The 270140-nt window shown below is 40.9% G+C and overlaps 1 protein-coding gene across 1 annotated transcript; it reads left to right on the plus strand.

The window, feature by feature from the left end:
• The first annotated feature begins 86100 nt into the window (after positions 1-86100).
• Positions 86101-235267, plus strand: HMGA2 (high mobility group AT-hook 2). The gene is made up of 8 exons (XM_085569746.1): positions 86101-86105; positions 87827-88280; positions 88849-89247; positions 128010-128096; positions 135671-135721; positions 140443-140489; positions 211933-211965; positions 232053-235267. The coding sequence occupies exons 1-8, from the start codon at positions 86101-86103 to the stop codon at positions 232246-232248; spliced, it is 1272 nt and encodes a 423-aa protein (XP_085425872.1). The 3' UTR covers positions 232249-235267.
• Positions 235268-270140: the final 34873 nt, after the last annotated feature.

The following is a 270140-nucleotide window of genomic DNA, read 5'->3' on the forward strand; positions in this document are numbered from 1 at the left end:
GGTTAAGCTGGGGCAGTGTTGCAGTGTGGATGCCTCTTGGTCTAATGGGAACAGGCAGACTGAATTTTGTTTTTTGTTACACCTTTGCCCCAAGATATTCAACATTTGTTTTCTAATTAATGCTTAAATATACCGCAATATAGGGAAAATTCCAACAACTCACAAACTCTCACCATATGATGTGGATTTTGCTCTGGACATGACATGAAGCTGATTTTTTTTTTCTCTTTATTGGTTTTTCATTTTGTTCTTTCCCCCTCTCTTTCTAATTACCTTACAAAGAATCTACAAGGAAAACTCTGTATCAAACACACTGATTTGTTTCACCACCAAGAGAAGCAAGGTCATTTGACAGCTCTTTGAACTGTTGTAAAAAGCCCACCTACTTGGTAGGTCTTGTATGTTTTATTCTGGACACCCTAGATCACAAATTTTGTTTTTGTTAAAAATGAATCTACTCACTTCCATCTGTGGGGAGCACGTTCCGAAGTCAGAAACGTACCCTGCCATCAGAATAATTTGTAGCAGCCACCCAGGGAAAGGTGGGCTTGGCGACACAACTGCACTGTGGGGCAGGATGCAGAGCCACAGCAAATGCTGTTCTACCCTCAGCCCTGTGTCACAAACCTTTCTCCTTTTTCAGCAGAATCTAAATTTATGCAGTTCTTTAAATATAGACACACAGCATATTAGAAGGAACTCTCAGATATCCTCAGCTTCTCTATGCACAAAGAGGAAGAGCCCCCCGACTCCTGACACCATCAGCCCTGGTATTCTCTGTGCTCACCCAAATGCATTGCAAGCATCAACATCAGTCACTTCAAAGAGCTCTTTCATGTACCACAAACTTTTTTATCCAGAAGGCCCAAGAAAAAGGCAGATCTGGCTGTGTCTGGCTTTAGTGGGCTTGCCACTTGTGTGGCCCTTTGGAAAGGTCTCGGAAGAGTGAACAAACTTTCCATGCAGTTTCAGCAGCAAGTACAAGGTACAGAGCTTTTTCTGTCACTTGTTAGCAGTGCAAGGTAATTAATGGCTTTGTGTTGCTCTTGGGTGTGTTGATGCTGCTGAGGGAAGGATCCCTCCCCAACCTACACTACAAAGTCCTGTTCCCTGGTTAACAGTGCCTGGAGATGGGTAGATTCCACTCCTCTCTGCTGAGGCTCCTGATCACATCTCAGGAGGGAGCCTACTAACCATACCAGATGAGGCTGCCCTCATGGCACTCAGCAAACAGCTGGGACTATGCCCAATTTCACCATAGCAGGGCTGCTCTGGAAAACCACCTGCAGAGAGGTCAGCTCCTCTGGGATCAGGAGCCTCTGTGTAGGGAAGCCTGGTGTGATATGCACACCTGTCCCACCAGCTCACCCTTGCTAGTCCCATGGGTGCTTATGAAGTGAGGACTTCTGCTCTCCAGCCCTTCTGATACCCTATGCAGCAGCTGAAGGAGCTAATCCAGCAATGACCCTTTGGGGAAAACTGTGATTGTGCACACCTCAGATGGAGAAGACTCACAGGAACCTGTCTGCACCACACAGAAAGTCTTTCATCAGATCCTTGATGATGACAAATTGTGTTTGACAATGTTCAACATCATAGGTCTTTTCTGCACAATTCTTACTAATTTTATGCAACAGGCACCTAACTTGAGGGCCTTAATCACTCCCTGTTAGTTCTTCTGTCATCTAGTTCACTCTTTGAAGAAGTGCACTCTGCTAAGAAAAGAGAAAACCCACCAGAAATAGACATCTGATTTGGAGAATTAGATGCCAAAAGTCAGTTGAGATAAACCATTTCAAAATTTTCTTATTAGGTTTTTTCCCAGCCATTTAGTCTCCTGTGAACAGGAGATCTGATTGAAGATAATAGCTCACTTTCTTAGGAATCTTCTGATGAATTAATGAGAGCTGATGACATTGCTTACCATTCAAGTGGCACCTAAAGCAACAGTTGTTCTCAGTGATTTATGTAGATGCAAATATCCTGGTAAATTCTCTGGAATCTCTGTGGGGGAGACAAGCCAGATTCTGCACTCTCTTGTTAGCTAGAAGCCAGGAGAGAGGGGAGTGCACATACCAGATTTGCTGCATATACCTTTGTTGGCCAAACAACTCATACAGCCAACAGCCTATTCCATGCTTTATCTTGCTTTTGTAGCCAAATGAGAATGGCAATGCATATAGCAGGAGGTTGTATTTTGCTCTCTTGGTTCTTATTACAAGGTTGGAACTGTTTTGTTTCTATGCTCAGAGAACAGAGGCTGATTCTCTTTATGTTTGTAACTTGAGTACAACTGGCAAGAAAGTTTGTTTTTCTCAACTAGAAAGCAATTTTCTGTAGCCAATCACATATAAAGGACTTCTGGTACAGTTGTATACATTTCTCTGTTCTTTGAATATTAAGCAAAAAGTAGAAGCTGATTCCCTAGTGGGTATAATGCTCTCTGCTGCTGCAGACTGTTGTGTACTTACCAAATATATTGATTTTCTTGGACCCAAAGATACTGCCTTTTTTCTTCTTTTTTTTTTTTTAATGGATTGAATGTGACTGCATATTTCTAAAATACGCAAAGGTGGAACACCACAAATGTATAATTAACGAATTGTTCTAGCCATATTTACTACAGAAGTTACCAGGGCCTTGGATTGGAAAGCATAAAAACATATCCCTCCTGGTCTGGGCATGCCAACATGTAGTATATTTTCATTGAATTATATGATATTAATGTTTTCAGGAATCACTTGCGTTCTTCCACTCTGCCTGCCAGAAGTGTTGCCCAAATCCATTCCCTATTTAATCATGAAGGAATGCTGTTCAAAAGATTTGGGGTCAGAAGTGCTCAATAAATCAATCCAGATACACTCCTAATGAGTGGTGAATTAAACAGCATTTGCTTTAGGATCAGAGGTCCTCCTGGGAGATTATTTTTTATTGCTAGCAGGATTGTTCACTTGCAGGTATCAGGAAGCTGTGAGTTAAGGCCTGTTAGGAAGGTCTACAAAAGAATCTGTGTCTTTACTGAACGCATGTGATTATGTCCAGACAACAATGATAAATAGGTGAGACTCATCCTCTGCTAGAATACCCTGTTTCCTAAATTAAGAAGGAAGAAAAATTTTGTAGCTTCAGGTGGGATAAAATTATATCTCCATTTATATATAACATATATATATAACATTTATATCTCCAGGTTTCTGTCTTGCAGACCACAACACAAGAACTTAGAACAAGGAGTGTGAAGACAGCTGAGGTGGAAAAGGGGTGTTTAGAGTCCACACTGGCCAGCAGGAAAGGCAGCTCACTGTAACTACCCCGAGGAGTATCTGCAAGGCTGAGCAGGATATTTTTCCTGTGATAGGGAGTGAAGGCTAGTGAGGCCAGAGCTTTTTGCCACCCTAAGGGACAATGTGCAAAATTGAAGGCAAAATATCTGAAATGGGAAGGATGTTGCTTGATGTAATGTTTAGTTTATTTCTAGCCTTCCATGATTTTGAAAACTGGTGTTTTTTCAGAGCATTAGAAATTAATAATTCCAGATTTCTGTCACTCTCACTTCCCATCACCACCCTTCTCTGAGCAGGCCAACAGGTTCACTCATGCATGGAGGTAGGAAGTGGATATAAAATGTCCCCATACAGCCCAAGTGGCATCATCAGGAGCAAGTGAGAGTCCCTAAAAAAGCAGGAGAGAATCAGGGAGCTACACTTCATGCTAGAAGAAATTAAGAAACACATGCATATAATGGACATGACAATCCATCATCATTCAATATTATCAGGAAAAGTGTAGCCAGTTCCCTGTCATGTTCAGAGAAACACACATCCTTTCTCTTTGCACATTTTTATGTTTTTATCACACATTGCTCACTTTGAATCACATAATTTAATTTAATTCTGGTTTAAACAGATAGTCTGGCATTGCATTTTTTTGTCACAGGACCACATTTGGACACAAATCCCCCACAACACAGTAGTGTAATACAAAATCATGGTTGAGAGACACATGGATGAGGTGAATTCCAGGTGAAGGATGTGGATACAGAAATTTGAAATCTCCTCATAAGAAACAAGGGCTTTGAAACCACGGTTTCCACAGAATATTTAGTAATTCATGTTCTGGGACTCAGATTAAAAAGAGATTTTAAAAGAAACTGTAGGTCAAAACTTGGCATGTTGTTTCTGTGGAAATGCTGACATTTCCAGACAGTTTCTTGTTCCATTCTGGATTGGAACAAAGCCTAAAAACGTTTTACCTTTCCTGTGGAAATTAAATTCTGAAAATATTTTGTTCTAGGAAGCTCAAAACATTGTTTTTAGCCTTTTCTAAAATCAAAGGCAGCTGATATACTTGTGGGGAGGAGAGGAGTGGTCTTCTCAGGTAGCTGCTGTGTCTGAAGTGCAATGGTGTCAGACGTGACTCCACAGCATTTCTTGGATGTTTCTATGACATGTGGAGTGTAGAAGCTCCTCAGTCCCATTCTTTCTCAGGCCTCCAGTCCAGACATCAGCCCTGCTGTGCTGCAGGGCCTGGGAGCTGCAACCCCTGAACGGGAGCTGGGCATCATCTGCTGCTAGAGAACACAGCCTATGAGACTGACAAGAAAACTCCAGCCTGGGTATGGCAAAAGTTTCCAGAATGAAAAATATTTTCATGAAACATTTTAGCTTTGACATATGGCCATGAATCAATCACCAGTTCCTGACTAGTTAGGAACCATATAGGTTTGGCGGGTAGTGAAGCACATTATGGGTCTTGGACAATCCTAGTGGCTCTTATGCCAGTCACCAGTGGGAGAACTGGGTTATATCAAAGAGATTAACCTGTGCAGGAAGTAAGAATTAGCTTCAAAAATCCTGAGATTACACTATGGATATATACAAGCCCAGGGAATGTCACTGATGGAAGTATGAGTGTGCAACTCATGTGCAACAGGAGAAGGACTAAAGAGCTGAAACAGTCCAGAGCAACCACACTAGGGTTTGGGTTATTTATGTTGGTTAGTCATCTACATCTTTTCACTGGTTTAGATCTGACCCCCTTTTGAAAATGGGTTTTGGCCCCATAAGTTATCTGGGCACTTTTAATAGTTTTATCTCGAATTAATAACTCTTCCAAGAGTAACTCCAGTATTTGCACATTCCCTATTTTATAGTAGATATTATTTATCCCCACATATGTTGGTTCAGAAGGACAGACCATTCAGGAAAAGACGTGGCTTATTATATAGCAGTGATGGATGGTTTCTTTATAGAAACCACTTGCATGTGAGAGAACAACTGTTGTGTATTAAATACATTCCCTGTATTATGCATAGAGTTCATACCTGTCATTGAAGTAAAAATCCAAAAGGGAGGGAAAGAGCAAGAAAGCTTATAAAAGTACATCAAATATCCACATAAATATCAAACAGTACACCATGATTTTTGTTAAGACAATGAGCATCTATGGGAGCAATGATGATGCAGTGCTTGAGAAACTTGGCAAATGCATTGTAGTGCCTGGGACATTTTGTTCCTGTACTGAAGAAGGATGAAAACAGCATATGGAAGGGTTAGTTACTCATAAAACATTAATAGCTGGAGATTTGCCAGATCATTATTATTTTTTTCTGGGAATGGTATTAGGTATTACTCAAGGAGATAAGATTTTCTTTCTGTATGTCCATACCAGTTCAGTATTGGAAGGTGAAACACATACCTAGGGGATTACAGGCCCAGAAAACACCTTTTCCAGGAAAATAATCTGAGTGAATCACTTCAGACAAAAATGTGTTGAAATGTTAAACAAGAGCTGTCTTGATTTAATGTTCTTGTTAATTATATATATAAAAAAATAACCACCTCCATGAACATGCATACAAGTTAGGACTTATATTGTTTTATAGAACCAAGGGAAACAATGAAATTGGGAGCATAACCTCAAACTATTCTGAAAACATATAAGGAAAAAATTGGTCCTCTGTTATTCCAAGAATCAGAATTGTCTTAGCTTTGTGGATTTTGCTACAGGCAGAGTCTTGTTACTTGTAGCAATGACACAGCTTAGATGATCTCCAGGGGCCACTGTTGTTTTGAAACCTGGTGCCAGACAGAATTTCTCTGGACGTCTTGAACCTCAGAGACAGCACAGCTTGGCCATACCCTCAAAATAAAGCTCATCCCAATGTGGAGATTGCCTAAAGACATTCCCAGACATGGGAGCATGTAGTTTATAATGTAATTGAAACATGAAATCATCACACAAGGCTCTCTGCACAGTTCCTTATTTAGTTGTTTGAAATTGTTATTAGGGTCCTTCACATGTTGAACTTCTTCCCTGAATTCAGTCCCCACAAAGCAGAAGGCAGTGGAAGGATTCTTTTGCCTTCCCTTCTTGAATGGGTTCCATGCTCACATATAGGTGTGTGTATATATGTATCTATATGCATACCCTCAAAAGGGCAAAACCTCAACACTTGTTTTTGTTGACAGGACAAAATAGGAGAATAGCTGAGCTGTGAGATCTCGAGACAGACCCCTGCCAGCAGCAGAGGAGCACAAGAAGCTAACTGCACCAACTGAGATTTCTTTGCCAGTTAAAATTAAGTAAGATAAATTTATTTGTTACAAAAAATTGTATTTAAAAGTTCAGAAAACATGAGTTCTTGTGTCCCACAAGAACCAGGGGCCAGCAGACATAGAAAGAAGAGTAAGATTTGGGCTAAGATTTGAGTAAGAAAGCATGAGGAAAGGAGGAGAATTTCTGGGAAGGAATATCTGACCAACCAGATATGTATGTAAGAGACACTGTCATGGTTTTTGTCCTTATTTTAAAAAGCTGGAATACTTTGGGGATGTTCTGGGCAGTGAGGTGGTGGTAGAGAAGAAGACTGACAGCAACAAGTATCTGGCAAGATAGTGTTGGGCTGAATCTAATAAAAAGAGCAGCATAGATGTCTTGGGTCTTTCTGCCAAGCCATAAAAGTGATTACTTTTCTTGGAATATACTGTTATCTTCCCTGAATCCACATGCATTTCAGGTGCAGAAGAGCAACTTTCTCCCTAGTTTTCTCTGAGTCTGGGAAGATTGACCAGATTTTCCAAGCTGATACTTTATTGTTTTTCCCTTCTTTGTTTCAGCTCTTCTAGTAAAGCTCATTTCTTTAAGCTCTGGTAAAGTCTGGTAAGTAGAGAGGTTAGTCCTTCTTGCTGCTTGACATGGGGCATTTAGTTCTTGGCTCTCTGGACAGCAAGTTTAAACTGGTGTCACTGAATTTTCCCAGCAGAAAATCAAACCCAGCCCAGTCTGGTCAGACTGACAGTAAATAATTACTAAAGAGTTGCATGAATAGTCAAGCATATATGGACATCTTTAGCACATAATCCTTTAATCCAGGGAAATAAGCCAACAGTATCACAAATACAGTACATAAATGATCGTGTTTTGTTCTACATATACTTGTAAGGTATGTACAGGCATGTATTTAGAGAGAGGAGTGAGAGAGCAAGAGTAAACACACCTGTGGAAAGCCAAATAAAGCAAGATAGGAAGTACAAAAGCCCAATACTCAAGCTCATGATGGCACAATTGCATCCCAGCCAAAGCTTCCAGGGGCTTGAAGGCAACTTCAGCAGAGGGACCAGCCTTCAGACTTCCATTACAGTTACTCACCCCAAAAGCACTGACATATAATGAAGTCATTGCTCCAGCAAAAACCACCCTTCCCTTGGGTGAGACGAAGGACACTGATATAACGGGGCACCTTCTCAAGGAGCTGCAGATGGTGGCTGTCTGTTCCCAGCCCTCTTTTCCCCGTTTCACTCCCCTCAGGGATCACCTCTGCTGCCACTCTGTTGCCTGCAGGGAAACTTGGACAGCGCAGATTTCAGCCACTTGGTTGGTCCCGCATGGCTCTGATTTCCAATTCTGCACAAGCAACAGCCACCAGACCTGGAAGGCAATTACAAAGTCTGTCAAATGCTGCCAGTTACAACGCAGTGTTCTGCTGAAAGCATGGCCTGGTACTGATCACTACAGGCTCTAAGCCTAGCCTTTTTTTCTTTTGCTTCAATTACAGGGCCTTGAAAGCATCTTGTGTTTTCAGTTGTGATTGTCATCACACTTCAATGCAGCATGTACCATGGCACGTGTGTGAGCACAGCTGGATTTCTATACAAAACCAAAGATATTTTGCTTTGCAGGCCTGTGCATACAGTCCCCACAATCTGCTAACAACCAAATGTGTTGGGCTACCATTTCCAGTGGAGGATCAAAGAGTATGTTTAAGTGTTTCTATTTCAACATCCCCCCCCAAGTAATTACAAAAAGTCACAGGCAATGGGGGTTGCACGGGAGTGGAGGAAATGAGGTGTTAGAAGAGTGTCTTTGCTGGGTGCACGTCTGCAAATTTGGCTGCATGTGTTCTCTTGCTGGGTGCGGGACTCACTCTTTGGGTTCTGCAGCCAAAGAGAGGGGTGCTCCTACCGACCAGACTAACCCTCTATTCCTGCTACTTGCCCTGGGGCCTAGCCACACACTGCAGAGCCCCTGCTGCCTGGCTGGAGAGCAGCAGAGCTTGCAGGTGCCAGAGGCTGAAATGCTAAATCACTTAAACATTGCTAAGATCACCAAAAGACTCTTATCCACTGTAGCAAACTCTGAAGAAGGAGCCCCTCCCTGAATATGCCTACTGATTCGGACTGCAAAAGGACCTTGAGATAAGGTGGTACTATTGTCCAGCTATCCAGGTCAAAGGAGAATTTATCCAGAAGTGTAAGAGATTGAATTGCTAACATTTGACCACCTGCAGTGACCGCCCAGGTGTTGCAAGAGATTGGTGCTCATGGCTCAGAGTGGTGTCCCAGGTGCAGAAGGGCAGGCACACCGGAGGCTACAAACTGGGTTTCAGGATAAGGGAAGAGGCTGATAAGAGGCAGATCCTGCTCGGTGGGTTAGTCCTTATCATTCTTCCCTTACATAATGACTCAGCTGTGAAAGCTCTCCTGGGAGGGCCAAGGACATTCAGGCATAGCCTGAGCTATTCATCTTGGATGATGGACCATAATGGGCTGTGATTGTGAGAGACTGCTGCAACATCTTAGAAGGTGTCAAAGACTCATTAAATGTTCCTGATCCAGTATTACATTATCCAGGGGAGGTACTAGGGGCGTTTCCACCTAGTCCCTGAATAATATAAACCACATGAAAGAAGATTTTTGTAGATTATTTTTCCCTACCAATTAATGTGTGCAGTCTGCAACCACTGAGAAAACCAGAAGGCCAATGGGATGCCGTCAGAATCTACTGAGTGGTGATATCTTTTTTTCTACTTAATCTTCTTCTTTGTCACTCTCTTTCTCTGTCTTTCCCTTGCCTCTCTCTATTACTCATTTACTTTTAAATAAAATCCATGCTATTGACTTCAGCATAAGGTTTACATTTTAATTTAGGCAGAATCACCTCACAACTTAAAAAAATCCTATTGTAATACCAGGAAAGGGCAATTTGTCTCCAAAGGACATGATCTCCAAAGTCCATCTGCAGCACTCACAACACTCACAGGCAGGGTGGCCAACCCCTGAACTTGCCACGCCTGTTTGTGCCCCACAAGTAGGCAGGTTTGTCTGTGTTGTGATCTGGCTTCCTAGTCCTGCCCTGGCTGGGGACTGGTTTGGGCCTAGGCAATGAAAGAGAAGTGTATGTCTGATCATATGCTACATGGTTTCTCTCCATTCATTCCAAAAAGGTTTGGCAGAAGCCAGAAAGGCTCAAGGCAGAGTAACAACCTGCCATTTAGGGAAGAGAGGTTGGAAGCTTTTTTCTGCTCATCTTTCAATCTTTCCTTTTTATGGCTTTGTAGCAGGAGAAAGAAAATCTGTTTCCCTTCAAGTAAACAACAACATATAAAACACCTGAAAACAATGAGTGGAGCAGATCAAAAAAGCATTACATGGAACAGCCTAGAAATAGCTCCACGTTTGTCCCTGCCCCAACAAGTATGATACATGGGGAGATAATGATGCTAAATGTAACCTATCCTTTGTGTTATCCTTTCACCTCTGTAAAACAAAGCACATGTAATGACTGACACCTTGACTGATGTGTTGTTTTTTTATAATACATTAAAGATGGTATTAAAATGACTGCATACCACAGCAAAATCTATAGTATACTGGTATAACTTATCTAAAAGCCTAAAGATTAATCAAACTCCCCAAATTCTAGTGTATCAGAGTGGCACATTTCAGTGGTCCAGTGCTGACTGGTCCAGATCCCAGCTCCAGGTATGTCCTGCAGAATTTTGGCTCCTGTGTTATTGAGGTGTTTTGGTGGAGGTGCTGACCTGACAAAACTGCTGCAGTTTTTGCACCACCACCAAAGTTGAAACAGGCAGTGTAGTGTGAAGACACCCACAGTGCAGGGTAGCCATGGCTGGGGTTATCCCTGCTGTTATCCACTATCGGCCCTTGAGGGATGTGGCTACTCCTGAGCAGGGCTATTCACCTCTGCTGTTCTTGAAAAGATTTAACGTGCTGTCCTGGTTTAGCTGAGCACACATCACCTGCCTTAACTTAGATTTTACTTTGTTCATGCTATGCCTGTGATGTTCTTTTAAAAAGTCTTCTTTTTTTGATGCATGTGCACAATAGAAATTTACCAAGTCAGAAAGGATTTACTTTTGTCTTTCTGTAAGATCTTTTAAAAACAAAATTTATCTCTTCTCATCTAGGGTAAACCTCATCTTATGTAATAGCCCTGTTTCCTGTTAGTGATGCAGAACAATGGAGAGTGGTATGGAATAATTCTTTCCATTCAGGAGTTATAAGATGATTTCATTGTTGGTAGAAGATACAGGACTGTAATAATTATCATAACTTTAACCACTCTTCCACACTCTGTGGATTTTCCTCTGATCTAGGATATGCCTAGCTGGGAAGTTACAACTAGCTACCGTACCTGTCAGTTTGAATTCCAGCAAACAAGTTGTACCAGATTTATGGTATCCTAGTAAATTACTCTCTTTGCTCACAAAATAGGATATTAACATCAGTCAAAAGCTCAAACTCACCCCTTTTTGTCCAGGTAGCAGAACTCGACCAGAAGCCAGAGAGTTAGAAGGTGGTCAGTCTTAGAACTTTCTCTCCTTAGCACAGCACTAGGTGTAAGTAGTGGGTGATGCCTTCTCATGTTCATTCTTACTTACTAATAATTTGAGTTACATAATCAGAAATATGTGAAATTGACACTGAAGAGCTGGTGGCTCTCTGTAGGTGTCACTGAGCAGCTGGCTGTTTGGAAAGCAGTGTGTTTGTAACAGTGGTACATCCTCTTTCCTCTGGGCAGTAGAAAAAACCTGGGGACCTGTGCTACCCACACAGGCAGAGGTGACTTTGCTCCACAGTACTGCAAACCTAGCATGAGCTGCTGAAAAAGTGGGAGGATAACTTGTAGTCAGGATGGCATGAATCAAATTAATCTGGATAGTTGACTGCTAAACTGCACTGAAGCCAGTGTCCATTAAAACACAACCAAAACATCTTCAGCAAGCTGGACTTGAGGATCTGGACTCCTTCAGAAGTGGAATCACAGAATCATTTTGATTGGAAAAGATCACTAAGATCATTGAGGCCAACTCTTAGCCTAGCACTGCTATGTCCTCACTAAACCATGTCCCTAAATGACACATCTACCAATATTTTTTTAATACCTCCAGAGATGGTGACTTAAGGACTTCCCTGGACAATAGGGAAGCAGCTCTGCCTAGAGATGGCCAGCTGTGTAGGCAGCCTCTCTTCCCTGCTACACATAGACATTTAGGATCAGAAAAGCATGGCATTTCATAGAAATGGTACCAGGTAGTGCCCTACCCTTCTTCATTTATTGGTGAAGGTGATGCTGCCCTGGACTGGACCAAGGACTCCTGCTTCAGTTTCCCTGCCCACTTGTGATGGGAAACTGCCCAACAAGCACACCTAGTTTCCTGATTTGTTTTGCTGTGACTGGTAAAGCAACAGAAAAATTAGCTGTGATTAAATAAAATTTTATCTTAGGGTCATGCCTTAGCAGAGGTTGAATGATTAGGAAATAACTATGTTTTTTTCTCACTGCACTGTCTCCTGATATGCCAAAGAGACTAGCAGGAGACATTTCATTTTCAGTTTTTCTCTTGGAGGTGTTGAAGAAAGGCTTAGTACCACACCAAGAAGAAGACTGGGAACAGATGTGCAAGATGTGTTTGTGAACTTGTGAGGTGTGTGTGCGGGATGTGAGTGAGCACAATGTGTGTGTGAGTGCAAGGCATGCACATCATAAGCAGGAGTGATGCATTTGTCTGCAAAAGGATATGAGTGCAGTGCAAAGAGGAGGGTTGCAGTGGTCACAGCCCAGGTCAGGACTGTAACTGGGGTGTGCAGAGTCCAAGCTGCCACTTGGTGCAGGAGAAGCATTTTCCAGAGGCAGCGCTGCCATTCTTGCCCTCTCCTCCACATCCTAAGGCTCGTCACGGTTCATTTTCATCTCACACTGTACAGCTGGACTCACAAGAGCCAGCTTTTTAAAGATGCACATTTACGAATCAGCTGTAAATTAAGCACCCAGTTAGGATATGATCATAAGTACAAAATAAATAACTTCTCAGTCAGTTCTCTTAAAGCAAATTAGTTAATCTAGGATATTTTAAACCAAGTATTTATTGGTTAATGACCAGGTTTGGGTTGCTCCAGGCACCATCAATTGCTGGAGTAGGAAAAAAAGCCCACAACAAACCTTCAAAGATATGAGTCATGAGAAGAGCTGGGATATATCAGTAACACATAGTTGACAATATTTCCTGCATCGGTTCACAAGCCGCCAGGATGTCCCTGGTGAACTACATACAGTCCATCGTGCTCTCAGGGGGCATATGTGTGCTGTCAGTCATTGGCAGCATAGCAGGGAAACCAACAATGAAATAAAAGCCTCAGTACACCCTATGGAAGTTGCAGGATGCTGGAAAACTCCACAAACAGCTGAAATGCTGCCACTGAGCAGATGATCCAGAAATTAAATAAGAAACTGGGATGTAGAAGGCTGTCTGCTTTTTGTGTGAAATTCTGTGCTAGCCCCTGTAAAGACCCCTCTCCGTGTCCTACAGAAAGGGGACTTTTGGTAAGAGAAGAAACTGTAGGGTTATGTTGGCATTTGAGATTTTAAATAGAGACTTGGGAGAGAAAAATTCAAACTCCACTTAAATGCATTGAACTAGAACATATTTCTGGAGAGAGAAAGAATAAACAGGAAAGTTGAACTTCTTAATACAGCAACATTGTAATGAACTCCACTTTAAAAGAAAACCACTATTTGCAAAGGTAAGTTTTTTTTCCTACAGTGACACGCAGTGGACATAAAATATTGCAGAGGTTATCTACTGACTGATATAACATAGATGTTATGTGCCATTGGAAAAAACATATTTTACTCTTTTTTTTAAGCTTGCTTTCACAGAACAAAAACTGCAATAAGGAAAGTTTGAACTGTTTTATGGCAAACCACATACCAGTCCAACAACATTAGCCCTGGTGCTTTGCAAGACTTTGTGTCCCACAGTTTCTAGAATTAACCATACTTGCATTCCTTGACCCAGCCACATTGCGGGCTGCCCTTGGATGTCCTGGCAGTGAACAGCTGTGCTGCACCATAGCAGCTAACCCCTCTGAGGAGACTTACTAGAGAGCAGATGCTTTTTTGGGATCATTCTTCTGTTAAAATAATCAGGATTGCATCTCCTGTGTAACATGAAGAAATACTGGTAGAAAGTTACACCATTTTTCTTCTAGAAGACATGAGAAATGAGTTAACAAGATTTCAAAATATTTGTAACAGTTATCCTGTGTGGTTCCTTCAAGTTCCTTCAGTACAGCACATTAATAGCAACACAGACCATGGGACATGTCTTCTTATTGTTGTTATATTGTGTCGCTCCTCTCCAAGACTTGTCCTTCTCTTCAGTAAGGTATATGTAAGTAGGTATACTTATGTTTCTGCTGATAGGGAGCTTAAAACACTTCTTTAAGCTCTCAAAACCCATAGACTGAACATGGCCACATCAGTACCAACAGTGCCCCACATGAAAACCCATAATTGTTTGTTGTACTGCTAACAAACTCTTATTCACAGAAATATTCATGAGAAAGTGAGCAGGAAGGTTCATCCCCACCTTTTAAATGAAGACTGACAGCAGGTAGGAAAATGGCTTTTGTTTTCAATTTCACTCCATATGATTCTGGAGTGGTTGCAGGATCAAGCTATTTGTATCGAAAAGGGGACATTCTTTCTGTAGATATGAAACAACCAAGTATTTGCAAAACCTAAGAGAAGTGAATAATTCTGGGTTTACTACCTTTTCAGCTGTCCTGGGCATGTAGACCAGCCTGCACTAATGAGTTCCATTTCAGAAGTCCTTTTTGTTTTGAAAAGCAGATGCAGAAATTCAGTCTATATTCTTTTCAGATAAGAGAAGGAAGCATGTTCTTATGCATACAAATATAACATCCAGTCAGTAATATTTGCATATGGATACTTTACATGCACATTTCATGCCTGTGTCATCACTGGTGTATTTGATGTTGGATATTCATACTTAGTTACCACCCAAAGTGCATTTATCTTTGCACTGTATCATTATTTTCAGCCTAATCCTAATTATTCATACTCTATGAATATGATTGTTAAAATCTTTGTTATATTAAACTCCAGAGGAAAACACAGTTGTCTTAGGTTTGAGACACTCGGTTCTGCAGAGATAATGAGAACAGTCCTGTCTAAATTCAACAGGATTAAGATAAAGATATGTCAGTCAATTGAATCCAACATCTAAGACTGGACCTCTGACAAGAAAATGTATACAATTTTATGAAGTTTGCTATTTAATGTAAAGGAAAAACTATTCACAATTTAGCTTGAATGGGAAGAGCCCTTTACTTCAGAGTGACACTCTGCCTAGATTATGCTTCCAGCCTCCAGATTGTCTCACCAAGTCAACTCCTCCCCCTCCCTTGCCCACTTTTTCCTCTTTCTCCACTGTTTCTCTAGCTGAAGCCAGAGGGAGCTTCCAAACTCCCCCATCTCTCCTGAAAGTTCATCTTGAAGCTTTCTGTGATGGAAGAAGGAGAGGGAGAAACATGGGTAGTGAAGGGTAGTGGGAACCTGTCAACCAAGACTGTGATGCTGAGGGCCTGAGGCATCCCAGGGAAGGTGCAGAATGAGGAGAAATGCACTTATACAAACTACTGTGAAGCCATCCCCAAGTCCTTGGGGACACACAGAGAGGCTGTATGGGCCTGCTCAGGGTGAGAAGGCTGGAATATTCCTTGGTTATCCCATGCACTGGTACAATCTCTTTCTGCACAGAGAGTCAAGAAAGGAGTGAGGAAAACACAAGGAGATGACTGTCAACGTGATGGAAGAAAGGATGATGGAAGGATGGATGATAGAAGGATGATACTATGGCACTACCCAGGATGAGCAGCCAGACTTGGAGTTCTTATCAGACAGTGAATTTCCTGGCAGGAATGCTGGGGGTTAGAAGCCAGATACAACACTACACTGGACTGATGAAGCAAGCAGGGAATGGCACAGAAGGGAAAACACAGCAGTGCCAGAGGTTGGTGCCAGCTCCAGAAGGACCTTTCTGCTATTACCCTCAGTCCGTCAGGAGTAACTACACCACATGAAAATGTGGAATGCTGTCTGCTCCTCTGTCATACGTCTAGGATCCAGCCAAACTTCTGGGTTACTGCAAGCAGCAACCCTGCAGAAGATGCAGACATCCCTGTCTCTGCAGTTTCTGAGTTCTAGACCCAGACCTCAGCCTCAGTTACCCGGCTGTCAACCTCCGAGGGGTTGCATATATCTTTCCCTGGAGAAGGTCCATTGGCCAGTCCCAGTGCTTTGCTAAAGCAGATAATGGTGTCTGGAAAGACCTTCATTATCTCTTGTGCTGTCTGGAGGCTGGGGCTCCCTTCCTGCCTGGCCTCTGAACTGCACTTGGCACTGTCTTCTTACAGCCACATCTGCCATCCTCTGCCTCACAAATCCCTCTCTCAAAATTATCGTTTGCTTTCTTTGGTTTTTTCTCTTCTTCTAAAAAGTGAGGTGACATAAATTCACTCTCATAATATGCATCAGGTGAAGACTATCTGTGTTACAAAGTGTTCTCTTCTCATGAGAGGTGGGAATAGTTTTTATGTCAGATTAAATGAAACCCATGGGAGAGGGAGACCTGCATCCACTTTCCAACCTTCTCATCACAGAAGGGCTGGCAGGCTCCAGAGCCACAGGCTGGCTGAGGTGGACCCTTGAGCTCTGAGGTGTTCACTCTAAGCTCTGAACTTGAGCTCTGAGGACAATGAGAGGACATGTTTACTGGAGAGCAGACACACATATGCTGTGTCCAAAAATGCCTTCAATTGGTAGGGTGTGTGCAACCCTGAGAAGAGTCTGGCAGCTAGAGCCCTGCCTGCCTCTGGCCCTGATCCTGGTGAAGGTGATATGGGGGCCATTCCTCTCTCTGCTGACACAGCATGGCTTTACACCAAACATGTCTTGGGCAGTCAGACTCCTCTTCCCAGGTCTGCTGGATCACAGCTTCCTTAACCTGTGGAGTTGTTCAGCCTGGAGAAGAGAAGGCTCTGGAGAGACCTTCTAAAATATAAAAAGGGCTACAAGAAGGTTGTAGAGGAATTTTCCACAAGGGCCTGTAGTGACAGGATAAGAGGTAATGGCTTCCAACTGTAAGTGGGTAGGTTTAGATTAGATAAAAGGAAGAAATTCTTTACTTGTGAAGGTGGTGAGGCATTGGAACAAGTTGCTCAGAGAAGCCTGTGCATGCCCCATCCCTGGCAGTGTTTGAGACCAGGTTCATTGTGGCTTTGAGCAGCCTGGTAGAAGGTATACCTCTGCATGGAAAGGAGATTATAATTAGACAATTTCTAAAGTCCCTGCTAACTCCAACCATTCCATGATTCTATGACCAGCTGCAGCCAGGACACCTAAAGTGGGAGCCTCCAGCAAACAGTTGGAGGCCACAAAGGAATTGCTTTGCACGACTTTAAAAAGCAGATGCCCAGCCATCTCCCAGTCACACAAGCTCACTAGACAAACAGAGCCAAGAACAAATCCTACTTTTTTCTACCTCTCCTCCAGGACCTCAAGAACCTTCATGCCATGATGAAATCCTGACCAAACTTGAAGCCAGTAGGTGAGCCATGAAATTCAGTGGGACCAGAATGCCACTAAAGAATATCCAGTTTTGAGTTGTGCACGCTGCTAAAATATTATTGAACGTGAATAACCTCATGCACAGGCTGGGAGTGACCTGCTGAGAAAGCATATCTGTGGAGAAAGACCTGGAGGTTGTAGCGGACAAGTTGTCCATGAGCCAGAAGAATGCCCTTCTCATCAAAATGGTATCCTGGAGGGCATTAGAAAGGGCATTCCCAGCAGGTCCAGGGAAGTGATCCTGCCCCTCTACTCAGCCCATGTGAGGCCACATCTGGAGTGCTGTGTCCAGTTTTGGGCTCCTCAGTACAAGAGAGACATGGAGCTCTGGAGCAGGTCCAGCAGAGGGAAACAAAGATGATTGAGGAACTGGAGCATCTCTTGTATGAGGACAGGTTGAGGGAACTGGGCCTGTTAATCCTTGAGAAGAGACAACTGAGAAGGGACCTCATCAATATCTATAATTTTCTGAAGGGAGGGTGTCAGTGGAATGAAGCCAGTCTCTTCTCAGTGGTTCCAAGCAATAGGACAAGAAACAATGGGCAGAAACTGACACACAGGAAGTTTCACCTGAACATGGGTAAGGACTTCTTTATCTTGCTGGTGACCAAGCACTGGAACAGGTTGTCCAGGGAAGTTGTGGACTCTCCCTCACTGGAGATATTCAGGAACTGTCTGCATGCAGATCTGTGCTCTAGGATGACTCTGCTTGAGCAGGGAAGTTGGACCAGGTCCCTTCCAAATTTACCCATTCTGTGATTCTGTGACAAGGTGATTCTGTGATTGTCTGCTCAGAGAGTATTGTCATTTGCACAGTTTGCTAATGCCCACAGCCAGTATCAGCACCCCTTCCTTTCCATTATTTCTTGCTATGATACTTTTTTCCTGTAACACTGCTCCATACTGAAATCTCCCTAATCCGTTTCAGGCAGGCGATGGGTACCAACACCCTCTCGCATTGCTTGGTTGTGCTAGTTCCTGAGGATTACAAATGAGGGCCATCTGTAGTTCCTACTATTTGTGGAGATGAAAAGGAGCTTAACTTAATGTATTTTGGCAGAGTAATAGGGAAACATCAATCACTGAGTGACATGTTAGTTCATATGCACCAATAGGCTCAAGTTTGTAGCTTGACACATTAAGTGGATCTGTTTCTTTAAAGATGAGTCCATCACTTGCAGACAGACATTTGGAGCTCTAGCATACAGGACACTTTTAAGAGATACTTGATAAAGAGCTTGAAAATGTGAGTAGTGACACTAAGCTAAACTCTGTCTCATTTTCTTCAGATTCCCTATTAGTATGAGCCTCATAAAGTTGAAATTAGGGTCACTTTGACAGTTATTTTAGCTAAAACAGATGGAGTTGTGGTGGTTGCTCCTAAAGAAGCAACTTTTACCATAAGTTACCATACACTATCTCTGGGATAAATATATTTTCCTGTACTACATCATTTGGGACTGTGTGGTAATTACTGGACCAATGCTGATTTTTTTAATGGCAGCCATGCTAGTAATTTCCTTTTAAAAAAACCTATTCTGGGATAGTTCCCAGCAGTGAAAAAAACAGTGTTTTCCTTGCAAATGCCAAAATCAAACAGTTTCTTAATTTATTACAGGAGAAAAATTGAGAATCCTCTGAATTACTATTTTCTCCGTGTAACAAAATATTCTGCATGAAGAATGATTATTAGACCCCCTGAACTTCCCTTGCAAGTAGAGCACAGCTGTGCGAACAATTCACAATGTATTATTTATTGGATGAAGTTCAGTACTTTTTTGACTTGTGAACTCTTAAGGAGCAGGTCAGGACTTTCTTGTTATTGATTCTTGTGCAAAAATTTTCACTAATTTCTTCAGGAATTCCATCTTCAAATAGTTAATGAAAAAGGTATTCTCATGACTTGAATTCCAGATTAATTTTGTATCAGGTCAGCAGCATAACACAGGTGAGGCGATTAGTGTCCTTTGAACTGACAACACATAACATCATAGATTAATTCCCATTGTCTGCTATTGCATATGCAATTTCTAAAGAAGTAAAGTACTCAACATATGTAGGAACTGATTAGTTGAGGAGCAGAGTTGCTACTTGTTATCACTACTTTTATTCACGTTTTTTAGCCTGCAGAGCAACCATGCCTGGGGCCCCCATCCAGCAGATGCAGAAAGGAGACGGAGGAAGTCCATTTCCCAAAAAGCTTATGGCTGCAACCAGGACCACAGGTGAGGAGGTGAGGAAGGAATGATAGCAGGAAACGTCATGTTAAGCTATTATGATTTTGAAAGGTGGTAACATAAGAGGGGGATAAGTTACAAAGGGAGAAAAATGGAAAGAAGAAAGGGTGCATCAGAGGCAGAGGCATAGGGTAAGAAGACCAGATGTGCTGTGAAGCTTAGGTAAAGAGGTCACGATGAAAAGGAATGGATGATTTCTCTTCCCATGTAAGCATCAGCCTTTACTTGCCAAAATCAAGTATGCAATTGGAGCTGCCTCTTTAAAAATAATTTTCATATGGAGATATGGAAAGGGAAAACCCATTAGCTCCCAGTGCTGCCAGGAACAGCCCAGGCAGGTGCTGTGGGAAGTGCCCCACAGCTTTGCTAATGCATCTCAGGCACGATTCAAAAAGCCTCGGCCTTCATTACTCTTGCAGTTCCTTGAGCAAAGTATGCTATTTGTACTGAATAGTGCCAAGTCTTGCAATGAGAAAAAGATGTAGATTAGCCCAGAGAATTCCAGCTCACTTTGGTTTAAAGCAGAAAAGAAAGGAGCCACATTTGTGATTGAAACTCAGTCAGCTCTTGATCACCTGGGAACAGCGCATCCAGATTGGAGATTAGCTGTGCCCTGATGAAATATTCCCAGCCATCTCCCCACCCTTTTCCCCTTGATGTTCATTCCTCATCATAACTTCATTTTTCAAAGGTAAATATACTAAAAATGTTCTTACAGTCCAATTTACATATGTTCTGTATTAGTCAATTGAGAGTAACTTCAAGAGTTGACTGGACATGGAAAAAATGCAGACAACTTCAGTGGATGGTACCAGTGACTTTTTTCCTCAGTGCATATGAAGGTGAAGGCTGGAAATAAACCACAACTGATTTTGATTAGCTGTCTGAAAAGCAGCACAAGCACTTATTAGCCTTCCACATGCCCAAATGTCAGCTAAGAAATCACTTCTCACTGAGGCAGGCTCACAGCACTGTGACTTCTGGGCCCACCATATGAGGGTGATGGGATGCACTTTACAGTTAATTTCTTTGTGGTTTTCTTCCACAAGTCCTTTTGCAATGGGCATGTAGCACAAAGCAGGCAACTGCTAACCTGCATCTGGTAAACCCCAGGGAGGTGATGCTGATGGTCTTTGAAGCTACCACAAGCAAATAACTATGGTGAGGAACGTCACCAGCTGGGTGAGTGACAATGGTAGCAGTAATCACGTTGCTCTCAACAGGATGCTGAGTCAGGACGAGGGGCACAGCAGGAATCAAAAAGACTTAAGCAGGTCTCTATCCTAACATCTGCATTTGTGGAAGCCTGGTAAGGTCTGAGGGTGAGTGGTGTGGGGTGGTCTTCTGAGAGCTAGCCTAGCAGTCAGCATAGGAAAGCTAGCCAAAACAAGCAAGATGTGAGTAGGAATTAGAAAAGGACGTACATCTTTAACTGAAGGCCTATTTTCAAGGCAAACTCAAACTGCTTTAAATCAGCTGAATCAGAGTATTTTTATGTGGAAATTAATAAGACACCAGATACGTAGCAAGAATACATTTTTGGGTGCAGTGATGTAAGGTCAATCAGAAATCTATCAAAAATGTCAAATCTAATAAAAGGAAGAAGCTGCTGTAGGTCCTAGTAACAAAGGTAAATGATAAAATTGTAGCAGTATAGTGTGTATTTTAATGGTCCATCAAAAGAGCAGCATTCCTGGCTTTTTAAAAATAGTGTTTTATTGGTTTTGGAGAAGATCTGGAAACTCTCTGAGTTGGGCTGAGATTTAATAATGGAATTACTGCTGCTTGCTTTGGCTGTCATGGGACTGAAATGTCAAGGATCAAGTGTGTCTGCTCCTTCTGCTCTTCTGTTGGGCTCCTCACACTGCACAGGACATCCTTGGAGACAGTACATCCAGTGCAATGAAAAGCTGCTGGTTATAAAAGGACATCATCTTACTGCTGCATAAAATCATGTACAATATACTTTCCAATTAGTTTATAAATATTTTTAAAGTTTTGACCTTTCACCAATCTTGCAAGGTTATCCTTCATTAGCATTGCAGGAATTAATAATAAGATTAATATGATTTGACTTTCTGAGGAATGCTGTGAAACTCACTTTCTCCTGGCCACTTCCTCTGGCTCAATCTTGTGTGCTCAGCTCTCCAGCCAGGACTGGGAAGGGTACCATGCTTTAACCCATGGGCTGGCAGCTGAGACTCTCACTCCCCTGCTTGCCCTCTTCTCTGACTGTGAGAGCAACTTTTCAGTGTTGGGCTGACACCCTTACCATTTTGCAGATCCTGTACTAGCCCCAGGAACTGCTTCATAAAGTAGGAATGTCTGATACTTTTAACGGACTATTAATTCTCATCAGTTCTGCAAAAAACAAACCCAGAAAATGGAATAAAATTTACAGAAGCTGGGATACCTGCTGTATTTTGTTCCAGAAAAAGTCTAAGCAATCCAACTGAATGACCATGCTTATGCTCCTGTCTCAAATATTAGTTTTAATCCCTTCTGCTGTGTTTTGAAGTGACATGATTTACCTGACATGTGTCACAAGCTAAGGTCGATTACCTGCAGTTCAGTAGATTTGTCTGAGTCACTTTCCTCCTGGAGTCAAAACTCTAAAAGACTTTCAGCTTAGTGGAAAAAATTTGGTTCCTGATCCACCAGCAATTTTTTTTTAGACAAGCTGTCATGAATAAGACTTTGTATTGAGACACTAGAAATGAGAAAGGAAGGAGAATGGCAAAAGGAGAGACCTGTCAGAAAACAAGATATATTTAAGTCAAAGGGAAATGTTAGCACAACGAGAAATGGATGGGTCATGAAATCTGGAAACAGGATGAAAGAAAATCAGAACAGCAGAGAGATGAGGTTCTGAACACTTTTAGTGTAGGAGTAACAGAAGCAATCAGCCTTTTTTTTGTTTGTTTTTTGTTGTGTGTTTTTGGTTTTTTTGTTGTTTTGGGGGTTTTTGAGGGTTTTTATGATGAAGTTGGGTTTTTTTAAGAGGGAGAAGAGTTTCAGAGAGAGTTTATGAAATTGCCTTCCCTGAAGTCTGATGCTCTAAGAATGGTGCTTAGTGGCAAGAAGAAAACAAGAGGACACTCAGAAGTAGGAAGTGGGTATTGTCCTCTGAAATACGAAGAAACAGCTTTGAGGGCTATCTAGTGTTTCAAGGACAATTGATGTTAATTACTGATTCTGGTATATTTTAAAATGTATATTCTTTCCCTGTGAGAGATTCTTCAGCCTCTAGAACCTCCTTTCCTTTTGAGCAGTAAATTATACGTTCCCAGAACAGTCTTTGTTAACAATCTGTGTTTGAAAGGAGGAGGATCCAGCAGGTACATTCACTCTGGACAGAAACCTACTTACATAGGCATGTCTTATTTCTAGTAAGTTCAATTATTTCTAATAAGATCAATTCAGTATCAACAGAGATGGGAATCCAAGAAATGCATAGTGCATACAATCCGACTTCATATCAAAATGTAAAGTTTCATTGGGTGTGCATATTGCTGTAATTTTGAGTGGATCTTGTATATTTCAAAGAGGCAGAACCTCCTTATTTTCTTTGACATTTTTTATTTCCTTCTTGCTAACAATGACAGTGAAACTTCTTTTTTCTCTCTCTCTTCTTTCTTTTTACATACAATTATATGTTGGGTATTTTGCTATTTCATGAGACCAGGTGCAAGGCCATCCTACATGATCATACCTTTGACCCCTTCCCTAAGGCAGCTCTCCTCTTGTTTGTCCTCTGTCTCTGTCCCTAGAGCACAGTGGGAATGAAGCTTGTATCTGAAGAAAGGGGTGATTCATGGAAAGATCATGGTGAAACCCACCCACAAAAAAGGCCAAAGCCAGGTGTGAAAGCAGCAGGGTATGGTAAGTGCCCTGTGGCAGGCTCCCAGGCTGCCCTGCCCTGAGTCGAGGCTGGACTACAGCCTCCACCCTCACCCTCGTGATCTGCCTGCCCGTCACAGCTTGTCCCAAGCGCAGTGGGAGGTTACTGGATATGGCCAGGAAATATCCACCAAGAGCAAGAGTTGTGGCACTGCATGGCAAGTAATTAACTTGGACACAGATGCAGTTGCACTCAGCAGTGTGTGCAGAGAGGTTCGTGCCATCGTGAAGCCAGGTCATGCACTACATCATTCATGTGCACAGGAAGACATGCAGACTTGATGGACTAATCTCCCACATCCTCCTTCCCAATTTGCTCATGCCTGAAGTGAAGGACAACCTCGGGGGCAGCCTGAAAAGCCCCTTAAATGCACACACCAAAGACTTCAACACAAAACATATCACATTGCAATTGAGATTCCACAGCGAGGTCCATGAGGAAGAGCTGTAGGGTTGTATGAGTCCCAATTGTTGTTTCCCTGCGGAGGAACTGGACCTGATTTTGATCCACACAAATCTTAGGCTTCATCAGAAATACTTGTTATTATTTGGTTTCCAGCTTTCAAAATATACCATCTGATTACACAAAGTTGTCATCTGTAATGTTGTGTTTCTTCATTCTCATCCTTGTCTTCGTACTATGCATCCTCTTTCTTGACAGCAAAAGTTGTGCTTAAGAATCCAGGGGAATAAGTGTCTCTAGATAAGAGGCTATTGAAATTACTTGAAATTTATTTCTCATCTTTTTTTTTTAAGGGAAAAAAGGACACAACTTCCCCAAACACTGGGAAAAATTAGACTTGTCAGTTTAACTTCACTAAAGAGAAAAGACCCTGAAACTCCTTTAAGGAATCAAATAGGGAACACTTGGAAAAGCAGAGCTTGATTAAAGACAGCTAACATCAATTCAGGGAAAGGAGATCATGCCTAACTAATTTGTTGGAATTCTTTGAGGAAATTACTGCCCTGGTAAGGAAGGGGAAAGGATATTATAGACTCCGTTTTTCAGAAAGCATTTGACAACATTCTCCACTGTTGGTTAAAATGTCTAAGGTCTGAAGTCATGGAATAGAAGGACAATGAGCATATTGGACTGAAAACTGGCAAAAGAGAAGGAAAGAAAGGGTAACTGTGAATGGGAGCCTTTCATTTTAAGGAGGGGGATGTAAGAAGGATCAGAGAAGAAACCACATTTAGAGTTTGAAAACAAGACTTCCTAAGGTTAATGAAGACACTCCTGAAGCTTGGGAAATACGATTAATAATGAGGAACCATGCAGACAGATTGAGAAAGAAATGGTTTGTTTTACCACAGTATCTTGGAGAGCAGGTAGAAAGAGGAAGACTTTCCCGACTGCTCTGCTAAAACAAATCTCACAAATCTTGAGTGATAATATTTGTTAAATTCCACAGACACAGAAAAAGACACAGAATTTCACACTGCAGATACTAATGATGACCCACCTTTCCCTCCTTCATGTTAATGATTGCTCTCAGGCACTTAAGTTTTGTGTTATGAAGAGTGATCTTACCACGTGCAATTGCACGCAAGTATTATGTTTTAGGGTCTTCTTGCAAGGCAAAAACTCCAGGTTCATCTTATCTCATTAAATAGCATAGGAAAAATTATTCTGCTTTTGAGTTTTTCATCTGGGAAAAAACAACTGCTGCTAACTACTGCTAAGGGCTTCTAAGTTACTATGGGCAGGAGCACTTCAGTCTCCTGATTACACTGTGCTTGTACAGGAAGCAATAGCTGAAGTGTTGTGATTACAAACCAGCTTCTGATGACTTTAATGTGCATGGGAGAATGTACCTTCTTCTATCTGTGAAAGCTTTAAGTTAGGAAGTTTTTGTCATACACAGAGAATTTATTTCATTAATAGAATCCTACAAGCCTCCCTTTTTCTACGGAAATTGATTTAGTGTGTGTCCTTGGAAGCAGCATTGTTTTCCTCTGTTTCCTCTCTTTCCACTTCAAAGTACCAAAGGCACTAGTGAATTTTGCTTTGTTTAGTTTGTTTTTTTACATACTTATCTGACCAGAAGGAAGCAGGTTATGCAGCAGTGGTACTACACCAGGAAAATACATATATTCACCAGCATGTCTTACTGTTTGTCTTCTTGGGCAGATCTTGTCTGCATCTGTCTGGGGATATTTATATATGTGTAGGATGGGATTTGTCACCAAAAGAAGTATTTCTCTGCTCTTCCTCTCCCTCTCTGGCTCCAGTTCTCACTTGTTTGAAGCACTGAACACTCCTGACTCCTGCCACTATGGTGGCTGCATGATAATTTTTAGTACCTTTGTATTTTTTGTGTTTATTCATTTTCAGAAATAGTCCTTTCATTCTTCCCTCTGATTTGAAGCATAATTAACTTCCACAAGCTCCAAGATGACCCTTCTGTCCTGCACACAAAAATAGTTTTCATTGTCACTCAGATCAGAAATAGCGGAAGTCAGAGGTATGGCCCTTTTTGACACCAAAATACGACTTTTTTTTTTTTTTTGGCAATACAGTGGATCTCTCAGTGTTGGTTCCCTTATAAGCCAAAGAAAGTACCACATGTAGGAAAGAAATTGCTGCAACTAATTCAGCGGTATCAGAAAGTAGAAATAGAATACACATATTTTATTTTAACTCTGACCTTTTGCCGATAGTATAAAAGCTGGCCTAGAGAAATTCTCAACATTAAGCCTGTAATCTTTGAAACACCATCTTGCCTCAGTCTTTCCTCTTACATTAATTTTCTTCTGATGCTTTTTTGGCAGCCTTTGTAGTACTTTCCCCTAATAGGATACTGCAACTTCAAGCATCTTCTGGGGAGGGGGAAACCTTTTCAACAATTCTAATTTACTCTAAGCAGATCTCCCTAAGCTATTTCTTTCTAATTTCTGCTTTGTCAAAAGGTCTCTTCTCCATGCCCTTGGGCTGATTATTAATAGACACGATAACAAATGTATAATACTACTCTAATTATTTTTTATTTTCAGGCAAGGGAGGGGAGGAGAATTGTGCATTTTTGAACATTAACTCTTGCCCCTCCTCTTATCTTGTTAATTGGACTGTGGCAATGTCTGACTGGATATCCTGCCCAGAGGTGATTTAAAAATGGCAAATGTCAAGAATATTTTTTTACTTAATGTTGGAATGTCAGTCTTTTCATGTAAATTATGGTGGTTGCTCTTGTCTTATTGACATAGGTATTTCTTTAGCATATGTTCTTGGATAAACATGTACACAGCTATAAAAACTAGAACTATGTGATTTCACTACAACAAAGAAAATCTTCGACCAGCCTTATCACTCTGGCCCTGTAAGAGCCCATTGGTAGCTGGCCAGTTTTAAAGATGTCACCATCATGCTTACTTCTTGCAATTAGCTCTGAAGAGCTCTGTCTGGCATATTTTCAAAACAAATCTTGGAAAGTGCACAGAGAAATGCTTTCTTTCTGGAGCCCTCTAAGTCTTCCTAACTACACAGCTGCCGATTGCACCTACAGGGTTCTTGCACTGTTTTTCCCCTTTTTCTCCCTCATTTTCAGTATCATTTGTCCTAGGCTGGAAGTACTCATCTCTGTCCATCCCAGCCTCAGCTGTAAGATGCAGGCCAGGCAAGAGGCAATTTTGGGACAAGGGCTGGCAGGGGCGAGCTGTTGTTCCCTCAGCTCAGGGTGCTCTGCAAGGATTAGTGTTGACAACCTGTAAAAGTTTAAGTTCTTAAGCTGAGCAAACTAATAAGCAATGAAAATGGAAAGACAAAACAAGAAAGAAGGAGTAGTGACTAAAGAGGTGGCAAGGCCACTTTTGTAATGAGTGTATCATCAGTCAGGAAAGATTTTTCATTGTGGGAGAGGCCTTTTCATGGCTCTTGGGAGGTCAGATAGCAAAAGGATGATCTATTCTTTCAGGGCAGTGGCCTTGGAAGGGATTCCCGTATGATGAAGACCCAAGGGCAATGGATAAGAGCAAGTGCTTCCATGGGCCTAAAGGCATGGCTGTTGCTTGAACTCAGAAATGCTTCAGTTCTGCTGACACAGGCAAAGGGCAGGAACCGGGGCTCTCCAGGTCTGACAGAAGACAAACAACTGACATTGAAACTGTAAGTGTGGTGGGAGTCCAAGACACAGATTTGAATTCTCCTTCAGAGGTCATTGCTAAATAATTTGGCAGGTTTTAGTTTAATTGCACCAAGAAGTATTTTTTACAATACTCTGGTGTCTTCTGTAACACTAGAGGTACTTTGTTGCTTTCAGGGTACCTCTTCTTCAGCAAACAGGGTCCGTATCTCTTGTTTCAGGTTTGTATGGTTTTTTAGTTTTGTTTCAAATTCAACAAGGAGAAAGACGCTGCAGTAACTTAAAGGTTATCACACAGGTAGATTTTGCTTGGAGTGGAGAAGGTGACTGCATTGTGCTTGGTCAAGGAGGACAGTTATTGGCATTGCCTGAGTACATCATGTTATCCCAGCTCTTGTGGATGTGGTCCATTTATTATTTTGTCTGTATTTAATAAACTTCTGTTAATTCTGTCCAAATAAATTCAGAGAGCTTTGAGTGCAATGTAATATTAGATAGATACAGAGCATTACCTTTTCCATCAGGGGATCTGAGAGCTCTTTGTTATGGTTTCAGAGAATTAAAGCTTCACAGTATTTCTAAATTATACCTGGAGGAATTATTTCCCTTTAACTGAGTGAGCAGAAAGATGGATGTCGCTTCCTCATGCTAGGGTTGGGATAATGGACCCAGTGACTTGGCAGCTGGGGTTCCAATAAGAGTCTCCTTGTTCTCATGTCCACTGGCTCTCCAGTGGCAACTGGCCCTGGGCACCTTCTGATGTGCCCTGAGAGATGCAGAGTGTACTTGAGAGCACCAGTCAAAACCTGGAAAAGGGATCTGGAAAGAAATAAGCGACACTAACAAAATGGTAGGAGCTGCTGTATTTTGGGAGTTGTTTTAAATAAAGAATCCATTTTAATCCTACTGGCTTCTTGCCTGCTTGCTTCATTCAAAATAAAACACACACTCCAGAAAATGATTTTACACAGCTTAGCCAAGTTTCTGGTAAAGGCTCCAGACATCCATAATTCATGAGCAAGGAAGGGTGTGGATATTTTGTGGGAACCAGATCCTCTGTGAACAAGATAATTTTCATTTGCTGATTATGTTGTGTAAACAATATGCTTTTAGGATTCAGAGGTACAAAACTGTGCATCTAGCAAAGTTAAATTTTTGATTCATGTGCTGGAAGCAAAATAATTAACCCAAAGCGTCTGACTTAAAAACAAATATTAAAAGGAAGAGTACATTGTCCTTCAAAATTTACTTCACCAAGTTTTAATTTCTGCTATATAGCTTTTAGCTGTTGAACAATTGAAATGCTGTTCAGCTTGTAAAATATTTGCACTTTTCATTACTGTGGATGCTATGGCAAGGTTTGAGTCTTTTAAACCATTCAGAATGTTTATAGCTGAGAAATGGCAGTAAATAAATTGAAATATCTGACCAATTCATGCTTGACAGAATGGTATTGTGAAAAGGACATAGGATAGCCACTGTTTTTCCTCATACTCATGGGTTTTGATTCCATATGCTACAACCTTATCCCAAAGATACATAAGTGATACATAAAATCCCTATAATCCATAGAATATGATAGATCTTTTTTATTGCATGTAACTGGTTCTCAAGAGCATAACTAATTGCCAAACATGGTTGTCAAGTGTGATGCATTTATACTTTCAAAGCTCTACATGTTGGAGCCACAAAAGCACTTGAATATGATTTTTTTGCCCTAACTCTGCTAGGCAGTTAAATATCAAAATATACTTTCCAAAGCTTATTTCCCAGCTCTCACCTAAACATAAAGATGTCAGGATCTGTGACCACTGGAACTGCCCTTCATGTCTCTCCTGCCATTCTCAGAGGATGCCTCCAACATCCATAACCGACGGTCCTTCTCCACAAAGCTGCTTCCCATCAGAGAAGACCCCAGCCTGTGATGATTCTTTCCCAGGTGTAGGATCTGCACTTGACTTTGATGAATTTCAGATGGCTCTTATCTGGCCATCTCTCCAGCCTGTCAAGATCCTTCTGGAGCATTCACAGCACTCTGGGGTATTGGCCAGTCCTCCCAGCTCTGTGTTGTCCATGAACTTGCTGGTGAGGAGGTCTCTGCTCCTTCATCCAAGTCATTGATGAATAAGCTAAACAGCACTGGGCCCAGTATTGAACCTTGGGGGACACCACTTGTGACTGGCCTCCAACCAGACCCTGTGCCACTGATTGCAACCATCTGGGATCTGCTGTTCAGCCAGTTCTCAATACACCTCACTGTTCACTCATCCAGTCCTGAGTTGGCCTGTAAGGATATTTTGAGAGAAGCTGTCAAGAGCCTTGCTGAAGTCAAGGTAGACAACAACACTCACTGCTCTCCCCTCATCCATTCAGGAGCTGTTTCATTGTAGGAGGTCACCAGGCTGGTCAAATATGGTTTACCTTGAGTGAATCCGTGCTGACAACTCCTGATCACTTTCTTGTCCTGTGGGTAGAGATGGTTTCCAGAATTCCAGAAGCATTCTATAACCTTTCCATAACCTTTCCAGGAATTCAGGTGAGGCTAACTGGCCAACAGTTCCCTGAGTCTTCCTTCTTGCCCCTTTTGAAGACCAGGGTGACATTTGCTTTCTTCCAGTCCTCAGGTACCTCTCCTAATCTCCATGACATTCCAAAGATGTTGTGAGTGGCCTCACTGTGGTGTTTACCAGCTCTTTCAGCACCTATGGATATATCCTGTTGGGGCCTGTGGATACTGAGCTTGCCTGGATGTTCCCTAAGCCAATCTTCCTTGACCAAGGGCAAGTCATTACCTTGTGGTGGTTTAAGAAGACTGTGAACCTCTGTCCTTAGACCTCAACACCTTTTTTTCTAGAAACTGTATCCAGACAGTGGCCACTCCACTTTATGGAAATGTATGAAATGGAGCAGTAGACTTGGGTTAGTTCCTGGGCCTTTGTAAAGACTAACCATGACAGAAGGCAAACATTATTTGAGTGCCAGCTGGTTTATTGTGAATAACCACAGTGCATAGATTGCTGTGATGAAGGATGCTATGGCAGGCTGCCAGTTTTGTTGAACCTCTACGCTTTTAGCTTCCCTTGTATCCTTGGGGATACTGGGGAGATTACAGCAGCACTCCTTGAGTGCTATCCTAAGAAACCAAAGGACTGTGGGAAGAGTGAGGCTGTGGGAGATAACATTAGAGCTCCAGAGGAAGGTAGCATCAAACTGGGATCTCACTGTGCAGTGGATTTCTTGGCCAATGAAGACCATGTGGCAAGGTGCATTTATACCCACAAGGATCCTGCATCCTACAGCAAGAGATTTATACTTTTCCCATGGCGTGGAGGCTTCCCTTCCTCTTTCATGGTAGGACAAGCAGTAAAAGCTACCTGAGCAAGGAGAACTAGAGTGTTCAGGAAAATACATTTACAATGGGACCTTTCCAAGGTCAGCATTTTTAGAGCTGGATGTGCAGAAAAAGCATTAAACAGGGCAAATAAAGCCATGTATGAAAGGTGTATTTTTTATACAACTGGCATTAGGAGCTCTGTGGCTGCAACTCAAGGATATTAGAACCACATGACAAGACTAAACTACTTCTGTAAGAGTCAACAGCCATTTATTCAAACAGAATAAGAAAATTTGCTGCAGCTCTCTCCAGTCTGAAGCTATTGTATTCACCAGCAAACTCCTGAGTGAGGGAGATAAATTGAAACAGAAAAGAGACCAAGGGAAAAAAATCCTATACCTTAAACAGACATGCATATTGAGCAGAAGTAGAAGTGGAGATTTAAATTATGCTTGATGTCTGTGGTGCTTTATTACACACTGGCTAATGGGAAAATGAAAGAAATAAGGTGCCCGATTCATTGGCCCAGCTGCAAGTAAAGGACTTCTCCACACCTGAAGGAACAGGAAATTCATTTTTAAGACTGTATTGGGGATCATTCTGCTGGTTTTAACCATAGTCCTTTGGGTATTTAAACTGTTCCTAGACTGGACATTGGAGCTTTTAAGGAAAAGACAAATCTCAAATTTTCAAGCAGCAGACAAGAAGTGTCTGAATTTTCACAAGATAGGGATATGTGCTGTACCTGAAAATATGTGTATGCTGGCACCATGGTGAAATACATCTGCACAAACTGGAAAATTGCATGGAGTGATCTATTTTGCATTCAGAAGTTTGAAGTTTCCAGCTTATATGAGTATACTTGATAAGTGTGTTGCAGAGGTTTGGAACAAAGAGCTGTGCACAGCACCAGTGTACAGGGTCAGAAGTAGGAAGTTGGCTCTCAACCCTTGTGGCTTGGCCTGACCTTGAGGTGACTTGACCCTCATGAAACTCAGGATGTTGTTGTCATTTAATAATTTATCAATTATCAATTGATAACTTGATAATCTGTGCCCTACATGGGGGCAGGTGTTATGGCTGGGAGTAGAGGTTTGGCCAGAATTACATGTAGAAGGGAGCCAGGATGCCTGGATGTGACTGCTTGCTTCAAATATTTGCTCCAGTCTCAGTTTCTCTAGCTCTCACTTTTATAGCACAAATCCCCAAAGTCCCTGCTCCATATTTATTCCTTCCTTGGCAAAACCATGATCAAATTAGTGGAAGTTTTGACTAAGGAGAAGTCAAATTTATACCCTGGTCCTTGGCCACCTGAGGATATATATGTGCTGGTGTGAGGAAGGGGAGGGGGAAAAGGGGGACAAAAGGATCATTCATGGTTACTCCCAGCCTTGGACCCACACTCCTACAAGAAGACTCGTCCTGCCAGCAGCCTCTATGTCATTGTGAGCACAGACACACAGACTACCCTGAAGCCAGCAGCCTCAGTGGTTTGGCCGAGATGATTGACACAGCTGTGGTGTCAAGGTCTATCTGTCTGAAACCAATCCTCTCCATCGCCATACAAAGGGGGTGGCTCTGGAGGCAGCCACCTTCCCAAAGCTACTTCCTGATGTTTCCCTACGTTGTAATACCACGTGCATGTCACAGCCTTCAAAGAATGAGACTGTCACAGGGTAACACCCTATGGCTACTGGGCACCGATGGTCCAGCCTCACAGGCAAGCCCCACAGTTCCTGCCAGCCACCTCTCACACCCAAAGCTGGCTCTGTCTGTACCAACCATCTGGGTGTAATAAAGTCTTACAACCCCCACAGCAGGCCCTGTGGCACAGTGGTCATATCCCCCGTCAAGTGAAATTGAAAGAGAAACAAGGAAAGTCTCTTCTGTCTGAGTTTAATCCACATTTCCTCAGGAGAAGCATGGCCATTGAGGCAAAGAGGAGTCATTTATAAGCTGAAATTCTACATGCAACTGAAATCTATGTTTTTAAGCCTGGGAGCCAAGGGTTTCTAAGAAGTACATTAAAAGTGATGAAGCAAATCATGTTCATACGCGATGCAGTCATCTACACATGCTCCATCTCTAAAGCGGCTTGCACATCTGCTGGAAAGCACTTGTGAATGAATCTGCAGATTGCAATGAGCTAAATGAACTCCCAGCCTTTGTTAGCATTAGGCTGGGCTGCTTGGGGCTGGCTGTAAGAAGTGCTTTGTGCATTGAGCTGTGCTTGGGCCAGCCGATGAATCCCAGCATTCCCAGTACCGTGGATGCATCACTTGCATCAACAGCACTCTGTACAGGTTGATGCAACCTGTTGATACACAACCCTCACACAAATATTTCAACATGTTTGGAGACAAAATCTAGTCAATATATGACGTCATTTCACCACAGTGTGTAGGCAATAGGAAAAAAAATCCTACTAACTTATTTTTGGAGGTCAAAAATAGCATATGTGTGTATATGTGTATGTAAGATCAGTAAAAACAGAAATGAGAAAGACAGAAGCAAGGGTATATGCTTTTTGCACTTTTGAGGCACCTGGAGCTGGTCCCCAGCTGGGTGGGGTGCTCAGTTTCCTTTTCCTTGGACAAGCACGCTTTGTTTAGTGGGATTGGATCAGGGACAGAGGGCTTGTGCTGTCAGTTCCCCAGTTGCACCCCTCTTCTCTCCATGGGCACAAAGCACAAGCTCATGTACCACTTCACAGGGGTGGCCCAGCATAGAAATGTACCCACTGAGTCCTTAAAAATAAGCCAGAATATTACTATCAGGGTGGTGGGAGTAGTGGCACAGTGTCAGTGGGGTGTCTGCATGTGCAGGTGTGCAATTACTTGTGATTTGTAGAGCAGAAGAACAGCTTTGCCCCTGCTCACTTGTGGGGTGCCCTGGCACCCCGACCTGTATGCTGCATGCAGGAGCAGCTGGGTCAGGCCCATGGCTCCATCAGCAGCCAATATCTTCCTGTGGGAATAACACAGAGTCCTACAAGCAATAAATTTCCTCGAGGAAGGTTACACTTTTGGGCGGCCCAGTTTTTGATGTTGCATCTACCCTGCAGCACTCTGCTTTCACTTATTGTGTGCAGTGTGTGATGTGGATTTTCATATAACATTGGTGCACTCAGTTTTGGAGTTGTGCAGCACCAGATGTTGCCCATGGGCCCTCACATCTGGTGGAGGTATAGTGGTGAGGTCTGCAGGGGCTGCTTTCCCACAGATGCACACAAGCTCTCTCAGGGCGTAAAATCGCTCCTAAGGTCAAGATTGTTTTATGAGCCACCTCTTGATCCCATCTGTAACCCTCCAGCCCTCACTGCAGTGTTCAGATTCGTTCATGACTAAAATAATACTGGAGTAATATTGCTGTGTTCATTCCTGCCTTTAATGTGATGACTGTCTGTGTGTAAAGGCACCCAAAGTGCCTTTCTCTGATCTCAGGGCTCTGCAAATATTTAAGCCAACAAGGAGAATAAAATATTTTTCTTATCAAAAGCTTGCCTTTCTCATGAATTGTGCTGTGTCAAAGGGAGACATGAAAAACCTTAGTTTTCTGGTTTCTGTCTGCTCTTCACCCCACTCCTTCTGTTATCCCCTCCCCCCCCTTTCTTTCCTCCTTCCCATCTTCCTGTCCTCACTCCAGCCTCTCAGCTCTACCCTGCCTCATGCTGCCTTCTCAGTGAAATAGGGAGACATGGTGAAGAAGATGTCCTGGCTCCTGTTCTCACACATTCCTCAGTCAGACAGTGTACAAAAGTCGTGTGGATCCTTCCATCCATGAACCACAGGTTTTCTCCAAACCCGTAGGCAGTAGGACTGCCAAACTTTGGCTACAGGTTATGGAGGGAATGGAATGATGCTGTCCTCCCCTGTCACTACTCAGAACAGTGGTGTCAAATCTGCAGCAAATATCTTCTCCTGGGAAGGTAAGAGAAAGCTAATGCTCACCTTTCAAAGTCCACATTGTGAATGCCAATGGAATGCCATTGTGCTCAGTGGAAAAATGAGAAAAAAAGGACCTATGCCCCTGTCCAGACCTCTTAGATGAGCTTAGATTTCTAGGCTCCTGCTCGTGTGAGCAGTGTGTAAGTTTTCAGTGTATAGCCATAATGCATCTCAGAAGAGGCATATTAATGCTGCTGTACAAAGTGCATTCAGTCATTCCATCATTTAACAGGCAGAACTAAGGGATTGCTACTGTCTTTCATTAACAGAGGATAAAGGTTGTGTTGAGGTCTGTAATCTTTACCTACAAATTACTTATACCAAGTGTCATTTGGGAAAAGGGACCATTGCATGAAGGGTGGAAAAATTTGCTTCTCCCCTAAAAGGCTACAAGGGCTGTGATTTTTAATTTTGTAAATTAAATGTAGGAGGAAGTCACAAAGCTTTTTCTACACTAAAGTCAGGAGCATATAGGGACAATCCACTGCACAGCACAGGGTGATTTTCCATCACTGCTGATGTGATGGTTTTTTACTTCAGGTCCTGCAAGAAGAGCTTTCTCACCTGCTGGAATAGAAGAATTTTACCAGCTACATCTGCTCAGAAACACATATCCCACCAAAATGACAAAAATAGATGTTAAAATCCCCAACTGTTACTATAATTTCTCTGTTATACAAATGGTCTAGCAAATGTGATATTTGTATGCATTTTAAAGATTGAGGTGTGAATAAACATTCGGAAGGTTTCTACATAAGGAAAAAGGTGAACTCTGATTTTTCAAAGTGACTTGGCAGCTGAGTTCCTCTGATTTCCAGTGAGACATTTGAACATCCTTGAGACTGAGACTTGAAATTCAACTGTTCTTATGCAAATTTCATCTACTTCATGCCTCTGCGGTGGCACATTGAGCCAGACCCTGTCCAAAGCAGCTCTGATAAATTTTATCTACTGGCTGTGCTGGGCAAATTGCAACCTCCTGTAGAGCAGCTGCATGATACAGCTCAGGAAAGAAGACTCTGGAGAGTTTCTCCTTTCTCAGCTTCTTTACAATTCTGGGGAACCTTCAGAACAGGACAAAGATACTCTTTCAATGAGAGAATGGTATGCTGACCTGGACCACCTCAGCACAGACAAACTGAGGGGCTGGATTTTTTCTCTCTCCCCTAGCTCTTGGCCATGTGCTAATGTGCTAGCTTCCTTCCACATTTCTCCCTAGTGGATATTTCATGTAAGATTTACTATCTCTTTTTTGTAATGTACTGAGGTTCCATTTTCCTGAGGAATTTCTGAGGAAATTTGAAGTAATATTGGTGAATTCCCTTAATGCATTATTCTCTTGCACACAGAAATTCTTGGAGTCTCAGGCAGGTCAAGCTTTTCGAGGTTTGCTTGCTTCTATTTCAAGTTTTGTCAGAGAGCCTGAAGTTTCCTTCCCTCCCTCACAATGGCAATATGGGTAGCTAATCTTTGGGGAAATACCTTTGATACTTTTTCAGTTCCTTGTGCTGTTGTTCAGTCTCTCTGGCAGTCAACACCACAACCTGAGTCTTACCGTTAAATCCATCTAGATTGCAAGCATAGTGCTGTTACTCCTTTGCTGGGCTAGCATCTTTCAAAATTTCCCCAAAACTTTCTTTCCCTTGTAGACTGTCAGCTGTAGAGGAAATCTCTAACTGCTGCTGCTCATACAATGACTTTGGAAGTCTCCATAAAATACTGCTGTTGATTCTTTATGGGGCTGAAGCTTGGCCTTGAGTGCCTGTGTATGCATGTCTCATGTTTACTGCAGGGAAAACCATCTGATAGTAAAAGTACGAATGGTGTGAAAACAGCTTTTCCGTATCACAGAAGCGAAGATTCATCATAGAGATTTTTCTTCAGGATGGAAAATACTTCACAGGGTAGAAGCAAAATGCATGTGGGTGCATTGCTGTGTCCTTTTTGGGAAGCACATTCAAGGCAGCATCCATTTGCAAACAGAATTCTTATAGGAAGGCAGAAAAAATAGAGCCAGAGGCTCATGTGGTGAAAACTGTCCCCGCTCCAACAAAAGCAATGTTGGTTTATACCATCTGAGAAAGACAAGGTAGATGCTGGAGAAACTGCATACATGCCTTCTAAAGAGGGATACCCTTGCCTTCTTGGGGCTTGGTTCATACCAGGAATCTCCCTAAATTCCACTCACATGGAGGAAATATTTCAGAACTCATTATTTCTTTAATCAGACACTAAAGCCCCTGTTTATTTAAAGCTCTGCAGAGATAATCAGAAGTAATCACCATGTGTAATACAAATAAAGACATTCCTCCCTTAATAGTAGGAGCAGATCTAAACCAGTTGTTCTCCAACTGAACTCAGCTGGACTAACATGGTTCTGTACTTGTAGTGATTGTTATTCTGTTACTAAAGGGATAATGGGAGGAGATACTCTGTTTTACAAGGCAATAAGTGTATTTGCGGGAAATGAAACATTTTGAGTCTGAGTCATTAATTGTATTTACAATGGAATGAACCATGAGGAAGAAGACTGAGTCATTTATCTCAGCAAAAGGGGTGGATTATTCCTGCAGATGAGGTATTCTTTCTATTCTAAGGGAAGGGAAACTAAAACATGTATTATCAATAAAAACTATAGTCACTCCTTCCAGTCATGTTCTACCCTCAGATGCATCTCTCTTGGCTTAACCTGTACATGTTTCCACTCCTTAACAAAAATAAGGAACCTCTCCAGCAGCTCTCCCAGTTGCACCCTCTGCACATTCCTGCTTTAACCAACTGTTGCACAGAATGAACAGAATCTTTCCTTCCTTTTTCCTTTGTACTCATAGCTGTCAAAAGCCAAGCTGAGCTGGCAGCTTCAGTGCTGTGTGACTGTGGCGCCCAAGATACCCAGGAAAGCACTAATTTGTTCACAACTCTGGCTGACACTTGAGGGAGGCAAGGAGAAGGTTAGATCAGATGGAGCCAGCATTTGTATACGTAAACATGGGAAAATTCAGACTAATTTGTTGTTCCAGAGATATACAGAGAGACACCAGAGAGACATAGTCAAATGCCCATAGGGAAGGCTGTCCTCTTCACAAATACTGCCATTGCTAACGATGCTGCAGTATCATCTTGGAAACAGTAGCATTTCAGCTGTTACCCCAGAAAAATGGGATATGTATTTCTTAAGGAGATAAAATACCTCAGAAGTAAACACACACAGAAAGAGAGAGAGAGATTACAGAAAAGTGCAAAATAAAAAGCTGATACAAACCTTTATGAAGAAAGGCAAATCTTCCATTGGAAAATTAATTTTAATAGAATCAAATAATCATACCATCATCTGCAACATCTGAAAATAGTTGAAAGTATAGGAGACATGCCACCACAGTGGTTCAGATAATCCATGGATAGTAAAGGATGGTGTAGAAACCATTTTCCGTCTCTGCTGCATCTGTAGAAGATGACCTGCATCACAATATAGTACATACATGGTCGCATCTCCCTTCTTCTATTTAGATTGTAGTTGATACCATGCACTTACTTTTCACACACTAAGTAACATATTTGTCAAAGAACCCTGAAGAAAAGATACTGTAAATCATCATTTTAATTAGCTTAAGTTCTGCAATGAAATGAGGGAAAACCTATTCAAATTATATTGGTAACTCTTTTAACAGCTTCATGGAGATTCCCTTTGGCACTTATGCCTTAAGTTTTAGCTTTCATACTTTTCAGATTCTGTATTGCCTTAGTATGTGACTCTGAACTTCATATACAGTGTTAGCAAGGTCTCTTCACACTTTAGTTAGACAAAACAATCCTTTTCCAGACAGAGAACAAAGGACACTGTTGCAGCTTCGGGCCCAAAAAGTATAAACAACAGTAAATTGAGGAGAGCAAACTGGCAGGATGGGACTTCATAATCTGAAGCTGTAATTGGACAATTGACCCCAATATGTAAATGGACCAAAACTTATAAAAGTGAAAAAACTCATGATTGGTCGTCCATCATGCATCCATCCAGGGTCCGTCTTGGGTAGAGCCATGGCTGGGCTCTTGTACTGCCCAGGGTGTATCCTTTATAGGCATTTTAATAAATACCTACTTTATTCCTTTAACACTGTCTAGCCTCTGTTCCAGGTAGCCTGTCTAGGCATCAGCACCACAACTGGAAGGAGGAGACATCAGTGATGCACTTCGTTCATCTTGCCTGATAACTGTCAAGTGGTAGGGAGAAGCTGGAGAGCAGCACTGTGGAAAGTGACCTGGGGGTCCTGGTCAATGGCAAGTTGAACATGAGTCGGCAATGGCCTGGCAGCTAGGAGGGCAACCCATGTCCTGGGGTGCATCAGACACAGCATGGCCAGCCAGGGTTGGGGGGGGAGGGGGGGGGGGGCGGAATTGTGTGCAGTTTTGGGAGCCAGAAAATAAAAAAGGCATTAAGATATTGGAGAGCATCCAAAGGAGGCCCATGAAGATGGTGAAGGGTCTAATGCCTGGAGGAGAAGCTATATGAGAAGCCACTGAGATCACTTGGTGTGATCATTCTGGAGAAGAGGATACTGAGGGGAGACCTCATTTTGGTCTTGAATTTCCTCATGAGGAAAAGCAGAGGGGAAGGTACCATCTCTTCACTCTTGTGACCAGGAACAGAATTCAAGGAAACAGTTTGAAGCTGAATGAGGGAAGGTTTACGCTGGATATCAGGAAAAGGTTCTTCACCTAGAGGGTGGATGGGGACTGGAAAAAGCTCCCCAGGGAAGTGGCCACAGCCCCAAGCCTGACAGAGTTCAAGAAGTGTTTGGACAATGCTTTTGGGGATATGGTGTGATTCTTGGGGTTTCCTGCACAGGGCCAGGAGTTGACTCAATGACCTGATGGGTCCCTTCCAACTTGATTATTCTATGATTCTATGTCTGCATCAGACATCACATGGAGCACAAGGAACAGCTCTGTAATGCAAAGCCATGTGTGCACAGGACCTGACATGCCCATCTTTTATTTTGGACTAACTCTAGTCTACTCCTCTTGACTGAATGCCCATCAGCAGTTGGAGCACATTTGATGGTCCTCTGGAGATTGTTTCCTGGCTTAGTTTCATCCAAAAGGAATTCAGTGTGCACACTCTGAGAGGGCAACACAAATTGTGCAAAATTGCGCCAATTAAGAGATTTACTTCAGAAGTAGTATCTAGATTCAGCTTGAAACATTGATGTAGTTGCAAACCAGGAAACCAGCCTCCCTATATAAATTTAATCTCCAAGAACCCCTCCTGTCATTTTTCTGAAAAGCAAAACCTGATAATAACCTCTGAAAGGCTAATGCACCTGCAACATTTTGGTTTAGAGTCATAAAGAAAACAGGAGTTTCTCAAGAAATTCGTATCACCTTTTCCCCTTTACTTCATACAGATTAACATGTAATCAGCCTGAACATCCTGATCCCCGCAATGAAAAAGGGGATAGCAATGTGTATAAATAGCAATGTGTGCCTGTAAAAAGATGAATAATACAACTTGCACATGTACTGGATTACCTAAAACTCAGATATTCACAGGCAACTTATACTATTGCCCATGCATGAGGTTTGCTTATCTGGTGAGTTCAAAGGACCTGAAAACAAAAGTAAGATTTTCCCAACTAAACATTCATGTACAGAAATATCAGTGATGCTAGATAGTGCTATATTCAGTGGAAAGAGAGCTTATTTACAGATCCCATGTAAATTTTGGGATGATTGGCTCATTTTATATCAAGTACTCGCATCCATTCTCCATACATTTCCATCTCCAATTTAACACTATTGCAGAACTATCTGTGGCATACATTGGGAAGAGCATAATGCACAGGTGGCTTTGCAGCTGGTAAGGTATATAGGCTGTTCATGCCATTATATATTGCTGACATTATAGATACAAGTCACCTCACCACACAACAGAATCCTGGCCCACAATTATTGCCTGCTTCTTACTGCATCTTTAAAGGAAGCCTTTCTATAAGTTCATACACTTTGCTGATGCTATAGAAAAGTTGTTCCTTAAGTTGATCAAGAGCAGTGAGCACGGATTCACTCAAGGTAAACCATATTTGACCAGCCTGGTGACCTCCTACAATGAAACAGCTCCTGAATGGATGAGGGGAGAGCAGTGAGTGTTGTCTACCTTGACTTCAGCAAGGCTCTTGACAGCTTCTCTCAAAATATCCTTACAGGCCAACTCAGGAAGTGTGGACTGGATGAGTGGACAGTGAGGTGTATTGAGAACTGGCTGAACAGCAGATCCCAGATGGTTGCAATCAGTGGCACAGGGTCTGGTTGGAGGCCAGTCACAAGTGGTGTCCCCCAAGGTTCAATACTGGGCCCAGTGCTGTTTAGCTTATTCATCAATGACTTGGATGAAGGAGCAGAGGCATCCTCACCAGCAAGTTCATGGACAACACAGAGCTGGGAGGACTGGCCAATACCCCAGAGTGCTGTGAATGCTCCAGAAGGATCTTGAGAGCTGCCAACATATTGTGTATGGGGATGAAGTGCAGGGAATGCTCTTCCCTGCTGAGGTGGCTCCTGACAGTCACCTTTCTGACTTTTTAACCTCTGTTCCTTTAAATGGCAGTCCTGAGGGTAGTACAAGAGGCATTTCAGGTGTGCAGCCTTCCAGAGCACAAGGGCTCCCTGTTCCTTTCACAGGAGCAGGATTTGTGAAGAATGGTATGTAGGGAGCCTCAGCAAATTTTCTTTTCTTTAGGGCCTCCCTCTGCTTGCAGGTTTATTTCAGGGTTAGTCTCTCTTGATCACCCCTTGAAGAAATGCTGAGCACCTGTTATGTCCATTAACTTCAGAGGGAGTTGCAGGTACTCAACACTTCTCAGTGGTGACTCATGGATATCAATGGGCACTGTGGGCACTTAGCACCTCACAGCTGGTTTATTGGGGCTCAGGCCCTCAGAGGGGCTCCAGGAAAGTCCATGAGAAACTGTAGGATACATGTGCTTCTGTTAGAGAAACTAAAATTGGGCTTTTCCAAAAAATACATACCCAACCAAGACTCAAGGGATATTGAAGTACTAAGGAACTTGTAGAACTTTCTTGAAATTCACACTATTCTGTTGACATAACAAAGGTCTCCTGTGTACAAATTTTAAGAGACTTGACTGTGCTCTTCAGAAGAAGAAAATACACAATACCGTAAGTAAACATATAAATCAGTCAGAGAACCTAGAGATTAAGGATTGGGTTCATAAAGCTTTATGTCCCATATTTGGAAAGTGCCAAAAGTTGCTCTTAATGACTTTGGAAAAGGTATGTGCTTTTTCTGTAGTACGAGTTCTTTTTCCCCTTGTTAGCAAAAGGTTTCATTCTGCACTTGAAAAACTCACATGCCAGGAATGCGAGAAAAAAAGATGGGTGGAATTTAACCAAAAAATAATAAAAATCATTTGTGGTTAAAGTGCTCAGCCTAAGTTATATTTATTCAGTTGACATTTTTCCCAAAAAGACCAACGTGTAAATTAATGCACACATAGGCAGGTCTGAATTATACCCTGGTCATTCATAATATGTAAGGTTTTATGTGACTTTTTACTCCCTTGTTCAATAAAACAATAAGTAGTTATGCAGCAGCCAGAGTAGCCAGTGATTCACTTACCTCCACAGGATGCCAAGAACCTTCTTAAGGGAAAACACTCACCAATCTGTAATGAAAGCCTTTTGTATTTTCTGTGGTGCTTCAAGGCTTAACAGAATTCCCAAATACAAAAGATGAATGAGATATAGTAGCAAGCACCACAGAGGCCAGGTTTAGCCCAGAGGTGACCACATGCAACACAATTTCTCTGAAGCTTCACAGCAAGCTTTGCCCACACTGTGGTAAATAGAATCCAATGCCATTTGGCTGCCAGATTTGTTCAAATCTGCTCCTTTGGTTGATTTTGTTAATGTCACAGAAACCATAAAGAAAAAGCTTGAAAATGAACTCTGATGTGTTCCATAAAGTGTGTTCTATGTGCTCGCCTTCCTCTGTGAGAGACACAAAGTTTCTCACTGTGTGTGTTTTAATTGGTGGTAAAAAAGGAAAATCCTAAAACCAGGGGAGTGGGAAATTATTTGCTTCTCACTACAGTCAAAAAACATGAGGCCCTCAATGAACTGTCTGGACAGAACAAGACTTAAACCAAACAGATCCCTTCACCCAATTGGACAGTGTGCAGACACAAGGATGTCATGGTGACTTAATGGATATGTAGGTTCAACCCAAAGTTAGAACAAATCTATGGAAGTCTTTTGATGGCTACTCCATGATGACTGTCCACATGGACATTCAAGGTCAGGTTGAATGGAGCCCTGTGTAACCTGGTCTAGTTGAAGATGCCACTAGTCATAGCAGGGCAGTTGGACAAGATGACCTGTAAAGGTCCTTTCCAATCCAAAATACTGTTTTTATGAAACCTGCAGAGAAAGATGTTCCTCAAACACTGCCTGGAACTGCAGAGATTTAATTACTTATGATGCTATGAAGAATCCTTTGCTGGCCTTTTCCAGGTGAGCTAATCAGCAGTGTGATGCACTGCAGCAATTCTCTTAGTCTTAAGCAACAAATTCAGGGCAGATGTGGAGGAATTGTCGTGGCTTAAAATTCTGACTTTAGTTTATAGCAGCAGTGTCAAAACTGATACCAGTCAGACACTAAAATCTTCACAATTCAATAAGGAATTAATTTCAAATAATGGAAAATGCTAGATTTTCTTCCATGTAGATACCCAAACAATATCCAGCAGACAGTGTGAACTTTTGGACATTGCTACAGAGTTTTCTCTGATTAATCACACTGAGAGAAGGATGTACTGAAGAAAGTTGCTGTCATTAGCATTATACCAAAAAAACCCAAACTTTTTGTATTTAGGAAGACTGAAGAGAAGATGAAAACAGGTAAGTGTAAAGATGCTACCAGATACTACCTGTCCACCCTAAAGATCAAGAAGAACAGCCAGTCAGCCTCTACCCACTTACACTTCTGCATGTCTGTGAGAGTCTGCGCTCATTTGTACTGATGTCTAATCCTGCATGCAGGACAGGATGGCTTTCCAGTCTCCTGTTTGCTTGCATTCTTTTAGAAGTGCACATTCCTAGGGGAATGAACCCAGACAAAGGAATTCTTTAATATTTTTGGACTCCACAAATTTCCAAATGGACCTGGAAAATAAACCAACCTTTGGGTGATAAATCAAAGATTAATTTATGTAAGAAAACCAAAGAAATCTGCTCCGATCATACATGCAAACAGTAACTCATCACACATTAAATTCTAGATGTCAGAAAGTAGCCGTCACAACCCAAACATGCTGCAACTCCCTTGAAGAGCTGAGTGATAAATCTGTATCTTTTGCATGAGATGAAGTATTATCATGCCCTGGAGATTGACTGGCTCTACATTCATGAAAGGCAAATAAGGAGACAGTGACCCTGGAAAAATCTCATACCGGTCATTAACAAACAGCCAGTAACATACCTATAAGACTTGTTTAATGCTTACTGATAAATGCTAATATATATTGCTAGCAAATTCTCTGAAAGGGATCCAGACCTTGAACGGACTATTTCCTGTAGAGACAGTCTGACTGGGATTTTCATTCATAGGGCTTTGAGGTTATTCCAATACGTCTGACAGTGCTATACACACCAGAGCTTCATTCTTCCCTCTCCTACACCATGTATATCAGAAATAACTTCCAGACACAAAGAATTCTCACTAAGGAAGTGTTGAGATGTTGGTATGAAAAAGTGTATTTTGTCAAAATATTTTTTTTCTCAGGGTTTTCACTTGTTTCATATTATTTTTAATAGAAAGTGCATTTGTTTAAAAATGTTTCTGCTTTTCATGCTTGTGGTAAAATATTTTGAAATTAGGATTTTGTCTATAAGCCAAAAAAATATTAAAGAAAAATCTGTTTAAGAAACTGAGCAATGTTCTGGGTTCTTTCTTAAACTTTTGGCAAGGAATCTTTAAGTCAATTAAATATTTTCTTGTTGTTTCAATTGACTTTTCAAATTGTCTCATAAAGTCTTTTGGCTTGCTGAAATAAAAACCAGTCTTAATGGTAACACATCAATAACACTGCAGCTACCTGCATATTTTTGGATTTGCCTATGACTCATCTCCTACCTCTCAACATCATAGCAATTCCCCATTGTCTCCACTAGTCATTTTGCAGTTTCATGGAGAATGGGAGAGGCAAGTGGACTCTTGGCATTAGAGGTTTTGGTCTTCAATGCAAGCAGTGTTTGGCCTTTTTTTGTTTTTTTAACTTTTTTTGTGATGGCGGATAGACTCAAAGTGACAATTTAACCTTTTAATCCATATTTCTCTGTACCTATCTTATTAGCTAGCATTTGTTGGACTGCCCATAGGCTTTGGCCCATGGTCACCTATTCCAGCCTCCTGCTCAAACCTGGGTCAACAGAGAGTTCAGACCTGGTTGTTCAGGGTATTGTCCTTTTAGGTTTTGAAAACTTCCAGCTACAGAGATTTTGAGGGTTCTTTGGGCAGTCTCTTTCAGTGCTTGACTCTACTGACAAATGGATGTAACTTACTCATCTATCCAGGATAGGGCTTATCATAAACTGATCCATTCATAAGAGAAATATTTGATTTATGAATGCTATACCATACCCTATAGCCTCTCAGTTTCTGGGAAACCATTGATGTTTAAGGGAGATATGGAACATTTGCATTACATTCTGCAGAGGAAATGGCTGAAAAGCATCTTGGAATCAGATCATTTGTTGGACTTCACAGGTATCTGGGGTATGAAGCAGGGGACATGACTGAAACTGGGACATAAAAGTGGCTGTAGCTTTGCTTATTTTTTGGGGAGGGAATGCTTGACAGCTGCAGCCCTTCTAATAAATCTCCAGCTTAGGAAATATAGTGATTCTTCTGCTTCAAGGGATAGTGATTCAGATGCTGTTACATCTTTTAGTCCTTAGAGTCAATATTTTCATGAGAACCTGTAAGTTGTTTCCTGATAATGTAAGATTAAAATCTTCACTCTACCTTTCTTGTGTTGGACTTCTTGGCTGCTGGTGATGTTTCTGATCATGGATAGTTGCTTCATCATCCAGAGACACTGTGTTTTAATTGAAGCAGCTCTCTGGTGGTCCCTTTAAGAGTACTGGAATATGCTCCTGGTGATGGCTACTTTGGTCTCTTCATTGAGGACTCTTAAATATGGGTCTGTTGCCCTGATTTTTAAGTATTAAATTTTCTTTTATAGTTCTTCTGAAAGTTTTAAAGTTCTTTTAAAAATTTTCTATGCCTTCTGATGTTTACATATTTATGCTGTAGTTCTCACGCACTGTTCATGTAAATAATGATTTGTTTACATTCTTCTTTGTGGGAGGAGAGAATTGATAGACTGTTAGTTTGACCAGTGTGGTTGGAGAAGTAGCAATTTCATCCTCCAATCCACTCTCCACTGTCACTTTTAGAATTCTATATATTACGAAGTCAGAAATAAAACTGACACTTTTTATCTTTTAAACTTACCAAGCTTCTGTGTACTCATTTCATGTCCAATAGTGACATGGGTAATCTTTGCTGTCTGTGTTCTTTAGAGTATAGCCAGATGGGGAGAACATTACACAAGATAAGGTAGAGTATATTTGTATTTCATGGGGACACTGCAAATTCAGTCTAAACTGTGGAGTAATGTCTGAATATTACTTCATTTTGGCTGGATTAGGGATGTCATGTCCTCAGCTTTGGAAAGACAGAAATACTGATGTGGATATACTGTCTTCTTAGCTAGAAGGGGCTTATCTGGAGACAGTGAATCAGCTTAATAATACTGGCATCATTTTAAATATTTCCATGAACTTGGAGAGCCTTGAATTGGCTATAGAGTCAAAACATGATTTCCAGCTATGTGATTTGCATAAGTAAGCCCCCCATTTATCTCATTATAGTGACCCCAGGCTTACAACTTACTAATAGTATTCATGGCCTACTGTCCTGTAACAATACTCAGTCTAATTGTGTATTTTTAAAATATATATTGGGTGCCTTTTAAGACACAGTAAAACTTATGTGAGCCTTCACACTGTGTGGATTTGAAGTCTAAAAGTAGCCTGGTTATATTTAGGTATATGAATCAATTTGTCCATCTGGTAGGTTTTTCAATCACAAGCCCTTTGTCAGATCTGTAATATTCCAAGAGACCAAAACTGTGTGATTTCCTCTTTCTGAAATCTAGCTTGGTTTTTTTCCTGCTCACATCAAGAAAGGCTTAAAATATGAGGGTTTTTTCTTTCCCAGTGATGAAATTGTTACAATCACTATTGCTGTTCAATAATTTATTTTTATTGGTTTTATTTATACTTCTGCTTTAGCTTCTTTTGTGGGGAGGGAGGGCAGGGATTGGAGTGTCCCTTAATTGCAACAAAATTGGTGTGGGAACCATTACTGAGTGCCCTTCTGGGTTTTGGAGAGGCTAAGTTTGCAGTGCTTTTTAATACTGTTACTCTAATTCTGTATTTGTTTAACATTCACTCCTTTGTTTAACATTCACTCCTAAGTATTATGTCTGGCTTTGTCTTGCACCTATGGTGGGGGTGAGAGGGGGAGCCTTATATTTCTCAGGGTGATTTCTCAGGGTATACTTGCTCTTGTCTTACTGAACACATCTTTAAAAACCTTTTCATACAGTTGCACTTCTGAGTTTTACTATAATGGTATTTATTGCACTTTCCTTTCTCTCTTTCATGGAACTTTTTCCTATAGTGTTTTTGTTTGGTGTTTTTTTTTTTTGTTTGTTTGTTTGTTTTTTTTCCAAATCATTCAATGACACCTGCATCATCTCCTGAAAAAAAAAGCACATGGCCATTGTTACTTCTTCACTAGCCTGAGCAAAGTCTACCTGCTATTCCCCGATAGCTCATGACCCCTGACCATTTTATCAACTGTGTTTCTGGATTTTAGGTGGCCCTGGTTTATCACTAGCTCTTCTGAATCAAGGAGCCCAGAACAAAACAGACTCCATAAGTTATGGGCTTGGAGTCAGTGGGACTGCTGGTATGACTAAGTGCTCACCAACATGAGCCAGGATCTCATGCCTGAGTTCTGAGTTGTGAAAAGGGGAATGCTTTATGTCACTGATTTACTCAGGTTCCCTTGGAACATGTCCAAGCATAGCAATTTGCTTTTTTGCACAAAGCATCCTGTCATGCACTCATGATTAATTTATATACCGTCACTGCCTGGTCTCTTTGTTACTGCTCTCTAGCTGGGCTTCCCTCATCAGGTACAGTGTTTCTGCAGGTATTATTTCCCCCTAGCCTCCTGTCAACCAGTGTAATAACTACAAATAAGTAATATTGCCCATATTGGCAATTCTGAAAGAAAACTTGGGTTTTGTTTTTCCTTGGAACCCTTCTCTGCATGCAGAGGTCAACTTTATATGTTCAAACACATTTAATGGGGAAGGCAGTGGAGCACAGCATGGAGTGGTGGCAGCAGGGGAATTGCTACTAGGTACTTAGGAAGTTGAATATAGATTCCTCTGCTGAAAACTATCCCCTTTACCACCCAGTGTTTCACTACGGCTCTGCCATGATAATGCACAGGCTTACAACCTGCAAAAACACTGCTGACATCAGGCCAAACCAGCCTACTGGGAAGGAGCAGTCAGAGTTTTTTTTGGTGACTTCAACATGAATGGGAGCAGGTCGTACTCTACACAAGTGATTTTCTTCTCCAAGTGACATATTCCCCATATGCTATTTTGCTTTAAATATAATAAAATGCTCCCAGTTGCTACAAGTGGCACCACTGTGAATAGAAAGTGCCATTAGTCTTGCTTATTTTGGCCACAATGGTTGTGCTCCATTGTACTACTGCTCTCCACAACTTGTATATGTATTATTCCTTGACTCATTATGTGTAAACACTAGGGGAGGTGCAGAGGCCAAATGTGATCCACAGATGTCCAGGATTTCCCCAGTACCCCCTCTCTGCTCCACTGCTGACCCGTGGAGCTGGCTGAGGAAAGCCATCCTGGTCCCTTGGGCTGCTGCCATCCTCCCCACCGGCAGTGGGTGGCTGTGAGCCATGCTGTTGTATGCCGATCAGAAGCGGCCATCAGGTGCCTGGCAGATCGCCAACACCATGCTCAGTTGAGCAATATTTGGGAGCTCTTGTATGTTGTTTATTGCAATTACCACTAGGCATGCCCTGCAGAGTTTGGTTTGTTTGACCAACTACAATCAAAGCTGCAGGGTTCAGTTTTCAGAGGTCAGCGCTTGAGCAACCTCTCTACGTTGACTTGAAGGTTCAGGGTCTATTAAAAGGAACCATTCTGCTCTTTTGTCTCCACTAAGCTGTATCACATTTGGCAGGAGTGAAAGTACAATGGTTTCTTTGTATGTAATATATTGCCTAAAAAAGGTATGTGATTGGAATGAGAGAGGTGCTGGCTTCATTACTGCCTGACTGGAGTGGGATGTATTTTCTCTCATGTAGAACCATTGTGCAATCTGAAGAAATGGTACAAATCAGTTGCACATAAAAATACATTTTGTACTCACAATTCTTTGCTTACATGACAGATAGCATCCTGGTAAAAAGAAAGTGCTCTATAAATGCAGTGTACATGCCATTATCTAATGTGACTGTCTTTCTGATTTTTTTTCCTTAATACTTCTTCTTATATTCTGGATAGTGAAAATCAAAATCAAAATCTGACTTTTTACAAATAGCCTTTTGAGAGGTCCTAGTCCTTGGGGCTGAGAAGACCATCCCCATTTGCTTCCAAATTAATTTTTTTAAATTAATCTCTATCACCAAGAAACCAAGTTGATTTCAAAACTTTAAAACATTGCATCTCATGAAATGCACATTCCACAACATCTCCCAAAAATCTTGACTGAGAAGGTCTGATACAGTTGAGGAAACTTTTCCTTTTCTTACATTTCATGTTGCATTTCCATACACAATCATAGGACACAGATAGATTTAGTGTAATACTCAATATTTAGGGATTTTACTTATAGAGGAAAGATGGAGTATGGGACAGAACTATGTTACTTAACCTTTTTGAAACTGGACATTATTCATATTAAAAAACAACCATTTGAAGCACTACTCTTTTCATTATATAAATTCTTTTGAATTATTAAAAAAAAACTCTTGCACATGATTGATTTCATAATTTCTTGATAAAAATTCTTCTACAGAAGCTGTAAGCTGTAGGTCACCAGTTTTGTCAAGATAGACTTCAAAAATTTTGCAGTAGTTGAGTCATGACTGTCCTACTCAAAACTGAAACCATCTTTTCCTTTTATGCTGAGCACAATAATATTATTTTTCTACATGGATCCCACTGAAATAACTTTTATCAACTATACCAATTCAGGAAGCAGACAGTATGTATTATGTAGAATATATATATATATATATATATATATATACACATATTTATAAAAAAATTACAACATAATCTATGAATTAAGCTTTAGCTTCTTATCTTTATTTCATGCATCTTCTTTTGCCTAGAATTTAGGATCTCAAGACCACAAGCTTTGAACCCTATCTGTAATATCCCTATTTACCTTCTGGAAAATTTCTGGCCATTTTGCAAGAGGGGAAGCAAAAATATAAATTCATTTTATGGAAATAAGGGGTGTGTCTCATTGAACACATTTCTTTTACAATTTATTTTGAGAACTTCAGCATTTCACATAATGACATAAGCTTTATGATCATATCTTGGGTATATATTGATTATGATTTGTTATTTCTTAGTTGATGAAGCCGTAAATTTTGTTTTCTCAATGCGCATGTTTGGGTTCCTCTTTCACCTTTGATATCTTCCTGAAAACTTCATTCACCTTTAAAATTCAATTATTTCACTCCCAACTTTCTCAAGGATTTGTTTCTAGAATAACTTGTGTTTGATCTGATGAATGGACTGAAATAAAATTATCCAGGCAATAGAAGTTCTGTGACCGTAACATATGATCCATGCATTTTCTACTCAATAATTAAGGCTTTCTAAATTCTATCAGTATCAGTTTCTTTGGATTTTCCCATCTGTGTTGCCATATCAGCCCTCATTGAGTTCTAGTTTCATTACATTGCATTGCATACTTTATGGTTGGCAAGGTCACAGTTCACCCATGACAGCACGTATTCATGGATTGTGGTTCTTTTTAATGTTTTCAGGTTGCCAAAAAAAAGAGCATAGTGCGATCCATAATAACAGTCAATATTCAGTTCTGCAGATGACTCTGACTGCAGATATAATTATCTCTGCTAGTCTATAGGCTATCTTCCATAAAAACCTTCATAAGCATTGTGTCACATATGTAGTGCAAACATAAATATACCTGCCCTTCATTGGGTAAGTTAGGTTTTTATTTACCCCAACAACAGGTCACTTTCCTAGAAACTTCCTGGAAATACCCTTTACTACTCAGCTTTCTTTTTGTTTGTTGATTTTGAGTAAGAAACTGGAATTAACCAACACCTACGCACACACCCCCTTTTGTCTTTCGGAATTAACCAACACCTACGCACACCCCCCCTTTTGTCTTTCATATGTACATATACGTGTATATGGCTATATATAACAAGGTATGTCTTTTTATACTGAGTATTGCAACAGGAACTGTTTTCTGATAGTTCACTGCTCATTCTCTTCAGTGGATACATTAACATACCCTTCCAATGGCTATGCCTGTCTGGTTCCTACCTAGTTTTTGTTAGTCAGTTGCATTCAGCATCTCTTCACAGGACGAGTACTGACTCCTTTATTCCCTAGGGAAAACATGCCTCCAAAAGCAGGAGCTCCCTTACTATGAAAGCAAGCTCCATGTGCTGGTGTGAGGCTAAGGTCCTGCTGCTTCTCCAACAGCCTGTCTGGCTGCTCCTCAACACTTTATTTTCAAGACACCAGCCACCTTTCTTGCCTGCTGCTCAAGGACTTCTCATCCCTTCTTTCTGTATTTGTGAGTATGGTGCCTGTGGAGACATGCTTTCAGCTCCTATAGGGAGGATGACCAGAGATGGACAAGTACAGTTCCAGCCTAATCTTGCCAGCTCCACGCCTACAGACCTCTGTTCCCTTCCAAGCATATTGTGCAGCTGACATTAGCCAGAGAGCCCTGGCTCCTTCATGGTATGGTCTTGACATTGCTGGCCAAAGGGGGCTGCTGCTGTTTCAGGGAGCTCAGGCTGCTCCATGTCTTGTGGATAAGTTCCTGCATGTGGCAGAGGAGCAACCAGACTTGGCTGAGCACCTGGGTTGGGTGCAGGTCCCAGATGCCAATACTTTGGGATGGCTTGTTGAGTTAGTGGGTGGCTCTGTTCCTCTCCCTGTTTTCCATAGGTTCCTCTCCCCTAGGTTTTCCATAAAACCTCCTTTGTGCAAAAGGAGGGGAGAGGCCAGAGAACATAGAGTTTCTGACCCCAGTGCAATTAGCCCTGGGGGTCAGTTGCTGGGGCTGCCAACTGGCATCTTATTTGTCTCATGCTTGTCAGGATCCTTGGCTGAGGCAGGAAAGCAGGGTTATAGAAGCAAAGTGTAAAAGCAATTGTTTTCTGGGCAATGAACAGATCAGGTGAAGGCTGTTTCCTTTCTCCCATCTGCTGCACTGCAGACCCTTTTAGACAGAACAAGTGCCTGAACAAAAGCCAGGGGCCAGCTACATGTTTTAGTATTGTGTGGGTCTGATTCTTTAATCCTGTGCTATTCTTACCAAGTGATCACTGACTGACTGAAAGGAAAAATCCTGAAGTATAGATTTTAAAAGCACAGAAATGGAATCACTTGAACCATGTCTGATTAAAAAGAAGGAGACCAGACATTCAACAACAAGTGGATCAAATTCAGCTGGTTGTAGGATTGACATGTCTCCAGTGTTGTCTGCAACAAGAACCAAATGCTAATTGCCTGACACTATTAAACACCTCATCAACTGTGACTTAGGATACTCCCTGTGCATGACTTCAGAAAAACAAGCCTGCTTTTATGCTTATCCTAGTTTTGTGATTTTCAGTGGGCCTATTTTGCTGAAGCTAATGGGGGCAATGTACTTTGTTGCTACCGTTTTGCAAACTGCTTTTGATGAAGCACACAGAGGAAGCTTTCACAGTTTGGATTCACTAATTGGAAAAAGACTTGAGACAAATCTGAATGGCACCATGTTTCCCCATGTCAACACAGAGCCGTTGATATGCTTCAAAAGACCACAAGGAATGGTGGTGACATACTTCATTTCAGAACTTTCAGAAGAAGGGAGAAAACAGGAAGATTCTAATAAAAATGCTAAATACAATATATTGTCTTGCCAACAAGAACTTGTCCTGTGAAGCCATTATTCAGAACAAGATGAAAGTATGAATAATATGACCACAGTTTTTTCAAACTTTTTTTTTTTTTTTTTTTTTGCAAAGTGGGAATATTATCCCAAGATTTTTAAATAGTTGGGAATCAAGACAAATTCACAAATTCTGATACACTGCTTGGTTTTTCTATCTGGGGACAAGATAAGGACTTGATTAAGTTGCACAGCAAGTCCCTTCACATTTTTGTGCCTATTTTCTCCCACAGCTTTTGACTTGTTGGTAGAACACAAGTTTTTGCCAGCAGTGGCTCTGTGCTCCCACAACATTTACAATTCTGAGTGATCTTGGCATTTCATGATACCAAGTAATTTCATCCACTGTAGCTTAGCAGGGTGTCTGTTCACAAGCATTTGTGTAGTTCACACCGGTAGAACTTTGACACATAAAAAAAAGTTAAGGATGAGATTACTTCTTAGTGCAAAAATGAAGTATTCAGTTCCACTCCAACCCCTTAGTACATAAGGTTGCACTTAAAGCAAAGGGGAGCTCACTGCTTTGGCAAAGACTCATCTGGGTCATGAAACACAGCAACAGCCCCATGGAAGCATCAGTACCAAGGACTCATTAGAGACCGAGAAGGTGATGGAAGGCTGTTAAGAGAAGGCAGCCACAGCTGCAAGTATTTCAGCAGCCTCTCAACACCTTGAATCTATTGAGAAAGCTGCTACTACTTGTTGGGAACACACCTGGTGCCATGGAAATTATGCTAGATTAGCTCTACCATCCCCAAAACACTCCAGCAGTGAAAGGGTACAGAAAAAGTAGGCCAAAAAAGCTTTTGTCAGCTGTGCATTGTGCTGCTTAGATGATGGGTCTTACTATTCAAGCACCCACAATATTCAAAAATTAATCTAAGGAAGCAATAAATTTTCAGTATCCCCCAAAAGCCTAAGATTTAACAAATGTATGGTCTAGTTCTTCTCTTTTAAAGCTTCCTGTGTGGCTGCAGTGAGGCTCTTAGAGCTACTCCCAAGCACAGCCTGCATCAGGTAGACATCAAATACAAAACAACATAAAAGACAAAGCCATTACATAGTTGAAAACACCCTTGAACTTACTCTTCAGGCACAGAAAGCCACCTGCTTTCTCACTTGCATTGTTGTGCACATGTTATGGGAAGACTTTCAACTCATGCAGAGTCTGACTCTGAAATCTATACAGGAAGCTCAGCTGCTCAGCCCTGTCCAGTGCTGCATGCAGAGAGCTGTCATCTGGGAGCCTCTTATACAAAATGTTGGCATGTGCTCTGGGGGACAGTGTGTCTCAGGACAGTGCCTGTCACGCTGAGATGGGTTTTTAGTACAGCCTTTGTCTGAGAAGTGACAAAAATAATACTCAAGAAAAATAATACTTCTTTCCCCAGGATGTCTGCTCCCTATTAGTCACTACTTTAGGAGTTGGGCTAAATCTCATTGCAATATTGCCTTCTCAGAAAGTTGTGGGAAATCATTTGGGTCCTTTAATATTCAGCTGATTGAAAGTATAGGAGCTGCTCTGCAACACAGGCGTGAGTCCAGGTACAAAGAAAGCTCAAAGTCTGAGCCCAGAAGAAAACCCCAGGCATCAGGAGACCAAACATAAGGTCTAAAGCCTAAAGGTGATAGTCAGGAACCTTAAAGATCATCGAGTTCCAACCACCCTGCCATGAGCAGCAATGCCACCCACTAGACCAGGTTGCTCAAAGCCCATCCAAACTGGCCCTGAACACTTCCAGGGATGGAGTATCCACAACTTCTCTGGGCAACCTGTCCCTGTTCCTGTGCCTCACCACATGCACCGTGAAGAATTATTCCTAAGCACATGCACCAGGGCCTAGCTGCAGCCACTGCACTTACAATCAGACCTTCAGCTTTTGTATGAGCAAGGCTGCCTGCATGGTGCCTAAATCCATCCACAAATCCCTGCATGGTTCACCTGTGTAGCAGCTCAGGTGACCAGGAGGTAACACTGCCGGGTCAGATCTGTCACATGCAGGCACTGCCCCCATGCTGTGGGGCAGAGGAGAGGGTGCTGAGCTCATCTCATGTGCAGCTCCCTGTACAGTGCTGGCCTTGCAGCACGGCTCTGCAGCCATGGGGATAATTCCTTACATTTGTTTAACCCCATGAAACACACTGGAGTTTTCATAGGAGAATCTGAGGCACAGCTTGGCCTTCATAATCTTTATTACTGATGATGGTGATGATGATGTGTGAGAAGGAAATAGCACAATCTTGACCTTCACAGCCCAGGGGGAATTTGCAGAGCTGGCAGACATAAAACCCCTCAACTTGTGAACTGAACAAATTTGTTCTGGGAATCATTAATACATAATGCCATTTTGAAGCCAGTGTTGGAGTAGAACTGCACATTTGATCACCCAAATCCTTCTGTCATCCCCACAAAATTCTGCAATAGGACTGGGACTAAAGTCAACTGTACTTCAGAAATTACAAGCAGCAGCTTGAAGTATCTGCTATTAGGTGTTTTCAATTTATAACATGATTCCACTCTCCTAGAATTCATTAGGTAATCTAGATCCTGAGATCCCATCCTGAGTTCATTCATCCTTCATGTTTCCTGGAAGTGCTGCAAGCTTTTAAATCCATCTAATGGGACCTGAAAGAGGTCAGTGTTGGCCCACAACTGCCCCTTACATCTCTTCAAAACATTATGAGTCTGTTCCCTTTCCTTGAAGGGATGTAATGACAGCCCTAATGATTCTAAAGGAAAAGTGAAAATACCAGACCTGAAGTTAAAACTGAATGAATTCATGATCACTTGCACAAGCCTGCAGTTAACTTATGCTCCAAGTAAGTGCTGGACATGAATTGGCAAAAGTCTGTAATCTCAGCCAGGTGTAACAATTTAGAGACCAGTCATAAGGTTTGTACTAATGTATGTAATCTTACCGCATCTTTACTGTTGAAGCTTTTTCCATCCTCTTCTGTCATATGTTCTTCCCAGATGAAGACCTTTACAGCAGATAGGAGAGGACAGCAACTCATCCAAATACATCATTCAGATTTGAATTTCACACAGCATTTGTATTTTTTGCACATGAACTCTACAATCACTGAAAGGCTTTGATGTGCTTGGAGCACAAGCGCTCAGTTCTTGTGCTTACTCTCCTTCATTACAGCTCTGCAGACATATCCGCTCGGCTCACAGAAAGGAAATCACATGGCACTTTAATTTACCAAGGTTATTGTACTCACTCCATATTGAGTCTAAAATTAAATGGAGGGAAGAAGCCAGGCTGATACTTTGCTACAGATGAATGGTTAAAATCACAGAATGTTAGGAGACACCAAAGTAAGATTCTAACAGCAAACAGTAATTTAGCTGCACATCCTCTATATTCTGGATTTGGATTGAACCCAAATGTAAATTAATAATAAAAATCACAAAATGTTAGGAGACACCAAAATAAGATTCTAACAGCAAACAGTAATTTAGCTGGATTTGGATTGAACCCAAATATAAATTAATAATACTTCTAGCATTTACATAATGAAAGTGGGAATTGAAATCTGTCCCTGTGTGGCTGACCTAATATTCCCCTTGATAGTGCAAAGCCATTGTGGGTGCATGAGTTCTGCCAATGCTGCCTGCGCTTCCCCTCCCTTGCAGCTGGGAAGCAAAGACTGTCAGAGCCCCACTGCCTGTTCACCGTGTGGAGCATGGCACTGCATTCTACTCTGTTGGTTTCACATGGGACCTTGCCTTGGTTACTGTGGGACTTTGCCGTGGTTACTATGAGTTTGCCCTTTAATTGCACCCTATATTTGAAGAGTGTGTCTCTCTTCAAACCCATGAACAGTCCTGCAGGACTCCCCTGTTGCTGAATCGTAACTTTCTTGCAAGTGAGAGCTCACATCTACCAGCACCATGCACCTGGACGCTGTCACTTTTTCTAATTATATGCTTTGATATAGAAAAATGTTTTATAAAGAAACTAATTGCAGTCAGCTCACAGAAAGAAGTTCAAAATTAATATTTCAGCTGTGTTTGCTATAGCAGTGCTCAGAAAATAACTTATTGTGGAAAAGTGGTGCTTCTTTTTCTTTGCTGTTCCCATAAGTAAAAAAAAACCTGAACAGATAATTCCCCTATTTTAAAACTGATTGCGGTGAATGAGAATGGATAGTTTCAGCCCAAAATGGATTTTTCAGAAGTGTGTAAAACTGTGAAACAATGGAGCTATGATGGAAAATGTTTATGAATTTCAACTGAAGAGTCCACTGCTATAACACTTTGTAAGGTATTATACTTTGAAAGATCAAAGATCAAAACAGAGCTGAAAATATATTACTGTCTTGTAAAATGTCCTTGTAAGTCTTATACATGAACACTTAATGCTGGTCTCTGGGAAAAGAAAGAAAGAAAGAAAGAAAGAAAGAAAGAAAGAAAGAAAGAAAGAAAGAAAGAAAGAAAGAAAGAAAGAAAGAAAGAAAGAAAGGAAAGAAAGAAAGAAAGAAAGAAAGAAAGAAAGAAAGAAAGAAAGAAAGAAAGAAAGAAAGAAAGAAAGAAAAGGCAACACAGAAAATATAATTAAGATAATAAATGAAAGGCCTTTCTTTTAATTTTTTCTATAACTACCTTAAATATCTGCTGGAAATGATTATATCAAGCAGAGGCTGGACTATATTAAAATAATGAAGAGTGAAGTTTTCACTGTGTTCCCATTTAATCATCACCTCACAACTTCACATTTTAATGTCTGACCTTAGGATATCCTCTTCCACTATCACATTAAGAATGTTGAAAGGAAACAGGAAGGGCCACAAGGACTGTAGTTTCCTCAGAAGAACAGTGGCTATCAGCCTAATGGATTCTGAGTTTCTCAGACAAAGAGCAGTAGCAACTCAGCCCACAGTCAGAGTTATCAAATCTTCACAGAATACAAGCCTTTCCTCTAACTTACAGAGTTGCTTTCAATGAGGGTACTACCTTTTCTTGCATTAGGAAAGGAATTTTCTCAAAGAAAAAATAATTCAGCTGCAAGGTGTGACACAGTATAAAAATAATCTGATTAAATGCAAAAGACACAATAACACAAAACAATAAGAAAGTAGGAAAGAAGATCTGACAGAAAAGTAAGGGAAAGTATATGGCAGGTTTCTGGATGCCATTTTTGTAGGGAGAAGCTCAACATTACTAACTCAAGTACAGGGGAAAAGTCAAACTTCGGCTGCTTTTTAAAGGAATTTGTATCATTTCAAAAGGGCCAGGAGAAAAATAATTATAATGAAGGAAAGCAGAAGATAAGTTATTAATCATTGCATCCTTTCAGCAAGCAGACTGACATTAAAACTGCATGTTCATGTAGGGAGTAGACAGGGAGAGGAGGAGGGATGTCCATCTTTATATACATCATATAGGGCCAAATGGCTGCAAATTCTTTGATATTGTCTTAAAGCAGTTCCAAATGTGAGAACTGTGTTTGTTCCATGTGATCCTAAATGGATCCCACTGTTTAATATTACCTACAGGAAATCAGTTTAACATGATTTTCTCAGTGAGAAATAGACAAGGATCCATCTAGAGAAAAGAATATTCAAGGAGTAATTATGCTTTCAGCAGCCTCTAAGTATGGCTGCTTGTAGAAAGTGCAGGGCAAACGAACCTAGAGGGATGTAAGTTTTGCAAACAAGAGGAGCTACAGGGTGAACTACAGATCACAGTTCTCAAGTCCTGTCATTTTTAAATGGATTTTTCTTTGGTAATATCAGGATGATCATACTGCATTCATGGAACTCCCTCTGGTGTATAACTTAACACATGAAATTTCTTGCCTTACTCTTGTCCAAAGAGCCTATGTAGCCCAGTGCATGGAGAGGCTGCTTTCATGACAGTGCTGAAGATGCTTCTACTACAAATAAAAAGAATGACCCCTTGTCAGATCATGGCCACAGTAGGGTTGGAAACTAGGGAAACACATCTGTGTGATGTGTGTCCATTAGTCCAAAGCAGCAAAGGTTAGGTCAGGGGTGGTTCTGTGGCATCACCAGCAACGACGTCAAGCACCCTTAGTTCCACTTCTTTAAACAGGACCCTTCTCTGAAAGAACTACCAAAATTTAGCCTTGAAACCAGGATATTAAGGAACTAACTGGCTTTTTATTCATATTTTCTTCACAAATTTTTTCTCTCTGTCCATCTTATACTCAGTTCCCTAAAAAAAAGGGAAAACACCATAAAAACCTCAATCTTGTTCATCCCCAACCATGAATGACGAAAATCATATGGAAAGAAAATGTGTGTTGAGGGTTGGAAAACACATGGCCTTGCAATAAAAAGCTTTGTTGTGGTAGGGTAAAGATTGGATGGATGGATGGATGGATGGATGGATGGATGGATGGATGGATGGACGGACAGCTGGATTTTGTTGTTTCCTGATAGGCAGGTGACTCAATATCCAGCTGTTCATTTTCTTTTCTTTATTCTTTTCCCTTCCCTTCCTTCTTCCCATCCTTCTTTTCCGTCTTGGTTTTTCCTATTTTTTTTTAATTTTTATCTTCTTTTCTGGGAGTGTGCTATGGTTTTTTTTTAGTTGTACATTAGAAGATTAATTGAGCAAGGGATTCCTTTCTTTTCCAGATAACAGTATTCAGTGCTCCAGTCCACACAATTTTCATGCTCAGTGTGGCAAAGCTCCCCTAAAAAATATCTGGAAACAAGTACCAGGCAGGAGGCCTCCTTTTGGCACTCTCTCCTTTGATACTACCTTTCACCAAGCCATTTTCTTTGCATGCCATACAGAAGGAGGGGAGGAGGGAAAGTACAGGGTTATTTTAAAAGCACCCACTAATTAAAACTGAGAGTCCATTTTCTTCTGCTTACTCTGGCAGTTGACTGTAAATAAACTAACAGAAGAGCAACTACAGGATTGAAATTTCCCTTCAGTTCACACGCTGGCATGAAATATCAGAAAACTGATATTATTTATATACTGTATTGTGTAAAAGAGTGAACTTATTTTCCCTCCTTCCATATCACATGCTGCAGATGTCCATAACAAAGCATGTGTTGCAGGGACTGAAGGGTATGTGAAGAAATTAGGTTTATTTTTATTTTGCTAATAAGCTTTTGGTATTAAGGCAGCTTTTATCTCAGCAGTTTTATCTGACTAAAAACTAACCTCTTCAGCACTCAATTTCATCAAGGGTACCTCTAAGGAGTGATTTATTTCCTCTACCTTAGTAATACTGCTTTCTGATGGGCCTTCCTTTAGCAGTGCCCTGTCCCTTGCTTTTGATCATAGATGGTCTGAACTTGGGTACCTAGTTTTTTTTATGGCTAAAGTGAAATGAGTCTTAATCCTCTGAGTCTTCCTCAGTTTCAATGCCTAAACTATAAAACCCCCTCCTTCCTGTATCAATAGTCCATTATGTGACAACATATAGTGGGCACCCTTGAAGTCATTGGACTGAACTATGCCAGCTCAAAATTGATCTTCTAAGAGGACTTAAACTACAACCTGAGAACCACAGCCTCAAAAGGGATCTGGGTACCTAACTCCCACAGAGGATGACATCTGAGTCCTACCACTCAGGGCAAATTAGAAATTCTGTTTCCTAAGAGGCAACTGTTCTCAATTTAAAAAAATCAAACCAACTATTTTTAATAGTGTCTGAAACATACTATTTCACTCTAAATTTTCTGAAAAGGCCTATCCAATTTGCTTGAAGTAGTTCAATCCAACACTGGAAACATACATTCCAAAAGGTGATGTTTTAACATAGTTCTAAATATCTGAAAACAAGCTTTGAAGATGAAAGCATACATGTAAGTTCATCTGGGAGAACCAGCATGGAGTCTCATAGAAAAAACAAACTATGATATTTTATGCTAGACTTTTAATGGCTCTGTATGCATTAGCAGTAGCCTGATATAAATGCTATGAAAATACCATGCACTTCACATTTAGCTGTTAGAGATAACCATGAAGGGAGAGCTCATTCATAATTTCACTTTATTTTAGTACTTCCGAAGTTTGAAATCATTCTCAATTCATTAAAAGGAAAACATTCCCTTTCAGATTTATGATCCTTGTGCCCCTTCTCTCATTCACAAAAGTATTCACATTAAAAATCATGTGCACTCTGTCGTTACATGACTGATATTCTCTTAACAGGGTGGTAATGTCCTGGCAAGGCCAGCTGCTGAACATAATGGCAAAATTTTCAGACAGGGCATGAGGATAGCTGTGTTAAAGAGAGCTAATGCTGCCAAGGAAAGATGAGTGCCCAGAGTGTCACCAGAGAATCTTTTAAATCCAGTTCTGAACTCCACTGTGTCCCTTGGTCATGACCTTGGCCCTGTCATTTCGTTCCTAAAATGTTGTTGGTTATTTTCACCAGTTTATTTTGGTAACATGGGGTCTACCAATATAATGACATTAATGGTATTTCACCACTAATTCTGATTTTCCATGATTTTTTTCAGAGACATTGAGTGTTTAGTTCCACTGAGTAAGCCCTAGTCCCTGCCTTGTGCTCCAACAAGCTGCTACTACATAAAGATATTACATGTAGTAATGTACATACATTGCATACAGTAATTGCTGCACTAGCAGGGCTCCAACAGCTCTTATCACTGACAGAACTGGAGCTGTTTGCAAGGGTAGGAAATCATTGCAAATGTTTCCTACTCTAACCAACAAAACTCTGGTTTGGCTCCTATAAAATAATGCTCACCCTTTCACAGAGGCATTTAGGGGATTAGTTGGTGTCTCTGTTCATGGCTGCAAATGTAACACACTATATAAGTGTTGTTATTGGGGGCTGACATTTGTGAACTACAGCATGTATTTTGAATTCTATTTTTAAACCAAGGCAAATCAAGTAAGCAAGAACTGACCATGTGTTAAAAACACTTGAAGACCTCTTTCTTGTAACTGTTTATCTAAATTTTTAAAACCCTGTTTACATTGTAGTAACAGCTGTGTTTAAAGGGGACATGACAAAGCAGACTAATTTGTAAAGCTAAACTTGATTTTGAAGTTAAAAAAAGCTAATGTTTGAAAAAAAAACACTTCAAAAGAAGACAAAAATGATTAAAATAGACATAACCATTTGTTTAAACCATGACTTTCTCAAGAAAAACCAAGCTAATGTAAACTGGCCTATGCATAGTCCAAGCAGCTGTTCTGTGTAGCTGTTACACAAAACCCCTGCTGTTGGAGGGAGGGGATAAAATGAAGACAAAATAGATCATTCTCAAATGAAGCATCCAAACTAAAGGCTGGATTACAAGCCAAATGCGCATACACTGGTGAGACTTGCCCCAACCTGTCAGAAGAAAGCAAGCCAACATCTTCTTGAAGAAGCCTACTTCCTTCAACCATGTTTTAGACATGTATATAATGTTTCATGTGTTTGGGTTTGTCCACAACTTCTGCAAAGCCAGAGGCAGCACCGGCTTAGTTTAAATCAAAATGCTCAATTTCCTACTGTAGGCAAAAGATTTCTTAGGGGTTTTATAGAATTTCCTTATGGAATGCTAAAATGCTACTGAGGTAAATGAGATCTATATATGTCATGGGAACTACTAGGGAGAGATGTTCTCTCTAGTCTGGGCTGTGGGAAACATTTTAATCACCTATACTGTAATCATGCTATTTCTAGGAAAAAAGCACTTTGTAAAGAGGAAGATGTCATATGCCCAAGCACTAGTCATACACCATTAAATCTATATTTAAAATCTCATTCCATTTTCATAAATTGTTTTCTGTATACTTGATTCATCTGAGGTTTTGCAAGCTGAATTATCTTCATGGAACACAGCTGAACTGAGTGAGTCAGTGTGGCAATGTGGTACTGAGATGACTCAAAGGGGTCCTAAGTCAACCTTAGAGTCCTCTGAAAATCAGAAGTAACAGAGAACAAACTGCACAACAAATCAGTGACGGGGTAGAGAGCAGAAGAATAGAGGGCTTATGGTAACCTGCTCCACTGAGGAGAATAGGTTAATTTGCTTCTGGATCCAAACAAGGCAGTAACTGCAATAAGCCAATGGAAACATAGTTCCCCTGGTAATGCAGGTGATAAATACTCTGGCAGGAACAAAGGCATGCAAAAGGTATGATCTAGTAGTGTCCTCTAACAGCTTGGATACAAAACCAAGCTTGGCTGGCTGCTCCACTTTCCCATCTTTGGTGGCACATGATGATTAAAAGGCACAATTTAGTTTTTCACCTGTGAAAACTATGGCAAATTATGGCATTGTAACGTATTGGAAAATGGCAACTGAAAGAGATTTGCATTGTCTAAGCAGTGCAGAGGAGCACAGTGGAAACTCAAAGCTTATATCTGCAGGCAGGTACTATTTTCTTATGACATCTTTCCACAACATTTAGCAGAATGAGCTCCACTCCTTTGGGTATCTGGGAAATCCCACAGTGTAAAAAATGCTAAAAGGCTATGGGCACAGGGAAATGAGAAACATTTCCCCATCCACAGACACTGAAATATGCTTCTCAGGGAGACTGTGGCTATTTTTAAGGCAAAATGGTGTTTTTCTTGGTCGTGTGTTCCAGCTAAAGACAGTGTAATGGAAAGGTGATAGATGATATACTCAGTTACTGGACACCCACTGCAAATCTCACAGCAAATTCAATCCTTCTATAGAATACCAAGGGAAATGTTTTCTTACAGTTGCATTTATTTACTGTTGTATTTATTTACTGCTGGAACAAGAAAATAATTGTATTAATAACTAGTCCTCTGGATTCTAATTTTCTTTACCACAGAATGAAAATGACACATTTCATTTTAAAGTTTTAAAGTTTAATTTAAATTTAAAATAATTTATAAAGATGAACCTGCAGTTTGAGGATATCCATATCAGTTCATCATGTCAGTGAACACTTGGGTGGGCAAGTGCCAAAAGAATAATATATATATACATACAAACACACACACACACACACACACACACACACACACACACATAACCAAACAGATAACTGACTGTAACTGACTAATTTCAGTATACTAAGGACAGTTTCATCTATAGTGACAAATTCTCCTTCCAGCTGCACTGATAAATTGATATTTATGTCACTGGCTAACCAAGCTTATATATATAAGTATATATATAAAATGTTACATATTTTTCTTTGGGTTAAATATATATTAATACCTTACTTCCATTATTTCATTATTTCATTTTTTACATGATTTTTTAAGACTAAAAAGAGTCTTCTCAGCTAAGAAGTGATCTCATTTGACTTTAGAACTGACCCCAAATAGGAAATGGAGTGCTTGTGGCCTGATACTTAATGCAGTGTGTCTCATTTTCCAGGTGCATACATCTGGTCTTTAATGGCCATTTTATCAGGACTGCATCATTTCATCTCAATCCTTTCACCACAAATATTGATTGTAATAAGATCTGACTGTGGGATGTGTCATCTGCAGCACTGAATATAGAGAACTGCTTGGGTTTACTATTTCTATCTGTTTCCATGTGCTGTTAGGGGTGACAATTTTTTCATGGCAAAACATTGCTGACAAGATATTGTGCAATGAGACTTGCATGACCAAATATCCTGTGAGTAGTGCAGTGGTTAGGGTAGGAAACAGAGAGTCAGGATAGCCTGGCTCTGTTCCCACTTTACATACTGACTCACTTCATGACCCTAGGGCAAATCGCTTAGGCTGGAATTTACAAGGGGGCTGAGATGGACTGCTCCCAGGGAAAGCCAAGCAGAACTGGGTTCCTGTCTCCTTTGTCATTTAGAAAACCTCATGTCTCAGCCGTTTGCCATCTCAGTTTGCCCACATTAATACAGGGACAAGGTTTATAAAGATATTTGGGTCCTCTGGAAGAAATTGTTTATTAAGGAAATCATAATCATGGCATAAATATGCAGTCTTTACCAACACATCCTATTTGGTAGGTAAATGCAGATAAACAAGTAATTTCTTTTGTTCATTGAGACAAATAGTTTGTTTCTCTTCCCTTAAGATAATGAATTTAAAAGACTTACAGATTATGAAACTCATGATTCCAAAAATATTTTGCCTACAAATCAGCAGCTACAGGGCCTTCATAATAGCAGAGCAGCAGCTCATGGTCCTCTGACAGCTTGTCCATGCAGGCTCAAGGAGGCATGACTTTTTCTCTACTCTGTCACTTAGACTCAGTCTAGGATGCAAAACTGTTCTTTCCCACCTTATCAAAATATGACCAAAAGCTTACCCAGGCCCTCACACACTCCACTGTCCTCCCTAGAAGCCATGAGAACACCTAGGGGTACTCTTGCTGTTCACCCCATCAGACATTTTAGTCTGCATCTTTCCATTACCTCCCACTTGTCACTCTCTTCTCTTATTGCCCTGCCCTACTTTTATGTTCTATGAGGATATTCAGGTGCTGGCACTGGCAGGGCTTTTACAGCAGCCACTAAGGCAAAAAGGTATTCCTGATCTGCTTCTGCATGCACAACAATCGGAGTGTGAATGCAGTCATGTCAGACTGCATGTTACAAAAATTGTATCAACCTACACTGCTGGAAGATGTCTGCAGACCTCGCTCCAAAGCAGCTTGCGCATCACCAGGAAACCATGATGGGTTTGAGTGAGCACACTTGTATATAATTTTTTTCCCCTCTTAGGAGAAAACCAAAATGTAGTAATATGAGATATTTTTACACACAGAGTGAATTTATAGGGGACATTTTCACACACAGGGTGAATTTCAATCAATAGTTTTATTTTGGAAGTAGCAAAGAAGGGAACTCTTCAAAGTAATGCAAACCATTGTGGTTTAAAATTTCCCTTCAAAGAGAAGTCCAGGGTTTGAGATAGTCTCTTTTTTATATATATTGGAGATATTTCTGAATTTCTGTTGGAAAATGTGAAAATGCTCTCAAGAGTGGCCATTTTCTAATTGGAAATTGTGATTGTAATGAAACGTTTACACAGCTAGTCAGCTTCAATTGAAAATGTATGGTGGACTCAATTTGGCACTGAGCTTGTCTAACTTCAGGATATAATTTCTGAAAAAGAACAGAACTTATCAAGGCACGAGTATTCTGTGAAGGCAATGAGTTACTTCAGTTTACACCAACAAAGGGGTAAACAGACAAGCTGTGATCTTGCCTAGCTACAGCACCGCACCTGGTGCATGTTTAGGTATGGAAGATGTCTCCTCTAGTCTCAAGCTGTGATTCTGGAAAGAGACATGTCTACTTTAAGTCTTCTGTCACAGCTGCCAGCCCTGTGCTGATGCCATGGTGGGTGTAAGAGGGCACTGGACACCATGTTTCTGGCTACAGCCACTTGGTCCCCTATCCTAGAGTCTTGCCTGGTTGGGAGCAAGGCAAAAAGGCATTGAGTTCTGCTCAGCAGTGGCTGGGAGATTGAGTGATTGTGTGTGCATGGCATTGTTCAGCCTTGGGAGAGATGCAAAGAGAAAGGAAAACATTAAGGTGAACAGCAAAGAAAAAAATGGAAACAAGGAAGTTTGGCTCAGCACTGAAAGCCCTTCACATGAAGCCAGTCAGAAGGGTAGAGATAATGAGGTACAGGAGGCGGAATTTGGCACTGAAATAACTTTTAGCTCACATAGAGTGAATTTCCTTTTATCACTAGTAGCCTGGGTCATGAAGACTCAGAGGAAACTATCCCAATTCCAAATGTTTGATACCGAATGTATTTGGCTGTCTGCTACTTCCACATGTGAGTGAATCCAGTTCTTATATTTGTCTAATAATATGATTTGGCCCCGCTCTTCGCTCTCACGCTGAAACCTGGAGTACAATCCAAGCACACCTTTCTGTCACCCCAGCTGCTGACCAACGCACTGCTGAACAGTCTTCTGGCACACACTGGAGCAGTTTAGAGGCTGCTGTCATTTGTGCCAACCCTTGGTATTTCCAAGGGGCTACTACTGCACCGGGATCATGGAGGTACTAAACTGCTTTCAGACTCCCCCTTATCATGATATTTGCACTGAGATGGCAGCAAGAAACATCACTCTGCCTCCCGACACCACTCAGGGAACTCCTCCACTCAGTCTCCTGCTGCCAGCTAGGTTTGTTTTACTGCAAGCTTAGAGAAACAGAGCCATACAAATTCGCCTTACATCAAAGATGATCTGGCCTCATCTCAAGGGTCATTTTTTATAATCTCTGCTTTCTCTGGTTACCCTGCCCATCAGCTTTACTAGGCTCATGAATTCATGACCAAAGAGAAGTTGAAGCTCACTCTCACCCCCCTCGTTCGCATGCTGCCTGTATCACAACCTGTCCAACAGCTCACTCCTTTGGCTTTGAAGAAGACTCAGATCAAGTAGTATGAGGGAGGCAACTGGGACAATAAATTATTAGCACTGCAGCTGTGAGGCAAAGAAGCTGAGAAAACAGTTGCGAGTACAAAGAAAGAAGGGGGTGACTGTGTGTATTCTGCAGATAAGATTAATCCAGAATGTTACAAATTCTACAAATCTCTTGATACAGTGAACTCATCTCCTCTGGCAAAGATTTGATGGAAAGGGAAGCATTCTTTCTACTAGAACATATATATACATACATACATATTTAGATACAATTTTATTTTATTTTATATAAATATACATCTGTTTGTTGCTTCTATATTTGCTTGCTCACAAAGCACAGTGGGCTTCTCCCAGAATCATTTTTGCTGTCTACAAGTAAAAATGTTTAAAAAATAAAAAGAGTTATCATGATTTATGTCTTTGGAGAACAGCATTAAGACAGCTTTTTTCTGACAAGGATAACAAGCAGCAAATTAAGAAATGGGGAAGCCTTATTAAATTGAAGACTTAGCAAAACCTACAGTGTGCATGGGGAATTTGTGTTGCTGCTGACAACTGTCACAAATGCTTTTCCCCCAAAATTTTATTTTGTATTTTATAGGCTTATGGGTTTGTGTATTTGTTTAAACTTGTGTCTATTATAGCAAAGAGATGGGTTTGGCTGCTTTTAATACTGGTAATGTAGTTACAAGATAAGTAGCTCAGCAGAGCTGGTTCTCTCCATATACCCTTTTGTGTGTGTTTGTGTGCATTCATTCCGTTTCTTTCTATACAGAGACAATCCTTATGTTGCCCAGAGCAGCTGTGGATGTCTCTGGAAGTGTTCAAAGCTGGGCTGGACGGAGCTCTGAGCAGCCTGCTCTGGTGGAGGGTGTCCCTGCCCATGGCAGTGGGATTGGAACTAGATGATCTTACCAGCCCAAAGCACCCCGTGATTCGGAGTTTCTGTGTCACAACCATGCCCTGTCTGTGCCACACAGACACGCGGAGCGCAATGTGGGCGCGTTCATCCGTACATTGTCCGACTCTCCGAGCAGACGTTTCCTATCAAGGCACTCCCGCCTCACTGCAGTCTCTCTTAACCAAAACCTGGGCCGAAGCGGGCAGGTCCCGCAGGCTCCATCCAGCAGCGGTGCGGGTGAATTCGGAGCGCGGCTCGCCCCGGCCCCGTGTGCGGGGCAGCAGCGGCCGCCAGGGGGCCCGGGCCGTGCGGGACCCTGCCGGGCAGGCGCCGCGCCGGGCAGCGCCCTCAGCGCCCTCAGCGCCGAGCCGCCCGCAGCCCCGAGCCGCCCGCCCGCAGCCCCGCCGCGCCCTCAGCGCCCTCAGCGCCCTCAGCGCCCTCAGCCCCGAGCCGCCCGCCCGCAGCCCCGCCGCGCCCTCAGCGCCCTCAGCGCCCTCAGCGCCGAGCCGCCCGCCCGCAGCCCCGCCGCGCCCTCAGCGCCCTCAGCGCCCTCAGCGCCGAGCCGCCCGCCCGCAGCCCCGCCGCGCCCTCAGCGCCCTCAGCGCCCTCAGCGCCCTCAGCGCCGAGCCGCCCGCCCGCAGCCCCGCCACGCCGGGCAGCGCCCTCAGCGCCCTCAGCGCCCTCAGCGCCCGCAGCCCCGCCGCGCCGCCAGCATCCGCCCCTTGCTATCCAAGTGACCCCGGCTGCCGCTCCGCGAACTCGGCACCCAGCCCGGGGCTGCGGTGCGGGGTCCTGCGGAGGCTCCCGAGACAAAGCCAAGAGCCCAAGCAGGGGCGCGCTGACCCCCGGCCCGTGCCGAGCCGAGCCGAGCTCCCCGGCGCCCCGTCCCCAGCCCCGACGGCGAGTTCCAGTTACAGTCGGTCAGATTGAAAGACAGCGTTTCTCCCAGCAAAAATAAAACGCTAGCTACCCCCTCCCCAAGAAAAGTATTGTTATTGAGTCTTATTCCACATCAGGATGAAGACACTGACAGCACTGTACAAAGAAGTTCCTATGTATCTGCCCGTCAAGTAGTCTAAACAACTACACTAGAGGTTTTTCAGCCTTGCCCATCAATGGCTGCAGACCTATTTGGAAAGCAATCATTAGCAAGGGCAGCACTGTAATCTTGACTCCCTGCTCTTCTCTTCCTCGGAGCTCTGTTGGGGGACATGTACATGCTAGTAGCCTTGTGACACGCACTGCTGGGAGGTTAAGTGTGTGTTTAACATGTGGTTATCACACCCGGAGAACCCATGAGGCAGAGGATCGAGTTTTATGGCTTCAAAGTGTCACAGCTCTGTCACAGTCTCAGAAAATTTCTGCAGCTCTTAAGAAATTACACTCAGTTGATTAATCAGTATGAAGTTTATAAGTAAAGGGCATAATATTAATATGTAACTTAGTAAAATTCTTCCATGTATGTATTTTTCATGGAAGCCTTAGGACTTTGTTAGATTGCAGGTGAAGAATTACAACAGCAAAAACCTACCCCGTGTCTCAGTTTCCTTATTGATACACATGGGATAAATCTACAAGACTTATCTCCCAAACAGATTTATGTTGAGACAAAATGTTTGAATTTGGAAAACACTTGTATTTTCAGAAAGTTGTAAAGAAGTATGATGTAACGTATTTTTAAAAAATCTTCAATAAAACAATGTACTTGATGTATGTCACCTAATGTAAGTTGATAAGTGTCATATTTAATCATTGGGTATCAGTTATCCTGGAATGTAAAACCAGCATAAACAGCATAAACATAAAGTTGCATAAACAGTGACTTTTCCCTAAGTGGTATCATACAGATACTGGTAGTAATAATACAATTATATTTATAGGTATTTACAAGGTATTTACTGTTGATAAAAACAAAGAAACAGTAAAGTTTTGAGGTGGAGCTATAAAGTGGCCATTGGATCTGTTCATAGTAAACTTTCCATTTTAGAAGCTATCCTGCATATACATTATAACCCTAATGATTATTTGTGTCCAGGTATTCAACCTTGAAAATTACAGGTTACAGTATTTAATGGGTTTGGGTTTTTTTTCTGCAGGATAAATGGGGATGTGTTTGAAAGTGTGTGTGCAGGTACACACATGTGCACAAGTATGTGAGCCAGTAACACTGAAATGGTTCCTGAAGCTTCTAATACAACAAATGGTATTTTCATTTAGCTGTGATGTCACATGGTCGCTAATCTTTTTCAGGCAGAAGAAATTCATTGGCCTGGGCCATGTCTAGTTCCCAAGAAAATTAGTCCTTTCATGTACACCTTCTGGCTTCTGCTCATGCATTTTTGAATTAATTCTCCTCCTCAGAAATGCTGAGAATTATATGAATGTATCAAAAAGCTGGAGGTACCCTTCATTTGGAAAAATACTAAACTGTACAATAGTTTGGGTTGGAAAGGACCTTCAAAGTCCAACCCTCTGGAATGAGCAGGGACAGTTTCAACTAGATCAGGTTGCTTAGAGCCCCATTCAGCCTCACCTTAAATATTTCCAGGGATGTGGCATCCACTACTTCTCTAGGCAAACTGTGCCAGTTTTTCACCACCCACACTGTAGAAAATATCCTTCTTATATCTAGTCTGAATCTACTCTTTTAGTTTAGAACAACCAGCCCTTACAGGCCCTACTTAAAAAAATTGTCCCCATCTGTCTTGTAAGCCCCTTTAGACACAAAAGCTGGAAAGCTGCTCTAAGGTCTCCCTGGAGCCTTCTCTTCCTCAGTTTGAGCAATCTGAACTCTCTCAGTCTGTCTTCATAGGAGAGGTGTTCCAGCCCTCTGATCATTTTTGGTGTCCTATGTGTAGCTGATAGTCTTGATTTTGGCACCCTCTTTTTCTTTCTTACTTTTTTTTTTCTTTTTTTTTTTTTTTCATGATATGTAGCTCTATATCAGAACAATATCTACTGTAATTCAAAATTCTTAACCTGCAGCAGACTCAATTCATCCAATATGAAGTAAAGATAACAGAGACCTCCCTGTTTCCTCCTGCTTGGCTGCAGATATTGTATCCATTATTTCTCTACCCTCTCTAGACTGTATGTCTAGACATACACAGCAGAAAATCCCTTTTTGAATGTATTGGACAGCATTTGGTGTGGCTTCTACAAAATGAAATTTGGCCAAAATTGTTCAGTGTAATCAATATCCTGACACTTCACTGGGATTGTCACAAAGCCTCTGATTTCATCACCCCACAATGAATGTGGTTGCAGCAAGTTTTCTTAATACCCAATAAAATTCTTTTACAGACATGAAAAAGCTCTCTTCCCTCTGGCTGATACCAGGAATTTGTGGGTAGGGCTTTGCAGACTTGCAATATAAAAATGAAGCTTATAGACAAAACAACAAGATACATTAAAAATGTCTAATAACATGGTCAAAAACCACATAGTTCCACTAAAATGCAATCGTGGAAAGTGCTTGTGCAAGCAAGGTGCTTGATTAAATGTAGAGTCGTAGGGTGATACCTTATTTTGTATAATTACTTGTAGCACACTTGGATATTTTTAGCACAATCTCACATTTTTAAATAGTTGCATTTCTCCAGACAGCAGCATAGCTTAGCAAACAGATTAGTGTGTTTACTCACATTTAAAATTAAGTGTTGTCTGAAGTCCGTGGACTTCCTTTCCATGCCATCCTTTTTTTCATGAAATTATAGGTATGTGATCCAGAGCAGCATAGTTTTACCTGAATGAAAACATCAGTATATAGACTTTTTTAAAACTGTATGTTTCATGTTTGCCCTTTTCTTTTTCTTTCTTTCTTTGTCAACATCTTTTCTTACATCCTTCCTTGGTAAAGCAGTTGCTAAAATCCTAAATGACCCTAATAAAACTGAACCCAGATTCACATCTTTCCTGACAGACTAATTCCAGTTAGTGACTTCATGGTAATTTGTAAGGAGCTGTAGCACAAAAGATAGGAACCTTCCTCCATGCATGTACACACACCAGTCTGCCTGTGAACCTGGGAGCAAAGCTGCCTGCTCTGCCTGCTTCTTACCAGTGAGCCCAAATTTCTGTCCTTCCAATGTCCTGCTCAGTTGTTGTGGTCTTGAGCCTGACTGGAGATAAAACACTGCATAGCTGCTTGCTCAACCTCCCTCTCTTCCCCCCCTCCACTCTGTTGGAATGGGGACGAGAATTGAATCAGTAAAATGCATTTTACAATTATACAATTATTTCCTTTGCCATAGAGGAAGTGGACTAGCAGCCGCAGGTATCTAGGCAAAATCCATGAAAAGGTGTACACTAGAAGTCAAAAAAATTATCTTCAGGAAAATATTATGTGTTTTCCTTATGATGACTTCTTCAAACCAGAAAAAGGGTTCTCCAGCTGAGTCTCAGTTGGAGCTTTGCTGTATGGCTCCACTGGGAAGTCTCTATAGCCAGCTCTAGTCCTAGTTTAACACTCCACTAATCTAAAGGGCTTCCCAGCAATTCATCCTCCTGATGCTCTGGAGACACAGGGAGTTCAGCAGCATTACTCATGCAGTGCAATTTGAGACACAGAGGAGAAGGAGGACCAAGACCCACAGACAACCCATGGCAAAGCCCAAAGTAGATCTGCTCCCAGTTTCTGCTTGCTCTTTCAGACCTTTCTTTTCTTTGGCATACCCGCAAACTCATCCTGTGGTTTATGAACCTTAACAAGCCTTTCAATAAAGCTTGTCTAGGTTTTGGATAAATTTGAAACCAAGGCAAGGCTTTGTATTGGTGTGTGCTGTGCTGTGAAAATTTCACATGGCTGTTTTTCACCCAACTTGTTCAGCCATAATAGTGGCATAACAGTGGGCCAGGAAACTACATGTCTTACTGAACAGCCCAGTTTGTATGAAGAAGGTGGTGAGAGTGGCAGGTATGGAAAATGGGCTTTCAAGAGTTTATGGAAGTTACCACTTCCTCTGGGAATACATATTCCTCACAAAATCTATTCCTCTTCCCAGCCATACTTACCCTTTATTTTTACTGCAGTGGTCCTGTGTACCCAATAATTTGGCACTGTGTATTTGTTAACAGACTTTTCATGCACAGTTTGAATTAAAGTCCTGCTTTCCACAACCTATACAGAGAAATACAGAGTAATTAGGCTAACTGAATTCAAGGGAAGGCAATTTTAAGTCTTGCACAAAATTTTAAACAATAAAGGATAAGGGGCTTAAACAATAGTGGTTGCAATATGTCTCTGCCACTCACTCTTGAAACCAGTTTGCAAGTCAGTTGAGAAAATATCTGAGACATGTTTGTTACTTGCATGGAGACAACTCTTCTGTTAATTTTCATCCTGTCAACATATATTGCAAAAAGTGCACAGGCTATGCAAACTCTTGTTCAGCACAGTAGTCATTATTTATTCCCTTGGGGATTTTTACTGCTACCACTAAAGTTTATGGACTATTAGATGAGTAGGAGCAGAGTTAAGATTTGTACATGAGACCAGGACCTATGCTACTGTTCTGGAGGAACCACAGGTTCAGAGACCATTTGTGTTGTGTTTCAAGAAACAAAACCCAGTGTCAAACTGCCATTTAAAATTTTATTGTGACAACCCAAGCTGTGCTAAAATGGAAGGTAAGTCATGCCTCAGTCACAGAGTTGCTGCAGTTTTCATTTTCTCAATGCAGTGAAGGTGGTTGGCAGACATCTGCTTTCAGATATAATTGTGCTGACCAAAGAATCCACCATCTCTGCCTGCTTCACACTTCCCCCCATCTGTTTAACACTCCCCAGTTCTACCAGTGGAAGGATTTGCAGAAGAGTTTAGGCAGGCCACAGCAGACAACAGCTGCTGGGAAGGCCCAATCCATTTCCACCATTCATTTGACTTGAAGGAGGCTCTTTGAATCCCACTGCTGTTCTTTTTTGCCTAGCTACCTTGGTTGGTCTTATAAAAATCAAAAACAAACACCCCACTTCACCCTATAGAGCATTGCTTATCTTCTTATTTATGGCTACAGTAATGTTATATACACGTAGGTAGGTGAGTGGGAAGGTAAGCAGAAATATAAATAGATAAATGGATACATAAATACATACACAAATATATACATAGATACTTTTTGTTATTCTTTAAAGATACAGGCATAAACCAAAAACTATCACACACTTACACAAGCAATCCCATTTCCTCACACTGTCATCTTTTATCTTGATCTGCATCTAAACATCCCAGAGGAGGTTGAGACACACAGACTTTTCTGTACAAGCAAGCTTGTCCATTTTCTCCACCTCTGTCTTTCAATTTATTGAAAGATTTATGTTCCATCGTTTCTCCAGAATACAGCAAAGGCAATAGGAAGAAATGTCTTACTGTTACAAGGAGTCAAAATAATCACTGGAGATGTGTTTATGTGTGTTGTGATGATTCTGGCATGAAACCCATTGATCTGGCCACCCCTTTTGTTCTGTTTTCATTCTTCTTGACACATGTAATGCATGGTTAGCACATTCTATTTCACGTTTCTTGCTCCCTTGTTTTATCCCCTTCCTTCTATGAACAAAGTACAAAAAAGCATTCACCACCCATACCCATGTTTGCTGATAATTTTACTAATTTTAGATCTTTCTTTGACAGACACTTTTTGATGGGCATCTTCCAGGTAGCTCTGACTAAACAGAACATTCTGCTGCATAAAATGAAAACCACAATCAACAGCAGAAGGAGATTCCATCAGCCCAACAGGTCAGATACATTTTTCTTAAGTCTTACCAACTTTCTGACTCCAGAACCACGTTTTTATTTTCTCAGGATATCTGTAACACTGATTACAGATATCAGTTTAACTCTGAATATTCTGTCAGTGCACAATTCCCACTCCTGCAAGTGAAAAGACATCTGAAGAAACATTTTCTGTAAAAGGATAAATTAATGGTAAGTTATTACAAGGCTTGCTCAGAAATGGTAGCATTCACCACAATAAATTCTAAGTGGGTTTCTTTTTTTCTTACAAAAAAAAATAAAGGTCATACATAAATTGACCTATTGAGCATATAGATTATGTCTCCAATTTTGTTTGAACTATGATTTTAATGTGATTTTTGTGATTCACAATACCAGAGCTGACTGCAATGGACAGGGACATAGAGGGTTGTCTAAATCTTTATAAATGTGCTGAAAGTTTCTTTTGTCTTAACACATCAGCTAACTTTTTGACTAGATAACAACCAAAAAAAAAAAAAAAAGAAAGAAAGAAACCCCCCCAAAAAAACCAAGAAAACAGAAACAAAAAACCACAAAAACACCAAAAACAAAACCAAAACAAAAAAAACACCATGGCAGAGAAGATGGCAATTAAATGTGGAAATCTTCATTGTATAGAACACCCTGGGGTTTGTTAAATATCTGCAGATCTGCTTGTTGTAAGTGACAATGTTTATTCTTGCAAGTGAATTCCAAGATAGCCTGGCTTCCTTGGGGTTTAATCTCAGCTTTTTTTGTTTCTCTGATTAGTTGGAAACTGTAGCAGGTCACCCTGGCTCTTTGAAGAATGAAGGGTCTCATTCCAGGGTGAGGCCCAATGAATTTGTGAATGAATGAAAAGTTAATTGCAGAAAAGGGTAGAGCATACTTCAGTCATTGTTAATTTAAGCAAAGCTGATAAGTTAGTAAATAGAAACACCAGTGCATTCTTTCAAGTAGAATTTTTGCTTTTACTGATATCTTAGGTGCTGTTTCTCTGGCCCTTTTAAAGATTGGTGCTTGTCATAGACACTTTATTATCTAATCTTCTGCCCAATGAGAGATTCTTAGTGTTGAGTAATTACAAATAGATTGAGCTCTGTTGGAAAGTGCATTTGCAAAAATAAAAGGAAAGCTCATGCACTACAAATGTGATTTTTTTCTTCTTAAGAGGATTTTAGTTTTTTAACTAGTAAATACTGGTGGGAAAAAGACATTAATGACAAACATAATTTTTTAGGAAGGTGAATGAAACTTGAATCTTTCTTGGTTTTTGTTGTATTTGAATTATCTTTTCTAATCACTTCAGAATTGTGGTAAAATACAAAAAGTGGCTTAATAAAAGTTAGCTATTAGACTTAAAACTGTCGCATAAAAAAATACAGAAAGTTTATATGCAAGCAAATGAAAGGCACTCCTTCTTCACAAGTAGAGAAGTTGAAGAAAAGGTTGTGTTTTACCAGAGGAATTCTGCTTAAGGAAAATGTATAACTGTGCACCATGCAATGAAAAAAGTACAGCGATGATAAAAAGCAAGGGCCATAGGCAACAGCTTTTATAGTTTCTATGGCAACATTTTTTTAAGGAGTCAGAGAAGCTACAGCAAAGAGCTGGAGATGGAATCACACATTTTTTCAATTTTAAATGTGCTTTGGACTTACTGTCCACCCATCTCAGAGCACCTTATCACTGCTAATGAATTTAGTCTCCTACAGTCCTCGCAAGTTGAGTGCTATTCTCACTGGGTAGTTTAGGAAAATGGAGCAGGAAAAGGTAAAATGATTTGCCATATGTCATGCAAGAAGACTACAAAAGAGTTAAAAATTAAAAGATGCTCTTAAGAACAGAATACTGGGAATATTAACCTGGCAAATCTGAGTGGCAAATATGCTTCAGTGCAGCCATAAGTGCCAGAAGCTGGGGACTGGATGGAATTTCATGAGCTACACTCATTTTACAGACTAAGGTGATGTGAGTGACTTCCATCACTCCATAACTGCTCATGTGCACTAGCTAATTGGCAACAAAATTTTTTTGGAGACTCCACTCAAATAAAAACATTACAGCCACCAATGTTTTTACTAAAAAAGGAGACATTTGAACCACTAAAAATCCAGATCATAACATATGACAATATTAAAGATTAAAGGTATAAGCCCACTGCTTATCTGTACACAATAGTTACATGAAAAGCAACCTAATTGAATTAATATATATTCATACAATAGCCCTTGCAACGTGATCTAAAGATGCTTATAGTGCTGGTATTGTTTTCTGGGACAAGAAAACAGGCCTGAATTCCCAAGCCTAGTTATGCAGCACTTCAAGACATGCAAAGCTCAAGAGGAGGAGGAGGAGGAGGAGGAGGAGGAGGAGGTGGAGGGAAGAACCAGTGCATTCATCTCTGCTTGACTCCATCCTACATCTAAGCTACCGAGTCTCCAAATGCACCTTACCACAAATATAAATTACTAAAAGACTTCAATACACCCTATTTACCAAATTAACCAGTTTGATTCTGTGCTTAAAGGATGCTAGGCACAGAAGACACAGTATGTGCCATTGAGTAGGTTACAATCCAGCTATTTTGCTGTCCTGTTGTTCAGCTGAAGCAGGTATTCATCTTACAAAAATAGAAACAAGAGTTGCACTCTTTCTGCTGATACCAAGACATCATTATCAACAAAATAAACAAAAACTGATTAAATAAGTAGTTAAAGTTTTAGTTAGGGAGGCAACTTCTAGGAGCCTTGGGTCTTGTTCAGTGATCATGGTCAGTCCCTTGCATAGCCACAGCTAACTCGTGGTGATGTTAATCATTTTCACCATGGATACAAAGTACAAAGGTTTGTTTAAAAATATGCTGGTTAAAACAGGAGCAAGCCAACTTCAAAAGCCTTTTCAAAACTGCATACATGAGTCCAGAGAGAGGAAAAAAAAAAAAGGCACCCATGCTGTATGTGCATGCTGTAGTGTTTTCTTTTTAAGCCCCTGAGTCGAGAGTGCAATCCTCTCTCAACTGTTTGCTGCTGCTTCTGCTCCGAGGAAGCAATTGCTTCCCTAGGGACCCTACAGCCTGTCAGCTCAGTGGGGAGCTGCCAGAGGTCAGCAGAGCATCCTGAAACCCTGGGGAGGCTGCTCTGCCCTCACGCTGACTCCAGAAACAAAAGGAGGTCTTCCCTTCACCTGGAGATTGGTTACTAAGCCAGGGCACAAATATGTTATGGTTAACACAGTAGAGGTTAGATCATTTACAGAAGGCTGGGACACTTAGGTTTAATCCCTTCCTTACTGTGACAGGATTTATCACCATCTCCTGCCATCCAGTTTCCAGCTTAGTCAGGATCAAGAGCCACCAGGGAAAGACTTTGGCTTCCTTGCTGTGGGGTGGGCAGAGCCCTGGTTCCTAAATGGGACCAGCTGTTGCAGTAATGAGCCCATGAGATTTTTATACCTGTTATACCTACCTCTTCCTCTGCTCTTTTGGTTTTGGAGACCAGGTCTCCAAAAGGCATGTGGTACATGTGTGCCAGCTGGGTAAAGCCCCCCTGAGAAGCAGCTGGTTAAATTTACCTTTCCACTGTGTGGCTGGGACCCTGTATGCCTCCACAGATGGGACCAGGCTCAGGTCGAGCAGCCTGGAGCAGTGGCCCAGCTGTCTCCCCTCCCCCTACCCCCTCTTTGGGCCCCAGTGACTGCAAATGAGAAACTCAAGAAACACAGATTCTGGGAATGGAAAAAAGGAACACGGAAGGAAGATGCTTTGCTGTGTCTGACACTGCCTTTTGCTCACCTTTGGAAAAGAAAGAATCTTTGAAGCTTTTTAAAATTCCTCATTCTTTTTCTCTTTTTAAAGGTTTAATCCATATTTCCATAGCTTCTCTGCTATCCACTGCACTGGTGTGCTATTTCTCTATATCTGGGAAAGGTATATTTTATTTATTATATCTTAAGGTATATTTTATTTATTTTATCTTATTAAATAAACTTTTAATTTACAATAACTCATTTCCCTCCAGTTTTGTTTCCCTTCTAAACTGCCTTCCTCCACCCTATCCCCTAGCACTGCATTCTCTCCTATGACAAATACCCTCTGTGGCAAGGAGGGATGCTTATCCTGAGTCAAAACCAGCTCCCTTCCCCTCTCCCCTTTGCTCCTCTCCTCACAGGGCTAAAGCAAGCAGGAGCAGGAAGCAAGGCAGTGGGGACAAGGGACATGCTAGGAAAGGACAGCTCACGCCTTGGTGCATAATTCAAAGACCCCACAAAGCATCCAGCTCAATATAAACTTTGACCTTTTCCCTTTCTCTGCTGTGCTATTCAACAGGCACTTACCAAACCCAAGCTGGGGAAATAGCAGCTTTTTTAGTGTGCATTTTGTTTTGGTTTTACTAGCGATTAAGCTATGCCAGAGGAAAAGTCAATCTTTTTGATCTTTCATAAAGCCAGCAAATACTTCTGTGTTACCAGTTTATCTGTGTGAAAAATATTTAGAGGGTTCTATTTAAAACTAAATAAAAATAAAATAAAATTTGGTGACCAAGTGTTCTTCCACCCTCAAAAATAATAAGCCATGCCTTCCATTAATTCTTCTTTTAAAGTTTTCTTTTTCTTAGTAATAGAAATCTGTAATTGTCCCTGTGGAATAAACTTTTAATAATAGGTACCACTTTGGGTTTTGTTTTTAATTACAGATTCAATACTTTAAAAATTAATAGTTTAAATTAGTGGAGTTCTTTAATTATTTTATTTTATTTTTTAGATTTTTTTAAAGCCAATGGTATGCACTTTTTAATGTCTTCCAATCAGTTAAGGAAAACAAATGCCTTTTCTACTTGATAGTCTTTAAACTTCATTGATTCTGTTATTTTAACATCTCTTAAATGCAAAGAATGTCAAGTCTCCTATGAATAAACTTAATTAAGATGTACATTTAAATGAAAGAGATAATTAGTTCACACCATTCCATTTGCTTATTACTTGACAGTCAGGGTGTATTAAATGCTCAGATGTGTGAAAAGAAAACATGGAGAAGGAGGCACAAATAAAACAATCAGCATCAAAATATCATTTTCTGTCACCATTTTCCTATGTTCCTACAATAAAACTGTCAACCGCATGAAGTTATTTTCTGCTTTTTATGAGCATGGATTATCCTCACTTTCCAGTGAATAATTTCACTGACACTGTAAATTTTTGTTTGTGCTCTTTTTTCTTCTTAATTTTAGAAGTCATGGTAGTTATGACTATTTCTATATTTAAACATCCCCCTCACCAACACCCCTGAATGACTGCCTGGACAATCAGTAACTTTTTCCAGTAAATGCTGTATAACAAGCCAGTGTTTCCTTTGTTTGAAAGGTAATTTTTAGAACCATTTACTTACAAACAGGAATAATACACATTTGGGGGGTAATTATTATAAGTTTCTTTACAAAAATATCTAAGCCATTTTGGATTTTAAAAGGAATGTGGTTTGTTTCAAGACAAACAAATAATATTTTTGGAAAGTCTCATTATTACCAAACCGCTCTTTTCTTGTTTAGGGGGCTGTGTTGATTGGGGCATAAACATGCTCTGCTGTAGCCAGGCAGCACTGGCCTTCTGCTGTCTATTCCTACAGGCATATTCTTACATCTACTACCACCAAATGTAAGGCACAGAGAAACAGAAGTTGGTTTTGCCCTTTGCTCTGCCCAGAGGCACCTTCAGCAATGTAGGTGGGCACAGTGCTGCTTGCCTGGCTTCCACCTACTCACCAGGTGCTTGTAGATCCCACATCTGTGTTGTTTGTCCCTGGCTCCCAAAGAAGATCAATCCAGAGGCTGGAGTCATGGGCTGTGTGTCTGCACAAGCTTCACTCTCAACCTTCCCAGGCTTACAGATGAAGGATGCAAGCCCCAGGAGCTGAAAAAGGTCAAGAGCAAGGCATCACTATTGCCCAGAACATCATGGAGAAGCAGAAATTGTCACTTTGGTGTTTGGTAGGTTGCTTATTTCAGGGAGAGAGAGAGAGGTTTGTGCACACCTCTCCCATTCTCCCCCAGGAAAGTAATGGTGGGTGATAAGAAACCTGAGCTTCTGGACATCTCCCCCTTCAACTCCAAAGGCAACTGGGTAACCACTCCCTGGTTGGCTTTTCAGGGAAAGGCAGATTACTGGAAAGTGTGGTCTTGGTAATAGCTTGAACATCTACGTAAAGCCTCTTTTATGAAGCTGTTCTTAGGAAGTTGTGAGAGGCAGCTAAGCTGAGGAGCCTTTGAGGTACAGGCTGTCTTTGGCAGTGTGAACACAGCTGATCTGTACTTGATTGCATGACTGGCTAGGAAATTTTGACTGCAAAGACTCAGCGTGACTGTCAAGAAAAAAAACACATGAGTAAAGTACAAAGGCTATTTTGGGCAAAACAGCTAGTCATTCTGAACACTAAGGAAATACATACACACACATCACAAAACATTACATATATGGAGATGCTGTGGTACCTCATACTGTCTCATAATTTCCATTAAAAAGTTTCAAGGATTTCATCATTCATGCATACACATTTACTTTGGGGTAAAACCAGACATAAAGCATACCTAAAAAATGGGAAGAGTTAAAAAAGCCTAATACTCAAACCAAGTAATTTGATGCAAAGATGTTATTTTATTAGCAAAAATTATCAGCAAAAATTCTAACAAAAAGTGGCTGGTAGTAAAATAACACATTTTTTTTCTGCATCGGGTACTGCATTTGGGTCACAACAATCCCATGCTACAGACTTAGGAAAGAGTGGTTTGAGAGCTGTTCAGCTGAAAGGAACTTGAGGGTGCTGGTTAACAGCTGGCTGGATATGAGCCAGCAGTGGGTCCATGTGGTACACAGCATCTTGGTCTGTATCAAGAATAGCATGGTCAGCAGGACTAGGCCAGTTACTGTCCCCCTGTACTCAGCATGGGTGAGTCTGCACCTTGAGTGCTCTGTTCAGTTTTGGGCACCTCACAACAAGAACACTGATGTGCAGGAGCGTGTCCAGAGCTGGTGAAGGGTCTAGAAAGTGAGTCATAGGAGGAGTGGCTGAAGGAGCTGGGGGAGAAAAGGAGGCTCAGGGGAGATTGCCTTGCCCTCTATAACCTGACAAGAGGCTGTAGCAAGGTGGGAATTGGTCTCTTCTGCCATGTCTCAAGTGAAAGAATGAGAGGAAATGGCCTTAAGTTGCTACTGGGGAGGTTCAGATTAGATATTAGAAAATAAAATTTCACTGAAAGAGTGATCAGGCATTGGAGTAAGTTGCCCAGGGAGTGGTGGAGTCCCTGTCTCTGGAAGTGTTCAAAAGGCATCTGGATGTGGCACTCATGTTGGCAGGGGTTATGGTTTAGGGGTGATTATGGCAGTGCTTGGTTGATGGTTGAACTACATGATCTTGAAGGTCTCTTCCAATTTTGATTCTGTGATCTATACTTTTGGAGACAAAATAATAAATACATTACATTCTTTTGGTATTCCACCTCCCAGTGGGATTTGGAAACCATTTACAAATGTTAATCATTTCACAGCTACTGTCAGGTAAAGTATAAATTAGTCCATTTGACACATGAAGAAACCAAAGGACAAAGAGAAACTAATAGAATAAAGTGATACAAGTTTCAGTATCAGTAATTCTCTGACTTCTTTCTTTCAAACATCACCTCTTTCTTTAGGTACAGGTACAGGTCTAGTTTCTTTGCCATTGCAGCAGCAGAAAATAAAGACAAATTAATTTGATTTTTACTGTGATTTAGAAAGGCACTGCAATAAATATGTACTATATTGCCTTTGAGACAGCTGTACTCAAGGCTTTTGTCTTTGCAGTGATTGATTTGCCATAATAAAAATAGATATATTGCCATCCTGGAACACTTGAACTTTAGTCATGAAGATGGACAGAGTCATGTATGACAAAGAGTAATGTGACAAAGTTGCACAGGTTGCAAAGTGTTTAAGCAGTATCTGACCTGGGAGGGAAGGAAATACCTTTCCACTTAGCACTGTTAGTCAGTACTGAATTACTTAAGAAAAATAAATTCATTAAGAATTAAGAAAAAATCAAACTCAACACAACCTTTCCACCCCAGGTGATTTCTTTAAAGCCATTAGGATGCATTTATCTTGCTTTTTCATGTTTTTTTCCTTGCTCCCTTATCTCTACGTGTAAGTAGAAGATCATTAAACTTCTGGAGCTTCAGAAAAAAATCACAAGTAATGGAAAATACTAAACATTAGTTTCACTTTTGATGGGCTTGCATCCCCAGATGCTGCATAAATAATTTCATTTCTGTCAAGTTTGTTACCTCACTTTAAACTTTTGTGACACCACTTCTGCTCATAACTTTTAGTTTCTGACCTGCTGCTGGAGATACTGAATCTGAGTTTCAATTTGGAGAAACTGATTTATTTCAGACACTGTGCACAGAGCTGCTAACCCCCTGTCTCTCCAACAACCGAAAACATCAAGAGTCAGACTCCAATAAACTTGTGAGATGGAAAATTTTAAGTGTGGTCATTTAGACCCTTTTTTTGGGCCCACCTTTCTGTTTTAACACCTCCTACTTTCTGCTGGATGCATGCATGATAATGACAGCCCTACCCTGCTCGTTCATAGTGAGCAAAGTAATGGTGACCTCCTCTGGAAAAGACTGGAAACTTTTCCAGAAGAGGTCATCAGACTTTTTCCAACTGGAAAAGCTGTTGCAAAAAATAAATACAACACAGACATTATGTGCTATCTGACACTGTTGAGAAGTCACCTATACGTTCTTTGTGATTGATGCCAGTCTGGCCCAGTCCACATCTTCCTCTTTCTCCAGCTGAGTCCACAGCAATTCCCTTCACATGGAAGCTATGTCCAGTCCCCTGCTCCCAGAAAATGCTGGGGAGGGGCTGGGGAGGGAGCACAGGGGTCAGAAAGGGCTACCCCTACTCCCAGCTCCTAAATTTGAGGTGAGTTTACTTCCTACATCTTTTCAAACAGCCAGCTCTGTGTTATATGTGTAGAGACCTTTTGTCTCCAATTTTCTTGAACAGTACTGGGATCAAAACTGGACTGGTACCATTTTGTGCACGTGAAGAGAAAGTAAGCCAGACTGACAACTGGTTTTTGCAGGAGGAGGATCTGTCTCTGTAGGAGAAAGGGTTGTGCTGTTTAGAATGATACAATGGTTTGGGTTAGTCGGGACTTTAGAGATCATATATGGCAAGCCACCTGCCATGGACAGAGACATATTTCACTACACCACATTGCTCAAAGCACAATCCAACCTGGCCTTGAACAGTTCCAGGGGTGGGACATCCACAGATTCTCTGAGCAACCCATTCCAGTGCCTCACAACCCACATAGTAAAGAATTTCCTCCTAATATCTAACCTAAACCTACCCACTTTCAGATTAAAGCCATTCCCCCTTGTCTTATCACTACAGGGCCATGTGAAAAGCTCCTCTCCAGTTCTCTTGTAGTTCCCTTTAGGTACTGGAAGGCTGCTGTAAGGTTTTTTGGAGTCTTCTCTTCTCCAGGTTAAACAATGTCAACTGTCTCAGTGTATCTTCATAGGAGAGGTGCTCCAGCCTCTGAATATTTCCATGGCCCTCCTCACTCCAAAGTCTATGTCCTGATTAGGCTGGAGGCCCCAAAGCTGCATGCAGTACTCCAGGTGGGTCTTGCAAGAAGGAAGCAGAGGAGGCGAACCACCTCCTTCACCTCTACTGGCTTCTTGGTTTTTCTCCTTCCCTGAGCAGTGGCAGTGGTGCAGTGGGACAGAACATTTGAGCTAATTAGAGCCCATTTCCCTTGACTCACCAGCTGCTAATGCTGCAGCTTTCCTGAGTGGTGTGCGGTCTTCAGTTCTTCTTTATGATGCTTAAAGAAAGCCCAAAATTAGATTTTTCTTTTAACATTACAAATTCAGGCATTGTCTGGCTCAGAAATCTTCCCACCAAGGGGAAACCCAGTACAAAAGGCAAGAGAGTGAAAGACTAGCAATCGACAACCATTAGCAGAGTTGCCACAGAGTTGCCAGTTCTAATGGTTTTCTGAATAGGTTGGACGATTTCAGACTCTTTTAAGGGTTTTAAAAAGAAAATACAGGTTTTTAGAATCAGTTCCATGACTGATCATTCTTTTTCTCCCACCTGCCAGAGGTGCCCCAGCTTCATCTCCTTAATGGACCAGGTACACAGGGTTTTGCTTTCCAGCTATCCTATGCTCCTGCTCACCACTCACTACTTCACAAGAGGGAGTTAAACATTAAGAGACATAAGTTAACAAAAGTTAAAGAAACAGCAGCAGATAACATAGCTGCTCAGTAATGAATGCAGCTAGGATAAATTATGTTTGGAGGAAGGAGAGGTAGATAATTAATTTTGGAGGCTGAAGAGATGGAGGAATTTTACTCATGAAAATGAACCTCTATTTATACAAGGGAGTCTAAAATTTTGTTTTGGTTGTAGAGGATGGAAGCATTCCTGGAGATGTAGTTGAAATAATTGGAATCCATCATAATAGTGTCTAAGACTTCAACTTGCTCTGTCATTGCCATGAGTAAAGTCGGGAGTTGGAACTGTGGCTGTAGGATATAGAAACTGAGGTAGAAATTCACCCTTCTTTCCCCAAGGTTATATACAACAGCACTGCCCCAGGATTTGGGGCAAGTGGTTTTTCACTGGCAAAGCCCAGTTTGGTAATTATTTCTTATAACAGTGTTATGAAGAACTTCATTTAAGTAAGTAAGCACAATTCTGACATTATTTCAGGAACTTCATCTTGAGTTGTAGATACTAGATCTGATCACTACCTGATCCTTTTGTTACATGCAGTTAATTTTTCTGACTTGCTTCATCTATCACGTAACAGCTGTTTCTTTGTTTTGATGATTAAAGAAGTATTTGTGGAATGGAAATGACTTAAATATGGAAGCAAAGCCTATGATGTTAACTCTGTGGCCAGACCATATCAATGGAACTGTAAGTTGTTCTGAAAAGTCTCCCCTTGCTTTTCCCTAGCTACTTCACAGTTGCTCTATATGTTAACATGTTCCACACAGGGGTCAGCAGTAGTTAACCATAATGAGGTAATTACAAGGTACATTGAGTACAGATGTATGTTAAGGGACATACATTAAGGATGTAGACTAATGGTGTTGTGGTGACAGCATGTTCAAGTCTTTTGGTAATGTTCTGTACACTGAATGTCTTAATATTACTTCTTCTATTAAAGTAGGTTTTATCAGCTTTTTTTTTTTCTGATGACTGAATTTATTTCCACATGCATATTTATATCTCTGTGTGGAAACTACCGACAGATCAAAGATACCAACCTAATGACGCAAAATAGGTAATAGATGCATTTATATTTTTTTGGTCACAGATTTAAAATTACCCCATTACCATTAAATGAGAAAATATGATTCTGTTATCTTTGTGCAATTTTGAAAAACACAGCTGCAGAATTGGTGAGGAGGAAGCAAATTGCTCAACTGAAATAGCTGCATTGGCCTCACAGAAGAGGAATAATATGTGAAATGACTTGAGAATGAAGACAAAACTTGTTTTAGCTTAAGGTAGTGTGACTCCTGTCAGGAGACACTCAGCAGCAAGCTGCTCAGCATGGGCTCCAAAATTTGCATCAGCCTTGCTAAACTCTGTCTTGGGTGGTTGATCTGTGCTGAGCAAGGTCCTGCTGTGCTACATACTACTAGCAACACCTGAGCTGGGGATTTAGTACCAGTCCCCAAACTACTTTGATATAGACCTTGAACCTTTGCAGCCAAAGGCACAGAGGGCAAATTTTGAATCTTCTTTTGTAGAGAATGAGGAACCCCATTAAGGGCAAAGGATCTCAAATTTGAGCACTGAGGTGAAGTAATTGCACTCTGGGTTTTGGGATGGCTCAGTATTGATCAAAAATCTTATTTCACAAGGATGTTGGGTAATTTTACTAATATTTCCCTAACAATAAGATATTATGATAAAATATTAATGGAAAAATTTCATGAGCATGTTCTGTATTCAATGTGAGGTTTGAACAGCATGTAGTTATCAATATAGGAAGCCCTAGGCTTGAGAAGGATAGAAAAACTAATGAAGAGTTTAACAAAAAACATCTTATGTTGTGAAAGAAACTGCAGGAGGAAAAAAAATGTATGTTAGTGTTTAATTAAAAGACCACCACCAAGATGGAAGATGGATTAAGACGGCATCTTTGACTTACGTATTTTCCAAACTGTATGCTTGTATTTTAAAACTTGATTAACTTATGGCATTTCTATCTTCATTAATGTATGTATCTAATATACATTACATATGGTATATTTTTTATAATATAAATTGTATATTATGTTCTACTGAAAGTTAAAACAACTAACTTAACACATTTTGTGTGACTTGGTTACCTGTTGTGATATACAAACAGATGTACCAGTGTACACACATAACAGGGAGGTGTAGTTATGCTTATATAAATGCACACATTCAAAGTGGGACTGTTATTTACTTTGCTAATGTAATTAATAGCATAAGAATACTTGTTTTATAACACTTAGAGACATTATCAAATTAAACCTTCTTAACATTCCATATGTTGAAACAGTCAACCAAAAAACGAACTCAAAAGGCAACAGGTGATTCTTCACCACGTAAGGACAGGACTTTTGCAACAGAAAGGAATAGAAATAGTTTGTTTTTAAATGGCAGCTTTTTCCTCAAGGCAACACCAAACGCTCCAAAGGCTTGGGTGGCAACGCAGGGGACAGCGAAGGGACCCCGCTTCTTGACAAAGTGTCCGGCGGTGCAGCTCTAGTTGCCCAGGGAAGCACCTGGAACCAGCGACCGAAGCGTCTGCAGGACGGGAGCGCTCCGAAAAACCACTACGCACCAGCTTCCCGCACTACCACGGCATCGCAGGGATTTGTTTACTTCCCCAACACCCCACCCCGCTTCCGCTCGCGGAACACCTCAGGCGCTGCCGGGCTCCTGGTGCCGGCTCCTCCTTCGGTCAGACGCGCTCAGCGCCGGGTGGTCCTGCGGGGGAGCGGGGCGGCAGCGGTCCGCACGGCTCGGGCAGCCCCCACCGCTTCCCCGGCAGCCCCCACCGCTTCCCCGGCAGCCCCCACCGCTTCCCCGGCACCCCCACCGCTTCCCCGGCAGCCCCCACCGCTTCCCCGGCAGCCCCCGGGCGGGGGGCGCTGAGTCAGCGCTCCCGGTGTCAGCCGGGCGCGGCCGGAGGAGGGGGCGCGGCGGCCGCCCACGTGGGGCAAGGGGCCTCAGTCACCGTCCGCGGGGCCGGGCGGCTCCCGAGCCAGCTCCACGCCCCAGCCAGGGACCGCTGGTAACGGGGGGGACCTCGCCATATCACCTGGGCTTGGGCCCGGTCCTCCCCCTCGGCGGGTTTGTGTGCGACACCGCGACCGCTCAGCCCCGCCACCTCTTCAACCCCGTCCCATCACCCGAGCAGGCGGAATTCGCCGGCCGGGGGTGAAGAGAGGGGTGGAGGAAGGGTGGGTGAGCCCTTCGTGGCTGTGCAGCAGCGGGAGGCCATCGATCTTGTTTAGGAGCTGGTGCGCAGCTAACACTTCCTGCGGTAATTTGTGACCGTGGCTATTGATTGTCCGCGTCCCGTGCGCCCGCCGCCCCGACGCCGCGCAGTCTGGGGAGGAGGGGCCCGGCCGGGCGGCAGGGGGAGGAGATCCCCCGCCGCAGCCGCCTTCTTTGGGGGTCCCTGCGGCCTGCCGCCGCTTCCCTTTCTCCTTTTTTTTATGAATGGACTGGATGCCCGGTGACACATTAACCGCGTTTTTTCTTCTTGGAAAAAGCTAGCCGGCGTGCCATGGGTTCAAACCGAGTTTAAGCAACAGTTCTCTCCACTCCTGGCGGGCCAGGGAGGGAAGAGAAGTCGGTGTCCCCGGTCCCCGTCCCCCCCGCGCGGGTCGGGCAGGGCTGGCAGGTCCTGAGACGGGGGCAGAGGGGACGGTGAGCGCTCCCCTGGGGCTGGCCGGGGTGGGCGAGGCGGTGGGTCTCGCTGGCCAGGAGGCTCCAGTCCCGCCGGGTGGCGGGCAGAGGGGAAAACCGCCAGAAGGGCCCGGGGGCCAGCTGGAGGAGCTTCGGGGCTGGGGGCTCCCACAGGGCGCCCGGGGAGGGGCATCTCCGAGGGCTGTGGCAAGGCAAGGTCTAGAACCTCCGGCCCTGGGCTGGACGGAGCCGACTCCGCTCGCCTCGGTAAGGCATTTAACATCTTTGCTTTGGCCTTTATAATTGTCTCGGCGCCCCCCGCCCTCATTCCCCTCCCTGTTTATAGAGTGTGCCAGCGGTAGTCGCTCTCTCGCTCACACAGACACATAGACACACGCGTTTACCAGACACAAAGGTAAAGGTTTGCCGCACTCTCCAGGGCACCTTTGGCTGCAGCCCTATCGCCAGCGCCGCTGGCACGCTGCCGGGCGGTGTGACCCCGCCGGGATCGGTTCTCGGTGCCTGCCTGCCTGCGCCGAGCCCCCAACACCGCAGCAACCCGAGGAGGAGGCTCTTGCTTTGCCTCTCAAACCTTTGCTACTTATCCATATTTTTTAATTTATCTACGCTTTAAATGCGCCTCCGCCACACACAACTCCCAATACTCAGCATCGATTATTTTTGTTTCCTTTCGCTTCGTTCTTAAACAACGGGATTTAATTTTGTAATCTGCCCCCGGCTTTCCTAAGTGAAGCGGGGCGGGGGCTGCATGTTTTTCTGAATGGTGGCAAGGAGGAGCATAAGGGACAGCGGTGATCTCTTGCTGCTGTCGAGCTGGCTGCCCCGATCGTGGGAAAGTGGCTGCACGTAAAGCAGCAGATTCTTTGTCCCTGTTGTTCTTCTGTAATCGATCTCACTTCAAGTCGAGGGGTGGAAAACTTCAAAGGCAGATCAGGCTGTTGGAGGTCGGGGCAAGAGCACAATCAGCTCGTAATGCACCCACTTTGCCTCCTCCCCCTCTTACTCCTCCTCCTGCAGGAGCCGGGGGGTTGGATGGGGTGGGGGTGAGGGAAAGAGTCCTCCAATTTGTGAAGTACGTCCAATCAATAAATAAAATGCAGACTTTGTGGAGGGAGTGAGAGGGAGCGAGGGAAGGAAAAGAGCTGTGAGCGTTAGTACACCCAAGTCAAATATACAGGATCTTTGCACTTTCTCTGCTTATCCTGTCTTGTCTAATTAGCTGTGTTCTAGTTATAAATGGAATAGCTTCCAGCTGCTTTTTTTGTTTGTTTGTTTGGTTGGTTGGGTTTTTTTTTTTTTTTTGGTCCCTCTCTAGGCCAATTTTAGAACTGTACGGTTTGCTGCGTAAGTTGCTATAGAAGAAGAAAAATATCTGCTTCGTGCCAGCTGAGGGTTGTAGTACAACGCAATCTACTAATCTACTACCGCACGCAGTTTTACCAGCGGAGGGAGGGAGGAGCCCGGCTGGTGCCAAGACAAAAACGCGTTGCGGACATCTGCCATTCAGAGCCAGCTGCGGCTGCGACTCCGGTCTGATCTGCCAACATGTGTAAAGGACATCTAGGAAGGGATATCCGAAGTCACGGAAATACGCCCTTGCACTGAAGTGCGTTACTTTAGAATACCCTTTTGATAGACTGGAGTAAAAAAACTTGCCTAGGGTGGTTTATGAAATTTCTTTAAAAAAATATTTGGACTAGAATTTGGAATAGAATGGAATAGAATTCACACAATCAAATCTAGATCCACCCCCAAACACCTCCCTTTCACAATACCTTTTACTTTTGAGTACTGTGAGAAAGTTGAATTTAGCCTTTTGAGATCAATGATTTTGTTACTGTATATTGCTTTCTGATATGCCTTGTATAAGCATTTAAATACACTTTGATTGGATCATATTATTTTTCTCTCCTAGCTAACTGAAAAATTGGAAGTTACAGAATTTGATGGGTAAATTGCAATAGAGTTTAGATTCTTCCTGTAGCTCTGATTTGTGCCCATGTAGCAGTAGAAAAGTACATAAAGAAACTGCTAGTCAGGACTCTCTTAGAGCCTATTTTGGAATTGCCTTGCCATAAAAAAAACCCCTTGGTAACACATAGCAGTAGCTGAAGCAAGCTATTTTAAATACTGGGTTGTGCCAGCAACAGGAATTTCAGGTAATCCTGGGGCTGCTGTAACTTGTGACAAAAACTTGATTAGCCTCAGACAGAGAAGTGAAAACTGCAACTCAGTTTGGCACCTTCAGTAAGTTAGGTTTCAGCTCACATATGTTAAGGACAGGGGTTTAGTCATTCTCTGAGTTTTTGAGTAAGTAATAGTTTGGGGGTTTTTAATAAGTAATATTATTTTAGCATCCTCCACAAATATCCTTCAAATATCTTTCCACTCATGGTCAGCTTCAAGTATTGCAGTAGTAAAACAGCGACATATTACGTGTGGCCACACAGTGCAGGTGAAGCTTATGGCAACACCCTGTGCTTGTACAGGGACATTTTAAAGACCATTTCCACTCAGTTGATTGCAGCCTTTCAGTTATTCACCCTTTACATCATATTCTTCTGTTGGGTTTCTTTCCAAGAATTAATGTTTCAGGCACTGTTTCAGAAAAAAAATACACAGCTCTGTTTACATACAAAGAAAATTTGAAAACTGTGAAAGCACGTACTTTACATTGTAACCATATCCTGAACAGGGTTGGCTTTTCAGTGTTGTACGGTAGAGAGTTAAAAGTAGGAAGGAAGGAATCTCATTCAATTAGAAACAAGCTTTTTTTGGGGAAATAGTTGTGCTTGGTGTGATCATTGAGGCTGGATTTTTATCAAATGAATGGGTTATTTAAAAAAAAAAATTCCTTACATCCAATTAACCCAGCCCATGCAGGCTAAGAGAACTATCGTTGCATTGTACATTTGCACATGGAATAGGAATCATATTATCGGAATAGGGCTACCATACATCTGATTTTTTTTCCCTTTGGATGACAGCTCTCCTTCCCCTCACTCGCCCTCTGGGTCCCATCTGGATAGCCTTTTTATAATTGCAGTCTGTGTTTTAAAATCTCTGCCAGAGTGGGAACTGGGGCTTTTTGTTTTGTTTTCTCTCTCCCTCTTTTTTTCTTCTTTCTGCTTTGTTTTGCTACAGGGAGGACTAGGCAAGGGCTTGGCCCTGTGTAGTATCTAATGAGATTGGTAACAGGGGACAGGCAAGCAAAGCAATAGCAGCAACATGGAGGTACTAAGTGGAACAGCTTGATGCTATTCAAAACCTCAGAAAGGAGTTTGGAGGTTCCTACTTAGGAGAAAAGATGCCCTAGGTTCAGAGAAAAAGGAGAATAATGCTAGTACTTGAAGGGGTTTTGGGTACCAAGGAAGTTTGGAGTAGTATTCCACTGGTCTGGGAAGTGTTTGGGGAAAAGTACAAGAGGTTGGGGTTTGACAACCCTTTCAAACTTGCAGTTTGAGGATCTCCCTGGGAACTTCTAACAAGGACTTTGGCTTGTGTTAGGGAACACATTCAGGGCTATTGAACATCATCTCCCACCATGAAAGCAGTAGTGGTGGGTGTATAATATAAAACTTCTACAAATATGCTGCAGAAATATGTCACAACCCCTACCAGTACTGTGATACTTACTAAACCTGCTAGACATAGTCAGTAAGGTTTGAAGGGCTGTAAATGGGAATTACACTCCGCTTCTAGCTCTCCTTCTGCCTCCTTCCATTCCTTCTTTTTTACACTCTTGCTTACCAGTCAGTCTTTCTGGAAGAATAGGACTCATTCCTTGGAAACTCCTATGACAAAGGCTGAAAGACAAGGTATGCTAAAGGTGCTCAGAATGAATATTGGCACACCTTATACCTCTGTCTACATGCCTAGCATTCCTGCTCTGGCACTTTGCATAGTGTGGCATAACTTGAGTATAATGGATAGTGCAAGATTCCAATAAGATCATCCATGTTTTCCAGCTAATAATTTCAAAGTTTTTTCAGTATTTTTGGATACGTGATGAATCATAATTCTGGAAACACCTGTCCTTTATCTATTTATCAAGATACACATAAGTCTGAGGATGAAGTTCCATCAGCATAGGGATTCCCCCCACCTTTTACATGTTGCTGTTGAGTTTGGACATATTCTGTCCCAATGCATCCTTACCACACTGTTTTTACAGAGGAATTGGTATTTCCATTTTGCAGATGTGATACCAAGGTGAAGAGAAACACTTGAGTAAAGCTTGATGAACGTGTGCATTTTGAAATGAAATCTCAGCATCCCCCAACTCTAAAATTCCTTCCTACTTCCCTCTCCTCTCTACATTGAATGCAGATTTGCCATGAGAGCTGAGGTGAATCCAGACTTCCCCAGGTCTCCTTCAGTTTGCTAAATATGAGCTCTGCTTCACACTAAGCAATACCACCCATTCTGTTTCCCTCCTTTTTTTTTTTAATCTCTCCCTTTAGCACTTTTCTACTCCTTTCACTCTTCATATTCCATTTTCTTTCACTTTTCAACTTCAACGTAAAATGCTCTGTTTAAAAATGTAGGGGCCAGATCCTCAGAGCCAGAGAAACCACACATGGTGCAGGCCCAGGGTATAGGGAGGGGGAAAGTGGCTCTAAGCCATTTTTCATCTCCCTGGATTCTAGGTTGAATTGATGCCAAAGTGGCCCCTGGCATAACTGAGAGCAGGAATGCTCTAAATTACACTAGTTAGAACAGTTCCCAAGGGCCTATCCTATGCCACTTGCTCCTTTCCGCCTTGGCCACCTATGAAGGCCTCCTACACTGCCTTATTTTGTGCAGGGATTTCCTACATCAGGGAATGCCCAGCTGCCCTGTTATGGTACAAAGGTGATAGAGAATCATTCCCTAAGAATTTCCAGAATAAATAAAGCAATTCTGTTAAAGAAAATTACAGAAATAACATAGCATTAGAATTTGTCATCTTAATGACTTTGCTTGAACATCACATTTTTCCTTCCTACCTTCAGTGTGCATTTGACAGGGAAAGGACTTGTTTTGAATTAGTCTGTAAAGTCTTTAAGGAGGGGGCTTTTTAGGTTGAGTAAAGAATGCTCTGGAGAACAATACTGAAAATGTTTTATACCATTAGAAAAATCAGCACCTTTTTTATTTTATGTAAGAATATTGTGTGTTGTTCTAGTCATGCAATTTCCAGAAGGAAATGCCTGTTATGGAGATGTGATAATGGGAAGACTGAAGTGAGACTGGAATGATTGAAACATATCCATCAGAAGACAAATAAGAGGGGTTATAATAAAAAAAAAACCCAAACAATTGTAAATATAATCTCATATTAGTCTGGTAGTCCACTTTTTCAAGGCATATTTTCAATAAAAGATGACAAACTGAAAATCCACCCTTGAAAATATTTCTTACTCAAGGAGGATCAGACTGTGACACTTGAGACTTCTCTAAATTTTTGAAGTGAAGAATCAAGCAAAACATTCAGTGATATAAACACAGCAACAAAAGCATCACTTGTTATAGTTAATGGCTTACAATATGAATACATTGACTAGAGAATATAACCTAATACTTCATACTTCATTATGACTTATAAGACAGATTTTTTAGGGGTTAGGGTACAATTTCATGAGGGCAGACTATCCCACAGCTACCTAGAAAGGATTTGTAGCAGCCAAGTGACAGAACCAGTTGATACAACTTCCTGGGCTAGGCACATCTCAAGTGTGGTTCTGTACTGCTGTGTATAAGCAAAAAGAGGGAGCTGTGGGGAGATCCAAATCCTTCTTTGGGCCCACTGAGTACCCTCACATTATAAACAACTGTAAAGTTGCTCCCAACAAATATAGTCAGAAATCAATACTGAGACACAGTGGAATGTCACTTGAAAAAAAGGAAGACAGTGTTAGACCTGAATAGAATATCTGTGTGGGAGAGTTTTTGAAGGGACTAAAGGGCTGCAATAACTTCTGAATTTCAATTACCAACCAACAATATCTTGCCTTCCTCTTGGAAGCACTGTTCTTCAATTTTTATGATTGTACGTTTTCAAAAGGATTGTTGTGTGGTCTGAATTTGGCAATTTCATCATAAAGTTTATTAATGTGCTCTTGTCCAAAGCAACTGGAATTTGAGCAAAAAGGTTTGAATTGGCTTTGGAAGGACTAATGTATATTCTGAGCTGCCTCAGCGACAGCCAGCAGGATTCTGTCTGTTACTTGTGCTATTACATGTGTCTTCCACCTCTGTTTTGAACACTGGGTACCAAAGCTGGGTCTCTGGTCATATTCTGTGAATATTTCATTTCCTGGTGAATCGGGAAGTCATACAGCCTCCTCACATGGAAAGAGCACTCAGAAAGTTGAGGAATAAAGGTAGTGAAATTTTCATCCATGTTTTCATGGGAGTAGTTTTTTTGGGAAATGGATTTATGGGTGGAGATGTGATTTTTGATTTCCCTTTGCTTTCTTACCTTGTCTAAGCATTGTGAAGATTTACAGAGTAGGAAATTCCTCTCGGATGTTAGAACTGTTAGTAAGAAAGACTGTCTTTCTGCCTTTCTGTGCAGTACTGCTTTAATGAAAGAGTGTTTCCTGGAAGTCCTAGGAACAGATAGAGAAATAGCACATGTGAAAGAATATCTGTGCACTGAAATTACCATGCCAGATACCTACTTCTGAGCAAGGAGAGAAAGACTTGTCTGACTGAAGGGATCCTCTCCTATACTTCTTTGCTCAGAACAAATTGTTCAAATCAATTGAAAAGAAAATACTTCTTTTTTTTTCTTGTCAAGTACAGGAGATCTCACTCTGAGTTCTTGAGCTTCCAGCACTGTTGTTTGTTGACAACTGCAGAATTGCAATTTTTGGGCCAGCCTCCTAAAGGGTGTGCTTTGACAGACCAATGTCCTTTGAAGAAATTAGAGGTAGATCCCAGCCATGTAACAATTTTTTCCTTGTTTTCAATTCACAGGAGTGGTCTTGTGACCTCAGGCTTTATTGCAGTGCATTTTGCTTCACATTGTCAACTTTGAGAAATCAGAAAGATGCTTCCTTGCCTAGTGGGTTGATTTTCTAGCTATCGAGTTACAGACAGCACCAGCCAGCCAGTATACCATCTTCTGGCGGGTCAGTTAAGTGCTCAGTTTTAATTCAGAGAGGTTTTATGGACCTGACAAGCTACTTAGAACATGCACATGCTGAAAGTTTAGCAAAATCATGCCTGATAAACCTGAGTCAGTACAATTAGAGCAAAATCTTGTGGACTGTCTGTAGCACAATCCAGAAAGAACTTAGATATAACTTAAAGTACAGGTTCAGAAAAATGGTGTAAGTTCTAACTTTCTTGAGAAAAACTCATTTAGAAGGGAACACATGAAGTGATCAGAACTAGCATTTACTAAATTGAGGCTGATGATAGCTCTGACCTGGATTCTTCTTTGGATGTCTAGTTCAGCTATAGGTATGCAGACAAGGACTATAAAGAAGAGTAGAACATAAAACCAGTAAACCACCCACATTTATTGCATATCTTAGAAGATGGAATAGCATTGAATAAATAGTCTTTATCTTACAAATTCAAATTCACAAAATAAAATAAAACAAAACACTGTGTTCTAAAATAGAAATTAGTCATATATATTGGAGAAGGAAACATTCATTCAGCAGGAAACTCCAATGTTTTGATGTGTGTTTACAGCCAGAGCAAGAATGAGATATTAAAGCTTTTATTGAGTAGAATTTTCCCTTAAAGCTGTTATTGACAATATCAGAATACTTAATTTTTTAATTGACTCCAGACACAATCACATGATTATTAAGTCTAAAAGTAATGAGATTTTTAGATTGTGTCCAAGGAAGAAATAACTTTATTCATTTGACTCTTATGACTTTGAGCAGTCCAACTGGACTGAATGATGGCAGTGGAAATACTCATGGGAGGAGAAAGAGTTGTGATCAGAACCACACAGAGGTGTCACCATTTGCAAGGACTTTGCCCACGTCTCACACTGAAGTATTGCAGATAAGAACTTGAATGCAGTGATAGCTGTATGTGAAAGCTTGAGCAGTATCTGCATACAGTCCTTGACTCTTGCTGGTGTGGTTGTCCTTTGCCTTTATATGCACCAAATTCATCCACAACATTTTTTAGATATAAAAGTATTACATGTATTTAGTAGTCAACTTGAAAATATTAAATTTATCAGTTATTATTACATAAATGTTTTTTGAAGAGGCTAATCACCATTATGGACTGGTTTTATAAAACACAAACCAGCTAGTTTTCTGCTACAAAACAGCTCCCAAACTACAACTGGCTTCCAACTTTTAAAATGGCCTAACAAATGTTCTTGAAATGTTCTGAGAGTAATTTGTACTTGGAAGTCTGGTGTAAAAATCATATACATCTGACAGGCAGTTAAACCTCCTCCACCCAGTGGGATGGGAGAAAATCCTGTTTTAATGGAATTGATCAGAAGTATCCTATAGCACTGCTCTATTCAGTTTTCATACAGTTGTGCTTTGCTTCCTTGTTCCTCGTTCTTCTGAACTCTAGTGCAGAGACTGCTTCCAGACATTTATCCTCACACTCACTTAGTCTCAAGGGAAATTATGCTTGTGGTTGGTCCACATATTTCTCATTTAATTCTAATTTTCTAACCCTGCACTATCTTAATCTTCATTGCATCATCCTCAGAAAATTATTGTCCCTCATTCTGTCAATGCATTTATCAGCCTTGATATTCTTTCTAGTCTGTGGGAACTACAATTCCTCCCATAGTGATGTTGCTTCAGATACACAAGCAGTCTGTATTCCACCCTCATTCAGATTCTGTCCAGATGCATCCACCCTAATCTTTTGCTTATCTAATGCCGGTCCTTTGGGCAAAGCCTGAAATGAGACTGAAAAGAACTCAATGACTGGAAAGGTGCCAGCATGCCTTCCATTCTGTAGTAATTTATCACAGATTTTAGAAATGAAATTTTCCAGCATATAATTACAGAGATGGACAGTGTCCATTTATTAGAAGTCCCATGCTCTGGTCTATCACTTACAGGTGTTGCTGGCTAATGCTATTAAAACATGCACCTGTTATTGCCATTTTTCATGCTATGCCTTTTCACTAGTAATTCCAGTCCCCTTCTCAGGCCCTTGTGAAATGATATTCAAACAAAGCCACAAGTGGTACAGTTTAACTTCGCTCCACAGCCTGTGTACAGCTGAATGCTCATGTAGGTTTATTTTCTCTTCTCATTACAGCAACTCTCCTTTTAGCAACTTTAGAGGGTTGCCTGTTCTTGCTCACTGCTAATCAAATAAAGATTGTGCTTTCAAAAGAAATGAGCAGAATATAAGAGTCACCATATTCAGGTGTCTCCCAGTTTTCTGATGGCTTTGAGGGAGTGGCCGTGAAAAACTGAAAGGCCAGAGTTGGAAGGTGGAAGATGCAGAAAGGGTAAAAAAAATGGTATTTGAAAAAACTGTTGATTGTGGCTTTTTCTATTATTACATGTGTCGGCACTGAAAAGAGTGTAATTCCTGACAATATGGCTATTTTCAAAAAAATTCACAAACTGATCAACATCAGTTTTTCCTATAGTAAACAACTAAAAGAGCTATTGCTGAGCATTGAATAACCAGGGATCTCAGAACCTGAGTCCACTTAGTGGGATTGTTACCCTGCCGTTTCCTTCTGAGACCCCAAAAAGTGAGATACAATCCTGAACAGATTAATAGATTATGGCTTTACCAACTCACAATTTTTTTCTCCCCTCAGTTTTAAAGGATGGTTAGGGCTCTCCATTAGAGCAAATTTTTAAAGCATAGTCATAGAGAAATACAGATGGTAGTTAGCAGATACTAATCTAAAAATAGAGCACAGTTGTAATGATAATAACTCATTATCCATGAAAATATAGTTTAGCAATTTTCAATTAAACATAAAGAAATTTGAAAAGAGAAGACTAACATAATATATTCTATAAGAAGAAAGGACTATACAAAGTAATTTTTTTCTTTCTAGTCCTTGGCTGTGAACTGCAGGCTGTTCAGTGCCACAGGATACTACCAGACACTTTGGTATAATCCATGACAAAAATCTTGCAAATGTGCTTGTTGTTTAAGGTTCTACTCTACCACTAAGATATGTTAACCAGTTAAAATGAAGCCACTAATTTAGATTGTTTATAAGTTTATGTTGGTGGCTTTTGTGGAACACGTTAAGTATACAGATTTCAGAGCATGATTTTTTTTTTTTTTTTTTTTGTAATTGTATGAAGGTCTCAAGTGGAAGAGTGCTTCTTAAATTATTATGATCTCACTTACTGTCTTTAAAAAGTTTGTCTGGTCTAGTCAGTCTCTTGTCACCGTGACAAAGTAGGATACACTACAGGTATGTCAATTACCAGACTGTGAAGAGAATATAAACAGAAATTAAGATTAAATAAATCTAAACCACATAGAAATATATTGCTGTCTGCCTGCTGTAATTTTTACAAAAATAGGGAGAAAGGGGAAAGAGTCTAGGTCTGTAATTTTGGTAAATCCACTAGTTTTAGAAGTCTACCAGCTGTGGCATCCACTTGAGACAGCTAGAACCACAATCAAGAAAAGAAGCAGCAAAATCAGTGAATATTTTAAATGTGAATGTGTGGCTTCTTTACCTTGACAAGATGCATTTGCAGTACTCCTCCAAATCGTCCCAATTGCTTCCTATTTTGTTAAATGTTTTTAAGATCTTCATAGGTCCTCATGTTTAGTTCAAGTTTCAAGTTCAAGTTTAGTTTAGTTTCAAGTTTCAACTGCTTCTGACTTATTTTTTGTCTTAAGAACTGAACCTTCAAGGTGCTTATCATTAAATTCTGCTGAGATCAGAGATTGATTACTCTAAGGTTCTTGCAAGACTGGGCCCTATAAGCGAACTTATTTGATTAGTTAAACTAATGCTCTAGAAGTTGCTGAATTGTCTCCCATTTTGCTTTCTGTCAATGGCCAATTTCAGTATAGGACCACTCTTTACAAATTGGTAGGTGTTGTGGCGTGGCATGCGCTCCTCTCGCCGCGGCACTCCGAGCCGTGCCAGGCTGGGCAGTGAGGGAAGAGAACGGACGGCCGCTTTCCCCTGCAAGCTCTGCAGTTCAGTTCGTGGCGCGCGGGGACAGACGAAGGCGGCACGGGACTTGGGGGGTGAACGGGATGGTTTTATTCAATGAGCCCCAAGACCCCCTCGGGGGCGGGAGCAGAGGTTTTATACAGAACTCAGGAGGACGGGTGTAGGAACAGTAACCACTAAGGGAATAGCAGGGGAGGAGTTTAGGGCAGAACTAACATCTGGAAGCTGAGGAGGGGGCTAGAATGAATGACAGGGAAGGTTCCAGGGAAAGGGGCAGGGAAAGGGAGGATTGACCACTTGGAGATGAGGGGGGGGTTAGGGGAGAGCTAGGGAAGACTGACACTGGGGAGAGGAGGAGATTGGGGGGTTGGGGGGGGGAAACAGATATTAAACAAACATTACATGAAAGAAAAACACACCACCGCATCTCCCTCTTTTCTTTTACAAAAGGAAGGAGAATTCTGTGGTTTAAGCAAATTAATACAACGTAAAATTATATGATAACTTTGTAAATTACTTAAAGGACATGAAAGACATTATTGCATTTATAGGGCAGGAAGAGTAGTAACAGCCTAAATCAGACATAAGACTGTACAAAACTTGCTGTTTTGCTGCTCTGAGTAACAATCTAAAACAATGTAAATAATTGAAACTATTGAAATAGAATGAAATAATTGACAGAAATTAAACTAAAAAAATTTAATTAGAATGATTAAAATTACAACTATCTAATTTAAATAAAATAATTAAATGGAATTATTGGAATTAAATATAATAAAAGATCAACTAAATATAACTAATAAATTTTTAAACTTCGCAGCAATGCAGCAAGCCTGAAGCGATATACTAGTTATGCGATTCCTGTAGCAATAATGGTTAAAAACACAGCCTTTAAGTCAAAAAATATTAGAAAAGACTGAATTAATTATAATTATAACAAAACAACTTAATATTGAATTAAATTGTAACATTACATATTATTAAAAAAACATAAGTTGAAAGACATCAAAAAATGATAAACTAATTGTGATTACAACATATGAAACATATAAAAACTTCATCTGGAATATATAGAATTGTCCTAAACGAAAGTCCAAATTAAGGGTACAAAGCACAGCAGGATTTGTGACTTCATCTGATTTAGAATTTGCTTCGTTACGGCGCTTGCGATGTTCAGCTTCTTAAATTCTTAAAGCAGAGTCAGCGGATAACAGCGCTTGTCTTAAAGCAGAGTCAGCGGATAGCGACGCTTGTCTTAAAGCAGAGTCAGCGGATAGCCATGTGGTTTGTTCAATTTGAATGTTTGTTTGCGAGGTGGGCATAATATCTTGAGTATTAATTAACTGGGATGGTATTTCTTTCTATAAAATATAACTCAATAAATAGATTATTCAAAAAATAATTAAAAGCAAAAAGAGGAATTCGTAGTTAAATAAAAAGGAGTATTGGGTAGGGTACATTAAGGAATAGGATAGGGGAAGCAGACAATCACTTAATTAGTGATTGCCATGATTAACAGGGGGTATCGGTAAGGGGTGGACCGGGGCGCCGCCATTTTAGGGGGAAGACAAAATGACGGATCCCCAGTCCCGGGTTTCGGCTCCATTTCCTCGGAAGAAGATCCCTCCCGACCTTCCCCCCGGAGGAAGAGCCAGAAGAAGGGTTGGGGAATATCCAACCCCGCCTCCCCACAATAGGGACTAGCCTCGTGCAGGGACGGTGCAGGGCTATTGGGAGAGAAATGGGACTGGCGGGAAGCCAGGGGCGGAAAAGAAGGGTCAAGGCGGGAAAGCGGGTCCCGAGCGGCGTGGCCAGCGCCATCTTGGGAGGGGGTGCTGGGTACACTGCACTTGGCCTGAGCAGTGTCTGGCAGGGCACTTGGGGCGGCTTGGCCACAGCAATCCCCAAGGGAGGATAGGAAAGGGTTTTAGGAAAGTCCGAGGGGATGGGGATATAGGGAGCTTCACAGAAGCAAAAAGGGGAAATTTATGGGGGGGGGGGGGCCCAATGCAGCTGGATGTCGGCGCAATGCGTGGGTGTAAAGGGTCTCTTTTAACAACTCTCCTATAGCTAACGTGTCGCCCTCTTAGCTGTTCCCTACTGGTGTCTTTTCTACCCCCTCCGTCCAGCCCAGAATGGGGAGGGGAGGATAGAGAAGACAACATTTTCGAGGAGAAGAAAAAGCGATCCAATCTAGGTCCCCACAGAAGACTAGGCGAAGAATAGCACTCAGTGCTAGCTTCCCCCAGAAAAGGAAAACCCACCCGCCTGTCAGGGACATGCAAGGCTACAGCCCCAGTCTGGGCGCAGACGGGGGTTAAAACGCAAAAAAAAAAGTGGCAGACCCAGCCGCCTGTCGGGGCGATCCCCACCTCATGTAGGCTACCTTACCTTGCAGGCTCGGACGGAGATGACTTGAATCTTCTCTTCGACTCGATGGAAAAGTCGCGCTAAAAACTGGGGATGTTCCTTCCCAGTTTTGGCCCTTCCAGAGGCCTGGGTGTTCCCGTTAAACCAAGACTCGTCCCCGAAGCCTTGGTTTCGGCCACTATCAGCCTCCGGTGGTCTCGCTGCAGATGCTGACCGAGGAACGAACCTCTTCTCGGTCAGCCCCTCTTCAGGCTCCCCCGAGCCGCTGCCAAAACCGCTCTCTGTTTCCTCGGGTAAGTCTGCCCGCCAAAAAGCTCTGCAGCCCGGCTGCCCGTGCAGCGCGGCTGCTCCAGGGCGGGTAGATGGCGAGAACAAAGAGGTCCCGGAGCCTCAATCTTTTTCGCTCGGCGCTCAGCTCCTCATAGCATCCGGCAGAGCTTTTACGGCCGTAGATTTTCCTCTTCCCTCCTTCTTCTTCTGTGAGGCGGGCGCCCCCATGAATTTGCCCGTTTTTTTTACAAGACGAAGGAGGGAACCATCCTCTTGCTACCATATGTTGTAGCGCGGTATGCGCTCCTCTCGCCGCGGCACTCCGAGCCGTGCCAGGCTGGGCGGTGAGGGAAGAGAACGGGCGGCCGCTTCCCCCTGCAAGCTCTGCAGTTCAGTTCGTGGCGCGCGGGGACAGACGAGGGCGGCACGGGACTTGGGGGGTGAACGGGATGGTTTTATTCAATGAGCCCCAAGACCCCCTCGGGGGCGGGAGCAGAGGTTTTATACAGAACTCAGGAGGACGGGTGTAGGAACAGTAACCAATGAGGGAATAGCAGGGGAGGAGTTTAGGGCAGAATTAACATCTGGAAGCTGAGGAGGGGGCTAGAATGAATGACAGGGAAGGTTCCAGGGAAAGGGGCAGGGAAAGGGAGGATTGACCACTTGGAGATGAGGGGGGGGTTAGGGGAGAGCTAGGGAAGACTGACACTGGGGAGAGGAGGAGATTGGGGGGTTGGGGGGGGGAAACAGATATTAAACAAACATTACATGAAAGAAAAACACACCACCGCAGGTAGGAGCACATTCAGAGCCTTGAAAGAAATTATCTGGTTGCCATGAACAGCAGATTCAATTTTAAAACAATGTATCTAGCCAAATAGGTGACAGACTCTCAAAAGCATTTGTCCTTTTCCAGCAATGGCTTCTCGTTCAAAAATCTCAGTCATCTGCTTTCAGTTTTATGTATATTGATGTTATTTTTTATTTAGTCAACATTTTATGGGGCCATTATTAAAAGGAGAATTCTGGGTAATTAAAACTATCATGGCTTCATGATCATTAGTGATAAAACATATTTGTTGACATAAATTTGTCTCTTTTTTTCAATACTTCAGCTACTTAGAAATGCTGATGCTTTTCTTCTGTGACATCACTGTAGTAGACTACTGCTGTAGTCTGTTAATGTTAAAAAGAGCTGGCTGAAAATGTGTCAGGGATTAACAATTAAAGTGGTCAGGTCCATCTGCAACCACACGCTCTTCTGCCTAAATATTCTGAATAATTTATGGTTATATTGGGGAAACATTTTGGACTAACCCTTTTCTTTAAAACTATGTGGATTTAACTAGTACAGTTTTGCAAAGCTCATATTGGTTAAGTGATGGGCTTGTTGACAATTCTGCAGTTTTGCTGGCAGAGCTATTCCTTAAAAGCAGATCAGAACAGAAAGTATTTTTTTCTTCTGTTGTTGCACCCATTAGATCTTTGGAGACTTGATTTTTATGTTTTATATTCTATAATCAACATATTCCTGGCAGGGAATTATCTTGATTAGATTTTTGGGACACATCTGTGATCTGTCCAAAGAACAGGATGAGCTGGCTGTCAAACTGACTCACCAACCATGCTCATTCTGGACCCTTATGTCTGCCTGTAAAGGTCACTTCATCAGAAGTACCTATGCCCTCTGAAGTCTTCAAGCACTCATATTGTCTAGTTTTTCTGTTCTTATATTCCAGTTTCTGTGTGTGGGGCTGAGCATGCTATCGCTCAGATAGCTCTATGAATGTTTTGAGCTGCAGAATAGAGAGGGCAACATCTGGCAGTGTATGATGATGCTGTGGGTGGATAATGGAACTCTCAATATTTGGTTTGAGGCCTCCTTTTTGCCTTACATCATAAGCATAAGGTATTTTCATCTTGCTCAGCAGCTAGCAAAGGTACCTGGTTGTACCATAAACCAGATAGGAAGGGTAACAATTTGGCAGTGCTGACAAAAGAAAGGTCAGAGGGAATCATTTTTGGCTGTGACCATCCCTTTCACACAAAGCTGGTAAATGTTAACAAACCATTCAGTCAGGGAAAAGCAGAAACATGCTGTAACATAGAGCATCTGACAGCTGGCCATATGCTGCGACCAGTGATTTCATGTGGCAAGTATGAATAGACCTGTTTCTGGGAACTATTTGGAATTAAATTAGAACTGACTAGTAGATTTTGTCCTTCTCAAACAGAATGTCCTTTCTTAGCCCTTGCATGTTAATGCTTGGGCTGGTCACTACCTGAGATAAGTTCCCCATTGGCTTCAGAGAAAGGGGGATGGCAAATATTGTGCAGCTGGGTGCAACTCCATTTTATGCATTTAAAGCTTATAGTTTTAAGTTCAAAGCTTGTCTCTGTTTGTTGTCCACTGTGCAGAACCTAGTGACAGTGGTTTGCCAGGTGTCATTTTCTCAGCTTTTGAAAGCACCAACATTTTCTCTCCTTTTGTTCCTCAATACAATGTCTTCTGTGGATGTAGTGGATTTAATTATTTAAGTCTTGTTCACATCCTGGTACTTCATAGATGGCTGTTCCTTAAATCTCTGACAGTAACATGATATGTATTGGGATCCTCAACAGAAAGAATATGCAGACAATATGGTCACTACTGTAACACCTCTTTATTTAAGCTACAATTGCAATTCATAAAATCATTGTAAAATAATAAAAAAATATGGTTGCAAGATAAATACCATAGATGCAGTCCCTAGAAACTACATCTCACTTTAATTGAGAGCAGATGCAATATTGCAGAAGCCCAGGGAATGTTGCAGTTTATATTCTCCCTCTATGGCTCCTGCTAGGGGAGCACAATACATTCTGACCAACATACATCCTGGAGAGTTTGCATGCAAATTTTTTCTTAAATATAAACTGAAATGAATTTAAAACATCCTTGCACTCATAAATGGTGATTAATAGCTGCTATTTTCCTGTTTCCTTTGTTCATGAAACATTGGCCATACTTTGGGTTGTGCCTTTAAGATTTCCAATTGAACAGGGCATCTGGGAACTCAAGGGAGCACTTGCTTTGCCAAAAAATTCACAAGCACAAATAGCAATGAATTGGGAAATGTATGTCTTTTATCTGGTTCATCTTCTAGTTCAAAGATTTTGTTTGGGCTAGTCTTTCATGTTACTTCTTTATCATTACTTCTGGGAAAAAAAAATAAAAAGGCATGATGTCATACAGTGCTCCCAGGACTCATATCTCTATTGAAACAGGCATTAGAGAAAAGAAATAGTAAGAACCTGGTATTTTTCAGTCCCACTTGTTTAACTGATGAGAGACTATAATATATCCTTAGCCTGAGAATACTCATGTGTTCATTTTTGGAGACAGAAACCAGGTATTAAGGAACATAGGGACAAATAGCTTAATAGTCCAGGTGCATAACTTGCACTTTTAAGTCATTCTCTCACCCATGCCCATATAAACCATTTTATTCTCCTGAAAGCCAAGTCAAATGCACAACACAATACAACCATTTTAACAGCATCAAAACTGCCTTTGTGTAGCTCTCCTTTTTGCTAGCTTTAAGGATTGCTTAAAGCAAGTGCAGTTCTCTGGGGGAACTATTAAGGTTTAGAAACCTTGGTAGTTCCTCAAAACCTAGAGGTTCCTCAAAACCTAGAGGCAAGTGTTTTGAGGTTTCTTAGAACCTCAAAACAATTGCCAACCAAATACATTCAATTCCTGCTCAGCCAGCTGATTTGAGACTGATTTTATAGTGTAACTGTTTTGAAGAAAAGTGCCCACAAGAAGATAGCATCTCCAAGCAGAACACTGCTCATTATACAGAATAATGTTAAGGATTATGCTTACAGGCTAATCCTTGTTCTGTGTATTGCACTAGCCATTTGGAGTGTGGGCCTCACTTACTTTATTTATTTAAAAAATACATTCCTTTTCCTTACAAGATTTTTATAAATCCTAGTAAATTATCTCTCTGGATGGTTCTGGGAGGCACATCACTGGCATTAATTAATTTTTATTTTCTGTAGAGAAAACAAGGCACAGCAGCTGTGCCTCTCGCCCAAGATCTCCTAGATAATCTGAAAAAGCAAAAGCAAGTGAGTCCAGATTCCACTTACTTGAAGCCTCTCTGCTTTCCCTGCTAATATTCTGTCTTGCTCTTTAATATTTCAGATTAGTGTACAGTGTGTAGGAAGAGTTCATAATGAGATAGTCTTCCATGGAATTTTTCCAGGGTTCCACCTAGACATGGCATTTTTATTTATATTTTTACAGAAGGACTCTCCCTTCCCCAGGCCTCACAAAAGTTTCTCTGATGGAGAGATGGGACAACTTGGGAGGTCTGTGTGAAGAACTACATTTTGCTGGATACACTCCTGCTGTTAGCAAATTGCTCCAATGGGAGGACTAGCCAACTAACTCAGTCAACCTACTAAAATGGATTCCCTGTTTTATAGAGATAGATCCCCTCAGTTAACTCATTTGTAGGATTGTAAAAAATGAGAGACAGAGCACCTACTACGGGGGGAGGGGGGAGGGGGTGTGTGTAAACAAAAGCTAATGGGTAAGGTTTTGTTTGGTACCAACAAAGGTTGGTGATTACCTGTTTGCTATTTGCTCTACCTCAGTTTTCATGCTTTCCCTGTCTCTCCTGATTCTGATTTTGATTCTGTAAACATAAACCAATCAAAAAATTCCACAGGGAGCAAAGAAAGATCTCCTTGCAGATTACTGCCAGTATTGTCAAAGAGAAAAAAAAAGCACATGCAAACCCCACAAAGTATTCTCAGGAGACCCTCATCAGTGTTTGCATTGTACCTGAGCTCTGTGAAATATGAATCCACTGCTCTTCACTGCTACCTGTACAAGTCAGAAACTGCCCAAGCAATTGGAAAACTTTGTCCTGAGTTACAGGCTTTGACTGGATGTTTCCTTCTGTCAACTTTGGCAGACTGTGAAAGTATATTGGCTTTTGGAACAGCAAGTTTATCACGGGAGAACTGTACTACAGAATTGTATTATTTCTTCTGCTCTCTTCGAAGACAAGTCTCCAGTTCTCTCTCGAAATTCATGAATATTCTCAGCTGGCTGATTTTGCTCCTGCTAGTTTTCTGGCAGCAGTACTGTTAAGTCAGTGAGTTTCTCACAGTGTTGGATAGCTCTTGAAAGATGTTCACATTTTTAGAAAGAGCAATATGTAATTATATCTGTGTTGCTTTTTTTCCCCTTTATTGTAGCTTATCAGTGACTGATAGGTTGATCAAATCTGAACTCTGAGCTATAAAGGCAAGAAAGCAGGGCACAGATGGGTGATTCATTGGAATGTCTGTCAGATGGGAGATCCAGCTAAGGGAAATGACAAGATAGGAACTGTTTATTGTATGTCTTTTTACAGGCTGTATGCAGTAGTGAACAATGCTGGGAAGACAAATATGATGCTTACACTCTCAGGGTAACTGAAGGTCACTCAGATGTGAATGGATTTTGCAATATGACTTATCATGGTAAACAGCTAGGTAAAGGAACTGATTGCTGCAAGTTTCAGATCATGAACTTAGCAAGCATAAAGAAAGCAAATAGATGGTTACAACCATATCTATTCAGTTTAAAACAGTGAACAAAGAATGAGAACTGTAGAAATGCAAGCCCTCAACTTGTGAAGCTGAACTTACTCTATTGAAAGTTATCAGTGGTTGATCTAAACAATTAAGCACAGGAAGCATTATATGCCAATATGCCAATTATATGCCAATTAATTGACATCAAGCTTCCTTCTGTTTGGGTTTGTGATCCTTCATCAGTCAATGACCTTCTGGGAGATGGGATTGTACTCCACATCAATATGCATGTTCCTTAGTTACTTTCTGATAATTTTAAAGCCATAGCATGACAGTTCTTGTCAGTGTTTCCGGCACCATCACTGAAAAATGGCAGCCTTGATGCTAGCATATTATGGTTAGCTCTGTAATGAGTACAGCTATCCAGGGCTGGAATGGGCTAGAAGAAACTAGTCAGTGTTTCGTCTGAACAGCAAAATAAGAAAGAAGGAAAAAAACACTGTAATTTACAGACTCTTTGACACAGCTCTGTGGGAATACCATATCCTTGCATCTAGAAGTCATAGAGACACTTATTGTGTAGGTTTTTGTTGTCATATTATATTAACTGATCATTGTTTTAATTGTAGAAGCTCTGCTAGATTGCAAATAAGCTGTAAAATCATACCATGATATATAAGTATATGACAAACAGATATTATATAGTATTGCTTCAATTAGTCTTGCGTTTTTTTTGAGTCACTCTCTGAAGCCAGTAAGTCCCAGTCTTTTAAATCTGTCAGAAAAGACATCAACATCTGTTCTTACACAATTTCTGTGTGCCTAGCAGTGTCCTCTCCCAGTTTCTCACGTGAAAGACTCACTCTGTTTTGTAGGAACACACCATCATCTCCTTGTTTACCATGCACTGATGCTTGTTACAAGATGGAAACATTCTGCTATTCTAGAATTATTGTATTGTATTTTATTGAGGAGAAAGGTGGATGCAGATTGAGCATTGCATAATAGAATATTATTTTAAAATATACAATAAAACAAACTTTGGATCAAAAGATTGATACTAACTTGCATTGTACCAGCTAAGCCTTTTAAACTCCTATTTGGATAGAAGAATAGGATTTATATAAAGGTATGTCAGTGGCTTGTAACTCAGAAGAAAAGTCTCCATTACAGACCTGTGTAATTTCAGACCTTGCATGGAAAACCCCAAACCAAATAAAATTAAATATCTTCCTGTTTGTATCTCAGGTTCCTTGGGTAGTCAAAGGAATGCAGCCGGACTCCTGGGATACCTACAACCTGTAGACATGGGCAGCTAAGCCAGCACACCTTATTAAATGCAACCTGAATGATCTGGATCCTTTCAGGTATGCAGTCACCATTCTGCAAGACCTGAAGAATTTAGGCTAGTGGTTTGGTTTTCAAAATGGTTCACAGATGCAGAAGGTCAGATCCAGTGAGGATTTAGGTGTCTGAAAGTTAATTCTTGCAACACCTGTCTTCTGACATCTGCTCCTCAGCGTTTGCTCTGTGCTAGATGCATAGGCTCCCTCTGCAGCAGGGGAAGAGCTGGCTTTCGAAACAGCTGACAAGTTAAGCTGCTCTAGAAGCTTGGAATTGGCCAGTTAATAAATTTAAAGGACATAGGTAATACTGTACACTTTCTCCCCAGTGACTCTCATAAAACCTGTTGCTCTAGGAACTATTTCCATTCACTCTGCATCTGTAGCCTGGTACTTTTTGAAGCAGGTTATCAGTGTCCTTTCTTCAGGACCCAGCACAGCTCATTTATCTGTTAAATAAGGTGGTTATCCAGTTCTGGTAGCCTTGCCATCTTGCCTTTGATATAATGGTTTGAGCACACACCTCCAACACAAATGACCTGGGTCAACCCCCAGCTCTGCTGGTGGGGTTTCACACCCAAGAGAATTTTCTCCCAGCAGGGCATCCAACTGCCAGAGTAAAGACTATTGGAATGAGGTAGAGATTGGCTTTCTCTATTCTTTCTGTAAGGGTTGTGCCCTTGCAAAATGTAAATAAGAATCTAAAGCCAAGTGTGACTTCATTCTAGTGGTTAAGAAAGTTCCACTTGCTGTTTTCAGTATAGATGCTGTGATCTAGGTGAGGACTACTTAACATTAACTGAGAAATATGAACAGTCTTGACAGATAGGATGACCATTCAGGATTTATCTCTTTGTGCTTGTTTTAAATTATTTGCTTCATTTCTAGCCCTGTTAAAGGACAACCCTGCGCATCTGATAAAGAAAAGTTTCTGGCTTTCCCATGGCACAGATAGAAGTGTCTTATTTTGTTCAGTTAGATGCAGCTGAGCAGAGCTTTCCAGGGCCACGTGTCTGAAAGGACAATTAGTTTGTATTTGTGTTGGGTCCATGTCCTTTTCAAAGCTAGGCTAATATGGAACACTGGAATGAGTGAGGCTCCCCAGCACACCAAGTTCATGGCAGGCTGCAGGATACCTATGGTACTGAAAAGTGGCTAGATCTGAAAGCAGATCAAATGTCAGCTTGGTCCATATGTACAAACTTGAACTGGTGTGTGTATATCCACATGTACCAAGTAACAATCAGCAAAATTAGACAAAGTTCAAGGATAGATAATTGAACAATAGAATTGTCACCCATCTTTCCATCTGCTGTGTCATGCATGTTAGTAAATTGTCTTTTCAGTTCATATGTCTGTCTCTAATTGTATTAGTATAACTCCAAATGGTCTAGAAAGAAATAGAGTGCAAGGAGCCTACAGTTGTCACCACAAAGTCACTTTAAGTCTCATCAGAATGCACACCTAGTTTCTCTTGGAAACAAAATTTAAATAACCATGTCCTCTGAGACCAGGCACAAATATATTTATAAGGGACTTCCTACAAGAATATTCTATTTGGTATTCCATGCAAATTTGTAGAAACACTTATCTCAGAGTTCAGATTTCTCAGACTTTTACTCTGTTTTGGTTTCACAGTGCTTGTTAGATAATAATGATAGACATTGTAATAGGAAGGACAGCACTGCTCTTCTACTGGGCATAAATCTGAGGTAAATACATTGGTGTCAGAAGTTTTAGCCTAGATTTAGTTTAGTGTACATGAGAACAGAATCTGTAGCATACGTCGTATTTTTCTTTTGATATAATCCCATGTATCCGGAAATAAGAAAGCCATATCAAGCCCCAAATCAAGTTTTTAAAGATATAAGCTTTCTTTTTCAATCTGGGTGGCCCTCACCATGTCTGGGAAAACATGAACCCAATGGCCCTGGTAACGCATCACCTGCTTTTTTCCAGACTGCTGTAATCAATTTGTCTTTATCCACCACATTACCAAAAGACACTATTAAAATTAATATCTGTGTGTTCTCCCCAGAGGGTAAACCATCAGAGATCCCCAGGGTTTTGGAGGTTTTGTGGAGATGCAGAAGGCTTTAATTACATTTAAAATAAGATCAAGTTTCTTCCCTACAGTAATTTCGGATACTTCTACCAGATTCCTGTAGGGCTATTTTGCACTCTGAAAACTTGATCAATTATCAACCTCACAAATTACATCTTTTGTTTACATTTTCCTAGAACATCAAAGAGTGTTGTTTTAAAACAGTGTTCCAGGCTGCTTAAATAATGATGTTTCAGTTTTTGCTTAAAGACTTATGATGATCTCTCCCATAGACCCTGGAATGGTTTTGGCCTGAAGGATCTTACTTGCATTTAGGATTAGTTTTAAGATACTTGGTATTCTCTAAGAGTTGAATCCTGAGTAGTTACCTCAGGCAAAGCTGTTAAAACAAATGGAGTTCTACCCAAGGAGTGGAAAAATAAGAATCAAGTTAAAACTTCAATTTTTGGCCCCAAGATATTAACATCTTCTAAACTGTCAGGATAGGCAGTATTTTTTTATCTAAGGAATTTATTCCACTGTTTTGCTAAAACCCTTGGCAATATAAGTGAAGGAAGGAGACTCAGTTCTTCTTGCAGATGCCTCTCTCTGCAAAAGAGATAAGACAAACATGCAAAAGAACATGTCTTTGGGCTACCATTCCTCTGATTGTATTTGAGGCATCTTCTTTCAAAATAATATCTCAGGAACATGAGCAGCATTCCATAAATAAATAAAAGTGTAAAACTCATTGCAAAGGGGAAACGTGTGTTAATAAACCCACAATGAGACCTGTAATGAAGGATCTGCTTTCAGAGCAGAGCTGCCAGTAACTCTGCACCTGTGTCTCTCTACCCGTTTACTATGCTGTACTTGTTTATCATGTCTCAGAGTATTGTTCTGTGAAAATCCATGAGAACACTTGATTGTTGATTCCAAAAGGCAATTCATAGTTTTCAGATACTGTAAATTGTCTTAGAGGAAATTAGCACATTAACATGGTTTGGCTTCTCTTAATATTACATTTTAATAACTTCCTATAGCTCCTTTTTATTACTTTTTGCAACATCATATTTCTTGTATCTAATAAGTGTTTCTTCCGTGTGTATTATTCTATTGTTTTCAATGTGAAAAAAAAAAGACAGTACTTTCTATAACTGGAGTTTCTACCCATGAACACCAACCACTTCAATCCCATTTTGCTTCATTCATACTGTTTCCCACACTCTCCTGCTCTGTTTACTACAGGGTTCTGTATCTCTCCACCTGCCCTCTAAAGTCTTAAATGACAGCTAAATTGGGATAATCTGTACACATTGTTCTATGAGTATCTAATTAAGCCCGAACATACTCCCTGTGGGTGTTGGTTATCCTCTGGCCTTCCTCCTCCTTTTTGCTGGGAACAGTCCCACACTTGACTTTCTCTAACAGACAAACAGAAGAGTTTTGCAGCAAGTTTGGAAGGCGTTCTGAATGACCAGTCAATCATCTGTAATGATTAGGTAAAGGGCTACTCTCAAATTTAACCTATTACACCTGAATTCTGCCCAACTTTCCTTCTCTTGGTGTATTCATGTGCATCTCCCTTAGCTGCTTGTAGGAGCCTAACTATTTTCTAGATTTTGTTCTTCCAACTATGGTTGAAATTAGTGGATTGTTTCCTTAGAAGGACAGGCTTAATAGGATTGCTGGTGGAGTGCCATCCATTTTTCAGGATGTAGTGGGGTTTCTTTTAAAAGCATAAAATTCGGAGAGGGTTATTCTTCCCACAGAACAAAATTGGTTATCAAATCATGACATCAGAATCAAATTATCTTTCCCAAATATCCCTGTACTCTGCTGTTTTCCCCACACTATCTCTGTATTGAGATTACGGAGTCCCTGCAAAATTAGTAGAGCCATGCAGCTTGCCCTAAATGTTAATGTAATGCAATACAAATGGCACTTACATCAGAACTAAGATGATTTCAGTTGATTTCTCTGATGACTGCAGCAGTGGCAGAATCTTGCAAAAACAGTCTGGTGGTCACTTTAGGATCAAAACTGAAATGAATTTCAACTGCTTATTCCTTGTTTCATTGGTTTCACTCTTGATTCTACTTTTCAAATCTATACAGCCCTATACAGCAAAACAAAATTCAAAGTGTCAATATATGCAGCCTGCTGATGAGACTCTGAAAAGAACTGGAGTATTCTGCATTCTGTCCATCAAAGTACATAATCTCCTTCTTAGTTTTAGGCATGTGAGTAACTCCACTGAAAGGAACAGAATTACCTACTCAGCTGGGTCCTGGCCAAAGCACTGAGCCTGTGAAGTATTGAATTCTTAGTGAAAATAAGCTGTCTTGGTTGGAGTGAGAGAGACTTTTGTAAATAGGAGAGTATTATATTTCATGCAGCTCTGTTATTCCATTATTTAGTTATGCCAATTAATGCATGAATGTTCCATAAATTTTTAATTTTTTTTACTTCACACAAAGTTCATGCATTTAGGAAAGTGTTCAATCTGTCAAACAGTATAATTCCACATAATTATATTCTGTTTTAAAGGACATACACCCTTACAATAAACTGACATTCAAACATCTGGCATCTAGATTTTTGGGATTTCTTTACAATTTACACTCCAAGAATCCCGCTCAATTCAATGGAAGCATCTGTACTGATGTTACTGCACAAATATTACCTTATACATTGTCAGAAATCAAAATACAGTTACAACTTCTCCAGTTCTAATATGGATGTAGCACCTATTGTAACCTTTAGTAAATATAAGATACTCTGTTAGAAAACAATTCTATATGGAATTGTGACCTTTATGCTTCTATTTAAAACACTAATTACTAGACTGACAGAAGTTTAAACGTTTTTCTTTGAGGATGAAGAAAAAACTCTAACTTTCTATTTTTTAAATTTAGAGTTCATATTTTTGTTGAGATACTTATCTTTACAGACTATACATTTAGACACTAAAGACTGTGTATGTTGTGTATATTTTACCAGTTCTTGTTTGGAGTGGCTTGCTTTTGGCTATTTTGTAAAATACAAAAAAGTAGACAAATTAAGTAAATATACCCTGCAAACACCTTCCCACATTGGGACATTTATCTTTTTCCATAAATACGGAATATTGTCTTTCAGTGGGTAGCATAAACAATATTTTGCCTCAATCTACATAAAATTTCAGGTTTGATTTTAACCTATCATGTAACGTAGAATTTCATTCTAGAGGTGAGCTGAGAATCTCTAAGGCACTGCTTGTTATACATATTTAGTCACACAGAAATATACCCTGGAACTTCTACTGGACTACTGTGTATTAAATTGCTATATGAAAAAGCCATTTTGGATAATATGAAGAGGATTATATTGTGTTAATACATGTTTTTTTCCTTCCATCAGTAAATAGGTAGAAGGACCTGTGGTGCTAAGTACTACTTCAAAAGTGCAATAAAAGGTGCATGAAAAATATTGTCAATAAATTCCAAGTAGTCTCATAAGTGGGATAAATGACACAATTTTCTGCATTATGGACAAGATAATTTTCTGTGAAAGATTTCTTCAAAGCCAGCCCTGGAGATAGTCCAGGAGGACAGTCTGTTCAAGAAAACAAACCTGAAGAAGAAAGAATAATGAAACATATAACTGGTGCACCATCTCTTGCCCTTTCTGCCCATACACTGGAGTCAGTTCTGTATCAAAGGAAAAAAAGTCCTAAGGAAAGTAAATAACTCCTTTTGCTTTGGGAAGTTCTGGAGATTTTAGTGCCATTTGCTGTTGAAAGCAGAGGAAGGAATGATGCTCCAAGGACAGACTACAAAGTTTGGCCTAATAAATGTGAATGGATATACAGGGCTTGATTGTTCTTTCACACCAATGAAACTCCATGGACTGAAATTAGGCACACTAATTACACAATATACTTCTGTAAATGATTTGTAACTCTGAAGTGAATGAACTATAATATAACCTAAGGCACAATGTGCATGTGCAGCCTGGCCCCTCAGGCATGTGTTAATAGTAACACAGCTTGTCATCATGTGTTTTTAAATTTTTAAATCTAAATAAAATATAACACTGCATGTAATAAGTACTTTAAATGGCAGATGTGTAATAAACATCTCTATTTATGACAGACTTAAGCAGCAAAACATAATGAGGTGTGGTTCTGGTACAAATTTTGCTTCAGGTTCACTTTGTACTTTAAACCACCTTCATTAATTACACAGCTAAGATCATGCCCTGGAGAGCTTTAATTTTCTTGTGATTATATAATGGTCTCTTACTGATATCATTATTCAAAAAAATAAATAAAAGATTAGGAATGTTTTCAGATAGAGCTTTTAAGTATAAAGATTTGTTAAACATATTTTTACCAAATCTGAGCCACAACTGAAAACATCTAAAGATGTTTCTTTGCCTTAGGTAACCATGCAACTTTTCCTCTGTGTTTGCACAACCCTTTCTCACATATACGATTTTTGAATGACTGCCATTACCCTTTTTTCTGTAGACCAGAAATGTCTTCATCTTCAAAATGGCCCTGGAAGATAGGGAATACTCACATCTATGTTTTCCTGACAGGGCACAGATTTTCATTCTTGCTTGGCTAAGTGGGAGGTCGGTATCCAAACACTTCTAAGTTGTTGTGTGTATGTGGTTTGCCCTAGGTCAGGCAAGAATGAACAGGAATTGTCTCCATTTCCTGAGTTCCCAAGTGATGCTATAAGCTCTGGACCTTCCTTTGCACTCCATACATGCACGTAGGGAAAACGGGCAAAAAGTAACCCAATTATCAAAGAAGCACAACAGATTTGAAACACGAAGACTGTACATTGTAGGAAACAGGTTCTCATCCTATGGAGTGCCAGATTTTGTGGCAGGTGGGACAATTAATCAGGCCCACAGCCTGTTCCCATAGCCTTCTTCCCTGGGTACAGCTCTGGAAGGAATGGGCTGTGTGTCAGATGAATCGTTCTGGCAGCAGGCACTGCTCCCACCCGGCCCCAGCCTTTGCTGGTGCTGCTTGGCTGCTGTCCCACCGCACGAGGGTTGCACGTCTGAGCTGTGACAGGACAATGACCCCTGGGCAACAGGGCGGCTGGCAGCAGCTGCCATTGCTGGAAGCGCTCATCTGGGGTGCAGCCGCCCCGCTCCTGGCTCCAGGCCGTGCAGGGCAACGAAGGCAGCGAGGCACAGGCCAAAGGACTCTCTGCTGCTGTGGCTGCAGCTTGCTGCTTGCAGCCCTGTTTGCTGGGGCAGCTCAGAAGTGGGGAGCAACCTGACTGCACCGGCGCGCAGCGAAGCCAGAACGGCCGGGGAGCCTGGGCATGGAGCTCCTGCGCATGGAGCTCCTGCGCTGTCCTGCTCCCGCTGCAGCCAGTGATGCAGCACACCTGGCTGGGAACCACAGGCACCTCTGCATTTTTGCAAAGTTTTGGTTAGAAAGACTGCACGTAGTGACCAACATAGGTTGCACCTCTAGACGGGGATGGTTGTCAGACAGATAGCAACCCCAAAGCATCTTCTTGTCACTCCACTGGCCAGTCAGTGTCTTTCTGTTTCATACTAGTTTCCTTCCTCCAGGCTTTATTTTGTTGATAGGTTTGGGTTTTTTTAGCCATATCAGTATGGTTTTAAGGCTTCAGCAGGCAACATAAGATCTTAAAGGTCTTAGTTTTAACACACATTCACAAAATATCCATTAATTTAAGTAAGAATGCTGAATTTACCACCTTTTGGAATATGTACTAAGAATTTACTGTAGTGTAAATAATTTACTCCATACTTTGTGAAAGTAAGTATGGTGGAAAATTATATTTAGCCTCTAATTTCTAAACTAAAACAGCAATATTCTCCTCTGGTGTAATATATTTTCCAGTCATGTGATGAAGAGAAGCATTTTTTTCAGCTGAGCTCACTTAAGTTCAAAAGATAAATATATCACAATGACAAATTGCAAAATGCTATTCATACATTTAGGTAAAAATGGTTCCCTCATTTGTTTGTATTTCACATAAACTGGATTACTGTTATTTCCAAAGAAAATATAGTACAAAATAATTCTGATAAAAAATACAAGTAGTGTTAATGGACCAAAGCAGAAATTTATCTTAGCTTGTGGTGGGGGGGACGGGGGGAAATATATATAGAAGCTAAGGATTCTGTCTTCAGGTGAAATTCATTCTAGCAGAAAATTATATCCTAATCTCCAGCCCAGGGTTCTACAAAGGTGAGACATAAGTGGTAGCTAGTGCTGAGTTTTCTGCATCTGTTCTGTTCTGGGTGGTTGAGAACTTCCCCACATGGGAAAGATGTCTGAATTTAAAGCACTGATAGGCTGTCTTAAGACTTGTCCACAATGAGAAGTTGAAAGAAATTTGAGAGCAAATTTGCCCCACTCTTGTGACTCCATACTTGTGTCTGTGAGGACGCCCAGCCTGCTCTGAGTGTGAACTGGTTTATCTGTTGGCCTGTGAGATAAGGCACACTTGCTGGGCACAAAATCAGTCCATGCCTGTCTGTTTGCCACTTAAATGCATCCTCTACATGTGGAATAACAGGTGGGAGTCAGACACACACTGCAGCAGGGTTACTGATTTCATTTTGTCCTGGAAGTAGAGAGGCGTTTCTCAGTTACTTCCTTCTAAGTGTCTAGCCTAGTTCTACATTAGGACGCTGTGACTTTTTTGAGTGTTTTGGTTAAACCTTTTGGTTTGGCAAATGACCCTTTTCCTGCTTTTTCCTTAGATCACTTATTTATCCGTATTACCTGCTGAAGACCATACAGAGAAACATGTAGGTCTTCAGCAGGTAATGAGCTTTTGGGATAATGACTTTCGTATGCTGCCTTAGTTTCATCTCCATGCAGCTCACCATTCACTGACATGTATGACTCAGGTCAAAAGATACACACTTAGAATACAAGCAAAAATGAGTAAATGTGACAACAATAAATCTGATCTGTAACATTATATAGCAAAAAGAGTTGAATAAGTGATATATTGTTAGAATATGTACAGTAGAGTAACATGTTTGGATCAGAAATATTACTTATCACACATAGAAGGTAATGAAGTGGAGGTCTATAATGTCAGTGCTCAATTATTTTTATCACTTTTATGTTATCACTTCAGAAATCCCTCACGGAATTGGTATACCCTGATTTCTCTTTCCAAGCAATTCTATGCACCCTGTCTTGCTTCCAACACATATGAATGTTCTCTCTTTCTCACACACACACAAAGGATTCTGTAACAACAGGACCATTATAGAGAATGATCTAAAACATGTGGACTGCAGCCAATATTTAGATATGGTATAGTAAATTCTGGAAGGTATAAAAAGGAAATAACTCATTGCAGAGAAAAATGAGCCAGTCTTAAGTAGTTTTAATCACTGAGTTTCATATAAAGCCATATGCAAGATACTGAGCCTAATATTGAAGGGAAAAGGAATAGGGGTAAGGGAGAAGAGAAATCCAGTTCCACTGGGATTTGGGATGGGAGTTGTTTAGCATTTTCTTAAGAACCCTTCAGGAGATTTAACAAAAACATTTAAGCAAACATATAAACATGTTTCCAAGCTGTATGACAACTGTGATCTGACAACCTTACCATGCATCCCTACACCTCAACCTGAGCTGAAGGTAGTCAGTATGGAGCTGCTCCTTCCTTCCACAAACAGCTGTCACACCTGCGTTGCAGGCAATTCAGTTACTGTGCCCACTCCCTTTGTCCAAAGGGATCTCCGGGAGTGAGAAACAGCCGTCACAGTAGTATCAGGAATGAAGGAAGGGTGAGCCACTTCCTTTCCCCTTTCTCAAAATACTCAGCTGTATCCAAGTTTCTGCCAAATCAGTTTTGCTCAGCATCCCAACACCCTGAGCTAAGCTGTAGTGCTCACCACTACGGCTGGGAGGCTATGGACTGCATCTCCTCTGGGTCTGCCCCTTTGCCATTTCCCTGGGCAGGTATGTTGAGCCTCTGTAGAAATTCACAGGCATATGCAGTTGCCCAGAATTCTGCAAATAGCTGTGTTCTGTATTTGCATAAGACGTCATGCATTAATTGAAACCTGCTTGTCATTAATCAGAGGCTTTAGTGAGCTAGAATTTTTCAGTTAGATTTTTGCTGAGCCTAGGCTTCAGCATTTTCACACTTGTGAACTGCACTTAAAAAAACCTGACTGCCAACATCTGTCTGATAAATAGTAGTTCAAAAGTGTAACAAATGCCAAACAACCCTTCCTTGTTTTAGTTACTGTTGGACATGGATGTAGAAGAAGGATAGAGAGGGGCTTTTTAGAAGTATTAGTCTTACTCAGCAGAGGGTGAAACACCCATTTCACCAGCCTGTTTCATAACTGGTTCCTAAAGTACATGGAAATAAGTGGGATTGATTCTGCCAACTCTGTTCATTCAAAATAGAACTTTACTCCCTCAGAAATCAGTTTGAGTCTTCATGGTGCTGCTCTGCACAAATAAGGCTTTACTTGTTAAGTGGGAAAGAAGCAAAATTCCTAGTGAACCATAACTCCAGCCAAAAGTTAAAGAACTGGATCTGCATAAAGAAATTAGAACCAAAAACAAATTTCAAAGTTTCCACACCTGAAAGGAAATTTTGAATTACTGAGTGTATGAAATTGATGAAAAGACACTAACAGAAAATTGTCTCTTCCTATACACATCTTCAAGTCCAGAGCTAGTAAGAACTAATGAGCAGAGGCATTTCTTTGGGGGTGACATCTTACCAGTTTGCTGAGGTGAAATACTGAGTACTTAATACAGAAATGCAAAAAGTACCTTCTGGACTGAAAGAAATCCCATTATGAATGGTGACAGTGTGGGTCCATAGCTGTTGAGATGCAGTGGAAGTGTGTTTTGGCCCATTAGGTGGCTGTGTTGCATTTTGAAGCAATTTCTAGGTTGGAGAATTGTTACCAAATAATCCCATGTGGACTGATTCCACTGCAGCTGCACCAGAGTTAGCAACAATGGGAACCTTAGAATAGACAGCTTTCAGTTCCAGCAGCCGTTTTCAGCACTGTATCAGTTAACCCTGCTCTGAGGAGGGTTAATTGACACAGTACTGCAAATGGCTGACTAGATGAAAACTCATATATTATGCCTCCCAACATCTCTTAACAATTGTGCAGCTGCATTCATATTGGCAATGGTGGGAATTTGAAGGAGGGAAGAAATTCCCCAGTGCAGACAAAGCCTGAGAGTGAGCCTTAATATTCTTTTCTGGGTCTTTTTTTGTCAGTCACAGTCATGCTTCCCTAAAACATTCTCAGAGCCATCTCCAGGTTGCTGATTATGAAGCAACAGCCACTGTTGGTCCCACTAGCTGTATGAAAACAGTGGAAAAATGGTGATACACCCTGGCCCATCTCACAGGTGCACTCAAGGTTCATGTGTCTACTCTTCTTCTCTCCCTTGTATCCTCACAGGCAGCACATTCTAAAAGAACCAGGGAAAAACAAAAATTAACTTTCTCCACAAATATAGACAATGTTTGCAAGATGTGCTTCTCCTGCACTGACTGGTTCTCTAGCAGCAGAGTATCAGGATTCCCAAGTCCTTCAGTACCCATTGTAGCCTTTAACTACATAAATCTCTTTGGCCTCTCCAGCTGACCACAGAAATGAAATACCCACTCAAAATACAACCCTTTAGACATGGCCCTGGTATAGGCTTACCCCTGGTAGGCCAAGGCTGTTCTTCTAAGGAGTTAGTTTTCTGAGGCAGTACAGAGCTGTAAGCTTCTTGAAATATGGAGGAAGCAGTCAAAAAGATTCTTCTAAATTTTATTGCTCTCCCATCTGCTCTCCCATTCCTGGCAAGAGACGTCTTTCAGAGTTAAAAAATTGCTGCTTCCCCTGAGCTAAGGCCTTAAACTTACTATCACTGCCCCTTTTGAGTAGTTTGCACTCCATGAGAACTAGGTAGGAGAAAGCAGGACCCACTAGAGCAGAACAGAGGGGCGTCCTGACTCTGCCCTCCTATGTACACAGTGAACGGGCATTATGAAGTTGGTGACACACTTCCTGTCACACAGATGGCATCACAGACATTCAGTAGCAACTTGTAAAAAATAAAGAAGTTCTCTCCTTGTGTGAAGCACTACCAGCTGAGACCATCTGAGCTCACAGACTGGTGGAGTTAGTTATACTTATGTACGGGTTATGTTAGGCTGTTATCTATAGGTGGCATCTCCCTGTGACCAAAGCTTAATCCCAGACCAAAGCTGGTAGAAAGTAGGTCATGTCACTCCAGTGACTTTGCAGTAGTCCCTTTGATTAATTATAGAGTTGTATTCACTGGTGTTTGCACTGAATATTGTGCAAATACAGCTATAGTGTCAGAAGATGGATTGGAACAGTGGAAGGAACAGCTACCACATCTCTTTTGAGAACGAACCTGGAAAAAAATTAAGAGCTGTTTCTGACTCCTCAGCTTCCATCACCTACTTGAGGAAGTCAGGCTCTCTGGGTTCTGGATGTTGTGTTGCTTATCTGGGTTAAGGTACTCTGTACATAAATGACATAAGAACAAGTGTTTTGGTGAGTCTAGACAGCTCTGTATCCATAGGGTTGCCATAAGGGATATCACATTGATTTATTGTCTAAGCACTTTTGGTTAAGGAGGGAATCAGGATAGTTTCAAATCAATGAAAGATCCATAGTTGTTTAGATCTTGGATATTGATTCTTATGATGGTGAATCTGTAGTCAGACCGTAGAAACACTCAAACTCTGTTGTGCTGGGCACAAGTGCAAGCATCAAGGCTTTTCTTGTCCAGGACAGCTTTCAAACAGTGATCTTAGGAATACTAATCTCATGTGAAAATTATTTGCTTATGGCTGTATGTAAAAAGTCCTTGAACTATAGTATTTTTACTAGAAATGCTCAAGGGAAGACTAGTGGAACAATTAATAGCCCATACAGGATGATTCTGTTGAGACAGAAGTTTTGGAGCAACAGGCTTTTATCAATTGCATGTAACACTTTCTTCCAGAGAAATGGACACATGAATATGCTTTAAAGAGATTAATGGACGTTATAAAAGTTATGTGCTGCTGCACTTTGAATTAAAGACTTCACAACCTCCACTTGGAATCCCGATAGCATACAGCAGCTTATTCTTTTGATGTATAGAATAGATGTAGAGCTCTACGGATTTCTTAATGGTGTGATGGGAACTGAATATTTTACAAAATGCAGTAGGACTGCAAGGGTTTTCTGATAGCTGTTAGATTGAACAGGTGGACTGTGTCTATCTTCCATAGCTGGTTGCTTTTGGGTATGGGAGTGAAGCAGGCTTTGGGATTCTTGTGATTGGATTAAGAACACTTTAGCAATATTTTCAGCCTTAAGAAGTGTTCTAGGATTACTCTTTCTTTAGCCCATCTGTCTGCAGTGTACTTTTTCTATTCCATAGAAAAGAACTCAGCTGTCTCCTCAGCACAGTCCTTGCTGATCAATGACTGCATATGTTTGGTTGTAGTAACTTTCTGCCCGTTTCCTTATTTATCAGTAGACATCAGAATTTATAAGGTGTCAAGAAAACTGGCTGTATTTCGATAGCTTGCACAAGGAGTGTTGCAGCAGTATCTCTGCCCTCTTCAGTATTATATACGATAATGCAACTTTTCCTTCTGAGCACTCTCATGCGCTTGTCCAGCCCCGAGTAGGGGAGAAAGGATGTCACCAGACAATTACACAAGGAGTGGCTTGTCAGCCAAAGTGCAAGATCTTGTGCGGGAGTGGGACGGGAGGAAATGCCCAAGTTGCACATGAAGCCCAGGTGCGAACATTTTTTTGGGGAGAGGCACAGACAGGGGTGTCCTCCCTGGCCGTTGTGGCCATCTCCTTGCGGCCACAGTGGAGGGGCGCCTAACCACGGTTTGCACGGGAGAGGAGCGAACACCGGCGGAGGGAAAGGGCAGTGCTGGACATCCTGCCCGGGGGCTCTGGGAAGAGGCGCAGCCTGCGGCCCCGCCATGCTCGTAGGAAGAACAATGTCGGGGCAGGGCTCTCCGCAAGGTCCTTCCCCGTGCCGTCACCCTCCCGGCAGGACAGCTCCGACCCGCTGTCGGGTTACGCCGCCCACGTCTCACCGCGGCGGCCGCAGCGCCGGCGAGGCAGCGCCGCGCCCGCTCCGGGGCCGGAGCGCGCCCGGGGCCGGAGCGCGCCCGGGGCCGGAGCGCGCCCGGGGCCGGAGCGCGCCCGGGGCCGGAGCGCGCCCGGGGCCGGAGCGCGCCCGGGGCCGGAGCGCGCCCGGGGCCGGAGCGCGCCCGGGCGGCCTTTGTTCGGCGGGGCGCGCACGTGCAGCGCCCGCGCGGCCCCGCGGGCGCGTGGGGCGGCGAGCGCCGGCCCGGCCTGGCCCTTTAAAGCCGCGGTGGCGGCGCGGCCGGGCCGGTGCGGGACACGTGAGGCGGCGGCGCGCTCTGCCGCCGCTGCCCCGGCTGCCGTGCTGCTCGTGTTTTATCTGGCCGACCGCCAGCCCCCCATCGCCGGGTTTTCGCTCTGCCTCCTCCTCTCTTCTCTCTCTCTCTCTCTTTTTTTTTTTTTTCCCCCCTAAAGCCCCCTCCTGGTTTTTCCACCCACGGGTAAAGGTGGCTTTTCTTCTCTTTTCCTTCGGTTTTGTTGTTGGTTTTGGTTTTATTTTCCCTCCCTTAACCCTCATCCTAGTTTAGTCCGTGGGCAGGACTCGCATAATAATATTTCCAGTCCCAGGAGCTCGCATCACAGACACGAACCCAGGACCGCCCCCCCGCCCCCTTTTTTTTCCCTCCCAATCTCCCAAATCGTTTTATTATTATTATTTTTAAATGATCGCTCCTTTTGCGCGCTGCTCCCGCTGCTGCCGAAATCCCCGTCTTCCCAGGGTGCATGCTTCTGGCAAGATTGTGCAGTGTTCTCAGTCCATTTTCAGTGTGTCTTATCTTAATTTGTCCTGATCCGATCTAAGCGCGATAGCCACCACTTGCTTTCAATTTGTAGGACTTTTTTCCCCTCTTCTTGGTCTGCTCCCGACTACCCTCGGACTATTTCCCTCTCTCCTTGCATTTCCAGGGCTGCAATTTACTCAGCCTTTTTTTTTTTTTTTTTTTTTTTTTTTTTTAACCTCTCCTCTTTTGAATTGCTTCATGTTACTAACCATTCCTAAATTGTAAGATTCATTCCCCCTCCTCTTCCACCACCACCACCACCACTACCACCATCACCTCCTCCTCCTCCTCCTCCCCTTCTCTTCTCCTTTTTGGCAGCACCAGGACGTCCGGTGTGGTGGTGGCAGCGAGCAGCAAAAGCAGCAAGAGCTCGTTTTGATTCCCCCCCCCTTCCAAGGTGCTTTGGAGAGACTGGTTTCAGGCTGAGCAGCAGAAGTCACGATGAGTGCACAAGGTGAGGGACCCGGTCAGCCTTCCACTGCTGCCCAGGAGCAACCTGCAACCGCAGAGCCTCAGAAGAGAGGACGAGGCAGACCCAGGAAACAACCACAAGTCAGTATCGTATAGATACGTAGAGCCGCAGATCTGTAGTGTTATAGGCATGTACATGTACGTATTGTGCTGCAAGGAGTCCTGGCGATGGGGCGGGGGGGGCTTTGTTGTGCGCTGCTGCCCGCCGGGGCGCACGGAGGCGTAGCGAGGGGCTCCGTCGGGCGCCCCGGCGGGGGGACCCCGCAGCGACGGGCGCTGCCTGCCCGCGGCTGAACGGCGGAGCCTCCTCGGGACTTTCAGTATTGTGCAGGGAGCGAGCTGGGGCTTTTCAATGTAAATGGGGAACATGGAGCAGCGCGGCTCCGACCAACCAGCGCTCGCTGGGTCATTTCGAGCTGATTTTGAAATTGCGAAAGCGAGGAGCAGGGAACGGGGCTCTCCTGTCTCCCTCCTCTCTCAGCCCTCGCAATATCTCAATCTGTGTGCGCGCGTGTGTGTGCATGTGTCGGGTCCCACCGGGCGCTGCTGCCGCCTCCGATCTTGACCAGCCCAGCCCCTGAACTGCCCCTAAATGCTGGGGCTGGGGGAGAGGAGATTGACTAGAAAGTCGCATAGGGTTTTTTTTTTCGCCTTTCTCTCTCCCCCCCTTCCCCCCCCCCCGGATTCCCCCCTTTCCCCACCTCCCCCCCTCGCCCCCCTCGTCGTATGGAGAGAGGTGCCCCCATTGCCGATGAAGGTGGGGGAGGTAGCCGGAGGGGGCTTGCCCTGTATTTGCAACACCTTTTGCCTTTACTCCGGCGCTTTCCCAGGCAGGTCGAGGCGACGGGAATGCTGCCGTGTTTGAACGCGGGGAGCGGAGCCCTGTGCTTCTTTCCACCCTCACCCACAGCCTCCACCTGGGCCCCGAAAGGGGCGCGCTGGGCTCCCCTTTTTGACTTTCAAGATCTGAATTCGCGCTAAAGTCGCTAGATCCGCGTGTTATTCCCACCCCCACCCCCCTTCCCTTCCTTTCCCGAAGTGCCATTGTCGCATCGCCTGGAGCTGCCGGGCCGCGCTCAGCCCCTACCGCCGGGCGAGGGGCCCGGGGGGAGCCCCCGCGCTCGGCAGCCCCTCCGCCGGCGCCGCCGAAGGAGGATTTTGCCTGCGGATGCAACCAATTAATCCCGCAGCTCGGCGGGGGCAGCGCGAAGCCGCCCGCAGCCTTTTCCCTGCCTCCCTCGGAAGTCACGGCTGAGAAGCGGGGCTGTCCGTGGAGCTCATTTTAAAACGAGCGGCTGCGGGCTTTAAACGTGTTTACTTCCCATTCATTTGGCATCAGCCCCACTGCCACGAGAGCCTTCGAGGGGCTCGAAACATGGAGAGAACTCAGCAGCAGAGCCCCGAGCCGGGAGAAACACCCGGCTGCATTGCTTCCTTCCCCTTCCCCGCCCCGATATGGTCCTGTAAATTTCACAGAAAGTACTTTTTTAGGGAAACCATAAAAGCAGAGACCCCCCCCCCCCCCTTTTACCTCGCTCTGCCCTTGGTGACGCTCACTCCTTCGGTCCGGTGACTGGGGGCTCTGTACCCCCTCTGCTTCACCCCCTGACTGCCCCCGCAGCCAGCACCCACCGACCCTACTGGCTTGTGCCAGGTCTTCCTTTTTTCTTTTTCTTTTTCTTTTTCTTTTTCTTTTTCTTTTTCTTTTTCTTTTTCTTTTTCTTTTTCTTTTTCTTTTTCTTTTTCTTTTTCTTTTTCTTTTTCTTTTTCTTTTTCTTTTTCTTTTTCTTTTTTCTTTTCATTTTCTCTTTTTTTTTTCTATTATTTCTCCCTCCTGTAGCATTTGAATGTGTGGAAGTGAGCGAAAAACGCGTCTCCTTCAACGTGCTCAGCCCAGATGTGCAGTGCCTGCGGGGTTCGCCACTGAGCTGCAGTACTTGGGGAGTCCCCTCGCGAGCCTCCCCTTAACCTACCCGGGAATTATGAAAGCTGAAGGGCTTTAAACTGGTTTTAAGTTAACAAACTGCACTTAATTAGTTCTACTGTATCCTGTAATATGAATTAAAAGTATAATACTTAAGACTAGAAGAGTTTTATAGTGTTTATGATTCACTTAATAAATATTTGGAATCCGAATTCTTAGTAATTCATACCGAGTTTTAAGGACTGGTTATTTACTGGCAGGCAAAGGAACTAGTTAAGCAAATAGCTAAAATAAGCAGTGCCGACTCATTTTCAAGTTGGGATTTTGTTTCAGATTTTACTTTGGTCGAGTTTTTTGGCTTACAAGTGTTCTATTTGAAGAAATGTTTAAATTTGCATATTAATAAGAACCCATTTACTTTAGAATAGGTGTGAATATAATGCCGACTGGAGAACAACAACAACAAAAAAATGCCCCCTTGAGAGAGAAGTAGTCTCATCTTACTTTACAATATTCTGGTAGTTAACTTTTTCCCCCCCGAAAGCTTGTGCTAGAAACAATTGTGATAATTGTATCTTGCTATAATTTGCAATGAAATTGAAATTAAATGGGTAACTGTGTTATTTTTTAAATAACTGCTCTTATATGAGGGAAATCTTAGCCATCTTTAAAAAATGTGTTTCCTGCTATAACTTACGTGTTAGAATATTCACACTTTCTCAAGTTTTTCTATGCAATTGCAAGAGAAGTTAAACTCATTTATTGTGCAAAATATATTTTTTCCTTTACTTAGAGTTGCTAATTTTTTTATATTGCATTATTAATATTAGGTTATTTAAAGACACTGTTAATTCATATGTTTTAAGCAACTTGTCAATTTAGTTTATTCTTTAGAACATCTGGGTTAGTTGTAGCCTCTTGCCACAATAGCATGTTTTCCTGTATTTAGGAACCAACTGGTGAACCATCTCCTAAAAGACCAAGAGGAAGACCTAAGGGAAGCAAAAACAAGAGTCCCTCTAAAGCAGCTCAGAAGGTGAGATTATTAAAAAGAAAAAATTACTAATGCTGTTTTTTTATCAGCTGGTAGCAAAAAATCCAATAATTTAGGTTGTGAAGTGTGGTATTGGAACTCTTTTAATAATGGAAGCTACATAAAGCATGAATTTCACATTTTTAAAATTAGAATTAACATCAAGACCCAAAGTACAGAACCTATAAGGGCATATTTTTTAGTAGTCTACAGATTAGTGAAATAACAATGTATTTAATGAGAGACCTTGAGATGTCCTGTATCTAGTAAGGAAGTCAATGTTAAGGATATTATTTTCTTCATTAAGATTTTTGTAAGAGGAAGATTAATTTCTTGCCCACTTAAAGTTGTTACTACTACAGACCAAATCTGTATATTAAAGCTAAGTGCTTTGTCAAACATAAGTTAATTAGGAGTAAATCCAATTATGTGTTGATGGAAATAAGTGCATATATTGAAATTTACAGCTTTAAAATGTGATGGTAAAGTAAACTTCGAGTTACAGTAAAAGCTTGTTATATCTTGTTTAGTAATCAGTTTCAAAGAGACTTTTACTTCAAGTGCTTTTAGACTTCTGAATCACTGTTCCTGCTTGGTGATGGGACCAAACTTTATTCTGGTGGTTCTGATTGCCTACAGCTACAGGAGAAGCTCCCTGAAGTCACTGCATTTAGTGCATGGACGTTACATCACAAATACAACATGAAAATTTGACTAAATTTTACTTGAACTGGGGAAAGCACCCCATTAAAAAGCTGTTACCAAGGCAAATCATGCAAACCCTTCTGTAGGAAATATTTTAGTGAAGGCAAATTGTTGTGTGTAGGCTTGAAAACAAATATGGGAGATCTGTTTATTTTGTTGGTTGTACAGCAGTTAGCACTAGTTTACAGGTACTAAATCACTAAAGCTTGCAAAACCTGGTAGTGAACTGTGGTGCTAAAGTGTATCAGTGTCTTTTAAGGAGGTGCATGACAAAATGTGTGGAAGGTATTTGTGTCCTCATCTAATTATGGTTCATTTTTCATATGCCTATGGTACTGACCATATTAAGTTTGATAGTTTTCAGTGTTATAAATTACTATAGCAACTACTGATAAATATTAAATCATTAAAAGGTGACTATGGTTTCATGTCTGTTTTGTTTAAAGTGTTTTCATCATTTGTTTGAGGTACTTTTCCAACTGCCTTTAAATTCAAAATTAGTTGGGTGGGTTTTTTTTTTTGTTGGTTTTTTTTTTTTTTTTGTTTTGTTTGTTTTTTATGGACTGGAAAAAAGCAGCATATTCTGTCAAGAAATTAATGAATTAGTAAAAAATGCTTTACAGGTTAAATATTAAAAAACTTTCAAAGCCATTCTACAAGGTAATGTGCTTAAAATGTGCTTAATTTTTTTTTCTTTATACAGTAAAAGCATTCCTCAGATTCATGTTAAAATAGTTTATATGTCACTCTTCAAAAGAGAGGGAGCAGTTTTTTATTAGTCTAGCAAATCCAAATGTGAGCTTTAGTATTTTAAATATTACTCCTAGGAGTGTTGGCTTTCCTAGGAGAAACATTTGTAGTAAGATAAAATTTTAAGTCATTTGTAGAAATGTGTTTTGAAAAGATGCCTCTAAAAGGAATATTGACATTATTTCATTTGCATAAGTGATTTGGATATCAGTATAAATGGAAAATAATTTTAAAACATTCATATATGTGTAGGTTTATCAAATCAAGAGTTTTCCAGATGATTCTAGTACATAGTTATGCTTTCCCAGTCTAATTTACAAACTAATTTCATTGTAACATTTTGATTTTCAGAATGCATCAAGTTACTGCTCTAATTAAAGTTTTTGAGTGTTGCTAATGTAAAAAATTGACCAAAGACCATGTGTCTTTTTTTATAATAGAAAAAATCCCTTTGAGGGGTATGTAATTACAAGTCTTACTGGTTTCTAGGTTTATAGATAAAGTATATAAGTGTTTGAATAATCCTCTAAAACATAAAACACTTACAAAGCCTCACTAGAAGAACGAGACTGGTATCACATTTCAAATAAATATTTTAGCCATTTTTCCAAATTGATAATTAGCCCTCTCTAAAATCAGCTTCTCACCAGGTATCTCAAAGTACCTTTTAATGTAATATTATTTCCAATATTTTTTCTAACTCTAATATGGATGGGAAGGTTTTGGCACTGTAAGAAAGCTTCATTTGGTGGTGAGGGTATCACCTCTAAAAGGAGTGAACTATATGTTCAATTTTGTGGTACACATATTTACACATACATATGCATACATGCATTCATTAAGACTTTCTTCAGCCTGTCTCAACTCCCAGAAAGAGCACTGGCTATCTTAGCTTAAGCTCCTCTACACGTGAACCTGGGTACTATACACCCAGCTGGAATTGGCTGGAATTTCTAAAGAATAGTGTGTGCCCTGTGTGTTTCAAAGGGAGCTCATTGAAATGCTTCAGAGTGTTCACAACATGTTAGATAAATGTCGACCAGCAGAACCCACCAAGCAGCCATGAGAAGGCACTCATGATTAATTGATTGGGTGTTCTCTTGCAAAGCATTACACATCACAATTAAAAATGTATTGCACAAACTGGCAGTGAGTTAAAAATACTCCAGAACTGGGACTTGGTTTTGTTATACTTCAAAAAGGAAATACCCATAAATCAGTGGATGGACAATTTTCCCTGGAATTGTGGTTGTGTTGTATATTTAAAATTTCTTGGTTCACAGGATTTAAAAAAAATTTGTTTTGGTTTTTAATTTTTTTTTTTAGCTTTAAGAGCTTGTGTTTGGTCTTAGTAAACTGGCCTTGGGGCATCTGAAAACAAACGGTGCATGTTAGGAAATTAGCAATGTGAAACTTGACAATGCATACAAAATATTGCAAAACTAACTGAACAGCTAATAATGTGGCAATTACTCTAATTTTGGGTAATATTCTTTCTTTTTTCCTTAAAGCCTTGCATATCACACCTGCCTAAGCTTTTATAAACTAGACAGAAGAAATAAACTGTTTTATAGAAGACCAAACAATTTCTCAATTGTTTAATTTTCACAAACAGGAAGAATACAATGAATACTAGATAGATAAGAAGAGGTAGAGAGAAAAAACTCCTGATCACCTTGCACTTGAGTCCCTACACTTAGGTTGTTATTATGCAGTCTGCATCTTTAAACAAGTTATTCTGTCATTAATTTAAAATTATTTTTTACAAAATAGCAAAATCTGAATTCGGTTTTGGGTTTTCTTCTCCCTAAAGCACAACTGTTTTTTCAGGAAGATCATAGTGGGGAATCTGCCTTTTTAATTTCTTGGGTGTTTTGTGGTTGAATTTTATTTGTTTGGTGAGCTGTGTTCCCAGCCCATCACATTTCCCTTTCAGGGCTTTTTTATTTTTTTTTTTTTAGTTCCTATAGTTTGACTTGACAAAAATACTGTGTAGGCATAAATACTTTCCTGTTTGGGAGCAGGAAACACATTTGTGACATTAGAAAAAGGAATAGTAGCAACTATATAATTGTCTTTAAAGGAATTGTCAAGGGATGTCCCAGGAATACACAATGGTAAAAATTCTTTAGTAAAATTTTCCTTCAGCTAAATTATGTTGAGTTTTGTTGTAGTTATTGGTGCAGTGAGATTCACTGAAAATGCCTACAGAACTTGATGCATCATCTTCTTAAAACTAGAGCTTGTGAACCTGTGTGTGACTACATTTGCTATTGTGTCTATGTTACATGGTCAGGTTTGGTATGTAGAAAAGCATGCCCCTGGGTTAAGCAGTCCAAAGGTAAAAGAAAAAAAACCAAACAAACAAAGAAAACCAAACCAAACCAAAACAAACAAACAAAAAAACCCACAAAAAAAAAAAAAAAAAAAAAACAAGGGAAAAAAAAAACAACAACAACAAAAAAAACCCAGAAAAGTGCATGTGATCAGGACTCTGCCCTGAATTGGGTCCTGAAAATCTAGTTGGCTTCTCCATGCTTCATTCATTTTCATCAACACCAGTTATTACAAGCTTAAAGGGAAAATAAGATCAAATTTATCAAGTCATTGTAGCATGGTTATTGCACTGAAAAAATAAGAGGCCTCAAAATCAAATGTTGTGACCAAGATAGGAAAAGCAGAAGACTGAGTTTTGTTTAGCATTAAAATGGACAAAACAGGACATGGAAAATGTGATGGTTTTGTACTTAGTCAATGCCTAAGGTTTTTTTTTAAGAGTATTTTTTGACTACATAACTATATGGTTTTTTGAGAGGGACACATTCCTGAACTAGGTCTTTTGACTCTGACAACATGATCTTCCTCCTGAGAGCCATCACTTGTTTTACCTGACTTTCAGCACATACATTTTATCTGAGATCTCCAGCAGATCATTTTGCAAAGTAGATAGAGTTCTTCAAATTTGGATTCTGTTGCATTTGAGGTCTTCCTTGACAATACATAGATGCCCAAAGAGCACTTTATAGCCATTCAATTATTTATATTTGTCTTGTCTTGTTAATTGCTTTCAGTAGTACAGCCTTGGTTTCTGTCTGGATACAGTACATTTTTGCAGTAAGGGGGCAGAGATCATGGGCAGTCATGTCCTGGATTTGCTGAGAGAAGCTGTTTGGAAGCAGGGTTTGATGGCACTCTGGTACAGGGCTTAAGTGGATTGCAAGTGTTCATGGGGACTGTTAGCTCGCTTCCAGATAGCAATGGCTGAATGGTGATCTTTCTCACCTGTGATAAATAAAACCCACTTCCCATATAGCTCATGATTTTAAATGTAAGTTTAATTCTGTTCCTCAAATGTGACATTGCAAAAATGTTCTTGTTATTGTTTATAAGAAATTTCATCTTTTTAATGAAATATGCTTTGTGTTTGGTAACATACCTGACCCTTCTTTAAGCTTTGGTGATTTAATGTTTTAGCTGTGAAAAGCAAGGTCATGCCTCATAGAATAGTAGCATCAAATGTTAAAAACCCCCTGACCAAACAGCACCTATGGGTGACCTGGAGCTCTGTCAGGATTTGCATCTAGCTTCAGAGGCAACGTTTCAATTAAAGCCAAGAGCCATCAGACTGGAGTATCTGTGATGATGCAAAAACCTGTTCAAGGCAATGTATTAGTGCTTTCATGGGGAACCAATGTGTTACCTATCTTATACACAGTAAAACATTTCTTCAAGGCTTCAGTTAAAAGAAAGTCTTATTGGAGAAAATACAGCAATTTGCTAAAATGCAGTATTTTAGCAAATACAGGCTGAAAAAGAGGGGAGGAGGTGGAATATTTTCCTAAACTTCATGTACTTATTATTACCACTGTGCTGCTACTACTCCTTTTGTTTGTTCTGGAAGTGTTTTGTCTTTCTCTTCTCTTGAAAATGAGATTAAAACTTCCACTTTGGAGGTTCTTGTCGTTCATTTTCTGCAGCTTTATCTGTGAAAACCTTGCTATTTACTTGCAGAATCTCTGTACCAAAACATCACCTTTGGCATGCCTGGCTGTTTGCTCAGCTCACCTCTGGGAAAGATTTGGTTTTGATAAGAGCTATGGAAATGTTTTTCTTTGAACATGAGGTGGAAGTCATATACTGCAGGAATATAGTGCCTTTCAATCTGCGCAGTCCCCAAGCACTTGACAAGCCATTACCCAAACTAGCCAGCATGCACACTGGCCACTTCTGACATGGACCTTTGGTGGTGGTAGAGCTCAGCACTGCTCATGGGAAGCGGCCACACTGTGTGACAGTTTATGACAGGAAGCAATGATTAGTTATTCAAAGAAATCGCTCATGTTCATTATAATTTGTAGTTAAAATTTGTGTCAGGTTTGTACTAGACCAAAGTAGTTTTGTATTCAAAAAGTTAATTATTTTTTAATAGAGTTTTGGAAAAGGATCTTGCCTTCAGATGCAGTCATACACACAAGAAAATAAATAGCCTTAGTTCTCTGATAGCATGTCAAGTATTGATTTGTTAAGACCAGTTATAACTGATATTTCTTTTTAAGATGTATGCCCAGTGTTTCATGAAGTAAATGTAGAAACAGGGAGCTACAGCTTATCAACACTAAACCATATCTGTTTTTTTGCATCCTTCAGGTTACAAGGTATAGAGAAATTGAACGCTTAAAGGAAACAAAACTCTGAAATAGACAGCTACAGGATATAGTAAATGCACTTTAACAAGTATTCTCTTAAGAGGGTTTCACCTTACATATAACACCAGTATAAACTATTAAAGCTCTAGTTTACTCTTTTAACAAGTTGAGTGATAATTTTGCCCTTCAGGAGTGTGAATTTTATTTTTCACAGCTTTATTATTGTGAGGTATTTATTTCAAAGTAATTGCATTTCACTCACAGGGCAGGATTTTTTGTAGACATTTCTCCACTAGTTCCTCAGCTCAAGTTCTCTTTTAGAGAGATCCAATTTACACAGCATTGGGTTACAGTATATGTTACAGTGATTGACCAGCAAGTGATTTATTTAATGGCATAGTTGATTTCTAAGGGCAAATCAAATACACATACAGTTAACTGGGGGAAAAAAAGCCCAAAGAAACACAATTAATGTGTACTAAATGTCTTCATTCTTGGGGACTTTGCATCTGGCAATTCCAGCCCAGACTACAGGTGGTGGCAAAATCCTGAGTGGAACAGGATTATTTACCTGGTAAAGTGTATGGATGGGCATAGCCTAGCTGGAGAGAATAACCTAGAATTTTCATTTTAAACTCTATAAGTTTTTTAGTGTACTCTATAAGTACTGCTATTAGTAGTAGTATTCACAATGTCACATAGTGGGATTAGTGGAAGAGCCTATAAAAGGACCCATATTTCCTTTAAGCTGAGCTCCAGGAGCAACTGCTGGGCTTACATAAATATAGCTGTCACTTCTAGGGCTTCTTCCAGATTGTTTCCTTAAACCTGGAGAAGGAAGATGTATTTTGGGCCATAAAAGGTTTACTTACAGCTTAAAGATGTGCTTTTACCTGGAAAATCTCATGTGCAAAGTAGAGAAATTGTTTTCCAGTACGAACACAGACCTGTTCATGGTGATATTCTGACCTAATTAATTTCATGCATGAAATTATGAGACTAAAAAAGGAATTGTATCTGTTGTAAACGGCTTTGAAACAGGCTGTATTTTTAATTTAGTACTTTTTGATGGCCTGTGAAAGACTAGATTTGATGTTATTGGAGGTTCTCAGGTTTCCCAATTGCCCTACGTCCCTACCTGCATGTCAGATGTCTGGCTAGGGCACCCCTGGCTCTGCTGAAAGCGCTGAGCAGCTGGGACTGTGGGGACACTCCTCCATGCCCCTGGACACAGCATGGATCAGGGCTGGGGATCGCACCCTTGGGTGCAGGAGAGGTGCTGCCTAGCCATGCTGGCTAGGAAACGTCGGGAAAAACCAGCATAGTCACATTCTCCCAGAAAACACAGAGATTAGTGGGGGGGCCTGGGGCCGCCCAAGAGGTATAATTGTAGCTAAAATTGCAGGAAAGGAGTTCCTAGTTACTGAGGCTGTTAAGTGATGCTGAGGAATAAAATAGGTTGTGTTTCTTTTACAGAAAGCAGAAGCCACTGGTGAAAAGCGACCTAGAGGCCGGCCCAGGAAATGGGTAGGTATTTCACTTCCAGATTTATTTGCTGTCTTACTTATAAAGCATGTTATAAAGTCCATTCCTTTAGAGAACAGTAATTTCATTTAAAAAAAAAAACTATCTTCTGTGTCTCTTTGTTCCGGGGTATTGACTAAAGGGTTAAGAGAGCAAAGAAGCTGATCACCGATTCCTACCTTTAGACTCTGGTAGTTTGCTCAAGACACTTTACAATTGAATGTTTGCTTCGAGTGAATATTTATTGTATCTTATCAACATGAAAAGAGGCTCAAGGCTTCCTTCAAAAGAGAGTAACAACGAGATAACTTGTTCAGTAATTGAGTAACAAAGGTTATAAAGGGGCACTATGAGACATCAGAGGGTGATAAGACTCTGGATGTAGGGTGAAAGAGATAAAGGTTAAAAACCGAAACACTTTTGTTCTACATTGCCTGGAAACATGCGTATTTTCCTTAAATGCACTGAGAAAGAGCACAGATGAGCAGCAGGATACTTGCACTTGGAACTTACTTTTTCCACTCACAGTAATTTTCATGCCTCATATATTTGTAGTGACTGGTAATATATTTCATTAAAAGTTTCCGCTTTTCCTGACCCCATTTAGTCTTTAGAAGTGTCTATCAGAAGTGGTTTTTTTTTTCTTTAGTTATGGAAGTATTTAATTCTTAGGTACTTGAAATTTTGTATTCTCACTGATGTTTGCAGCTAATGAGCCTGGTGCACCTCTCATCTGCAAGTTTTTCAGTTGTGTATGGGCTTTCATATGGGTTGTCACTGGGAAAATGGGATTGAATGTTAGATGATAAAAAAGTGTGGCTGTGTGCTTCATCACAAGTTAACATTTCTGATTTCCCTTTTCCAGTTCCCTTTTCCTGCTCAAGATTTTTCTTTAAATTTCTTTTTCAAATCCACCCCCACCATGTCAAATTCAAACCCTTATTTCCCTCTGTACTCTCTTCCCTCTTGTCAGTCCTGCCATTTCCCCCTCCATTTTGTTCAGTTCTTTTGCATAGCTGTTAAAAGAGTTGTAAAAGTATATGCTTGCAAAAGCTCAAACAGTACGAGAAGGTACTGAAAACTACAGCTAAGGTCCCCCAGAGTATCAGCCACTAAACACAGGAAAGCTGGCTTTAGCAGGCACTTTAAGAACTAGTTCTATTGCCTTTTCCAGTGAATGTTCCATAGGATATTCCTTTGGAGAAAACAGACCACTGCATACAAGATGAGTGGTTTATACCTGTAGTTTTTAAGTCGGGCACTTTTCAGGTACATGAGGAAGCTCACTGGCCTTAAAAAAGTGGTTTTTTGAAACATATATATGCTGGTGATGTTCTCATAAGCAGCTTGTGGAAGGCAAATGCCAAATGCAGTAAAACATGGGTCAGTTTCCATCTGCTTCCTCCTGTCTGGCTTGAGCCTTGCATATCTGGATGCTTGGAGTGTTGCTTGCTTGATCCTCACATTGGGTGCAATCCCTGGGAAAAAGCAAAAATACCTAGTTTATGAGAGTAATTAATTTATAACCGTCAAGCCATCCCCTCTGAGTTAAGAATGTGTGACAGGTGAATAGGGATGGTTGAAGAGTTTGGGGAAAAGGGAAGAGGCAGCAGAGGCAGCAACTTGACACATTAAAAGGTTTTCTCTTCCAAGTACTCATTGTCAGAAATCAAGGTGAGTTTTCAGTGAAAAGGGCTAGTATAGCATTCTGGCATCTTGTAGGCTAGAATGTTTCCCTTCTGTGTTTGGATTTTTATGGGGAAGAAAGAATAGGTATTATCAGTGGAGCATTCAGTATGGAATGGGCTATTTGTCAGATCAAGAATCTGATTTTCAGAAATGGGAATTACTAAAATGGGTTGTATGTGTTACTTTATTATGAGACCAATACTTTCAATAGTTTCACTCATTTTTTAAAAAATTAATGCATATTTCACAATTTTGTATTACTTTGCTGTTGTGCCTTGTTGAAAGTGTAGACTTTTTACTTTGTTATTCTGATGATATGATTGCTCCTTGTAATTTTTAGAGGTAATTCTCCAAATCTGCAGCTTTCATTGAGATAATGGCATATTTGATTCTCATGGTCTGAAGAATTTTTCCCCCTTCTCTTTTTTCTCTCTTTCCAGTTTAAATTAAGTTCACGGGCTCCTTCTAGCTTGTAATTGAAATCAGGGGAGGAGTCTGCCTGAAAGCAGATCGTACAACATCATCCTTTTTGTTTAAACCTCCAATGTGTAGTCAGAAAATGTCCCTTTTTATCACCCATATTTGAGTTTAATCCTTAATGATTAGATTCTTCCTTAATCCAATTTATTTATATGTCAGGCCTTACTGATGATGGTTTAGTATCTGTGCAAGTAAGAAGCGTGTAGGGTTTTTTCCTTGGAGAGTGCAGAATTCTACATTTTCATAAGTTTATAACCCTTTTTTTGAGAGTCTAGAGGTTCTGTGTCATATGTTGTTCATCAAATTGTAAAGTATTATTTCTGCTGTTTCCTTTAATATGCACATGCAGAGACATACGAGCTAACAGACCACCATAGAATTCCGGTAGCTGGTCTTTCTGCTGGTTCAAATTAAGTATTTAATGTTTGTAACTCACAGAGTATTTATTTATATATTATTTTTTAGAAGAGAAGTAAATCTTTTTTGACTAGTATAAAACCGAGAGGGGGAGGGAGAGCTCAAATGAAAAGGGCAAGAAGCCCAGTTTATCACAAGCTTATGAGACATCAGATGATCTTTTTAATGCAATAATGTGTACTTTGCAAAGCTGTCAAGGGAAAGAAGACCCTTGTCAGTAAAATAGACGGTAAAGATTAAACAAAATCTTCTGAAAATAAAATATTCAACTACACAGAAAAGTTTCCTAAATGTGTAGGGCTAATTGAATAAAAGTCCTGAAGATAACAATGTCAAGCAGGTGGGAAATATACATAGTTGAAATCAGAAACACAGTGCTTGCTGCTATAAAACTCACTTTCACTGTAGGTTGCTGCACCTCTATGAACACATTGAAGGCTGTGAGTCTATTACCTATTAACCCTCTTCATGGGGGCCTCAGTACTCCTTAGTTTTAGAGGTTTTATTGCACAGACATAGTCTAAGCTCCTTGGATGCATCTGCATTAGTATGCTAGGTCAAATCAGAAGTATGCTTTGGAAATGCATCTCCTGATTTTCCCCACTTACTGAATGTGTTGTGTAGCAGTCCCAGAGATAATTGGCTGGACTCCTTTCAAATGAAACCAAATTGGAAGATGTGCTGTAGAAGTACAGTCTGTTAGACATTCAACCCTCAGGACTAGGCTAGAGTGAAGTAAAAACCTCTTGAAAGGTGTGTGGTTTGGACATTAGGTCCTCAGCACCATCCTGTGATCCATATTGTAGACATAGCCTTTGATGCTTAAAAAAGGCTATGAAGCAACCTGGTTTTTATTAGCAGAATTATTTTTGTAGCAAAGGCATAAAGTCAAATCCACATTCGCAGGAGTCAGTGAAAGGTTTGTCATTAACTTCATCAGGGCCACGTGTTTGCCATTGAGGCCTGAAGCTGCTGCTCATGGACACTTTTGCTCATGGCTTCACTTAATCCTTTGTAAAGATCTGTCAAAGGTTTTTTAATTTCATTTATTTCATTAATGTATGCCTATAATTTGACTGAAAGAAAGGGAGTGAAGGTTTATGAGTAGAACAGAGGACTAAGTAATGAATTGTTTTCCTGTTTGTTCTGAAGAATTGCATTGAAAAGCCCTGGAAATGTCAGTCTTCTAGTGCTCTCAGGTGTCAGTTTAATGGACGAATCTGAAATCCAGTTTTGATTTGTTCTTTTTGTTTCTATTGTTTCTGTTGAGTCTTTAGGTAGAATTTCTTTTGCATTTGCAAATTATTTGACTTGAACCACAGATTCTCTGCATAGCATGGCAGAGTTGTTCCAGGAGGACAGTTCAGAGCTTTTTACAGCCTTGAGCCAGACTTTGGTGAGGAGAAGAGATGGCTGACTCCATGCCACGTAGCTGCTTTAAAAGATGGATAGATGCAATTCTAGGATTTTCATTATTGTAATAGTGGAAGATAGTTGGTGACCTTCTGACCAGGGACATGCAGGATGTGCATGAAGCATCTGCTTGCGTGTCTCATCACTGAAGCCTAAGTAAGAACTGTGACTTGTTCAGAAAACTTCCAACAATTTCGTTTTCTTCTAGACAGTATAGAGAGCACATTTCAGTTTGCTAGGGGATAAGAAATTAATTTCCTTAAACAGATTTTTGATCTGATCCTAGTCATGATCATCTAGACAAGCTGAGAGGGTAGAGGCTGTTCAGCCTGGAGAAGGCTTCAGACAGATGTAGAGCAGCCTTCCAGTAACCAGAGAAAGCTACAGGAAAAATGGAGATGGAAGATGGAATTTTTACAAGGACCTGTAGTGATAAAACAAGGGGAAATGGCTTTAAACTGGAAGAGAGTGGTGATGGGTTTCTCCTCAGTCTAGGTCTTATGAGCTCTCAGAGAATCTATCACACCCAAGATAGCTCAGCTACCTCGAATGGCATAAAATTAGCAGGATGGCTTCTGAGGTAGTGTTTGAAACAGAAAGGTTTTAATAACAGGCAAAATAACAAAGCTCTTACAGAGAAAAACTGAGCCAGGGGCAAGAGGTTCTTGCTCCTGCTCAAACACCCCACAAAAGTGATTATTTCTTTTGTTCTCTTCTTTTTCCAGTGTCCTAGGCGGGACCTTTTGGCCTCCGTCCAGTTGGGTAGCCCCAGGTTAGAGGTGAAGTACCAAAGGTCCTATGAGATGTCTTTTTACCAAATTGAGGAAAGAAACTTCTAAGCTTTTTGCCTTTTTAAGGAGACAAAGAATAATTTAATCACTGCCATAAGGGGGCACATTCCTACAGAGTGGTTTAAGTTAGATATTAAGAGGAAATTGCTTACTGTGAGTGTGGTGAGACGCTGGAACAATTGTTCAGAGAAACTGTGAATGTCCCACCCCAGGAGTGCTCAAGGCCGAGGTAGATGGGGCTTTGAGCAACCTGGTCTAGTGGAAGGTGTCTTAGCCCATGGCAGGGTGTTGAAACTAGGTGATCTTCCAGGTCCCTTCCCACCCAAACCATTTGATGATTATTTGATTGATGATTGTAGTACTTTTTTAATGAGGGCAGAGTTTCACTTTATACAAAATGCCAGTTTAAGCAGTGCCAAACCACATTTAAAAAATATTACAAAAATGCTTTTTTATAATAACTTTTGTTTTAGATTATTTCCAGTTCAATTCTGACGGAGCTGAGCTGCAAAATCTTGAACGTGGAATTGGTGAGATGTTTCTATGCCAGCAGTTCCTGTGTCAGGGAAAGAACTCGTAGTGTTCATTAAGATTTTGAGAGTGAGGTTCTTAATTTTGAAGAAATACATATTAAAAAAATCCCATTGCCTCAGAGGACCTATCAGTGTTTTGAGGATATTTCTTGCCCCTATTAGCTCAGTTGGTCAGAGCATGATATTAGTAAAACCCAGGTTGTGGGTTCAATGCCCATACAGACATTCACTTAAGAGTTGGGCCTGATGATCTCTGTGTGTCCTTTCCAACTCAAAATATCCTGTGAATATGTGAACACTTAGCCTTTCCACACCTAAGTCAAGTTTCTAAGTCAAGTTTCTGCCTGATAGTGACATACTCTGGGATGTGAAGCCATTTAACTAGTTTTTCTTACTTCTTATGCACACTGTCTTTTTTTGTCTCATATGAAGTCATGGTCTAAGAGATGCTTAAATTCATACAGTCTTATTCACTGGGTGGTAGAGAGAAAGAAGTATGTTATGAGATCATAGTCCATCCTGCTCCAAAGAAGGCTTTGTTATAGCAGTGGTGAATTCTCAGCTGGAGTTATGAATCTTTTGACATTATGGAAGACAGCCTAGACAATAAAATAAGACACATAATTGACTTCTAGATAGCAAAAGGTTAGTATGAGATTTTCCCCTCTTTGATGTGGTGCAGTGTATCCCTAAGCTAGGCTATAGATTCTGCTGTTATGAGAACATGTCTGTGTTTAAATTAAGTACTACCAGGTCAATTTGCAGCTAGTAATTGCTGAGGTAAAATTTAAGTTATGTATATTGGATGATGAATGAAAAGGTTACTATTTCTGTAATTACAGAAGATAGTATAGATAAAAATTCAGTTTCTTGTTCTTGGAAGAATAACATAATTTCAGTTATTTTTGAGTCTTTACAGCTTTTGACTGCTGTATCTGTGGTGTTACTGCTTCATGTGAAGCACATAGTGAAAATTTACATAAATTGTGGTTACTTTAATCTTCCAAACTACCTTAGCTTCCTTCTAGAGGTCATAGATACTATTTTATAACTTAGTAATATAAAATACTTTCTTTCTTGAACATGTTCTGCATCTGTGTGGGCAAGAACGTCACCTGAGAGTGTTCATTGTTTCAGTGGTCTAAAGAGCCTGAAGGGGCTTTTATGATTATGAAAAAAGGACTATTTACCTCTCCTTTAAAATTCCTAAACTTAGGAAGTGGATGAAAGGCATTAATTAAAAGCCTTAAAATCTTTATACCTATACACTTACTCTCCAATGCAGATGACCTGTAAAAGAAATCATCTCTCAAAACATGAACATTTTGAAAAAAAGCAGTGATTGTTGAACTTTTCTCCTCTGACTAACAGATATTCTTTTTTTATTTACTTTTGCCAGTTTTTGGTGGTTTGCTTCTTTTACTTTTCAATTCAACATTTCAGGAAAGGCATAAAATCGTCTTACATGCTTGTACCAAATGCATTAAAAAAATCACTAAAAAAAAGTTCTGTCTTCTCAATGTTCAGACAGGTATGTGTCTTCATTTCTTTACACATTTGTCTAAGAAAAGGATGTCTTTCCTTGGAATTTCAGAGTCCTGTTCTTTGTTGATATAAATGGATGTGACAACATTTATTTGAAAGAGAACAGAAAATTTAGCCATGATATTTGTTCTCTAAAATGCATTTATATTAGCAAACTGATATTTCACTCATTCTCTAATTCACTTCCACTTCTGTTAAGGTATATTAAAAGATATAATCTCAGCTAGAAAAGAATTTTGACTTCATCTGACGTTTCAGACTGCTTAAAGGAAAATCTTTTATTCTGTTTGAGGTCCAAAGAGGAACTTTTATCAGGTAAAAATTTGGCACCAGGTAAAATAAGGGCATCTCTAGGGAAAGGCAAACTGAAATTCTTAGCAATTCCCTTTTTATGATCTCAGATAACAGGTGTTCAAGAACTTTAAAAATCAGTTTTCCGTTTGGTGAGTACTTTGGCTTTGTTGGCCTCACTGCCCGTTTTACATATGAGGAAACTGAGCACTGAGGTTGTTTGTGGCAAGATTGGGAGGCGTTTTTATGCCTGCAGTGTTTGAATTCTTAGGGTTTTTACTAGCACAGTTATCAGCAACTGTGCATCCAAATACCTGACAGAAAATCAGGTAAAGAAAAGTACAGGCACTCATTCTTGCTCCTGCATTTCCATTTTCGCCATTGAAAATGTTATGAATGCAGAAGGAGAAGCTGGGCCTCACCTCCATTGAAAGTGTACTCCACAAGGTTAATTGCCTTGCCCAAGGAAATCTGTAGGAGAGCCAGGAATAGAACTCGGATTTCCTGGCAGCCTGCCCTGTGCCTTCAGCTCAAGGCCATCCTCCTTCAGTAAAGCTTGCTTGAGTGGACATTGGATGAGGCAGGAAGGGAAACATTTCACTTTTCAATCCTGTATTTTAAACCAACAGATTTTTTTATCTATTTCTTTAAATTCAGATGTGACAATTTCAGCATCTCTGGTATGTGTCTAGCTGGTGGGCAGTGAGGAGTAGGAGTAAGATATTTAAAAGTCTGTATGTCATCCCTCCAGATATTTGAAAGACATATAGATATGGACCTTAGGGACATGGTCTAGTGGCAGGCTTGGCAGTGCTGGGTAATGGTTGAACCTGATGATCTTAGAATTCTTTTCCAGCTGAAATGATTCTGTGATTATGTGATTCCATATACAGGATAGAATGAAGAGATTCTGGACCAGAAGGGTTTTGAACCAATCCCACATTCAAACAAGCCTGAAGGATATTTGATGGATAATGATGATATTTTTTCATCTTTGTACCTTGATTGATTAAATGACAGACATAGTAACAAAAACAAGGTGACTGTTGTTTTTTAATATTTGGAATATGGTTATTCTCCTTTTGAGCATTAGCCAATCTGAGTCATAGCTGTGGGACAGGGCTATTCCAAGTCACCTTATCTAGAAATAGATGAGTCATGTCATCTGTTTCCATTACCTGCTCTCTTGAAAGGTAGTGCTGCAGAAGGAGTGAAAACCCACATTTTAATGTGTGATCCAGAAGAGATTTGGAGTCAGGACTCCTAGCTTTTCTTAAAATTTCTGACAAATTGGGCCTTTCCTTTAACATAATTTAATTTAATTTAATTCTGCTTTATACTGCAAGTCCCCACAGAGCAATAGCTCTACAGGAAGATATCACATTTTTTCCTCTGCAAGAAAAGGCCATATTATAAATGGCACTCAGTCCCTGTGTGGGTGAGTTTATTCCTGTCAATTAAGAGTTACCATAATAATTAAAGGCAGGTAATACTTTTGGCTTTGTTCTGCATTCTGTACAGATCCAAGCAGGCAATGTGGATGCCAAAGGAATGCAGAGTTGATCCTCTTCTGGAAGAGTTTGGGGGAGGCTGATACTGTGATAATTAATATTTGGAGATTACTTTCAGGTGTTTGAATGAAAGTCATTATATGCTTTAAGTGCAAGTATTGTTATTTCCTCTTCCTTAATCCTACTCTAAGCCTTACTTCAAATTGCAGTTCAGTGTTACATTTTAGGTATGAGGCTAGATTTTCAACAAGAAGGTGGGCTTCCTCCATTAAGTAGCTGGAAAATATCCTCACCAGGAATTGTCTTCTAATTCTGTAGCACACACTTAGTGAAGAAAAATATTTTCTTTTTGTCTTTGCTGTTTTGAATTTCTTTTGTGCTAGTCCCCATTTAAAATATAAGTGGAGCATAGTTTACAATAGCATTTACAAGTCCCTAAGTGAGATATTCATCAGACTGCAAGGGAAAACCAAAATAAAAGTAGAGGGACATTTGAAAATTGTGACTTAACAAGCTGAATTGCTTAAATAGCCAGATTGGGATATGTAGTTTGATGATTTAAAGATGCAGTAGTGACTCTGCTGCAAGAAGCTGAAGAAATCTTTTCAGGTCCAAGAGAATCCAGATATTTTTGGTCTTGGGGGGAAAATGGGAAACATGGAGGCCTGGGAAGATGGCAGTTTGAATGAAAAAAGCCTTATGTTGAGGTGCATGTCACTGTGGAGTGGAGGCTGATAATATGACAACACTGTTTGTTTTGCATTGCCGTGTTGCTCTCTGTTCAGAATGGTTCTGGTTGCACAGAAGATGCTAAACAGCTTTGCTGTTACTATAGACTGTTCATGGGATATGATTTCCTTTGCAATACAGTGAGACAAGGAGGCTGCTTCTTGGTTGTTTTGATGTTGCAGTGATTTCATTTCAGGAAGGAAATCTTGCTTCTGGACAAGGGCAGACAGCAGCCACCCTGTGCTGATGGAAGGGGGAGGTAGATTTATCTCTCAAATGCAGGCATCTCTGGGTTTCATCCTTTTTCTTTCCTGGCATAACATTGCAGGGAATCCATTACACCCAAGCTATAGGCTCTGTCACAAGGGTTTTAGGTCCTATCATCCATTCCCTTCCAGGACAGGCTCCTAGAATATTTTAAAAGCCTATGTATTATCTACGGAGTTATTTAAAAAAACATAGATGTGGTCCTTAGGGACATAGTTTAGTGGTGGACTTGGCAGTGCTGGGTTAATGGCTGGACTTGATGATATTAGAAGTCTTTTCCATCCTCAGTGTTGAAAACTGCCCTTAATTAGTACTCAAAAATTGTGTAGTTTCTTCTCTGCATGACATTTCAGCTTCAAAAGAAGGGCTGGGGAATTTTTCTCATCTAGAACACAGGAGCTTGTGATTGGGACAAGTCTTCATCACATTTGCTAATAGATAGGCCCCCTGTGAACGGTCTTGCTCAGAGATGCTGATGCCCACGCTGGACCTGAGCACTGTGAATGGTGCTATGCTCTGTCCTGGTAATGCATAGCTCTGAAGGCTTCCAGGGATGTAGCTAGATTTTTTTTGGAAGGCTGTTGGATGAAACTTGAAATGGAGTGGAGTTTTAGTGGGGGGGGGGTAAGTCTAGCTGTCTTAGATTATCAATTCTGCACATGTTTACCTAATTAAACAGGGAGGGCTGGAAGGTTAGTAAGAAAATACTAGGCAACTAAGGAACTTCCAGATACAGCTCCAGAGAATAAATTGATCAAACCCCACTCTAGTGAAATCTCCACATGCATAAGACGATATTTGTGTGTTTTATAGCATCGATGCTAGAATTTTGTTGGCAACAGCTTGCTGCAATCTATTTGCACATGACATTTATTCCTTCTCTTGCCAATTTAAATTGAATTCCCTGTTATCATTGTAGGTATTGTATAGTTTCAGGGATTTTTGACAGCTCAGTTATATATTTTTATGAGTGCTATTTCCATAGCAGTTTTAGGAGACTAGTAATAAATAATGTATGTCTTTATGCTGCTTTTTCTTTTCACTTCTTTAAAATAAACTCTCTATTTTCAGTTTGTTTTACTCTGTCAATCCTGACAACTATTGAACTGTGGAACTGCAGGGTCAGGCCTCGGTGCTACTTATGATGATTTAAATAATAGTACTGATAAGTTAAATTTGATTGTATGTCTGTGTTGGTGTCAATGGGAATGGCACTTGGTCGGCAGAGGTTGGTTTGTTTTGATTAAAAGTCATTTGCCAGTGGTGGTCTTCATTTTGGAGACTCAAAGATAATGAGTGAATTGGCACAATTTAGGGGTTTTACATCCTGTCTGTTCTGAGTAACTGCTGAGAGCTTAAAAACAGTCAGACTGGTAGTTTCTGTATGGAGCAGAATTCATGACTTTACCTAATATATTACCAAATACATTTTGACTGTTATCAATTACCCTAATAACAATTGGAGCTTTTTACAAGATGCAATAGAAACATATATGTGAGCTTCACTTCTACGATCTTACCAAAATGCATGGTGTTAACGTATTTTTTAGGTTTCTTTGGGTTTCTTTAGTATTCACAGAGAATCCATTCAGGCTCTGGCTGCTTCTCCTGTTTTGTTTCCTGTTAATGATGCTAAATGCATTGAGAAATCTTCTTGGGGACCCTCCCTTCTGTGTTCAGCTTAAGTTTATTTGAGTTTTGAAAATGACATCTTACACAATTGATGCAGTGTATGCTACTTGGATCAAAGTATTGAATATGTAGAGGAGACAAGGTGCCCTCTATCATGGCATGCACTGTTGCATTCATTAATGTCCATTAACATTCATAAACTATTTGGAGATGTCAGAGGTGTATAAATTTTTCAAGGTACTTCTGCAAGGTCCATTCAAGTCAAGAATGACTATTCAAGCAATTGTTTCATCGACAAACACTACTTCATTGAGGTAGGTAGACTGACAAATGGTCTGCCAGTGAGACATGATGCCCCTGGTCTAGTAGATTGAATATGTAGCCAGGAGATGTGTGATAAAATATTAGGTTTGTTGAAGTCAGTGGCCAAACTCCTAATGGAATCACTTGCCTGGCTTTTAGCCCTTCTCCCTCTGCCACTACTGTGATACCTGACTGTGTCTGCTGCCGTGTTACAAGCTCTATAAATTGTGCAAGTAGTCCTGTTTGCATGAAACTCGGGTAATTTGAGGAAGACTATTTCTACATGTTCAACAGAAACTTTGTGGCTACTTATATAACAAGCAGTATTTGACTAAATCTGTGAATACAATAAATTTATTATTAATGTCAGCTAAGTTTTGAGCAGTCACTGCATGAGTAACAGGTGGACTGGACTTGTACAGAGATACACACAGATTTTTTAGCTATAAAGCAACTTGTATGCCACATGAACAGCAATACTTCTTAACAGGATAACTTCTTTCTTCTTTAATAATTTCTGTGAGCTAATTGAAAAGTGAAATACGGACAGATCTGTATGGTAACCTTCATCAAATTTTTAAAGATATATGGAGATGTGGTTTTGAAAATGCCTGAATTATCTTGCTTATTCCACATGCATAACTTTCATTGAGCTGTGGTCATAGGTAGATACATACTGGGGGTATATTACTCACTGAAACAAATTCCTTTTAAGGTGAGTCTGTGTAAAGTAGTGCCTCCACTGAAGTGAATCCAATAGCAAGACTCCAGCTTACTTGGTTGAAGTCAGGATTTCTCTCTCCAAAGGCTTGTAAATGGTGATAATATAAATTTGAAACTCTTTCTTAGTTATGACAATGAAAAAAACACCTATTATGGTTTTGAGTAAGGGAAAGAATTTGCCCTTTAATCTGCAGCATATCTTGAGGGAGAAGGTTTTGCACATTGTACTTTGTTTAAACTAGAACAAATCCCTTAGGTAAAGACAATATCCATTGCACAGAGAACAACAAAGAGAAATTATGCTATAACTGAATTTCACACATGAGCACAGAAATGTTTCAAAATTATATTCTTAATAATAATTTTGTTCCAAGCAGGAAGGTGCTTTATGTCTTTCACTGCTCATTTCATGAAGTAGATCTCAGAACTTTTGCAGGCAAACCAGATACAACTGCTTTCCAAGGAAGAGGTTGTTAATTCCATTGTGCCGAATCACAAAAAAGGCTATTTATGGGAGAAGTTACAGCCATCATGATCTTTTTGCATAATTATAAATCACTGTGGTTCTCTTTGCATGGTTAAAGTTTCAAATAGTAGTTAAGTAATGTCCTAGAGCAAGTTTTGTGCATTGCAAAGCTCTGTACACCTTTCTTCACATCCCTGAAACCATTATCTTGAATGTATAATAAATGAGAAACAGAGCTATAGTGATATATTTAGCTTTCCCAATTTTTTATGTATTAGTTTTCCAAAAAGCTGTTAGTGACATTAAAACAAAACAAAACAAACAAAACAAAACAAAAAGTGGAGGATTTCTGTCCTTTTTTCTTACTTCTGTGAGTATTGCAGACACTTTGCACAAGTATAGAAGCCCAGCTGAGCATAGCTGTATCCATTCTGTGTTTGTCTTCTCTGGGTAAACATTTGTATCCATAGCTTGCCTTCCCTCTTCATTCAGGGCTATATAAATGTCATGGATAAAAACTTTGAAAAAGTTCTCATTTTCAGTAATTCAAACTTGATCAGGCTGTTAAAAAATTGGAAAAGGCATTTATTTAATTAAAAAAAAAAGTGATGGTTTATTTGGAAGATATCTAACAAAATTAATGTCTAATCCAAGACTAACTATGAGAATATGAGAAATATGAGATATTGCAGGTAACCTTTAAGAAAATCGTACAGTAAAGAGTACCAGACAGGCAAAAAGAAGGAACAAAGAGCCCAAGTCTCTATAAGATCTAGAGTAGTGGAGAATTGTTACTTTTGGATTCTTAGATTGAATTTGATCTCACCAGCTGTCTGCTCAGTTGTGTCCAATGTGCTGGTCTCAGTTTTCAGTCCAGGATGAGTGAATGTCTAAGTTACCCATTTCTTATTTTGCATGCCTATCATAGCCCCTCTGCCTCTTGCAGTCTAGGAGATTGAAAGGAAAAATAATTTGTCTTCTTTCAGAAGCAAAGGTAATGTGTAAAACTATTTTGTTTACAGCAGTTATGATCTTTATATCAAGGCTCAGAGTAACTCTTAATACCTGGGTTAGATACAGTTTAGGAGGTTAACATTCCTCTTTTTGGATTCTGTTGCTCAGCTAGATCTCCCAGTAACTAGTTCATTATGGTTATCTTGCTTTATTGAAGACAGAATAGTCAGACCCCAGAGACAAAAGCCATATCAGCTTGAGGAGGAGGGCAGCATCAAGGGAAGATTTAAGGCAGCTCAAAACCACTTCATTCCCTTCATATCCTGTCTTAAGGTGTATGTCTGATTTTGCACTTCCAGAGAGTGCAAAGAGTTGGACCCACAGCTTGTGCTTTAAACTGCTGCTGACATCAAGATTGAATTTGGGTGGCAACACATCAGCACCATGTATGACTTATGAATAAAACAGAATTTTTAAGGGACATTTTCATACTTGGTTTGAGTGAAAAGTAGAGAATATTATTTGTGCAGATGGAAATGTCCATGCTCACTGAAGTGCAGTGTTGTCTTTGCTAATCTCAGATATATTTGTGTTTGAGTGTGGATTTTTTCCTTTGCACAGTGGTTCTCCTTTAGCCAGTCTGTCAGTGAAGTCATAACCCCACAGCTGACCTCATAGTCTGTAATCATGGAAAGTATTGCGATCTCACAAATTCAGTCTCTGAACGATGGGAAAATGAGCTGTAAGACAGGAAGTTGCTGTTTAAACTCAAATCAATGGCAATTATCAGAAACAGAGAAAGTAATAAGACAGTTCTGTAGGGCCAAACTGATTTTTGGTGTAGTACTGCTGAAGGCCCTTGAGTTACCCCAGGGAGGAACTTACCCCCCTGCATCTGGAATGACTTGATGGCAAGCATAGAGAGGAAGTGAATTTATGCTCCAGTTTAATACATTGGAAAGTTTCCCCTTGTCTGAAAGTCTTTCTTTATCTCTGAATTTCCAGGCTTTTGTGGATTTATATTAGATCTTTAATGTTATTTCAATGTGTTTTTTCTGGTGTTTGATGTATTTTCAGTTGTTTTTACAGATATGTATTTAATGAAAGAAAAAGCTGTCTTCCATTAAGGAGGTTGCAAAGCTTTCATGAACACTGAATACCTACCAAACGCAAGGTGTCTCCTTTTTTCAGAATGGGGGTTGTTACTTGTGTGGCTGAATCATTTATTTCAATAAGAAGATGCAAGTATTTCTTAAAGAACATTTTAGCACCTCTTTTTCAAGGCTAAATATTACTGCAATTTTTACTTTTTTACCAAAGGATTGCCTCAACAACTCTATATGCAGTGTGTTTGTAACCTCTTAAAATTAGTGATCTGAAGTATAAATAGGACATCAATAAATTGTGCTTATGAAACCTTGACAAATAACACGTGGAAAAACGGAATAAGTTGCATGTTGTACCTATATGCAATTTTCTCACCCTTACTCAGAAGATACCAGAATTCCCTGTCAGTCAGGCCATGGGGAGTGGGCTTTTGAGGATGCAAGTGAATGAAGGGTGTTATTTGAGTACAAGCCAAATTCTCAACAGAAACAGAACTTGGTTTTCTCTTGCTTACATGGTCTCCTGAGTCCATGGCATTTCCCAGTTGTGTCATGATGTAAGAGAACAAGAGTCAAGGGCCACAAGTTTTGGGAAGGAGAATTCCCATGTAGTGAGGAAAAGAAATCCACCATAGAAGGGGGTAAGCAGGGGACATACTCTGTAGAGAGACTGAGGAATCTTCCTCCTTGAAGAAAGCTCAGGCCAACTTCTGATTTAGAAGTCAGCTTAGCTTTGAGTAGAAGGTTGGATGAGATAAGCACCAGGCACCTTCAAAACAAAATTTAGATGCCTTTATGCTATACTTGTCAATGTATTTGAGCCTGTTATATTTCAAATATTTTAATGACTGAAAATGCCACCAAGGTGTACTTCCTTCTTCACCAGTAGTGAAAAGGCAGGTATTTGAGCTTTGACTACTTACAGGTTTTCTTTTGTGGCAGATAAATTCTAGAATGAATAGTAGAGTTTTCCTAGCTTTCCTTTAATTGCCCATCTCATTCAGTGCTAAGTGAAGGGAGAAGGACTATGAACCTTAATTCTGGAAAGTTTTGGTGAGAGCCAGATGACATCCCAGTACTGCTCTTTGCTTCTGAGAGAAAGATATTTCTCCTCATTATTAGGTGTATTTTTACCCCTTGTGCTGCGAACCCACTGCTCTTTGTCTTAAACAAAGGTGAAAGGCAATTTCATCTGTGTTTCTGCTGTATTACATAAAAGAGCAGAACCAGGGGACAAAAATCTATCCAAGCACCTTGTGCTTGCTTTATGAGTGGTAAGGCAGGGCACATGGCAAAGAGCTTGTGCTCCTGGCAGTCCTACTGGAGGCCTATGAGGGGAAGAACCAGGGGTCAGCACATGGATGGACTATGAAAACAGGAAAACCGCATGGGTCTGTGCCTGCACACCCCGTACTGATCACAAATATAGCCACAGCTTCTCTCCTCTGCTCTGACCTCACCTGCTACAGACTGAGGGATCTGCCACTCCACTGCTGCAAATAGCTACTGCCAGAATGGGGCAGGGAGGTTGCAGTGCTCAGTGATCTGATGGGAAATGTCCTTCCTCAGGCCTTATCAGGCAAAAGTTTCCTCTGAAAGCTTATGTCTGTACTGTCATGTTGGCCCTGCAGCTGGCCACCTTGGCCGTATCCCGTGACTTACTGCACCCGTGTGACTTGCCAAAGAAAGAGTTCACCAGTCTGAGCATTAGGGTGTTTCATGGCAAAGATGTGTGGGCACCAGTTGCTCTGACGGAAGTTGGAGCAGGTCAGCACCACAAGGAACTGGTTTTAATTTGGCCCAAAGTCCATCAAGGAGCTTATTTTCACCACTTGGCCAAATGCATTGTTTTCCAGGGAAAAATCCATCCATAGATTAGTCACAGAATAGTTGTTTTGTTCACTTTTTAGAAAGAGAGAGAGGCATAAGGTACACAGTAGTTTTAAATTAAGCTCCTGTGTTCTGTATCTTATCAAAATGTAGCAAATATATTCCTAGCCAGTAGATTTTATGAATGTTGCCCCTGGACCAAAAGTCATGAAGGAAAATTCTTCTGTCCCTGGTCTGTGTCAGCACTGTGTGAACATATGTCATAGATCAGGTCTGGAGGAAAGTTTTTGTTTTCCTTTTTTTTTATTTCTGTGCATACTTGCAATAAAACTTTTTTAACAGTTCATCTGTTCAACTTGTTTATTCCCTACTTGCAGTTTTACAAATCCTTATTTTTTGTGACATCATGATGATTTCCACAGCATCCAATTGTGAGATTGCAAACAAAGGGTTATGACTTCAGGTGCGGAATGAGCAGACAAGCTCTTAAGAAACAGGTTTTCAGACAAATGACCCTATTAATAAATAAGAGGGTTGGGTAAAAATCCCCAAACAGATGATGTGAAGTACCGACAGAGGTGATTCAAGCTGAACCATTGTTAGGATTTCCTGTGAGAGCACAGTATTGTTTAAAGGCCATAAAAATACGTGAATCTGCAAGAAATTATTTTTTCATCTCTTTAGAAATGAAATGCATAGTCAAGTTGCTGTTTAAAGCTGCTGTGTTTCTCAGAAAAAATTTACCTCTTGACTTGTGTGTTGTTTCAAAAAAACACAAGCCCCCAAGTGATAACTATTATTGAAAAAGACACTGTTGATTCCTCAATGACTTTACTCCTTGGTAGGTGAGTTTCTTGCAAAGGCTTCCTCAGATTATCAGCAGCAAACATTTCTCATGAACTTAATTGTATTCACAGTTGGAACTAAGGGACATGGTGAAAAACTCTATTAGCAGTAATTTTATGCTTGACGATATTTCCTACATCCGACTTCATTTTGGATTTACAGCTCTTCTTCCAGTTTTGCTGCTTAGTGGGACTCATAAACCCTACTTGAAAGATAAAGAGTGCTTCTGTGTTGAAGACTGTACCCCTTACGTTCCCACCAAGCCAGATTTTTAATTCCTCCTGAATACATTGGAGCTGTTTGTTTAAACAAGACAGGAGATGCAGGAGTGAGTCTGTAACAGCCAAGGAGTTTCTGGGGCTATGCTTTTATGTTCGTATCTCTGTACTCCATGTTCTTCCTTGGGCAGTGTGCTGGGAAAGATTACAAATCACAGCAGCTTTGTGAGCTTGTTTCTTATGCTTCTTCCTGACTTCTGACAGAGATGGAAACCTGTTCATGTCCATGCTTTGGCCTTGGTTCAAGACTCTGCAGAGTTCATGGCCTCAGCTCACTTCAGATGGGTACCTGTCACCTTTCAACCACTTCATGTCCCTGTGGTAGCAATCTTCTCCCCCCAACCCTGTCTCTGGGCATTTTTATCAAAATGCACCTGGAAAGGAATAGCAAGTTTGTGGAGATTGCATGAAATGGGCAGCATATCCTGTGTGGAGCTTTCCTCTCTCCATGCTTTTTCTTCAGATTCTTCACATATCAGACCTCAAGGCAGGATTCATATTTATTGGTGTGTCCATTAATAATGTTTCAGTAGGTCTTGCTTTATTTAAGTGTGTTTGTGTTCTTCAGGCATCTTTGTCTTACCCTTGTTTCCCTCTTCTGATAACAACAGGAGGGATTTCTGTGTGGGCCACTTGTTCTAACTCTAAATACTTTCCAAATTTCCTTTGCTTTATAGTTTCCCACAGGCACTATTTCTTAGTTTCTCTAAAATACTTCCCCTAGGATTTGTCTTCCCCCCCCCCCCCCCCCACCTCCCCCCAGTGTTTCAAAGTTTGGACAGGGATTCTCTGCTTCCTGGACTTTTAATAATTACATCCTCTGTGCCCAGCCATGGCCTGTTAATGGAGTCATGTGCACTGGGTTTCTTACAGGAATTTTCTCTTTGCTGCTCCCAAGAGCGCAGAAAGTCTTCTCACAACTGGTATTGGAGTAAGAAGGGCAAATGCTTTGGGCTTTTCCTGAACAGCAGAGGGCTGGCAGGGGCTGCTAAATCTTGATTTCTCCATCCTGAGTAAACAACCAGTTTCCCATCTCATTTTGATGAGATGGGAAGAGTCATTCTGGGGAGTGGGATGTATTCTGCATAACATCTAAATAATATTTCTTGTGTAAATGTTACAATTTTTTGTCAAGATGATACCTTTTCCCTTTTGAACAGTAAGGCATTTTTTGGTAGCTTTGTCCCCAGTACAGTTTCTTCAGGTGCCTAAAAATTAAGTTTGTATAAAAGTGAATGTACTAGATTGTTCCAGACATACTGATGGCATTTCAGGGACGTGGAGTATTTTCAGTTTGTTTGGGTGATATTCAGCTAACTAGGATAGATTTGCAGAGATTAATTTCTTTCCCCAATGAGTAGTGAGTCAAGATGAGAGGTAATCAGCCATCCCTTGAACTGTCTCTATGGTCTGAACGTAAAGCCATACCATGAAGAAATGAGATTAGTTGTAAGGTTCTTGTTCTATTTTTCTTCCCCATATTGCCTATCATGTTTTCCCTTTTGTCTGCTGGGCCAGGTCTTCCAGCCTGATCAGGTTGCTGTAGGCCTCTTTTTGCAGCTCTCTCTCAGTTAAGTAAATCTGATGTATGGGAATGGTGCTCCTAGAAATATTTACCCTACTAAATACCCTGCTTTCCCTGGGCCTTGTAGACAAAAAAGCAAATCCTTCAGCTTTGGGAGGAAAGGTACAAACATCAACAGTTGGTGTCTGCTGAGGTTTTTGAATGCCAGAAAGAACAAAGTGGATCAAAAAACCCCCAAACTGTTGCGTTTATCAGGTACCTAGAAAAACTAAACCTACTAGTGTTCCTGGTCCAGAAACGCTCTGAAATCCTGTTGCAATTCTTGTGAAGTCACCCATCTTTATACACACTGAGCCATATTTCAGTCATGCTGTGGGTGGTTATTTTAGTCTCAGTTTCACAGTAACTGTACCTGGAATGATTACACCAGGAACAATGCAAAACATCTTAATGCAAACAGCAGCAGTGGGGGGCAGTAGGCTGGAATCTTCCATACCCCCACCTGTGCTGCAGCCGTGACTGCACATCAGGGTTTCCCACAGCTGGGAGTACTTAACTCACAGCCTCCAAGTAAGTAGCTTCTATTTAATTTTGAGCACCACAATATTTCTGCTAAAATAGAAACTGAATTTCCTGAAGTTTGTGGAGCTAAGTTTGGAGACAAACACATTCGCTAAGAGGTCTAAGCATTAAAAAAATGGAGATGAGACTCATGTTCTGGGTTTAATTTTTTTTAGTCTCTCCTTATCTGATTTTCTTTCTTCAATGAATATTTTATTCCATTAGCCTTGGGGAGGAGAATTGCAGAGCCTGATGGGAATGTGTTTTAGTTTTCATTCAGTTAAATATTCTTCAAATGTTACATGTGTAAGACAGCCATGACTGAGCATGCACTACACTATTTTTATGCAACTTGCAACTATACTTAAGGGCCCTCAGTCTTTTTGTAACATCTGAATAATGCCTTTGTTTGAAGAAGTTAGGCGGTTATGAGTTGCTGTGGTAAGGAGTTGTGTGAGAATCAGTCTGATCTGATTTGGTCAGAATGAAATGGTGAATGAGAAGTCAGAAAGAGATACTCTTTGTGTGAATTGGATGCCATCTGAGAAAGAACAGATTGACCAGTATGTAGCTTGTGAGGTTTTTTTGAAGTGCCGGTATTTGAACAACTTTTCTGCATAAAGATACACTGAGATATTTAAGCCAAAAAAGTTCCAAGGCAAACACTTTTTAATATTGATAATAGAAAATATTAATGTAACAGAAATAGGAAACATTAAATGATACATAAAATTAAATTTTATTTAGCTGTATACAAATAGGAAATACTAAGTAATATAGAAAATAATATTGCAGTTAAAATTTTCCAATCTCATGTTTTTAAGAGAAAAAACTGAAATTTCAGTTTTTATTTGGAAAAATGTTGCCAATAAAAAACTCAAAATGCAACCATATACTATTTGCCAAAGCTGGAAAAATATGTGAACATGTTCAACAGTAAAAGTCAGTTGGCTTTGTCTCCTCCTGATGTCCCTTTCCTCACAACCAGGACTTTTGTGGCCTTTCTTGTAGAGATTCTGAAGTAGTGACCCCTAATAATGAAACTGTTTTTTTCCCTAAGTTACTTTTCATTACAGCTCTGACAGACATCAGTAGGAAGAAAATGTTAACCTCCCCAATTAAATCACCTGGTTCTTTTTCTCTTTTTAATGGTGATATTTTTCTTTCTGTCACTTTAATTGTGATTTTTACTCCATCCTCAAATGGCTTATCTTTGAATCTGAAATGCATACAAGGATATAATTTAATGAGAGCTGGCCAAGCTTCTGACTCTATTTCATCTGATGGATTATGTTTTGTCTGTTGATGTCCAGCTGTGTGGGGAGTGTGCTCAGGTCTGGAGACTGAGTTTTCTGTGGGTTAAGTTCAACCTGCTGGCTGTTAGAAAGGCGTCATTGTTTTGTACCTAGTGATAGTGAAGATACTTGATTTCATATTTCTTACCAAAAAAGGAATCCATCTTGCTCCTGAAATCTTGCACAACCAAAAAGCATTGATCAATGATTATTTCTAAGTCCATAGTCACCAAAATGCTGTCTTTCTGAATAGAAAATTATGTGAAATAAATCCTTACATTATGAAATAAATAAAACAGAATGTTATGTACAAAAGTGCATTTAATGTATTGAATGCATTAAGAGCAATATTTAATGATTTTGCAGACAATCTCACTCTCCCTGCCTTCCAATTTAGGCTGCATTTAATGTGGCATGTCCTACATGTGGCATTCAGCTTCCTGTGACTTTTCCATTTAGTTCACTGATAAATGCACTGGTTTTCTTGAAGTGCTTAGGAAAAGGAAGTTTTGCAGCAACTAATCTCTTTCAGGAAAATAATGATAGTGTAGCACTTTACAAAACAAATATGAAAAGTAAATGTTTGTCAGGGTTAGTGAGAAGAGTTAAGGTTAGGTAGATAATAAAAATTGAACAATCCTGTCGTTCACTTGTATGCATACTTATAGTACTAATTGCTGCTTCAGTTTTATTTTAAAAGCTGCAAATTGATATGCTGCTTTAAAAGGCATGAACTTATCTTACCAAGTGAATGAGCAATGATACACTTTCAAGAATACTTGTTAAAGAGTCATTTCCTAGTACCACAAACTGAGGAAGTAATTTGAAATGAGTAACTAGTCTATTTAATAAGTCAGCTAATGTACTCTGGAAAGGAATGGAAATAATTTAATATCAGACTAAAATATTTGATAAAGAACCTATTGTACCTTCATCTCTTAGGCTTGAATCTAGTATTTAAAATCTGTGGAAGTGTTTTCTATTACTTTAGTGTGGTTAATCAGATTTTTGCAAATACATCAAACAATTAGATTGGTTGATCTTCACAGCACAGTTCTTACAAGAGATTATGTAGATAGATGGTAATTTTGACCTTTATTAACATTGATGTCTGTGGTGGTCAGTGGAGATTTGTGAATAGTCATGAGGTGCTGATGCAAAATTGTCAGTTTGCTATTACTATGGAATGTCTCCACAGTACTAGAATGCAGTTAGCAGAGCTGAGCAATAAAAGCTGTTTGTTCAACTAAAGTCCCAAACGTTGATTTTAATATGTTTGATAAGGTCTTTCACAAGAAAACCATTTCCCTTCAGGCAGACTTCCAAGTAGGTTTTTTTTGTCTGTTTTTAACTGGCATTTGTAGGTCAGACAGAAGTACTGCCAAGCTATCTTAGCCTGTTGCAATTACAATCATCTCCTTCACACAGTAGTAACAGAACTGTATGTCTTTAAAATGTTTTCTAGGTATTATAAATGAGTATAACAATAGGAATAAATGCACTTGTAGTAATGAGTCATAAAATTAATGCAGAAACTCCCCCAATGGCTATGTAGTTGCTTTTCAATACTTCTTTTTCAGTGATATTTTCCAGTTTTCTTTCCCAGAGAGGACTTTAGCACATGCTAAATAAGCAGACCTGAAAATTCACTTTCATTGGAAATTCATTAATGATGGATTATAGTAGAAATTGATGCAGCTATAGAGTTTAATTTGTTTCTTTAATTTTTTTTTCTACAAGAACAACAAAAAATAGAAAAATACATTATTTTAAAGTATAATGTATATTACAGTAGCAAAGACACAATGATTTATTCAGTTCACTACCTTTTCAGGGTTTTTACCTTTTGCTGCAGTTGGTATTTTTTTTAACAGCAATGGTATTCATGGTGCAAAGATTTTTGTGAGTAAAGTTGGGTTTTTTTTCACCAGGGGCTGGAGAGTCAATATGCAGATGAGTATCTGGAAAGCTTTTTTGCCTTTGGCTGTCCATCAGTTGCTCCCCTAGAAGCATGCTGGGTTGCTGCCCTGCAGGTGCAGTCCCACAGGTTCTCAGTCGAGGAAGGCATCTACAGACAGCTCTGTCTCGGCTCTGCCTGAGCCTCTCCTGCTGTCACAGCTGGGGCTTTTCACAGATGTGCAGCCAGATGGCTCCTGCAACCACCGATCCCTCTTACTCTTTCTCAGGTTCATGATGTCCCAGAGGGTCAATCCTGCTGGCAGTGTGACATTGTCATCACATGCTTTATGAAAGAAAATGGACATTTAAGAGTTTGTAAACATAAAGTGTCATCAGATGCCCTAGTTTATGGGGTTCTAAGTAAAATAATGAATGTCTACCATATTTCTCTCTCCTTAGATTTACGGGGAAAGAGAATGTGAGAAGTCAATGATGTCCTTTCTCGTGCTTCTTTTCTCTTCTATCATACAGTCACTTTCTTTTTGTTAGTGAATTTCAATCAGCCTCAGCTAGTTCACCAGTGAGAACTTCCCCCCCCCAGGGAAGCGTGCTTCTCTTTCCCACTAAAGCCTTCTCTTTTCGTGAGACCTGTCCCTGATTCCCTTAACTTCTTATTTTGAAGAACTTTTCCCAACACTTAGTTTACTTGTTATGTTTTTTCTTCAGATCTGTGTTTCTTCACAGAAGCTGGGAAAAATCTGACTGAGAAGAAGTAGAGTAAGAAAGAGCATCTGACAGTGATTATGGAATGGTCTGAAAAGTCCATTGGCAGTGGAACTAAGCATGCACAAAAAGAAAAGAGGTGAACAGGAATATGCTTCCAGAGAAAGAGAGGCTGAAATGATAGACAAAGAAAGAGTTGTGCTCTTTAGATCGTTAAAAATCTGAGGAAAGTGTGTAGAAGTAATCAGTGTAATCAGGTTCCAGAGACTGTTTCCTCTGTTTCTTTGATTAGGAGACTGAGCCCCCAGTATGAAGATGGGATGATAAAATAGGATTGAGTGGGAAAGATTTAGTGAGAGAAGGATGAGAAGAGAAAATGCAGGGGTAGCATAGAAAAGGCACCACAGAAAGAAAAAGAGGAAAAAACAGGTAGATGAAAAGGAAAGAGGAAACAGACACTGAGGAAAAATGGAAAGATAGACTGTAATCTACTGTATAACATCAAAGAAAGGATAAGTGGAACAAAGCCAGATGAAAAAAAGCAAGAGATTACATTGCATTATACAAAAGTGTATTAGAAAATCATTGGACTTCCCTGCAATCAGGGGACTACATAAGGTGAGGATCTTATACAAAATCTTCAGCTCTTCTACAAAATTCTCGTTTTGTGACACTAAGGAAGCAGAATGAGGAAGGGAAGCTTAAAGGAGGGATGGATTAAATTACAAATTGAGAGGCATAAAAAAGGCAAAATTCTAGACAAAACCTTATAGTTTATGAATAAAACTCACACAATTCTCATGTTTTTAGTTGTGCATTTGAATGGAGATTCAGTGAAGCTATCCACTGTTGAAGATTATTTGTGTGGGAAAGCTGTACTGAGCAATCCTGAAGACAATGCTCACAGCAGAGCTGTTCCAATGTACATTGGCTTGTTTCCAGAGCCTCTGACCACTCAGCCCAAAAGGCAAATGCAGAACTTTTGCCATTACAATTTGGCAAGTGTTTCTGAAGCAAAGGAAGTAGTCATGAGCATGTTTTGCCCACTGACGCGCCCTCTGACTAAATTATTGGTGTAGGAGGAGAACTCTATATAAGAGCAATGAGACAGAATATTTCTGCTATTAGTGTCCCTGGTTAAGGGGTAAAGGAAATAACTCAGAACTTGTTCAAGCATCATTACCCAGCAAACCACACATGAGTATCACTCAGGGGGTGTTTAGATGGCATTCCTATCTTAGGTACTCAAGAGTGCAACATACTTCTGTCCCTTAATAATATCAGCTAGAAAGGCTGACTAAGAGTCTAGATACAATTTTACAGTTTTAATTTGTTTCCTTCCCTTTCAATAGAGATGGGTTGATTCTTTATAATGTGTTTAACCCTAATGTATACCAGATAATCAACAATTGTAAGCAAGTTTAGGTCTCTGTAACTAATCAACAGTTGCTAAAATGCTGGCATTCCTTGACCATATCTGGTATGCTGTGTGTTTCTACCATCATTTGATCAGTGAGTTACTCTTCATCTTTTCTGAAAGAAAACTATATCTGTGTTTTCACATACAAGCCCTCCACCCACTTGTGCCATATGTTCCATTTAAAGTTCCAGGACAGGAAGTATAGTAGAGATACCCCTCACTTTCACATCTAATTACAATTAAGTGCTTTACATTGAGTCAGACTTCCAGTTTTCCAGTTCCAGCATTCCACAGATGAGACTTTGTGTTAAAGAAATTAAAGTTAAAGAAAGCTTTGCCTCTGTGTTCTAGAGTTGATTCTGTAATTTCCTTTCATTACTATCCAAGGCAAAACCAGGCAAAATGCCTTTTGTCTTTTGTGGATTTTTATTCCCATGGAAAGATTTGTAGACACAGTTTAATGTTTTAAAATAATCTAGAAGTCTGTGTTATTCAGACCTTCTTCTGGCAAAGGTGCTAAGTTCTATGAGCTGAAGCCAGGTTGTGAGTGGAGGTAGAGAAGGATTTGCATTAGATTTCTTAGCTGCACCAAGCAGCGATAACTCTGATAAGATATTAAATTTTATACTAATTGAGGATTCCAGCATGCTGCACTCATTATTTTTAAAAACTGTTGGTTTGCATATTTTGGGATTTTTTGCAAGTTGGAATAAATCATCAGAAAAATGAAGAGCAGCAATGCTAAGGTCTACCAGAATTGTAGTAGGTGCTACTGGCAGGGTCATTAGTCAGTTCCCATAACCAAACCTCATCTTTTTAAGAGTCTTGATGTCAGTGCAAGGCATTATGTCCTATGCAGCCCAAATATCCTGTAGAAGGAAGACTGTAACAGACTGTACATGTCTATATATCTGACATATATGACTATATCTATCTTGCATGCTCTTTGCTTTTTATTTTTTAATCTACAGAATATAAAGACCTGACAGTGATAGGTGAGAGCTTATGATCCTATTGAAATTGCCAGGAGTTTAAGTGGAGTAATTCAGAGTAGCATTTGTCCCAGACTCTTTATCTTCAAACCTCATGTACTTAGTAGAAGTGGAAGCTGCACATTTATATATCCTGTAGAAGGAAGACTGTAACAGACTGTACATGTCTATATATCTGACATATATGACTATATCTATCTTGCATGCTCTTTGCTTTTTATTTTTTAATCTACAGAATATAAAGACCTGACAGTGATAGGTGAGAGCTTATGATCCTATTGAAATTGCCAAATTGCCAGGAGTTTAAGTGGAGTAATTCAGAGTAGCATTTGTCCCAGACTCTTTATCTTCAAACTTCATGTACTTAGTAGAAGTGGAGGCTGCACATTTATTCATGGTTTTATGTGCAAGAGACACCATGCAGTGAAGAACAAATAGGCAAACAGATCTTAGGCACATTTGCCTTGGGTTTTTTTTTTGTTTTTTTTTTTTTTAGTCCATTGTTTTGAAAAGGCCAAGCCTAAAGTAATATTTATCACATAACATTTGCAGCTTCATTAAACATAGCCAATCTAACAATTATGAACCTAGCACTAACCACTTCACATATTATACCTCTAGTTTTATTTTAGTACTGCTGAGGATGCTTTTATCTACAATTAAAAAAACATTTCTACTATGATTTTAAAAAATGGCCTTCCTTTTTCTTTGCCTGCAAATTCACTTCAGGAAATAATTGTGTTTGCCATTTATGGTACTTAGAAAATGATCACATCTACAAATTAGAAAATTAAACATATAAGAACTAGAAAATGAACCCCTGACATAATCCTCACAGGTATTCCTGGAAATAGAATTCCAACCAAATAATGTATTAGGTCATAGTCTTTCAGTAACAGCAAAAAGCCCAAAGACACTGAATTACTTTTCTTGCAAAACAGTTCTTGCCACTATTTTTTCTAGGTGAATGATTATACGAATATTTGACTAATATAGAAAAGAAATGACCTAAAATTGTGATTAACAATATTGACAAAAACTACAGTTGTTTAGAATATAGATATCTTATTGAAGCTAATGGTTTTAATTAAAGGTGATGGATAAATGTCTTCTGAAAGAGTATTTTGCAAGGAAATAAAAATTTGATCATGGGTAGAAGAATTGCAGGTTGTTCCCACTGCTCCATTTGTTGAAAGGTAGATTTAAATACAGTCTCTGGAGACTTTTCTCTGAAATCCTCAAAAATGTGTACTTGAACCAAGAAATAGTGTCTACAAGGAGCTGAATTTGATACCACGGACTCATTTAATGGAAGGCAGTCAACCAGTGTTTAAAGCCCAGCGATACTCAGTCACCCATCATTGGGTCTGTATGTGAATGCACAATTCCAGAGCAGAGAGCATTTATTTATCCTTTGGAAAAGGAACCTCAAATTCTTTTATGTAAAAAGACCATATATAAAATTCATACATTCATACTTGGCAAAGATGTTCTACCAAATGATCCTTGTTCTGCTACTTCACTGTAATTTCTCCTTTGTCATATCTAGGTTCATAAATAGGTACAACACAACACTGAGGTTAAAAGGAAGAGTCAATAGGGTGAAGTGGCTTTCACTCAGCAAGAAGACTGCTTACAGACATCTTAAGTGTTCCAATGTATGTATATACCAACTATCAAAATTACTTTAGAAGGATTATGAAGAGGTTGCCATTTCTAAGGAGAAGTAGTAAGCTTTTCTTAGGAAGGAATTGTATGTCACAAACCTGTTGGAATTATCTGAAACAAAACTGGTAATTATGTGGCTCAGGATGGTTCAATCAATGTGATGTGTCTTGTTTTCCAAACTAGTTAATTTAAGTGCTATTCATGGAGCACCTTAAAGGAATTACAGGGTCAAGGAATGAGAGAAAAGGTCCTGCCCTGGGGTATTTCGACAGTGGAGGAGAGGTACCTTTATATTTCCAGCAGGTCTTGTGATGGGATCTATGCTTCTTAAAATTAATTATATTGAAACAAATTATGCAAAGTTATGCATTAGTGATGCTATGCTAAAAAAAATAGTTAATGCTTAAGTAGATGGTGAGTAGGTGAAGAAGGAACTCCTGGTACTGAAGGGCCTGGCAATGCAATGGCAGGCAATGCTTTCTGTTGTGTTCAAGATGAGAAGCAGCTCTGGCTTTGCAAAGGGGAGCCTTGAGGCAACTATTGCCAGACAGGAAAGAGAACTTGGAGTCATGATGAATAGTTCTTGAAAAATATCTGGTTTTTGATGGCACTTGTCAGAAGAAGGAATAAAATATTAATAATTGCTACAAAAGGAAAAGAGGAAAAAATGTCATGTATACTTCTGGCATGGATAAATCAGTGGCCCACTTAGACTTTTAATGGATTTGAACAGTCCATATAATAGTGAATCTGAAGAAGTGCAGATGAGTGTTAGATTGTTCAAAGGTACAGAATTATTTCCGCACAAGGGGAGATAAGCAGACTGGGTCTTCTCAACTGAAAATAGGAGAGAAACTAAGAAGAAATAGAACCTAGACATGTACATTTAATTAATTCTGTATACAACATGAATGAAAAAGAATTATTTTTAGTTTTCTGAAACATTAACAGCTAGAATACCAACAGAAATTATTTAGGTAAAACAAGCAAAAAGAAGGATTTTTTCACACAACACCTTTAGATTGTTGAGCTCATGATCATAGAGTTCCTCATGTCAGATGTGTAAATTGGCTTACAAAACTGTTAGACAAATTAAAAGAAAAAAGTAAGATATAGAAAAAGGATTTTTACAGACCTTGTACAGAAAGTGTTTTTAAACTCAATGGAGTTAATGCCATCTCCCACTTTAAAAATGCAGAAAATATTCCGTATTTGCCACGTGTTTTTTCCTCAGCAGCCATTATTAGCTGCTGTCTGAGTTGGCACCACTATAGAGATAGATTTGTATTCTGACCCACTGCTCTTAAGGTCTTAATTTTTAGTTCAGTATGCTTCTATATTATAGTTAATATTTAAATAACAAGAAATTTCAGCTGAAATAGTATTTCTAACATATCCTACAGTAAAGAATATGTATTTGTGAGGGCTATAAAGTGTCTGAGACCCCCATATAGGAGTTGTATCTCCCAACTTTGATACCTTTTTACATGATGCAATCAATATTATAATTTCTGTTATATGCAGAGAAAATGTAGTTGTTTCTGTGTGCTTTTTGTCTGTCCTTTATCAGCTTTAGATTTGCCAATATATAGTAGTGCACTGCTGGAGAAGTTTTCTGAGCACTGGATGGAAATATTAGTATTTTTAATGAACATAAGTATAGGATGATTTGTCATATGTCAGCACATCTTCAATTCCATAGCAATGTATATATAATGTATATTTATATATGTATGTATATGTATATATAATCTATTTTTCCATTATCCTACATATCTTTGCACCCACATATATGTGTCTGTGAGAAAGAACAACTCTTACTTAGCACACTGGAAATAAGTTCTGTAGGTGAAAAGCTTTTTGTATTATACTCAAACATTTCCAAATGTTGAGTGTTAGATAAAAATAATGAAGTGTACTTAATACATTGAAAGACTTGTGGACAGGCTGAATTTCAGGTAATATTTCAGTAGAAATTACACTAGGATTCACTGAATTGGATCCCAATGAGCAAGAAAATACCTACTGCACTGCTATATTTTATGGTTGAACTCAATGATCTTACAGTTTTTTTTCCAATGTAAATGATTTTATGACTTTATTCTTCCTCTCACAAAAGCAAACAAACAAGAAAATCAAAAACCCACCCCAAAACCAATGTGTGGGTTTTTCTCTGATTTATGTCTGTGGAAAGTTGCATGAATTGGAGATGTTTTCTAACATATTCTAGCAGGCCTTTTGTGCCATATAGCATTTGAAAACATAGTCTTTGCCTACTGCAGTAAAGTCTGAGCATTTCTATAAAGGTTTGTGACCTAAACTGGAATAGATACAAGGCAGAAATATCTCTTTCTATAGTAAGCAAAACATATGTACAACAAAGAACAGCATTGAAATCTATCAGTCCTGCTACCTACCGGGTCCTTCGTCCTGCATCAACTTCTGCATTAGAATCATGAAATCTTTGAACAGTGATTTGTGAAACTGAGCACATGCCAAGGTAGATTTATGTAGTATTTTACAGAGGTTCCAGATAAAGTTGGGGAAACAGTTGCATATTTTTTAAAATATGTTTATAATCAGGTTAATGTAAGACTTAAAAACACTGCCAAACACTGCAGTGCCTGCCTCTGTCATGTTCATGTAGCTCAGTGGTGATTTAATTTCCCCATTTTTTACCACTTTGGAGAATAGCAGATGTTTAGTGGACATAAAAATCTGTCAAGTGCCCAAATCTGTCTCAAGTTCTTTGCAGAGACAATGTGATGACAGTGATTCCATTTTCACTACAAGATTCTACTCCAATTCCAATTTAGGTCCAGTTACTGCAGCTGTCAGAAAGGAAACCAGATCCTACAGGCTCCTGTCTCCTTGGCTGAAGGGGACAGTTTAACAGCAGAAAGACTGTTACAATTTGACAGATCCTGGGTTTCCCAAAACAATTGGAATGTTGTAGGGAGCAATTTAGACAAGCTCAGGGCAAAGGTGTGCTGCTGCAAAACTAATTTAGCTTTACTTATAAAGGAAAGAAACCATAAACAAAAATTAATAGTGAGATTATGTACTCTTCATGCTTAACTGCAGTCTTGAAAACTCTGGTAACTCAGTGAAACAGTCGCAGGGCATATTTTTATTTTTTTCTGGTTAATCTCTGTAGACTTATAAAGAGATCAAGACAAAACCTGCATACCTGTCCCGTTTTGTCTTATCTGCCCTGCCTTCTGCAGATTGAACTTTTGGGGAAGCCAGGGGTTCCAAGGAAAGGTTGCAGCTGAGAAGATATTTTACAGGGATGAACAGAGACTTGGTGTGTGGCAATTCCAGTGCAGCCGTTTTCAAAATGTGCTATGCTCTGTACAGTCACAAGGAAGGGTTGTGATCAACAAGCCAGAGGAGGAAAGAGATAAAAGGAATCAGTTGGCACCAAGTTTCAAGCCATTGCTCTATAGTTTATGCCATGTTTGGGGCAAAGTTATGTGACTGACACAGGGAAATTGAGACAGCAAGAGGCTTCTTCCTTCAGCAATGTGCTGAAAGGACATACTGAATTTTTAGGATGCCTGAGTTCACACTATCACCGGAAAAGCATCACAGCTCCATTAAGTTGTAAAGGGCAAAGTCAGGGTGACTCTGCATGTGTTGCATAACCTCAGAAAAGCAGGAATTATTACTAACCTAAACAGCTGGAGGTGTAGAATGAATTTCAGGTGATGAATCGTAACAGAGCAGAGCTTTTTGGCCAGGAGGGAAGATGATTGTGGGTATGATGCATTTAGAGAATCTCACAAATCAGTAGTGGCACAGAGAAAGGGAAATGTTTATTCATTCTTGTGGTAGCAGAACTGTGAGTCATTTAATGAAAGTAGTACCTATTAGGACTGAAAGAAACAAATTAAGATGCTGTATCATATAAGGCATATTGAAACACCTTATGTTGCAGAAACTAAAAGTTTTTATGGAAATTCAAAGATTAGTTGGATAGGTTCAAAGAAAGTGATTTTTGTCTTGGGCTATTCTATACCACAGCTTAGGTTCAGAAAGTACCAGAGCCATAAATAGGTGAAAACTGAGGTACCATTATGGGAAATACCACTACATGGTAGTCTTACACATACGCTCTTCCCTACCTTGCTCCACTTCAGAAGGGATACTAGCCTTGATAGTGCAACAGAAATGCTCATTCTCGTCTTTTTAGGTAATGGAGAAGAGAAAGTATTTGAGATCTGAATAATGATGCAGACATTTTACTAATAACAGCATACTAGTAACCAACTAAACAAGGCATTACTGTGAGAGGATCAAGCATACCACACTACCAGCCACTTATTTTCAGTATGAGAGACCTTTGCAGACTTCTCCAACTGTTTGGAAGCTCGTTGAGGTCTCTGAGCTCCAGTTGCTTGGTAGAGTCAGTTGTCAGTGAAGGAAGTCCATCTGAGAGCACCATGATTTCAAACTGGCAACAAGCAGGATTCCATTATTCATCCCCCTTCCCCTCAGATGAAAGTGCTTATTTAGGTCATGTGGAAAATTAGTTTCTCCCTTAACAGATGCCACAAAATTAGTACATGGTAAACTGCATACCAAATTTTGTTAAAGGTTATTTGGAGTCACAATTTTGCTAGGTGGTCAGTTGACATTTTTTGACACCATTTCAGAAGGGGAAAGTGGTAATTACCCATAATTCATATTTTGTTTGTAATAAAAATGTATATTCATTTGCTATGCAAATATTTATTTAAGTAAGATGCTGCAGCAGAATATGCCTGGTTAGGTGCAGGAGGTAATGCTCATAATAGGAGGCTACTTATTCAACCCCAGCCTATGACATCTGGTTTTTTGTCATTTGGAGCCTTTCTTGAGCTGGGGGATTTGTGCCAAGGTGAGAGTAGAGGATGTCAAAAAGCATCTCTGCTTGTAATATGTGTTAAGACATTGTGCAGTTGACATGAAATAGATTAGTATACTGTCAGTTAGCTAAAATGCCCTCTGTTCTTTAAGCTAGATATAGAAAAAGAAGGGATCTAATAGAAAGCTGGAGCTAACTTTAGAGGAGTGTAGGCTCTTTTTATCTTTATGTGGTGTAGATTAAGAATTAAGTAAGGTCTAAATTAAAAGACAAAATCTAAAAGACAAAAGGGAATTGAGTACCATAAAATTATATATTATACTTCAAAAGGCTCTGTTTTTGTAATTTCCATTTACTGGGCCAGCAGACTGTAGAGCAAATAGAGCCACTGAAGGAATATAAAATATAGATGTATAGTGATAATGTACAAACTATGTGCCTTGGTTATTCTCTTCTTTGCCCTTTAGTTGTAATTTCTCTTAAAACATCAAAAGCTCTCCTGTATAAAACCTAAAAATGTGATTTTGAAAGGTACCTTAGTGCTTTTAGTTTGTAAGTTCTGTGCAGAAGTTCTTCTCAAAAAGAACATATTCACCAGTCTTCATGAGAATGGCTGAAAATCACAGGACACCTAAAAGGGGAGCTGCATTTCTATTTACCTTCAGGATTTTGAACTTTTCCTTTAGAAGTAATTTTATGGTGATGTATTTTAATGTTTTCATATACGCATTTGGCTCCAGCATCTGAGGGTTTAAGAAACTCACCAAGTACCAGGTACTCACCAAGTACAGGACCGACCCATCATGGAATTTAGTGCACCAGTCTTTCAATGTTGCAGCTCCCAACTGTTCCTCTATCAGCCTTCATTGCCACCCTCTCTCCTCTTCAGCGTCCTGTACACTCCCAGCCAGAACTGTTGCCTTCATGAACTACCTTGCTGGCTGTGGTGGTACAGCCTTTTCTCTCTTCCTCCATTCTATGCCTCTTACCAAGTCCCACCAAGGCAGCATAGAGTTCAGCCTGATCATGAAGTGTTAGGAAATGAGCTTGAGCGCTGTGCCATGTCTCACCCTGTTGTAGCTACACCTCGCCCATCAGAAATGCTACATTTCTGGAATGATGATCTTGATTGGCATCATCCAGCAGTATTTTTATTCATGAGTATTTCCAGACTTAGATATGTGCCTACAAATGTTAATCCAGTCAGTGTGAGTGGCAAGATGAATATCAGAAGGGAATACTTCCTATTCTACTAGAATAATTTTTACATGGGAATCTCTGAAGAGGACATTTTCCTGACCCATACAACATTCACAGCAGACTGCAGTAGATCCAAATAAGCTGTTTCAACCCAGCATATAAAATTACTTACTTGAATGTTTTGGTGTGTTGTACAAAATACTAATTTAGGGCAGGGATCTTTTTCAAGGGGGTGGGGGGAACATACGTGTGCATAGCTAAATAAAATTGCTTCTTCTGATATTTACAAGTCTGTTTATTAAAGGTGGAAGACAAAGTCCTGCTTCAACCAAAGCCATTTTAAGAGGTGAACAGTAGGCAGGAGCCACACACAGTTCCACTCTCCCCATTTGTTAGGAAAAATGTAGTAATCCAGAGCTGTACTAAGATTTCTCATTACAGAGATGTAACAGCCTTTTCAGTACTCTGCAGCCCATTTACTGGTGCATTATCAGTTACTTGCACAAGCAGTAAAAGTTCATCTGAAGAACATTGTGCTCCATCAGGCAGATTTATTTCTTCATCCTTACCATGTTTCTTATTCACTACATGGCAAGTACAGCCAAATTAGACCTAGCAAATCCAGCCAAGTCTGGTTGCCATAGGCTAATAGCAGGAGATACAGTGGTGCTTTCGTTTCTGAGGATACATAGGCAAGACTTACGCACAGATTTAGTGTACCTACTGCAGCTGACATCCCAATGGTATTGTATACTGGTGGGGCAGGTAGGTGATGGAGCAGGAGCAGTACTTGGGTGTAGGAGTGTTTGCCAAGCAGTGCATCTCCTGATGGTGATGTAGAATAGCAAAAATCCATCTGTCATGAAGACGCCGTCTCCATCAGTGAGGCTCCACATCACAGTGAGGAGCTGCAGGCAGACAGCACTCAACTATATAAACATGAAAAATTTTGTTGGTGTTACACCTGAGGCAGACAGGTAAGGCACTGGGTTGACGAGGTGTGACAAATCCACACTGCCAACTGTAAGCCTTTATTTCCCTCTGCCTTGGGTGAGAACAGTGGTGCAGGATTGTTGCCAGTGGGGAGCCTTGGCTCTGGCAGGTGCATTTGCCCTCTACGGTCAGTCTGTGTTCCTTCCACACTGAGCTGACCCCATGAAGAAGGTGCAAGTCTCAGGTCAAAAAAAGGATCCACAGTGTGAACCATTTTATACACCTGTTAGGTTTTCAATTATTGTTTGGATGTATACATGTGATACATCAGAAAGTTTTATGGAGAATAATGGATGGCTGTTCCAGAAAGTTTGCTCTCTGTGACCAGATCTATGCTCTACATACCAGCAGTAGCATCCAGGCTCTTAGAGAGAGCCAGTGCATGCTACCTGCACTGCTGAGCAGCTCCTGCACATGCAGTGTGCCTGCATGGGGCTGAGAGCTGCATCTGTGCAGTAAGAATGCGCAGGCAAAACCAAACTAAGGAGCTCCTAGCTCACAGCAAGGCTGGGCATGCTTTGTTGCAGTCGCTGGCTTGTAAAGAGCCCATGAGTGGGCTGAGCATCTTAGACACTTGATTGCCATTGTATCTGGGCTAGGAGTTTTCACAATCGTGTGTGTAATCTAGTATGAAACAATTGTACTTTATTCAGTGTTGGGCATCATGTGAATTCTGGTGAAAAGGCACCTTGTTCAAGCAAGGAATGAGACATCTGAATCCTTGCACACCCAGAATATGCACCTCCTAAACTGTCTTTCTGTGACTGAATTTGTTGGTCATTGCTCTTTTATTTTCACAGTCAGACTAGTTGACTAGATCAGCGTTTCTTTGTAAAAATGGAAGATACATACTAAAAAGCAACCAGATATGGTAACTTCAGGGTTTTTTTACAAAACATTAGTATGATTTTAAGAGAGCCAAACAATTATTTCTGAATGTAGTTTAAAAATTTGCTCCCTGGCTGACAGCTGTGTGCACCAAGTTGTGTTCAGTGAGGCAATTGTAAACTCGCAAATAGGAGTTTATAATGGAAACTGCAGATCTGCCTTCAGCAAGGGTATGTAGACACACCACTGTAATTTCAATTTGATTAGATGCTTAATCAGTTATTCCTGGTAATAAAAGCAAAAGGCACGAGGTATTTTAGCATTACATGTGCTACTTTTATCCAGGATACTTGGCAGGTGAATATCTGAAAGGGAGAACTAGAAATAGAGGCTCTAAGTTGCTTGAATTCTCTCCTTGGACCAAGTTTGTGAAGTGATTTATTGGAGTTGCAGCCTATAGACCATACATCACCTTCCTGGTTGGCTTTGTTGGCACCTTGTCACATTCTTTCAAGCTTGAGGAATTCATTGTTCTTGTTTGAACTGATAAGAACAAAAAAGGATTTTCTGCTGAGACCTTGGGAAAGGCAGAGGGGGAGGAATGTTGACATGAAACAGCAGGGCTGCACTTTCCCAAGCCTTTCGCTGGCCCAGCAGCCTGCATTCTTCCCTGGCTGAGGAGCCCGGGTGGAGGTGTGATAAGCACCATTTCCTTGCTGCTACTGCCCAAAAGCATAGCCCTGGGGTAGGATTCCAAGCTGCTGCTGCCCAAAATTGTGGCCCCAGGGTAGGAACTCTTCAAAGAGAATCTCTCATAGCAGCAAGAGGTCAGATTGCCAGGATGAATGTGTAGCATACAATGTTGCTTAATATCACAGAATCACAGAATGGGTCAGGTTGGAAGGGACCACAGTGGATCTGTCATCTGGTCCAACCTCCCTGCTCATTGTTATTATTATTGCAAAGAGAGCTGATATTATTTCAAGGACAACTTCTGTAGGGCTTTCTTTTATCTTCTCAGCAAGAGAGCTTTAGTAGGCTTCACAGGTACTTGGAAGGCATAATACAAGCACAACACTCTTCTGTGCACATAGGAGGAAAAAAGCTTTGGAGCAGATGAATATCTATTCTCGGAAAAGTCTGGGTTAAATTGGTACTTCTGTATCTCTGCTCCTCAGTACCAATACAGTTCATACTGGCACCATCCTTGTAAGTCTCAAGCCCTTGTGGTGACATTTTGTGCTTTCAGGACAAGTAAAGAAACAAATCTTTTTCATGATGTTGAGGAAATTTGAAAGAAACCAAAAGTTAACCAAAAAAGCTAGAGTTTTCATTCAGTATAGTGACCTCCAGGACAGTGATGAGACACTCTCATCACTGCATGTTCTACCTTCAAGGAATGGTTTTGGAACCAAGAACTCAGTTCACCTTCCTAAGTGGAACACTCAAGGGTAAAGTGGAGAAAGAAGGATCAGGGTGGTATATTTCCCAAATGGTACACACAGAACAAGGTGAATTTTAGAGGACTGGCTTTTCTGGAAAAGGTCCTAGTGGAGGGCTACAAAAATGATTAAGGGACTGAAGCATCTGTAGGATGAGGGAGCTGGGTCTGTTCAGCCTTGAGAAGAGAAAGCTGAGAGGGGACCTCATCAGTGTCTGTAAGTGTCTGAAGTAAGGGAGCCAAGATGATGGAGCCAGGCTCTTCTCAGTGGTTCTGAGCCATAGGACAAGAGGCAACAGGCAGAAACTGATGCCAAGAAGTTCCAGCTGAACATGAGAAAGAACTTTGTCACTGTGCAGGTGACCGAGCACTGGGACAGTCTGCCCTTGCTGGAGATACTCAAGAACTGTCTGGAGTCAGTCCTGTGCAGTGTGCTCACAGTCAGTCCTGTGCAGTGGGAGGCTGGATCAGATGACCTGCTTTGGTCCCTTCCAGCCTCACCCATACTGCAAATTCTGTTATAGCTCAAATATTAAGGCTTAGCTAACAATGCTTTTCAAAGAATGCAATTTGTGTGATATGTTGGATGCTCTGTGGGGTTTTTTTCAATGTTAAGAGCAGGCTTATGTCTTAGCAGACATAGCAGTCTGTCTCTGGATGGCTTTGTGTGGACACAAAGACAAAAGAGATCAGTTATGATTTAAACCAGTTTAGGTCACCCAAGGAGGCAGCTCTCACTAGTCAGGGCACTGTGGGGAGCACTGAGTATGAGCATCCCCACCAATGCTGCTCTCACAGGAGGATGGAGGAGAAATGAGGCACCACATGGAGGAGAAAGCAGGTTGATGTTGACAGGACAGAGGGGAAAGTAAAGTGGTGATGGATGTTGAGGTGGCAATGGCAGAAAGCCAAGAGCCTATAGGATAGGCATAAGAGCAGTGGTAAGGTATCCTGGTCAGAAGCAGATTGAGAAGCATCAGTGTACAGTGCAAAGCCTGCCTGCTCAGCTTCAAGTCCTCAGTCCAGATAGTGTAGTTGGTGTGCTTTAGTTTTCATCATGTGTAAAATAGGAATGGTAACTCCATAAACTTTCGCTTTATAAAATATTTTGCCATCTTTAGATGAAAAGCCAAATTTTTATTTTACTAGCACTTGGGATAGAGGAAAACCTTTCTATCTGGGAAAGACCTCTTCTGATGATAGAGATCGTTCCTTTGGGGTTGGGATATGTAGGGCCATCATCTCTCTGTTGCTTAGACCACAACAATGAAATTCGTAATTTAACATTCAGTACCTTTTATTGCCCAAGAGATTTGTCACATTTTGACTTTTTTACCAGTAGTGGCTATACAGAGATAATACAAAAGGACAAAATACACACTAGATGTAAATGGAGAAGTGCCAGTGTGTGTGGATGGGCCTATGTATTTGTGTAAGCCTATCTTTGTAATACAAGAAGCAGCTTTATGCAGGACAAAGATTGAGACGAGCTTGAAGGGTTTTTTAAGTCATTATTGGCAGGTTTAATAAAAAAGTCTTTTTCTGCCTGCAAATCCTGCCTTGCTCATAATGTGAGCTGGTCACATTCACCGTGCATTTCAAACACAGTTTGTTAAGAGGTGCTCTTCTCTTGGCAGCCTGGCATCTTCTTGATGTCATTTGAACAGGTATATGTGACTTTAACAATGGTTGCCAGAGAGTATTTGACACTAATTTGAAGGTGGATGGATTTTGTGATGCAAATGCTCCCTTGCACTGGGCTTACAGTACAAAATGCTGCAAGGCTCACATCTCTGATCTCATGTCAGTGTTCCTCCTGAAGTGGGGGCTGCTGGCTCAGGCACTGCTTTTGTAGGTGCTCTTAATGATTTTCTCTTTGGATAATGCCACACTGTTGTCTTTTTCTCCAAGTCCAGCTCCTCTGGCATTCACATTGGCAAGCTTTCCAGCTTTGAGCTTTGCCTTTTCCCCAGCTTGGAAGCTGTCCTGCCTTCCAGCACTGAGCTCACTGACAGTGTATCACTGCTCTCTGCTGGAGAAGCACTCAGCTGGGCCAGGCTTCTCTAGGTCTCCAGCTGTTTGTCAGGAATGCAGGTGTGATGGCCAAACCGATAACCTCTGAGTCTTCAAGGGCAAACTTAACATACAGCTTATTCCTCTTCCTCCTACAGCACAATTTAGGGTCTCTGTAATACAGGCTGGAGACAAGAGTTTTCAGAAAGATGAGAGAGATAAATAGGGAGATACTGGGTGAACACAAACATATGTGGTCACACAGACTTGCTCCTTGGGAGTGCACTGTAACAGATACTGGTGTCATTTTCACAGGTTTCTGCTCTAGCTTGGAGTGGAATTCCCAGTTGTATGTGCGTATAATGATCCATCTGTGAAATGTTTCTTCAGGTCAGATGGAATGACCAGTTAGGAGAGTGCTTTTCTACTCACAATAAGCATGACATCCTAAGAGCTGATGTTGAAAGAGAGTTACTTCGGTCATCTTAATCCAATTCTGGTAGTTGTGGAAGTTATTCTGACTGTTGCATGGAGTAATTTTTCAAAGACACAGGAAAATGATCAAATCTTCCCCGCAAAATGAGAATTATTTAAAACAGTGCCTCCCATTTGAGCCCACACATGTACACATCTATGTCATGTACATGCACACATGATACATCTTCTAATTTCATATACTTTTGTAGCTCTGGCATCTTTTTTGCTTGAAAACCACTCAAGCATAAATTACAAAAACGTAGCTCTACAACAGCTTTAAAGTGCTTTTATATTCTGCTGCATTCCATGTGAATTATTGCTGTGCTGTCAAAGAAAACAAAAACATTTGGGAAGGACTGTTTATTTTACAGTGGTTGACCAAAAGTATGCAAGTGGTTATAAAAAAATGTAGACAGCTAACAATGGGAGGTGCCATTGCTGATTCTGTAACCCATTCACAAACCTTTGACAGTGATTTTAGATCACTAGAGATAGAGCTAGGGACTTCCCACAGGAAAACACACATACTTCCAAATCACTCAAGTTATGAAAAATCCACACCATTCTTCCCTCTATCAGTCCATCCTGATTGTTCTTTCCCACCTGCCCACATAGCCAAGCAAAAACCATGGGATTTCTGTATGTCTACTGAGGCCTTTTTTTTCCACCAACTATTTCTTTGGAGTGGTTTCCACTACAACAAGACAGTAGTAGAAATGCGCATTTGAATGTATCTTGCCTTTCAGAGAAACCTTTTTACTAAGGTGGTACCGCTTCTTGTGCTGTAGGGTATCATTTCCTATGATTAGACTCACTGTGTGTTGAGCTCCCCTACAAATTATTGCGTGCAAGTTGAAGGTAACTTGAAGTCTATAACATATTTTGCTTCTTGTTAGAAATAAGGCATGTGGTTACAGTCTGCTCATACTAGAAAGTAAATGGTAGAACAGAAGGCAGCCCAAAGGGTGACCAAGGAGACTGCCATATGAGTGGCTGCCCTGTGAGGAATGTCGGGGTAAGCTGGGGCTCTTCAGCCTGGAAGAGATTTAGAAGAGTCTACAAAGTCATGAGAGGCATGGAGAGATCTGGTAGGGACTGGCTCTTGACTAGTTTTTCTAAAACCGGAGTGAGTGGAATCAAAATCAGCAGTAGCCTGTTCCAGAAAAAGCAGAGATAGAGTCCCTGAATTAACCATATTGCTTTGCTTGGTCCCAGTGTAAATGATGGGGTGGGGAGAGAATCCTTTCAAGCAAACAGTAACAGTTATACTCATAGTCATGGTCATAAGAATAATAACAATCATAATCTAAAGAAAAGTTAATAATAAAAAAAAAACCCTGCAAGTATTTCTTGCAAAGTTGTAAAAATTCAGCCTTGGTCTGCTTTACTTTTTAGCTACCAATGTCCTGCAGAACACTAAAAAAGAGAATGAAAGAGAGAAGGGAAGAAAACTGTTAAAATAATATCATCCACCCTCTGCCCTACTCTTTACAAGTTCCATGCAGTTGCTAATGAAGATGTGGTGATGAAGAAAGGATGTGAATCCTAGTGAACCTGCTTTTCATAAGTGTGTCACTACTGTTGACACATTTCCTTTCCCCGTAGGTGCACACCCTTCCCCATGCGTTTCTGCAGTGCATGTAAGTTGATCTGAATAGTCCTGCCTCTTATATGGAATTTTATTTGAAAATGGAGGTGGGGAGTGTCTGCGAGCTCACTAGCAGCTGATCAGTCCTTTAGCCCTCTATTTATTACCCTAGTAAATCAAAAGTGCCAGAGGCTGTTCAGTATTACCTTGCATGGCTACGTAATTAAAGCTATCTTCCCTGACCAGAGGGAAATAAGCATGCAAAAGCCTGCTGCTGTTTGCCAAAAGGAACCTTAGTCAGTGGGAGAGAGAGAAATGTTTTGTGCTTGGTCTTTTTGCTGCTTATATTAGAATCATGTGCTGCTATTTCTATCTGTTTTGCCAATTGGCATCCATCCACCTTTTCTATTCATTCTCAAACAGACAGGAACACTACAGCAGGAGAGGAAGCCCCTTCTCATATGCTGCTGACTGAGCTGCCAATGGTTTGTATTTGTAGTGGATCCAGTAACAAAACAAAGCACAAAGCAACCCCATCACATCAGCTGTGTGTGCTAACGAATAGTTTCATTGGATAATTTTGGAGCAGATTCCCAGACCTTCCCTTCCACTTCAGTTGAAGTAAAGGCATTAAATTTATTTCATGCCCAAAGCAAAAGTGGCATATGTTTCACTACACTTGAACAGCTATTTTGTTAGACCCAAAAAAAAAAAAAACCCAAAAAAACCACCCAAAAAAACCCTACACAACAAAACAAACAAACAAATAAAAAAACACCAGAAGAAAAACCCTGAGTTGCTTACTACTCAAATGTAGATGGAGATGGATGAACTTAATCTGAACTGATCAAGTTGATTAGATAGTTTAATTGAGCTTTGGTACAGCAGAAAACTAGATATCTATTCTGACCAGGAAATGATAAACCATCTTATAAACAGCCTGTCATGAGAGAATCTGAGTCATTAACTTGCATGTGCAAATGGCATATACACTTATGTGTCTTATGCCCAAGTTACAGCTTCAACAGAAACTGAAGGGACTGAATAATAGTTGGGAGAAATAGAGGAGGTAGGGAAGCAAGAAAAACAGCCAAGTAATTGAAAACATCCTCCAGAGATGTAGCCAAGAAATTATATTCAGGATGTTGATTGTAAGCTGGCAGGATGAATACAATTCCTACCACAAAGACTTTTTGTCAAGGTGCTCATCATTTTGGGATGGGTTGATTTGACAGGATACACTTGCTGGTAGAAACAGGCTTGTCCTAGCCTTCCCCATCGGTAGTAGGATTTACTGATACTTGAACTGTATTGTGCTCTGGGTGTCTCACTGAAAAGTAATCTTTCAGATTGTTTTTCATCCACTCATTCTGAACTACCAAATTCTGTGATCACCATGGGAGTCAAGGTATACCCAAGGTGCTGTACCCTGTGCTAACCCTGTAGAACCACTGATAAGCTTTAGTTCACAGACTCAGATCAGTCTATTATGTTTTCAAGCAACTTGCTATTAAGAATGATAGAAGGGAATATTTTTAACATAAATAGTATGATCTTGTTGTGGTTGGATACTTTTATTTTCAGAATTTATTGGTACCTACAAATACTGCTTTAAGACAGAGATATCAGTGCGGGATTTTTTTTCAGCTTTGTGAAAACTCTAGATTAGGATAAAGTAATGTAGTTAGAGAAAGTTAATAGTTATTTATTTAAAATTAACTGATCCACATTTTGAATAGTTTCCTTTTCTTCTGAATTCACTGATATTTTTGTTCTTGGTCGTCTGGACCTTTCATTGGGGAAGTACTTCTTACAAAAGTGAAAAATGAAATATCTTCTGCATATATTATATTTCTGATGAGTAAATCCTTTGGGCATTGTATAAAGGAGAATGCTGTTGTTCCATGTATGAAATTAGACATCAGAAAGTGAATTGGTGTCATATCCTGATGCTACATTCCCTACCTGGAATAAACTGCTGTTTCTGTTACCTATAAGTGTGTTTCAGAAGTTTCTATTTTGTTACAAAACACATAATATATTTTCCTATTGTTTTCAAGAAAAAAATGCATTTTGAAAAGTTTTATCCCTTGCTGGGAGATTATTGTGAAGGCATTTCAGAAACCAGCCTCACATTTTGTCAAAGACTGTCCTTTTTCTTATGTGCTGAGCCAGCGGTTTCTGCCTCGGCTCTGTACTAAGGAATACTTTGAAAATGGAAAATCTAGTCAATGGGCTGCTCATGTTACAGAAAGAGAGCAAGAGCTGACCGCGGGCATTTCACATGTTCTTATTCAGTATCTTTTCTCTGCAAAGCCAGTTGGAGCTGTGATCATTTTTGTGTGTTACTTCATAGAGAAAACTCACCAAAGGAGTGGAAGCTGGGGTTGGTTTTGCCTGTTGGCTGGCCTGCGGTAGCCACATGTGTGCGGTTGCCTTACTGCAGATGGAAGGCAAATGGCATCACTTAAACTGCTATCAGTGGGCCAACATGTGGTCAGTAACTTGACTGTGTGCCTGCAGTTCCTGTTTTGAACTGACCCAGAGGCAGTCTGCTGGTAGTAAAAACCTACCTGAGAAACATTTGTCAGGGAAAGTTTAAGATATGGGTATGTGATTTGAGTACTAAATTTAATTTAAAGGATTACAGTATGGGAACAGTCTTAGAAAAAAGGGGTTGTTAGCATAGTTGCAATGTCTGGGGAAGGTGGACATTCACTTATGGGATGTCCCCAAGCCAAGGGTATCTGGGTGTGGAAACGCTGCATACACAGAATGGAACACTGGAGCTCTGAGATTCCAGAGTTTAATATTCTTTGGTGTGCTTTTCCTTTCTTGCTTTTATGGACAGTGAACAAACCTGGGAGAATAATATAAGTCTAGATTTACTGTACAGATTTTAAATCTCATATTCTTTATGGCACGAGGTAGGCTGTAAAAGTTCAAGGCTTCAGCTCTGTGTAAATCAGTTCAGTGCCATCAAAGAGATTGAGAAAGTTCTTGTATGTAAAAATCAGGGCAGAATAATTTGGAAAAAAATTAAAGCTATTTCAGCATTAATGAACTAGAACATTTTCGTTACCTTAAAGCAAGCAAAAACATCAGATCTGCAAGTTTCTGTACATGTCTGCTGCTTGTTGAAGCATCCAGATGCTTATGTACTTTACTTGCAGCATGCCCCCCACCCCTTCACAGGTGATGTGTATTTATTGTTGTCTCAGCTGTAAGCATGAACTTGGCACACATAATAGCATTACAAGATAGCCTCTTTACTCTCCTTTAGCAAAATGAAACTATATGATCTATGCACTTATGTTCATCAGACTCGTCACAGATACCTTTCTTCCCACTCTCCCATTCACTGTAGACTGGGTCCTGATGGTGCAGAAAAGTAGCTCACAGCAGAGTTAGGCAGCCTCACAGCGCTACCTGCTTGGAAGCAGTGCTGTACTGATGGCTGCAGGATGGACAGATGAAGAGTGTGTCTCTGAGTGGGTGGGAGGATGTGGTGCTTGGCTGTCTCACAGTGCTGTGCAGGTTGCAGTGTCCAGCCAGCCTCACACATCTCCATTTCCCTCTCTCCCTCCATTTCAACCTCCTCCTTGCTCCTTTTCTCCTTCACTCCAACATCTATTTATTTAGCTAGTCCTGTGACTGCAGGTTCTCTAACTCTAGATACTCTTGCTTGTGTCCTCACAGGAGAAAGAGGGAGGGAGGAAAGGAGGGAGGGAGTCCCGTCTCTCCTGTTGATACCCACCTCCAAGGTCTTGGCTAGAGGACAGACGCTGCTGGCAGCAATCTGGGAGGAACTCAGGGTGGTAGCAGAAGAAAAGAATTTGGCAGGGAGGTGAACCACATGATTGTGATTCATCCCGCACTCTTGAAATGCGGCAGGAGGGGTAGGAAAGGCTTTTTGTGCCAGCACTGAGAGCAGAGATATTCACATTCAAACATCACATTCTTTTTATAGTAAGGCATGTCTCATAGGAAAAATATTGAACTTGGCCTTCCAGGATGAAGAAAATAGGCCTAACTGTGGTTTTACTGTTTGAGTCACTCACTTAATCAGTTACTGGTTGCATGTAGGAAGACTTCTATTAGGCTGACTTGGAAAAACTGTTTTTCATTAATTAATAATGACACTGAGCTGTTTTTCAATTTGTTCAAAACTGCTTTCATTTGTAGGCTCCCTTATGCAAAAACACTCCTAATATACCACGGTTCAGAATAGTAATCACCTTAATCCAGTCACTGCCTTCTAGATAAGGGTGTCGTTTTTATCAGGAGTTAGAAGTTTGCTGGAGAGGCAAACAAAGTTGTATGGGAATCGTGATGACTTGTGGACCTGATTTTTCTACCTTTCCTCATATGAGATAACTCCTTAGCTCTGGGTTGCATGTGTGTCTCATTCACATACCACGTAGAAATTAAAGCAATAGAAGATGCCATTTAATGTGCATGGAAGTGCAGCATGGTGGTTTGAAGACCATGTAATAAATCAGTTCCAGTACAGCTTAAAAATTCTGGCTTTCATTTTGTAAGCCACATTTTTGTGAAAATCCAGTGTAACAAGACCATCTCCTTAGCCTTATTTTGGCCCAGCTCCTCTTTCCAGCAGGAGGTGGTTACAAATGCAGCTGTGGAAGTGCAGTTCAGCTGAAGAACACCAGTCTGCATAGTCCCACACACTCATGAGGCCCACATTGGCTTAAAGGGTGATTACTTCCCATGCACCATAAGTCTGCATCTGCATCCAAAAATGTAGAGGCCACAGCATGTGGAAGTTCTTTTTCCTCCGTGAGTGTGTTTATGACAGATTTATATTGGTGGCAGCAGTGTACACCACCACAAATGTCTATTATATTCAAACTCTCCTAACCCAGTCCCTGTTTCCTGCTGAAGGTGGGACAAGGTCCTATGCGAATGAGGGGTGAAATTGCAGCAGAACTTTCTAATTGTGTTAGTACAGGAGAACTTTTAAGAAACAGAGCAAGACCTTTTGTGTTTGGAGCTACCCCTGCCCTCTCTTTACCAGTTCACTTTATGTTAAGTTCACTTTTTTCCCCCCTACAAAATACCAGTAAATGTGTGCCTATATATCTCCCTATGTTTACGAAGGATATTTGAAAGGAAGGTCAGAAGTGCTTTGATTCTTGAAAAAAGCCAGCCAGTTTCAGCTACACAGAACTTTCAAAGTGTATACAAAAACACAAATGCTGGTAACTGTTATTTCAGGCCTCAGGCTTAGACATGATAAATTAACACTGTCCAGATTTCATTTTGGAAGCAGTACCTACTCCTGCACAGACATTCATATCCTGATGAACTCCGGGGCAGCTCAGAGGGGCAATCACCACATCCTCTGTCTGACCCTGATGGTGACTGCTTCCTTCTGCCTCCCACGCTGGGCTGAGCAGATGAGTTTAGGTGTGAATACCAGCCACAGCTATGAAAGCCAGGCCAATGTCAAGTCCAGCTCTGCAAGAGTATTAAAGGACCAGATACTTCATCTCATCTTCTTTCCCCTCTGCCCTCTCCCTGTTTCCCTGTGATTGAAGAGGAAGAAAAATCTAATGTTTACAGTAAGGGTTTCAGAGGTTCCCAGTGCATTTTAGGAGTGGTACCAGTGTCTTTGGGGCTTTGAAGAACCCTACTGTGAAGCTGCTCTGATAAACCATAGTCCTCTCCATGGTCTCATACCAATTTGATATCACTGTTTTAATTTGAATAATTCCTTTTCAATTCTAAGTCTAAATTGGGAACCAGGAGGCAATGCTGAGCTGTAATCAGAAAGAGGCAGTGACATCTTGCCCATTCCTCTCTCCTCTGTAAACGTTTTTGCTTTTTGTTTGTTGGACAAACATCCTTTCTATTTAACTTGTTGTGGGCTCTGGTAGCTTAGCCAAAAGACGAGGAGAAGCATGGACATGAGCAGAACCTAACTCCTCAAAGAGACTGTCAAAGAAACTGAATCAATCCCAGAAATCATGGGGTGCAAAAGTGCCTCCAGGGTGCCTATCCACTTCTCTTTTCACCTGTATCAGCTTCTGAATCTAAGCTGGTCAGTTATTTCTTGTTTCAGTTCTTTTTTCACGACAGGTTTTAATGGCTTAGGACTTAATAGTTGTTTGCAGTGTGCCGCTGAAAAACACAATACAACAGCAGTGGTAAATTGCTCCACCTTTGATTGAAAGGAGAGTTCAAAATCTTCTGAACCAAATCCCCTCTTTAAACAGCCCAACTCTATAGCAAAAATCACTGGCATGTTGTTGTCTGTGTTTGCTATGATTCACCCATCATCCACCTCACGCAGGGTGGTTTCACATTGTTCCTGCCTGAGCCTCTGTCACCTCTTGTGCCAGAGGTTGTGCTTCTGGCTGAGCTGGGGCATCTGAATAATCAAGGTGTCTGCACAGGTTTAGCACAGGTTTTTTGGGCTGACATACTACCGCAAACATCTGTCTGTGCCTTTAGGTTTCTAAAGTTTCTTTAAATGCCTCTGTGTGTGTGTCTTCCCAGAGACACAGAAGAAGTCTGTGGTAGAGAAGGAACTTGTCCCAGGGGGAGGGACCCTGACCATGCAGAACAATGAGCAGATCTCTATGTCCTCATTCATGGACTTTTTTGAAGGGAGCTCAAAACATCAGCTAGTAAAAGGAGCATGTGTGAGATGATGTCACCCTGGCTTCAGAGGAAGAGCCCGGGGCTTCATACTGCTCTGTGGCAGCGTGACAAGTCAGGCTTCTAGTGACAGTCATTTACCCTACTAGCCTGGATTTTAATGTATTATGGCCGAAGTTGTTACAGTCCGTTTGGTGGAAAACAAACAAATAAACAGACAAACAGATCTGTAGTTTTAGGAGGCTACTTTGAAAGTGTCAGCCATCTGCTAGGCAGAGGCTCAATAAATCAAGGTTGCAGGAGGAGGTTAGTGCATACTCGTGCGTGCCTGTGTTCTGCAGGCTTTGCATACTTCTCCAATGACCAGTTTTCTAAGTTGATACTTATTTTGCAGAAGATGCTCCTAGGATTTACGCAGCTGGTGGCAATTAGAGAACTATGCTGGGGAGACCATCTTTCAATCTGTTTCTTTTTTCTCTATAGCCAACTGTCTAGCCTTGGAAGGTGCTGAATAGCTACACTTCCCATTGCATTTAATTTTCACTGTAGGTGTTGTACCTTTGCTAGGGGAATGATATATATGTTCAGACCTGTTGTTTCACACAGTGTCTTCATTAAGGCTGTGTCTGGGGTGGGGTGGGTGGAACAAGGCTATGTTTTTAAGCAATTTTTGTTCTCAAGGCCCCATTCTCAGAGCAGCTTGCCCATGAGAGCAGCATGGTGTCATACTCTCAGAGGAATCCCATTGAAGAAAACAGGCCAGCATGAATGAGGGTGAGAGACTCCAGCACTCCCTTTTCCTACAGATAAGGAGATAGTGTCCCAAGTCAGTTACAGAGGCAGTGTTCCCACTGATGCTGAGGTAAGCTGGAGCTCCCTAATCATCTTCCTTGGAGGGATATTCAGGAGAAAGCAGAATCTAGGGTTAGCAAAAACCTTTGGTTGCTTTCATTCATTAAAAAAACAAATGAGAAGAGTTCTTCTAACATGACTGGGTTTTTTTTACACATGACTGCAGAATGTGGTGGTGCTGTGCACAGCCTGGCTTGGTTTGTACACCCAGGTTTTATCCCTTCACTGCCACTGCACTGCCATAAGGATATAAACCCCCTTGGACCAGCAAAAAGTAATTTAAAACAAAGAGGAAAATGAACAGCATTTTCAGAGCAATAGAGCAAACACCTTTGCAAACAATTTGCTTCCACTTTGAAAAACATTAGAGTATCAGCCTCCAAAGTTGCAAATAATATTTTTGTTAGATTTCAGATGCACACACACAAACAGATGCAGCATGTGCTCACCTATAGAGCCCTCTTCCATCTGCATGAGTATTCCTTCACTCCTCCATCATCACAGCAAATTCTTTAATGCAGGATATAAAATAAAAGCAATTAACAATGTTTATGAGGAAGCATATTGTGTTTAAGTGCACATTGTAGAGGAAAAAGGGCATTAAGATTGTTCAGAGCATAGGAAGTGAGGAGGGAGGAAACTGTGTTTGTTGAATGTGTTTACGTGAGGATTACATGCAGTTTATGCATTTCAAGATTTCAGAAGCAGATAAGGTCTTTTAAATCAGCCATAAAATTTGTATCTGATTTTTCACACCAAAGAAATAACAAAAAAAGGTTTTGTTTTCTCTGGAGGAAAACAGACTGAAGGAGGCATAGGGCCAAATTCTGATCTCACTTTCACTGGTGTTCAGTAAAATTGTTGGAAATATGCTGGATTTACACTGATGTGAGATTAGAACCTTGCCAGCGGCAGACAGAATGTTGTCTCTGAACATCTAGTATAGTTTGGGGCTATTTTAATACAAAAACTGTGTTGCTGTAATGTAGTTGAAAAGGTCATGGTGAGCAAATACAGACAAATGTTATATAACAATTTGCAGCTTTAATGTAATTTTGCTGATATTTGGCGGAGTTCTTTGGACCACTGTATAATTTTGCTGGTTTAAATGTGTTTCTTATGAGCAAGTTATTAACTTAAGAGAAGTAAAAAGCATCCACCGGGTGAGTCTGAAATGAATCAACACCCACATGTCATATCCCTTTCGTTTGCTAAGTGGATGCTTGTCTTGTCTGATCTTGTGGATTTGATTTCTGCCAGGATGTATTTATACTCTTAAAATGAATCTATCCAAGCAAATCTTTCATTCCACAGCACAGCCTTAGCTGCCCCTGCATAGCTTATAGGTGATTCATATTTGTTTGGCATAGACATGGGACATCCCACAAGATGAGATGAATCAGAGAGGAGGGAGGCATCAGTGTACCTTCTCCACTGACTGTAGGCCCATTCTGGTGCTTGGGTTCATTTATTCTACCTTACAGCCTAAATCTGAGGTCAGATTCTGTACTGCTGTAAGCCTGGCAGAGATCCTTTTATTGCAGTGGATCTGTAGCAATTTGCACTGGCTGGGAATTTGGACTCTAAAAGCTTGTGTCAACAAAAGCTTCAGCTGGGGAAAAAGCAGTAGAAAAACCTAACTAAGTGAAGCTGTTGCTGCCCGGAGACTTTTCTATTATGTAACCCTAAAGTAGTAGAGTTTCGAGTATAGCCCATTTGGTCATCCTAAACAGAATTAGTACAGTTGGGAAAAGGGGGGAGGTGTGAATGTTTCAAGGAGGTCTTTGAACGTTTCTTCAAATGTTCATTGCAACTAAGATCCCATTTTTTGTGTGCCTTTATTTGCTCCAGAATACCGCTGGACTGCCAACAAAGGAGGGCTTGTCCTCCCAGGAATTTTCTGCATTCCTCTCTGGAGTAGGCATTTTTCTCAGCTACAAAGGCCCTTTGGCAAATTCCCTCTAATCATTGGATTTACCCTGGGCTCTGATAGGTGCCATTCATGAACTTGGTCTGCTGTTTGATGGGGCTGAAGCATTAATGGGATCTTTTCATGATAAACAAAACAGAGTAACATTACTGGAGGAATCACAAAGCTGCTCTTGTAGGGCAGTGTGGGTCTTTCTCCCTCCATTCTCTCTCTGTTCTACTCTGTTCTCCATTTTCCTTTCATTTTTTTCCTTATCATTTCCTTGCTTTTATGAACATTCATTCTGTTTTTTCCTCTGGGACCATTTTTAGTGGCAGATCTTTCCAGATCTCTTTGCCTCAGGAGTCAGTGGGCTAGCTCACTGTGCTCAGCCCCAGGAGGTACAACAAACCCGTACAAACAGCCAGCTTTAGCAGCTTGGTGTTTTTTCTCTGAGGGTCTTGTACACCATCAGAGCAGAGACATCCGTAGATCCTAAATCCCATCTTCACTCCTGCGGGTTTCATTCCCGTCAATGGGTTTCACTTCCACCAATGAATGACCAGTGTTCAAATGAGGGGAGGGAAAACAAGTTGTAGAAGCACTCACTTTTGTATTAAAATAAAAGCCAAAGTTGCCTCTGCTTTTGAAGTCCCTTTGTAATGGTGATTTTGTAGTCTTTTAAACAACATACATGCAGGTTGTCACTTTTAAAATGTGCTGTACTGTCCTAGAAATGGATATGTTGTAAAAAGCAGCACACACAGAGGTGATACAACAGCTTATAAAAATTAAGCTCAGCAACCAAAAATAAAGCAGAACTGCATTTTTGTTTTGAAGCTATTTCTGCTCTTCTTTGTAGCATGATGGGACCCAGTCAAATCTAAACAATACACTGCTCTTTCTATCACCACTCCTTTCACTGAAATATTTCACATGCCATCTGATGAAGTATCACCCTTGGGTTTGGGTGAGCTCCTCTTGAGAAAATAAAAATTGCAAGAATTTTTTTTAAAAAACCCTTTCATTTTAAATTTCTGAGTTTGAAAAATGCTGCATTTCCAATTGTCAGTTTAAAACCAAGTAACTTTCACATTCATCACTTAACTTGTTAAATCATCTATATTTAAAGCTGGTAATGAATTGAGTGAACATAAACAGCTGGTTTTGTTTCAGAATTTCCTGAAGTTGCCCAGTCTGTTTTCAGAAATTTTATATTTTTGCTGGAATCTTCTTCCCTGAAAGTGGAAGGAATTAAACTGAAGGGAAATGACCACATTTTCTTTCATGTGCTGTATGTAATTTCTCACACTTACATCCTGCTGAACAGCACTGTGTTTGTGACATGTTCTCAAGGAAAAGTTGGAAGTACTGTGAGTGTGTGAGAGAGCTTCTTAGACTTAGGTCAACAGGCTACATGTGAAGGCATTGCAGTCTAACTCCTCTTTTTGGTACACTGGAGGCTCTCCTGTGTTTTCCAGATAAGAGCCTTAACCTTAAGCACCTGAGGGGATTGCTTAGGTTGAAGGAAACATAAGATATTTGCTGTAATTTGGCCTAGTTGTAGCTCGTGTGAGGAAATCTCCCTAAATCTTCCTTTGTTCCTCCCTCAGTCTATCTGGTTATCCATGGATCCATCTCCTTGCAAAACTATCAGGGAAGGCAGGGCTTTTCTGATGTACCTGGGAGACAAGAGACACTGCTGAGCTGACAGTCACTACAGGAAGGCCCTTGTAGATTCAGCTGACAGCTATGAAGGAAGAATGAAGGTGAATGAGGTTGCATCTTTGGCAGATTAAGGGAAAAATAGGCTGAGAATGACTGTGGTGCTGTGTAAGCTAACCAGGCTGGGTAGCCTCCACACAGTGGGTCACCTGCCCTGGTCATGCCACAGCCAGGACCTGTTGGGTGTGTTTCACTATCTTCCAAGAGCTGTGTTTCCAAGGGCACCATGCCTGTTAGTGTGTGCTTGTGGAAGTTTGTCAGCTACAGAGTTGGGGACTCAAGGCATTGGCTTGACAAAAATTCAGTCTTCTCAACTGTAAGGAGACAGAAGATACAAATGACCTCAAGGCCCCAGAGTCCCTCAGCTCTTCCATATCAACTTCCAAACCTGAAGTGCATGATGTTTTATTAGCAGTTGCTATAACTATGAACACTCACTTGGCACCAGTCACTGTGGTGTCCAAGGACCCTCATGCATTTTAGTGAATTAATTAAACATATTAGAGCATTTAATGCCCACGGTGGGAGATTCAACTGCAGGCCATGGGAACTCAGAGTTGCATGGTTTGAGTGGGACACATGATTAAAGGACACATAGTCATAATTCCAGTTGTGCGCTGACAACTTTATTTTGTTTTTGTTCTCTTTTTAAATTCACCTTCCAAAACACTCATTGCCAAAAATACCATAGGGATAATGAAATAATGTGAAAGTAACATTATGTTCAAAATTACATGTTTCATACCTCCTGAGAATAACTTGAATGGTATAGCAATTAGAGCTACCTTTAAATAATGAAGTCTTTTTTTCTCAAAGTCTGTTGGTAAAAATTAGCTTTGCTGTCCTCAAAGAGCTAGTGCTATAAAATGCCAATCATAGTTTAATTGTGATTTGGTATGTTAATTCCATGTGACAATCTAAAAGTCTTTGAAGTCTACTTCTTGATTGGGTCTAATAATCTGGGGGTTTTATAGTGTTGAACTTTAAGAAACAGGCCTGCAGCTAAACTGATGCAGGAGAATATAGTTGTGAGGTCACAGTTAACAGTGATTGAAGGTGAAGTCCTCTTAGTGTTCACTTGAAGATTAGAGTCATGAAGGGGTGACTCCAAAGGTCAGTTTTCAACAACAAGCTCACATTTTCTGCAGATCTATTTTCTATGTATTTGACCAAGAAATGGTAAAAATAAGTCTTTGAAAACTGTGGTGAGTCAAGTAAAGTGCTTCCTTCCTATCAAATATAGGAAATTCTGACATGAGGAGGGGGAAGGCTGTACCTTCTTGGGCCAGTTGGCCTCTTTGAGCTCACTGAAAAAGGGTAATGGACCTTTGTCTCTGCTGGGTGAAGTAGCAGATAAAGGTGTGCTGAAGGTCTTCATAGAAAAACTCTGGAGTGGTCTGATTCCTCTAGATGAAAAAAAACTTGAAGGAGAATATGTGTTCTGTGTGGGAGGTGATATTTACAGTGAGGAAAACCTGGTGTTACAGAAAGAGCACAATGACAATTGTCCCCTTAGATCTCAGTGATGCTAAAGGATTGAGTTCTTCTTCAAGGGAGGACCAGATGACAGCATACATAAGTGCTTGGTTTGGACTTCATTCCAAGTTAAAAAAACAAAAGACATGCAACACTTATTTCCCCCCAAAAAGGTGTCCCTTACTACTCATTGCTTCCTTCCTGCCCGCACCTGCTGCACAGCTGGGCCATGAGCTGCCCTGTCCCACCATTGCCGTGAGTTCCCAGAACCACCTCTCCTTTTTCTCTTGGTTGCAGAGTAGTTCATGAGCAATACCAACTGAAGGTGAAGAGATGTTCTCCTGAAGGTGTTCTCTCTGTGTTACACACAGAGCCATGATTACAACTATAGCAAAATTTGACATGCACTAGTGTGTGTTTCAGCTTGGTTAATAGTTTACTGGAACTGGTTTGGAATTTCTGGAGCTTTTGGGGTTTTTTTTTCTTCCAGAAATACTAAATTCTTGAATCAAAAATTCCTAAGACAAAATATCTATCTCAAGAAATTTCCCATCTCAGCTAAAACCAATTGAAATGAGAAATTCCAGTTGATTGATTGAATTGCTGTGTTTTTTTTTCATGAACCCTTTATGTTTTAATTTTAAAGGATTTCTACTAAAGTTTTCTTCCTCGGTCTTTGAAATAGCAGCTGCTACATCAAGCAACTTCCACTTCTCTGATCCTTAGCCTGACAATTGTCAGATTGCAAGGCAAATTCACTCCAGTTTCATGTCAGCTGCACATCCTCTATCTGGGTTATTCTGGAAGAACCAGAGCTGGACCTGGAAAGCTCTTTGATATCATTGTAGTCTCTTAACTTCAGGAATTTCTTTTCAGTCCCAGCTGCTTGGCAGGCAAACCAGTGTGGTGGCCAGAAAAAAGCCATGGTATTATTAATATCATGGTGACTGTTGTAGACGTACCTTACAGAAAAATATGCAACTTGTCAAGTCCATTTCAGTGTTTAGAAGGAAACACAGTCTGAAAAGCTCTCACAAAGCAAGGAAAAATATTCTTCTTGTGCTAACTTCTGAACAAGATCTTCCAGAAAGATAGTATAGCTTCTTGTACAAAGTTACAATAACCTCATAAAACTGATAGGAGGTTCATTCTTCACCTTCTGCTAGAGGACCAAAATTTGTCTCTTCACCCTTTGTGTTTCCAGTTCCCATGTTCATATGAGGTATACATGAAGAATGAAAGCAATTGATCATGGGAACAGCTTGCTTAGGGGATGTGGTGAATTCTTCAAGACTCACAGTTGAATGTTTTTCTAAAAGATATGCAATATTGCAACCTGAAATTATGTTGTTGATGCAAGAATTGCTGGGCAAAGCTCTGTAATGTGTACTGTGGAAAAGGTCAGAGTAGGTAATGGCAATGGTAATTACTGGTCTTACTGGTGTCTGTTGGGTGTGCTTGGGGATTTATTAATCACTATGACATGTGCACTGCCTCAGTTCAGTATTTTATTCAGTTTGGTGTTACCATTGTTACCAAAAATCAGGAAAAATAAAAAACTCCTTAACACCAACATAGTATTAAGAATCAAGCCAGACGCACCTGGCAGCACCATGAAGACTGTTCACAATACTGTAGCAGCAAAAATTACCTGAAAGCAAAGCTTCTTCCTTTCCAGAGCTGCATACTGACAAGAACTGATTGCCTGGGTACAGAGCAGGTGAGGTCAGTGGAGGAAAGAGGCCAAGTCATCCTAGCTGGCCATTGCTGGTGGAGGACCGTACATAGTTAAGCTGTAAGAAGATGTCCCCACTGAGCTCCAGCTGCGCTGGTGGAAGAGGTCACTGCCCTGGCTGCCCGTCCCAGCCTCCCAGCCAGAGGTTACTGACCTTGCCCAGCTGCAGCCAGGTGCTGTCTGTGAGCGCTTCCTAATCTGCTCCAAGCAGAATCAGCCGGATTAGTTCAGTCAGTGTAAATGGTTGATTCGAGGGGGCCTGGCCACTTCTGTCTGAAGTGGTGGGAGGACATTCCACAATTCATGCTGGTGGCAGAGCGCTGAGATTGGTAGCTCTCACATTCTCAGCTGGAAGCAGTGCTGTCCTGCCGGAAAAGGATGCATGTCCTCAGATTCAAAGCTGGCTCTCAGTTTCCCTCTCTACTACTCACTTCCCACCTTGGAGACTGTCTCATCAGGAACAGTTGATTAGGCTTCTCTTATTCCATACCTAATTATCCTGTAGCATGAGGTCTTTTGTTGCCATACTTGCTCACACTTGGCCCCTACCTGAACTCCACTGTAATTGTCTTGAATGCATCCCTACCATATCAAGCCTGGATTACAGGCACATCCTTTTGAGAAAGATTTCTTTTATTTACTTGTCTAGGAAACAGAAGTTCACATCCTGTGAGTTGTACCAGCCTCGTTTTTCCTGCTCATTTCTGGTATTGCTCTGCCACTACTGCAAAAATCTGTTTCAATTTGTGAGCTCCTGGCAAGCAGTAGTTGCATTATCAGCTCTATCAAGTTATCAGTGAACCTATAAGGCAGTTTCTTGCCATGAACCCCTATGCCTTGCAGCCTCAGTGTTTGCAATCAGCACAGATGAAAGAGATTGCTGAGGCTGGCATCAGTACAGACTTGTGCTGAGACTGGCCTCATTTAGTGCAAGTTTATTACCTGTGGAATTTAAAAAGGATGTTCAGTGTAGCATGTCCGACAGGCAGGAAGCAAACTAAGGCTTGATTTTTAACTCTGGTTAATATCCAAGTATTTAGTTTTACAGGACCTGCTAATTTTGTTTAATCTTTTCAACAGCTACTAAGCCAAAGGCAGCTGTAGTGAAATTCAGTAAAGAGGCTGGGGTTTTGTGTAGCCAGCTAGGTTTAAAGGAGTGTAATCTGGTCAAATGAAGAGGCAGTCTGGTCTAGCGTTGGTAGTTTCTGTTGATTTGAAGAAGATGCATCAGTTTATAAATCCTGCCATTGTATGGGAGGAATTTGAGGATGGTAGTCTTTGAGAACTGACAGCAGGCAGTCCACACTGGTTTAATTTTATTCTGAGTGTAATGTTAGTTGGCATGTGATGAGATCAGAGTTTCTATTAGACGTTAGCTGAATTTATTACCCCTGCTGGTATACTTTTGGTAGAAGTCCTGTCAATGTTTCTATTATAAACTTTGTTTATTAGTAATAACTCAGCCATAAAAATTCTCTCTAGATTGAAATGTAGTGAGCAAGTTCTCAGTTGAGATCCAAGAACATTTCTCTTTTCCCTAAATTTTGAAAGGAAATTGTTTTGACTATGGTTTTGTTAGAATAAGATACAAGGATTTGGGGCGTATTTTACATTTCTTTCACTGAAACAAAAGTAAACGCTCTATATGCAATCATATCCTTACTGTTTTATATATAACAAAAATAAGGAAACAGACAGTAAAAAGCTTTTGTGTAGTTTAACTAGCTATCCACATAGGAAAATATGGCATAATTCCCCATCTCCTCAGCAAAGGGATTCTGTTTTACTCTTGGCAATGACAGATTGTTACTGCCCTGGTTTCAGCTGGGATGCAGTTAATTTTCTTCCTAGTAGCTGGTACAGTGCTGTCTTTTTCAATTTAGTATGAGAATAATGTTGGTAACATACTAGTGTTTTAGCTGTTTCTGAGTAGTGCCTACCTTAAGTCAAGGACTTTTCAGGTGTCCATGCTCTGCCAGTGAGGAGGTGCACAAGAAGCCAGAGGGAGCATGGCCAGGACAGCTGACCCAAAATGGTCAAAGGGATATTCCACACCACAGAATGTCCTGTTCAGTATATAGGGTGGGGGGAATTTGGGCAAGCAGGGCTGATCACTGCTGGGGGACTGGCTGGGCACTGGTCAGTGGGTGCTGAGACATTGCATTGTGCATCACTTGTCTTTTTAGTGGAGGTTTGTTCCTCTCTTTTTGTTGTCCCCCTTCTCATTGGAATTATTATTATAAAATTATTGTTATTGTTATTGATTATATTGTTATTGTTATTATTCTCTGGTTATCTCAACTCATGGAGTTTACCTTCTTTCTGATTCTCCTCCCCTTCCACTGGAATTAGGGTGTGTGAGGGAGTGGTAGTGTGGTACTTATTTTCTGACAGGTTAAACCACAAGTTACACTCTGCAAGTAACACGTAGGCATCTCCTTGTTAAAAAAATAAATGTACCGTACATTTTTATATCATGGAGTCACAACTCTAATGTCCTCTATATGGTAGTCCACACCAGAAAGGGATGCAAGCATTCTCCTAATAGATAATCATTAATACAGGAAGCCTGGAAGGGAAGATTCAATCTGGTTTATGGACTGTCAGATGTCTTGAAAAACAAGGATGAACATGTCAAATGACACTAATCTACTTTTTTGTTTTTCTCCATTCTCCATTAGTTTCTAAAGCTACTTTGGAAAATTTGATGTAGGTAAATGACCCATGGATAGGATGATGCCCCCACAGACCACTCTAGCTGTAGGGCATTTGGGGGCTGCAGTGGTGACATGGTCTAAACCCTGGAACACAGCAATATACAGGTGCCCAGACTATTTGTGAACAAACAAATCTGATGGTTTAATATGAGGTAACCTCCTCTTTGCTTAGGTGATGAGAGGATAAAAGCAGGACTGTCAGGGGTCCAAGTCAGTGAAGTGTCCATTCGTGGACCTGCAGGCCATGTTGAAAGTCAAAATGTGTAGGGATTGAGAAAGATGCAGGTTTCAGGAGTGGAAGCACAGAGAGGTGAGTTGTTACAGCAGAGTATGAAACTTTGTTGGCTTCTGGCAAGGAATATTTCTATTGAAATATTCTCATCAGAAAATAGGGTTTCAGGTGAAAATTAAATTGAAACTAAATTAAATTGAAACTTCAGAAGATATTTTCTTCATGGAAAAACCCAAAATATAACACTTTATAGTTCATGCTGGGCTAACATATCAATAACCAATTTTCCTATGAAAAGGTGACATTACTTCTCCTTCAGTGAAAAGAAGTGTCTGTGGGGAAGTGTGTGTGGAGCAAGGGGAGGCGACAGAGGTGTATGTACATTTTCCAGCTTAATTGAACTGCCCAAGACCTGAACCAAATCCGGATTGTTCAGTGGTGTACTGAGATACAGAGCACTAACCTGTTCACAAGTTTGAGACAGAGGGCAGGAAGGAGGTACTCACAGAGATACCACACTTATGTGAACCTTGCAGGCCTACTGTGAACTGCTGTAAATTGGTCTGGCTCCAGTGACCTGGAGCTATGCTAAGTATGCATTAGGGGTTGGGATGTATTCAAGCATGTCTTCCTTTGTTTGCAGTAATTCAGAAATTGTGCCAGCATCCAAAACATGACATGAGCATATGTGTTAGAATTTAAAAATATAAATCTGGCTGACTTAAAGTGTGCTGGGTTCTGTTTTCTTTGTGTTGGTTATTTATGACACTGAAAAGTACAAATTAGCATGGATCCCAAGGAAGTGTTTGATCTAAAATAAGGAAAATTCCTTTAAAGGGGAATTCTTTCAGGGGCTGATTGTTATTTATTTTATTAAGCACATAAGGGTTGTTTGGATTTGTGTTCTGCCTATAATTCCTATGTTTGGAGCAGAGCTGGTGGGAAAATTGTACCAGCAATTTATGAAAGGTGATACTGTGTCAACAGATAGGCAATGGGTTGGAACATGTGACAGTAATCTTCCATGGCATTCAGAGCATTCAGACCATATGCTTTAAAATACATGTCAGAACCACTTCCTTTCCATGCCCTGCTCCCCAGGACCACAGTGGGGAGGCACCAAGGAGTGGAGCTGGGGGGCTGCTTTGCAGTCCTCAGCACAGGGGTGCTCTCTAGAAAGGAATGGGCTTGAGGAGGGTGGAGGGGAACTTCAGGGCCTTCTCCCATATGAATGAATCAATGAAATTCCAAGATGTGACTAAGTGAATGGACAGGGCAGCAGCCATGTGACATTAGCAGGACCTGGTGGACTGCTGTGAGGTTTGCTCATGAATATTTAGTGGCTGCTTTTTGGAGGTTTTTCTGCAGTGAACTCATGGGAAAAAATGGTAGAAGCATTGCCTATTGTTTCTACTCCTGTTTTTCTGCACTGTCCTGGTTTTCATCTATAGGTTGCAAGAGCCTTTTAGAAACACTGCATGTCTAAGTGTATATAGTTTGCAGAGGGAATAAGTGCTAAAGAATGTTGGAGAAATCTTTTTGTATTTGGAGGCTAGCATTAGATTATTTTTCGACTTACTAAAGCTCATTGTCAAGCCATCCCATTTCTGCCTGCTGCTTTTGCTCAGTAAATACAGGGGTTGCAAGCACAAACTCAAGTCAAAAAATTCAAGAGAATAATTTGATATCCCCAACAACATACAACTTGGAGGATCATGGGAAACCTCCTTTGTAGCTCTTAGGCTCAGTCTGGAAAAGGGAAAGTTCAGACAGGAGGAAGCACCTCAAACCACAAATAAACTCTTCTATCCTAATTTGCCAAAACCTGGTATTTTTACTCAGGCAGAACTCTCGCTGAAGTTGTTAGCCAGTTTATCTGAGGAAGGGCAGAAGGTCGTGCTCTGGTGTTATGCATTAGGACCAGCATTTCTGAACCTCTCACTGGTAGTTCTCATCTGCCCAAAAACCAGACTTCTTGGGAAAGGAGCAACAGTAGAGTCCTGTGTGGAGGCTATAAAATGGTCTACATTCTGTATTAATATTGATTTTGCAATCATAAAAGGAACATAAATGTTTTAAAATTAAACATTTTTCTGTTTAAATTTTAAACATTGGGATGTCTCTTCTCCTGATTTTTAAATAAGCCCTGAAAACTAATCAGCTAGTTTGCAGTCATTTCTTGCCGTCTCTTCTGGGTAGCTTTTTAGTAGCACAAAAGCTACTGACAGCTTTTAGTAGCACTAAGCTTCCAGGCAGGAGAGGGTACCAAATAACGAATTGTATTCACAAGGGTTATTTTCAAATGTGCCTCACTGTTCATTCCTGTTGAGAGGTGTTCCTCACCTTTTGAACTTTCTAACTGGCAGCCCAGGTCATTCAAAGTGTCATGCAGATTGATATTTCTGAGTTCAGCATAGCACAGAGGGGAGTAACCCACTCAGGCCTCCTTGAAAGTTCAGTGACAGCTTCCTTAATTGAATAAGAGGTGACTCTATGTTTTATAAGCATCTCTCAACACAGTCATAAGTTTTATCAGGACGAAATTTTAAGAGACAGCCCTTGTACAAACAACCTCTGAGTCAGTGCCAGCTCACAGCTCACTTCTGCCAGCAAGACCTCGCCATTAACACTGGCTGCTGAATCCAAGTACATCGGCAGGACTCCCTGGGAGGGGGGACTTCTCAGCTGGTTTATATCTGGAAAAGGAAATGGTGACTGTATGCCTCTTTACATTTTTCTCTTCTTGGGCAAGAGAAGCAAATGAATCTCATGCAAGTTTGGAAAACTTTGGAGCTGCTTGTGCCAGTGCCACATTGGCAGCTTGGACCTGCTGGTGTAGCAGCAGCTTTCAGTCTTGCCTCTGCACCGTGGCAGAGGAGCCTGGGTTACTCCTGGCACTGTGTAACACCAAGCTCCCCAGCAGCAGGACAGCTTGGCCGTGACAGTGCAGCTCCCCAGCATGAGTGGGGCTGGTCAGTTGATGCAGGGAAGCTGGTAGTGAGTGCAGTCCTGCCTACTCTGAGCCTCATCTGTGTCCTTCTGTTCAACCAGCCAAAAAGAAAATTTCCTTTCACCCAGCCAGTAATACTCACTGCCCTCCCTCAGGACTCTCCAGTGCTGCTGCTTAAAATAGAGATATGTCATGAAACACTCATCATACAAAAAATTGCTTCAAGGCATTCCTCCTAGAAGTGAATTCTCTGTGATATATTTGGTCAGCTGAGAAGAAGCAAACTGTGCAAGAGAGTTCCCACAGTCACGCTTCCTCCTGGACCATGGAGCAGGATTTGGACAGACCTCCACAAATAAAGCCATTTTTAGGGATATTTCTGCAGTTGCCTCTTGCTCATCGTTAGGCATGTTTCTGCATGGTGGGGCAATCACCTTGGGAGAAATGATGGGCAGTTGAGAATAAGCCTCTGTCACTGACATTTCAAGCAGCACATGCTTCCTGACATGCAAGGGGATGTAAGATGCAGCCTCACTGCTCACTAGCCCAGCTGTGGCTCCTCACAGCAGTTGCTGCTGTGCTCTGCCGGGCATGGCTCTTCCCCACCTGTGTAAGCTTGGGAGGAGAAGACAAGACAGCCAAACAGAAGTTTGATGTGGTGGGAAGAAGGCCACTAAAGCTGAATGTACTCTATATTGTGTAGAAGTGCATCAGAAATATGTAGGATTGCAGCTTCCCTCTAACAGGTCTCTTCCTCTGTGCCCAGCCTCATGGCTATGCTGAGAATACTAAGGGAATGCAATTGCTGGGATTTGTATTGATGGGCACCTCAAAATGCCTGTCTGGGAGAAAAAATGCTGAAAGGATAAAGTTTTTTGGGGGGATACTTGCTACAGCTGTTGTAATGCAAGGCTTGCAAGCATCTAACTGGGGGCCTTTGCTTCCCCTGGTGATGGTCCCAAAATACCACATTCTCACACCTAGTGAATAAAAGGGTAGTTGGAAGACATCAAACTCCCTGCAGAAACCATCCAGGTTGCTCAAGCATCCTGTATTCCTTCAGAGGAATGAATCCTGCATCTATCATCCCGTTCTTCAGTGCTTTTTGTAGGGGAGGGAAAATGCACTCAGGCAGCAGCCCCACTACAAAGGAGAGCTGGCAAAGCAGGGCTAGACTGATGGAACAGCTGAATTGCTCTCATATTCTAGAGGAGGTGACAGGGAGGGCTGGCTGTGAGGCACACATCTTTCAGCAGTGAGTTGTTTGTCTTCTCACTCTTGATTCTTAATGACCATGAAAAGCCAGTGGGAGGCCAGCCAGGACACCCGTTCTCTCTCTTGCTTTTAGGGATCCAAAGACTTTGGGATAGTGAAATAAATGTTAGGTTGTCAGTCCAAAATAATAACACTTTACAAAGTGGAAATGCAAATTTCCTGCAATGTCTCTGAATAGCAGGTGGTGTTTCCTGAGGTGTTGTTTCTGACCTACAGGGGAATTGATATTATGAACTGACTGAGGAAAATGATTATGGTATCAAGCTCCAGCCATTAAAGTGAAACAAGGAGAGCGTAGTAAACTAAGTAAAGGAACAAGTAAAAGAAGGCTTGGATTTTGTATATTCATTGCTGGTTTTCTTTCCTAATTCTGTAGGCACTAAGTGTGGTTAAGATGCAGAAGAGGCAGCAGCAGAACAGAAATAGAAGAAAATGTTTAAGTTCAATTGCTTTTAAGGGCATAAGAAAATAACATGTAATCATTCATAGCATTAGTATTATTAAAGAAGTGAAAAATAGCTGGGTGTTGAATTAACTAATACTTCTGTATGTCCAACAAGCCAACCATTTACTCAAGCTTCTAACATGAGATCAGGAAGAAACATGCCTGTGTTTCTGCTAACTAGATTTTTCTTTGAAAATAAGACAATCTGTTACTGTCAGTCAAAACTCACAATTTGGTTTCTGATTTCATATAAAGAAGACAATATGTTAGATTTGCTATTTTACACTTCATGTAGTGTTATTTTTGTATCTCATTTGAGTGAAATCCATTTAAAAGGATCTTATTTGATCATACATAATGTTGTTTCCTCAAATGTGTTCAAAACCAGCACCTACCTAAAGCAAAGAGTGATAACTGATGTAAAATTGATTCTGAACATGCATTGCAGAATATTCCTACATTATATATAACTTTATAGCTGAAAGACATATATATTGGGTCACATTGTAGAACCTCCAAGATTTATTTTCTTCTACTTCCATAGCCCTACGTTCTCCTGCATGGAGCTACTCATGATACCAGCCCAATGGATTTTAGCTCAGTCCACTTCTCTAAGATTGTTCAAATAAATTTGAGATTTCTAGTTTTGTCCTTGTGGTCTTGGTGGATTTTGTGTCAACTTCTTCAGTTTTTCTTGCTCATAACTTACTCTTTGATTTCTCTGGAACGCTCCTGTGTGGATACTCCTGCAGAAGAGAAGCAGTGTGCTGCTTTCTCTATACACCAGGGATGTGAATGGGGATGTATGTGTCCTCTGGGCTATCAGATTATATAGGTTGACTGAGAAGCAAAGTAAATACCCCCAGGGATCCCTAGCTGCTATGCTGGGATGCTCTTTTATTTTTGATTCACTTAGAAAGAATGATTTTGCATGGTACTCAAGAAGGTGCCTCAGCACTCTCAGGTATTACTGGTCAGTGCTACGAGTCATGGTGCAAAATTTCAAATGGGCTGTTTCCTAGGGGAGGGTGGGTTAATCTAAAGCTCCCTAGGCTGGATCTTCCCTACCAAAATTTTCAACAGTGCAAAATTATCCTGCATTCTCTTTTTTGAAGGCCCTTTTTACTATGCCTTACCTTCAAGGATGTGTAGATTCTGCTCTTCATTAGACATCTGATCTGATGTCTGTCAGCTGGTCCAAGCACAGACATCATCATGTCATGGGATGAGCATGGATGTGAAAGGTTTGTCATCATATATTAAGCAATAGTGTTGAGCACAGAGCCCTTGAGAATCTCTGTAAGGGACCATTCAACCAATCCAAGCCCAAGAGTTGGGCCCATCACACTTAGGAGTAAGGAGAGGGAGGACACTAGTGCTTCTAAGAGCCATATGGAATTTCCTTATTGGATGGGTTGCCCCTGAGGTACAGAATGTTTATTAATAATATCCCAGTGTGGAGATCCCATGAGAGTTCTGGCTTTCTTGTCAGTCAGGAAGCTGTCTGAAACTGTGATGATGCATCTGGAAGACTCATGAAATCATCTGGTTTGGACTTGCAAACCGGTTTACAGTCAGCAAAACACTGTCTTTTCAATAGAGAATACATTTTTAAAAATGAAAATAAACCACCCAGTACTTGCTAAGTAAAATAGAGCTAGACTATATCACTTAAATGAGCTACGTATTTGCTCATCTATGAAAGAAAAAACTGCAATAGAGGACAATTCCACAGTGTAGGATGAGGATAATAATCACAAATTGTCAAGGGGTGTGTCAGCAAGAACTGGCAGAAATTAAAGTGAAAAAATGTGGCTGAAAAGGCCACACATTCTTTATGTAAATGCATCTAAATTAGCCCCAAAGACAGACGTTCTTGAGAGGTGGTGAAAGGCAAAGTGGCATGGGCAAGTCCTTATCCCATCACTGTCTCCCACCCTTTTTAGGTGCTTGTATAATAAACAATGAATATCATGACTGTCCTGTTGCCAGTGCCTCCAGCCAAAAACCTGAAGCAGACCCTCTCCTGCACATATTGCTGTACTGAGAGATGGCTGGAGATCTTCAGGAAGAGCACATCCTCCTGTGGATCCTTCTGTCATCGGCCTTGCAGCTGGGATGGAATCCTCTCCAGGGCAGTACAGTCCCAGGGCCTTTGCATTTCTGTTGACCTCTTTTGTGATCTGAGAATATGAAGCACTACCATAAAGTTTACAAAAATGCATCTGATCCTAAAATCTGAAAAACCCACTGGTACCTAAGAGGATTCTTTCTAACCGAACTTCCCAATTGCTCTCTTAAAAACACCACAAAACCCTCAAAATATGTCAGTAATGCACAGGCTTTCAGAGTATAGAAGAAGCCAAAAGCATGACAACAATACCACCATCTAATGAACTTGGTGGACAAAAAGAAATATGAACAATGTGTTTCTGTTTTTCCTCTCAGTTCCTTGCACATAAATGGCAGTGCAGAGACCTTGTTCCCATTTGTGTGTAAGCAGAGAAGGTGGTATGTGTTTGGTCCCACTCTTTCTTGCCATCTCTCCTTGCCACTTTTCATTCCTTCATCCCATCTCTTTGAATCTTTCCCACTGTGCAACCCAAACAAAAGTTCCCACCACTGTTCCCTACTAGCCAAAGATTCCCAGAAGCTCCTAGGTGTACACATGATGTCACAAGCAATACTGTTGTTTCCTCACCCCTCCTCCAGTTGTTGTGCTTCCTTCACTGGTGGCCTCTTTGCTGGTGGTGGGGGTGGCCTGGGAGAGCAGTGGGCTCACAGCAACCTCTGGTGTCCATGGGGCTTGCCTTAAGGCACACTGTAATATTCCCAGGGTCCTTTCTCAAGAGAAAGTCTTGCTTGTGATTGGGCAGTCACAGCCATGGAATGTGGGGACACTTAGATGCCTGGGAGCAGCCTGCTGACCACGACCTTGCTTCACACCATCACCCTTACCTGTCAATATCTAGAGTATCAGAGTATCCTTCGCCACATTGCTGCCAATGCTAGTATGATCTTGCAGCTGCTGGTAAGTGATCTGGTGCTGATATAATACCTGATCTCACCAAGGTGGATTATGTTCAGCTGCAAAACAAGCTCTTGTCTACCCAGCACACCTAATTCCCAGAAAGGGTATGCCTCTCTGTGTCAACTACAGCAGCATTTGGAGGCCAGCTCTCCTTCACCTTCTTTCATCCAACACCTCTGCTGCCAGGACCACCTAGCCACAGATACTCCCAACAATTTTTGGCATGTACCAGACCACAGAGGTTCAAAGCACAATAAAATGTAACTAATAGGAAGATAGAAGCATTTCGCTTTTTCAGCAGACTCTAGAAATAAGGGCAGAATTTAGCCAAGGAGAGAATTTAGCAATGCTTTTTGCAGCATGAAAAATTAGGTTTTGTCACTTCAGCAACAGAAGCAACAAATTACAGGAGCGTTTTTAGGAACTGAGAATCAATATTCATCAGTCCTATTCTCTGAAATGACCTGCATTTGCTAAAATGTTCACAAGCCCTCCCTAGCAATCCTAACATGTAAAAGCAGGCTGCTTTCCAAGTGGCGGATGGAACTCTGTGAGCAAGGAAACCACGTTAAGCTTTACAAGGGAGTGGGGCTGTGTAGGGTGCTCCAGGCACTGCATTCTTGATGTGGTGTCAGGTTTCAGTACTATTATGAAAAAATCTGTAGGGGATTTGCATGCATACCTTACGCACATACCTTTGATGTTCACATTGTTGGAGCCAAGCAACAAATAGGATCTCTAGGTCACATGTAGCTTCCAAAAGGCTGTTAAATAACTATGGCTAGACAGTCAGGTAATTGTCCCGCAAAATTGCAGTCAAAATTCTTCTCTCCTGTATTGGGTTAAATTCAGAGTCTGTTCAGGGATGTAAATAGAACAACTCCAGAATTTCACCAGGATTATAAAGAGCAGAATTTCTTTCTTCCTCCCTCTCTTCCTCTTTTTTCACTCTCTTTCAGACCAAGGAAAGCATATGTACTCACTCACTATTCATATTTCTGCTGCTGAGAGGCTTACAGTAGGATATTGACAATAGGATAGATGTTGAGTTTGCAATCATTTATTAAATTGGTTCTAGCTAGATTTAAAAAAAAGCTGTTTGCTACTGTCTTTCAAAATACACTATAGTGTTGCATGGATTTCACAATGATGCAAGTGATGAAATTGCTGTTAATGCGTAAAATCACACCAGAAATGCAATGGAATGGTGGGGATTTTTTCTGCTTTGCAGGATGGACCTAGGAATCATGCCTTTGCACATAATGAATGTGATTTCCATTTAAAAATAAGAATATGAACTGAGTTCACTATTTAACATACTACACACCAGAATGATCCCAAAATATATCAAGCCAGGAAGTGGATTAATTGCAGCAACTCACCACCAAGCCCCTGGTATATTTCAAGTATGTGGAAAATGTATTTCTATTTTGGACAGTGACTTCTTTATGAAATTATGCCAGAATGTCAGCAGTCTGCTTGGACTCTGACAGACACTCTTAGTTGCCTCAGTGTCCTGGAGGCAATAATAATTATCAAATCTATTTGATAGACAGGCAGCTATCAGACATCTGTATATCCCAGACATATAAAAACATCCCCAGCCAGCCATGTGACTACCAATGGATCTGCTCAGACAAAGAAGTTCAAGAGAAATGCCTCAGGCCAGAACCTCAGCTGCAGAAAATCAGCCAGGCACAGGCGATTTGCCTTCCTTGCCCTGTGTGCTTTTTATTTGGAGGAAAACGCTGCCCAAGCCATCAGAGGGCAATGGGAGGTCAGGGAGGCAATGAGCTGAATGGGAAGGGAAGCTCCTGCAGGAGCTGAGGGCTGTGCCTGGGGTTGGCCACATAAGTGCTGTACAAGTTGCTTTATATCCCTGAAGGACTAGAAATGGCTGTGCAAAAACGGCTGCCTGAAATCCCTTGTATCCTTACCCCAGTTTGTGCAGATGAGGGGGCAGATAGCTCTTCCTACTAGTACCTAGTGCTGTCTCTGTGCTCAGTGAGCTGAGCAGTGCCTGAACACAGACAGCCTCAAGCACTGCCCTACAGCTCTCTGTGCTGTGCAGCTGGGAGCTTGCTTTCCTTCACCATCTTGTTCTCTGCCACATAACAGATGTGGTTAAGGATGCAGCACAACCCAGGACTCTTCCTTCTAGGCAGTCTGGAGTAAAGGTGGTATAGATGCAAGCCAGTCAGAGATACTGGACTGGATTGTTTTCTCCTGTTGGTGAAGTCTGGAGGTTTTCTAGGCTGATCACAGTGGGCTGCACCTGTGCCCACTCTGATGCTGTCCTGCTCTGGCGAGATGTGTCTCACTAAAGCAAGAAGCACAAATCTCGCAAATTGGGGTATGCAACTAAATGGCAGAGACATGCCACAGACTGCTACTGGGAAATACCCAAGGGAAGTCACAGATCGCTTGGTTCAAATCTCACAGCCTTCAAGGTGGCGCGAAAGGCTGCCTTCCCAGAGTGGTGAAAGCACCCGAGGGCTGGGGGAAGTGCATGCTGTATCTTCATCCGTATTCTCCTTGAGGAGAAGCACAGGTCCAGGCTGTGGCATGGCCATTGCAACATCGCCGTGCTGGAGGTGTATAGCCAGGGATGGACCTGATATTGCTGGGACACTGCTGTAGACCCAGGTCTGCCCCGCGGAGCAGTTTACTTTTTGTTTTCAATCACTGCCACTTCAGTTCTTTATCCATTCCTGTTTCTAGGCTTGGATCTGTTATTAGCAAAAGCTTTCATAGGCGTGGAAATTAATTTGATTGTTTGTATCTAAGCCTACATTGTGGAAAATGGGCTGCATGTATTTCAGGTTTCTAAATGATACAAGGATACTGTTACTGAATAAGTTGATGTCTTTGTGACCTTAAAATTGAGAAGAGTGAACATCAGAGGACATAAAAGGAAATGTTACCTGACAACAGTTACATTTTGTTCAAAACCACTGAAGTTCATAGTTCACTTTCCCGACAGCAGTGGATTTTGCAGCGGGTTGGCTTGTTTGGGACTTCCCTATGGTATTTACTCTGTAACTTTACTGGAGATCAATGCAAAGGTCAAGAGTATTTGGGAGCTCCTGGCAGTCAGGTCCAGAGATGAGTCTGCTGCTGACAGTCTTGCAGCTCTGATCGGCTCCATGCAGTGGTTCCAGTGGGAGTGAATGACCTCTGCACCAGAAAGTGCCCTGGGGTTTTGGTCCATATGGTGGGAGGTGCCTGAGCAAGAAGAGAGAGAAGACTCTAAAACCAAAGTTGGAACCAGATTGTAATGTGATACAGTGCTTTCAACCTCTAGGTCATCAATTCAAATCTAGCCTGCTTGGCAGTGACCAAAAATCATTTCCACATGGGCCAAGAAAAATGCATGGTGAACACAGGAGTTGCTGTATCCAAACAGACAAGATAGTCTGGAGACAAACAGTTGCACAATAGTTATTTTTCTGGACAGGTCTGCAAGGTATAACGCTAAGTTGTTTCTGATCAGTTTATCCCTGAATAATGAGGGCTTGGTTTCTTTGCAAATAACGTATAATTTATTTCTGTCTACTAAAATGTAAGGTTTTTTTCTTTGCGCTATAGCTAAGAATGAGAGAAACCTCCCTTCTGGCTTTTTCAATAGTCTGTCTGTGTAGGAAGTTATAAATAGACACATACGACATTTGCCAGACAAAAGAGCCAGCTCATGTTTCCTTAGGTGTATATCAAGGAAAACCTCAATGCTGAACTGTGTGCTAGAATTATTCTGAGACAGAAAATACTTCTTAATATTTTAGCAGCAAAATGCACAGGGTGCCAAACTAAACTTAAGCAAAATGCATCAGGAAAACTTATCAAGTGTGTGACAGATGATAATGAAGTAACAGGGAAACCCCACAGAGCAGCAGTGACTCTGGAGAAGAGCAGTCAGCAACAGCAGATACTTCTGCTGACAAGTTATATTGATTTTAGATGAGAACACAAATTTAAACTTTGTTTATTGTATTGAAACACAGATACAAGGCCCATTCAATGGATATTTCATAAGCTGCACTCCCTTAATATTTTATGGGAATGTAACTAATACTGGCTGAAACATTATAAAACATAGGAGCATCTATGAAGAACACTGAACTAATTGCTACTGTGCTTTGAATTTTGATTATGTCCTTGACAAACTCACTGGAATATTGTTTTGCTTGAACTAAGTGTTCAGCTAGCAAATGAATAAAAATGATGGGTTTTCTCTTCCTGTTCTAACCATTAAATATGTACTTGTTAACATCTGTGATGGTTGGAGTAAGGTTGGGTCAAAGCAACTGAGAAATAATGGATTATATGAGCATAATAGAAGACATAATTGGATTTTTAAATACATTTATTTCACTGTTTTAATCCCCCCAGGACATAAAACCATTCCAAATGAAGCAGCTTATAGATACTTTGTAGTGAAGGTAGCTTTCTGTAAACAAAATGTATGAAATCCTAACCTTGATGAAGTCAGTTTCTTGACTTCCATTGGATATATACACATGTAACAGTATATATGTGCTAATGCCTGAATTTTAAGACTACCAAAAGAGTCATTTGTAGCAGTGTGCTTTGAATTTGCCAAATTAAATATAATTTTTTTATGCCTGTTAAAAACTATTAAAAGTCACTCTGTGTACTTGGAAAACTTTAGAAAAATCCAATTATGAGGTCATTTAAATGTCTATCAAACAAGAACAAATCCAAAATGCAGCAGTATTTCTTTTTGATACTCTCTGCTCTTCCCAGCAAGTGGAATAGAAATACTCTTTATTATCAACTAACTGGTACAGTTTCTGACATGTTGCAGATTTTTCCAGCATCAGTCAGGGAAGGTCAGTTTAAAATCTAATAAATATTTCTGCAATTATTTGACTTTGTATTAAAAACTCAGAGTGCCAAGTAGGATAGAAAATAAAAAGAGTTTCATGGATTTTGCCAGAATTCTCCACAGATTACTATTAGCCTCATTTATGAGACTGCACAGAGAACTGTGAAATCTCCTTTGAACTCTAAGGACCAGATGGTTTTGCTGTTAGATTCTGATGACCCACAGCAGTGTGCATACACAGGCACTACGGTTGCCAGTTGACTGCAAACATGTGATGGAGGCATGAGAATTCATGACCTGTACTTCCAAAACACAAGTCCCCTCACTGCTGATGGGATAAAAAAAGCAGCTCTGCTACTGCCTCAAAAGGGAGATTATTACTAAAGCAAGCCATGAGCATACCTGGACCTGAGGGGTAAATAGCAGGCACATCATCCCATGCAATTTCAGGAAGATGTCTGCTGATGATCAGGAAGCTGCAAGTGGCTTTTGCTGGAAGGTGAGAGTTTCCTGGCAGGCTGTTTGGGCCACTGGTCCCAGCACTGTGTCATTCTGTGCTGGAAGAGGGAGAGAAAGGCTGGACTCAAACCAATTAAAGCTGTAGGGCAGAATGGTAGTTACTCTGCTGTCATATGGAACTGCTTGCAAGACATGATTTATATTGGATTATATTGGTTTCAACTGGTATAATATGAACTTCCTGATTTTTCAAGGGTATATAGACAAAAAGACCAAATATGGTTTTACTCATCTTTTAATTTAGAACTACAAGTTTTTGGATGACCTATGAATTTATTTTAATGGTATCTGCACAACACTGAGCTGTCAGCACTATAAATGTCATCCTAATTGGGTATTAGTTTCCATCATGGCCATTGAGTCTCTCCAGCAGAGCTATCTCCATGCAAATCTCTTATCTGTGTCAAGCTGTTGGAAAAAACCAAAGAGTCACTTTTGCCAATCAATCAGACATTTTCATAATACTCAGTTTGAAGAAGAAGACACAAACAGAAAATCTAAGAGCACCATGTATGTGCAGCTTACCCTTGGAGCTGAAGGCATGGCAGTCAGGGGATGATTTGCATTCAAACCGACGCTTTTGTTTCTGATAATTAAAAATGTGTTCCAGCATTGCTCATAGTAGTTGATCTAGATTTACCCTTAACCTTCCATTTTCCTTCCTTAGCTTCATAACACTAGGAAAAGTCACAGGGTAAGAAGGACTTCTGTGAATGATAAGTGTGACAAATTGAATTTGATGCAACTTTAGACTGCTGGTGCAATATGAATATGAACTCATCACTTAAGGCTGCTCTTTTGCTCTCATACAGAAAGCAAAGAAATTGTTTGACCAGTATGAGCTGTAAGCATACATGCATGACACTGACATAAAGTAAAGCAACAGAATGTGAAAATAAGAAAATAAAATGAGGGATGTGTGACAGAGTAGGAATGGAAGAAGTATAGACGATAAACAGTTGGGCTTTTAACATTCAAAACTTACAGCAAAGCTAAAACCATCAAAATTTTGTGAATTCCACTTTTCAGCCATTTTGTGGTGTTTTTCCTTTTCAAAGTTAGGAATATTACCCTCATCTTTTAACTTAGTATCTTTTGCCTTAGGTCACATACTCAATATTTTAAGCACGGCGAAAGAAATACTACTGCATTTTGGATTTGTTCTTGCTCAATAGACATTTAAATGACCTCGTCATTGGATTTTTCTAGCACTGTCAGTTATATTTTCTGTCTCATACATATTTTAAAAAAGATATCTAGTATTAACTTGTACTTGTATATGATGTATAAAACCCTGAAGTTTGCTTTCAAGTGTATGGAACATCAGCTGGTGTACACGCAGTCTACAATAGCTGTTTTTCAAACCTAGGATAAACATGAAATGTGAAAGTGCTGTGTTGCACAAATCTTCTCTTAAGATGGCTAACATAAGTGACAGAGCCTCTGACAGAGTATAAGTTCTACCATCTTACTCTGCAGGCTTCTAGCATGGACAATACATAATAGTTCAGAGCTCTCCTTTCTTGCTTACAACTTCATTTTACCCCAGAGCATCTATTTAAAATCTCTTCTCCATGGCTATCTTATAGTTCCAGTCTTTTCCATAACCAAGGCAGATTGTCTTTCTTTCCAGATAATTGAATATGCAGATGCAACACTTGTGAATCAGATGTGTCGCTTTCAAAGCCCTGAAAAGATATTTTAACACAGTAAACACAAAGTTTAGCAAATTGAAACACTAGTATCTACAGTGTGTCAAAATGGTTCCCAAGGCATCACATCCACAACAGTTATGGAAATTAAAGGGATGCTTGGAATATTTCTTGTTACTCCTGAGCACCTCAGTTCTTCTGGTCAGGGTGATCTGAGTCAGTAGTCCTCACAGGACTGGACCTTACAGAATTTATATGTCCAGCCACCTTTCCTATTCAGTCAGGCTGAAGCATGAAAAGCAATGACTTTGAAAATTGGCATTTGCAGTGATTCAGCTGCCACAAGCTGGAGCCTTCAAAGTGACATGAGTGGGCACAGCTCCCAGGGTGTCAGTGGTGTGTGCCACTAATACTGGCTGAGGGACTGAGCCCTGCTCCTGGGCTTGCATAGATAGCTAAGCCTCTTCCATTTAAGGCAGCAAGCATAACATATGCTGAACTCCAGATCCCAAGTCCAGTGGAAACCCAGCCGTCAGTAAGCAAGCACTGCCAAGGAGCTCTCAACATGAAGCACTACAATAGCAAAGGTCTTGAATGACTAAAATTCTTGAAAGCCTTGGTCAGTATCAGAGACAGTTTCCAACTGGGCAAAGTACAATATTTTCCCTCTGCTTTTTATGAATGGCTGGATATCGTTGTGCTGGAGTCAGAGTTCCCTGTGGAAGCCATTCATAAAAATAGCAAAACAAAACAAACACATGCAAAAAAAAACTTTAAAGGTCCAGTCCAAAGCCACTGGGTGCCAGAGGCTGGGAAAACATGCTGGCAACTCAAGCCCCAGCTATCACTGAAAGTATTCAAGGGGCTTTTTGGTGGTCTGAAAAGTATGAACTGCTGTGTAGAAGGGCAGCTGGTAGAATTACTGTGACACATACTAGGCAGAAAGCCAGAGCTGGCCTTGTTTCAGACATTGTCTTTCCTCTCATTGAAGTGTCAGGACCTAATTCATGGAAAATATGGTGGGTTGGCAGTTCTTTCAGAAGATTTCATTGAGTTACACTGAGTGAGAGTCACATGAATATAGAGTGCACAGCCAAAAATATATGGGGATTTCTAAGCTGGAGAGAACAGTCAGCCTCTAAAAATGTCTGTGGATTTCATGTGGTTTGGGAGTAGACACATGTACAGGTGTAATCAACAGGCCAAAAAAAAAAAAAAAAAAAAAAAAAAAAAAAAAAGAAAAGAAAGTGAAAATAAAAATTGGCAGATTACAGAAGAGCTCAATGAGTTCTATAATTATAAGAGATTCTTTTAAAACAAATCATTCCTTTGTCCAAGAGTGGCAAATGTCCATTAATGAGTTCAGGGCCTGCAGTCCACCTGGAGAAGGCATCAATAAAATGTGTGCCTTGATAATAGTTTCTCCATTGCAAGGGAATTTAATGGAAAGGAAAGGGTCCACCCTGAAGTTTAAAGACAGATACAGTCATCAGATAGTTTTTTTTCCTCTCATATTTATTTGAGAGCAGAACTTGGAGACTGTTACATACAAAAATAAAACAGCAGTAGGATTCTACTGAGTTAGAAAAAGACTGAAAATAAACAAAGCATCTCTTGTTAAAATGGGGCACTTGTGGTGGGCAGCCGAATTTAATCAGTTACATTTAATTTACATTTAATTTACATTTTCACTGATCCTTCCCACTGAAATATTGCTCTGAAAGGCCAGTTACACTAAACTGCTTATTCAGAAATATTCCAGTTATTTCCTACTACACTGTCGTGAAAATTAGGTTTTTGGCTGTGCAGAGGGATGGCATGTTGGCTTCTGCCCAAGCAAGGCACTAAAATAATGTCTGGGATTAGGAAAAAGCAGGAAGGAAGGGCAGGAAGAAAATCATTGGGTGCAGTTCATAGACTTTAAAAACAGAATGTCCGGCAGAGTGAGGCAGGCAGCAACTTTGTCCCACTGAAGTAAGAAAAGACTTTTTGTCCTTTCTATGTCATTTATCTGTGGATTTATTGTTCTATGCTGCTCCTAGCACCCACAAGGGTCATCACATCATCTGGGTAGTGCTGGTGTATTTTAGTAATGTGTGTATTTGTTCCTTAATTGGTACTCCTCTCGGCTGGGGATGAAGCACACCGGCGACTTGGTGGGTCTCCTGACTCATGTGAGAACTGTGTTTCCCAGTCCAGGGTGGGACCAGCCAGGAGACAGACTTGCTGAGAATCCATGGTGGTGCCACCAGGTCCTGCATAGGCAGGTGGACACACCCAACCTGGCCAATGATGTGCATCCCCATAATCACACCAATAGGCTTGCAAGGGTCAGCATAGCATCACCTTCATGCAGCTGAAAGTCTCAAACCAGAACTCACAAGGGCTGGAACCACTGTCCATCCCAATCTCCTTGGTTTTGGCAAGGGTGTCTTTGGTCAAGTGGGAAGCTGTGGCTCAGGAATGAGGTTATGTGTCCTTCATCTCTCTGCCTGAGCTTTCACCCTGCTCATGATGAATAGGGAGGGCTTCCCCACAGCAGGACACTCCATTTACAGTTGAGAATGTTGTAAGAGAGCAGCAGCAGTGGAGACAACAAAATCTAGTTATAAAATCAGGTCTCTCTCATGGTCTGATAAGTTAATGCAGAGGTATCATATAAGAGCTGAAAGATGGAACATGCTGAATTAGATTGCACCTTGGTTTTAATTGTACAAACTTAACATACTCCTCTTCATCCACAGTAATATGAACTACTTCAGAGCAAAGTTTTAGACAGGTATAGGAGAGGCTGGGTGTGAGAGCTGGGTATGTTCATCTCTCCATTTCTGACTGTGGGCTTTTCCTGTGTTTTATTTCTATTGCTGAAAATATTTTCCCTAGCACTCATAAATCACAGTTAAGTGCTCTTACTTAATTTTGTTTCTCACTGTGCCTTTGTTTTACTTTTCAGCCTCAACAAGTGGTTCAAAAGAAGCCTGCTCAGGTAAGAAAAAATAATTTAAATGATTTAGACTACTTTAATTTAAATAATTTTTCAGTATTTCAACTGGCTTCTTTTACTGTAAAGAAAGAAGGGAAATGCATCAATCATATGAGCTGGGGAACAGCTATGGGCTTGCTGGGCACAACCACCAGAACAAGTCATGTGGTGGCCCTTGGGAAAGAGAGGAGGAAGCAGGGGACAGTGCCTGCTCAGAATTGTTCTCCTTCTGCATTGGTCACCCTGCAGTGTTAATGCAGACACACATGCACACTTCTGTGGTGTGAGTCCAGCATGTAGTAAATACTCTCTGTGTCCCGAATGTGGATAGGTGGGAACTGCATTACAGCAAGGAGGGGCATATGCATGAAACTCATCTCTCTGCTTTTCTTTGTGTTGCATATAGGTAAAGCCTTATAAAATAAGGGCCTTTGTGACTCAGGCCTGCTACTTAGGTGAAGTAGAAGGGAGCTATGGGAGAGTGACTCAGCAGGAATAGGGGTAGAGAGATGCGAGAGTCGTGAGAGACGTGCGGCGTGACGGCCACATGTTCACATCATGGTGTATGGTGCTTGGTGGGCTTGGGTTTGTGCCTTAAAACTGTGTCAGCTAGTAACCAGCTAACTGCTTAAACAGGCCTGGGTTTGCAATAAAGCAGCTCTCCTTTGCACTGCCTAGGGACTCTCCATTGCTCTGCATCGTCACACTAAAGGATTCTGTAAATCCAGAAAATATAATAGGCTGAACTTGGTAACCAGACCGGATACGTCATAAAGACTAACACATTGGAACCTTTTGTGTTGGATAGTATTATTCTTTTTTAACACTTTGAAAAAAAATGCAAGCCACAACATGTCATGAAACCAGTCAAAAACTGCAGTTAAAATCCACTTCATTTTCTTCTCCCAGCCTGACCTGTATTAAAAACCACAAGAACCTAACTCTAACACTTTGTTATTTGTGGACCAACAGAGAAAAACCTCTGGGCATGGGAGCAAGTCCATGCCTGCTCAGCAGAGTCCATGAGCTGTGCTGCTGTACCTCCATGTACATGAATGGTAGCTGAGTCAAGAGCATAAAGGGTCCATTGCTCTTCTGGAAAGACGTCTGCTTTTAGAAAGGAATAATACTTCCATTTTTCCACCTTATGGTTCTAATACATTATTTTACAGTCTACACTGTCATAATATCAACTGGAATCTGAATTAGGAACTGTTGCATTCGAAACAGAAAACATCCTAGCTATGAGTTGAAGGGGTAAAATGATGTAACTCTCCAAGGCATGTGCAGGAATCAGATTTCTATGAAAGAAATCAATATAGTTGCAGCAATGACGAATCCATGGCACAGCTAATAATGTCTCTGAATGGTGGAAGTAACACACAGGATGAGGATTAATGTAGTAGTACTTTCAAGTAAGGTTAAGTTTTGCAAGGAGAGGTAATGTCCTTTGTTAGGCCAGCTTATGCAAAAAACAGCCTGAGTCCCCAGCAACTTACTATGTATGATCTGACTACACAACACAATTCAGAACACACCAAGCTCTTCTAATAGAAGAGATTTCCTCTCCATGTCTTGCTTATCCTTCAAATATTACTGCTCCAATCAGGTTATTCGTACTACAACATGGCAGTAAACCTGTCAGTGGGCACAAAGCCAGCTCTCTCTTTTGTGCCACCTGAGTGACAGGGAGGTTAAACCCTGCTGCAGAGAGGAGACCAAATCCCGGAGGCAGAGACTCATGGGCAGCTGTTAATGTTGCCTTTTCTTCTGGTACATATCAGAGCTCAATCCCACTGAGGTCAGCAGGAAGAAGGAGTCTAGAGCTGATGGCTGCAGCCTAGCCTAGCAGAAACCATTGCTGCCAATGGCCCTGTGGTGCTGCCAGGTTTCCAAGCTCCCCAGGCACTGACTCCTGCAAGTGTTTTTTCTGCACAATAACCATGTGCAACCTTGGGTGCAAGAGAGGAAGAAATATCTGGGACTGAGGCTGGGCTGGGGTGTAGGAGGACAAAGAGGGGACCTGGACTCTTGTTTTGTAGCAGAACAAAGTAATGACAGATTTAATTGATGGCAAAATGATACAGGCATTTGAACTAAAGCACTGGCATTCCCCATATGGATTTTCCTGGCCGTTTGCTGAAGCAGTGATTCTGGTAGGGATGCTGAAGCGTGTGTCGACCAGCTGGATGCCACTGCTGCTGCAGTGGTGCCTCAGCAGTGTCTTTGCAGGGAGAGAAAGAGAGTGAGACTGAGAAAAGAAAGCCCTTTGACATTCCCATTAGTAATGGAAGTGTTTGTGCAAAAAATGAGGAGGCACAAAAGAATACATGAAAGGAAAGAGAAGGCTGTTTAGATCTCTCCAGTTACCACAACTGAGTGGTGAAAGAACACCTTAAATTATTTATATGCCATATCTTTACACAGACAGCATTTCTGGTTTTAATCTTTAGACAAAGGGATGTTCAGTGAAATCACTGAACTTATCTTCAACCCTTCCTAGTTTTAACAGTCCCTGCTCTCACGCTTACAGTACCACACCATTTCAGATTTGCTGTTATAGGTGCATGACAAAGAACAAAAATTTATCACTGTGAGCAAGACACAGTATGTTTTCCTGAGGCTGAAAGAAGGAGAGGTAAAACAGTATAATGCCTGGGATGATCAAGACCTTCATGCTGCTGGGTTTCACTCAGGTCTGGTTGCCTTTCTCTGATTTCTTTTTATAGTACTTAAATTCCCTTTAAAGTAAGGAGGTTCAGACTCAGAATTAACAAGAACATGAGCTCATGCAGGCTTTCTAATCTGAGCTGTCTAAGGAAATAGTGATAAATTATATAAACATGGGGACTACATGGAAGTTCATGGAGGATAATGTAAATCTTATACTACATTCAGAGGAATCTCTTCCTTTTCCATCTGTTTCCTTCAAAATATCTTCCCAGATGGCTTTACCATGTGGCAGTCTGGATTAAGTTAGAAATGTATACTTTCTTCATTGGTGGGGACAGTGAGAGGTTACAGTCAAGAACTGCTGGTTGATGGTGAGCCTGCTTTGGTAAAAGTGGCAGAAACTCTTGTTCCTGCTTGGTCCCTGAGTGGTCTCCTGTGCTTTGAATTTCACATGTATTCTGAAAGATTTCTATGAGTGTTAGTTTACATCACTCTTACACTTGGGCTTGCTGCTAGCAAGTATGTTTCTTGGGTTTGTGTCACTTTTAAAAGTACAGAAGCAGTAGGACTAAATAAAATTCTCATTTTTCAAATAACATCTCTGTTCCTACCACCATTTCCCAGATTTTAAGCATTGTGCAGGGCATTGCCATGCTTTAAATCTCTTCATGGATATAAGCTGTCCAGTTTAGGTCCATACATATGTTTGTGTAAACTTCTGCAATATCTTTAAACTTTGCCAGAGCTCTGAGGATTTCATCACACAGACAGTAAATAGCAGCAGTAAAACCCACTGGAAATCTACACAACCATGTCATTAATACACATCTTTGAATATGGTGGTCTGTTCACGTCTTTGTGGTGATCACTGATGCATGCTCTCACACTTCCTTGGCGAAATGAAGAAAAGAGCCAGCATAACTGTGTGACAGTGGTAAGTTTAGCATTTTCACATAGATATTTGCCTAAACCTCAAAACAAGACTCTTTGAAATCTACTCTGTCTTGAAAGAATGTACAGCTGGATCTTACAGTCATGACATAGTAATATTTTTACTGAGGTGTGCATATACACAGTCCAAAGAGAAATTTCTTCATTTCTTCATTTTTAAGCAATTTGTAGCAGCTGTTGACTCAGCCATATGGGGGAGTTGGACTCTTAAGTAATATGAAGGAAAACACAATGAAAGCGATCAAAATTTTCTGGAAACAGGACATGTTTATTTTTTATCGTTTCTGCAGAGAAGACATATAATGAACATAGAACAGCCCTTTGAAAATCTTACTATATCTCTTAAAATCTTAAATCCTTGGAAATCCTTTGTATCTGAGTCTGAAAGACAGCTTGTCAGTCAGAAAGACAGTGTGTAGATCAGAATACAAGTGTATCGGTCAGAAGAGTACACATAAAGTATACATACACAAGAAAGTGTACAGCAAACATACACCAAAAGAACAAGTGAAGCATAGTTCTCTACCTAATGCTAAATATAGTAGATGTTTTTAAAACAATGTCCAAAAAAATCAAATAGAACAAGAATAAACACTAAAAAGCATAGTCTTATTTGGTACAGGAAAGAAGATCTGGATTTCCTACATTTCTTCCTGCTACTCATTTCTCAATGTCAGTATCAATAAAATTATGCATGTGAATCATTATATATATATATATATATATATATATATATATATATATATATATGTATATATATCTGTGTGTGTTTGTATATTTATATCTATCTGTGTATATATACACACACATACATCAGGTTGCATCTCCTGCATATGTCTACTCAGTGTAGAACACAGTAAATGCTAGAAGCGTCACACAGGCTCTGCAGCCCAGGAGCTGCACCTGTGGTTCACACATTCGTGTGTAGCCACAGAGTTGCAGACTGTGAGCCTGGGGCCCGGGGTGGTTGTGTGCAGGGCTGACATGCTGGCAGACCCCAACCAGCAGGCCCAGGGTGCACATACTTCATCACCTCTCTGTGCCATGCAAGAAATCTGCACTTACACAAGCTTCAGGCCTCCTGTGTAACTGCTAGCCACCACATATGAATTCATCCTTTTCCCTTCTGGGAAATGGCAGACAGAAATGCATTAGAAATACTTCAGAAATCTGCTTTTGCAGGTTGAAAAGAAGTTTCCAGTGTCACAGGCAGGATGACACCAAGCAGGTGCACGTACACATCAGAGAGAGTGAGTGCCATTGTCCAAGGCCCTCCTGTGGCCTACAAACCCAGGAATGCTGCAGTCTTATTCAACTGAACCTTGACTGTAGAAATACTGAATGATCTCTGCCCTGGAAGTTGACCTGGTGCCCTGGGGTTTTACTGCTCTTTCCACTGCATTCAGCAAGCTATGTTTCGTCTCATGGACTTTTTTTGTGTTTATTGATATGGAGTTCCCAGGAGAACTCCCGAAAAGTCAGATCCTGGAGAGGTGAAGCTTTCTTTTCCAATAACATGTAGAATTCTGTACTTCAGCACAGGATAAATATGTATGTATTACGTAGGTCACTCCAGAACATTCTCTTGGTACCATGTGAACACATGCTGAGCAGGCATATATTGTGGCTTATGGGAAATAAGGAAAATCTCTAGTTTTCTTCATGGATGCAGTAGATGGAACTTCATGGAGGGTACTGGGCTTTACATCCTTACCTTCTTTATCTTTTCAAGGCAAAATGGTGGAAACTCATGTGGTTTCCAAAGGAAGACATATTCAGTCTTCCTTTTTCTTTTATAAGGTGTTTATTGTGACAGGAAGACACTGAAAAATTTGTTTGATGAGTTGAAAAACAAAACAAAACAAAACAAAACAAAACAGTTTTTTGAAATAAAATAAGAAAAATAAACTGGGAGATAATATAGAATTTGCAATTACTGTTTAAATGAACAGATGAAGCACTAACCTGGGCTAAAGAATGATGGCTAGAAGGGGAGGCCAGATATACCTGAAAAAATATTTTCTTACTTACCTGACATAACTTCTGAATAGACTCTGAATAATGTAATTCAATGATGCTATGTCTGAATACCTGAATCAGTGGTAGCTAACGTTTTAAATAGTTATGATTGCCATTTACTACATAGCTATGATAGAGGAACATTTTTGAGATGGCTACTTCCAGAAATTTGGCTGTAAATAAATTAAACAAATTGATTGGATTTAATCAGTGGATTAAAAAAAAACTCTTCAAGATGGGAGTATATTCAGGTATTCAGTCACTTTTAAAGAGTCAAAAACTGGAAATACCTCAGCAGCAGTTCCATTTTATATCCTAGCAAGCTCTCCAGGCTACCAGAAGAGAAGTGTTCCTAGTGCTGCTTCCTAAGCCTGAGACACAGTGCAGCTCAGGATTTGAAAGTCAAAGAGGCTGGGTGACCAACCAGGAGAAACATTATTTGATTTGACTGCATCTACAGATCTGTTAAATTCAGATGTGTAATTCTGACAGTAAATGCTGACTGAGTTATACATCCTCTTGCTTAATGCATCTCTGGTCCACAAGGCAGGCTAGGGTACTTGTCTCTGTGCCCCATGCAGTGCCTAAGGAACAGAGTCAGCAGTGTGCCAGGACAGCACAGCTCCCTTTGAAACCCTTATTTCTGAGAACTGTGCTGTGTCAGTTCCATTCTGGGCAAGTCTCACAGTGTCTTGATTTCCTTTCCACTAAAACTGAGGTGCTGATGCACCCTTCTTGCATAAGGGACTTGTCAAAGTGCACACACTTATAATCCGGTGTGACAAAAAAGGAATCAGATTTAGCAAGATATTTTTTTCTTCCTGGCTTGTGAAGGACTATCTCAGGGATTCAGTCTTGCCTGCTGTAATGTGCCACTTGAAGATGTTGTGTCCTTGTCAGCCAGTTTATGAGTCAATCAAAGAGCAGGAGTGCTGTGACTTAGTTCAACATAGGAGGAGCCTTCATCTCTGAACAAGAGAATGATGAACAAGAACATTAATGGATTCTTGACAGCTCAAACACACATTTATTTCCCTAAGGCAAACTCTAGGGCAGGAGGCAGCTTTCTGAATGCAGCGCTGGTCACACATTTGCCCATTCAACACAGACATGCTTTCAGGTCCCTGCTCTTTTTCTGGTGTGCTGGGCAAGACCTGACCCTAAAAGCTAGGATGTAAAACTTTAGGGACTACAGCTGTTGAACCACTCCTTGCATAGCACGGGGAATGGGTGTTGCAGTTGGTGGTAGAAGGCTAGAAGATGCAGGGGTGACCTAAAAGATTTCCCTAAGCCCGCAACGCTCCTCTTCAACCTCTCCCTAACTCTTGCCTCCCCACTCCTTGCTTGTGGAAGAAGCCTGAGGCAGACAAGCAACATCTGGTGGCAGGGTGGCTTTGTGTTTGACCCCATGGCTGTGGCCACAAAAGGTGTTTAGGGAGGCACTCCATCCATTTCAGAACTTGGCTCTGATTTGGCACAAACTGAAGTCTCCCTAATAATAGCCAGAAGAGAAGGGGTTGTGGTGTGTACTTGGGAAACACCATTGAGGAGCATAGCTGGGCAGTGTTTAAAAAAGTGCCAGTCAGGAGTAAATTAAACAGTGCTACTTTTGCATACACATGCTATATATTTTGGCTGAGATTTTCAAGACTAGCAAGAGTCAGTCCTGCTAACACTTGTGTATCTTACTTCATATAAGACATGCAAGACACACAAGATTCTCAGCAGCACATGGCTACTCCCTGAAAATAAGGATTATTTTAAGATATTTCCTGTGTAATACTCAGAAAGCTGAAACTACCAGCATGATCACTCTGTGGACTTAGAGTAATAATCAAAATGCTAATTAGCAAAGATGAGGAGCAGAAGGCTGCACAGGAGGAAAGTGCTCTTTGGTGAGAGCTTGGTTCCTGAGCTTCTCATAAAGGACTCTGCATTTTCAATGGTCCGCATTGTTGTTGCTCCTCCACATCCAGCTGAAGCCACTGAAAGATGCCCTATTCCTGACTTAAATATTATTACAGACACTCCAGGGTTGTATCCTTGCTCAGTTGTTGCACTGAAATACATAGGAAACAAACCTATGTAACCATTCTTGGAAATTGCTTTTATCTATGCTGTTCTAATTCAGGACCATATAAATTCTGCTGCAATTTTTATTTTAAAGATTAAGTATGCTGCAATGGATGTGTAATAAGGTAGGTGCAAGCAGAATCAAAGTTAAGGTCAGTGAAAATATGGTTTTTGTCTGTTAAATAATTTGCTCAGATAGATAGTTAAAGTCTTCACATATCAGCACTAATAAAGTTTGGCTAGGAAAAAGCAGTATACTCAGCCCATATTAATATATTTAAACATGTTATAGAATGAAGCAATAAGAAGACAATATTTTTTTTCTGGGTTTTCCCTGGCATCTAGAAAATTTTATAAGGTCCTCTTGTCATCCAAAAGAATAGTCTTAAAATAGAAAAATAGCAAGAATTTTTCAGCTACTCTGACTGTACTCTGTGGGCCATTTGTGGTATTTTGTGAATTTAGTTCCTTGAAATCAGTGCTGCCATGCTACCCCAGGATGACATTTGGCCTCCCTGGGCAGTCCTTCAGCTTGTGACACTTAGGCCAAACATGGATGGACAGGCTGAACCTATGAGCTTGTCTCCTCCCTTGCAGTTCAGAGAAGACAACTCAGGTGAAGGATTCATAATCAGTGTGAATCAATTGTGGTAGGCACTTTAAAACAATTTTTCCTGGTGGAACTTCTATTCTGTATCATTTCCATTGATGTTCTCACTGTACTGTTCCTTAGTGCTGGGATGGAGTGAAGCAGCCCAGACAACAAATATGGTCCGTGATGGGCAAGGTGCAGTATGGGGTCACATTCAGAGTTCATGGTCATTGACTGCTCATTGGATATTGTAGGCATGTGACTGCTGTGGCAGCAGGCAATAAGAAATATAGGAGTATTACAGCCTCATGGTAGACCATGCAGTGAGAATTACGGTCCTAGGCACTTCATGTTGAAGGCTACTGAAGTACACAGGTGATTTTCAGACATCAACACCTTGCCAAACAGTGTGTGAAGGATCTAAATCTTTGCACAGCCTAGTGTTTGTGAGCATCTTGAGTTCATCCATACAGGACCTAAATAAATAAATGTTATTTTCTCACGCTGAGAAAGGAAGAAGCTCTTAAAAATCACTGCCTGACTGTTGGGCATTGTAGCACTCACATTGTCATAGAAAACTGTCTCATGGATCCTTTTTCATTGGGATCCCAATACAAGAAATTTTAAATTTTTTATGAAGTCTGATCCAGCAGATGGTGAGCATCAGTATGATGAAGTTCTGCTGCTGATCTCTCATTTTTGGAAATGCCAGAATGTTTTCAGAAAACTTCGGCTGAAATCTCTCTTCAGAAATGGCTAAGGCTTATAATTAGAGAGGGATGTAATATTGCCAGTGTAGTTCTTGCTTTGCCTCTGCTCTGTCAGTGTAGTCATATTATTCAGGGCCAATCTCTATCTCAGGTTTGAAGAGTTATTTGCCCTACAACCACCATGGGAAAAGAGAAGGAGAGAAATAAATGAATCACCCACATTCTGCTTGAATTCAGATCTCATATTTCCCACATCCTGGTATTTAATTTCTCACAGAGTTACCAATGGTTGATCTCACGGCAGGATTAGTGGGAAGAAAAATGAGAACTCCATTGAAACCAGACTTGAGTCTGGAAGGAAGGAACATGTGAGCTCTAGGACCCCGGAGATATCAGATTCAGGGTAGCAAATGGCTTCCACCCCCTCCCCTTCCCTGATTCTCAGACTTATTTTGAAGCAAATTCTGTAAACTGAATTCAGAACAGCAAAGACACAGTTACAGTAAGTTAGGAGGCTCAATACTTCAATCACTTCAATAGTTTCCTGAGAACTGTGTTATAGAGTGAGGCATTAACTATAATTTACGTTAGTATTTTTTTATGTTTAGAAAGGAGAATAGATTAACATTGTAAATCTCTCTCAGTTGTACAGTAAACATGTTTGGAACATACATTTCCACCAGGATACTTCCTCTGACTTGATTATAGAATGTGTATATGTTCAATGTGAAAAGAAATTTGCATAAAAGATTCTATAATCAAAAGGAAATCATCAGTATCTACTAAATTTGAGATCCTCACTCACTTTGAATCAAATTATCTTGCTTTGAGAAATAAAGAGCTTTGGCCTGTGGGTCGCTGCGTAGATGGATCTAGAACGGTTGGGTTGTTGTTCTGCGCTGAGGAGGACCAAACTTTCTCACACTTTCCACCGATTCAGAGTGTGAGATATTCAAGAAGTTGAAAAAAACTTTAAATTCATCACTCTAAATCCTTTAGGAGTTGAACATATTAAGATGACAAAAAGAGTATGTCATTAAACCATTACTACCCTTTTTGGATTACCTGGTATTTGTAGATTTATTGGCAAGGTGGCTTAAATTAGGGATATATTTTTAGCCTGCAGCATTACATAATAAAATAGCAGCTGAATTCTTGCAGTAAAAATGAGAAGGGATGAGGGAAGTTTATTAAAACCAACACGAACCTCTCTGATTTTGCTTTTTGGTCTGCACAAAGAGGTGCTCCACGGTTACACAATCAGTAAAGTTTGCAAGAGAAGCATTTCCATTGCCCCATTGTGCTCAGGAGCTGTCGCCTGCCTTTCACTGCAGACCTGCTGTTTAGTCTGAAACTGAAAATTAAACCCAGAACTTCAACTCTCTAAGTTAAATACTCTGCATTGCTGGAAGCACGCCGCCTTGATAGTGTCTGTGTGGCAAAATCCATGATCAAAATCTTCAGACATTTTTAAAAGCATTTTACAAGTCTGTTAAGCTTTATTGTTTTTGTTTTGATTTGGTTTGGAGGTTTTTGTTTTTTTGGTTTTGTTTTGTGTTTTGGTGTGTTGTTGTAGTTGTTGTTAAAAATCATTTTCTGAATTATACTGTGTGCTGAACCAGCTCGGGGAGCCTGGCTCACTATCTTTGAGAAATATGTTTCTCATTTTGGAGGGCTTTCCTGAGAATGGCCAGGGCAAGGTAGAGCCCTGTATGTTAAACTTACTCCTTCAGAAACAAAATCAAGGGATGAGAAAAGCCAGGAGAGAGGTGGAGAACAAGGATGGCGGCGGCAGAACCCACGTGCCCTGCCCTGCCGAGGCTGCACCAGCGGCTGGAAGCATGGCAAGGGCCGCTCAGCCTCGGGGCTGGCGCTCGTAAAAATGTCACCAGTGCACTTCCACTGTGAAAGGCGCTTTTATCTCCCCTTCCCACAGCCCCTCTCCAGCGGGGACGTGGGGCTGGGCCCAGCGGCTGCTGCTTGGCCTCCCCGCATGGCTGGACCCTAATGAGGTGTGTGCGGCTCTTGGCTGCAAGTTTTCAATCTCTTTCTTATTACTTCAAAGCTGCTGCTCCGAGGTTCAGACAAGTTTGATCACTTGGCAAAATCTCTCAGCTGGGATTCAAAAGGGAAGATGCTTTATTTTATTATTTATTGCTGTAGATAGATAGCTCTTCCCAAACTATTCTTGCCAGTGGCTTCATGGTCAGGGCCACAATGCTTTTTTAAGTGATAAAGGATTGAAGGTGAACAACTTTTGGCAGTTGCTTCCTGTCTGTAACAAGTGGTCGTTTTTAGGGGGAGAAAAAAGAGAATAGAAATATAACAAGCCTTACTTTATTTTCCTCTTCATGCTTAATATTTGGTGGGGGAGGGAGGGAGAGGTAAAAGTAAATGATGTGGGTTTAACCTACATTTCAAAGCCTCTGTAGTGTTTCCCTACCCCATTCAGGGAGACCATTGCTGTAATCCTTCCTCTGCCACTCAGCATAAAATATGCAGAGAAACTGGTGCTGTTTCAAGTACCTCAAGGGCTCAAGGGGAAGGCAGATTTGCTCAGGTTTACTTGTGTGGGCTCCAGTATCCTTTTGGGCTTTTCCATCTCCAGTGCCACAAGAAAGCAGAGCTAACACAGTCACCCACAGCATTTCAGTGAACTATTTCAGGCAAGTCTAAGGATTTTTAAGGTTGGCATCCACCTTCTTTTGGTCTTTCATCTAATTATGGATACAAATATTAGTTGATTAGAGACTATTATTAGAGCCTCTGCTTGCCTTATGCTCTAGTCTGGATTTTGGCTGTGAATGCAGAACAGTTTACCATTCCTCCAGTTTACAGCATCCACAAGAGGTTTGTAAGAGCTGCTTCTCAAAGTTGGGGTCAGTCCAGCACAGTTGTATATGTTTCTAACAGCACCGCTGCCTTCTTTTTCTTAATATTTTGTTTCCTTCCCACCAGAAATGTTTATATATTGTAGGGTTGAAGCTCTCCAAGACAAAATACATCTCTGTCAGTGTTGCATAGCACCCACAATTGCTTCGAGCACCATTTTCACTTAAGGTCTGTGCTTTGCAGACTTTAAACAGTGTTTCCTGCAAATTTCTTCTGACCAGTACTGAGATTTTGCTGAATATTTTCAGTCTCCTTTTAATCACATGGGGAACAGATTTTTTCAAAGTGTTTTGACCTGCTTAGGTCAAAAAGGCACTTGCTGTACTCAGATGCCAAAACGCGTTTAAGAAATCTGGCCTGACGTAACTTAGACAGCTGAGTCTCAATTTCAAAGGCTTCAGCCACACAGGCTTTGGCACTGAGTGACTTGCTGCCTTGCAGGAACCTCATTGCTGAGTTAATTCCAGGGCTGCTTTAAAATCCATGGCAAACTTGGGTACCTAAAGCTGAGGTTCATTCAAGATCATCTGTAAGAGAAATTGAGAGGCAAAACCTAAGACAGTTACATTTGGGCTTTGACTAAATGTCAGTCAGCCTAATTCCTGTTTCTGGAAGTTCTCAGTGTGAGCCCTCCTGGATTTAAAACTCCTGTGTCAGATAAGCCCTTTCTTTCAAAGTAACCAGAGAGATTCATTATCACTCCATTATATCAAACAGTTCTCCTAGTGGGAGATAAGCTAGGAGATAGAGAAATGTTTTATATTCCCCTTAACCTAACAGGAAGAATAGACTTGAATCTATATTTTAAGTAAGCTGATCTAACTTAAAGAGGAATGTCCTGTCTTGTCCTGTCCTGTGGGAATCCTCCTAAGTAAAGTCTTGGTCCCCTCCAGTTATCTGAACCTATTGCTTAAGGACCAGAACTTGGCCAAGCCTGGCAGGACACTACCTCCAGCAGAGGAAGGGGATCTGTAGAAGTGGTTTCTGTGTGTATAAGGATGGTTAACTCTCTCTGACCTCTACCAGCTGAATCCCAGCACAGCCCCAGCAACTTCACTCAGCTGCCTCAGCTAGTTCACTTCCTCCAACAGCTGGGGATGTGAATTATCCAGTAATCCCCATGAGCAGCCTTTTTGCTAGTCAAGCAGTGCTAGTCCAGCCGTAAAAGGAGAGGACACACTTAATTTGCTTACTAACTATGCAGCTAAAAAACCACAGGCTGGTGACCCGCAGGATATCATCAGTTTCTGGCTTTATTTTCTTTACTCCCTTTCTGTCTTTCACAAAGCAATTGGTTATTTATATAAAAGTGAACTGATTTTAATAGAAAAAAGATACATCTTCCATACACAAAGGTTTAGGGAGGAGCCTTCTTCCTTGAAGGTAGAAAACCCATCTTGAATACCTACTTCAGATCAGAGAGCATGGGCATTTCAAAACAAGTCCATGTGTGAATTTCCAATCCAGTGCTATTGCATACATGTACGCAATTTTATTAAAATTAAGAAGTCTTATTTTTGCTGTCTGTTACACATTGCCTTCCGAAGTGTGAAAACTTGGAGGACATCACTAAGTCATATTGATCTTTAGGATATTTTATAGCCCTTAGACTGCTCCCAAGAGCATTAGGCAGCTCTGCACGTGCCACCAGCAAGCACTTGAGCACTGGGAAAGTTAAGCACCAGCTCAGCAAGGCTGCTTGCTGGTATTTAAAAATTGCTATGCCATCATGCTATGGCCAAATCTGTGGTCTTTTGAAGGCCTATATCTTTACATAACAAAGTGGGCTGTTAGAGGCTAGGTCAATAGGAACTTACACATTTAAAGCAAGAGTGTTTGTTTCCAGTCCCTACATCTTAACCTCAAACTGCCCCATCAGCTGCATCTCTCTATTTGGCTCTTTGCTTATATTTTATGTCATTAAATACTGAAAGTTGTGCTTCCTTGGGGGGGAACCTGCCTGCTCACTGCTCCCAGGGCTGTCCTGTGACTTAGTCAATGACTGCAGAAACAGTGGTAGGAGAAGGCAGGGGGTCTCAGAACTGCTCTGTAGCCAGAGTTTTTAACTGTCCTGTTAGGTACCAAGCTAAAGGCTTTGCGCTCCTTCTAGCATGCTGGAAGTTGTAGTGCACAGCAGCTGCTTGCTTGTGATCTGGTTGACTTATATGCATTTAGAGACAGAGTTTCTATACTGAAATAATTCCTTAAAATAATTTTTTAATCCAGCAGTTAGCCATGTGTGTGGTCAAGGCCTTTTCTGTATGTGGTCATGGTGATCTCTTCTGCACTAATAAAGCCTTTCACTGTGACATGTGAAGTATATCTGCAACAATTTGAGTTCTGAATACAGCTTCTGGAGTTAAACTTTGCCTTATTGCTGAGTGACATCTGTCACTGAGCTCACTAGTGTGCTTTGCAGAGAGTGAAGAGCTCGAAGCAGTGGATCCCATCCTAATCTTCACGCAGAACAAATCTACGCTGAGTGTCTGTTAGTGCTGTAAGAATTTCTAAAGCAGTTTGGTGCTTTGGCTGTGGAGTCAGGATGGCACTGTCTCAGCTGGGCAGAGTCAGGGCCCTGGCCCCTGCTCTAGAAGCCATCTATTCCTATCTCTATATTTCAGGGACTCCTCTGAAAATATTAGCTTGCATGCCAGGGGATTTCAGACATGTTAACAGCAGACAATGGTCCACAGTTTGCAAGTTGCTCTTGTCAGCAGTTCTTTTTGACATATCTATTCAAGCATACCCTCTTGGGCTTAAAAAGCAGCCAGCAAAATCTGTGCCAATAGCTAATACTTCGTTATAAAATGAAAGCTATAGCAAATTCAGAGACTCCATATGCAACATTACTGTGATCCTGCAGTTCATTCCAAAATGGGTTTTAATTTTTTAATCTGCGGGTCAGAAATTCATGAGCAGAAGGTGAAAAAAGTGAATTGCCAGTGAGTTTCATGGGGCCAAGACATTTAACCCTGAAGTTTTGCCCAGGGTATTAGAACAGAAAAAACATTTTTACAAAAATGCCACAGTTACCTTGCTACAGGTGGGGGAATGCTCCTACCAGCAACTGTTTCATCATCAGATTTTGTTTTTATCAGTTTGTGGGGGTCCACAAAAAAAAAAATGCGGAGGACATACAAGGACCAAAACAAGTATGTCTGTTCTTCAGGCCACTAGGATGTTACTGGCTGCTTGTAATTCTAGAAAAAATAGCCTGCACCAGCCAAATGTGGATCACCAAATGGAGGTCTTGGGCAGCAGGTAGAGTTACATTTCACATGCACAGGATGTCATGGGAAAGAAGTCTCTTGGGATCAGGGGGTGACTTTGATCTGAAAAGATGTTGATATTTAAATACAATCATTTGTGGCACACATCCATTCTGGATGGTACCACCTCTGAGGTTTAGCAGTGAAGCACAGAATTATAGACTCATTTGTGTTGGAAGGGAGCTCTGGATATCATCCAGTCCAACCCCCCTGCCAAGGCAGGGTCACCTAGAGCAGGTGACACAGGAACATGTCCAGGTGGGGTTTGAAAGTTTACAGAGAGGGAGACCCCATGACCTCCCTGGGCAGCCTGTTTCAGCGCTCTGCCACCCTCAGTGTAATGAAGTTCCTCCTCATGTTGAGGTGGAACTTACTGTTGTTTAGTTTATGGCCATTTCTCTTCATCCTGTTGCTGGGCAGCACTGAAAAGAGTCTGACACCAGTTTGTTTTTCCATAGCACCGAGACTTCCAAAGCAGAGATTCAACTTCATCATTCTGGAGGGTGTTCATGGGTCCACACATCTTGACACAGTTGGTCTGTGGCCATTGGGTGTCCCAGGGGATCACAGGGATCCACACAGAGGAGGAGGGCATGACACAGGAGACCAGCACCTTTCTGGCTTATCTTACCAGATGAGATATCCAGGGATAAAACTGAGATAAAACAGTCTCAGGTGCCATCTTCAGGCAACCAGATCCCACCAAGGTTGTCATGTTTTCAAATCCTGTGTTGGCTAGCCCAGGTAAACATACTGGCTGCAGACAGCACTTCTAAATGAAACCTACTGTTCTGGTTCCTGTTCCTTTTTTGTTACCTTCACCATTGTTAAATCAGGACTAACAACAGAGTAGACCTTCTGAGGGCAGATACCTGCTGTGAGTCACTGCAAAGTATTTGTCCTTTCACTCCTGCGGGAGGCCAACCTCAGTGAGAATGAGGGTCCGGGCTGGTGTCCACATATGTCAGCCCCTTGCCAGTGATGCCCCTCAGGAAAAGGATCCTTTATGAGCTTTGGAGAAAGCCACTTTCCAGCTCTGTTTTGGGAGAGACACCAGCTCCCTATCACTGCCTGGCTGACAGGGCAGTTACAGCAGCTGTGGGTGGGAATGGCTCAGTGTGCTGCTTTTGCCATACAATGGCGTGTTATGTCCTGTAGCAGCTCAGGACGTGGGACCCGTGGATAACCAAGAACAGCATGTGCTAAGTAAAACTGCTTCTGCAGCAGGTCCCTGTGCCAATCAGCCCCTGAGGATACATGTATGGGGATGTACACATGGATGCATGGGGAGTCACATAGGATATTGTTATAGCAGCAGGAGCAAAGCCTGAGTTATGGATATGAGTACTCACTCTGTTCTTCAAGTATTTGTCCTATTCTCTCAGAGCTTCTCATGGCTGTGGCTTCCCTGTTAGCCAGATCCAACCTGGTTTGAAGCTTTCTCAGGTTTCTCTTTGCAGTCTGCTGGCCCAACCTCTCACTAGTTTGCTGCAGCAGAAAACAAATAACCTGGGAAGTAGCAGTTCAAGGCAAAACTGGGTCGATGCACATTTATGGTCAATTAACACATGTCACCATTCTGCCTCCACAACTAAAGTGAACGCACCGAAGAGAGAACAACCTCAGTTAAAGCTGCCGCGTAACCCGAAACTTTCACTTCTTGGCTGAGTGCATCCTGTGATAGTGTTGCTGAATTTATGCTCTGCATGGCTATCACACTTTGAGTGACTTTCTGATGTCTGCTCTAATGACCATGGGTTCCTTCTTAATTTGTTCCCTTCTCTTTGAATTTATTGGAAGCACATCTGGACTTAAAAAGTATTTAATTCCAGGCCCAGTTCCTCCTTCAACTTTTGACTCCGGAACTATGACACATGGCTGTGCCATCAACCTTGGCAGGTTTGTGAGGAATTTAAAGTGCCTGGAGGGTACTTACTACTGATAAGCATCCTTCCCCTGAGGTATCCTGTGCCCTGACAGTACCAGCACTTCAGTGAATCTCTGGCTGAAGTGACTCAGCACAGAGCCGGTTTTCAACTTCTAAAGGTTACACATTTTTCAAAATACCTGCCCCACCCTCCATCTTTGTGTTGCGGGAGTCGGGGGAACTGTAGAGGCAGAGGTTAGTTGAGGGTCCCAGCTGCACAACCTTCTGATATTTGCAACCAGTTTTTCACAAGTGCAAAAAATCCCTCTCTGTTCTTGCACTATACACCACCTGTATTTTGTCTTTCAGAACCTCTGCTCACTTCTTCCTTTGGGTCCCTCCTTGCATATATGTCTGATTTATAGTATCCCTTTGTTTGAATTGTAAGAGCTTCAGATCAACAGTCATGTCTCCATCAGTGTCTTGACAAGAAGCTTACATGATAGATTGGCTTAACACCACTCATCTGCAGCTGAGGCATCATAGGCTTTTGCAAGGAATGAACAATCTGATTCCTTTGAAAAGCTTTTCTTAATTTCTTAATGAAAATGTATTTCCCAACACTGATGTGATTTTGAAGTTGGTCAGTCTCAAATATTTTTTTTAATAATTAGCTTATTATTTGCATATTTGGCGGGTGGGGGGGGGTGATTTTTAGCTTGATTTTTAGTTTCTCATCCTTCCCAGTACTACAGGTATATATATTTGCACATACATGTGCAGGTGAGAGAAACTTCCTTCATTACATGAACATACATAAATATGAAGGAAGAGATTCTCATTAATTTTCTTGGTGACTGCAGCAAGGGTCACTAGGAAGAAAAAATACTGTGAGATTCATAGTAAAAATCACTAGAGTGGACAACTTTTTAACTTAAAAGAGCTCTCTTGTGGCCACCCTGACTGAGCTCTGAAGTATGTCCTTTCACATACTTTCCCTCTCCCCCATCATTCTTACTTTGTGATCGGAAGTCTACCTTCATGGAAAAATGATTTAATCAGGTTTCAGCAGTCTCCTGACAAGCGAAGCATAAAACAAAGAGAGCTGCTGCTCCGCACCCACACGTGTACTGCTGTCTTCCAGGAAATGATAATCAGACGCTCAGGGCTGACCACAGTGCTCTAAGAAATTCAACACATGATCATCATCAAATACCAAAACATGTCTACCTGTATTATGTTAAGAGCACAGAACCCACAGTAGTAATTTTTTAACTGAAATACTTGGCTTGGAGGCAAAACTGGGGTTTGCCGCAATCATTCTGAGTTCTGAATTACTAAGGCTCAAACCGACATACTTTGCTGTTTCTCTCCACATGCAGCCTAAATTAGCCCTCCGGTAGGTGCCTGAAAATACAATTTTTCTTCTTGACTGAAATGGTGTAACAGTCCTGTTCTGCACAGAAGATAAGCAGGAGAAATGCATTATGCATTAATGGGATTTGATGGAGTATGAGCTCAGTTTCCCCAGTGCCACCAGAGACAGAGTAAAATTTGCTTGATCATTTCATAAGTTGAGAATCATTTTTGTTGCAGTGCTGTGAATATAACCAGCTACAAGTGGACAGTAGTTGTGAGGAAAAGATTGTTCATCTGTATGATAATTCAGTGTCATCTGGAATTTAAGAATTGAAAATTCAAGGTCAGAGGGCGGCTGACACTTGATTTTGCTCTCTCTGTTCTATCCATGGCTTTGATCATGCTACATCTTTCTTTGTGCCTGCTGGTCAAAAGAGTACCCCAGGGTCATGGCCTGTTTCCTTGTCAAGAGGTATAAACCTACTGGCCTAAATATCTGAGGCCCAAGCTTTAGCAGGGGTGGGGGCATGAAGGAAGAGGGGGGGAGCATTTCCTTCATGCTTTTCACTTTTCCCGCATAACCCAAAGCAGACTAAACAAAACCAGTGTGAAATCTCATGGCTTGATGCTGCTATGGTTATATTTTTTAAGCTGTCATCCATTCATTTATAGTTATGTTTATTCCCTGGATTTACAGCTTTTTTTCAGTCTTTTCTTGCACGGAGGTGCAGGGGAAGGTCGAAACCTTTTGAAAGGGGATTGCAGTAAGCAGTGGCCTATGATTAAAGCACTGTGTTTTTCCTCGATGCTGCTCCTCTGCAGCAGTGTCACACATGGTAGCATTTAGGAGCCCTTCACAGCTGAGGTGTTTCAAACACTAATGAATGGAAGTTTGGTAGTATACGGCAGGCAAGCTTTAAGGCAAGCTTTGCTGAATGGTGTACTGTAGTGGCCTGGGAAAGGAAGAGAGTTATAAATTGTGTCAGTTAGCCACCCAGACAAAATGAAGCCATGTGGAAAATCAAATCTATTAAAGTATGAAGACTGTTATAAACTGTTTTAAGCTGGTCATTCTTCAAAGGTCTCAGTTGGCTGAGGAGGTGAATTCCTCTTCTTCCTAGATCTTTTTCACGTGCTGTCTTAGGTGATGATGTTCAGTATTTGATAAAAAACAGCTTTTCATTGACAGCCCCTTTTATTAGAAATGTTAGTTGCCCCCAGTTCACCACCTATGTCCTGAATGGTACTGTACAGTTGCTTAAAAAGCAGAATAAGAACATCACATTTGGTCCGGCTTGCTGAAGGCAAACATGAAGCAGCACTAGGGCTAGTGAGGAGGGAAAGGCTTCCCAGAGCAACTGCTTAGGATTGGATTTGTGCTCAAAATGTTTCCATTTTCTAGCTGTTCATGCCTGCTGGCCATAAGAGGCCCATGACAAAGCATGACACAGAATGCTTTTTCTTGACATCTCCTGGCGTAGAAGAAAGGCAGGGCAAGGTGGGGGGATCAGAGAGAAGGGTACCTTTCCTTCCTCCCCCAGGTGGCTCTTCAAGGCGTCACAGGAGTTGTGAAGGGCATTTTATTAGCTCCAGAGGTAATTGTCAGCTGCATGAGGGACAACTGACCTGGCAACCTAAGGTGTATGGTCACCATGGTATTTATCATTCCTATTTTTGTTTTCTAGGAAGAGACTGAAGAAACGTCCTCACAAGAATCTGCAGAAGAAGACTAGGAGATCACACCATGCAATTTCTACCTCATCAGCAGCTGGGTCTTTTGAAGGGAGAAGACACTGCCTTGACCACTTACTTTCTATTGCCATGGTCTTTCCACTTTTGCCTGGGGGGAAAAAAAATCACATAACCTTAAAAAGGATTTGACTAATCATCTTCTTTGTAATCCCTTCACAGTCCCAGGTCTAGTGAAAAACTGCTGTAACACAAAGGGGACACAGATTAACGATGCAACTTTTAATTACTGTTTTCTTTTTTCCTAACCTACTAATAGTTTGAGCTGCTAAGTAAGGGTGACTGGGTCAAGAAGAGCTCCAAATCAGGTTTATGTCATTCACTGCACTGCGTATAAACAAGAAACTTGTAAAATAGTCATTATAATGGGCATTGAAATAGGAAAGGCTGTGTGTATAACACTTACGCCTTGCAACACTTCCAGCAACCCACTCCCTACTTAGTGAACTCCCTGTTTTAGAACACCAAAGATATGGGATAGATACTATTCTTTTTCTTTTGTAACCTTCTTGTAGACTTGTACTTGATTTTTTTTTTTTACGACTTACTATTATTTGGGGAAAAACAAAATGAAAGCTGATCTTTCATTTTGTTCAGCTGGTAATCAGAAGAAAGAAATCAACATGAAAAAGGTACTTTCATTTTGCAAAAGGGAAGAAAGACAAAGATACGTTGTATAGTTATAGATACAAACATATCAGCACAAGCAGTAGTAAACCAAATTAACAGTACTTATCATCTTGATAATAGGAAGCCAGGAACGTGGCTTTCTTAGAGCCAGGAGTTTTCTATAGAAACAAAAATTACTGACACCACTTTTATGCCATTAATAAGTAAGTCTTTATTGATAAAAGTCTTTTAAAACACACAGAAAGATACCTAGAAATTAATTGTAAATTTATCTGAACAAAAAAAAAATCCAGATTTTTGCTTAGTTTCTAATTCTACTTGCCCTGTACCAGTATTTTGAAAGAATTGAATCTTTCCTCATTACTCATCAGTCACAATGTAAGAATGAACACCATGTACCTCAGCTAAGCTCATGCATTACATTAAGCAATGTATTTTGACATAGGATGGTTCACTGAGCATTTCTGTGCCAGTGGCATTTCTCCATCTTTTCATTCAGAGCAGCACTTTTAGCACCAAATGCAATATTACCCCACTATTCAATACTACCTCTGATTTTTACAAATAACTCAACAGACTGATAAATACATGCTGCTATACACATTCAGTGCAGGAAATTTTTACTGGGTAGATAATCATGAGTATCTGCATTTTCCCCTTTTTTCTATTTCAACCTTTTTTTCAGTTAAGGAAACAATGTCTTTTTTGTGTTTCAGCATGACTATGTGTTTTTCTTTCACTTGTTTTTTTTTTTTTCTTTTTTTTTGTGTGAGTTTTTGGTTTTGTTTTGTTTTGTTTTATTTTATGTACTTACTCTATTCTCTGCTAGACTTCTGTGTAATGTACTGTTAACTTGAATATATTTTTGTATTGAATTGCTGATAGGTTTGTGAGGATAATTTTCTTCAAGGACACTACATGACAGAAAAAATTTAGCTGTAAAGTTTAAATATTACTGTCCAAGTTTGTACCTCAAATGAATTCTTTAAAGAAATGGACTAATTGATTGACAAAGACCTACCTCCAGACTTTAAATGGAATGAACTTGTTACTTTCAGCATCAGTTTTGAGACATTCGAAACAGTTAGGACTGCAACTAATCCCTAATTCAAAAATATTTTTGTAAAATAACTTGTGGAAAATGAACACATTTTAAATTACTTTCGTATTAAAAATTTTAAAAATGAACAAAAAAAACCTTCAAAGAAACTTGAAGCTTTGTAGGTGGGAAGCAACAAGCTCAGCTTTTGCATAATGCAATCACAAATATGTGTTTTTAAAAAAAATTAGTAGATTGTAAGAAAATGCTTGACAAGTATTTTCGTGTATTTTACACAAATGTGATTTTGTAATATGTTTCAGCCAGATTTATTTTAAATGCTTCTTATGTAAAGGTTTTTTATTCTCCCCTCTCTCACTTTTGTTGTTCTTTCTCTCTCTCCCCCACCTCCAATTTCATTTTCTCTATTTCTGTTTTATTTCCCTTCTTCCTCTCTTTTCCTAGTCAGTACTTTGTACCATTGTATTATTAACTGGGCCAGGGGTAGTTTCTCAGGAAGGCATCTGTTGGTATGGCTTTAGCATGGAGCCAAGTGCAGTTAAGGATAACGACTTACTGGCTTCTTCCAAGAGTCAGTGTCAAGAAATACCGACCTCCACGAAAGACTGCGCAGGGGTCGGTGGCAGGAATTACTGGGAAAGAGCTGATTGGAATATTAGAACTAGATATGATAATATCAAGTGAAAGAGAAATAATCCTAGCTATAAGTAGCTCTAACAGGCCAAATCCAGTGTCACTTGAAGGCAGTAGCAGGAATTTTGCTGACTTCAAAGGGCATCAAATCAAGCCTTAGCAAGTCCCTTTTGGGGTCTGAGGGGTTTTGTTGCATTTTCAAAGCCACAGTATTCAGTGGATGACACAGAAATAATTGTCCTCTGTGTGTCACTCTTCAACCTCTGAGAGACGTACCACTCTGATGAACTGAATCTTACATTTTCTATATATTGTAGTACAATCAAAACACATTACTACCTCTTAGGGCCTACTATACCTCATTTTTTCAGATGGAAAAATTGCATGTGGCCATTGAGTCAGTGAGAACATCATAAAATTTTTTTATATATATAGTTTATTTTTGTGGGAGATAAATTTTATACGACTGTTCTTTGCTATCATTGGTCACTGCTAACTATGACTGGACATGTAACTCTTCTACCATTTCTGCAAGAGAGGTGTGTTTGCAGGAAAAAAAATTGCTTCAAGATGTTGAACTACAGTTTACTTTTCCTTTTTGAGTGTCTTCTAACTTTTTGCTTTGTTCTTCATGTAGAGTTGCTGTCTATGATTGTACTTCAAATCGCTTGCTTGTTGAAAATGTTCCTTTATTGGTTTATCACAGTCTGTTCAGCACAATAAACATAATAGCCTCTGTGATCCCCATGTTGCTTGATTCCTAGACTTTGTCACAGTTCCATAAAATGGGTAATAAAGTTTGGTCACGATGACCAAATTTGTAAAATCTTTGCATGCAAGTTGTCTTTTTTTTTTCTGTCCCAGGACCACAGGCACGTGCCTGAGAAGTTAATCTGCTGTTAGGGGCCCCAGGGGTGTGCACTTAGCAGAACTACACATCTTATGAGGCTCTGCAAAAGATGACACCCATTCCTGGCCGAGCCCTTGAGCTAAGGGCTAAACTGCACACCTGGGGGCCAGCAAGTACCCACCAGATAGGGAACACCATAGCACAGGCCAGACTGATAGGGGGTTTTGTTTCATGGTCTCAGATCCGCCTCTGGGGGTCCACCAAGATGACAGGCCTTCACATCTTAGGCAAGATTGCAGTTTGCATCCAAGTTCATGGAGTTTCCATTTTGCAGGCATTAGGTTAGACAGAGCAGGTACTCAGAGCAGCAGATACAGGGATATGTCTAGTGTCTACTGTCTGGGGCACAAACAGAAGAGCTCAGGAAACTGTATTAAAACTCAGCGACCTCCAAGATTGCCACAGGTAAGTTGGCAGGATCCTTCTGTCTTCTCTTCATTTCTCTTCATGGTCTCTTGGCCTGTTACAGTGAGATTTCAAGTCATAGAATGATAGAATATCCTGAGTTGGAAGGGACACACAAGGACTGTCGAAGTCCAGCTCCTGGCCCTGCAACAGAACAGCCACAAGAATCACACCATGTGCGTGTTGCCCAAACACTTCTTGAACTCTGTCAGGCTGGTGCTGTGGCCACTTCCCTGGGGAGCCTGTTCCTGGGCCTGACCACCCTCTTGAGTGAAGAATCTTCTGATATCTAACCTAAACCTCCCCTGACCCAGCTTCATGACCTTTTCTAGAGTGCCAGCCCTGGTCATGAGAGTGAAGAAATCGGTACCGGTCCCTCTGCTTCCCCTCACGAGGAAGCTGAAGACCGCTATGAGGTGTGCCCTCAGTCTCCTTTCTCCAGGCTGAGGAAGCCAAGTGATGTCAGCTGCCCCTCATAAGGCTTCCCCTCAAGGCCCTTCAGCATCCTCCTTGGCCCTCCTTTGGATACACTCTAACAGATTGATATCTTTTTTATATTATAGTGCCAAAACTACACACAGGACTTAAGGTGAAGCCACACGAGTGCAGAGCAGATGGGACAGTCACCTCCATCATCTGATTAAGTCGTCTGTGGTGCATGCCCATTGATTCATATTGGCAACCATTCCTCTCTCACCTAAGGTGATTGTGCAGTTATTTCCTGAGATGTGTAGGTTTACTCATTCTTTGTGTTCACTCATTTGCAGACTCTCCACTCCACTCAATGTCTGTCTTCCCAAGGGCTTTATGACATGTTTCCTTTGGCCTCAGTTACTTGTAAAATAACCAAAATAAGATGACAAAAAAAAAGCACTAAGTAACAACACCCATTCAGTCCTGAGTCAGATATGAGTAATAGCATTCATCACATTGTATGTCCTCTTCTGCTTTGTCACTCTGCTTAGTGGTATCAAAAGATCATTCCAGTGCTCAGTTTTCCTGGTGGTCATCTTCCCTGTGTGTGCCATCACTTGGCTCTTCCTGTTATTTTATCTGATGTGATGCTGCAGCTGCAACCCACTCACCTGATGGGTCAGCCAAGTAGCTCAACTTCTGCTACTCTGTGCTTAACTCCCCCCTACTTCTTAGTCATTCCTCCAGCTTGCTTCACTTCCACTTCCCTTCCCGGGGAATAAATTTCCCTATAAACTTCTGCATGCTTTATTCCATGGTGAAACTATTTGTGTGTACAAAATTAATTGGCTTCTGCAGGATCAAGGCCTGCATTTCTCTAACAGCCAAGACTGCTTTATCCAAGATGCCTGTGGCAGGTGTCATATAAGTTTCTGGTTTTGCTTTCCTCTGCCATCACATCTCATCCACGTAAATATGGGGAGAAAGTACTGAAGGCTGGTGCTGCCAGTGCCTTGCACAGCTATTTAATTGTCCATAGCTCTTTTCAAAACCAAACCATCTGGTCTGGTCATTATTAGAAACATGACCCAGAGCAATGGCAACGTGTTCTCCTGATCACACAAGGGGAATCACATTTGTCATGCCTCACACTTCACCTGAAGCCTGACTGATGCTTTTCACCCTGGCACCTCTGCATACAAGGATGTAGAATTTTGCCTCTCAGTTTTTCCTTTCTTGATGTCCCACCATCTTTGTGATTACATTATTTTTTAAATATACAGAAGAATTTAAGCACTGTCATGGTTTAGGAACAACATGCCTGCTCCCTCCCTCAGGCCCCTCCAGTGGGAGAGACAAAAGGCAGAGATTATGAGGTAAGAAAAACTTATTGGAAACAGCAGTGAGATAAGAAAATAAACAGTAACAGCAACAATATTGATAAAAACAGTGTACAAGGGAGAGGGTGTTTTACATGGAAATTGCTCACCTACTGGCCTGATGCAGCATGAGCCTGAGACAACTAACAAAATGGCAGCCGGACCCCCGTGCACGTGCTTTTACTCTGACTGCGGTCCCCTCCTTCTCCAAAGTGAGAATCTCTTAACTCTACCCACAAGTGATGATGTGCATGGTATAGAATGACAACATGGACACATCACATGGCTCCAGGCTCTGCACCCTCACAGTTACTGAGAAAACCCTGTCTTTGGATGAAACCAGAACAAGCATGTAGTTTTTTGCACAAAGTCCAGTTGTTTCATACCTCCTCTTTTCAGAAATACTACCAGTTGAAACTTTATTGAACAAGTTGTCCCCAGAAGCTGCAGATACTCAATCCCTAGAAGTGTTCAAGGCCGGGTTGGATGGGGCTTTGAGCAACTTGTAGTGTGTAGTGGAAAGTGTGCCTGCCCATGGCATGGCACTTAGAATTAGATAATCTTTCAGGTCCTTTTCAACCCAGACCATCCTGTGATTCTGTGATTTATTGTACCTACTTGCTCAGCCAAGTAAATGTGTGTCATTGTGTGTTAAATACATTGAACAATAAAGACATGGAAACACTGGAAGTCAGATTGGACAGAGCTCTGAACAACCAGATCTAATTGAAGACATCCCTGCTCATTGCAAGAAGTTGGAAAGAAGTAGCTTTTAAAGGTACTTTCCAACCCAAACTGTTCTATGATTCTATGATCCTATGATCCTTGCTATCTAGACTCTTAAGCAGAATCAATATAGGTCAATGCTCTTCTTGCCTGGGTTCAGGATCCATGGGCTTTGTGCCATGCTAGGACATGCTAGTGATGGGGAAACGTTGATCCTCCTGCCATCCCACCTCACTCATAAGAGCAAAAGGAGGGAAGCCGTCCTGAGCAGGCACTCCACTATGCTTCCAGGTGTCCCTGGCATGCAGGTTCTGCTCTAGCCAAATTGCTGTTCCAACCATCCTCATGTCCTTCAGTTAGAATGATGACCTCTGCTGCTCTCGATTCACCTCCATGTGACAATAAGGTTTAACATGTCTTTTCTTCACACATTTTACTTCCCTTTGCCATTCAAACAACTTTTTGGCATATTGGATGTGTATCTCAGTTCTTTCCTTCCCACCTGTGATTTAATGCTTTCCCCCTCCTTAATTGCTCTAAACTTGCAGTGCACTTATTCCTGTATTCAAGAGAAAGAAAGCATCCTCCTGTAATTAGCATCCTCCTGTAATTAGCATCCTCTGAAGATACATGAATGTAATTATGATTATCCTGAAGATAGCAGTCTACTGTGGCAGTAGTTTAAGTGGGAAGCAATCTGCCTGTTTAAACTCTAAAATGAGACTGCAGATGGTTGTGCCCCAAACCTGCCACACGGGATTACAATCAGCTTTTATCTGTTAGAAAAAGGGGAAATTGAAACATTAGCAGATAAGAAACAAGCTTAACAGTCCTTCCCTACTGACATGCGGCCAATAAAGCACAGCTAAAAACATTAGCATTGTCACATAAAGGAGGAGCTTTACATTGTTAATAATGGCTAGAGTAAAACTGGAGCTGGAATCCAAACATATGCTACATTAAGGCATGCTATTAAAATAAACAGTGAAAGAAAATAACAAATGAAAGTTGGGTGGATCTGAAATATCAATAGCAGGCAGAAACATTAATTAGCCAGAAAGGAAACTTTGGAAAGACAGAAGTTCCATCAAAAAAACATGATTACATTACATTATACATGAATGTCGGCTAGAAAATATTATGTGGGACCACCAAAGATTATTATTTTAATTGAAGGGTGTTTTAATTCAGAAAATCTATTAAACATATATAGTCCCTCAAGGCATTTTTTTCTTAGTTCAGGGAGGAGGAAAAAAAATAAGCACATTTTTATTGAACTGGAACACATTTGCCATAAAACCATAGTTTTAGCAATATCACATAATAAAAAGTAAAATTTAAATCAGCATTTGAAAACAAATCAGCTCAGCAGATGCACTGAAAGAGTTGTTTTGGTCCTGCATAACAGCACAGTATTGTCTTTGAAGCTACATCATAGTATAAGATAGGGGATTTATGAGGCCTGATATGCTCAGGAGGTGTTCACGAGAAATTACTGCTTCTAGATTGCAGCTGCACTTGGATACAAGACAAATTAATGTCTACCAAGGGTTAATAAGATTATTTTTGCCAAAGGTTCATAATGTGCACAGTTTGGGATGGTTTAGGTTTGGTATTTTTATCGCAACAGACAGTAAAGTCAATGAGATTCAAGCCCTTGGGAATATCCTCTGGAGTTCCCCACATGATCCAGACTTTTGATGTCCCCACATATGGCTGTTGTGTTACAAGCAACACCCTTGAGATCCACCTCACTGTCCAGTTATAGTCCCCACAGGCCTTAGAGGTACCACTGACTGGTCAATAAATTATCCTACATCTTTGCAGAGAGAAAGGGATCTTGCCCTAAACAAAGCTCTGTGTGGCCAAAACTAATGATATAGAACTTGTGTTGCAGGTGGCCATTACACAAACCTTACTCTCACTCTTGCAAGCAGTTTACAGTCATAAGATGTATCTCTGTTTGGTTTTGGGAATGTGTAACTATACAGCAGGACCATAACTGCATCTTATATTTTTAATGCTTAAAAAACACAAAAAAAACACAAAAAGACATTTTTTCAAAGGCTACTCGTGATTCTTCATCACTTATGTCCCTAGCACACTCAGCAGAGTGGTATATTGTATTTCCAACAACAACACAGCAATTGCCCAGCATGGAATGAAAGTCAGAAACCTTGCATAATCCAGACAAATAAGGACATTTTTTTCATAAATAAGTTTCCTTGCATCATTATTCAGAGGTTGGGGGAAACTTGTTTTCCACTAAAATCTTTAGAATTAAATTGTTTCATCAGCACTTAATGAAAGCTGTCTTCCTTCTATCAGAATTTGACACAAAATGCTTGGATTTGGTTATATATGTGTGTGTTTTTCATGAAGAGTCCCCATCTTTCTTAACCAATGCACACAACTAAATACTATAGTGCTTGATTTCAATAGGAAATAGGCTTAAGAAAGGAAGATAGGCAGATTTCATTTCCTATGGAACACAGGAAGTATTTATAATCTTCTGTCTATCCCCTTTCCCTTAACAACTTCAAGGCTATTTCAATTCTTTTTGGCAATTAGCCTTGACCTGTAGAGGTTGTCTACTATTGCCTTTTCCCCAAGAGGGCTTGACTAAAATCAGCTTGTAGTGCACAGAGTTACCTTTGCACTTCTCTGAACTCTACATTATTGGGAATCTCAAAGCCTTAAATAAACTCTTAGGACATGCAGCCCTGAAAGTAATTGGTCGTGGATCAGTAATGGCTTTTCTGGTAACACAAAAACCTGCAAATCACGAAGCTAAATAGGCACTGTTCAGAGTGCACACAATGATATGCAAGGAAGAAAACAGTGATGGGGAGGTGGGTGAAATTGGAGTGGCTTATGGCAATAAGTTTTAGGGATAATTTCATGGATAATATTTCATGGAAGTGAAGACCAGTTAAAGTTGCAACCTCTGCTTCATACACAAAACCTAGTGAATTTAGTAAATTATGTGACAAACAAAAGCAGCAAGACAAAAACAGAAGTGGAGAAAAGAGAGACAGAGTGGGGCAAAAAGCACTATGAGCATGGACAGAAGAAAGCTTGGCAAGAATGCTTTTTGCCCAAGTTCCGACTACAGAGACTAAATCTATGAGCAAAGATGATGTGTATGGCTCTGCTCCTGCTCTCCTCAGAAGACCACACTCAGGGTGCTCTTCATGAAGAGCAGGCTTAAGACAAGAAATGCCCAACTCAGTTTGTCTTTCTAAATGGAAAATACATCCAGGACTCTGAAGTTTGGTTAATTGCTTGGATATGAAAAGTGTTCAAAAACAGCCACATGCCCACATGCAGAACAGAGCAGAGGGCATCTCAAAGAGTATCAGCATGTCAGAAACACTGCCCCTGCTCACATAAGCTGTTTGAGATGAAAAGCTGCTGATATTGTTCTATTTACACAACCTGCTTGCTTTCTTTATGGAAATTAAGAGGCTAACACACAGCTCTTAGTAAACTTAATGTTCTGTTGTTTGCTTAAGTATGGCTGTGAGCTACTCTAGAAAATTAAAAATTAGGTAACAGATCAATAAACTAATCGTAAGTAACCATTCCTCGGTTTACATGAGGTTTCCCTTTTACCCATTGTTGTGGGTTTCAGTAAAGCTATCCAGTAAAAACTAAACCAAGAAAAGCCAACCTTCATCTGAGAACTTCTCTTTTCTATAATTCAAAGTGCCTGCACCAGACCCTCTGTTTTGCAATGGGTGTTTGAGATGTACAGACATTATTTTACACTGCTGGGAAGATGATGCATAGGGAGGTACAGCTACAGTCACTTTAGGTGAATGTCTCTCTCTGTTTCCTACTGACAGAAGTCCAAAGGCTTCCCTGCTCCAAGAGGACAGAATCCCTCAGCAACAGGACCCTGCAATAATGTCAGCAGTGCAAACCTTTAGGATAGCCTGTTCTTCCCCACCATGTGCACAAAGGGTGGTTCAAGACACTTTGAAAGCATCAGTAAAATCAGTGAGTGTCCTTATAATCTATGGAGGTGAAAAGGACTGAACTAGAGTGGCCACACTGTGTTTTCAATTGAGATAAACTCCCACAAGCTAAGGAGGGCTGACCCCAGGAAGTAGTAGGATAGTAGTAAATAAAAAAGTAAAGCATTTGGTGTTGATGAAAAGTTAGCATGTTTTTCTTCAGTTAAAGGTCTAAAGAGTAGCCAAATTAACGTTTTCTGCATTTAGGCAGAGATCTGTGTCACCAAGCTTTAGTCATTTAAAACTTAGATGTCTCATCTAAGGTTTTCATCAGCCAGAGGGCAATTCCTTCCTTCCTAAAATATGGGTCTAAGCTGGGTGGGATAAATCACTCATCCCTCCCTACTGACTGTTCAGGAAGCTGAGACAGTGATGTTAACTTAGCTCAAAAACAGTGACTATGGGTCGCTTCCAATTACATTGTTGAGCTGAGCACTCCTACTCATGAGCAATTGCTCTAACCCCTGCACTCCTTCCAGATATGTCTCCAAAGACAGATAAGTCAGTTGTCTTAATCACATGCACAATATAAGTGCATAAAATCTAGAATAAGTTTCAGGCTTTGTGTCCCACTTTCACAGGAACAATTAAATGCAGACTGAGAGAGGGACAGGGTCAGTATAGAGAGTCATGTCCCTTCAGAGCCAGCATAACCCATTCCCTGAAGCAATGGGTTCCTACACCTGACCTTGAATGCAACTCATTAAAGGCTAGTGTAAGATTGTGGTTTAACCCCAGCTGGCAACTAAGCCCTACACAACTCACTCTTCCCCAGTGAAATGAAGAGACAATCAGAAGAGTAAAAGTGAGGAAATTCATGGATTGAAAGGCAGTTTAACAGGCAAAGCAAATGCCTATGGAAGCAAAGTAAAACAAGGAATTCATTCACTACTTCCTGTGGGCAGGCAGGTGTTCAGGCATCTCTAGGAAAACAAGGGTCCCTCATGCATAGTGGTGACTTGGAAAGACAAATGACATCACTTCAAATGTGTGTCCCCCTTTTGCTGTCTCCCTCCAGATTTTACAGACTGAAGATAATGTCATATGGTATGGTCAGCTGTCCCAGCTGTGTCCCCTCCCATCTGCTTGTATATCCCTAGCCCACATTCTGGCGCAGCAGCACAAGAAGCAGAAAAGGCACTGATGCTGGGCAAGCCTTGCTCAGCAACAACAAATTTGTATTCTTCACAGTTTTCAGCACAAATCCAATACTTATTCCCATACAGCTACTATGAAGAAAATTAATTACACCCCTGTAAAAACCAGCACAGGTAATTTTAAACTAAGATCTTAGAAGTATTTATTCCCATCCACCATAATTTCTTTGATGTCCCTAGTATATTAGGAGCACTAAGGAAGGTTACATGTGTCTGGGGGTTGGTTGAGATGACCTTTAAAGGTCCTTCCGATCCAAACCATTCTATGATCCTATGCTCTGAAGTCCTTCTATACAATGTTGTCACATACCTGCAAGGAAATGTTATATGGTCAGTTCAAACCTCAAACACACATCTAAGTACACATCTAAAACATGGAAATAAAAGGCAAAAATACAGAGTCATGTTGTCCCTTATTCTTTCTTATAATTTTGTATTTACCTATGGTTTGTCCAGCCTGTGGTGTAGCATTTAAAAAGTGAGGGGAACAGCATCAATGGTCACAACAGATATTGGAGGAGATGCATAGTTTGCAGCCTCACCCAAAGTACAGCTGAGCCACGTGAGCTGCCTCAGCTGAGCAGGCAGTAGGCAGAGTCAGCAGCGTACACAGTGACACCAGCATGACCACAGTAAATTCTGGGGTAAAATACTTGAAGAAGCTACATGGAGTACTTTAAATTCCTAGTGGATAACAACCATGTCAGCTGAGACTTGCTCCTTACTGAGTACATTTATGTCACAGACAGCAAGGACACTTATTTCAAATAAGTCAGCAGCTTCTTGGGAAGTTCATCAGCACTGCTCTTTTTGATTTGGGGCAGATGTCAGCATCAGAGCACAGGAGACTGTGGCCCAAACCTGATCAGATTCCCTCACCTATAGATTATATTATAATTAAACTTATCAAAACAAGCAGCTTCCTGAAATGGAGGAGTTCATTAAAGCCAATGTTCAATTTCAACCTACAGTGACATCAGGCTTCATCCTGCTGCACTGGCTGCTCCTGTTGGGTTGAGTTTGAGTAAAAAACACAGCTGAGCCTTTGGATGGAGTCTAAACCTCCATCTATGCAGCCCTGTAAAAAAGACTATAAAAGAAGCCTTTTGAATTACCATTGTCCAGACCCTCATCTCATAAGAATAAAACAGCATTAGAAAATAGTAAAACTATCATGCACCTTTTTCACAGTAAATCTTTTGTATCAGCTTCCCAGATGGTGTGAATCTGTTTAGCTCTGGGAAATCAATGAAATCACTCTTCCTGATGCCACTGAAGAAGTCAGTCATTCAAACTCTGGCCAAAACACTTTCAGAACCTCCTTGTCTGAAAGGGGGAGAGGGAAAATGCACACAGCTTGCAGAGGTAATATCTGTCAGCACTTCTCTGGAGCTTGGTGCTGGTGCTCTAAAGGCCCATCTGAACATAGAGATTAGACTTCAATGACATCCAGCTAGAAGGCAAAGGTATATTCTCATTAGACATGGATAAAGGAGGAATGACTGCAAAAACCACACTTGCACTCATTTGAGAGTGAGATGAATGTGAAGTCTAAGGCCTTCTGAGATATTTTTTTTCATTCATGGGTTATACAAAACACATTCATATAACCTTAGCTTTCTCATGGGTTGTGGTATCTTCAAAACCCCATGAAACATTTGTTCTGCCTTCAAGCATTTTTTTTGAGTCAGAGCTCAAACTCAGCAGTATGCTCCACACTGAGTGTTACTATATGGAGACAGTGCTTACTTCCCCACATGGAATTAATTTCAATAGATGCTGTCAATTCTTTAAGAATCAAAACCCTCGCCTTCTCTCCAGCCTTGGGATGGTCTGGGTCAAGAGGCTGGATGTCCACAAAAGCAATAAACCACAGACACAGGATACACTCCCATCCTTGAAAACCCGTTTGAAAAGTTTCCTCACCCATATGCTGTATCCCAAAACTATGTCTGAGGCAAACACAGGGATGGCACTGAATCCCCCCACTAGAGCCCATCCCTGTGTTGCTCCCAAAACCATGCATACCACCTATTCCTTCCACCTGAAGATGATGAAGGTGACCCCAAAGCCGGGGTGCTTCCATGGAGCTGACCAAGCTAAGGACCCCACCCAAAGGCACACGCAGGAGGTGGTCTTGGCTGTCATTGCAGCCACAGAATCAGCACAGCCATGCTCTCACCTTCAGCACTTTGCTGAATCATAACTTTACAGTCCTGCAAGATCACAAGAAAAAGTGCATATGGGAAGGAAAAGAAAAATATGAACAGGAACGCTAAAAGTAATATCTAACAACTAGCTATCACTTTCCAAATATTTTTCTTCTATTAATTTTAAGGGCAAAATCATTTGGTGGTAAATGGGGAATAAACTAAAACCATCTGCACCCTGCTAGGCAGCTGACAGAAAGCCAAGCAAGCTCTTTAGGTATATAAGCCTGATGTTTAAATCCACTGAAGCTACTCCAGCAGTATCAAGCACGCTGATGAGAACCCTTTTCCAGAGCTGAAGAGGCCAATCGTAATGTTGTGGTATTGCTAAGATAGAAAGGTGCATTAGAGACCCAAATAAAATTATACCATTTTGCAAGAAATTGTGTTTAGAGATTACTCATATGGCACCCATCTATTTCAGAATAAAAAGAAAACAGGAGGGCAAGAAGAGATCTCATGTATTGATGGGATTAGATGCTTAGCACAGTATGTAATTTAAACACCAGAGGTCTGGACTTGAGCAGAAGGGGAGGGGAGCAGCCTATAAACATAATTTGAGAAGAATGTCTTAATCCTAGAAGTAGTTAACAGATAACCTGGTGGCTGACTTTGGCAGTTTGATCTAAGCAGCGAATACCAGCAGTCCTGGAGGAGTGAAAAGCTTTATAAAAAAATGAATAAACTTAAGAGTATGCCTCATCAGCTAGATTTTTGAGATAAGATTAATGAGAAATAGGTTGATTTGTACTTCCTGAGTTTAAAAGTGCAGATCTCCATAGATCATAGTGTCCTGCCTGGCTGCTAATGTTTGTGTGTTGAAAAAACACTACTTCTCTTTGGGAGAGAAAGTGTTGCACATTGAGATAGTGCAACAATATTTTTCCAGGGAAAAACTAAAATGAACTTTCTTCATTTTATAGGATAGGAGTTATCTGGAGAGGAGGCAGAAGGGTTGGCATTTTTGCTGCATGGTACTGAAAACAATTAATCTAGAGATTTTGTAACTTTACTGAGACAATCAGCAATTCAACTGAATTCAATTCAATTATATATACTACTTATGATTATACTATATATTTAATAAATATGGATTTATTGTCCATGAATTTAAAATTTTTGTCCTACTAAGCAATCTTTGCAGAGGATGAAAAAGATGGATTTTCTTTAATCCATTTTAGATCTCCAGACACTTCCTTTCTCCTTGCTCATACCATGTAGCAAAGGACACATAGAAGTGTTGAGCAGCCCTCCCTGTGTCCTTCAGTATTCCTCGTAGCCTGGTCCCTACACCCTTTCCTCACAGAGGAAATAGCTCAAAGGCAAAGTGGGATCCCTCCTGCTGAGTTTCACAGGCCCAAATCTCGCCTGCAATTCTCAGGACAAAGCATGAGTACACGGAGGTTTGCACTAAACTCCGGGCATTTTTTATTCCACTTCACATGAATTACAGTGTTTTGTCAATTATTGTTGCCTCTCTCCTTCAGCTCTTTATGCCATGCAGCCCAAAGTGGCAGAATGGAAACATCAGAGTGACGCTGGCCATCGTGTTTGGTGCTGTCCTGTCTGTTTTCATGCAGTACCTCATCCAGAGCCATGGATCCATGTGCAATGCTGGGCTTTGCTGAGATGTGTGCAGCAAACAGGTCACTCTGCCTGCACCCAGCAAGTGGAGCCAGATCGAGGAGATGGAGAAGAAAGGTAGAGTGTGAGACAGAGGAAGAAGGTGGCAAAGTACACCAGAAATTTTAGGAATCAAAAGGGACAAATAAAAAGCAGAAAACGTGTGTGAAGGAAGATGAGACTGGAGTTGAACAGCCTCTTAGCTAGGCGTAAATTGGTGATGCTGCTATGGGCAGCCTCTCCTCTCCCCAGTCGTTTCCACACTTTCAGTCTAAGCTGGCTGGAAGTGGCTAAACCAAGAGAAGTTGAGATGCTGGTCTGTGACAAATTTCAGGAGGATCCATAGAAAATCTTTTGTGGTCAGGCAGGAGCCTGTGTGGTCAAGCAGGATCCAAGGGGACCACAGCAGGAGGAGAGAGCCAGGAGGACAGCATAGGGTCTGTGCCAGGTCTGAGCTCCTGGGAGCAGTCAGGGCTGTTCAGGTAACTCCTGTGTGGCTCAACATGACATCCTGAACCCTGCCAGTGCCCACCTTTCTATAGCTTACTACATGGTCTAGAGAAGCCTATCTTAGTTGGCACCTACCTTACTGAAAAAATCAAACCCTGTGTTTGAATGCAATGACTGCTGGGTGAAGGCACTTGCCTGGATTTTCCCAGTGAAGATCTTGGGTTCTACAATTACTTCCAAAGATTATCCCTTTGGATATTCAGGTAGCTCCCACTGGACAACCTCCTTGGGCGCCCAAAATGGAGCATATACCCCAAGTCATCAGCATTGGCACCCTGAAAAATTTCACAGACACATTTTCAGACCACCCTGAGCCTGGTGTAATGCAAACCTGCTGAGTGCCATGGAGAAAGATGCTTTCTCCAGTGCCTGTGGATAAGACTACAGCCCCTAGCAGGAAACACAAATATTTCCATTAATTTCCAGACAAAGATTATGTCACTGCAGGGAACTCCAAAAACAGAGCTCTTCTCTGTTTCATCTTATAGAGCCATTGCATGGGAAAGAAAATTATTTATTTTTAAGGGTTGTTTTCTTTCTTTCTTCATCCCCTTTTTGATGGTGCATTTCCCAGAATGCATGCTTGTTTCTAGGGCAAGAGCACTTGTTTAGCACCTATATCCCCTAACCTGCATTGCAATCAAATGAAAACCTCACATCAGTTTCTCTAGTCAGCATGAGCAGACAAAGCCACAAGTGGGCAAGTGGGGCAGGCTGAGAGCCAGCTTGCATAGCACCTATCGAGATCCTCCCTGGACATGCTGTGCAACAGCTTTGAGAGTCCTGGGCCAAACCTTCATTCAAAGGCTTTAGTATAGGATAAAACTAGAAAAAAACCACCCTCCTTGACTGAGTTCTCCTGTGGCCTTCCACACTGTTAAGTCTCTCTTTCTCCTGCATCTACAAAAACAATTATCCCTCATGAAACTTAAGTGTTAGAATACAAAAGCAATAGCACTTCAAATCTGTGCTGTAATGCACCATGTTTTCATTATTGTTTTTATTCTATTTGCTTCTAGCAGTAAAAAAAAGAGAAATGTTAAGGAAAAGGATTAAAACAGCAGGGGAGAGTGAAAAAATACAGATACAGTGAACTTTTCTTCATGAATTTTATTAGTAAATTCCAGTAACAGCAATTGAAGTGCTAATTATTGAGAAATAATATTTTACTCTTAATTTTGTACCCCTGAGCACAGCACAAATCAGCACTGAAGAAAACCATTAGTTCCACATCAATCTGTGATTTGTGGAGACATGCAATAAAACTGTATTAATCTTGGGTTACAGCTAATTGCTAACTCTCACCCTCCTGTTCCGTGGTTGGTTCCTGCCCTGGAGTTACAGCAGCTGGGGACTTGTTTGTAGCCACAGGATTCGTGCTTGTCTGAGCTGGGTTAGCTTTCAGAAAGACTTGCATAGACTTGCTGAAGCATTCCTGAAAGCTTTATAAGAATTGAACTAAATGAAATCACATTCATACTTCAAAAGGCCACAGTTTATAAAGTGTGGTACAAATGTAACCAAAATCAGAATAGACTCCTCTGTGTTAGAAAGCACTGGGGAAGTGAATTTTTTTGTTCTGGTACTCAGCAAGTAGACTTCTCTTCCTAAGTGCTCCTAAACCAGTTTTGCTACAGATCCACCTTATTTATTGATAAAGCTATAGGCCAAAAGTGCCTTTTTGTGAAGGTTTATGAGATTTTTTTCAGAGAAGAAAAAGTCACAAACCAAAGACCAAAGCAACACACTGAAGAGAAAATTATGTTAGTGGGGAAAGAAGAACAACATGTTTTACGTGAGAAAGCTTTGAAAACATTTTAGAAAAATGCTTTAATAAAAAATTAATTACTTTATCCCAATGGACAGTGTGCATAAGTATAAAAATTTCTGTTTTATTATAAATGCTGGTCTCATAGTACTTTAGCAGCCACATCACAGAGCAGTTTGAAAGGAGGTATAGGACTTCATACTAATGGTGAAACCGATTAATCAAATTCTTTTAGAATAAAGACTAAGTCTCTGAGTTTTGCCTGCCTGTAAATTCACTGGACCCAGGATTTTCTCCTTCCCTGCAGAGAGTAGGGTACATATTACACTAGTGGGTTCTGAGTACTGACTGGATACAGAGTGAGTGGGGGAGCCTTTTTCATGGACAGGAGCAAGAGACATTGACAAGTGCTATAAGAAAGGGTGCTGGGATGAGTTGTTTTCCTAGGCTCCTTCCTGCTTCTATGCTAACAAACCCAGGAGAGGATTTTCTGCTGCCCATCCCCAAAACACAGCCCCTTCACTCTGGCTGTGTATTGCTGCAACCATCCAGGTGATGGGAGCACATGTTAGTGGGGTCACCTGATTCTTCATGTGCATGGAGGGACCAGCTGGTGGGGGATCCACACTGCTGGACCAAAGCATGAGGGCAGCAAGAACGCTCATGACAGCAGCAAGGTCCAAAGAGGTCAGTCATAGAAGCACGGAGCAGGATTGATGTTTAATGATTTGCATTTCCCATAAAACACTAGTTTGGGAAACTCATACAGTATCTCACATGTGGTGGGTTAGGATAAAGCTGTTGGATGCCTCCTCCAGATGATTTGGGAGCCCTGACTGCAGGAGAAAGGACTGATCTTTGCGATTTCCAGTCACTGCTAGTCTCCCACACCCTGTCATTAGCCTTCTGCTGAGGATGAGTGGCGAGTTCGGTGACACTTCATCTTTCAGGGTAGGAGAAAAATCTTCCCTTTTCTCCGTACTCTCTGCAGGATATCTGTCTCTACCCTGGGTCTGTTCTGGTGTGTCCCCATGGATCTGCAGCAATGGATCATGCTGGAGGGACTTGAATCCGCATCAACAGGATTGTGGTGTGCGGGTTCTGTCACTTCAGCACAGCTCAAACAACAAGTACAGGTCTAAATAGATATGTCTAAAGACGACTGGGGTACCAAAATTATGGTACTCACCTGTATGGGGTAGGTTTTCATTTAGATCCCTAGATGATTTCTGTTTTTTCTCTCGTGACTCACTACTCTGCTCTGGAACACTTTGCAAATCCTAATCTCGATATGCCTAAACACTCACACGCCTTCCTGACATCATCTTCTGTGAGGGGCCAGGGATGGACACTGAAATAGTGGTGGTCTGACTCTCTTATGCCATTGGAATGGCACTACTAATGTGATTCATAAAGCAATTTTATATAAAACAACTGTTTGATTGCTGAGTGTATCTGGACTGAATACATATTGAAACAGCTAAACACATACCAAATATGGCCAAGAAATACTTGATCATAAATACCTAAGTTGGGGAATAGTTTTGTAACTGTGTATGATCTTAAAGTTTTGAGGAGAGGAAGGCTATACATGGGATATTTAATCAGTTGTATAGGAATTTCATTTCAACTAGTAATCAGCAAAATAAATCATGTTTCTGGTACTACAAAATTAAAGTTTTAAAACAAAAATGGAGATGAGTATATTATGGGATGGGGAGAGGATGAGAAAGCTTTTTTTTAGAACAAAGCTTTTTTTTTTTTCTAGATGAAGCAATCCCATACCATTGTCTTAACTTGGAAATATGTGCAGAAAATGGCTCCCATGAGGGACTAAAGGCTGGTTACAGTCTGCCACCAAGCATGCTTTAAAGGATGTCAAAGTCTGGATAGTCACAGTTAATAACAGTTTATTCCAGCAGGGCTCAAGGATGCACCCAAACATGCCCCATATATCCTGGTTTCCATAAACCACTAAACTCCTGTGTCAGCCCTTTGGACCAGACAGCCCAAGGGTAGATGTTCATTGCCATAAGCCATCAGCATGGTCATTGTGTGGCCCCTTAGCTCCAATCCAGAGTCTTTGTGGTATTGCCTATGAGCTGAGCTAGTGGGACTGCCCTGTGCAACCAGTGTCTTTACTGGAGACCACTAATTTTTAACATATTGTAACACTTGTAAAGCACTTTTCAACAATAAATCTTTTCACTATTTGTGACATCTCCCCCACCTGCTCTCTCAGTGTGATAATACACTTTTAAAATAAATATTATCATTTTATACCTTTATTAAAACTCTATATATGCTTTTCTATGTCCCCAAGGCATTTGCTGAAGTCATGATTGCTACCAGTGCGTGACATGAGAATTCAAGCTCATAAAACCCATTCATAGACACTTGGCAGCATATGCCATTTATTTGGGCTTCCATTAAAAGTATTATGTTGCCATACTTTGCAATCATAAAACAGTAAATAATTTCAAGGCATTTCTTGATAGGTGGTTTGTGTTTTAAATGGAGTTGGACTATGTGGGAATTTGCTGGGAAAAAATGTACCTAACTGAGCTATTGGTGTGCCTGTCCTTTTGATTTTTGCTTCAGCTCTGCAGGTACAGCGTTCCCCTGCAGGGTGGTTTGACTGGGGTGTAGAAGGAAGCTCTTGGAGATGACAGCTGTCAATCCAGTCATCAGCAGAAGGCTGTCTACATTCAAGGGTTTTCCACCAGACCCAGAGTAGGGAAACAACAAGCCATGGGGAATGCTTGACTCACCGTGCTAAGCACTAAAAAGACACAGGGCATACTGTTTCATTATTCTGGCAGTTTTAGTTTTATTCATCATTATATTGCTACCAGAGATAAGCAGAAAACAGGTAGACACACATGTAAGCACCAAACCATGTCCCTGATAAAAAGCAGAGCACGTTTACTATGACTTTGATCCACGTGCCATTTTTAGTCTGAGTATTTCTGAATATTATAAACCAGGAATTTGATCTCACCTTTCTGCTTCCTACCAAAGAAAGTCACAACACTGCAGAAATTGAACTGAATAACTGAATGCATATGGATAATTCCACTGAATTCAATAGAATATGCACTTCTGGAGACTAATATGTAATAAAAAAATCTTGCAAATGGAGGCTTACACTAACAGACTTATCTTTCAACAAGATTTAATAAATAGCATTGCTAATACTATCACATAAAATCACATAATTTTTCACCTTCCCTGTTTTGGAATGAAAGTATGCATAGTAGAAACCAAACAGAAATATGGTGCATCACTGCCCTTCTTTTGCCAGATTGCAGAAATGTTCATTGTAAGCCAACATTTTCCTCATTTGCCTTTGTTGCAAAGTGTAACAGATGATTTTTGTGGCACTAAATCATAAGAGAAAGCAAACAGCATTGAATTAGAAACCCAACACATTGCTGGCACCAAACCCAGCATTTCAGCAGACAATTAGTACATTTGGTGTTTGCAGATCCAGATATATTCTCACTAGAAACTGATTCCAAACCAGCATGCTGCTGCAACACTCCAACAAAGGCAAGTTAGATACAAAGAGGACACAATTCTAGTCCTGTTTTAACTGCTGGCAAACTCCCAGAGATTTCAATAATCAACTAGATTGAGTCCAAAATGCAGACATTAGATATACCATGAAAGAATGACTGTCTGGAATTTATTATGCAGCAGATATGCCACCAAACTGGAAATTTCACAGGAGAAAAAAAAAAAATCACATTGTGTATTTTGCTCGGATAGGCTGGAGATGATGTAATAGAAGCATTATGATTTATAACAAATTTATGAGCTATGCAGGCAAGCTGTTCTCTGGGGATATATGTGGTAAATGAAGAATACCAGTGGCAAATAGAATTTACATCAAAGCAGTCCTGCAAACCTCAGACACTTATTACTCTATTCGTAATCTTTGTTAGTACACAGAAGTAGAATACAGCTTAGCATAATGTTAATGTTCACATAAAATGAAACATTTCTGTTTAGACAATCACTGAAAATGAGATTAAAACTTTATGTAAGCTACACAACATGTATTTTGACACTGTGCACCATTGTTTGAAAGCAAGTTGCTTTTAAAGGAAGATATAATTTTATTAAATTGCTACACTTCAATGCAAGGCATTGCTTATCTGATAAAATGTCTGTGGTGCACCTCACAGGGTACTAAGTGAAGCACGTGTAATGTGATTGCAGGCTCAGGCACATTTTCACCCCTTTTTTGTGGATGTTGGCCCACATAGCAGAGAGTACCATGTCATTCCCAGCTAATGGCAAACTCCTGCAATGACATGGATTTCTCTATGCTGCTCCTGAAAGTAAGTAACTCCATGCCCCTAAAAGGGGAACAGCAGCAGTCTCAGGGTAGTTTCCAGGGAATTCTTTCCTGATATTCTGCCGGTTTTGTATTACCAGACCTGGTCTATGAAGAAATCTGTGTAGTAGAAAATACTGACAATGGCCAGGGTAACTCCCTGCATGGCACTGGCACACGAGGCAATAAGGATTTTGTACTGGTACTCAGCAATGAGGGGTGTGAAGGGAGAAAGAGGACTGGAGGGGTAAGGAGGCCTCGGCAGGGCCATGCAAAAGGTCACTCTCTCCTTTGGCTTGCACAGCTTTTCTATGAGATAACCAGCAAAAATATTTATCACCTCACCTCTTTTCATCAGGGCTAATTTATTAAAGTTTTCTGGGCGTTGCACCAACCCAGAGTGTCCAGGAGACCATGGCAGCTGCCAGGCTGGAGTGGTCCTGGCTGTGCTCCACCAACAGAAGTTCTGACCTCGTGCTGAATAATCAAAGGCCTTTCTTTTGCAAGTGATGGATATTGCCCATCTTGCTTGCATGGGCTGAGCTTTCCTCAGAAAATTATAGGAATTCTAGTTTTATTTTCCCCTCCCTGATTAATTATCACCTGAAGAGAGGGTGATAAGGAAGATAGCGTCAAGATCTTTTGAGTGGTGCCCAGTTATGGGACCAAGTTGAAACACAGGAGATTTCTCCCAAAAATTAGGGAGCACTTTTTCATTTTGAGGTTGACTGAACACTGGTATAGGTTATTCAGAGAGATTATGGAGTCTCCTGGACAGTTTTTGGCCACTCCTCTACGTGGCCCTGCTTGGGCAGGGGGTGGGTGGATAAAGTGTCATTCAGAGACCTTTCCAACCACAACCATTCTGTAATTCAGTAATAAGCCCTAACAGTGACCCTGTCAGCATCTTGAGATTCCCAGTCTCTTTGAAAGCCCTTGGGGACTCACTGAGCTTCTAAAACACTGAGGCCTTTACATACCTACATATCTTAATGTCTGTTTCCCTTTATATTTTTGCATTGTGTCTCTTTAAGCATAAGAAAAGCACTGTTGTTTTCACTTTTAATTTTCACATTGAGAAGAGTGAATTGGAGTTGTGTCTGGTGATCCCAGACTTTTGATAGAAGTGAATATATTTTAAAAATATGGTTAGGTATGATATATCATAGAATCATATAATGGTTGGAGTTGGAAGGCACTTAAAAAATCACCAAGTTCCAACACCACTGCCATAGGCAGGGACAACTTTCACTAAAACCAGGTTGCTCAGAGCCCCATCCAACCTGACTGTAGTGGGTTTTTCTTCCCCTTCACCAAAAATCAAGCTATTTAAAACCACCACATTGACCTTGAATACTTCCAGGGATGGGGCACTAGTGTCCATTGACATCAGAACTCAACTGTTTCTCAGCAGCTGGAACATAATGAAGGATGTCTGCTAACGTACTGCAGCTGTTTTCCATGGAATAAAACTCTGACCTGCTGTGCCTTTCACATGGAAGTGGCAATATATGGTCAGAAAATCAGATGTTCCGACACAAAAAAGCAAGCAAAAACCAATGTATGTATTCCTTATTCTAAACTCCAAGTATTCCCTTGAAAACCATAAAAATGGAACATTGAAAACTACCTCATCCCCTACATATCCATGTTTTTCTAAAACTTGAAATACATTCTGAGAGAGACTCACACATTTTTTAGCAGAACCTCCTTGATCACCTTTCACAGGAGACCAACAATGATTCATTTTGACCACACAAGTCAAATGAAACCAACTGTAGGAAGTTTTATTCATCTCAAAGTCCTACAGACCTGCTTCAGGCTGCAAATTCCTCCTCTGAGGAGGAGTTGGGCAGCAGTGAGACTCATACAGTCAGCCAGTGTCTTCAGGAACTGTGTGCACCATCCTAGGGCAAGGTAATGGAAGGAAGCTTGATCAGAGCATTAAACCATGGTCCCTCAGTCCAAAGAGAAATTGCCCAAGTGTGTTATTCCACTAAGATCACTCCTGCCATTCTTTTAATATTCAGTCACCCAGCAGGAGACTGAATAGTTTTTATAAACCATGAAAACAATGGTATATTTATCTCTGACTTAATTAACAAAGGCAAAGAAGGATGCTACAAGCATCCATGAATGCAAGCTATTCAAACACAAGTGTAATGCTGGATGTCAAACAATAGCAATACTTTAAGCAATACAAAAAGGGTTTAGTCCTATAGCAACATTTAGGAAAAACATATGATAACAATAAAAATTATTTCCACAACCTTTTCACTACTCATTCAATGTGGGAATGATAAGTGATACTCCTGCTGTACATTTTTAAAGAAATATTCCTTGCAAATTATACATTACAAGCTTTGTTCACTGAGCCTCTATGATGCGTATGTTCTCAGTTATTACTTTTCTGAAACATCAATTTTATTATGAATATCAATGTGTAAACTCCTCTGAGGCTCATTTAAAGCCATTTCAAGGGGAGGCTTCTAGCCCTGAGATCTACCAGAACCAAGGGAACAGCTCATTTTGAGCCATCTTCTCCAAGCTGCCATTTGAGCACAAATATTCCAATTTGCTCTTTTCTAAATCAACACCGGATGGATCATTAAATAACATACATTCATTAAACAGATCGTGGTCATGATCTGCATCAAGGCACTGCCAAGAACATATATATGTGTAGTATTGCTCAGTTCTGTGCTCTGGCTTAGATTTTTAAGCCTGCGTCAATTCACAGCAATAGTTTTGCAGCCAGAAAAAAAGTGGATGAGCAATGGATTTTGTTTTATTAAAGGATTCTTCCAGCAGCAAGACACATGTCTGTACCAGTAGGTTCAATAAGCAGAAATATTGCAGCATCTTTCATTTCGATGCTTTTCATCAGTAGACCACAAGAGCCTTTGCAAACTTGGATTACGTCAGTCTTTGCTACAGCTTTTAAAAGAGGTAAAAGTGTATGATGGCTCTGGTACAGATGGCTAAACTGATGCAAAGAGTGCTCGAGGGCACGTATATATGAGCTGCAATCATATCTTTGATGGCAGCATGGACATAAAGACTTGCTCCAGCTCACACAGTCAAACTGTGGCAAAGCTTGACACAAAATCAACAGCAACTCCTTTGTTCTAGTCTGGCCTATTTGGGCTGGGTTTCATTATGCTGCTTTCCTCATATCTCTTTCTCTTAAATACTGGACTAGATCAGGCAAGGAGATTTTTATGAAATATAAAGTCTTTTTCTCAACTCCCTAAATAATTTGTAAAAGATGGATGGTTCAGTGGTGGTATCCTCTGTTACTAGCCTGCCCTCACATTTCAGTTAATAAGGCTGCTGCTTCCTTCTGCTTGTCCCTGTATTTCATGTTGCTGAAAACAGCTTTTAAATATCAGATTTCCGCTTGCACAAAAAGCAGCAATTTTAGCAGAGCAGAAAAGCACAGAGCAAAGAGGCATTTTTCCTCCTCTACTTTTCACTGCTCTCAGTGTTAGACCCAAGTTTATCTGGATCTGTGAAGTGTAAGGAGACTAGGCTTCATTGTTGTAACATTGCTTTCTATGTTCCCCTTTTTATTTAATATTTTGAGCTTTAAATCAAAGCCACACATTTTCAAGTGGCCAAACGTAAGTGCCCCTTAACCTTCCTAGCCTGAAGTAATCTGGAAAAAGGATCATCTTCACACTATTTTTTTATGGTTTACATTTAAATTTGGAGTTGATAAGGTGTCATTTTTTTTCAACTGTAAATCAAGATAGCCTTGTCTTTGGAATTAACTCCAAACTGTTGATCTGAATGTGAACTTCACACTGATTCCCTCCTCTATCCTGGCTGACATTTTCCTATTAATTTCTTTTTCCATTTCATCATTCATTGGCTGATGAACTTATAAATACACTTCATCTGCTTTTACTTTGCTTTTAAAGCATAAACCAATACTGAACATGTTGACTTGATTATGTCCAGAGGCAAAAGAGTTGCATGCTTCTTAAGTCACAGCAATAGCTTGAAACTTGACTTTCAGCTCCTTTGGCCCATCAGGATAATCAGTGGGTCACCTCCTCCTACATGCAGAGTAAACAGTGTCATGCAGAAGAAATGCCATCTTTGAAAACTGATTAACACCATCACTGCTCACAGCCAAGTGGAGCAGAGGGCAGAAGAGCGCAGGAAAGTGGTAAATAGTGACCAGGTGCTCCCTTGATCCCTTCCCTGCTGCATTTCACAGGCTGAAGGCTTTTCCCTCCCTGCCCCTCCCCAAAGACCTCTGCCCTCCCTGATTTCTACTGCTGTATATCAATGTATTCTTTCTGGGAGGTGCTGTCAGTTTTACCCATAGCCTGTCCATGCACTGACACCCCCTACCTAAATTAACACTTCCTTCCTCTAACCTTAGTTTCCAGGTACCTTTCTCGAGTAGCGCCACTTGGCTCAGCTCATGCAGAGGTTTAGAACCCCTGCAAGGATCTCAAGAGGATTCTTCACATCTAACTTTTCTCTGGTGGCAGAGGTTAGCTATCTCAGTGATTTTTAAAAGGTGCAGCTTGTCAGCATCTTTGACCTTTGCCTGGTGAGACCACCATGGGCTCAGCTTAAGCAACAGTCCTTGCCCTGTCTACAGCTGTAGGGCTCACCAGTGGCTCCAGAATGGACAGTGCTCTGTGTGGGCAACCCATGGCCAAGGGGCTTGGGCGGGGGGGGGGGGGGGTGGCAAAGCATAATGACACGGCACTAAGGTCCTCATCACTTGTAGGAGGAAGCTCCTACTTGGGCAGTGTTCCCAAAACTGCTCCAGACAAACACTCATACCAGCCAGCACCTGCAACTCAAAATTGCTCAAAATGAGATATGCTGAGCTAAGAAAAAGCTGCGTACCTCGGTCTGTTGAAGCTTCCCTCTGCAGGACGGCAGCAATGAGCTGCAGGGGTCAGGCTGGAGAGGTAATTCCTTCTCCAGCCCAGCTACAGCCACACTAGAATGGCACAGAGAGGTGCGCTGAATGTGGCAGGCTGTGGGAACATAACACGTGTCCTGCAGTGTGTTATCACAAGTGCTTCTTCTTGCCTCTCTCCTGAAGCCTTTTTAAAAGGAGAATAATTTGAAAATAGCTGTCCTAAAATAAGAAGTGTAAAAGCTGTGGTACATTATTCTTAAGAATCACAGATAAGAATCAGATTGTAAAAAGTGGTTCACTTCTGACATTGATTAAAATTACCTTTTGCATACATTTACATACATTAAAATTACATTTTGCATTATCTTCACTTTCCCAGATGGTTTAGCAGATTTAAATACTTCAGAGAAGTTGTGTCTGTTAGCAAATATATTGCAACAACCTTGATAAAATTATAGCTCCATCTTAATGCAAGTGCCACAGCAAAAATAACATTCCTCCTATATCAGCAATTGGAGACAGAAAAATTGATCCAAACCTCAGAGAAAGCACAGAAACTTTGCCATTGGTGACAGAGTTTTGGATTAGGTATTCATTTTGTATCAGCACTGTGCAATGTATCTACCAGAAAAGATTATTATAGCTCTTTTCCAAATGCTGTTTCCCAGGAAAAGCATCAATTCAGCCTCCGTGATAACAGCAGTGCTGCATCCTGCTCAAACAACCGGATGCAAAACATCCTCTTGAAAGCGTATGATTGCTCCTTCTCTGTTGTGAGTTTGGCAATGTATGTTTAAGCTGCTGCTGCTGAAAGCTTTCCTTCAACCTTCATCAAAGGGGACACTGAGTTCTAGTTCAAGGGAAAAAAATCTAAAGCAAGCCCCTTTTCTGATTAGAAAACTGTAGTTTGTTTAACTTATTTGATTACACGATCGGTTGTATTCTGGTCATGAATGGTATTAAAATAATCGACCAGTAACAATATGCAAATAAATCAAAAGAGTGCAGAAAAATGAATAATGGATCCAAACTTATAGAATTCCCAGATGAAATGATAAATAAATCCCTTGTCCTGCTTTACAAGATTTTGCAGATTTCAACACAAAAGGCCTATGAAGCTGAGGCTCTGATAGGGAGCTTGTCCCCTCTTCCCACTGGCCTTCCCAGTATTGGAAGTTATTTATTCCAGCTGCTTGTCAGTATCTGTTTTACAGTGGCTTCCTTAAAAGAAACTTAACCCAATCCTAGCAAAATTAAAGGGGCATTGATGTCTTTCCTAGATAACAACAGACTAGATGACTGTTGTCATCTAGTTAGGGATGTTAGGAACATTTGTGGTACCAAATGTTTATTCCCGAATTTCCACCTTGGCACCCTCTTCTCACAGCAAGGAAAACATGTTTTCACCATCACACTTGGGCATAGCTGCACCCCCACTCCCATCACCATGTAGGCAGTTCCTCAGTGAGATCCCAAAAGGGACTTGTGGGTCTCAGTTTCTTTCTTTGACTGAATCTGAGACCCACATTGACTTTCAGCTGTTTCTAGGCCATTACTTTCAGTTGTTTTCTACCCTCTTGCTCCTCTTCTTCTTCCTTCCTTATATATCCCTTCTGCACCTGCCCTCTTTTTCCTGCCCTATTCCCCAAAGCACTCTTTCTGTTCCATTCCCTTCCTAAGGGGAGACACCAATGTGGCTTTTGCTATCATTCTTATCTGAGTAGATGGTGCCTGCAGATTCCATTGCATCTTGCTAGCCTGGGTGAGGTGTCAGTGTGAGTGCAATGCCTTGACGTGGTGGCACAGGGCTCTCTGCACCATGGGCTCTGATATCTCGCCCACAGGCAGGGCTCTGGCTGCCAAGACAACCCGTTAGCAACAGGGTGCAAGGTTGGCTGCTGGTAGTACCATGGCCATGTCATGGCAGTAGGTTCCTGGACTTCCCAAAATGCATGATTGGAACAGGACTGTGAAAGCAGATCAGCTTTGATTGCAGCACTCAAACAGCAGCACAATTATGGCCACATGGTCCAGGATGCAACAGAGCATCCCTCTGGAAGACCTCAGCTTGTGATTTAAGAGCATGTGTCTTACCCAACCCTATGGTTACCACTGTGTCCTCAAGAGAGACTTTTTGGCTTTAGTATATCTATAAAGCATTTGCATGACAATACTGTGGCTTTACAACAGGGCTGCTCTCCAGCCACGCAATCCCAGGTTGTGAAATAGCATTAAAATCCTGTGCAGAGAGAGGGGCTGAGTGCATTCTCACACCGACCAGAATACGGTTTGCCTTGGAGGGTGGGTGGGTGCCAAGTCTGTGGAAAGATTAAAAACACAATGTGCCCAGTATTGGTATGTTCTTGCAATATACAAAGTGCAGCAGTATGTCACCCAGCCCGGCTGCTTCACGTTATTTATATCTGCCTATGTGGCTGATTCATGTCTCCTGTAAACTTATTGCCACAACCTGGTTTTGAAAGGAATGCAGTGTCCCACTCCCCTAGCAGCTCCTGCTGGACCTCTCCTTGTCTCATTTATTAATTCATTCCTTGCCAAGAACAGCACGGTGATGTAATAACAAAATGCGCTTTGAAATCAACATGATATAAAGGACTTCTGCAAGGCTTCAGGCCGGCAAAGCACTTAAACACACGCATGACTTTAAGCATGTGAGCGGTAGTCCCGTTGGTTTCAACAACACTACACATGTGCTTAAGTGCTTTGCTGGATTGGGGCCCACATTTAACAGACAACTCAGGTTATGCCTTAAACAAAGAACCTCTTTGACATAAGATTTTTCACAGAAAAACTTGGGAGTTTTGTGCAACCCTTGGAAGAGTCAACACTGAGCCCACAGGAGCTGGTAGAGGAACTCCCATCAGTTTTGGTAAGGTAGGACTTTTGGTCTGTGATCTGGAGCTGGGTGCATGTTGGCTGTTCTGACCTTCTGACTAGGTAAAAAAAAAAATGACACCATTAGTTTTGTCAAAAGATCACAAATAAAATAGCTGACTTTTAGTGTTTACAGGCCATGTATGTGGTAGCAGTGCAGATTTTAGACATGTTATTCTTGCAGGAAAGTCTAAAGAAATGATTATCTTGTCTATAAATATAGACCTGTCAAGGTTGAACAGTTATGTTCAATGTCATCGTAAGCAAAACTGACGCTTTATTTACTCATTTGTACCACCAGAATGTCAGCTCAGCAATGATTAAAGCTGTCAGTAGAATCAACAAATAGTGTAAAAACAGAGAGCTGCCAGTCCAAGTTTCTGTTTCACTGAACATGTTAGTTTGAGTGAAGCTTTGCCTGAATGTTTTGATGGTTTTGTAGCTTATTTTCACTAATTAATTTGCTTGTCTATTACCCTCTGGAGGAAAACAACATAACTGACAAACAAAATGGTTCTCAGTCAGTCAGTCAGTCAGTCAGTCAGTCAGTTCTCCAGAGGAAATCCTGTGCAATTGCTTGTGAATTTCCAGCTGATCTGTAATTTTGACCAGAACAATTTTTTATGCTGTTCAGATTTCCATCAAGGATTGGAAAGTCACCTGTCTAAAGAATAAATTAATCCAGGTTTAATCTCAGAAGATGACATGTTTGAAAGAAATGACCGGCACTGTTTACCTGTAAAGAGAGATGTACACTGCAGAGTCTGTTGGAAGATTTGCCTTCTCTGTTTATTAAAAAGAAAGAAGAAGAAAGAGGAAAAACAAGGAGAAAAAACTACCCTGGCTTTTCAGATTTCTTTTAAAATCTCAAAGCTTAACTCAGGTTTTTATTGGTGTTTTTACACACAAAATTTAATGCCGGAAGCTCTTAAAGTCAGGTTCATATACATTGTTCTTGTTGCCAACGACAGAGCAGATTTTTCCTTTGATTACCTGGACACAAAATGTAATACCAGTAAATCCAAGATGCATGAAAAGGCAGATGTGGGACTACTGCTCAAGCTCTGTTGCCAGTGTGGTGTTCCTAGACAAGGACACATTGCATTCTATGTACTGCAACACAATAGCTGTGTGACTAGTTTTAGTTCACTCCTATGACAGACATTGACTTTTTGAGGAAGGTCTCCATTGATAGAACTAAAGCTGTATGTGCTTTTTAATAGAATAAAAGGAAGGCACTTTTTGCACTAGGTTTATTGAGAAGTTATTCGGGCAGGCATCAAAGCAACCAGCAAAGCAATTCCACATGTGTGCAGACAAGCCTGATCCTGCAGGAGAGTACCTGTGCCCAGAGGCACAGCTCCATGGAACTGCCCTGATAGGAGAGCTGCAGGATGCTCTGGGACACCCCTGGCTGTCGGCGATTGCACTTCGCTTCATGTGCCGACTTGCTGGCAGGACCTGCCCTTTTATCACAATGCTTACATTAGATCTGGTCAAAAATAGATCACCTAAGTATGTCACTGAATGCCTGATGTTCACAGGCTGGTTTCCACCATGGTAGCAGATAAGATTTTTATGGCTTCAAGCAGTCATACCATAAGTACGTTATGGCATTCAGAGTCAAAAGTTTATCTCATTCTTCTCAAAAATTCCAGAAGCCAAGGAGAACTTAATTTCTTTTAAAAAGTCATCTTAATGCTTTTTACTGTATAAAATTACTTGCAGTCATTACTTGACATGTTTATAAAATCTTCTGGAAAAAAAAAAAAAAAACAAACCATCTGCACATCCTAAAACACCAGAAACGTCTCCTTTTATTTACAGAATTTTACATAAAATTACTGAAGAAGATTAAGTCTAAAAATTATTCCAAGTTAACCAATTATGGAACACTGTTTTAATTTTAATTTCTTTCCACAATCCTGCCTCACATTTATTCTTGGACCACAAAAGTTGCAGTAACATTTACAACATGTAAGCCATATTTTTGTGTTTACAGCTGAGTATGTAAAAGACACCAAGGCGGGGTCACGCAAGCTGTTTCCAAAGAAAATTTGGGTGAAGGTTGAGTATCATTTTTTTGTTTAAGCTTCTCTTTTCCATGCAAAGTTTAAACCTTTTCCTCTGAGAAAAATTTTTTACAGATAACAAAGATGACTTTTGCTGACCTGGTAAAATCTGGTAACAGTCTGATAGTAGTACCTACCTTCTAGGTAGATAGTAGTATCTACTTGCTAATAGAATGCTAGGGATGATGTCAGCAGTATATTTTATTCCCATTTAGGCGACTCTTCTATTTGGTTACAGGAACATCTCTAATTTTAACAAAAGAATGTCTTCTGAAGTTATCTTTCAAAGCATTCTGCTGCAATCTCCTGTTCTCTTCATTTTGTCTGTCTCATGATTTTGTGTTACTGCTGCACTTATGGTGCAGTGTGGTCTGTAGTAATATTGTTCAGCAGAAATCAAGTCTTCAACAGATTCCTTTCTGCCTTTATGCCTTCTCTCTTCAAGAGATCATGAGCATGCTCCTGCATTTCTCTCAGAAAACAACAGGATCCTATTCATAGGAAACAGCCATTTTCCAGCACAGCTTTTTAAAAATATTTTGCTGTTATTTTTCTTTAAAAAAAAAAAGGAGAAGAAAAAAGTCTCAAGAAATTATTTAGTCTGACAAATGCTCTAACAGGGCACACTTGGCTTTACCTAGGTGACCACCTACTCAGTAGGTATGTAAGTATGGGAGGACAACATCTGGCAAAGGCTTGTGAATTACAATTTTCTTTTGCAAGTGGAAAACCATATCCTGCACAAAGTCTCAGTGGGGTTTAGTGCTGTCAGAGCATACAAGGTTTGTTTTGATCTGTTATGGAGTAACACACATAGCTTTCAGTTCACACTAATAACATCCCCGTGCCTGGGGTATACACCAATCCAGAGGCTACTAATTAAAGGTTAGAATTAACCAAACACAGTTCCTCTACGAAACATATGAAACTTATTAAAAGTTAAAAGTGATGGCTGGTTCTCTGTATAAGCGAAGCAAAGAATGAAAGACTATTGGGGAGTGTTATTTAAGCACATTTTATTTCAGCATATTAAAAATTTCCTCTGTCAGTTCAGCATATAACATTTTAATGTTTAATGTGAAAACACAGCAAATTTTTAAATAACTAATTATCAGTTCTGCATAACATAAAACAAACCCATTTTCAGTATTACCCATAAAGCTTTTTATGTTATTGTGATCTGAAAGAGGTTTTTTTGGAAGTTCACCCTTTTAAAGGCAGAACAGCACAACAGTGTGCTGAGACACCTTGTATTTATTTCAGTTAACAGTTCAGCATTTTGGGACTTACCTCATCAAAAGTGGTACTCAGACAAATGGGGCGTGCAGCAGCTATTTCAAGTTTGTGATACACTTCCAATTATTAAGGCACTCGTGCACTGATAGGAATTGATCTACAAGCAGAACACCCCCTTGAAATAGGGCGAGTGATGTACGCAACTTGTTAACTTTTACTCTCTTTATTTCCATAAGCAAGAGCAGAGGCTGTGCTATGAGTGTTATGCAATTTATGTGCCCACTAGGTCCTCCTATTTACATTTTAAAAATACATTAAGCCCTCCAACGTTATCTACGATCTTTGAAGTAAAAGCTTTTGTTGCAGATAGGCTAATCTGTGTTGGCAGAGCCTCCTTTCCTCAGCAGCGAGTGTCTTCAACATGTTGCAGCCTGTACCCTCAGCCTGGAAATGTCTTCACGTGATGCTTAATGAACTCATTACCCTTAATGCTGCTGTAATAAGATAGCTTGTAAATGTATTTATTTTTAATTAGGTCTATTCAGCAGTGTGAATTGATTTATATAAAACTAATTAATTAATGTAATTGAAAACCCTATTAGGCTAGGGGTTTACAAACTTTTGTCAAATGTTTCAGTAACCACAATTAATTAAAAGAGACCTGGAAAGAGCAACTGTGAAGCTGGTAGAAAAACTTAAACCTGTTAAATAATAATAGTTTCTGTAAGAGTTTTTTTCCATAACAGTGATTTTTTTCACTACTTAACTCAGTACAAAGAAAACAAAAGGTAAGACTTAAAATTTGCACTTGTAAGCTGTTCAAAATTAGGTTAGGGTCTTATAGCTTCTGATTAAAAGATAAGAGCTGAAATGACTGAATGTAGATGTATGTTATTAAATTGTGCATATGTTGGTTTACAGCCAACCCAAATCTTGCTCCCACAGGTTCCTTTTTTTCTCTCTCTCTCTTTTTTGTTTTAATTAGGCTGAAGTATTACAAAGACAACAGCACCACAATCTCATGCACCTCTGAGAACATCTGGGCTCTGCAGCAAGACCAAGTCTTTTGGGTGCTATGGAAAAACTACTAATCCCAGTAACAAATGCTCTGAAAACAGCAGCGAGTGCTGCACCTCTATTACTAGAGCTGACCTCTGGAGTACGCAGCTATGGAGTCCTGAGACCACTGCATGAGGTTAAACAGAGCTTTATTCTGCCAATTTGGCACAATTTAGGTGGTGTTGAGTATGTACAAAAATGTAGGCTGTGAGTTATCCTTGCTGTACTCCTTAAGAACATCTGTGGGGTTTTTTTTTAAAGGTAGTTATTTTGTTTGAAAACAAACCAACTATGATTAGTTACTGTGTGTTAATAGGAGAAGGAAAGGAGATCCATAGTTATGGCTCTCCCCATTCCCACTACCACTTCAGCCTACAAGCACCTTATAACCTAAAGTGATGCCATCTAGCACTTCAGATCAAACCCCTGGTTTCACCCTGGATTATGGAATCAGTCAGACAATGGTATGCTCCATGCTCACACAGCCCCTTTGTTACCCAGAGGTAAATAGGGCCTGCATTGCCAGCTGGTTCCTTGAGAACTCGGGATAGCTATCTGCCAGCTGGACCACAGGGAAATTGCTGTGCTATGAGGGAGCAAATTTCACCTATAGAAAGAAAATGACAATGTAAGAACCAATTTCCTTTAGGAACGTCCTTTTGGACTAACTAGAGTGCTGAGGCTTTCTGCTTCAGCCTTTCACAAGGACACCTGCAGTGTATGCATCATATACCTACCATAAATTAATACTTCTATGCTATTATAGCTATGACTTATCACACATTAGTATTGCCTGTAAGTGCAGAAATGAATGTAGAGCCTGATGGAAGAATTAATGTTGCCTGAGTCCATTCAACCTCTGAAATCCATGACTTCTTCAACCAGACAACAGACACTTCTTTAGGTTAGGAGCTATCAGGAGCTACCCGCAGCTACTGCAGCCTGGAGAACCACAGTGAGGAAAGCCTGGTTCCTGGATGAGCTCACATTTAGCATGCTCTAAACCTGTAACAAAGTATTTGGCATGAGAATTTCCTGGGAATTGTGTGATAATGGTAGCTTTTGGTGGCTTTTCTGACCCACATGTCCAAATTAACAAAAATGCTATATTGCAAGCTGTCAGATTTATTTTTGTGGCATGGCATAAGGATGTACCCTATCACATCCTGCGAAGTTTGGTGGGAATAAGCATCAAATACATTTGATGGTTTGAGGTTCCTTTGATACCATAATGTGGATGAAGCTTTGGCTAAATAAATTCGCCAAGGCTTGGATAGTTGAGAGCCTGACACAAAATATGCACTAGAATTCAGCTCTGTATTCTGCCATTTTCCCACTTAATGATTTGTTATTCCTTTCCATATTAAAAACTGTCTTTGTGGGCCTTAGTATAGAATGCAAGGTTTGCTTTCTTTTCTGTACTCAGCAAGGCAAAAACATGTTTAAAGCTGATGTATTAGTTATTATATTGACATGTTTTTTCAATTCAGCAAATTTACCTCATAGAGGATAAACACCATAATACGTAATAAAACCTAAATGCCCCGTCAAGGTCTTTGTGGTGTACAATCAGCCAACTTAATGTACAGTGAGTTTCAGAGGGTTTTCTTCTTTTGAGATGTCAGTTATATACTGGGAAACAAGCAATGGTGTGTGGTGATGCATATGGGTTTTTTTGCATCAAAAAACTAAACAATGCAAAAAATCAACAAAACAAAACAACCTAAACTAAAGCATCTGGCCTCCTAGCCTAAAACAAAATCAATTAAAAATCATTATGCAACAGCATTCTTAGCCACCATAACACAAAGCAAACTACAAGGAAAGGTAACACTGCTTTGCTCATTTTCAATCAACACTCCCTCTCTGCCAAGTATTCTAAATGTTGCAGGAATGTAGTTCATATGTTTCACAGATTATGAGCTACTTTTTTCATTGTTTTGACCACCAGACACAGCAGCATCCAAACATAATACGGAGTAATTCAAACAAGAATTCAGTTCCTATTACATTATAGGTATAACACTAGAGTGGGAGAAAAAACTAGATCCTTTCCAGGTCCAAAATATGCCATAATTATTTCTACCATGCAGAAGAAAAGCTAGCAGAAATAAAGTGGTAAGATAAAGAGGTACACAATTAGCAGGGCTGAGTGCAAATCCCTTTGATGGATATTGCTTATCTTTGGGAAGAGCTCTGCATGGGCAGCTGAGCACACAAGTCTGCAGGTTGTCTATAATTTTGATTATTTTGCAAATGAGTGTGCTAAAACCTTGCACAAATTGTATCTACAGAAAGAATGCTTACAGCTGAAGCTGGCTTTGCAGCACAAACTTTGTGCTATATCCTCTTAAAAAAAAAAGGGAAGAAAGTAGGCTACAGACAATTTCCTCAAGACCTGAAGTACTCCACTTCTCCAGCTCTTCTAGCCACAGCCTTGGAAGAGCACACACATGAAGGCATACCTTATCACCACAGATAGTTCCAAAGATGTGAATTTCTTACCTTTCTGTTTTCTTTGAAGAGAACTTACAACCAGACCCTGAACTGCAAATACATAAAAATATTTTTGTCAGAAAGTACTTACCCAAATATCTCTGGATTTACTGTAAGCTTGACTGCTTAACCTCTCAGAGGTCACGATGTATTGTAATGACTAGATTTCACCACAAAGAGGACATCAGGTGGAATGGTGAGGACTTTGGGATAAAATCTGGAGGAAGCCTGTGTAATGCCCAAGGGATTGGGAGAAAGAGTTGAAAGAAGAGCCTGAGCATTTCCAGGATGAATTCTAAATTGGGCAGCAACGTGACTCATATAATCTATATTTGAAACAATACTATAATAGCAGCTACCGGGAAGCACTGGATAATATCCAAATGCCTAAAAAAAGCTAAATTAAAGTCATGGAATGGAAAGCTCTTGTGGTCATTTTTCATAGGAAATAGCTCCCATTTCAGTCTGTCTGAATTGCTGAGGTAACTGATACTGTGCAGAATATGTACCTGCTGACACACAGGGTTCAGGTGCTGCCCTTTGCTTGCCCTGCACTGCTCCACACACTCCCTCCATCCCCAGCTCACTGGCAGTTCCATGCCAGAGAAATGCCACTAAAGCCTTTGTGGACTCCTCTTTGTTAATTTTTATTTTCTCTCATGTTTTCTTTTGCCTGCATTTAATAGACATAGGGAAAATCTTTTCCAGCTAATTGTGTTCTTGAGAGATACAACACTGACCTATGCAGCAGAGCTGATGACACTTTCCACCTCTGACTACAAGGCAGAGATGAAGGTGAGAAATTAATCTCCATTTGAATTCAATACCTGCCCCTCTGAGACGCCCACAGCTAGTATTTCACCGTGATCCTGGCATGCTGTCACAGAGGTGAGCAAGGACCTATTCTCCATTCCCAAGGAGACTGTATTGGGGGGAATTCTTCCTGAAGTGTCCAAGGTAGTGCTGAAACCACTGTGAAGGTATTTCTCTCCTCACTGAGGCTATCTGTGCCTCCTGTACCAATGGATCTTTTTTTCCTCAGTGGCTAGGGGCCAGTGCCAGGCTCAGATCAGTGGATGAGGTGCAGTGGGAGAGGTGGATGAAAGAGGGTGCGTCCCAGGCACTGCATTCTGTGTGGGTCTTTTGTCTTTATCTACAGATTAAAATAAATTTATAAACAGGCTGGGAAGGAGGATCAGACCACAAAGTTCCATTGCTTCCAGTAAAGGCCCTTCATTGTACAATTAGATATTAGAAGGGTCCAGATTCCATGAGGTTTGCATATCTCTGTGCAGCTTCAGTGGGTTGCTTTCTTCTAGAATAGCCTAAGCCTGGTGGTCAAAGCACTCAGGTGGCTACAGAAGCTAAAGTTTCCCATCTCTTCAATCAAAGAGCACCTAGAGCACACATCTCCCTCCTTCCTGGGCAGGTCACCAGGCCCCTTGGTCATTTGCAACAAATAGCACCAATGTTCCAAGAGAAACCTATGGTTATTATGGTTCTTACCTCTAACAATTGCTTTAATCAGCTAAACCTCACTTTCGCAGATGCAGTGTTTCCTACATCCAAGATCAGCAGGTTCCTTGCTG

Source organism: Lonchura striata, chromosome 1A (genome assembly GCF_050655825.1).
Source record: "Lonchura striata isolate lonStrDom1 chromosome 1A, ASM5065582v1, whole genome shotgun sequence".
Taxonomy (NCBI): Eukaryota; Metazoa; Chordata; class Aves; order Passeriformes; family Estrildidae; genus Lonchura; species Lonchura striata.

What these genes read in the sequence shown, in the direction of transcription:
- HMGA2 (XM_085569746.1), top strand. An exon ending in AGCCGACTCCGCTCGCCTCG is followed by an intron (nt 89,248 to 128,009) that starts GTAAGGCATTTA and finishes TCCTGTATTTAG; the next exon opens with GAACCAACTGGTGAACCATC. An exon ending in TTCAAAAGAAGCCTGCTCAG is followed by an intron (nt 211,966 to 232,052) that starts GTAAGAAAAAAT and finishes TTTGTTTTCTAG; the next exon opens with GAAGAGACTGAAGAAACGTC.